The 288,358-nt window shown below is 34.1% G+C and overlaps 1 protein-coding gene and 1 non-coding gene across 3 annotated transcripts; both read left to right on the top strand.

The window, feature by feature from the left end:
* Positions 1-121,883: 121,883 nt before the first annotated feature.
* Positions 121,884-257,949, top strand: CDH9 (cadherin 9). 2 transcript variants are annotated; one of them, XM_078444577.2, is made up of 12 exons: positions 121,884-122,320; positions 167,467-167,743; positions 217,383-217,677; positions 224,222-224,341; positions 224,931-225,098; positions 227,155-227,342; positions 228,293-228,546; positions 245,640-245,812; positions 246,226-246,347; positions 251,590-251,707; positions 251,826-252,077; positions 257,020-257,949. In XM_078444577.2, exons 2-12 carry the CDS (start codon positions 167,516-167,518, stop codon positions 257,505-257,507), a joined length of 2,406 nt encoding a protein of 801 aa, XP_078300703.2. In that variant the 5' UTR covers positions 121,884-122,320; positions 167,467-167,515; the 3' UTR covers positions 257,508-257,949. The 2 variants fall into 2 exon arrangements, with proteins under 2 accessions (XP_078300703.2, XP_078300706.2); XM_078444580.2 differs by having other exon boundaries at positions 121,886-122,320; positions 245,640-245,776.
* On the top strand, positions 153,714-153,820 carry LOC132682560 (U6 spliceosomal RNA). Its single transcript, XR_009611742.2, has one exon. It is a non-coding gene; the product is annotated as a U6 spliceosomal RNA (small nuclear RNA).
* Positions 257,950-288,358: the final 30,409 nt, after the last annotated feature.

Here is a 288,358-nt window from a genome sequence, read left to right as displayed (position 1 = left end):
AAATTCATTTGAAAAAAGATCTAATTTTAGAAGGTCTTTTTTGAAAATGTCCTTAGACTTATGACACTTTATTCTGGATATTTCAAAAATGCAAGAAATTTCCTTTTTTGATTTAGAATAGACATTTCTTTTTTAGAGGCCACCCTTCTCCTCATTCATACTACCTGTTTAACAATGAATGCCTCTTGGCACAGCTGGGTTTGATTTGATTAGACTGGACACTTTACCCAGGTAAATCAATCAAACTCCCTTCCCGTGGAATTCTGATTCAGGAAACTGCTGAGAAATAGATAATAATGATGACCTGAATTGTAAGTTTAAGAGCACATAAAATCATGGATGGAATTAATCAGGAGACTAATAAAAGACAGCTAGTCTTATTTACCAAGAGAAGGAGGCAAATAGAGCAGGTGTACATGAGAAAGAAAGGCTTCAATTCCACTGGGGAATTAGGAACCCCTAGGAATATCAGGAGGCTGATATTCTGATTCCAGACACCCTGTCTTGACTTAGGGCACTTTATGTTTCCCTTGAAATTAAAAGCTTCTTGACTGTAAGAAAAACAATTTTCTTTCCTGAAAACAGCTGCAAATGATGTGAAACAAACCTATTGAAGACCTATTTAGTGATCAAATGGTTTATGGTCCAAACAATCTATCAGGTAATAGATTAAAGGATATTTTACAACCCAAGGTACAAAACGTTGAAGATTGTTATCACTGAGGTGAATAAAAATAAATTAGAGTACACACTATTTTAAAGAATCTTCTTTTAAATTTCTACACAGAAAGAAGAGTTGCAATATATTTTGAGAAATGGTTTTGTGCACATTTCTCCCAGAGTAGGAAAAACTCATTCTCATATTTTGGAGTGTTTTTTAAACCAAACCAAACTTATTGAACTAAAGATTATTTTTTATATGCAGCCTCACAGGCTTTTGGTTTTACCCAATTTCAGTTCTTAATTGTGAGTAACCCAACACTAAGAACAAAGGTATTATGCTCTAGGATGCGTGGGTAAAATTCTATTTTGAATTGAATGATATTCACCATGAAGTTTTTCATGGGAAGAAATGTTTATAATCTTTTTCCAAAGAATATATTAAAAGTTGCTGAGTTTCCACCACCTGTTCCTGACAGCTCTTTCAGTGTAAGTAATACATCACAGGGGTGATGGCAATCTGATGATGTATTGGAACTATACATCATTGCGGTGACGGCGCTTTAATGACAGATGAGTAATACATCTTCAGGTAAAGCTCTCAAATTTAGGCCTGCCTGGAAAATAGAGTTTCTGGAAGAAGAAAACATCTTATCAACTTTATAAAAGAATGCATGTAATAAAACATAGTTTGCTAGATCAGAAGGCTGTAAGTTTGGATGCAAAAATGAGATGCTGTTAATGTCCATAACTTTTTTTTTCTTCACATGTTTATTAAAAGTCAAATGTCTTTTGCATTAAAAAGTATTCCTGCTTATTTTTGTCTTCTCTTTACACTTCATTTATCCATCATTGCAACATGTATCACTGTGTATTGCTTTTTCAGTTTTTCCTTGGAACTAGAAGAAATTTCCTTTTGGCTAAGAATTTTTAAAACCAGTGACACTCTTCTTGCTAATAAAAATACCCTAATTCTGTATGGGTGGAGATATTATTTGCCAATTTAGTTCTGCTTTTCCATCTTGAAGAAACTGTTCAAAAACACATTTTCTTGGAGATTTTAATTCCATTTTTATCTTTAGAAGGATATAAAGAACAGTAATCTTTTGCATATTACACTCATGAAGGGGAATAATAAAAAAAATCTTCAGGACAGAATATCAATACTCTGCATTTTTAAGGAAGATTATTATCTTTTACCTACATTAAAAAACAAAAACACTTTTACGTGACATTCTCTTTAACACTGTTGAACTGTTAGAAGTTGTTGAGGTATATATTTAATTTTGAAATTTAGGGAAAAAAACTCTAAAGGATGCATTACATATGTGTGTGTGTGTGTGTGTGCTTGTATGTGTGTGTGTGTGTGTGTGTAAATTACCGTCATAATAGCAGAAATCCCTGGCAATATTTAACAGACCTTGATAAAAATGATAAAAATGTGTTTTTATAAACCAAAATATTATAATTTCTCTGACTATAAGAGGCAAAATGATAATCATGATGTGTGTCATATGCCTAGATCTAGGGTGACATGACAGAAATAGTCACTGTCTCACATTGTAAATCTTACCCCAGGTTTACCTCTGTGATTATTAACACAGGAAATTACCCAAAATGAAAACCAAGGTAACTCTGTTAATTTGTTATTAGAAAAAATTTATACCCTTTGTCCGAAATTTAAAGAGGAATTTATTTTTCCTTTATCCTAAAGTAAAGTATTATATATATATATTTTTTCTCTCTCTTTAGTAAATTGTTCCTGAAGAGGAGAAAATACAGCTAAAAGGTACATGGTAACTGAAACACAGTGCCAGCTAAGCTGTCTGAAATTAAAGGCAGTGGTAAATTGCCTGTGAGTGATCTTGATGAAATGATGGAAAAATCAGAAATACTGTCTTTTGTGGCAGTCAGACCTGGATTTCAATTTCAACTCTGAGACCTCCTAGCTGGATGATTACATCATGACACTTAACTGTTTAAGTCTCAAGCTGACCTTCCATTAAACTTGTATGTATCCACATCTCTGGATGGATATTATAAGAATTAAATTGGAGAATGTACGTGACAGAGGAGGCCTGGCACATGTACACACTCAATAAATAGTTATTATAGATTAAAAGTTAAATACACAGATAAATCTTTTTTTTTTTTTTTAATATTTATTTATTTTTGAGACAGAGAAAGACAGAGCATGAACGGGGGAGGTTCAGAGAGAGAGGGAGACACAGAATCTGAAGCAGGCTCCAGGCTCTGAGCTGTCAGCACAGAGCCTGACGCGGGGCTTGAACTCACAAACCATAAGATCATGACCTGAGCCGAAGTCAGACGCTCAACTGACTGAGCCACCCAGTCGCCCCCACAGATAAATCTTTAAACAGCCTCTTTTTTGAGTTAAAAAATGTATTTTTCAATACACTGAGAAAAAATAGCAAGAAGGATAGCTACTGTGGTAGAACTTAACTAAACCAACAACAAACAAAAGAAATCTAATATATTTAGAAGCTCAAAATGCATGTTTTTTTTTATTATTATTTTTTTGAGAATCAAACTTGAGCTATGGAATCAGGCTACTGATCCATCAATTTCAACTTTTAAAAATGCAACTTTCTGGGGGGAAGTGGGGAGTATATTTTTCTTTCATCATATTCCTAAAATGTGAGAATATATTTCAATAAATATTCTTGTGGTTTCCAGATGAACAGGTTCTGAAAATTCTTTCCCAAATGTACCACTTTAACATATAGACTATTTTGAGTGGAAGGCAATCAAGACCAAGCAGATTCAAGATAAACTTTTATATCTCCCTTAAACTACCTAAAAGAATTTAGATAGGAACCAGGCCCAAAAAGAGCTATTACCGAGATAACTTTTTATCTGAATGACCTATGTGTATGGCAGGAGAAGCATCTAATTTCCAAAATCTGGTCTTATTGTCCTGTGAATCACCCTCCTCCCCTTTAAAGCCCCAGGTCCCTATCCCATTTCTTAGCTCAAGTTGGGATATAAAACTCAATTGACCTGCTCATCTTGGGTCTCACTGTCCTTATGGGGGCCCCCGTACACATATATTTAAATTTGTCTCCTGTTAATCTCTCTTATGTTAATTTTATTATTAGACCAGCAAGAGAACCTGCAAGTGTAGAAAGGAAAAAATTTTCTTTTCCAACAAAGATAATGCATCCTGTAAAAAAACAGGTTCAAATAAGTCCAAGGCACTTCATGATGAGCTGAAATAAGAAAATGAAATAGTGAGAAGTAGCTACGTTTACTGAATTGCTAGAGCTGCATGTTTCCTGCATGTCTTTTGTTTGATCCATATAAGAAACAGACTTCTCTGCATTCCTGAACACCTAGTAGAAGATCGCCATCCCAAATCATTGCAAATAGCACCTGCAGATAGGGATTGGTGTCTTTACTTTTCTTAGGAAAAAAATATTTTTAATGTTTTTTTTCATTTATTTTGAGAGGCAGGGAGGGGCAGAGAGACAGGGAGAGAGAATCCCAAACAGGCTCTGCATGTCAGCACAGAGCCCGATACTGGGCTCAATCCCCTGAACTGTGAGATCACATCACCTGAGCAAAACCAAAAGTCAAACACTTAACCAACCAAGCCACCCAGGCACCCCTCTTTACTTTTCAATTTGAGATTCCTTGAAAGAGAATGTCATCGACCCAGCTTGAGTCAGTATGAACTGATGTGAACAAAGACAAAAGGAAATATAGATAAAATTAAATTTCCTTATAACTTGCAGTTCATTGACAAATACTTGGGATAGTTAGAGTATGTCATTCCTCCAGGAACCCTCAACTGTCTTAATGTTAATGTGCCTTGCTAGAAGAAAAAAACAACCTTAGCTTGGGAAAAGCCAGGGCTCCAGGATCTATAAGTCTTCTTTAACATATGAAAATTCTTTTGGAAACTTTCTTTTTCTCTGCCCTTCCCAACTTAAAAGTATATAATCAATTGCTCCTCACAACCAAGTGCAGCAATTTCAGCCCATAAGGTCATCCCCATGCTTTAATAAAACCACCTGTTTGCACCAAAGACATCTCAAGAATTCTTTCTTGATCCTTTGCTCACAAATCCCACTTCAAATCACATCATGAACCTTTCACCCATCTACACAACCTTTGTGCTTAGATTGCCTTCTACAGACAGAGTTGTCAAAAACAATACAAAGTAAGGGAGGAAAAGTAGTTTTCCCTCTACCTTTCTAGGTTCTTGGCTGAAGCCTTCATGTAACAACAACAACAATGAAAAATGAATAGAAAAAAAAAAAACCCAGAAAGTTTAATAACATGTATACCTCTTGCATACATGGGATCTACCCGTGAAAACTGAGTAACTCTCTGAAATGGCCCAACCTGCCACCTTAAATACTATCTCCAGCTAAAGACAAGAAAAAGGTGTTGGGAATGGAGGAGAACCTAGTTATAGGAGGTTATTAGGAAAAGCGCAAGTAGCAAAAAAAAAAAAAAAAAAAAAAAAAAAAAAAAAAAAAAAAAAAAAAAGGAAAAGCCTGATTAATCAGGGGTATGACTGTTATGCAGATTTAAGTCAATTGCTTTCTACAGGGGTAAGAATTTCTAGAGTTTTAGTCATTCTTCTCTTCCTGTTTCCAGAGGGAGTAAACTTTACAAATAGAGATTCCCCTTATAAATGTAAATGTCTCTTACAAAAGAGTAACTTCTACTAGGTTTTCAGAGCTTCTCAAAGGTCTGCTGTTTTTTTGAAAACAACCAGCTCAAGATCATTCTTATGCCAAAGGGTTGCAAATTCCTTAACCCAAACTTGTGAAATGTTGTTAGGTAAATGAGTTCTTGGATTTGGTTAATATATCAATTGCTTCAATGCACTATTAGTGCACATTTTTCTTAAGTAGGAGTCACTCTGTAGTGCTTAAAAATCTGTCTGAATTGTTGAGTGATCCAAAAGAACACAATGTCATGATACATTAATATTTAAAGAGTTCACATAATGTAAGCTGTGATCAAGTTAATCAGAAATAAACAGAAAAACAACTGATTTGATGCTGTCATCCTTCTACAAAGTATAAGAAAAAAACTGATATATAATAAGCCTCTCTTATAGCCATTGTGGCCAGATGAACTTATAAGACATAAGGTATACAAATTAGAAATAAACACTTTAGGGGAAATAAATATTTTTGAAGTGTCTAAATGCAGAATAAGTAACAAAGAAGAGGTACCCTTTGTTGACAGAAAATAAGAAAGTAACAATGCACAACTCAATATGCTTTCTGCAAAATGCAACACTGTAGGAATCGTTAATAAAGGAAAACAAAAACCTGATAGAGCAACTCATTCTGCATAACTTTAATTTAAATAATTTAATACTTGAACTCTAAAAGAGTTATAAAATTGTGACGTGTGGCCAAAAGATAAAAGTGTGTGCATGTATCCATACACTCTAATTCTTTGGACCTTCATTTCATTTGGTCTCAGTGGCTTTTTGCCTTGCCTTTAAATTTTTAAAATCAACAACAAATGTGTAATACATATGTATTTGCAGTTTTGGAATACAATTCAAATCCACAGGGACTTGAGAAAAAAATATTAAGACAACATAATTCTATTTGTAAGATGGCAAATTAATAAAGAGAATCTTTGAGTATGATAATAGTTTTAACTGCCATTAAACAAACATTTGAGATTTTTAGGTCATTATGAAATAAAGACAGTAATATACTTACGCAATTGCTTAAGATTTTCTCAAAATTGCAGAGCACACCATAAAATATTGTAAATTTGATATTAATTTAAAACATTTGTATGTATAATCAAGGCTAATGCATTGTTACAGACATGCAAAAAATATTTCATGTAATGGCTATCACTTAGCAATATAAAATATAATAAAATTAAAAAAACATTCTTAGTAATTAAAAAGTTTAAATCAATGAGAAGTTCCTTGTAATAAAAATCATTATGAAAGAAATGAATTTTGTAAAAAAATGCATATAGGGTCAAAAATGAAGTATAAATACAAAAAGTACTCTATGACCATATTCTTTGAAATTCTTTTTTTAATTAACGAATGGCAAACATTAAATTTTTAGTTCTCCTTTACCATTAACTTCTTGATCAATTTTTTCATTGCTATGCTAGACTGAGTAATGGCCCCATAAAAGATGTCCACATTCTCATCTCTAGAACCTACGAATGTCACCTTATATGCCAATGTTACATTAAGGATTGTGATATGAGATTATACTGGATTACTTGGGGGGCACAAGATGCAATCACCAGTATCCTTAAAAGAAGTAGGAGGGAGATTTCACACATAAGAGCAGAAGGCAATGTAATCAGAAAGGCAGAGTTTGGAGTTCTGGAAAGCAAACTACAGAATGCTGGCAGCCCAGGGAAGGAAGCAAGGGACAGATTCTTCCCTACAGCCTCCAAAGGAAGCATGATCCTGTTGGGAGCTTGTTTCTTGTTATCAACCCTGGGATACTGTATTCTGACTTTTGGACTTTTTAAACACCCAGTGCAGTTAACACAGTATAATGGATTTATATTCTGTCATAAACTCCTTATCTCGTTTTAGACTCTGTCACCAGTAGTCTATAAACCACACTCTAGGAAGCTTAAGCTCATCTGTCCCTTCTGTCAACATTAATCCAATGTTGTATTTGTTTCTTTATTTTTATCACTTGGCATTTCTTTGTCCTCAAAGAAATGAGTTTCATATAAAATCTACAAATTTAAAAGATCCTCAATTTCTCCTTAAAATTACTTTTAAAAAATTTAAAAGAATAACCCTAGCAACAATTTCATTTCTTATATTTTTCTATTCAAAAATACTTTTGTTTATCTATGCTACTGATTATTTTATACAATCCCCTAACCATGGAGGAAATTTTCATAGTCCTTTTTTCCTATTTTGGTGGTAAGATGAAAGTCAACCTGTAAATAAACTAAAACATATACATTTGCTTAGTCTATTTCTCTGTGTTTAATAGATTAACATATTTGGTAATAGTATTTTCAAATACTTTTATAAATAAGTGTTTTGCTTAATATAATAAGAAGCTCTCAACTAAACTAATAATCATGGACACACCTTCAATTTATTATCAAAGGAACTTAGCAAATAGATCTTAAACCTTTTGCTATTATAAATAGCAAACATCTCTCTATTAATGCAGTGAAAAGCTATGGATAGTTGTAACTTCTTTTTTTTTCAAAAAGCCAAGAGTGTTGCTTTCTTTATAATAACACGAATTGAAAAGAAATGTGGTGCATTTACCTTGAAAGCATGTTACATACTTTCAAAAGATGTGGTGTATTTATTGTCAAAGAAGATGTTTCCTCACCAAATATTTATTTGAGACTCATTTGTGTAAAGAATGGCTTCTTTGTAGCTAAATATATTTGTATATAAGAGCTAAGAAGAATCAGTAGCCTTGAAATAGACTGAAGTAAAAAAATATTTATTTAGAGTAATTATAATTTAAATAGTCTGCTATGATTCTTAATACAGCCATTGTGATTCTGCTTTTCTATAAACTATCAACGGGATTGTTATTTCCCTGCAATAAATCAATTTTAATCACACTTATTCAGAGATTTCATATCAGATCCCCTACCCCCGCACCCCTCCCCACCCTTTACTGCTACCTTTCATTATTCAAAGGAGATTACTACTGGAATTTATCATTTGTGAAAGAAAGAAAAGATCTAATTTATTGGGTTTTTTTCGTAAACATAATGAGTTTTAGAGACTGTGGTTATTTATATGCACAAAACAGTTTTTTAGAACTTGGAACAGAATTTTTTAGACTAACATAACTGACTTTTAGGCAAATTATTAAATCTACACTATAGATTAGCTTGATCTGTGTACAGGGATAGGAAAAAAGTTAACTTTACAACTACTATCTCAGTGAGACTTGTAGACTAGGAAGAACATTCTTTAGAACAGTTTCTACTCTATACAATCTTCCCTGTTTTACAAATATTGTAATAATCATTTTAATATTTTGCAAAATAATATCCCTCAGAAAATACAGCTGGAAGTACAACACAGACTTTCTTCTCCACTAGCAGATTTATTAGAAAAGTTTTCTTTATTTTATTCTTTCATTTTTTATGTTTATTTTCTTTATTTTTGAGAAAGAGAGAGACAGAGTGTGAGTGGTGGAGGAGCAGAGACAGAGGGAGACACAGAATCCAAAGCAGGCTCCAGGCTCTGAGCTGTCAGCACAGAGCCTGACACAGGGCTCGAACCCATGAAACGTGAGATCATGACCTGAACCGAAGTCAGACACTCAACCGACTGAACCACCCAGGTGCCCCAAGAAAAGATTTCTTTAGGAAGGAATGTATTTGAGTTCTTTCTTCTCTAAGTGTTGGCCATTATTTTAAATTGCAAATCCATGACTTTTCCTTTCTTCCTATGTACAAACTAGGAAACAGAACATGGCATAATATATTTCAATTTACATATGTAGTCAAGAAATCTTTCTTTTTTATGTATATTTTATGTATATTTAAATTTAGATGTACTTCATTTGAAATTGTTTATTTGCAGTGACATCTCCTTGTTCTATTCTAGATTATACTCTTTGATACCTTCTATTGTAAATAGAAAATTATGTCAATAAAACAACTTTCAGTAAAACTTAATGTTTATACTTGAATTCTCTAACAGTAGCCACAAGCTACATGTGGCTACTGAGCATTTGAAATATGACTAATAATAATTGAGACATTCTGTAAGTATAAAATATACACTGGATGGCACATACTAAGTATGGAAAAAAAACATGTAAAATATCTCAGGAATATCTTTTTAAATTGATGACATAGTAAAATGATACTGTTTGAGATATTTTGAATTAAATAAAACATTAAAATTAATTTTGCCTCCTTCTTTTTATTTTTTATGTAGTTACTAGAAACTTAAAATCATCACACTCACATTTCTATTGAAGGGAGCTGTTTTATGGGGCACCTGGGTGGCTCAGTCGGTTAAGCATCCAACTTCGACTCAGATCATGATCTCCTGGTTTGTGGTTTTGAGATCCGTGTCAGGCTCTGCACTGACAGCTCAGAGCCTGGAGCCTGCCTCGCATTCTGTGTCTCCCTCTCTCTCTGATCTTTGTCCACTTGCACTCTGTCTCTTTCTCTCTGTCTCTCAAAAATAAATAAACATTAAAAAATGTTTTTTTAAAAAGGAGCTATTGTATATCATTAAGCACTTTACAAAATATATGCAAAGGAAATGTCTCATTTTTTAAAAAAATGTTTATTTAGAGAGAGAGAGCAGAAGACAGGCAGAGAGAGGAAGAGAGACAGAATCCCAAGCAGGCTTCCCACTGGCGGCCAGCGCAGAGCCTGATGCAGTCCACAAACTGTAAGATCATGACCTGAGCCAAAAACCAAGAGTCGGATGCTTAACCAACTGAGCCACCCAGGTGCCCCAGAAATGTCCCATTTAGTCATCAATAAATAAGAAAATCAAAATTCAATGAGGTTAATTGGCTTGGGTAGCTCAACTAACTCAAAAGTAAGGAGATCTTCTGCCTCCAAGTTCTTTTTCTATCTTCCCAAACCAATTGCAAGGTAGTTAGCATGAATGTTGCTTGGGCAACAGGTGGCAAGAGTTGAAGTCCTGATAACTAAACTATTTTTTTTTCATTAAAAGAATATATTTTTACAAATTAAAATATCAATGTCAATCTGGTTTACTAATAAATCAACTCAAAAAGCTAAATCTAAAAGAAAATTACTTACTGATCTCACTGCAGGTAATGATATGGAGAACAAGGGCAAAATAAAAAAAAAAGTTAAATTTCCTTACAACTTACAGCCCAATGACAAGTCCTTGAGACAGGCAGAGTGACCTTCCTCTAGGAACTCAACTACCCCCATGTTGATACTTTGCTAAGGGCAAAAGGCAATCTTAGCTTAACATTATCCCTACCTCCGGGATCCTAAAAGTCTCCTTTAACATATAAAAATTCCTCTGGAAACTTCCTTTATCTCTACTCCTCTAAGATATATATTAGCAATCATCCTCCAAGCATATAACTCACTGATGATATATATCTGAAGGGTCTCATGACTCAGGTTTTATTAGACAGTAATAAATGACCTTTTCCTAACAATAGCTAGCCTCCTCAAGCCTCTGGAAACCCCGTTCAAATTCTTTAAAGACTCATGCTATCCCTAATCCCCTCCTAACTTGAAGGTATATAATCAATTGCTCCTCACCATCTTTATTAACAAATAGAATCCCAGTGCTGCTCTTTAGGCTCATGGGTCCTGTCCCCATGCTTTAATAAAACCACCTTTTTGCACTAGAGATGTATCAAGAATTTTTTATTTCCTTCTTTCTTTTTCTTTAAAGTTTGTTTATTTAATTTGGGAGAGAGTGGGAGGGGCAGAGAGAGAGCCAGAGAGAGAGAATCCCAAGCAGGCTCCCTACTGTCAGCGCAGAGTCTAATGCGGGGCTTGAACTCACCAAATGTGAGATCATGCCCTGAGCTGAAACCAAGAGTCGGTTGCTTAACTGACTAAGCCACCCAGACACCCCATCAAGAATTATTTCTTGACCATTTGCTTCAAACTCCAACATTTCCACATCAGTCACATATGTTTTTTCACTTTATAAAAACCTTATTAAGATATTTACTTGTGTTTTGTGCTTTGGTCTGTATTTTGTTACATTTTTGGGGAATTCAACGGTCATGATTTCAGAATCTAAAAATTCTATAAAATTTGTCATCAAGACGTTCCTTTAATGAAGTTTTTATTATTGTTTTCCCAATGATGTATTAAAGAATGTAAGGTGGGCCACCTGCATGGCTAAGTCGGTGGAGTGCCCAACTCTTGGTTTCAGCTCAGGTCATGATCTCATGGTTTGTGAGATTGAGCCCCGTGCAAAGCCTGTTTGAGATTCTCTGTCTCTCCCTCTCCCTGGCCCTCTCCCACTCAACACTCACAAGTGCTCTTTCTTGCTCTGTCTCAAAATAAATAAATAAACATTAACAAAATTTTAAAAAATAAAGGTAACTATGCTCCTTAAGATAGTTTTAGGAAGGTGTAGCAAAAACATAATATAAAATGTCAGTGCAAAATATCAGTTGACAAAAATGTACAGAAGTCAATACACTTAAATTGGGAAAAACATATTATAAATAGTAGTAAAAAGTATCTTGAATATATATGACAGTATATCAAATTTAATATTTTCTTCCTAAATATGATTCATAAATGTTTAGTTTAAGTACACATTATAATTTATTTTAAATTTATCTTATGCTTGCCTGTCAATTTGAAATTTGATTATTTGTTTTAGGAAAACAAGCTCAGATTTAACTAAGCATTTGAAAAGTCAATGCATGTGATTCTATTGATAGAATTTTATTTAATCATCTGCTAATTGTCATCATTGTAAAAGTGTGTTGGATAATGTAAAATTATGGATTTTGAATCCAATCTTAAAATTACCTGATTTCAATCATTTGTGCTCATTTTCATTGATTGACAGTCTGGAGAAAATGATAAATAGTGATACATTTTTGTGTGTGTTGAGATGGAAGCAGTGAAGAATGAATTATAAAATTAAAGCAGTTTGCCTCTCTTGAATCATACTTAGTATAGAGGCTTTAGAACCTATCAGAGTATTACCCATCTAACATGCCAAATACAGTAGCCATTCCAAACTAATCTTCTATTTCTTCACCAATATTCTTTATTAGCAAATTGAATTTATAATTTGACTTGAGAGATTAGACTAAAATATGTCTTAATTTTGATTTAGGTATTTGCCATTAATAACAAAGTATAGAGGATGATAAGGAGTTTTGAGTTTTCATATAGGTAGTAAAAATTAATTTTTAAAAGTTTAAATTATTTTGGTAAGTAATGCTAGATAATTGAATTTTTACCTTCTGCTCAAACTCCATTTTATATACTAGTGTAGAAAAAAGAAAATAACATATATACATATGTTACATCTAACATATATGTATACAAAACATATCTGTATATATGTATATAAAACTCATTCCTTCCTCAGATCTGTATTTTAAAATGCTTTAGGGGTGCCTGGGTGGCTCAGTCAGTTAAGCGTCCTACTTCAGCTCAGGTCATGATCTTACAGTCCGTGAGTTTGAGCCCCGTGTCAGGCTCTGTGGGAGCCTGCTTCAGATTCTGTGTCTCCCTCTCTCTCTGCCCTTCCTCTGCTCATGCTCTGTCTCTCTCTGTCTCAAAAATAAATAAAAACATTAAAAAAAAAATCAAAATGCTTTCAAAGCATTCCTTCCTGGTCAGTCAAAAGGCCATTGAAATTGGTATCATATGGACTGGGGATAAGATTTCCATGGTAGTTCTCTGGAGGATTCTACTTGTCAGCCATTGCAAGGGAAGATAGAGGCACAACCTTCATTAAGAGGGAGAGGAAAGAGATGATTTTTGGAGAGTACAGTTTTTGTAAGCCTCATCCTCAAACATCAATATGGTAGACAAAATCTTTCAGGAATCATTCAATAGGAAGTAAGATACTTCAAAAACAAGGCCATAAAATCTTTTTTCTATTTAAGGCGTTTTAAAAAATGTTTATTTATTTATTTTAACAGACAGAGAGATTGAGGAGCAAGCAGGGGAGGGGCAGAGAGAGAGAAGAGAGAGAATCTGTGCTAAGAGCTCAGTGCTGCGACAATATGCCGGAACCCACAAACCCTGAGATCTTGAAAAATCAAGAGTCAGATGCTTAACTGACTGAGCCACCTAGGTGCCCTTCTATGTAAGGCTTTCTGTTCACATAGGTTAGTTTTGACTTTCTTTGTTTCTCCTTAATGACTTGAAGATAAACACTAAAAATGCAAAGGGTTTTATATTTTTCCTAAGGGACTGCAGAGACCTTGGGAGATCACATTTATTTCACACCCAGTTGAGGAAGCAAGAAAAAAAGCTGTTGAAGTGAAAAAGTGATAGTAGTTTGTAACATTATTCAAATTGTGGGGTAATTTATTATTTAAAAAATTAAAACTGCTATAAATAGATAATATATCCATGGTTGTGGAAGTTACCTCTTATTTATACCATGTGTTGAATTAATTAGCATTTGAAGTATCTTTATAATGTCTGAACATCCTAGAAAGTGATTGTTTAATACATGAAATTCTATTGAGAAAATCTAAATGCAAGAGTTTCTTAACATAATTGACCCTAGAGATATCTCCTCATTGGTGAAATGAGTGGGGCTTAAAACAGAAGGTTAAGAAGATTATTCAGGTCTCACCATTCCCCAGTGGATAAGACATGTAATAGTTGACAAGCTCATTGTCCAATACCATGGGATAGTAATCAAGGTCAAGAGTACTGTAGGGTCTGCCACTGCCATTTTAGAGAGGACCTTGTTGCCTAAAGTGACAATATAGTTCTACCTGCCTCTTAATATCCTGCAATGGTGAAGGTTAGTGCTGCAGATTAGAGAATAAGGTTTCCCAAAACAACAGAAGAGTTTCAGTGCCTGTTTGTTTACAATAAATGTTTCTACTTTGAGGCAGAATTTGGATCTAAGACTTCTTTTCCTTACAACTTAATATTTTCTGAATAGGTAAATCAGTTAAGATAACTTTGCACCATATTGTGTTTTGGGTTACATGCTGAGCAAGAGATGGTAAACGAGTATAATACTTATTCTTTAAAAGTTTACTGTTCAGCCTAAGCTGCTAACTTTTACACTTTTAGTTTCTTTCTTTTCTTTTCTTTTCTTTCTTTCTTTCTTTCTTTCTTTCTTTCTTTCTCTTTCTTTTTAAAAACTAACCTTCTATACATAAACTTAGAAACACTGCACCCACTATGCAGGCTACAGGATAAATAGAAGCAAGGAAGGAAGAGAAGGAAAGAAGGAAAGGAAGAAAGAGAAGGAAGGAGGGAGAAAGAAAATAAAAGGAAGAAAAGTTAAAGGCATTCGCCTCGGATCTGAGTTAAATTCTGCAGTTTAGAGAAGTCTTTGTTGAGCCTAATGTTGTCTTCAGACACGTCATCACCTGTTCCTATTTGATTTAGTTGATCTTCCAGAACTCAAAACTCTTACCTGTGGAAGATTATAGTACTTTCATACATCAAAAGCTTAGTGGCAGCTCTGATATAGTTCTTCCTGATGATTCATTAATACCATATCTCGATAAGAAAAATAGTTCGGTTTGTTCCATTCATATTATACATTCTCCGGTCGTCCTTAACAAAACAGAGTTGACAGCAGGGGAAATCAGAACAACTAAAATAACAAAATAGGTATCGAAGGTAGTCATCAATATTTCATTACAATAGATAATTTTGAAATAGTCCCTAACACATCACTTCATTGTAGTTATCACAACAACTGTAGTAATTTCGAGATGAGTAACATGAGGCTCAGTAGTTCTCAGTGCCTAGATACATCCACAACTATGCATAGACAAATCTAGAATTGGTGAACTGGTTTTCTGTCCCCCGCCAAATTATTTATTTTATATTATATATCACCAAGACTTTTGGTATGTTCCAGAGCCCTTAGACATTATTCAGTGAATTTATGATCATTATTGTAAAAAAAGTCCTCTCATGCAAGTTATCCAGGACTTATATAAAGAAACAAAGACTCACTGCATATTTATATTTTACTCCTTCTATGTACATTAGCAGTCTGGCTGGTATGGAAATTTATAGCATTTCTTTTTATAGCCAAGACAAATGTAGGATTGTCTCATAAAAATAAAATGCAGTTAAATTTCAATTTTTTTTCTAGGAGATAATGCAAGAGCCTAAATATAAGCTTAGGCATTCCTTCCAACAGGTCCTCATTAACACATTCATGCACACATAATCTTCTGTAGGATAAGTATTATAGTTCTCTGTACTAAATCTCCCTTCTTCCATTTCTTTCCTATGCACGATCAAGTCTTTATTTAAAGTCAATTATTTAAAGTCAATAATATCCTAGGTGTTATAAGCAGATACTAGAGACATCTAATGAATAATCTAGACAAAACCCAACTTTACTTTTTGTAATGAATTCATACTTTGGATTACTTTAAGAAAACACACATTGTAATATCCCACACAATTATTCATGACCAAATCCTGTATCCTCAATATGGTATCTTCAGAGCAAGCAGTATAGATATTTACTGTTAGTGATAGTAATTCATTATATTAGTATTACACACAATAAAAAGTGTATTAATTTCAGAAACATATAAATTTTGACCTCCCAAACTAGACAGTTTACTTGATATTCATGTCTTTAATACTTACAAGTACTTAGAAAAATTAAATATGAATAAGAGACTTTGAGGCTTTATTTCCTCTTAGAGCCTTTTTTTTTTCCTCCTAAATCACCATGAGCAAGTGTATTAACTTCTATAACATGCACTATTTCTCTCCATTAAATGGCAAATGATGTTGGAATCCACATTTTGGTTGCAGGTTATGTTAACTCCCTGAGTAGAACATTTTCTATATGTATATATATATATATATATATATATATATATATGAGCAAACATATAACAGATACATCATAAGATGAACCTCACTGATTCAAATTAGTTGGAGAAAAGATCAGTCTGAATTAGTGGAATGGCAAAAATGTAGACTTAAGACTTAAATAGAATAAAATAACAGCTATATAAGAGAAAGGGAGGGACTTAAATAAGTATTTTTAGTTAATATATCAATAAGTGGGATGTAAAAAGAGGGTTTTGAGTGCTGTGTGCTGGCAGAGTTTGGTGTCTAACACCATCTTCCCTAACGATCTTGTTTGTAAATATGTGTTTCTTGAACAATTAGCTTGACTTCACTAGATAATAATATTTTCCCTTTTGCTATTTCCCACTTAAATATGTAAATCTGCCTCGTTTTGCATTAATTTACTTATGTTTTTTTAATAGGCTTCATGCCCAGTGCAGAGCCCAACTTGGGGCTTGAACTCACGACCCTGAGATTAAGACCTGAACTGAAATCAAGAGTCTGGCACTCAACCAGCTGAGCCACCCAGGTACCCCTCGTTAGTTTGCTTTCTATTACAAACTTTTTTTTTTTTTACTTAATGTATTCCAATATATTTTCTGACTATAAAAATAAGATACATCCCAGGATAGGATGAAGAAGAATGTTGCTGCTCATTCAAAAAACGGTTAAGGAATTCAAGTTCATCATCTGAATGTGTTACCTCTCTGTGCATACAGAAGTTCATAAAGAATCAAACTGACACTCCTGGAAATGTCATCCTATTATCTTAGTCACATTACATACAGCAAGATGGAGTTTTTGATTGGAAAAAAAAAAAAAAACATACAAGTGCTGCTTCTGGTGACATTTCCAGGATTGCTTCCAATTGATTCTCGGGATGACTTTAAGTGATCTTAGGTCCATCCCAAAGATGAATTGCAGGAAGTAAAGCTTTGCACCACTTCCACAGACTTGTGTCCCTTTACATTATTTTATTTATTGTGGGGTGGAGTTGCCTTATAATTAAGAAATCTGTATGTAATATCAGAAATGTTATAATAGCACAAAGTTACCTTTAACAAATTGTCAGAGTGAAAGAATGAACCCATGGGGAATTTACCAAAACTGATTGACAAAATGAATTGGCTCCAAATAATAATTGTCAACAATAGCAAAATGCCATTGAATTGCTTGGTTTTAAGTGTGCCCTTAATCAGTAACCAGCTGCTAAAACTTTGAAAAAAACACTAAGTAACCAAAGTTTCAGCATCTCCATCTATAAAGTGATGATAATAATAAAACCCTTATTATAGGAGTGTTGCAACAATTACATGTAAAAATTCTTAGACTGGTGTATTACACATAATTTAGAATGAGTAAATAGCAATCTCAAAACCTGTTATCTAGGGCACTGACACCTTACGATGTGATTTAAGTTCAAATGTTTAACATGCTAATATGTTTAATTATTCCTTAATTATTTAGCCACAATATGATTTAGCCACAATTTTATCATTTGTTAAACTAATTTATTTGAGAGAACTATCAGAATTCAGTAACTAAACTGTAGTGGTGATTAATGCAGACACATGATTTCCCCTAAATAATTGAAAACCAACCCCACATACGACATTTTTCTATACTTTCATCATAGAATACCAAAACATAGCACAAATTACTACTGTAGGTCACATATGTTACTATGAATATTTAGAGGAAAGGTAAGGTTTTAGAACCCCAAAACTATGGGGTGTAAATAGGAAAACTAACAAGTTCCTATCCTCATTTTTTTAATCCCTACCTGGAAGAAGCTCTGGTTTGGAGCAAAAGAAGGAGCCCTTTTATTTATTTTTAATTTTTTTTAATGTTTATTTATTTTTGAGAGAGAGAGAGAGAGAATACAAGCAGGAGAGGGGCAGAGAGAGAGAGAGAGAGAGAGAGAGAGAGAAAGGGAGGCACAGAATCCGAAGCAGGATCCAGTCCCCGAGCTGTCAGCACAGAGCCCAATGTGGGGCTTGAATCTACAAACCGGGAGATCATAACCTGAGCCAAAGTCCGATGCTTATCCAACTGAGCCACCCAGGCGCCCCAAGAAGGTGCCTTTTTAAAATTTGCTTTTGTTGTTTAACTTTCCAGTAAAAGTTAGAAGTAGAGTTTTTAGTCTTGTTTTGTTCCAGAGATCAAAGTATGATAAATATTCTTGTAGCTGTCATTTGTTCAACATGTGGATGCATTTTGAAACATTATAGAAATAGGAGTAGATACGCGTATAGTCAGTTCTAATGCAAAATGCAATCATCTTTAGTAGATAATACCAGAGTTGGGGCATCTGGTTGGCTCAGTGGTGAAGTAGCCCACTTCAGCTCAGGTCATGATCTCAAGGTTACTGGGTTCTAGCCCCATATCAGGCTCTGCACTGACAGCTCAGAGCCTGGAGCCTGCTTCAGATTCTGTGTCTCCCTCTCTCTATGCTCCTCCCCTGCTCACGCTCTGTCTCTGTCTCTCAAAAAATAAATCAAAACGTTAAAAAACTTTAAAAAAAGATAATACCAGAGTTTTTAAAGGTGTATTTATATTTGTTTTTGTTTGTTTGTTCATTTTTTTTTTTTTTGAGAGAGAGAGAGAGAGAGAGAGAGAGGAGTATGAGTGTGGGGGAGGGGCAGAAAGGGAGAGGCCCACAGAGGATCCCAAGCAGGCTCTGTGCTGACAGCAGTGAGCCCTACCCGGGCTGGAATCCATTAACCACGAGATCATGCCTTGAGGGTGCTCAACCAACTCAGCCACCCAGGTACCCCAAGGTATATTTATGTTTGTAAGTTCTTTTTTTTTTTTTTTTAGGGGGTGGTTAATTTATGGTATCAATCATTTGTTTTTATGCTTTGATCTATTAATGTAACACAGTAGTACCTTAATAAACATTAATATTGAGTATTTCACAAAATTCTAAGATAAAATTTTCTTTGACATTTGATTAATAATCTGATAAATTTGCTTTGTCTCAATGTATAATGTAAGCTTTTATAAAAGTATGGATAACTGAATTTTTTCTAGTATTTAATGTTTGTGTATCTATTTCCTTGTTTTGTTCTCAGTATTATCCTAGTCTTGTTAAATAAATTGAGAATATTTCAGTTATTATATTAGTTCTCAATGTTTAAAAAATATAATCTCTTTCATAAATCCATGGTGGAACTATGATCGATCTGGGAATAGGTTTCTTTTTCCCCACTACCGTTTAAATCTAATGTTTTCTACTTGGTCTTGAAAAAAAAAAATGCATTTATATTTTCCTAGGGATTCAATTATTATAGTTTTCAAATAAAATCATACAAATTTACATTAAAATGTCTGAAATGCTTAAAATCGATCAGTATATAGAATTAGGTTTTTATTATTTCTAATGGTGTATAGTTCTCTTCTTTTGTGTTTCCTTATTTAGTTCAATGAAGTTTTACTATTTTTAGATAGCTTTTATGTAATTGTTATGTAAAACTAGAAACTGACTTATTTTTCTATGGTCTTTATAGTTTATCTCTGTACTTTCATATTTTGAAGTTATTTTGATATCCTCTTTATTATTCCTTATGGTAACCGCTTATTAGAATCACTTTTCAAGTTTTATTCTCATAAAATTTTGCTTCTATATAATTTGCTCCTAAAATGGCTTTACTGTATCTCATGGGCTTTGATATGCAGATATGTTATTTTCATTTATCTCTATTTATAATCTATTTATATTTCCTTTTTTATTCTTTTTATTTTTTATTTATTGAATTTTCTTTCTTTTTTTTTTTTTTTTTTTTGAGAGAGAGAGAGGCAGAAAAAGAAGGAGACAAAGAATCCGAAGCAGGCTCCACTCTGTCAGCACAAAGCCAGACATGGGTCTAAAACCCGTGAACCGTGAGATCATGACCTGAACCCAAGTCAGACCTTCAACCAACTGAGCCACCCAGGTGCCCTATTAATATTTCCAATCTGTGAGTTATTCATATTATACTTTTACTTTCTTAATGAAAATGCATTAGGTAATTATGTTGTATTGTTATTTGCTAATTATATTGAATGATTTTTAATCTGTATTATGTTTGAAATTTGTAATATGTTAAGGTATAGTACAGTTTTTACTTTTTTTCTGTTTTTCCATTTTTAATATGTTATTTTTTTTCCTAGGATTACCTGTTTTTTAATCAGAAAATTCAGTTAATTTATGTTAAATTATTAACAATATATTTGGATATATGTATGTATTTTTACTTTATTTTTTATTTACTATAAAATGAAAACGTTCTGCCTTATTTGGATTGGATATTTGGATTGGTTAATTTTTTTCCTTTATTTCTTTTACACAGGGATGGTAACGTTTTTACTTAGAGGGTCAAATATTAAATATTTTAGGCTTTGGGGACCACATGTAACCTTTGCTACATATATACCCTTTATTATTATTATTATTTTTTACAGCACTTTAAAGTTGTAAAAATTATTGTTTGCTTGCTGGCCATAGTTTGTTAACTCTAGCATCCTATTTCTATTCTTCTAGTGTTTACTGTTAAATTTTCTTATGCTTAAACATTTTTCTTCCAAAATCTATAGTGAAAAATTCTCTCTCCCCTTCACAAAAATCTAAGAACTTTCCCACCTTTATTATTTTCAATCCCTCCCTCTACTTTTTCGTATTCCATTCGAGATCATATGGGGATTTAAGGTCCTGATTGTTGTAAATTGAATATTATAGATATTTATTCTTACGGGTATTATCTCGTTCATTTTCATAATAATAGGTAGATGTGATTGCTTTTTTGCCATTTTACAAATGAGTACTATTGAGAGTACATGCTCCTAGCCATTTAGATTTCACTACAGAGAGAGAAGGAGAGAGTTCCAACTGCACTGTCAACGTGGAGCCTGATGGGGAGCTAAAACCAATGAATCACGAGATCATAACCTGAGCCAAAATCAAGAGTTGGATGCTTAGCCAACTGAGCCACCCAGGATCTTCAATCATCACTGTCCAAATCTTTCCATTGAGATTCTCCCCATCCTTTTTTTTTTTTTTTAACTATCCGTCTTCTCTTAATTTATTTAGATAAAACTATATAGTAAGAGAAAACTACATAGTAGATGTTGTTTCCATATTTTTCATTCTTATGCTATCATCATTTACTCTTTTTTTATTATTTTTTTTTCAACGTTTTTAATTTATTTTTGGGACAGAGAGAGACAGAGCATGAACGGGGGAGGGGCAGAGAGAGAGGGAGACACAGAATCGGAAACAGGCTCCAGGCTCCGAGCCATCAGCCCAGAGCCTGACGCGGGGCTCGAACTCACGGACCGCGAGATCGTGACCTGGCTGAAGTCGGACGCTTAACCGACTGCGCCACCCAGGCGCCCCTATCATCATTTACTCTTGAATTGGGTGACATTTGGGCAAAGACTTCTACCTACAAAATAATTTTCATTTTTTTTTCCAAACTATGAAGCTAATGCTTCAGTATCATCTACCATGAGTTTCTCCTGCTGAGAAAACTAATGCAATGAAATTGTTTTGAATTTAAAAATTTTTTCTGGTAAAAACAGTTAACATAAGGTCCGTTCTCTTAGACGTTTTAAGTGTACAATGCAGTATTGCAGACTATCAGTACAATGTCCTACAGCATATTTCTAGAGCTTCTTGCTTAACTAAAACTCCATATCCATTGATAAGTAACTATAGTTACTCTTGGATTTCTTTGCAGTTATGGGTGTGTGTGTAAATGTGTTGTCATTGTCATATTATTCTGGACATATTTTAGAATTTCTCTTGAATCATGTTTTCATAGCATGTGGTTACTATGAGTCTTTAGGTTTGATTACAGGAATAAATATTTTATTTTGTATTGTTTAAATTGAAGAAAAGATGTGATGATTTTTTTTTATTTGTTTAAAAATTTTTAATGTTTATTTAACTTTTATTCTTATTTTTTTATTATTTTTTAAATGTTAATTTATTTTTGAGATAGAGCACAAGTGCAGGAGGGGCAAAGAAAGAGGAGAACCAGAATCCCAAGCAGGCTCTAGACTCTGACCTGGCAGCACAGAGCCCCATGCAGGGCTCGAATTCACAAACCATGAGATCATGACCTGAGCCAAAGTTGGATGCTTAACCGATTGAGTCACCCAGGTGCCCCATCTTTTTGTTTAATTTCAATTTTATTTTATTCTAGTTTATCATAGTATTGTTTTCTTCTTGTTTCCACTTAAAAATATTAATTGGGGTATTTTTGTACTTTAAAAAAATTTGTATTTTTTTTAGTTGAATATTTAGTTGTTTCTTTTTGTTTATTTCTTTTCTAATGAATGCACTTAAGATATTGATTGTTCCTCTGAATAGGGATTTGGTGGCATTCTACCATCTTCATTTTACTCTTCTCTGACAATAAAACAAAATACAGAAATTAATAAACTGATATAGACAAAAAGCAGGGCTATATATTGAACCAGCATAGTATCGCATGCAAGTATTATCCTAATTTTCATTAAAAAAATAAGAATGAGAGGCACCTGGGTAGCTCCGTCAGTTAAGTGTCTGACTTCGGCTCATGTCATGATCTCAGTCAGGGTTCGTGGGTTTGAGCCCCACATTGGGTTCTGTGCTGACAGCTCAGAGCCTGGATCTTGCTTGGGATTCTGTATCTCATTCTCTCTCTACCCCTTCCCCACTTGTGCTCTATGCCTCTCTCTCAAAGATAAACATTAAAAAAAAATCATAAGAGTGAAACCTAGAAATTAAAGGCCTAAAGTGCTGGTGGAGCCATAGCAAAAGTAGAGAAATATTTATCTTCCATTTAAGAATATTATATTTTACCATTCAACATGTTTTTTTTTTTTTTAAGATTTTCTTTATTCTGGCTCATCTTTTAAATTCAGCCAGTAAGGTAATATTTCAATATTTGTCTTCAATAATATGAAAAAAATTAAAAAATCAGAAAAAGGTGATTATAAATGGGAGCAGGAATAAGGACTCTTGGACTCTACACTTATTTCAAATTCATATTAGCAATGTAATTTTGGTCAACTGTATATATTTTTAATATCTTCACAGTTGAAGTAAAAGGAATCATTTAATTGCTGGGCTTTGTTTGTGACATGTTTAAGAATGGGTCAGAGAAAGATTTATTTCCTTTGTTATGCAGAAGCTTTCTAGTTTGAGGCAATGTCATTTGTCTATTTCTACGTTTGCTGCCTAGGCGTTTTGTGTCATATCCAGGAAGCTTTCCCATGTTTTCTTCCTGTAGTTTTACAGCTTCAGGTCTTATAGTTAGGTCTTTAATCCATTCTGAGTTGCTTTTGTGTATAGTGTGAGATAATGTTCCAAATACATTTTTCTGTGTGTGTATATACAGTGTTCCTAACATCATTTATTGAACAGACTATCCTTGCCACATTGTGTGTTCTTGGCATCCTTGTTGAAAATCTATTGTCTGTAGATGTGTGGATTTATTTCTGGCCACTCTATTATGTTTCATTGGTTTATATGTTTGTTTTTATTTGGCTTGATTATGGTAATCATTCCATAATTTACACATATGTCAAAACATCATGTTGTACATGTTAAATATACACAGGCTTGGAAAAAATAATTTAATAATAAAATGGCTTGCATTGATTATTTTTTGAAAAAGTTAGATTTACTGTGTTATGGAACATAAAATCCAGGACAAACACCAGAAATTACAAACTGTTTAAAGGACCCAATGCATACTCAAGAGGGAGACAATATGATCTTGAACTAAGGGAAAGCCTTACGTTGATCTAGGTACAAGAAGGGGTAAGCAAAAGACAGACCTTTCAAGAAGCAGAATAAACATTGGAGGCAACAAATTAGAGAATGACCCATTGAGGGATTGAAAGCAATGTACAGTTGCCAGAATTTACAAGGAAGTTGGAAAAAAGTGAGAAATGAAATAAATAAGAGATAATAGGTGGACAGTTCTTGGAGAATACTTTGAGTCATAACAACTTAAGTGGACTTTAAAGACAATAGTAAAGGTTTTAAGTGGGAAGAAGCAGAATTAACAACAGAAAAAATAAAAAAAACAAAATAGAAATTCACAACAATAATCATAGTAAAAGTCAGTTTTAAACATATAACCCCAAATTACCTTTTGTAAGTAGCAATAGTTCATCTAGTGAAGCTACATCATAACAATTTATTTATATCCCCCAAATTGAAAAAAAAAATTAAAACTGTCTTCATCTCAAACAAAATCACATATACCTGTAACTCATTTTGAGATATTTCAGTACATATCTTACTTTTGGCAACTCCCAAAATTACCTTTTTGTACGGATTATTAAAATGCACATTATTTAGATAGCTGGATGAAGAAAAAAATGTAGAAGATCCTATACTATTAAAACCAGGAAAGAAGACACAGTGCAGATTTGAATATAAATATATATGTATTGATTTAATAAACCACGGTTGTTGGGAGGTAATTTGCCAAGGGCTTCTTACACTTTCACATGTCTGAGTATGTTGAGATTGCAAGGCTCTGATCATTCTGTCATCCAGGTCATTTTCTTTTCCTCTGGGTGTTTGTGTGACTAGAAATCTTAAAAGCTGAGATGATGTTCTTTCTGGACAAAAAGCAGTGTTGTTTATCATAAAAATGAAAGATTCCTTAAGCTCCAAATCCCACTGTATGCAAAAGTCCCTTTGTGTGCAACACACTGCCCGTGCAAGCTTTATTCTGACCACCCATGTAACCTCCTGCGATATGGGGGCAACAGAAACTTGTACAAGTTTCTGCCCGTCTGCAAATTGGAAGTATAATAAAAATCACTTGTCTCTGACCCAAGAGTTTCATGTCTTCTGTCAGCATCCCTGGAACTGTGACAGGCCGACATTTTAACTTGTATGAAGGGTGACATTCATCTCCTCATAATTATATCAAAAATTCCAATTAGATTTGAAAGCACAAACAAAATGTATAAAATTCTAGAAAGTGCAAAATCCACTTATAAAATTTTAAATATGAATAAATTAATTCATTTAATAGAAATTAAATAAGTTATCAAAAAACTATACTGAAAAATATGTCTGACACTAAACTTTTGGAAAGTTATTAAGATTGAAGAATCTTTTTTTAAAATTTTTAAATGTTTATTTATTTTTGAGAGAGAGAGAGAGAGAGAGCACAAGCAGAGGAGGGACAGAGAGAGAGAGGGGGAGACAGAATCTGAAGCAGGCTCCAGGCTCTGCGCTGTCAGCACAGAGCATGATACAGGGCTGGAACTCATGAACTGTGAGATCATGACCTGAACCAATTTCGGGTGCTTCACTGACTGAGCCACCCAGGCACCCCAAGATTGAAGAATCTTTAATGACAAGCTTTTCATGGGGGAAAAGAAGATTAAGAAAAAACATGCCAGTCCGTTAGGCGTCTTGATTTCAGCTCAGATCATGATCTCGTGGTTTGTGAATTTGAGCCCTGTGTCCCGCTCTATGCTGACAGCCAGAGCCTGCTTGAGATTCTCTCCCTCCCTCTCTCTCTCTGTCCCTCCCCTACTCATGCACGCTCACCCTCTCACTCTCTCTCTCAGAATAAACATTAAAAAAAAGAGAAAGCATGCCAATTTATTCTAATACTGTAAGTATGAGAAGGAATAAATTATGATCAATTCAGTCACAATTATGAACATGGTTACAAAAACCAAATACAATTATCATTTTAGTATATGAATCAAATAATGATATACAGTACATCTGCTCTTAGAATAAGACTCCAACAGTATTGAAACAACTAATGATTTTAGTATCTGAATTGAGCAGATACAGTTTTATTTTTTTTTAATTTTTTTTTAACGTTTATTTATTTTTGAGACAGAGAGAGACACAGCATGAACGGGGGAGGGGCAGAGAGAGAGAGAGAAACACAGAATCGGAAGCAGGCTCCAGGCTCCGAGCCATCAACCCAGAGCCCGACGCGGGGCTCGAACTCGCGGACCGCGAGATCGTGACCTGAGCTGAAGTCGGACGCTTAACCGACTGAGCCACCCAGGCACCCCGAGCAGATACAGTTTTAGAGATAATTCTGGATTGGGATCTGTGACCATAAATTGCTATTCATTATTTTTTAATATATTTATTAGTTTGAAAATTCAGTTCTAGACTATATCAGAAATATATTTAGTTGGCTTACTTATGAGAAATTTCATTTACTTATATAGACATTGCCTAGTATAACATTGGACATTTGGAAAATTATTACCATTTAATATTAACAATAAATAAGCTTTTTTGAAAGTCTACTATGGGCCTTGTGTTTTATTGAGTGCTTTAGCATACGTATTTTTATATTCACAGCAGGAGACATGAAAAATGAAGCTCACTGAGGTTATGTAAACTTTACTACCTCATTTGCAAGAGGAAGAGTTTATTTTGTTATTTTCAGTTTTGCAATGCAAATGTTATCATATAAAGATGTTAATTACCTCAAATAAATCGATGAATCGAAAGAAATTTCATTAAACTTCTCATTAGGGATTTTTAAGATGACTAACACTTAGGTGAAAGAGTAAAAAGTGTAAGAATATCCAACTGTATGTTGAAAAATAAAAAAAGAGAGAGAGAGAAATTGGAGAAAGAAGAAAAGGGAGAAGATATGGAGGAGAGGATTGGGGAAAATAAGGACCAGTTTAGAAATGGGGACTGAACCTGATTGACGTAAAAAGTTAAAATAAAACTAAACCCTGTGAACTGGTTAAAATGATTTTGGTGTGTTAACTCAGAGCCCAGTGTACATAGAAAATAAAGCAGCATATTAGGAAATAATACTGAATGCAAACAAATACTTCAATTTTGTGGGTTATGTTAAGGAGACTGTTTTTTCTAAGTGTAACAAGTAAACTGTGAGTTTTATGTGGAAGTTGGTATAACATGATAGAATACATGTTTTGGGGAAGATCACTCCACCTGCACTAAAGTCAGTAAGTTGAAGAGGAACAAAAACACTTGGGGGAAATAAATTATTAGGCGTTTGTGGTAGTATAGATGGATAATTATCACAATTCCTTCGAGCTAATCATTGAATCTATGCAGTCATTCTAGGCTCTCTGAATTGAGTATAGTGATTGGAGCTTTCTGCCATGTGGTACTGAATGAATATTTTTCCAGTATGCTGTTTTCACACCAATTCACCTCTTCCCAGGATTCATTAACCAGTATGCTTTATTTCTTTTGATACCATTCATCCGGGGGAAAAAAATTGACATAGCAGAAGGCACTAAGATGACAACTAAATCTAGTAATAATTTGATATTAGCTGAGAACCTAGTGTTCAGGGTTGTGTCTATTTCTATTACTGACCAAAAATAAAATGATAAAGCTTTTTGAATATGCACATTTGCCCATAGAGATGACTACTTTAGGATATCCTGTTAGGTGTATATATTAAAGGAAGGATAAACATTTAAACTACTTACACATACTGTGATTAAATGAGAACTATTTCTAGGGGTGAATCAAATTTCATCAATTTGTGAAGTCCAGTGAATCTTTCACAGTATGGCTTTTAGTCAATATTTTAAAAAGTCAAGTAAATGCATAAGCAGGTTGAGAAATATAAATTTGCAGATAGATGTGCCTATAATATAGGCTTCTGGCTACATAGGTTTCTTTTATTAGACTATATTATAAAGTTATGGATATAGAAGCAAGATAGCAAGATCAGGAGAAATTAGTTGATGTGTGACAGTTCCTTAACCTGCAGGGGGGTATTTATAGCACGTTTACATCTAATCATTGAAAACTGGAAGAAACCAAGAGGTCCAATAGCTGAATCGATAAACAAACTATGGTACTCCATATAATGGAATGTTATTCGATGATAAAAAGAAATGAGCTACAAAAAGTCATGGAGGAAACAAAAGTGTAAAAATCTGTATAGATACCTGAAAATTCTGCAGTGTATGACTCCAACTATATACAGTGTGGGAAAGCCAAAACTGTAGGTAGAGTGAAATGATCAACGCTTACCAGGAGGGTTGGGATGGGAGGCTGAAGGATGACAAGGGGAAGCACAGGGAATTTGGGGGACAGCAAGTACTATTCTGTATGAACCCCTAATGGATCTGTGGCATTATGCATTTCATAATATTCATAAAAATATATTCAACACAAAGAATAAAACTTAATGTAAACTATGGACTTTGGTTAATAATATATCAATGTTGACTTATTAATTGTAACAAGTGTATCACATTAATATATCAATGGTAGGATAAACTTTGTGTTGAGGTAAGAGGTATATGAGAACTGTCTATTATCTACTCAATTTTCTATAAATCCAAAACCTTTCAAAAATGAAGTCTATTAATGTACACATAAATACAACCAAATTTTGAAAAATTAAAGAGAGGATTGGCCATGTAATATGATGTATATTTAAGGTGGGTAAAGTAATAACTTGTTATTCATAGCTGAGAAATTCAGAGGCAGTGATTTAAGTGCTCCACGTCTATTGTTTCCTTCTTTGTTCACTGCAACTAAAACCAATTGACTAATAAATAAACACGGCCAGAGACTTTTCAAATACTTTTTAGTTATGAGGAATGCTGTAGTTATATGTGTGTGTGTGCACATGTTCACACAAAGATGTGTTCTCCTGGGTGTATGTTTGGATAATGCAACAGAGGTATATGTATACCATACAAAGTAAGATAATCACAGATTAAATATTAACTATATTCTTAGTTCTAAATATATAGATAACATGATAAAACAACTAATCTATTTTCTCTGGGTCAGGTTTCTATGCTTAACATCAATGACTGTATTTCCCTTTCAATGAGGCTGCAGAAAAACTAGTAAAACCCCTTTATGGCTTCTGCAGCATTTATTTTTTATTTTTTTATGTTTATTTATTTATTTTTGAGAGAGAGACAGAGGCAGAGAGACAGAGAGAGACAGTGAGAGAGAGAAAGCACACAAGCAAGGGAGGGCCAGAAAGAGAGGGAAACAGAATGCTGAGCAGGCTCAACACTGTCAGCTTAGAACCCGATACAGGGCTTGAACCCAAGAACTGCGAGATCATGACCTGAGCCAAAATCAAGAGTTGGACACTCAACCTACTGAGCCATCCAGGTGCCTCAGGCTTCTGCAGTATTAAAACAAAACAAAACAAAACAAAACAAAACAAAACAAAACAAAACAGGTGTTTGTTGTGTGTCCTGTATTCTATTTTCACAAAAAAACTCACCTCTCTAAAGATTCAATACCAAAATATCATACAAATACACAGACACACACAGACACACAGACACACACACACACACACATACACACACACACACCCCGTATGCAGAATCTAGCAAGTATTTATATGCCTCCATCTTTTTCTATGTTAAGCTTGTTACAAAAATGGAAATAGGTTTCTTTGTGACAATTTAGCAATACCTAATGGTTATTTATTTTACTTCTATATGTATGAATTTTCTTCCATGCCCAATAACCCTCATCAAAAAAGACAACATTTGGGACACCTGGGTAGCTCAGTCAGTTGGGACTCCGACTTCAGCTCAAGTCATGATCTTGTGGTGCGTGAGTTCAAGTCCCGTGTCGGGCTCTGTGCTGACTGCTTCAGATTCTGTGTCTCTGTCTCTCTGTCCCTCCCCCACTCACACTCTGTCTCTGTCTCTGTCTCTCTCTGTCTCTCTCAAAAATAAATAAACATTAAAAACAACAACAACAACATTTTATCCAGAGAATGAGCAGATTTGTTGCTTAATGATGGAAGCTCCTTATTGCTCCCAGATGCTCAATTATAGGTGGTGGAAGACATAACCAGTATCATAGCTTGTGAAGCCACATAGTTGGGGAAAAACATGCAAGATGTCTTCAGCCAGGTTTTCTCCTCCCTGTGGTGACACGTAATGAGGGAACACATCACATTGCCACCAACTTTATCCACTTACACATATCTCTGAAGGTAGATTTAAAATAGATCTTTTCTTCCCATATGGAAAAAACAAATAAGCCAAAAACAAACAAACCACCACCCCCACACAAAACAAAACAAAACAAAAAAAAAACAAAAACAAAACTTGTTTTCCATCTCATTGATTTTTCTCATGTAGTATGGTGCCTTACTAGCGGATTTCTGGAGTGAAAGAGGACACTGGGAATAAGGTCACAGCAATTGAACACTGATTCTCCCATTCTATGAATTAGGATGGGCCCAGACAACCACCCCTGAAACCCAGGCCTTCCCCAGTATGGTCTGCCTTCAATCCATAGAATCAATCCCATTATATCCTTCATCCTTGTTTGTAGTAACCACAAGAACAACCAGTCTCAGTCATCCCTCAACTCCCTAAATCCAATCTTTTTCAAACCTCTGTAATTTGTTCTTCCACTTGTTTTTCCAGCTGAGTTCCTGACACCCTTATACTGTGACCAGGGAATTTTTTTAATGTTTGTTTGTTTGTTTTTGAGAGAGAGAGAGAAAGAGAAGCAAAGAGAGAGGGAGAGAGAGAGAATCCCAAGCAGGCTCCAAGTTGTCGGTGCAGAGCCCAATTCAGGGCTTGATCTCATGAACTCATGAGATCATGACCTGAGCTGGAATCAAGAGGCAGACCTTCAACTGAAAGAGCCACCCACATGTCTTATGCCCATGGAATTTTTTTTTAATATATATGTTCTTAGATAAACTTCTCTGACCATTCCTTTCAAATTATTTTTCTGATGGAATCATTGATCTCTCCTGAGGACATAACCTCCACTGCTGGATTCTTAATGATATCTTACTTTGCTCCCACTCTTCTTATACCAATGAGCCTGGATATTTTTTTTTAGATTTTATGCATTGTTTCAGGCCATTCTCCCTTTCTCCTTCCTAAAGACTTTTGGTTTTGATTTTCACACATACTATCAAATCTTTTGACCCACTAACCTCAATTGCTGCTTACATCTACAAACTCTTGGCTTAGTTCCTTTAGTCCCCCTAATAGAAATTTTAGCACTGGTTCCATCACTACTCCTGCCTTAATTATCTGTGATTATAATAAATACATAGATAATCCTTCCAAAGCTGACACTTCATCTCCTTGAACTCCATATTTCTAATTTTTTTTCTTCATCTCAGCAATAATCTTTCATGGCTTTACTCATAGTCTAGATCTTTTGATTACCATAAAGTATAAAACTCCATGATTGAAGATTTTTGAATCTTATTCTTTAACCACCATCTCTTCTAATTCACTCTATCACTTTGACCTGAACAAAACTTCATATCCATTGAAACCTCCATTCCATTGATCTTACCAGCTCTTTATTGTTTTTTTTGAAATATCAAATATTTTTTAAAATTTTTACATGTTTTAGGGGTGCCTGGGTGGCTCAGTCGGTTAAGCAGCCAACTTCAGCTCAGGTCATGATCTCGCGGTCTGTGAGTTCGAGCCTCACATCAGGCTCTGTGCTGACAGCTCAGGGCCTGGAGCCTGTTTCGGATTCTGTGCCTCCCTCTCTCTCTGACCCTCCCCCGTTCATGCTCTGTTTCTCTCTCTTTTTCTCAAAAATAAATAAAACATGTAAAAAAATTTTTTTAAACATTTATTTATTTTTAAGACAGAGAGAGACTGTCTTAATAATGTTTAATAATGTTTAATAAATGTTTAAAAAAATTTTTTTACATGTTTTATTTATTTTTGAGAAAAAGAGAGAGAAACAGAGCATGAGCAGGGGGAAGGGCAGAGAGAGAGGGAGGCACAGAATCCGAAGCAGGCTCCAGGCCCTGAGCTGTCAGCACAGAGCCTGACGCGGGGCTAGAACTCACAAATCGTGAGATCATGACCTGAGTTGAAGTCGGCCGCTTAACCAACTGGGCCACCCAGGCACCCCATAAATTAATGTCAAATACTTTTAATTTTTTAATATTTATTTATTTTTGAGAGACAGAGAGAGACAGAACATGAGTGGTGGAGGGGCAGAAAGAGGGAGGGAGACACAGGATCTGAAGAGGCTCCAGGCTCTGAGCTGTCAGCACAGAGCCCAATGCATGACTCAAACCCATAATCCACAAGATCATAACCCGAGCAGAAGTCGGACATTAACCGACTGAGCCACATAGGCACCCTTTCATTGTTTTTCTTTTACTTGATATCTTATATTCCTCATTTCTCAGCTTTAATTCCATGACTATTAATTAACTCATTGATTATTTACTATATGCCAGGCACTATTTTAAGTGCTTCAGACAGTAAACTAAGATGAAAATACTTCTGCTTTCATGAATTTCAAATTATGATCATTCTCTTGCATATATCCTAGTATATCAGTCATTTTGTGCTAAATTTTCCTGTGTTAATAAATGATGCCCAAATATTCATGAATCCTGTTACTGTATATTATGAGTTGGCTTAGGTGTTCCTTCATCAAATCAGGATTAGGCTATATCTTGAACTTGTCCATTGCAGTAGAGAGAGAGGAAATATTGCATGTGGTGGCTCTAAAAGTTCCTATTTTGGGGAGCCTGGATGGCTCAGTCAGTTAAGCCTCTGATGCTTGGATTCGGCTCAGGTCATGATCTTGCAGTGCATGAGTTCTAGCCCCACGTAGGAATCTGCATTGAAAGCACAGAGCCTGCTTGGCATTCCCTCTCTCTCCCTCTTACTCTCTCTCTCTCTCTCTCAAAATAAATAAATAAACTTTAGAAGTTCCTATTTCTAAGTGGAATATGATACTCCCACTAAAATGGAATTGACCCAATTAAATAATGGAGCCACAATTAAAAGGATAACATACTTAGGATGAGGAACACAACAAAGAGCCTGATAAACTTTTTTCCATTCTCAACAGTCAACCTTACTTTGTAAAACTGTAGACTTAACCTGTTCCAACTACCTCAGCTTACTTTCATCTGCACCTATACATGATGCCAAGAAGTACAACCATAGATCTGTTATGGGTTAAGTCTGTCCTCCCAAAGTTCATAATGTTGAAGTCATAAACTCTAGTATCTCAGAATGTGACCTTATTTGGAGACAGAATCTTTACAGAGATAATTATGTTAAAATGGGGTTACCAGAGTGACCCTAATACAGTATGACTGGCACCTTTATAAAAAGGGGACATTTGGGCATAAAGACATGCATAGAGGGAAGATGCCACATGAAGACACACAGGGATAAAACAGCTATCTACAAGCCAAGTAAGGAAGTATGGGATAGATTCTTCACTCAGTCCCAGAAGGAATCAACTATGTTGACACCTTGGTCTGGGACTTCTAGCATCTCAAACTGTGAGATAATACATTTTTTGTTGTTTAAGCCACCTAGCCTGTGGTGCTGTGCTATGACAGCCATAGCAAACTAACAGTCTCTAAAATATTCATCTGCTTATTCTCCTATCTCACACCACCCTGTCTTCCTAAGCATTAATAACACATCCCCTATCATCAGTCTGATGATGACGTCAGTGAGCTGATGACTTCATTTCATACTACTCTGAGAATTAAAGTCATCAGAAAATATCAGAAGGAGCCCTTTTCAGGCTCTCTCTACAAATACCCTCACTTAACACCTACATTAGCATACTCTGCATTATTGTCAAAGGCCATAGATGGAACAGCCTTGCTTCTATCTAAAATCAATACCGTTACCTCCTTTCATGTATTCAAGGGTGTCATTTTGGTAATTCTCTCTCCCATTTACATAATAAGTTTTCCTACTGTATTGCAATATTTTCATTGTCACATACTCTCTCATCAAAAAAAGGGAATAATATTTTAAACTCACTTCTCTTGCCAGATACAACCCTGTTTCTTTATTTGTATTTGCAGCAAAACGCATTGACATCATTGACAACTCCCATTGTTTCCAGTTCCTCTCTCATTTTATTTTAAATTTGCTCATATCAGGCCTTTTTACCTAACTATACTGAAACTACTCTCACTGTGCTGGACAGGATATTAAAGCGACCCTCATGATCCCTGCCTCCTAATATGTCTTGTGCAATCTCCTCCTGTTCAGCATGCATAGGAATTGTGACTGGCTTTGAATCCTTACGATGTGACAAAGGTGGTAGGTTTTATGTAATTATGTTCAAGTGAATATGTACTAATCTTTTGTGAGCCTCTTGCTGAGACACCCTCTTCCTTGATAGCTTTGCTAAAACAATAGACTATGTTAAAGAGGTTCCTGTGTCATGGGACTGGTGGGCAACTTCCAGCTAACAGAAGATGAGGGCAGCCTCTGGCCAACAGAAAAATGGAGAGGCTCGCAGTTTAATGGCCCATGAGGAATTGATTTCTGCCAATGAACTCGGAAAACAATTCTTTCACAGTTGAGATGGGACACAGCTGGCACCTTGATTGTGTCTGTTAGATCATGTTGTAGAGTCGAGAATCTAGGAAGGTCATCATAGACTCCTAACTTACAGAATCCATGAGATTAAAGAAAAAGAATTGTGTTGTTTTAAGCTGTTAAATCTGCATTAATATTGTTATACAACAGTAGATAACATATACTCATCATCAATGACTGTCATCAGCAATGACTGTCATGTTGTTTAACCTAAAGATCAGTTCTTATTCCTCATCCTACCTGCTCTGTTAACTGTAGTTAGCATGGTTTATCACTCCCTTCTCCTTCTGTACTTGACTTCTAGACTGATGACATCTTCACTTTTTCTTCTAACATATTTCCTGGTATTTTTCAGTATCCTTTACTGGGTCCTTATTTTCTTCCCATATTTTACTTTATGAATTTTGCTGGGCTATAGGTTCAGGCAATGATCCATATGAAACTGAAACTCAACTCTACCTTGATAAAGAAAAATTTATTTATTTATTTATTTATTTATTTATTTATTTATTTACATGGAAAGAATAGAAGTACAGCGAAGCACAATGAGGGATAGATCCTGGTAGAACAAGTCAGCTTCACTCTCCTTGTCTTCCTCTGTCTTTTTCTCTAGTCTCTGTAGCCTGATTACTCTCACTGCATTTCTCCACTCAACCCCCACTCCAGCTCTGAGATCACTTTCTCCTCCCAAGTTGAATGCCAGATCTGCATGTTTTCTCCCCGTAGAATCTGTGTAAAAAGCTTAAAAGGGTGCAGACAGCCTTATCCTGGATGCTGGCAAGAGGAAGATCACTTGGAAAACATGACTTCGTCATGGGTGAAGAGAAGCTTCATGAAGTAGGAGTTGCAGTTTGGAAAATTAAAAAGGAGATAAAAGGGGAAAGGGTAACTAACCATCATCCAATAGCAAATTCTACCAATTTTTAGCTTTTCTCATCAGTGAGTTGCTTAGTTTTGAAATATGCCTCCTGAAATCTAGAATAATAACAATAAAAATCATAGTCATTAGTTTATTTTATCTCACTACCTGGCATGACCTCTGTAAACATTTTATAAGCATCTCATATGATTCTAAGGAATCCTTAAAAGATATAGATACTATTATTATTCTCATTAGCACATGAAGAAATCCAGGCATTTAGAGAAATTTTCCAAAGCTACCTCTTATTAATAATTACAGCTGAGGTTTAAATATAGGTTCCCTGACTGAAAATTCATGTGTTTTATATATATATATATATATATATATATTTGTTTATATTTATTATATATAAATATATAATAAACAAATAATTTATATAATATATAAATAAAATAATTATTATACAATTATTATAAAATAAAATAATATATAAATAATAATAAATATATAAATATATATATATACTAACCCTGCCTAAAAGTGTGCCTATGATGATGCTTGTTTTTTGTTTATGGGAGCAGGTGTGTCCTGGCAATTAAAGCATGGGCTTTGATGTCCATTTTGAAATGAGTCATATGATTCTTTTTATTTAAGTGTATTTATTTATTTATTTTGACAGAGAGAAGGGGGGAGGGGCAGAGAGAGAGAGTGAGAGAATCCCAAGCAGGCTTTCTGCTATCAGTTCAACAAACTGAGATCATGACATGAGCCTAAATCCAGAGTTGGACATTTAACTTACTAAACCACTAGCCTCCTCAGTCAAATGATTATTAACATTTTTAAAATGTTTATTTTTGAGAGAAAGAGAGAGAGAGAGAGAGAGACCGAGCACAAGTGGGGAAGGGGCAGAGATAGATGGAAACACAGGATCCAAAGCAAGCTTCAGGCTCTGAGCCGTCAGCACAAAGCCTGACATGGGGCTTGAACCAAGGAGCCATGAGATCATGACCTGAGCTGATTCTTAATCATGTAACCTAGTCAACTTTGTTTAACCCCTTCTGTGTGCCTTATTTCCCAGTAGATTAATTGGGTAATGGAGTAATAATGTCTACATATGATAAATTTTAAAAGATAATGCACTTGTAGGCTTTCTTGCCATATAGTGTTCACTATTAACAATTATTATTGTGAATATTAAGATGTCAGAGTCACATTCTCCCAAGTAGGTGCATTTCACTTTCTCAAGCCTTTTTTCTTAAAAAATAGAAGTATTTTTTAACCTTGGTTGTAAATATGGACTTACCTAATGGAATTCTGAGAAAAGTATGTCTGAATTGACACAGGTTGACATAGTAAACTCTAGGAAAACTGAGGAAGCAAAGAGGATAATAGCAACTTATCAGAATACTGGGAATCAATTATTTAAAGTCAATAGGACTGCATTCCATATCTCAATTCTTCACCCACTTGAAACTATGACCTATACCTTTTGACCTCACAGTATCTCACACTAAGTAATGAAGTGACTTTCTCTTCCCTTGACTTTGGGTTCAACCATGTAGCCTAATTTGGTCAACAGAATAAGACAGAAATTATGACAGGCCATCCTGACCCTCAGTCTCACTTTTAATACTTTCCTTCTTATGTCACTGCTGTTTTCTATGAGAAAGACATGTCAAGGCTAGTTCACTTGACCAAAAAGGTGGTAAGAGACACTTGGATCAGAATCATACCCATCCCCCATTGGGTCAATAAGTCTAATTAAGATCAGTGGACCTCCTAGCTAAGCCCAAACAAGTTGTGTCCATAGTCAACCAATTTATAGGTCCATAACAATAAATTCTACTTACTTTAAGCAGCTAGTTTTGGGCTGGTGTGTTGCATATCATTTCTGTGACAAATAGCACGGGCTAAATCTCTACTAGGTAGATGATAGGAAGATAGATACAAATACAGAGATTTATAGTTACAGATATACATAAGCATATATATTTATAAAATCAGTGCATAGAAATATATGTTTCTATGCACTGAAAGAGAGAGAGAGAGAGAGAGAGAGAGAGAGAGAATAGGGGTATATAATATACATTATAGCAGCATGACTAGTTACATAAAGTCACATCAAAAAATAATATACACCACAATTTATAGCTTTGTCTGGCTCTCGACTTAAAGAAGGATTTTTCCTGAATTGGACTGGGAGTCTTCAGAATATGGTAGACATTATATCCAACTGACCAATAGTCATACCTGTCCATTATTAAAAATTATCTTCTTCATATTCAGCCTCAATCAATAATAAATAATGAACTTTGTTCACTAAATTATTGAATTTTGTTCTAACATTAAAACTTTGTTGTAAAAAGCTACTGCATATGAAATTTGGTTTAAAAGTTTAAAGTAGGATTTTAAGTAAATTCCACTGAGTCCTTATAAACTCTTTTTTGCATTCTCTTTATGACTGAACTAATCAAGCTCAAGTAACCATATTTTAAAAGATTCATATGAGTTTGAGAACATCTTTGCCCCTTAAGAATGGTGTGGAAGAATGGGATGACTTGGTTAATTCATTACATTTACAAATCAGTAGTGATGGAGTGATTATAGATTGACGATCATGTCTTTAAGCAGAACACATTTTATTTAATTCTTTCATCAGTTTGTACGGGCTAATTATGTGTGAGGAATTTTATTCTTTTATTTCAAAGGCTTGTCAATGTGTGGGATGAAAGCACAGGGAAAGAGAGCAGTTCTTTTAATTGCTCCCAGCACTGAACGCTCTTTTGTGCATAGTTGGAATCTGAAATAATTTGACCCTCATTGCTTTTATCTAAACAAATTTAGACAATGGAACAAAGATATATTAGCAAATATACAAACACACCACCTTTTTTTAAATCATGGTTCCCATTAATCCAATAAGACTGACACTAAAATAAAAGCAGAGGTATAGATGAGTTGGTTTAAACAATTGTTGGAGAACAGACTGAACAATTGTGCCAGAATTTTTCTTTGATTCTTATAAATATAGTGACTCAAATGCAAAAGTTTCCTATGTAAATAAGATCTAGTTAGAGTTCTCTAAATACTTACTTTCAAAAATTTAGATGAAGAAATGGATGTTGATATCCATAGTAAATGCTTCATATGATTAATTTTAACATCCTCCAAAAATATTTTCTGCTCATACATTCTTATTTGAAAATAGTCGTCTAAGAACAAAGCTATAAAATTATCCAGTTATTTAAGTTATTTTTAAATTAAACTAAAGAGAGTGAAATAATCGGTGTAGGTAAGTCTATATACACCTATTTTCAATCATTTATTAAAATGATTTCTAGAGTGAATATGCTGTGAAATAAGTGAATCTTAATTTAAAATGACTATAATTTCCAAAAAAACTGACTATAATTTCATAAACATCAGTGTATCAATGAAAAAAACAAACAAACAAAAGCTATAATGATACTAAACTTCTATTGAAATATTTTCTACAGGATAGAAAAATCAGTATATTAAAAAAATTTTTAAATGTACCCTGAGAATGCAAACTGGTGCAGCCACTCTGGAAAACAGTACGGAGTTTCCTCAAAAAACTAAAAATAGAACTACCCTACGACCCAACAACTGCACTACTAGGCATTTATCCAAGGGATACAGGTGTGCTGTTTCAAAGAGACATGTGCACCCCAATGTTTATGTTTATAGCAGCACTATCAACAATAGCCAAAGTATGGAAAGAGCCCAGATGTCCATCGATGGGTGAATGGATAAAGAATATGTGGTATACACACACACACACACACACACACACACACACACACACACAATGAAGTATTACCTGGCAATCAAAAAGAATGAAATCTTGCCATTTGTGACTACATGAATGGAACTGGAGGGTATTATGCTAAGCGAAATCAGTCAGTCAGAGAAAGACAAATTCATATGACTTCACTCATATGAGGACTTTAAGAGACAAAAGAGATGAACGTAAGGGAAGGAAAACAAAAGTAATATAAAAACAGGGAGCGGGACAAAACAGAAGAGACTCATAAATATGCAGAACAAACTGAGGGTTGCTGGAGGGGTTGTGGGAGGGGGGATGGGATAAATGGGTAAGGGGCACTAAGGAATCTACTCCTGAAATCATTGTTGCACTATATGCTAACTAATTTGGGTGTAAATCTAAAAAAATTAAAGATAAAATAAAAGACATGGCTGGGATAAAAAGAAAAAACAAACAAACAAAAACCAATAGGCGCTTCTAAAAATTTAAGAAATGTTGAATACATGAATTATATGATAAGCTCTTTTATAAAGAGAACTGCTTTTTTTGTTCATCATAATAAATTCTCAAGATGTAAAAAAAAAAACCTCAAATTTTTTTTCTTGTCTTTATTTTAAATGCTATAGCATTAAAGATCATTTTTAAAAATTAAAAACAGCCATAATCCTGCCACCTAAAACCATGACTATGATAAAATTTCATTCCATCCGTTGCTCTACTTAGTGTATATATATTTAGCATAATTGCAATCGCACAGCATTTGCAATTATCAGTTCACTTTTTTCCTTTTAAATTTTATAATAACTTATGTGTCTGTAAAGCCTTTATAAGTATTATTTTAGTGACTATATAAATGCCTCATTGAGTTAATGTGGAATAATTGACAGTTTTTCCTTTTGAAATTTGGTATGTTTACAACTTTCACTACTAAAGATAATTTTTCAATGAAAAAAAATTTAAGTTGTACCCAAATATTATATATATCACAATTGACCCTAAAATAAGAAAAAGATAAAATATATTTGATTTCTTTTTCTGACCTTGTTGGTTCTGGGTACTGTTCTTTGTGTCATCCTCGTTCTTCTGTCTCCTTAGCATCAGGTTATGTAAGTGTTTGGTCACTATTTTTATCTATTTTTTGGACCAGTTTTTCTCTCTGACACCTCTTACCTAGCAACTGAACTATCGTAGCTGATTCCAGGTTGATGCCAGATCCAGTCTCAGCAACATGAGTAGCTGAATTAACAGCCCATAACTCCATATCTTCAGTTACCCAGGATCTCAACCATTCCAGTTGGATGTGTCCATACAGATTGATTAAAAAAAATCTATTTAATAGGAAATAGGTGGTTTGGAAATTCATCTACAGCAAAACAACACAAGTAAAATTATTTACTCAAATTTCTGTTAGTATATGTATGCATGTATGTATTTAAGACAGAAAATCTCCAAAGCTGTATATCACATAGTATTTTGTGATTTTTGTTCTGGTCTGTAAGTGTTTGCTTTCTTCTGTGTTCTCATTTGTATGTTTTACTAATCATATGTGTTTGTTCGCATGTATGCACTTATTTAAAATTGGTAACTATTATAGAAGAGGCTATATTCAAAAACAGTCCCTTGAATATAATTTTGAGTTTTGATTGCCATGTCAAAACCCCTAATATTTGAAATTTATTGATTTGTTCCCTAAAGTAATTATTTTCTTGACCTATATTTTGGCTTTATGTCCATAATTTATGTTTAGAATTGAACTATATTGTTTTCCACCATATTGTTTCATTCAGGATGATTTTACAGGCAAGTAAACACAAAATCTGGCTCCAAGTGGCTTAATTAGTATGGGAGTTGATTGACCTAGGCTAGTATTTTAGAGAGGAATTTATGGTCATTCTGAGGGGGCATTAAACATTAAAGGAGACATAGAGTGTCATTCTCAGAAAGAGAAAGTGAAATAATACATAAGCATACTGAACGCAGGCTGTGAACTATGAATTCATAGTATTCATACCTGGTTGTGGAATCAGGTTGCAATAGCTTTAGTGAAGCTCTACTTTTGGAGAAGAATCAGAGAAGAGAGAGCATGCCTTGGAGATGAAGTGGTGAAGAAAACGAAGTAAAAGAGGGGGAAACTGACTAGCATGCAGAAATAAGAGAAAAGAGAACAGCATTTTTTTTTTACTCATAATCATAAAACAAAATACACAGGATTGGGCAGAACTGACAAAAGAGGGGACTCACCAATAGGAACTCTGCACTTGAAATAAGAAGCAAAAAAATTGGAAAGCACCAATATAAAACCACTGTAGATAGTCAGAGGTTGTAAAATACAGATTTTCTGTGGGTAGAAAATCTCAACAATAATATACCATGAAGCTGAGGAAAACTCACACAACATCGCAAAGTGAACTAAATATATAAAAAATAACTAGAAATATGAAATATCAGTTTGAATAAGCAATACAAAATCTTAGGGTGCCTGGGTGGCTCAGTCAGTTAAGTGACTTCGACTTAGGTTGTGATCTCATGGTTCATGAGTTCAAGCCCTACATCAGGCTCTGCACTCACAGCAGAGTCTGCTTCAGATCCTCTGTCTCCCTCTTTCTCTGCCTCTCCCATGCTCATGGTCTCTCTCTCTCTCTCTCTCAAAAGTAAATAAACAATAAAAAAAAAAAAAAGAAGAAGAAATACAAAATCTAAGGTAGATATATAAAAGGATTTAAAAAAATGAAACTTGACTGAAATTGAAAAAGAAATATGTATATGTAAGAGACAAAATGATGTCAGAAATGCAGAAAAAAATTACAAACTGTCCAAGATGGCACAGATTGAGGAACGCTTAACAAAGAACATTGAGTCAGGGCAGGAAAACAATCACGATAGTAAATGTGAGATTTAAAAAATGTACAGTTAATCAGAGCAAAAGTGGTGGAGATGGAAAACAGGCAAAAGAGGTTGAACTTTTGTATTATTGGTTTCCCTGAAGAAAAAAATCAAAATAATGGACCCAAGCTAATATTACAAACTACAATCCAGAAAGATTTCCAGAAATTAAAGTAGATGGTATTTGTAGCCTGTCCTATTATATTGGGATAATGTCATGCTATTCCTTCTAATGTACTTGCATGGAAGTATTTTGGGAGACCTTAGGAACAAATCACTTAAGTGTGTGTGTGTGTGTGTGTGTGTGTGTGATTTATCATGACTTTTCCTCCTGCCCCAATAATCTTGAAATTCCACATTTAGATAGAACTGCAAAGAGAACAATGCCTCTTGGAATACCAAACCACTGCATGGAGGAGATTCGAAGAGAGATTTGCTTGGACTCACTTTGAACTTTGAAATAAAGAAACTGTTTTACTCTACAACTGGCAATGTGATCTTGTGGTGGCAGCAGACCTGAATCTGTTCTGTCCGATACAATTATTCATATTAAAATAGCATGAAACAATGAAGAAATGAAACAAATGAACAAAAAGAAACTGAGATATGATTTTGTGAAGTAATATACGTGAAAAAATTATAAAATAAATGTCAAACTCTAAAATTGCTGAACTCTGGCCTTTTACATCAGAATTCCTTTGGGCAAAGACTAGGCATTATTTATTTACTTATTTTAATGTTTATTTATTTTTGAGAGAGAGAGAGAGACAGAGGCAAAGTGTGAGTGGGGGAGGCTCAGAGAGGGAGGCACAGAATCCGAAGCAGGCTCCAGGCTCTGAGCTGCCAGCACAGAGCCTGACGTGGGGTTCAAACTCATGAACTGTGAGATTATGACCTGAGCCCAAGTCAGACACTTAACCAACAGAGCCACCCAGGCACCCTAGACATTCTTATTTTTAACGTGTATTTATTTTATTTATTTTTTTGAGAGAGAGGTAGAGTGGAGGAAGGGCAGAGAGAAAGGGAGAGTGAGAGAATCCCAAGAAGACATTGCACTGACAGTACAGAGCCCTAATGTAAGGCCAGATCTCATGAACTGCAAGATCATGACCTGGGCTGAAAACAACAGTGGGTCGCTTAACCAACCAAGCCACCCAGGTGCCCCTAGGCATTGTTATTTTTAAAAGCTTCTCCAAGTTCATAGCTGTGGCTGAAGACTGACTTTAGTGAAATGAAGTCTGTACATAATTATGAAAATGTTTCAGTGAAAATCTGTTTCAAAACAAAATACATGGAAAATTTATCATTACAGAAATCGTTATTTTTCCTCTCTAGAAGATAATTATTTCAATGTGATTCCATATCATCATGTATGATTTGCACCTGTTGATGTTTTGCAAAATTCTTCGTTTCTAAGATGATTGCTTGTGTAGTTTGTGCTTCTGCTATTAGAATTTGCATCATCCTCTGAAAAACTACTTGTTTCTGAACTAGGGTTCTCATTAAAGTTTTCATGGCTGATTGCAGTTGATGTGTACTGTGTAATCACAAAGCTTAGTCACATAGCTTGGAACAAGTATGGCATCTAGTCTTTCTTAGAAAGTAATTAGGTAAAATTTAACATCTTTAAAACTAAAATCGCCTTTTCTTTAAAATAAAAGTTCTTTTCCACCTGTCTTCAATTTCATTTTCATGTCACATTTTATCTTTTTTTAAATCCCCTTAATGATTCTTCTTTCTATGTTTTCCTATTTTTATTTATTTTGACTCAGCATCCTCAGGAACTTCTGCATCTTTTGGAAAAAATATATTTTATCACTTCCCCTGGAAAGATAGCTTTAATGGATTATGATCTAAAAATCTATCTTTATCACCGATCTTTTCTGTCATGAGAACTCTTCTCATTAACAATTGTCATCTGTATATAATTTTCCTTGTAGTGGCTCTGAATAATATTATTTTCATCTATTGTCTCATCCCGTATAAGAAGTGGTTGTTTCTTTAGGAAAGATTTCCTTTCAATTAATTTTTAAACAAGAAACAGGCAAGCCTGCCAGGGGTCTTGTATATTGACAAACAATTCAAAAATTAGTTATGATGCTGTGCAGAGGAGGCATTCAAAAAAGCCTGAGTGGGCATGGGAAAGTTGAAAACCTGGACAGGGTAGTTTAAAAGTGTTAAAGAAGAAATATTCCTGAGAGTAATCCATACCCTATGCTACCCAACCTGCAATTTCATATCATTGCTAATATCTAAATGCATTGTCTTCTTAATAATATATTTGATTGGACATTCCACAGGTTGAATTGTTAATCTTCTGAAGATGTCTATGGTGGTTAGAAGCCATAAACCTTGCAAGGTTTCATTAATAAGCCAATTGTTACAGACTTAATTGTGTCTCCCAAATGATATGATGAACTTCCAACACCAATACCTAAGAATGTGATCTGATTTGGAACTAAAGTCATTGTAGATGTAATTAGTTAAAATGAGGTCATTTTGAATTAGGTTGGGCCCTTAATCCAATATAAGTGGAGTGCTTATAAGAAGAGAAGAGACAGAGACAAAGACACAAAGAGAATTCCATGCAATAATGGAGTCTGAGATTGGAGTTGCACATATGTAAGGCAAGGAATGCCAAATATTTCATCACATGAGAAACTAAGAGCCAATCAGATTCCTCCCCCCCCCCCCCCCCATCCCTCCGAGACTTCAAACAGAACACTGCCTTGTGAACAACATGATTTGGGACTTTTGGCCTTCAGAACAGTGGGAGAAAAAAAAAATTTCTGTTGTTTTAGGCCACACGTTATGCCTTGTTACAGTAGCCCTAGGAAATGGATACACTGGTGAATAATAATTTCCCATCCAGCTTGAGTCACATCTTGCTGGGAGTTTGGGGGGCTACATTCCCCCAATATATCATAAACCCATTTGTATTGCATTTTTCCTACTTGTTTTCTGCTTTTGTTTTGGGAATACCGTAACCATATGTTAGTAATATAACACATAAATTTACCTTCATAGCCATCAATCTTGAAAAACTATTTATGGATAAATAAGATGTGATGTACACACACAATGGGATATTATTCAGCCATAAAAAATGAGATCTTGCTATTTGGAACAACATAGATGGACCTAGAGAGTATAAAACTATGTGATAGAAGTCAGACAAAGACAGATACTGTATGATTTTACTCATGTGTAGAGTTACACAACAACAACAAAACTGAACCAACAACAAAAAAGACAAACAAAAAAGCAGACTGTTAAATACACAGAACAAATTGGTGGTTGCAAGAAAGGAGGTGAGTGAGGGGATGGATGAAATAGGTGATGGGGATTAAGAACACACTTATCTAGATGAGCACTGAGTAAGGTGTAGAAACTTTGAATCATATTGCACAACTGAAACTAATGTAACACTGTACGTTAACTCTACTTGAATCAAAAAAAGAAAACCTACACTAGCATGTAGAAAACTCAGCCAATGTGTAGCAATATAATTAACTAGGCAATGCCTAGTATGTTATGCAGAACAATTATTCTAATTGGCCAACACTTATTTCACACCTGTGTTTAAATATTTTGACTAGTACTCTTGGAACAAATCATTCAAATCTTCATTTTTGAAAATTAAGAATAATGCTAGATAGTTAATTGATTGTAAAATACTTAAGAAAAAAATGGGCTTCACAAAACCAAAAATAAAAACAAAAAACAATAAGTTATAAAACGACCTCCTGGAGTGGAGTGTCAACTGATACCAGACTAACCTGAAGCATAACATTAACTGCAATGTGACTATTAATATTGGAAATGCCATCTGGGAAGCAGCTGGGTAGCTCAGTAGGTTAAGTGTCCAACTTTGGCTTAGGTCATGATCTCGCAGTTTGTGATTTCAAGTCCCACATCGGGCTCTGTGTTGACAGCTTGGAGTCTGGAGCCTGCTTTGAATTCTGTGTCTCCCTCTCTCTCTGCCCTCCCCCGCTCACAGTCTGTGTCTCTCTCTCAAAAAATAAACATTAAAAAATATTTTTTTAAAAAAGGAAATGCCATTTGAGTTTTTATTGACATACACTTAAATATACGTGAAATCTTATAAATGTGCATCAGCAAAAAAACAAAACAAAACAAAACAAAACAAAACAAAACTTCTATTCACTACAAAACAGGTTGTAACACCCATGACTACCAAATCTAGAGGAAATGATTTTCCACCATGTCTTGCTGAAAGGTGCAAATGGACCACAACAGAATAGTCAACTGGTAGTTAAAGTACTTCCTTGATATCTGAGGAATAAATTCTTTTAACGTGGTCTCTTTTATTTTATTGAAATGGTCATCTTTAGGTCTTTAAAAATACTTGAAAATTGTTTGAGGCTACTATTGGCTTGGGTTTCCTAGAAATGTTTGGAATTATGAGTTTACTCATAACAATATAAAGAAGTTTGGATTCTTAATTTTAAATGCCAGGGAAATTCTTTTTTGAGTCTCCTCACCCCTGTTATTTTCCTCCTGATTATGGCAGTTAGCTGTGAGCTAGAATGACTATCCTGCTGTGGTGTTAATCAGATGAGAAAAGACCCTGCTGGGAGATGTGGTAATTACACTGGGATAGTTCATCTCTTTCTGAACTCTCCCTAGGTCTTCATTTTTCCTAACAGCAACAGTGATACTAATTAAAAATGGATGTTAATTATAAAAGTTTAAAATATCCTTCCTTTACAAGTTAGTATAACCTTTTCCACCAATGAAAGAGAGAAGTTTTCACATTCTTGTAGCACTTTTGTCTGATGCTTCAAAATGAGTGAAAAAAAAAGCATTTTGTAAATGATAAATGTTCCTTTATACAGAGTCATAGTTTTCACCTTCCTTTAGGTGCTATTTTAGTTCCTAAGTTCTTTTCATTTATTAATAAGTAAACCTTCTATTAAACTTTATGGCTTATAAAATTGGCATCCTGCTTACAAAAAGAGTAGGATGTTTATTGAGGCTTTGAAAATCAATCTTTATTTATAGAGGGTTTCTAAACATCAACTAGCTGATGTTTGTTTGTTTTTTTCTCAAGAATGACAAATGCAAATAGAATTTGATGTTAATGTATGTATATATCCATTGAGGTGTTTCATCTAAACCTGTTTTTTCCATTGAGATTCAATTCACGTAACCTGGTATTGCAAATGAATGTGAATAATATTTATTAATAAAACTGTGTCTCTGAAAAGAATAAAATCAGTCTAAAAAATCACAAGTGTATTAGGAACGTATATTGGTCATAGATAATGGAGAAAATTGGTAGTTAGATTGTTTTAAGGGGATATAAATAGAGATATTATTGTAAAAAATCTCAGGCATTTATATGTTTAATTTAAACATAAAACAGTAATTCATAATTTGGAATTATCAGTTAACTTCAATTTAAATTTATTTTTTTTTTACTTTGCATAGAAAGTATTAAAATGCCCAGAAAACATGCTTTAAAGAATAAATGCTTCTGACTCATAAGCACCCGATAAAGTTCTAGCAATTATTCTCTGAAATCTGGGACAAAGAAGCTAATTGAGTGTATTATTATAAAACTCTAGGGGGAGAAACAACAAGTTCAGCAGAACTGTCAAAGGTTTAGAATATTTCTACTCTTTATAGGATTAATCTCTCTGGAAGCACGAGATCTGAAGCAAAGTATGAAAGAAGCAATCACATTTTAAGTGCTAATGTGACTGAAGACATTGTCATTTTACGGATAACCAGAGCATCTTTAAATATTAGATACTCAAAAAAGTTAGGGTTTTCAATTTAGTCCTCCATCAAATTCTTTCAAAACACACTTACATATTTTTAATCAAATAGGTTAAATATTAATATCTCATTTAAAAACAAACCTTATTTCACAAAATTTGCATATTTGAATACTGTAAATAAATAATGCCCAGTACAGTATATTTTTTTAGAAATTTTTGATATCCAAATTTATTTAACTTTATGATACTTTTTGTTGAATCTGACATACTTTATTTCTAAAATTCAGAATATATATAGTTCATGTTAAGGATACATAATTCAAGTTTACTGTGTAAACACTGTCCCAACAATGAACCATTTATGAAGGCTGGATCTTCCAATTTTCTAACAGACTTCCAAAAAAGGTTTTAATAGCCATAGACTTTATGTGGAACTAAAGAATCCCAATCAGTACAATTTGAAAACCCTAAATAAATGAGCATAGTGCTAGCGAAATGATACAACATACATAGAGTAGAAGAACAAACTAAAAAGCTTGGTTTTCAATTATTTAGCCATATGACTTTTAGGAAGTTAATTACTATATTTGAGTTGTAATTTCCTCATTTAATTTGTTATGAGAATTTAATGTTGTAACTGTATTAGGGATGCGATGTATTTATATGATCTAAAATAACATGTAGGAATCCTATACAAGGCTTATATCATTCTGAGTTCTTAAATATTTCCATATTTGATGTACTCATGGGAAATCTGAAGGCTCTTTGGAAAAAAAATCAATAATGTGGTTGCACTGGGAAATATACGGAGGAAATTATTTGGTAACTTGTTGCCTAAATCTATATGAACAGGTTATGATGGAGCTTTCCTATAGCACCTCTTGACCAACCAAGTTTTCAAACTTCCAGTTACAAAATCACACTACTTTATGCAAGTGAAGTTATATTTATGGATTGCACCATTATAAAGTCATTAGTGATATACCCTTGCATAACTGTTGGATGCACATATTCAAAGCAAAATAAATGAATACTCCTGATATTGATGAAGCAACTCAATCTCTCATTCTGCTCATATTAATAAGAAATAATGTAACATTCTCTCCACAGTTACCATAATGGAGAGGAAAAACTTTACTGTAGATAGGTCCACATTGGAGGTATATCATGAACAATATGTGTCATAAATCCTGGGACTTTCCCAGTAGGGACATTGGTCCTCATATTCATAGATTCTGTATTTGTGAATTTACTAACATACTAAAATGAGTTTGTAACCCAAAATCAATACCATAGCACTTTTGTGCCCATTTGCAAACATCCATAGGCAGTGAAAAACTTGAGTCATTGAATGTTCACCTTTCCAGCTGAGACTGAACAAGATGTCTCTCTGCCTTCTTGTTTCAGCCCTCATACTGTACACAAGTGTCCTTTTTGGTCTGTCTAGTACCACAGTGTAGCATTTTTGTGGTTTTTTTAATGGTGATTTCACTGTTTACAATGGTCCCAAGCTAGTCCTGAGCTACTATCTAGAGCCTAAGCTCAAGTAGACTGCAATTTGCCTTATGGAGAAAATATGTGCATCAGGCAAGGCCTCATTTAGACATGAGTTATAATACTGTTGAATGTGAGTTCAATGTTGACGAATCAACCGTGTGTGTGTGTGTATGTAGTATCTATACACAGAAACACACATAATAAAAGGTTATATATTGATTGGTTGGCACAAGTGTTATGACCAGAAGACCTAACTCTATATTTCCCCTAAGACCATTGATTCAGTATTCACTAATTCTGTGTTCTCTTAAACTTTATAGAAAACAACTGCTATGAATAATTACACTCGCCATATTTCCCTACCTTGATATTTTTTATTTATAGAAATATATTAATTTATTGCCTGGTATAAAAATTTTTCAGTTCTATCAATCATACTTGGTATTTATTTAAATGAGTTGAAAATTTACATCTGCACGAAAACCTGCACATGGAAGCTTTAGCTGTAATTGTCAAAGCTTGAAAGCAACTGAGATGTCCCTTAATACTAAATGAATAAACAAACGGTACATCCAGACAATGGAATATTATTCAACGAAATAAAGAAAGGAGCTATCAAGCCATGAAAAGACACAGAGTGACCTTAAATACATAATGCTAAATGAAAAATCTCAATCTGAAAGTGCTACATATTATATGATTCCAACTATATCTGGAAAAGATAAGACTATGAAGACAGTAAGAAATTCAGCAGTCAATTGGTTCAAAAGAAGGGAGAGAGGAATGAATAAGCAGAGCGGAGAGGACTTTTTAGAGAAGGGAAACTACTCTGCATGACACTATAATGTTGGATACATGTCATACATTTGTCAAAACTCATCGAATGTACAATACAAAGACTTAAACCTTGATGTAACCTATGAACTTGAGTTAGTGACAATGTATCAATATTGGTCTCTCAATTGTAACAAATGAACCATGCTAATTTAACATGTTAATGACCAGGCTGACTCTGGTGAGGATGGTGGGGATCAGGAGGATATGAGAACTCTACACTTTCTGCTCAAATTTTCTATAAACTTACAATTGCCCAAACAGTAGTCTATTCATTTGAAATAGAAAAAAATGGATGTTAAGTCTCTTAGATTCAAGTGAGATAAGCCCAGTTTAGCTAATTTAGCAGAAATAAAATGGGGATTTAAGAGAATTGCGAGTTCAGGAGAAATAGGCATTGAGGCACCTTAAAAATACTGGAAATTATAATACAGAATTATGCATCTGCAAGTAAAAATACTATTCATTCTGCCGCCACCGTAGCCGCTATTGGACATTGACTGCTATAAAAAACATCAGCCTTAGTGCAATCCCAGCAAACTTGAATGTGTTGCCATAGATACTCCCCATACATTGGTTTTTCTGCTGTGACTTCTTTTTGTGTCACTATCTCCTGACGGAAAGTCTGTCGCCATTTAGGCAATGCACTGAGTCTTGGTCTAGTGTTTCTATCCTAGTCGTTAAGGGAACTCTGCCTTCATCTAAGATGTTCAAGTTAAGAATTCTCCATGCATAGGAAGAAGGCTCAGATTCTGAGAAGCCATAAGGAATATTAACTGTTCACTGTAGTAACACAATGCATTAATAGAAGAGGTAATGTAAAGATATTGTCAACACAGCACGTTTATTCATTGTAAAAATTTACTTAATGAACTAGCAAGAAAGTTATGCTATTGAAAACTCAGACATCAAATCAGGATTTGATATACATTTAATTTTTTTTTTTAGATGACAACCTAAGGTCTAACTGATGCTTTTGAAGCAATGCTTCCATTCTCTTTTTTATTTCTCTAATACCAATCTGGGTAATTTCTTGTTTTACTCTGTTTACAAGTTACTTCAAAGAACATTTTACCTATGCTAGACTCCATCCACTGCATTCAGTTTTCTCTTCCTATAACTTCACTGCAATTGCTCTTATGAAGTTACCAATGCCTTCTAAAAATTTTTCTATTTTAAATTTCATTTAAAATAAAATTATAGGGGTGCCTGGGTGGCTCAGTCTGTTAAGCGTCCGACTTCGGTTCAGGTCATGATCTCAGTTTGTGAGTTTGAGCCCCACGTCAGGCTCTGTGCTGACAGCTCAGGGCCTGGAGCCTACTTTGGATTCTGTGTCTCTGTCCGTCTCAGCCCCTCTCCTGCTCACATTTTGTCTATCTCTGTCTCTCCAAAATAAATAAACATTAAAAAAATTGTAATAAAATTGTAATTACATACACTGTTGAGGACTCCCACCTTGCAACACTCTACTTCTGTTCCATGAAATCACTTCTCTGTTTCTGCCTATTTCTTTGACTGTTTCTTAGCAATTTATTTAAGAACCCGTAAAACCTAGAGGGTCATGAGGCTTCCTTATAGACTCTCCCCTGGATGAACTCACCCAAGACTACTGCTTTAAGCATCACTTATATACTCTTAATTCTTCCATCTAATCTCTGTATTTCCATTTTTCTTTAATGTAGACCCAAATTTCCCCAGTGTATCTAGAAATGTCCTCTTATATCTCATGATCCTCTCCAAATTAACACATCTTATAAGACTAAAATCTATTCCTCCACCTCTAGTCCTTTCCTAAATTAAACATTACTGCCACATTGTATCTAGTATACCTAACTGTATCTAGTATATTTAATTAAACATTGCCACACAGATAGGTTAAATCTTGTACATTGTTCTAAAATTTGCATTCTGACTTGGTCATCACAGGCAACCTGTCCCATAGTCCTATACTTTCTCCCACCTAAATAGAATGACCCTTTTTCTCTTTATTTCTATTTCCAATGTGTTGGTTAAACCTTTACTTTTTCTCCCCAAAGCTATTACATTTTGTATGTTGCTAACATTTTTACATTCTCAATCTCTTCCCTCACTAGAACCTTTCATACAATGTGAATAGTGAGATTTAACATAAATAAACCTCTTTCAAATTCTTCAATGTTGTGACACAGCCTATAAAAGAACATCCGTGCCTTAACTTTGCAGTCAGCCTTCACAACGTGGCTCCTACTACCTGTTCTTAACCCTGGGCTTTGTTCGTAATGTAAGCAGTGACTCGATTGTTTACATTTGCCTCTGTATGTCATCTTTGACAATTCTGTGTCAAGTTGGGAGGTAGAATGGTGTATATAAGGAGATGTGGCTAGGATTTAGATAAATCTGAGGATGAATCCAGGCTCTTCACCGTACCTATGACTTGAGAAATATCATTTCCCTGGGCTTCAGTGTCCTGATTTGTAAAACGGAAATACATACCTGACAAAGTAGTGATGAGTTGTAGACAATTTAATATAGCCCAAGAGTATGGAACCCTGTACAGACCTTTTGTAATCCACCATTTTATCCGTTCAAAAAATCAATTATTGAGTAGTTACTATATGCCAGACAATACTCTGGAATGAGAGGTGTGCATATTTCTATGAACAAAACAACCATATTTCCATTGATTTCCTTTGTCCCTTTCTCTTTTTGCTTTTGACACTTCTGATCCATATATTTTTCTGATCTTACTTGTCTGATAAACGACATTTGCAGACACTGCAAAATTTCAAATGCATTTCTCCCCTCCCAACCTTGTGAAGTTTAGTGGAGCTTGTATGCACATCCATTATGGTATTTGTTACTTGATTTCAGTTTATTATTTGTTCTTACTGTCAGACAAAAACGTTTTGTACAGCAGAACTCGTATCTTATTATTTAAGTAGCTATCCATGGTAAATAGCATACAATGAATAAAAAGTCTTATTCTCAGATGTTTTAACCTAGGTGTTTACATTTCCGCAATTATATCTTTAAAGCTATAGGTCAAGCATAGTGGTAAAAAGATTGGAGATACAAAAGTATAGGAATTATTGCTAAAAGGTAATTTGAGCAGAAAACACACATCCGTGAAAAAAAAAAGTTGAATTGAAACATAGTACTCATGGTTTTTTTTTGTTTTTTGTTTTTTTTTTTGGCTAATTAGTAGTTCAGGTAATAAATTCCTTAAGAGTTCAGGGTAGAGAAACATCACTGTGGATTACTCCAGTTAAGTGAAATTTCCATGGAGAATTCAACTTTAATGAGAGGAGAGAAAAGGCAAAGACATTCCAGGTGGTAGGAATGAAGTAAGCAATGGAACAGAGCCAGGGATTTGCGGCATATTTTATGGGGAAAATATTAAATCAATTTTCTAAAGTAAAGAATTCACTTAGGGAGGTAGTGAGTGATGAATCTGGAGACACACAGACTGGCTATGAGAGATCTGAAGACCAGAGCTTTAGTGGGGCTGTATGATTTAGGTAGAGAAGAGTTACGACAGTCGATTCAGAGATGGAAGCAGAAAGCATTGTCTCAGAACATTTGGTCTGGCTGTGAGATGCTCGATGGTTGGCCTTCAGGGTGCCTTTAGATCTGGAGAGATAGTTAAAAGCCAATGCTGATTATTTTTATGTGAATTAATTACGACCACGGCTAGCATTTTTGTATACTCTTTAGTCTTCTAGTAAATTTAATTCATTCTTGATGTCAAAGTGATGGCAACACTTCTAAATTAAATATGACAAGTTCTTCTGAAATACATAGTTTCAATAATTGTTTTCAACTTTACTTATTTCCAAAAGATACCTAAAATAGGTTGTATTAAAATCATATGGATTCTGGAGTCATATATTATTTTAATAATAATTGAGATGACTAATATGTGTATTTCCTTTTTATTCATTGAAAATTTGAGTTATTATACTGTAGAGGAGAGAAAATAAGTGGAATAATTTCTGCTTTCACAATGTTTACAATCTATTATGGAGACAGTTGAATTCATCAGCATGATATAAAAAATCAGTGGTAGATATTGTAAGGGTTTATAAAAAACAAAAAGTCTCATGGAAGCACAATTCTGGCAGGCATAATTAGAGCAAATGCCACTGAAAGGCTTGCACATAAGCTCTGTTTTAAAGTATATGTGGAATTTTGAAACACAGAGATGGATGAATAAAGGCATGACTGTAAGAGTGTCAAACAAATAGAGACAGAGAAGAACACGTGTATGACATATTTGGAAATTGACATATTGACAGGAAATCACTGTGGTGTGAACAAAGGATAAAAAGAATAGTATCCTGAGAAATAAAGAAGGTATAATTAATTGTGGCCATGCCACTGGAGTGTGTGTGTGTGTACGTGTGTGTGCATGCATGTTCATGAATGTGTGTGTGTTGGGGAAGCAGGGCTTTAAATATAATTATATTAATTTTTAATGTTATTTTTTGATAAAGTAGAGAGCCATGGGAGAAGTAGAAGGAGGACAGAGCAAGAGACTTCAACGGATGTGCTGGGGCCATAACACAGGCATAGGAAGGAGTGTGGACTCATGTTGGCCTCAGTGAATCATTGGAGATTTGTGAGCAGAATAACAACATGGTTCCTAAGGTATCTGGTTTAGGGAAGTAGCTGTGTCAGTAATATGTAAGAGTTGAGAAACGAGAGCTTGTGATAAACAAAGAGAACATTTAAAAGATTTCTGCAAAAGTTCAAGTAAGATGTAAATGTGCCCTGAAATGCTGCTTTCTATCCAACACAAGCAAGTACACGTAGGGAAAAATAAACTGTATTCTAACAAGTAAAATTTAGTTATACAATCCATAACCAAATACTGTAATATATATTGAGGTAAAACTAAATTTTATAATAATAATTTTTCAGGTATAGAAAAAAACTAATTATATACACAACCAACATATTAAAAAAAGAGGTTTTCTTTATTTTGCCAAAATCATAAAAACTTCTAGAAGCCGTTATAGCAAAATGTTTCTTTTCTTTTAAAGTTATTTATTTTGAGAGGGAGAGAGAGAGAACATGCACATGTGTGCAAGACAGCACATGAGTGTGGGAGGGGCAGAGAGAGAGAAAGAGAGAGAGAGAGAGCGTGAGAATCCCAAGGAGGATCCATGGAGTCAGCACAGAGCCCAACATGGGGTTCAATCCCAGGAACTGTGAGATCAGGACCGAAGTGAAAATCAAGACTAGGGCACTTAACTGACTGAGCCACCCAGGTGCCCCTAAAGCAAGGTATTTCTATTAAAAAGCTATATTCACTAATAAATCAATGCAAATGTTTGATATTTAGTATTTATAAAACATAACCTTAGAGATATTGGATATTTCAAAACCCTGAGAAGATTAAGACTTACTATCGTCAACTACACATATGGTCATTATTCTTTATAAAGATATATTCCTCTTGTCTAAATATAATCTCTTACTGGCCATGTATTGTTTCCAGTTCAACAAGAGAATATATTATAAGGAGTATATTTTGTTTTATTATACACATATAATACTTTGGAATTCTGAGCAAATTCAAAAAGCTCAAATCATCCACAAAGAACCAGCAGTTTATATATTAAAAGTGGTGATACTTTTATAAAAAATACATTCTACAAAGTGTAGGAGTGGGCTATAAAAGGCAGGGGTTACAACATACCTTACCTATCTGCTATCGTTCCTGATGACGGGATGGTCATTGTCAAATACCATGCCCTTGTCACTTAACTGATGGTAGACCAGGACCAGATCCGAGGACTTAACTGTTAGTCTAGGTTACCTTTCACCTTCCATGGAGTTCTTCTGTTGGAGAGTGCCATGATGTCACCAATATTAATATACTATGACTTTGCTTTAATTTGAAGCATTATTAACCTTAAAACAATATTTTATCCAGGCTTCCTCATTAGAAATAGTGTATGTTTTATAACTGAGTACATATTTTTAATTTATTATTAGTATGATGACATTTTAATTGGAAAGCTTTATTTTACCAGCACTTAAGAGTTTAAAAGTTTACAAAAATCATATAGCTTTCAACTTATTTTATTTGTCATAAAGTCAAATGTTGTGAAATGTTCTCTATAATCTTGATATTGTCTTCATTTAGCAAGTTAGCAAGTTACCTAATTTTAACTGACTTGTAAGATATTCCAGAGATTTCACCCTTCCATGTATTTATTTTTCTTATAATTAAGGAAGAGTTTTATTTCATAATATAGTTCACAAAATATTTTGCGTGTATGTATGTCTTTACTATACTTACAATATTTATTATGTAAAAATTAACTCCCATAGATTTCATTGCTATTCAAGAAAACTCCAACAATATTTTACATATTCCCTCCCCACCCCTGTGCAGAATATATGCAGAGACCTTTAAGCCTAGAAGTTTCCATGAATACTATAAGGACAACTATCATTTTTTTTTAATTTAAATTTAGCTCTTTGATTATTTTCTAAAATGTACATTGTCTTAATAACATTAAGTTACTAGGTAACCACTGATTTTTCACAGAAATATATGTACAATTTGATTAATAAGATAACTGGAAGAAAACTTCTTCAATCTCCTCTCTGATTTCCAAAGACTATAAATACCTTATGAGTTTCAAGGTTCTAAAGGAATATGGTAGAGGTTAGAATCTCAAAAGTTGCATGAAAACTACTAATATCTTTATTTGGAGTAATGGATGTTTAAAATTGTATTTTGGTTTTCATCACCTTTTTAACTGATTTTAGTGTTCTTAACTCATTTTGTGTACTTTCTCTTTTGGGAAACACAAAACTGCATTATCTCAGAGCTGACTGGAGATGAGTCCAACAACTGACTTCTTTCAGAAAGGCTGTCTGTGTTATGTTTTATGTATGTATGTGTGTGTGTGTATGTTTGTGTGTGCGTATGTATGTATGTATGTATGTATTTAAATAAGCAGAGTCAGATGATTCCTTTCCTGACTTTATTGTTGAGTTTATTCCATTTCATCTGTGTTATCCTTCCACTTTTTCTACTAGGAGCTTTTAGTTTTTAAAGAAAGTTTTGTCATAGTTGTTGTGGTTTCTCTCCCCTTCCCTTCTGTACCTGTGCGATTTCAAAATTCGTTTTCTTTTCTTTCTGCTATGACCCTGACACTGAAAATGAAAATTATCTAAATATAGTAAGGTATAATATTTAAGAATGTTTTATCTGCTTTCCAAATCAGAACATGTATTAGTTTGCTAAGGCTGCCCTAACAAAATATCAAAGACTGTAGGGCTTGAACAACAGAAATTTGTTTTCTCTTAGTTCTAGAAGTTGCAAATCCAAAATCAAGGGGTCATCAGGTTGTTTTTCACCTTCTGTGACCTCTCTCCTTGGTTTGAAGATAGACCCTTTCCACGGTGTCCTCATGTGATCTTTCCTCACTGTGTGAACATCTCCAGTGTCTGTGAGTATAAATTTATGCTTCTTATTAGGATACCAATCATGTTGGATTAGGATCCACCCTAAAAGTGTCATTTTAACTTAATTGCCTCTTTACAGGCCATATCTGAAAACAGGGTCACATTCTGAGGTACAAGGACTGAGGGCTTCAACATACGAATTTGGTGGGGGCAAAATTCATCCCATAACTCAACCCATTCAGAAAGTAATTTAAGGGTTAAGTCAGAGAGCATTAACCTTGAAGTCAGAAAATCTGTATTAAAAAAAGTTTCATGCCATTTAATAAGCAATTCAACATCTCTGAAACCCAGTTTGTCATTGTTTGAGAATAATAATGCCCATTTCGAGGTAATTGTTCTATGCTTGCACATATAGAAAGCCTGCCATATTGCCGTATTCATATTCATAATACATTTACTGAATATGTATATTATATCAATGTCACCACACATTTTTGTACATCCTAAGACTAAGGAGGTAATATGATAGAAATGCTGAAATTTAAATAGTGTTTTCATTTTGCCTTTGTAAGCAACACATTTTTTGTGAAGAATAAATTTGACCATAATATATTAAATGTGTCCTAAAATTATGAGAGCATTTTTGAGAAGCCAAATTGAAAGACTTTATTTCTATTTAGTCCTTCGTAATACTCTGGTTCATGCATCATTGATTTATAGACATTTGTCACAAACAAGATAGGCCCATATGTTAAAAGCACTTGCCATTTTTTTTTGTAACTGCCTTCAATCAGATTGAACAGATTAATGATTGTAATAATCAGTCATCCTGATTTTCAACTACATGGTCTTAACTATTCTACGATTTCAGGTTGTCCCTTTATCTAAATCATTAAACTCTTTAGGATTTATTAAAGCCTCTTTTTAGGCATATTGATCTGCATTCAATTTGTACCTCTTTGGAATGCCCTTTTCCAGCATGAATTTTCATAGCAAAGTATTATTGTTGATTGATGTGTTCATGTGTTGTTATATTGCTTCACCTTAAGTACCTTTTTCCCCCCCACCAAATCTCCTTGAGTCTACTATTTTAAATGATTTAACCTCTTGTATGTCTTTGTAATGTCCTTCCATGTAAGATCAGGTACAGTGGGCTGACTGTATTTTCTAGTGCAAATTAAAAACCCATTTGTTCAGCTTGACTTCTGCTTAGTGACAGCTCTGTGTATTTTTATGCTTAGTGACAGCTCTGTGTATTCACATGCGATGTGAATACATGAAGGACACAGCACAAAATCTAACTGCATTATACTCCATCTGCATTGTGAGGTAAATGTGGAATAATTACTACTGTCTAAGTTTTTATTCATTTTTTCATTAAAGCTGTTATCATGTCAGGGACAAGGATAAATAATACCCAATACCTGGCTTTTATTAGTTTCTGTCTTTGTTAAATGTGAATGACGTGAAAGGCAATAAGTAAGGCTGTAAAAAATCATAAATAAAACATTAGCACATTTTTTTAATAGTGCAGGTGTAAATGTCACTAATGAAGTAAGAATAAATATGTTATGTTAATTACACTGGTTTGCCTTAGTGTAAAATGTGAAAGGAAATGTAGTGCTTGACAAGAATGAAAACAGGAAAACCAAATTTTTTTTACCATAGGAAATACTCATTTATTTTAATATTTGCCATACAAGAGTAGGTTATATTACAGATTTGGCCATGTGCTAGACCTGTTTTACAGAGTGATATTCCAAGCACAATAAGTCACTTATGGCTATAATAGTTTCACCGGGTGGCCCCAAACAGATACCTACTTATACAGACTGTGTCCTACAGTGTGTTTTTCTCTGTTTCTTCAGGGTCAAATAGCACATAGTACTTGCTTCTTTAATGCTTCGTATCCTTTTCTTCTGTAAATCCTCTCTTGCTATATAACAATTACTCTTTAATATGCAAAAATACAGGAAAGTCAAGTGTATTAGAATGTCATTTAACCAAGTCTAAGTAGATTAGGAATTGACACTTTAAAAGCCAACTAATAAAAGAAGTTCATGAACTATAAACAGTAATTAAAAAATTATTTGTTTTGTTTATTTTGTGTGTTCCTCTGTTTAATCTAGAAAGAGCAAGAAATGTGTTGTCAAAGTTCATGGCTCACTTTTGAAGGTCTCATTGTATCTATTAGTGTGCGTTGGGAAGATAGACTATTACTTCATCCTTAGAGTAGAGAGCCACACAAAGATCAAATTTGACTAATTCTGCTAAAGTGTCAACTCCAAATTTCATTCATTCTTTGCTTATCAAATATCATTGTATCCAGCAAATCAAAAACAAAAAACCCTAAGGGTCATTCTGCTCTATTTTACAGGCAATGATGGTAAAAATGATCAGGCTTAGCACATATATAAATAAAAGTCCCCCTTTTAGAGATGAGTTATCTTTGGATCAGAAGGGATATTAAACTCTTACAACTGCACATAGCCACCAAGTCTCAAAATCAGAATTCATATTAGAATCAACACAACATTTGCAACCAACCTGCAATGCTCATGTGTCCTAAAGGATTATCTCTAGCCCAGACCTATGTCCTGAGGATCACGTCCACTTACAAATCATAACATGGCTTCTCAACATATTCTTTTGGATGGTGCAAACACATCTTAATCCTAAATTACTAAAAGTCTGTCTTCTTCAATTTTTACTTATTTCAATGAATGATGCCACCTTGAAACCAATTTCTTAAGCCTGGAACCTAGCTTTCACTTTTCACAACTTCTCCCCTGAGAAGTTGTCACTTCTACATCCAGTATATCACTTGGCCCTGTCATCTTTGCCTGACAGATATGTCTTACATCCATTGACATTCACTCATCACCAGTGACATCACTGATTACTGCAGAACACTTTCTTCCTCTCTTACACACCTGCCCGGATACTGCAGTGGGCTCCTAACAACTATCCAGAGACATCATCTTGTCTCTCTTCAATCATTTCTTCACACTGCTGTTAAATGATTTAAAGCCCACTATACCACTGTTCCTTCATGTTATAACATTTTTATCCTTGCTGTAGTTCAACCACTCTAGATTTCTTTAAGTTTCTCAAATATACCTTACCAATGCCTGCCACAGTGCCTTTGCATATGTTGTCCTACCTGGAAAGGTGTTTGCCACCAAAAACTTACTTAGCCCTTGTCTACATCTATTCATCTTTCTTTTTTTTAATATTTATTTATTTTGGGGGAGAGAGAGAGAGAGAGAGAGAGAGCACGTTTGAGCAGGGGAGGGACAGAGAGAGAGGGAGAAAGAATCCTAAGCAGGCTCCACACTTAACAAGGAGCCTGATGTGGGGCTTGATCCCACAACTGCGAAATCATGATCTGAGCTGAAATCAAGAGTCAGAGGCTTGATTGTCTGAGCTACCCAGGTGCCCCCATCCTTCTTATTTAAGGTCAAATACAATTTGCCCAAAATATAATTAACTGAGCTTCATATTAATATGACCTCCATTTTGCATTGTTAACAATATTTTATGGCCTTTTTGTTTATAATTGAATATTTACTTGTGTGATTATTTAATGTCTTACCTACTATGTGTACTGATACACTTTCTGAAGGAAATGTACATGTCTTATTTTTCACGTTTTTATATTCTATAGGTTTAGCACAGTGCCCAGGACAAATTATACAATAATTAGAAATATGTTGAAGTACTAAAATCATGTTTCATGCTAAAGTTAATGTTATCTAATGATGTAAAAACATCACGCTAGAAATAGCATCTATTTTTCAACAGCTTATTGTGAAAGAGATCTCCTTGAATAAATTTTGAAGGCTTACGGTGGACATCAGTATAATCTTCACTACATTTCATTATTTTTTAACATTTTGCCATCCTTGCTTCATCTAGCTTTCTGTCTTTCTCCTTCTTTTCATTTTGCTTTTCTAATCACTTGAAAGAAAATTGTACACAGCATGACATGGAAACCTATTCCTAATTACGTGAACATTGTATTTCTTAAGAACAACATTCTTATCCATATTGTACAGTACACACCATTTTCACATTCAAGACATACAAAAATGGAAGATTATAATGTCTTGAAGGTTATAATAAAATAATTCACATATATGTATATTTTATTATAAACCTGTTATATAAGATATATAATAGGCCTATCATTATATGTGTTACAATATGCTCAAAAATGAATTTGAGGGGCGCCTGGGTGGCGCAGTCGGTTAAGTGTCCGACTTCAGCCAGGTCACGATCTCGCGGTCTGTGAGTTCGAGCCCCGCGTCAGGCTCTGGGCTGATGGCTCGGAGCCTGGAGCCTGTTTCCGATTCTGTGTCTCCCTCTCTCTCTGCCCCTCCCCAATTCATGCTCTGTCTCTCTCTGTCCCAAAAATAAATAAATAAATAAATAAAAAAAAAAAAAAAAAAAAAAAACGTTGAAAAATGAATTTGATAGGTTAGCTTTCTATAATTATTTTAAGTGTCAAAAAGAGGATTTAAACTGAGGTCTACAAAACTCCAAAGCTCATTACTATTCCACCATATTATCAAAAATCATGATCATGTTATTGACATTGTTTCCAGAATTAACTAGAAATTAGATAATATTTTGAGAGCTTAAATAGAAATGTCACATAGGAAGGCATACTATGTACATTTGAATGCCAACTGAAGAATAGGAGATATTCTCAGTTTTTAAAATATTTTCTTCTCTCGGGGCGCCTGGGTGGCTCAGTAGGTTAAGCGTCCGACACTAGCTCAGGTCACGATCTCGCGGTCCGTGAGTTCGAGTCCCGCGTCCGGCTCTGTGCTGACAGCTCAGAGCCTGGAGCCTGTTTCAGATTCTGTGTCTCCCTCTCTCTCTGACCCTCCCCCATTCATGCTCTGTCTCTCTCTGTCTCAAAAATAAATAAACGTTAAAAAAATAAAAATAAAATAAAAATTTTCTTCTTTGAAACTGGCTTTATTACTGTATGTGAATATATGATATTGTTCTGAGCCCATTATGGTATAAGAATCACTGATAGGTTCTAGAGTTGTGACTGAATTATTAAAATTTGTGAGAGTAACACTTCATTCAAGAAAAGAAGAAAGAAAGAAGAGTTAAATAAAATAGACTTTTAAAAAATAGAAAAGATCAATGAAACTAAGAGCTGATACTTTGAAAAGATAAACAAATTTGTAAACCTTTAGCCAGACTCATCAAGAAAAAAAGACAGAGGACTTTAATAAATAAAATTAGAAAATAAAGAGAAGTAACAACTGACAAAACACAAATACAAAGGATTATAAAAGACTACTATGAAAAATTAAATGTCAACAAATTGGACAACCTAGAAGAAATAGGTACATTCCTGGAAGCATACAGTCTTCCAAAACGGAATCAGGAAGAAATAGAATATCTGAACAGATGGATTACCAACAATGTTATTGAGTTGATAATCAAAAAGACACTCAACAAACAAAAGTTCAGGATCTGGTGGATTCTAGTGAATTCTACCAAACATTTAAAGAAGAGTTATTTTTCTTAAACTATTCCAAAAAAATAGAAGAGGAAGGGAAGCTTCCAAATTCATTCTATGGGCCTCGCATTATCTCTATACCAAAAGTAGACAAAGACACTACCAAAAAAGAAAACTAAAGGCCAATATCCCTGCTGAACATAGATGCAAAAATCCTGAACAAAATATTGGCAAACCAAATTCAACAATACATTAAAAAGATTAGTCACCATAATCAAGTAAGGGGGATGTATTCTAGGAATGCAAGATTGGTTCTATATCCACAATTTGAAACATCATATTAAAAATTTTTTTAAAAACCACATGATCATCTCAATACATGTAGGAAAAGCATTTGATAAAAATTCAACATCTGTTCATGATTAAAAACTCTCAACAAAGTGAGTTTAGAGGGAACATACTTCAGAATAATAAGGGTCATATATAACAAACCCTCAGATAACATCAAACAGACCAGAAACAAGACAAGAATGTCCACTTTCACCACTTTTATTCAAAATACTGGAAGTCCTAGACATAGCAATCAAACAGGAAAAAAAAAAGACTTCCAAATTAGTAAAGATAAAGGAAAACTGTCATTATTTGCAGATGACTAGACATAGAAAACCCGACTCCACCAAGAAAAACTATTAGAACTGAGAAATTAATTCAGTAAATCTGTAAGATATAAAAAATTAATATACAGAGATCTATTGCATTTCTATACACTAATAATGAAACAGAAAGAGATATTAAGAAAAAAATCCTATTTAAACTTGCAACAAAAATAATAAAATACCCATGAATCAATTTAGGCAAAGAGTTGAAAGATCTATACTCAGAATAATAAAACACGGATGAAAGAAACTGAAGACAACACGAAAACATGGAAAGATATAACATGCCTATGAATTGGAAGAATTAATATATTTTTAAAATTTATTTAAATTCAAGTTAATTAACATATGGGGAATATGGTATTAGGACTACAATTTAGTGATTCATCACTTACATATAACACCCAGTGCTCATTTCAACAAGTGCCCTCTTTAATGTCCAGTATCCATTTAAACCATCCCCCACCCAACACCTCTCCAGGAACCCTCAGTTTATTCTGTATTTAAGTCTCTTATGATTTGAGTCCCTCTCTGTTTTTATCTTATTTTTCCTTCCCTTCCCTCTATGTTCATCTGTTTCATTTCTTAAATCACACATATGAGTGAAATCATATGATATTTATCTTTCTCTGATTGACTCATTTCACTTAGCATTTACTGTCTAGTTCCATTCACGTTGTTGCAAATGGCAAGATTTCCATATTATCCAAAGCAATCCACAAATTCAATGTAATCTCTATAAAAATACCAATAGCATGTTTTCACAGAACTAGAAGAAATAATTCTAGAATTTTTATGAAACCACAAAATACCTCAAATAGCCAATGGAATTTTGAAAAAGAAGGAAAAAACAGGAGTCATAACAATTCCAGACTTCCAGATATAATTAAAAGCTATAATAATCAAAACAGTATGGTACTAGCACAAAAAATAGACACACTGATCAGAGGAACAAGTTAGAGAGCTGAGAACATTACCCATAGTTATGTAGTTAGTTAATCTATGACAAAAGTGGCAGGAATATACAATAGAGAAAAGACAGTCATTTCAATAAATGGTATTGATGAAAGTGGACAGCTACATGCAAAAGAATGAAATTGGGCCACTTTCTTACACCACACACAATAAATAAACTAGAAATTGATTGAAGACCTAAATGTGAGATCTGAAATCATAAAATTCCTACAAGAAAACATAGGCAGTAAATTTTTTGACATTAGTCTTAGCAATAAGTTTATGGATATGTCTCCTCAAGCAAGGGAAACAAAAGCAAAAAATAAACTATTGGGGCTACATTGAAATAAAAAGCTTTTGCACAGAGAAGAAATCCATGAACAAAATGAAAAAGCAGCCTACTGAATGGGAGAAGATATTTGCAAATGATACCTGATAAGGAGTTAGTATCCAAAATATATTAAGAACTTATACACTTCAACACTAAAAAACACAACTAATCTTTTTAAAAAATGGGCAGAGGACCTGAATAGACGTTTTTTCCAAAGAACATATACAGATGGCCAGTAAACACATGAAAAGATGCTCAACATTACTAGCCATCAGGGAAATACAAATCAAAATTACAATGAGATATCACCTTACAACTGTCAGAATGGCTACTATCAAAAGACAAGAAATGACAAGTACTGGTGAGAATGGGGTAAAAAGGAAATGCTCATGCACAGTTGATGGAAATATAAATTGATTCAACCACTCTCAATAATTGTACTGAAGTATCACAAAAAAATTAAAATAGAAATACCATAGGATCCAGTAATTCTACTGCTGGGTATTTACCTCGAAAAAATAAAAATATTACTTCACAGTAATATGTGCAGTGTTATATCTATTCAAACATTATTTACAATAGCCATGATATAGAAGCAACATAAGTGTCCTCTGATAGATAAATGGGTAAAGAAAATGTGGTATCAGAGTACAATGGAATATTACTCAGTCATAAAAAAAAAACAATGAGATCCTGTCATTTGTGACAACATGGATAGCCTTAGAGGGTATTATGCTAAGTGAAAAAATTCATACAGAGAAAGACAAATACCATATGATTTCACTTGTATGTGGAATCTAAAAAACAAAACAAACAAACAAACAAACAAACAGAGATCATAAATACAGAGAACTGATGGTTGCTGGAGGGAATGGCGGTGGGAGAGGGGCAAAATCGATGAAGAGGATTAAGAGGTACAGACTACTAGTTATAAAATAAGTAAATCATAAGGATAAAAAGTACTGCATAGGGAATACAGCCAATGATATTTTCATAATATTGTATGATGACAGATGGTGACTGTACTTACCATGATGAGCATAGCATAATGTATAGAATTGTTCAATCACTATATTGTATGCCTGAAACAAATGTAATGTTATGTGTCTACTATACATCAATAAAAAACATGTACTTAAAACACTATTCCTTGACCACATCTGGAGGAATATTGAGCAGAGTTGACCAGAAGACTCATTCTAGCAAAAAAAGAGTACTGCATTTCAAGTCATAGCACTTGAAAGAATTATTGTTCCTGCCATGGGAAACTGTCAGTTCCTAAACACCTTCATAAAAGGTATGGATCTCCACCAGAAAAAATCTCTCTCCAAACCCACATGTCCCTCACAGTGAATCTCTGACTGAGGAAGAAGTTGAAAATGTAAGGGTAATTTTTACCACACCATTTTTAGCAACCAGAGAATGGTCTCTAGTCATGAAAACAAACAAACAAAAAGCAGATAAACTGAAAAAGCAGAATGGAAAGGCTACTATGGAGGAACATCATAGAATTAGACCAAGAACTCATAAAGATATATGAATACAGAACTAAAGGGTGTTTCTGGCCAAACATATGATTTTCCAAGTGTGCCAGAAATTTTGTTTTCATAAATTTGTATTATGCTTCTTGAAGAAGGGTCCCTAAATTATATAAACCTCAGGCCCAACAAAAGTTCGTATTTCTATATGAGACTTTAAGAATATTAAGAGAGGAATTGAAAGAGTTATCATTACTGAACTTTGAATCAGTACTTTGAGACACAGCTCATAAAACAGCACATTTTAAAAAATAATGGAAACCACAGGTAAAAAGCAAAAGAGAGATACAGAGTACATATTCAGGATAACTAATATAAAAACATTAAGTTTTATGAAATGTCAGTTAAAAAAACAACAGAATTAAAAGAATTATCACACTTACAATATAAGAAAGCTTTTTAACTTGTTGAAAATTTTTTCCCTATAGACAGAAAGTAGATAATGAGCACCAGCAATATTTAATTCACTAATTGAATGAAACCATATTGGGCATCTTCAATTAGTCAAGCAGAATTCTAAGCACTGGGGATTCAGCAGTAGGGAAAAGATGCCAGGCTTTTTCCTTTCACAGAGTTTAATGTAGTCAGGGGAGGCATCCATAAATGAATAAGACTATATCATCACAGAAGATCATGTCAGGGCAGTATACATCCTGAAATATGAGAACATGGTATGAAATGGTAGTGAGTTGTTGGGTGTACAACTAATTATAACATTGAAATATATAATCACTAAGTATACAGAAAATATCTCAATATTTTCCAGTAAAAAAATATTTTTGTATTAAGAATTTCAATACAGAAACAGTGGGACATTAAACTATGCACGGAGTCTTTCTAAGGCAGTCTTGTGCCACTGCCCCATCCATAGGCCCATGAAGCTGGCCCCACCACTGCCTCCTAATGGCAGCGAGTTGGAAGGGAGCCTTGAAAAACGCTTTCCAGGAGTTAGCTTTACCGAAACAGAGAGGAGCAAAGTGAGGAAGGCTGCTGAGTGTGTCTGTAAGCAAACAGGCCAATGGCCAGCAAAACATTCAATGAGTAAGCAAAACTTGCGATACTGACATTGGTGTGAAATATTAAATGGGACAAAAAGTATATGAAATGTACAGTTTACTGAAAATCTGTCTTTCGAAATTAGCAGAAAAAATTGTTTTACTCACTGAGCTATACTTTAGAGAAACTTCAAATGATACATAATTTTTATTTCATTAAAATTATTTTGGAATCAATAAATTAAAAAATTAGTTTAAACACTTAGCATAAATTTATTAATGACATCTTACTGAGAATAGCTTAGAGTAAAAACATAACTTATTTGTATTTATGAAGCTTTCAGTAAAAGGTTGGGTTTCTCTTCATTTCTTGAGCTATTGATGCTATTTCAAAAGATCTACCATAATATATTTCAACTATATTTCATTTGAATCATGTATTTGTATGAAGACTTAATTTTTTCTTCCTCCCTGGAATGGTTCAGAATTTCTTTTATCTCTAATTCTATATCTTGTACATAAAAGCCCTTATTCTTTCTTCAAAGTCATTCTAGGATAGTATCTTAGATCACTTTAATCTAGTTGCAATATTTACTTTTTAGAGTTTTTTAATGTGCATCTGTCACATTTTAATTAAAAACAAATCTTACTTTATAACATTAATTTTTACCATAGTTGAATTAAGAACAAATCATGTTTTAGAAAGTAAGCATTTAAGGCAATACGTGCATTTACTAAGTGTTCACTAAAGTTTTAATTCATATTTATGTTAGAGAATTTGATGAACTTCCTGAAAATAAGATATAAAATTGTTACTCCACTGGCCATAATGAGCCAAGAATGGAATTGGTTTAAAAACCCTATTTGCAATAGTAACAGAAATCCATAAAATTACTTAGGTATAAAATTCACAAAAATAGATGAGTTATATATTAATAAAACTACTAAAATACTTAAAATATAATAAAATCCAGAATATAGGGAACAATTAATATTCCTGGAGATTATAATGTTGAAAGGAAATTTACTGCAAATTGCAATTTATTAATATATATTAACAAAATATAAAATGTTAGGATATGAAAATAATATTTATTTGTTAGGCTAGAATAAATTCTCAGAACTGAAGATATTCTTTGGAAATAGTAACTGAACTTGAGAAATATTTTGAATTGTGCAGTAGAATGGATTTTTATAGCGTACAGCCCAGCAATTCCATTTTGGTATAAAATGCAAATAAATTTTCACTGAAGGAACTATGAAAGAACACTTAAAACATAAGAATATATTTTTCTATAAGCAATATGTTAGAAACAAACTATGTTCATCAGCAACAAAATGAATAAATTGTGAGTATAACCATACAGTTAAATACTATGTATTGATAGATATATATATAAATTAGATTACATTGATGAACATCATAAACCTGGTATTGAATGATGAAAAGTTTCCAAAAGAATACAATCAGTATATTATTTCCATAAAGTTTAAAAACTTGATAATCAATGCCATAAAATATTTATGTATATATTTAACCATGTATAATATAAAATAAACAAAAATGTATAATAATAAGAAACACCAAATTCAAGATAAACAATGAGTGCACAGGTGTCTGAAGCTGACTTGGTAATATTTTATATATATATATATATATATATATATATATATATATATATATATATCTAACTGGATGGTGGGTACATATAGGTTTTTGGAAATAGTTTCACAAAGTTCTAAAAGTCTTTAATGTTTTATAACATATTTTTATTTTTATTTTTTTTATTTATTATTTAAATTTTTTTTGTTTTTGAGAGAGAGAGACAGAGCATGAATGTGGGAGGGGCAGAGAGAGAGGGAGACACAGAATCTGAAACAGGCTCTAGGCTCTCTACTGTCAACACAGAGTCAGATGCACGGCTTGAACTCACTGACGATGAGATCATGACCTGAGCCGAAGTCAGTACCTTAACTGACTAAGCCACCCAGGTGCCCTTATAACATATTTTTAAAGAGCAGATATCTTACTATACATTATTACCTTACATATCTTAAATCAAAATTTAATTTTCAAGAGATTGGTAAAACATTAAAACATTTCATTTATATCCATGCTTATTACTATTGTTGTTACTGTTATTGACAAGCAATTTGTATCATGAGTGTTTTGGGTTTTTTTTTTATGTATATCTGTTTCACATTCTATAATCACATGTGTGATCAGAACACTTAATATTAGAAAGTATCAGATATAAAAATGTGCCTTCTTGAACTAGAAATATTAGCTATTACAGAACTATGGTACCAGTAGTATTACAAAATTTAATTTGTACTATGCATATCAAATAACAAACACAAAAGAGGACTAGGGTATGAGAAAGGCATTTTCCATCAGATGATAAATCTTTCTATAAACATCCATTAATCAAAAGAGAATGGATTTGTACATAACCAAATAGATAGCTGAAAGAGAAAAGGTTGATTCCAAAAGATGAAAGTACATATGAAGCCTTAAGCAACACAAATAATACAATTAGTAGTGTTGGTATTAATGGTATTAGTATATATGGAAAGTTTACCATGCCCAGACATTAATTGTTGAATGCAAATTAAAACATCAGGGAGTTATTTGGTGCTCACCAGGAATGGTGATCTTTTGGGCAACAGGTAACCTCATGCATTCTACTGTTAATGATCATTGTTAAAACTCATTTGGAAAAAATATAGGAGAATCTATTAATATTCAAAATATACATTTTTAAAAAGTGAAGTACAATATTTTGGACTCTACTTACATAGAAATAAAAAAAACCAAAGAATTTTCCTAAATGAAAAGATGCAGGTTAATTGCTACCCAGAAAAGAAGTTTGTAATTGTCAAATGTGTATAACAAATTGAATGCTCATGATAGGAGAATTAAAGAGAATAGAGAACATAAAAACATTAAAGAAAATACAGAGAGGGTATAAGATATATCTATTTTAAAAATTTATGTTGCTCACTTTTGGCAAGGATATAGGTCAAAGATAGTTAACAGAGTAAATAAGTAAACATTTAAGTATACTTCTTAAAATAAAATAAACTGTGAGTATGCACGTGACTTTATATGTGTTTATGATCACAGAGAGAAGTGTAAAGGGTACGCATAAATCTATGTTCAACGGAAATCTGAAGAGTTTGCACCGTAAGGAGAAATGAATACATAAGTGTTTCTATATATTATTACTTCCTTTGTTACTATTAGCATTTGTTATTTGTAGGAGAATATTTTAAAAAGTCAAACAGTATACAATGAAGACCCATGTTGTAATATACTTTTGTAGAAATCCTAAGTCAAGTACTTTAAAGGAAATCCATATGCTTTAGAACCAGAAGGATATAAAGTCAAATTTCTCTCCTAGTGTATTAGTATGCAATTTTTATCTCTGTAGAATATGCATATATTCCCTTTCAGAGTTATTTCTATAGGGTATACATATATTCCCAGTAGAATTTACATATATTCCTTTTTCTCTCATTTTTTATTTTGATGTTATGTGATGGTGATTAATATCTGAGAGTGGAGACTACTGAACCAGTAACTGGAAAACCAAAAGAAGCTTCCATTCCTTTGTCCAAATTAAGTCTTTTGATAATGATTGCAGACATGATGTGAAATGCTTATTGTTCATGAATTATAGTTAGCCTGAGAATATTTTGCTGCAAAAACCCTTCCTGATTCTCTTTTAATAAGCAATAGCTGTAAGAGAGTTCTGCTTGGCAAATCAGAAATCTGGAGTAGAGCAATATAACACTGGCTCTCCTGAGGCTGAACCCACTTGGTAATGTATTTAGTAAAACGGAGCCTAATGCAAAAAGTGCACAGGCTTGAATAAACAAAAAAATCTCCTTCATTTTATAAGCCTTTTAACAAAGTTGTGGATGAAAAGATAAATAATACAAGGATAGGAAATTATCCAGGTCTACAAAGGAGTAGGTTCATTGTTTGAGAACTAAAAAGGCTCTCAGTGGAAAGGCTCTCACATACTTGACACTTCCATATCACCTCATCCCATCAGTTTCCTCTTCTTGTGTCCACAATTGAAGTACATTTCCATTTCCATTTTAAGCAAAATCCTTGAAAGGGTATTTGAAGTTGTTGAGGAAGAGGGCTATGGAGGAGGTGGCAGAACCATTAAAGTTTCAAGGAATGAAAAGATGAAAATAGCTTCACAAACATAACAGGAATGATTTTAAACATCAGCATGTTTAGAAAATTGAAGAACCTGAACGAGTAATCTAAAAATAAAAACAGAGAATGAAAGCCATGAGCACTGCTTTTCTATCTCAACTAGGTGTATCTTTACATCTTCCTAGGTGATGAAATTCCTTGCTGTAGCTCAAATCTAAGGGAGAAAAATGAAAAAAATAAAATAAATATTAGAGTTTATAGATTCCTTCAGTTATTGAGATAGAATCATTGGAAAGGAGCTTACATATGATTTAGTCAAATCCCTCAGGGAAACTGGGGCACAGAGAAGTGATTTATGCACATTTATGAGAGAAAAGTCAGTCATGATTGGAACAGGGATTAACATGTAGGATTGTTAGCCCTTTTTTGGTGAATTTTTGGTATATTAAAAAAAAAAGAAATAATAAAGCACTTTATTTATCCAGTTGATAAACAAGTATTTATTGGGCACATCTTACTCATCAGGTATCTTCCCAGGACTGAGTATGGAGTTGAGAATAAGATATGTTCTTTTTTGGGACATAGTTTAAATTCTAATATGAGAGACATGTAATTAAAAAATGAAAACAAAAGATTCAACATGATAAATTCAAATGATTGTAGCATAACAAACAGAGAAAATGTGTGAATATAATTCAGGATTATTGCAAGGCACTGTTAGCCTTGAAAAGAGCAGTTTAATAGTAAAGGATGGAAGAAATGTTATATGAGATTATATATGATGCTTGTACAAATAGGAAAGAATTGAAACACCTGAAGGAAAGACATTTGAGATGGATTGTTAATAGGTTTCATCTGGTTTGTACTAACTTCATGATTTGAGAAATTTCAATGGCATTTTCAGTGAGGAAAACCTAATATAATTAACCTGAAAAATTCGTCTAGGCAAAAAGGTTAACACTGGCAGAAATGAAAGTTAAATCATAACTGTTCAAGTGAAATAAATAGTCCTGCTTCACTGTATAAAATAATTGCCCCCAAAAGTGATGTACAAAGTTAGTCTGCTGGTTAGAGACAACATCACATGGTTGATTACATGATATGTAAAATTACCCAGTACTGTAGAATAATAGGTAACAGTCCTGCTTGATGTCGATTTTATTTTTCAATCCATTTTAAAAAGATATTGCTTTTCAATTTATTTTATTTTTTTGAAAGCTATCACTAGATGTTGGGACAAGCACATTTCTAAGACTTAATTCACTCCAGAAATAAAATAGACTGCAGGGTAATATTTTTTAGCCATTCCAGGTTATCCTTTAAATAAGTTACTTTCCCTACACTAGAAGCTCCCATGGTCAGTTCTGTAGCTGATTGCATAGTTCTTTCCTGATTAAAGATAGCTTTATAATGGGTGCCTGGGCGACTCAGTCAGTTAAGCGTCCAACTTAGGCTCAGGTCAGGATCTCACGGTCGGTGAGTCCGAGCCCCGCATCAGGCTCTATGCTGACAGCTCAGAATCTGGAGCCTGCTTTGGATTCTGTGCCTCCCTCTCTCTCTCTCTGCCCCTCTCTCGCTCTCTCTCTCTTTCTCTTTTTTAAAAATAAATAAACATTAAAAAAAAGTTAGCTTTATTTCATTTGTTTAAACCATCATCCTGATTTGAGAATACAAATTGCTTCATTGTATTCAGAGAGTCTAAAAGGTACCCTCAAATAGGAATAAATAGGAATTGAAATTTATTCTGCAACTAAATATTACTGTTGGCTGGGGTAGGTGAAATTGAACTACTACAAACAAATAGAAAGGGGCTATTCGTAATGATTCGAGCTTACCTTGTAACAGAACTCCAACTTATTGTAGGAGATAGTTTTAATGAATAATTTGAATTTTTGATGCAATAACACCCCCACCCCCCACCCATGACAGACATTCAGTTTTTGCATGTTAAGGAAATAAGGTCTTGAAGGGATGCTTATTCACGGACAACATACATCCCACCCCCAAATCCCCAGCATTACATAGTGTGATGCAAACGATTCTTAGAGATATCAAATTAATTACGTTGAATTTCTGCTCTTTTTTTTCCTGTTGGGTCTGGGGAGACAATTGTGGGATAGCTCTCAAAAAATGGGAGTAAGTATCATTCTGATTTATACCCTTGCTTTGTGGTCTTGAGAAAGACACACAATGAATATACTCACTTTATCTTTAATAACGGTAGTTTGACTTCAAAACAATTGAGGGATTTTTTTCCCCTTAAAAGAAAGGCATATTTTCTAACATCCACTTTTACTGGAAGATACCCATTTTAAGATCTTCAAATGGGTTTGTTATCTGTAACAAATGCATGAGTTATGGCGTATGATTTTAGAATAGAAACCCATAAAGTTAAAAGCAGAGAACTGAAATACTACCCACTGAAAGGTAGAATCCAACTGTTCATAATTGCTTGTGAATGCAGAAAGTGAGAAAAAGAAAAAAAAAAGAGCCCTAATATTTCTGATTCATTTTCATGATCCATTGGCCAGCTGCTATGAGGAGAATCACTAATGAAGCATGGGGTTTCATGCTGTTTGGCCCCACAGCATGAGCCATGCTTCACCTTATGGTCACATTCTTTACTCGTTCCTAACACCAAAAAGGTCCATGTGTTCTGAACACATTAAAATAAGATATGTACATATTATTCAGCTTTCTTTGAAAACCACTGACAGCTACCATACCATTGGTGAGAGTGACAGTGTTCAGCAGAGCATTGTTCTGTGAAATAGAGTACAGAATCACATAGTGTGAAAGGAAAAATGTAAAATCAAAAGTTTTCCAGAAGCTATTATTTAGTATGGTTTTTGTTAAGGAGTTAATACTGTCATAGCTCACCTGTAATTTTTGTTTCTTCTTCAGAGAAAAATTGGGTTTCACAACGAATGAGATTGTAGTGTTTATTACATGTTTTTGATGTTCCCATCACTTATTAGTTTTGCGTTGCATTTCCTAGCACTGTAAAAATCTATGTGGTCTTTGACATTACAGTTTACAATTGAGTGCTGACAGCATAACGATGAGATTTTCTCATTTATTCTTACAAGTATTAAAAATAAAATTCTTAAATGGACTTTAAGTTCTGGCATGTCAAAAGTAAGCAGCATTGTTTTTTCTTAAGCCACCTTCTGTTTATAAGAGATTGTTCAATTGATTTGGTAAGTAAGTGGATATATGGAACTCTTTTTTTTTTTTTCCCTCTGCATCTTGTCCTGGTTTTGAAATTGAGATTGATTTTCAAATGTAAACAATTTGTAGAAATCCATCTGTGAATACTAGCTGTCATTAGAAGATAAGCATGTATCCTACATTAATCTACTGAAATATGCCCTAACTCAAAATGTTTAATCTAAGTTAGAAAAGCCATTAAGTGTGCTTTCTTACATTATTTAGTTCATTATATCATGAATTTGTTCTATGAATAATACATTATGTACATAAGGAAATTAGAGAAATTATAGTAACACAGAAGGCCCCTCTATGGCACTAGCTGAGTTAAAATTACAGCCAAAGCATTCTCCTAGATATTGTGGATAAAACAGAAATTTGCTGTAGTTACGACTGTTATATAAAGCATAATGTGGGTTTTTTTAATCCTTAGAAATGTCATATTTTTGTTTTCTCTAAGAATGCCTCCTCCTGGGTTCCCCAGAAAACAGGATCTGAAGACCTGAAATCAACAGGAAGGCAACCTGTGTAGACACATTCTCAGAAAGGTCACCTGTTGACGGGAGGCAAGGATTGGACAGGGCTGGGGAACAGGATTTGGATATTGTGGCAACAGAAGACTCAACCTGGACGAAGTTCAGCTTAGGATCTAGAATGGACTTTGAGACAAAGAGACCAGGACCCTAAACTCCCGCAGAATTAGTCACTGGATATGGGCTCTGGGGAGAACAATACGTAGCCTTGGGCAAAGTGGTTCTCTTCCCCATAAGAACAACTCCCAGGGAGGGTCTCAGCTTTCACCATACTGTCAATTTATATCTACCAACACTATTTTGCATGAACTTAGGCATGTTCAAAACTTCACCATATTATTTAAAGTTTAGCATTGTTTTCATAATTAATAATATATAATAGTGCCTCAAGGATTGGGAAGTATCAGAAAATTTTCATCCCTTTTAAATCATGAAAATGCTATTTGTTAATTTTTCTATGCTGCTGCTGATGTTGATGGCTCATAAATATGTATGTTGTTAAATCTGTGTATGATATTTGCCAAAAAAGCATTACCAAAGATATGAGTATGCCCTCATAATTTCTTGAGAAAACTTCCATATAAAATCGGTGAAATCGATTTTATCCTATCCTGTAACACGTATATGATAATGTTAGAGGAACACATAAATATCTGGTGACCTGAAGCTCCCCCCGCCCCCATATGTTGAGCTGTATAGTTACTTAAGAAATTCTACAAAAATAAACACCTATTATGTACTAAGGACAGATATACTGTTGGCCCTTACACAATGCAGGGGTTAGGAGTGCTGACTCCCCTGCAGTTGAAAATCTGTGAATAACTTTTAACTCCCCAAACACTAAACTACTAATAGCTGGAATCCTTACCAATAACATAAACAGTCGATTAACACCTGTTCTGTATGTTATAGGTATTATATACTATATTTTTACAATAAAGGAAGCTAGAGCAAAAAAATATATAATTAATAAGATCATAAGAAAGAGAAAATACATTTATAATACTGCATTGTGAAAAGTCTGTGTATACGTGGATGCATGCAGTTCAAACCCATGTTGTTCAAGGGCCACTTGTATAAAGTATCTTGCACTCATGGGAGCCAACTTCTGGAAATTAGGGATTCCTTTCTTTAATTAGATTCTCTTTATCTTTAAAAAACGCACTGGTGTAAAATAACATGTTTTTTTTTTTTTGAAAGGGAGCTTTTTTCTTTTTTAAAAATCTCATAATAATTGCTAAGTTTTTATATATGCACTGTAACTTTAGGGATATCATTCAGTAAGCTGTAAAAAGTAACTATGAGTTTATAATTTAAAACATCTATTTGTGAGTGAATGCATAGTGACATTTTGTCTTTGCCTTATTGAAATCATTTTATTTCTTGGAGTCAGCTAACAATTGGCAGTGGTTATGTAGATAGTACTGTACCTCTTTCCAAAAGATACATTGTACATTCCTAGAGTGAAGTTCTTGTCTCTTAATACAAACTTAATTCTAGTGTAACTTCCAGTAGGACTTTATACAAGGCTTTCCCTCTGGCTTCTCCAAGTTTTTGAATTGAACAAGAAAAGTTACATAAAATGTTAATGTTTAGATATAAATTTCTGAATACAAAGTCATGTGAGAAAACTAGACATGATTTCTGGAACTTAATCATTGTCAAAATAGTAGAACACAGAATAAAGTTTAAATAATTTTTCAGATGTAATTTTTAGAGGGATAGGCCTAAAGTCTGAGGAAGTAAAAAAAGAAGAAATGTGTAGAATAGTATATATGTGTACAGAGAAAATTCTGTGTTTTCTAACATTTTATTTAAAATGTTCGAACATTGTGCAAAGGAGAAACGATTTACTGTGAATACCCATCACTTACCATTAATATTTTACTATAATATTTTACATTAATCTAGCTCTCTTCCACCCATGTTTCTTTTTTTGTTTTTAATGTTAGTCATGTTATGATTTTAAATTATTAATCAAGATTCTCACAATAGTTATGCAGATTACTGCAAAAATACTTTCTCATTCAATCCTGCCCTAAACTATTCTATTTAAAACTGGAATCCTCCCAACAAAAACAAACACACATGCACATATGCACGCGGGTGTATGCACACACACACACACACACACACACACACACACGCACACAACACTTGGGGTCCAAATTCCCATTGCACCCATCTACATTTTTACAAAATCTTCACACTTCCCAACTTGCTATGAGAATGTAAACACCATAAAGATGCTTATTTGGTGGCAGTTTCTGTCTTTTGCTTGATAATTTATTTCAAAATTTCAGAAAAGAGCATGGTTCATAATATGAACTCAATATATATTGTTTCTCTTTCATTGTACGTATAGGTGATGAAAAAAGATGTCTCACTGCACAGTATCCTTACATTTACACAATACTACTACAAGTTTCTATATGCAATTGTATAATTCAAAGATACCCATATAATTACAAATTGATCCAAAAGCCCCTTCCCTATAATGTCCTCTATTAATTTATCTTTTTTTTCATTTTTTCCCTAAAGCTCTGTTTTTATGTAGATCTGGAGATCTAACTTCCATGACATCATTTTAATTAAGAATAACTGCAAATAACCCAATTTTATCTTTAGTGTGCCTTACCATCACCATTGTCATTTTCTATCTGCTTATTCTGCCATTACGTATGGTTAAGTTTCTACCACTTGCTTCTACTTCATTTAGTTGTTTCTAGTACTTCTATATTAGCACAGATATCAAAATTAATAAGGGAACTGAAAGCCAGGGACACATAAACGGTCTCTCTTTCCTTCCTTTCTCTGTGTCTCTCTCTCTCTGTGTCTCTAAAATTATGTATGGAAGACCAATAAACTTTCAAGATCAAAAGAGTAACCTTAGAATGACAAAGCAGTAGGTTGGGCTTTTAAGCGCCGCCCCCCCCCCCCCCCAACCCGTCATACCCTGAAACTGACACAAAGCCAGCCTCCTAAGCTACTGGTTCTAAGCTGTGGAGCACTTTGCTGTTTTGACAATCTGTTTATTATGATGAGATTTCAGCTTTGACTTAATCTTGACATCAGTTGGCTTTTTAGCTGAAAATCTGCAATTGAGATGGTGAAGCTGTCACTCTTGTTGACCTTTTAACAGCCTGGTGACAGAGAGTCATCTCCTTTTACTAGACTTTAGTTAACCAGAGATTCTGTGGGCCAGTTTAAACCAGAGATTTGGAAACACAAGCTAACAAACTGACAAATAGGATTAAAACATTCAATGTGTGAAAACATGGTTGTTATTCTAGCAGATGATAGAAGAATTTGGGGTTGGCTTGCATAAGCTGCTTTTCAAAGCACATGAGCCAAATTCAGCAGATAATTTTTCATTTCTCCCTTTGACTTTGCTTGCGTAGATTCCTCCTGAAAGTAAAACTATTCAATTCTAGAGAACTGAATATTTTAGACTGAAGTCTTTCCTCATAAAATTCAAGTGCAGTGTGGAAATTGGATATCACAAGTAAAAAAGAAAACTATAAAAGAGAGTGTTTACTATCTTCAATATAAAATATTTTTTATATATTGCAATGATAAATGTTTTAAAATTGTTAAAGCATAAAAAATCCATAACAGCCAATAATATTTTCAAACATATATAATAGATTGTTTATATAGTAATTTTCTAGTTACCTTAGTATAATCTAATCTTGAAATTCTGAAAATATTAAACTATTAATTAGTATTTATTCCTTAAGTTGAGGGACATAATTTTAAGAAAGAGTGCTTATGGGGGACACCTGGGTGACTCAGTCAGTTGAACGTCCAACTCTTGATTTCAGCTCAGGTCATGATCTTGGGGTTTGTGGGATGGAGCCCCGTGTGGTCAGTGTGGAGCCTGATTGGCATTTTCTCTCCCTCTCTCCCTGCCCCTCCCTCACTTGCACTCTCTGTCTTTCTCTCAAAATGAGTAAAAAAACAATAAAAACAAAAAAAACTTAAAAAAAAAAGAGTGCTTATGGTATACATTTTATTTTTGTTAAAAATCTCACTCTTAAAATTCGTATGATTATCCTATGGTATTTTTAGAAAAAGCATTTTCATGATCCATATTTGGGATCATATTTCCTCTTCTTTCCTTACAATTTCCCCTTGCAATCCTTTTCCATTACATGCCTAATTCATATTAATCCTTTAATAGTAATTCTACTTCATCATTATAATAAATCATTTTAATGAGCATTTTTAAAAACACTTCTGACATTCTTATCAAGCATTTAATAGCGCAAATTAAGTAAATGGCAAATTATGATTTCATTTGTGTTCACTGTAATGTTATTCATCAGACATTATTTTGGCATTTGTATGAATGCAGCCCTCTATTTCCATGGAAATTTATTTTTATTTTGTTCTTAATTGAGTCAACTTGACTCATTGTTCTAGATGGTTTAGTTAGTAGGCTCAGAGTACCTAAGAAATAATTCAGGTACAAATGGAAGAAAAGAATCTCTACCCTTTTAACAAGTGTTTGTTTGGCCTATAATAATTAAACTTTTGGAAAATTTACATAGCTTACAGAATTTCTGCCTTATCCTCATAAAAATGGTTTGGGGGTTGCAGGGATAAATTTTGCATTTACAGTGTGTTCTACAGTTTAAGGGCCATTTAACTTTCATATTGTGCTTGTTGCGCTAATTTTTAGTAGCTTCTTATCTCTTGCAGATCAATGAGACTGCATTGTCTACAACACAGACTTTCTTGAAGAGTACTGGGGACATCTTATCACTTTGTCACCTGTTTAGACTGTTTTGCCACGCATCAAAATTGGTTCTAATCTCAGTCTAGGTATAGGACCTTACATAACCAATACTGTTATCGGTAGACAAGTGATTAGGTAAAGTACAATTCATTAGGGTTTTAGTAAGCCAAGAAGGAAATACTTGTAATTGAATCAACCATTTGCCTGGACTAAGCTCTTGGTCTTGATTACAGGAAGGATACTCTCCCACCAGATGGATGTTGTGGAAAGTGGATTAGCTACTTGTGATTCCCTGTGTTCATGATAATTGCTAGATCTCAGAAAAATGTTTGAATTGGGAAAATGTTATGTGTCCAGTTTGGTCACAGAAAACAAAAGTACTCTGTTTAGAAATGACTGTGTATCATGATAAAAATAATATAATAATGATGGTAAAAGTAAATTACAGTTATTGAATTGGTTTTGAAGGCATAGTCAGAAGAAAAAAATTTAAATATTCCAACTATTATAGTCATTGATGGTGACTGTTTTGTTTTGTTTTTCTTCCTTTCCACATTTCCTGACATTTTAAGAATCCAATGTGATGACATCTACATTGTGAATTATGCTTCACATTGGGAGGTAAAGTGATTACTCCTTTACGTTAGCTGTCATTGTACATTCTCTTTAGTCTTTTCAGATATGAGCGTGGGAGAGCCAGAATAGAATTAGCAGCCAGTACTGAAGCTGAAAGGAGAGAGAAGAGACTCTATTCTGGGGTAAATGGGAGGTGTCTGAACAGCCTCCATTGGAAACTGAACATGTACTGTTTTTGTGTCTATCTGAAATTCTTCTGAGAGATGGAGGACCGAATGGGCTTCCAAACTACAAATCTTGAACTGAGATTGATATGAGAGACAGTGACATAAATTTGAAGGGGCCACGTCAGAAAAGAATCCAGACATTATTGTTACTAAATCAGAGCAGAAAGGAGAACTCAAGTGATTCCTTAAAATGAAATGTAATGGATAATGGTTGTAGAGATGGATCTTTTGTTCCTTGTCTGTTTGTAGCAGGATATTTTCAGACTCATTCATAGAGAAGGCACAAGCTGTTAAGGAAACCAAGCCAGTTCAGAAAAAAGAAAGAAAAAAAGACCTGGGACAGGCCAGGGTCTAAATAGTGAACTTTTGGTCTAACTAATTATGAGGAGTCTGCTTTGGCTCTGTTGCACGAGTATAATAATATTCTTTAAATCTGTTTTCCTAGGATTTGATAAAAGAAGTATATTTTTAGATAATGACTCTTAAAGCAAAAGTACTCTTTTTGGAAATGACTGTGTATCATGATAAAAATAATATAATAATGATAGTAAAAGTAAATTGCGATTATTAAATAACTATTACGTTCAAGGCATTGTACTAAGCAGTATATGAACATATTTTCATTTACCCTCTTAAAATTTTTCTAATCACCGTATCCTAAAAACCAAATGTAATATTGGAAGCATTATGTCATTTGATCAAGGTCCCTGAGTACTACAGAAAGCTAGAATATAGGCTGAGTGTGTCTGTCTCTCATCTTTTGAGCATTGATGTCTTCTACCACTATCTACCTCACCTCTATATGTTTACTTTGAAGGTAGCTTTACTCCGTGGGTAACTTTTTGCAAGCCTTCATAGAGAAACCGGTTTATTTTTCTATAAAAAAATCATTTTAAGGTCTTTTTATTTTAAGTATTCTCACTAAAATACCTTCACATGTATCAACTTAATGATTAAATTTTACATGCACCAACTCAAGTCAAAATCAAAGACAAATATTAATAGAAGGCTTTCAAGCATTCACAATGGAGTATTAAGAGGAATTCAATACAAGGAAAATGAGTTTTCCTTTTCATTTTAAATAATTACTTGCTGACTACCTAACTTTTGGGGGGAGGCAGATTCAGAAATTTCAGGCTCTGGATTTGGTATTTGTTCTAATTTACATAATTTAAAGCAAAGTAAGTTTTATTGTTGAAGCTTCCTATACAACAAAGGAACATTTTTAGGTTAGATGAAATTGCATGTATTCTGCTAGTCATGAAACTAGAATTATTTTCCTTCATGCTTAGTAAAATGCTTCTTAGAATATAAAATATTCTACCTTTAAGTAATAAATACTCAAATTTTTTCTTCATTCCTTTTTAAACCTTTTGTATTACTTCTAGGTATTTCTAAATAGGCTTCTATTTGGAAGTAGACATCAGTATTTCTGTATTGTGGAAAGAAAGGTGTTTTATTTAACTTTGATTCCTTTCTTATTCTCTAGCTTATATTTGACTTTGGATATGAAGATAAGAAGCATGACTATTTCAGGCCAGTAACTGCTAACACAGTTTTAACCACAAAGGAACTTAGTAGTTGGTGTCAAAGTGCCCAGGTATTTGTTAATTTGACTCTGGTAATATGACTGCATATCATGTCCTTACACTTTGGAGCAGAGATTTATAAGAAATCACGTATTTGAAAAAAATGTAAAAAAGGTGATGTTTATGCAATTAAAAAAAATAGTCCTCATCCTAAAGTTGGCTCATATCATTCATTCAAATTAACCTCCTGTCAACTCAGAAAGTCCTGTGAGAATCAAATAGCCCCAGGGACACCATAGTCCAGTCAATAACATGCCAATAAAGCCAGCGGTTCTTATACACAGTAAGGGCATGACCATTAATATCTGTACTTTTTCTGGACTTCTTTTTTTTTAATTTTTTTTTTAACGTTTATTTATTTTTGAGACAGAGAGAGACAGAGCATGAACAGGGGAGGGGCAGAGAGAGAGGGAGACACAGAAGCTGAAACAGGCTCCAGGCTCTGAGCTGCCAGCACAGAGCCCGACGCGGGGCTCGAACTCACGGACCATGAGATCGTGACCTGAGCTGAAGTCAGCCGCTTAACCGACTGAGCCACCCAGACGCCCCACTTTTTCTGGACTTCTAATCAGGATAGACTTAGGAACATCTCGTGTTAATTCTGCAATGCCTGGGGGGAATTTACAGTTTTGTTTTCTCAATAGACCAAACTGTTAGTACTTATCCAAGCTTATACCTCAAACTCTTAACCATGAATTTATCACCACTATTTTTTTTTCATAAGTTGAAGTTTTTTGAGACATTATTTAAGTAGACTGGGGGCAAAACTAATATATCTGATCCTAAGAGGGTGCCTGGATAGCTCAGTTGGTACAGCATTGGGCTCTTGATTTCGCCTCAGGTCATGATCCAAGGGTCCTGGGATCGAACCCTTTGTCAGTCTTTGCACTGAGTGTGGAGCCTGCTTAAGATTCTCTCTCTGTCTCTCTCTCTGTCCCTCTCCCTTGCTTGCGTACATGTGCATACTCTCTGTCTCTCTCTGTATCTCGTAAGCAAAATAGAACTAATCTTAATATACAGTTATTCAAATGCTAAAATAGATCTAAAAGAAAAGTCAGCCCCAATATGGGGGAAATGATCTAGGTTATTCTAAATTCTCAAATTTATGCCATCATCTCTAGCTCTGAAAAATAAATCTAGTTTTCTTATCAGAATGGTGGCTGATTAGTTTTTAGCTAAATATGTCATTAAAATTAAAATATCAAAGTAAAGATTACTGCAAATAAAAAACACCAAAGAATCACTTATCTATTGTGTTAAATTTGTTAGATTAATTTCAATGAAAAAAACTAAATAAAGAACTTTCCACATAAGAATAGCAAGTATGTTTATAAGGATGGAGGAATAAAGCCATTCATATAGCTAAAATTCTACCTCAAATTAAAAATAAAATGGAAAGCTTTACAAAATGAGGCTACATTGTGAGGATGAAAGCCTTACAGTTAGAATGAAAATATGGATTTCCTTATTACATATAGGAAGTGTTGGATGTCTACATACTGAAAGTGCATAAAAAGTCTCCAAGTATAAATATTTTTGCTCAAATAAACTATTTTATCAAGTCCCATTTGCTAGTATTCCCTAAGCACTACTGAGCATTGTACATTATCATTACATACATTAAGACCTTTTATATGCTTCAGTTATTTATGAATCATTGGTAGATTTTGTAAGTCAGAAAACAATGGCGATTGTGAAAATTAATATTCAATAATCATATTAGTTTACACAAATTATTAAAGGCAGTATTACTAATCTCTCCTTAAATGTAATTGGATTCAAAATACTATACTAAAAAGTAATTTTTGATACTTTTTCTGTAACTAAGAAAAATTGTATTTTCATTAATGTTTCTACTTATAATTTTCAAATATTTAATTTAGAACAACTGAAAACAATATTTTCTAATAGGTAATAAATTATAAACTATTACACTGTATAGCCAAAACTGTATTTATGATTTAGGGATGAGTTTTAGACTTTAAGTAAATAGTGAGAGCATTTATGTAAGGAAGTAAGAAATGTTGAGTTTGTATAGCTGAATTATTAGGGGCTGACATTTTTAATACTTCCAGATTATTCTACAGGTTAAATCTTTACAAAAAATGAGAAACAGAAATCTGAACTAGAAAATTTTTTTAATTGATATTGTACTTCTATTATTTATGCACTACGAAATTGGTACTTTTCTTGGACATTTGCACATTAAATATTAAATTTAGCACTTGGTTGAGAATAAGAGGCCACACAGTTCATCTTAAATATACAACTATGAAAAAGGGCAGGGAATTTTGCATGTTTAACAGAAATGGCTTCCCTTCACATCCATTTCTACCCAAAGCACGTCTATATCTGATACTCAAATCTACAATTAAAAGGAAGCAGTCATTGTACTTGGGGGAAAAAAAAGATAATACCACATGATTTGCTGCATATAAATAAAGGTAGATTGAACATAAAATAATGAGAAAGTAAAGACATACCATACAAGTATTAATTATAAGGAACACTGTAGTAACTCTAACAATATCAGGAAAAAAAAAGTAGACTACAAGAAACAGAATATTTTCATGGATAAAGATAACACTTCATCATGATGAAAGACTTAATCAAAAGAGATTGAAGCACTCTATCTCTTCATCATTAATGAAAAAGTAAAAATCAATGAAATATATAATGGACAAGCAATATAGAAAATCAATGAAATTAAAGATGGTTGTTTGAAAACCTCAGTAAAATCAATAAATCTCTAAGAAAATATAAATGGTACAAACTACTAATACCAATAATGAAAGAAGAGAAAGAAACTCTAATTTTATAAAGCCAGAATTACTGTTACACAAATCTAACCAAACTATCATGAGAGGAAAAACTGTGATCTTTTCAAGGAATGTAGAAAATTATTTCACCAAATTCAACACCCAGAAAACTAGGAATAAAGGAAAATTTCTTCTACCCAATGAAGGACAGTATGAAAAATCAGCAGCAGTCACCATGGTTAATAGTGAGCATTCGGTGTTGTACGTAAGTGATGAGCCACGGGGATCTACCCCAAAAACCAAGAGCACACTTTACACACTGTATGTTAGCCAGTTTGACAATAAATTATATTAAAAAATAAATAAAATAAAATAAAATAAAATAAAATAAAATAAAAGCAAATCATACAGTCAAAAAACCCAAAAACAAAAACAAAAAAAATAGTGAAAACTATAATATTTTCTCCTGATGAAACAATGATTTCCACTCATGCTCTCATTTAGTTTTTCATTGCAGGTTCCACCCAGTACATTAAGGCAAGGAAAAGGAAGAAAATGCATACAGATTATAAAATGTAAAACTCTCTTGAATCATAATAATCATATGTATTTAATATAAGTGAATATCCTAAATCTATAAAAACCTATTAGAAATAAGTAAATTAGCAAGGCCATAGGACATAAAATCAATATACAATAAATAAAAAAAAATTTTAACATTTATTTATTATTAAGAGACAGAGAGAGACTGAGCATGAGCATGGGAGAGGCCAAGAGATGGGGAAACACAGAATCTGAAGCAGGCTCCAGGCTCTGAGCTGTCAGCATAGAGCCCAATGCCCGTCTCGAACACCCAGACCGAGAGATCAGGACCTGAGCCGAAGTCGGACGCTTAACCCAGACGCCACTCAATGTACAACAATTAAATAAAAGACAAATATTTAGGGTTAAGTCTAAGAACCTAGAATTAAAAAAAGAAAGAAAGAAAGAAAGAAAAAGAAGAAAGAAAGAAAGAAAGAAAGAAAGAAAGAAAGAAAGAAAGAACAAAGGTGGAGGGCCTAACTTAACCTGATTTCAAGATACACTATAAAGCCATAGCAATCAAGAGAACGTGACATCAATATAGACATAAACATCAACTGAACAGAACAGAAGGCCCACAAAGACATTCACACACACAATCATCTGAAACTCTATAAAGGTGCCAATATAATTCAATTGGGGAAAGATTCTTTCCCAAGAAAATAAAAAGGGTGCTGAACTTTGATATACTCGTAAGATAAAAACAGGAATCTTTATAGAATTATACACATCTTTCATATCCTGAGATACTCTTAAGCCATAAAAAAGAACAGACTACTGATCCACACAAAGCATTATGTGGAAGAGGTCAGATCCAAACATGGAACATTCTGGATTATCACATCTATGTAAAGTTCTAGAACAGTGAAAAAAAACTTTACATCAAACTGTATTCATCTGCAGGAAGAAATAAGTTTTGTTTAGGTAAATATCTCACTTTGGGTCTTTGATTTCCTGATTTTAATAAATCTTTATAAATCAATTCCTAAAAGAGGAAATCTAAGACAGAATTCTTTGATCTGTGGTTAAATTAATTACATTACTTTTGTTCACTTTATTTAACTACTGGAGTCTCAAAAATGTCTGTATGTTGTGGTAGGTGACACTTCTTATAATATTCATTTGGCTAAAAATTTTAGAACAAAAATAATGAAAAAATTGGTTGTGCTTTCAATTTGGTCAAAAACAAGCACCTCCAATTAGGAGTTTTTATCTGGGGTGACATTAAAAATATTAAAAGTATAAGTGTATAAATATTGCCAAAATGTTTCTTTCCATTCCTCTCTTCTTTTTTGGTATTGCTTCAGATTTCAGTCTGGTGTTGCACTGGACAGGGAGTTACAGATTTGAAGAAATTAAAAAACAAAATTAAGAAACAAAAGGGGTAGTAAGCTTTGTATAGCTAGTGCTTGGAGAGAGAAAAAGATAAAGGAAGAGAAAGAATTAGGACATAGTAAGTGACTGGGAAAGGGTTTGGGAAATTATGGAAAAATGAGATATGAATAACAGAACTAACCTGAATGGAACATCAATCAGGAGGAAGATTTTAAAGAGATTTTGCTATATTTCCAATGTTATTATTTGGCTTTTTTTTTTTTCATTCTCAAGAGAAACTTAATATAAAGCTACATTAATTTATACTTTAAAAATCAGATTTAAGATTGCTTTTATCATTCTTATGCAGAGCTTTTCTTCAAATGGCTCAATTTCATTTGTATCCTTCATATATTCAGTTAGGATATGACATTACAAAAGTTAGACATTTTGATGTCTTTAATGTTTATTCATCAGAATTCATCCCTGTAATTCTTAGTTGTAACATTTTTTAAGTTTTGAAAATTGGGTATAGTTTCCAGTTAAATAGTTCTGTCAAAAAACACACTCATAATAGTAAATAATTAGAAATGAATCTCTTACAATAGGAAAATTGTTGATGGAATAAAGTTGGTTAAAAAAAAAAGGCCTATACACTGAACGCAAAGATTATAAAAATCGATAGCTATGATAATGTGGTTTTTACTATTTTGCAAGAAATCATTGCCCAAACCTTAAATTAAAATTCCATCAAACATGCTACAATACAAAAACTTACATTCTGTTTTATTCTTTCCCCCCTAAATTTACAACTTTTTTTAATTCGGAAAGTAGAACAAACTCATCATAAGAAAATCAGAAAATATGGATATGACAAAAGAATATACAGAACAATCATGATCCCAATCATCCTATGTTGGGTTTGGTGTTTATCCTTCTATATTCCTTTACTTGTATATTATGATTAATAGTATTATTGCATAAGATATATTGTGCCTGCTATGCATAAATTTGCCATAATTGGTTGAACAAGTCCTCTGCATTGGGGCTGTAAGGTTTTGTGTGGTTGGTGTGAGATGAGTTAGTGACTAAGACTGAAAACAGTATTCACCAACTTGCCCTACATTCCTTTGGCCAGATTTTAGTCTCATGACTGTCGCCAGAGACATGGGGCATGAAAAATGTGATCCATCAGCACTAGTGGGCTTCTAGATCTTCCCAATGGTGAGTAGAGAGCAAGATATAGAAATAATTACCTAAAATTTAACATCTGTGAGGTATATCAATCAAATTGAAACAGAATAAACTTATTTAAAATACAGATCAGTACAAATGTCTCAAACTAGTATGTTAAAAGTGAAATGAGTGAGGGTAATCATTTTGACCAATCCTAATTATAAAAGACCTATTTGGATAAAGTATAATTTAATATATTCCTTAGATTTTTTATTTATCCTATGCAGTTAAAAAAAATCAAATGTACCCACCGAATTGCTTGTCTATATAAAGAATCGGGTTTTAAGAACTTAAAAATTAAACAAAAATATCATAAAAGATTTTTTTTTAACTTCCAAAGAACTCAGAAGTGAGGGGGAAAGATCCTTCAGTTTAAGCAGTGTCATATTCTGTCTGAAAATCAGTTTCTCCTTGATATGTTTTTCCTGCAGCAAAGTATTCTGACAGAGTCAAGTGTAATTGAACAAAAAGTGAAATTATTTCCTTTTATACAAAGGATGCCACACAATATTTGAATTTATATGTAACCTTGAATTGTCATTTCCTTTTATATTCAAGGTATGCCTATTGATTAGCTTACAAATTTTGTCACAAGTGTGACCCTGTCTTCATAGTTACTGTTAAAAATACTATTGTGAGGGGCGCCTGGGTGGCGCAGTCGGTTGAGCGTCTGACTTCAGCCAGGTCACGATCTCGCGGTCCGTGAGTTCGAGCCCCGCGTCGGGCTCTGGGCTGATGGCTCGGAGCCTGGAGCCTGCTTCCGATTCTGTGTCTCCCTCTCTCTCTGACCCTCCCCCATTCATGCTCTGTCTCTCTCTGTCCCAAAAATAAAAAATAAAAAATAAAAAAAACGTTGAAAAAAAAAAAATTAAAAAAAAAATAAAAAAAAAATAAAAATACTATTGTGAAAAAAAAATAAATAAAAATACCATTGTGTCACACTTTCTATCTTGTCCTGATGGCAAATAAAATTAGAATTGGAATAGTTCAATCAGGATTGTGGCTTGGGTCAACATTAAAGTTAAAGATATGTTCACAAACCTAAGATCTATGAGGAGAAGCATTGTCATGTTCAAGGCCATATCCTTGGCACTTCTATATCCTATCACATAGTAAGTATTCAACAAATATTTGATAAGTGAGATAGTAAGGTTTTTTGTCCTCCTAGCTCTGAGATGTGTAAGCTTTTATTTGGGAAATAAATGACATATCTTTTTCTCTGGTTTTGCCATGTATAGAAGGAGGCAATGCTTATACGATGGTGATTATGGTTTATTATGAAGTTAGACTACCTGAGTTCAAATCTCTGTTCTGCCATTTATCAGTTGTATGATCTTGGGAAGGATGTTAACTTCTGTACAATAATTTCTCAGCTAGAAAAAGGGGAGATAATAATAACTCATATCTAATATGGCTGATGTGATAATCTAATGTGTTTACATCAGCTCTTGAGAGACCAAGCACTAAAAGGACACTGCTTAGCTCACTTAATGAAATTTGTAGCTAAATTGTGTGCCTACTTATGTCCACATTACAGTATAACTTGTTTTGTTTGATGCCAAATATGTAATACAAAATTGTTAGTGTCTTGTAAATTAAGCAGTAGTTGATCTTTTAAAATGCTTTTTAAAAAATGTCTTAATAATGGTTTACATTTATAAAACATTTTGAAAATAATCAGTTACTCATGTTTTCCTTAGTACAAGAATTCTTCTAGGTAGCTTTCTTATGTCAATCAAATAACAGCCATAAAAATACAGATAGATAAATAGATTTTAATGTCTCAGAAACTAGTGATATCAGTTATGAAACTTTTGCCCAAACACAAGGGTAAGGATATAATTTTCAGGGGGCTACATAATGAAAATATGAAGGATATAGATTACTTTCAATATAGTAGTATATTTTTAAACTCCACTTTCTTTAGAAATTATGAATAGATTCTATTTGGGCTTGTGTCAAAGTAATTTTCCGTGGTAGGAATCTTTCTGCTAGTCATTTTTATTCATTTTATTTGTTTGGATTCACTTTTTCAGTGAAAAATTACACATTGGTTTCAGGATTTTCTCTGTTGAATGAACATAGTAGACCCAATCCCCAAGCTGCTGAAGTGAAAAGGTAACTTAATGTCATCAGAACTAGGAATGTGAAGCTGAAATTGGTGACATATAAACAGTGCTAGTAATCATTTTCCATATAGAAATATTATTCAAGGGTCTCCAAAGAGTTTCTTTAGAAAGTAATAAAATGGTTTTCCATTATATAAACTAGCCATTTGTTAAAAAGAAAATGTAGCTAGCTGGTCATTTAGAAAGTTGGAAAATTGAATTTACTCTATAGTTGAGTGAGGAGGGTAAACAGTAGAGTGTGGGGTTCGTAATAACCCTCTTGAGGTCACATTATTATCATTCTCATTCTGGTGCTCTTAGACAAAGTTGATACAAAGATTTGGGGACTTTACATGGTGCTTCAAAAGACTCCAAGAAAAGAAATCTGTCATATCTAAACTAAGAAGGCTCTTTCAATGAACGCATTCTATATAAATACATTCTTGCTGAACTGTTAGCCTTTTAGATAGAGTCTTATAAAATTAGCTCTTAATCTTTGTATTCCAAGATATCAATACAAAAATCAAACAGATTTGAGGAGATCTGCAATTCACTTTATTCCTTCTAGAATATTTACATCACACTTCATTGTGTCCACTTGAAAACACATAATTATTTGAGATCTCTAATGGATATTGTAATACTCAAACAATAACCAAATAAGCACAAGATAATAGTATATACTTAGAAATGTGTTATATGGATTACAAAAACAATCTTAAAGCAAAGAAAAAAACTGTCCAATGATTGGATAGTTAAAATAATTTCTGATAGAAAAGACTATGAATAGTGTAGTAAAGAACACAGATTTTCGAGCTACATAGATTTGGATTCCTATCTTCAGTTTTGCCTATCAACCACCAGCAAACAGGTTTTTCCAAGTAATTTAGTCCCGCTATTTGTTTCTTGATCACTAAAATTAGAATAATGATATTGGAATGATATCAAGAAGTTATGAGATTTATATGAGATAATCATCTGGATTTAATGAGATTATAACTGACTAGTCCAGAGAAATCACTTTCTAATTCATAATCATGAAGATTTATCATAGAGGTATTTGCCTTTCACCTGCTTATTCTCATTTCCTGAAGTGGAGAAGATATTCTTACTTCCAGCATTGAGTTAGCTTTTAATGATAATCTAATAATTACTGAATCATCATGAAATGGGGTGATACTAAAACTTTTGTCACTGGTAAGATATTAGGCATAATCAAATAAAAACAGATGCCAGGTATGAACTGCCAGTAAGTAAGGACTAATACAAACCAAGTGAGTATCAGCCTAACAGAAAGCTAAATACAAAGAAAAAAAATACATCATATTTACAAAATGGAGATAAACATGTTAGTAGTTAATATTGACAATGTGTCCTGTGACACCATGTTTTTTTTTGTTTTGTTTTTGTTAGGGGTTATACTTGGGTTTTTCTGCAAACCTAATATACTTTGTGATAGGTGATCTTGCTCAAGATGATAGCAAACAGTTTGTCAAATGAATGCACAGAAAACCATAATTTATTTTCATTTTTTACAAATATATTGGTGTTATGTTACTAATAATTCAACCAAATTTACAGAAATTTATTCTTTCCTATAGTGAAGTCATTGTTATATGGGATTTCATACAAATTCTACTACCTTTCTCCAATTAAAAAATTTTAATTATTTAAAATCCATAATTTACATTAGGGTTCACTCTGGGCATTGTACACTTTATGAGTTTTGACAAATGTGTAATGACATGTATCCTCTGTTGTAGTATCATACAGTCCTCTGTGCTCTATTTATCCCTCTCGCCCCCAGAGCCCTTGGCAACCACTGCTCTTTTCACTGTCTCCATTGTTTTTGCTTCTTCCAAACTGTCATATAGTTGGAATCATACAGTATGTATCCTTTTCAGATAGACATCTTTCACTTGGTAATAAGCATTTAAAATTCCGCCATGTCTTTTAATGTCTTGGTAACACATTTATTTTTAGCACTGAATAATATTCCACTGTCTGTACATACCAACGTTTATCCACTTTTCTATTAAAGGACATCATGTTTGCTTCCAAGTTTTGGCAATTATGGATAAGGCTGCAATAAACATACATGTGCACATTTTTTTTATGGATATAGGTTTTCAACTCCTATGGGTAAAAATACCAAGGAGCAGAATTGCTGGATCATATGGTAAGAATATGTTTAGTTTAGTAATAAAATGCCAACTGTCTACCAAAGTAGCCACACAACTTTGCATTTCCACCAACAATGAAGGAGAGTTTCTGTTGCTCCTCACCCTTGCCAGCATTGCTCATTTTTTTTTGGATTTTCACTATCCTAATAGGTGTGCACTTATCTCATTGTTTTAATGCACAATTCCCTAATGACATATGATCTTGAGTATCTTTTCATATGCTTGTCTTCTTTCTATATAGCTCTTTGGTGAGGTGTCTGCTTGAGACTTCTGCACATTTTTAATTTTTTTTGCTTAATGTTTATTTATATCTGAGAGAAAGACAGAGCAAGCACAAGTCAGGGAGTGGCAGAGAGAGACCAATAGAGAATCTGAAGCAGGCTCTAAGCTCTGAGCTATCAGCACAGAGCCTGATGCGGGGCTTGAATTCACAAGCTGTGTGATCATGACCTGAGCCGAAGTCAACGCTTAACTGACTGAGCCACCCAGGAGCGCAGGAGACCCATTTTTGCTCATTTTTAAATTGTTCATTTTCTTATTTCTGAGTTTTAAGAGTTAGTTATATATTTTGGTTAACAGTCTTTAATCAAGTATATTTTTTTCTGCGAATATTTTGTCTTGGTATGTGGCTTGTCTTCATTTTCTCTTAACATAATCTTTCACGTAGTAAAAGGTTTTTTTTATTATTTTAATAAAGTCCAGCTTATTATTTTTTTTCTTTCATGGATTATACCTTTGGTATAGTGTCTAAAAAAGTCATCACCATAACCAAGGTCACCTAGATTTTCTCCTATGGTATTTCCTAGGAGTTTGATAGTTTTCCATTTCATCTTTAGGTCTATGATCCACTTTGAGTTAATTTTTGTGAAGGGTAGTAAGGTCTGTGTCTAGATTTATGTTTGTGCTTGTGGATGACCTGTTGTTCCAATACCTTTTGTTGAAAAGACCATCTTTTCTCCATTGTATTGTACTTTCTCCTTTGTCAAAGATAAGTTGAATGTATTTATGTGAGTCTATTTCTGATCTCTATACTGCTCCATTGATCTACTTGTCTATTTTTTTGCCAATACCACACTGTCTGGAATACTGTAGTTTTATGTAAGTCTTGAATTTGAGCAGTTTCAGGTCTTTGATTTTGTTCCTCTTCTTTGTGTTGGAAAAAATAATTTAATAAAATCTAGACTGAGGATTATCTTGCAAGTATATCTCATATTCTAAAGAAATAATTGAGAAAATATTTTATAAAAGAGGCACTGTGTGTTATACACTTGCACACAACATCGTCTCAACTATTCAACTCTGCTGTTTCAAGTAAAACAGTCTTAAATAAAATATAAATGAATTAGAGTGGCTATGCTACAATACATCTTGATTTGCAAAAACAGATGCTGGGTCACAGGTGCTAAACCTGTTTTGTCTACTACCTTATAACTGGTATCAAACAAAGTCTCGGCAAATATCATGGATTTAGTAAGTGTATGGTGAAGAGACAAATAAAGAATATTTTTCCATTGGAAATATCTATTGATATTTTATTTTTAAGGTATTTATTTAAATTCCAGTTAGTTAACATACAGTATAATATTAGTTTTAGGTGTACAATATAGTGATTCAACACCACCCCGTGCTCCTCACAAGTGCACTTCTTAATCCCATCATCTACCCATTCCCCCCTCCCACCTCTCCTCTGGTGACCATCAGTTTGTTCTCTATAGTTAAGTGTCTGTTTCTTGGTTTGCTTCCTTCTCTCTCTCTCTTTTTTTTTTTTGCTCCTCTGTTTTCTTTCTTAAATTCCACATATGAGTGAAATCATATGGTATCTGTCTTTCTCTGACTGACTTATTTCACTCAGCATAATGCTCTCTAGCTCCATTCATGTCCTTGCAAATAGCAAGATTTCATTCTTTTTTTTTTTATGGCTAAGTAATATTCCGGTGTGTGTGTCTATGTGTGTGTGTAAGTGTGTGTATGATATACATATATGACATATATGAATATATATCATATATAGATATATATATCTGATATCTGATATCATATATATGATATATTACATATATATAAGTGGTATACCACATCTTCTTTATCCATTCATCAGTTGATGGACATTTGGGCTCTTTTCATAATTTGGCTATATGCTGCTATAAACATTGAGGTGCTATAAACATTGAGGTGCATGTATCCCTTTGAATCAGTATTTTTGTATCCTTTAAGTAAATACCTACTTGTGCAAGTGCTGTATCATAGGGTAGTTCTATTTTCAGCTTTTTAAGGAACGACCATACTGTTTTCCACAGGGGCTGAATTTGTGTACCAGTTCTAGCAATCTTTTGGTGGAGTCTTTCAGGTTTTCTATATAGAGTATCAAGCCATCTGCAAATAGTAGAAGTTTGACATCTTTCTTGCCGATTTGGATGCCTTTTATTTCTTTTTGTTGTCTGATTGCTGAGGCTATTTACTTTGTAAATAACAGTGGTGAGAGTGGACATCTCTGTCTTGTTCCTGACCATAGAGGAAAAACTCTCAGTTTTTTACCTATAATTCAGAAGTGTATATCCTATTTTCAGCAAAGCTTAAACTCCATTAAAGGGATTCTGGTTATAAGAAGCTAATAGTTCATGTATATTCCTCACTGAGAGGAGTATTATTGCTTATTACTCTATGCATAATGTATACAATATAGTCATCCACATCTGATAATAGTTTGTACAAGTCAATAAGGAGTCTATAACACAAGAAGAAAAAATAAATAATATTCCCATTAGGTAAACTTAATGTCTGCATTTTTAATACCGAAGGCTCTGTGTATTGTAATGGAAAAAATATATTTAGCTAAAATACATATTTATAATGCAAAAAATATATTAGCTAAAATACATATTGTAGATGCAAATTTCTCATGACTCTGAAGTAGATACTCTCATTCAAACACAAGATATAATAATAACATTTTTTTAGTAAAGTTCACTGTAGAAGTGAGACATTATTTCTGAAAACTCAGTTTATTTCATGTTTTAATTTAGCATTTCAAAATGTCTGTAAAAAGTTATTTAGAAGCATATTTATTTCTGTAAATTACAGTCTATTTTAGTAGTCAATTGTAGTATTAATATTCATATTAATTCTAGCCTGCTAATATTCCTTATTCTAATCAGAATATGCAAACCTTTGTTATTATTCACTGTTGCCATCCATTAACAAATCACATGGGAAAAATGTTCTTTAATACATTTTGCACTGAGAGTGCAATCTGAAATAAGGATTTTTTTCTTGTGGGATCCAAGAGGCATATTGGTATAGGTAATCTGAAATAGGAAATGATGTAAAATTGGAGAATCTGCTTAGCCATTTGTTGGGGTTATTACTGAGGATGATGAGATTATACACAATGCTTGGCTAACTGAAGTGTAGCTCAGAGATTTCAGGTGGGCTGCAGTTAAGCCTGGGAGGGCCTTGGGTCTCTTGGGATGCCTGTCTAACCAGCCTGATTGTGGAATGCTTGGGGGCCGGCCCTCTCGGGTGTTTCTGCAGTCCTTGGAGAACTCCGTTCTGTACCTTGTATACAAAGTTTAGCAAAACAATAGGACACAAAGACCCTTGCCATATATCTCTGATTTGATGAGTTTCTTTTGATTGTTCCCCTTGAAGTCAACCACCCTTTGTTTTTGTACCTGAAATGTTGTCCGCCCTCTGTACACAAGCCATCTGAGATTTGTGACCGGCCTGACACTGCAAGAAGAGAATAGGAGTGAGGTGAACGGGGTCTTCGTCTTTGAACGTTGACCTCCAAGCCTTCTCCTCTCCTTCTTGGCAAAGTGTAGAGTAATCTTTCATGCCTCGGGGCAGGGTTTGTTGGTCATTCCTGGCAGACATTGAATATCCAAGCAAGGATCTTAGTGGGTTTCATTAGTGTCAAAAGGGATCCACTATTTTAAGTAAATTCTTCAAGCACAGTGAACTAATTGGTCTAATAACAGCCATTATGTTTATTGAATTTGTTTCCATAGTAGCATATTTAGACCTATAATAAATAAAGGCTTTATTAAAAACTTATATTACTAATGAACAAAGGCAAGAGATGATAAAAGTAAAAACAAAGATTTAATATAGTCTATTAAACTATAATGTCCCTATGTTTTAACAAAAAGTTCTCATGATGCACAATCACCAGTTACAATATTCACTGCAGTGGCCCCGCTGTCCAGCTCTCTGATACTGACCTTACATATGAGTCCTAATTTCATCTCTTGAGCAATTTATAGGGCGTTTCCATTTGCATGTGCTGCCCTTGCCTCAAAGTGCATGGTTTAATACTGACATCATATTTTTCTTTATGTCTCAACATTCCTATCTCTTAATAAATAGGTCTAGAAAGGTTAAGTTTTCCTTCAGGGCAAGTCCAAACAACAATTATCAATGCTTCAGAAACTTAACCTTTCCTGTGGTCTGCACTGAAATATTGTCTGTGGGTCTAGACTCTAGCTCTTTGTAAAGAAGGCATCCAGTGAAAAGTAATAAGACTTTAACTATAATCTTCAAATTGTCACTTGATTGATGTAAGAACTGAGGCTTAGAGAGCTTTGCCAGCTTGCTCAAAATTGCATTGCTGATGAGACTGCAAGGGGCTTTAAGAGAAAAGAAGCAGATATTTGGGGAGAAAAGGTAGAAGGGACTGTCTGTGAAAGAGACATGAGTACACAATTGAGAGAGTAAGGAAATGTGCCAATTGAACAATATTATCAAATACTGATGTGATTAGATATTAATACTATTAATGCTGAAGAATATAGGGTAATTTTCTTGTCATTTATTTTTTGTTTCAAAATTGACCAGTTTGAATTCACCTGATTTTCTTTGATTTAGGTAATGTAATTACTTATCTATTACATAAGAATTTGTATAATTTTTAGGATTTTGAGTGTTCTCCCTAATGTTCTCCCTAAATTGGTTTCTCATCCAGAATACAAAGAACCTTCTAAGCATGTTAAGTCTTTCTTGGTGAAAAAAAAAAAAATGCCAGTTGCAGAAGGTTCTTACTATTGTAGGGGAAATCTCAACCTACCCTGGTCCACTGGAAACATAAAAATGTTACTGAACTAATAGGCTTCTGATTTTGTAGGTTATGTTTCTCACTCTTTTTCATAAGTGCTTCCAAACAAGGCACATAAGGTATTCACTAATCCTTGGTTACCAGTGCTAATCAACATTCTAATCTAATCTTCACTTCACATTTAACCAAGTTTCTACTGCTAGCCTGAATGCTTTCTCTGAGAACAATTTGCTACATATTCAACAGACTGAAAACCCTTCTGGAATTGGCATCATTCCTTAGGAGCAGAGCTTAACCAAAGACTGAAGGAAGACAGAATATGCATACTTCAGCTCACTTGCCTTTTCGACATACGTGTTGTATTCTGTTTCCTGGAATTCGCATGTGTCATTAGGCTTCAAGTAAAACTAGTGGTAACTTGATGGATAACAACACATTTTCAATATAATATGATGAAAAGTAAATACCTATGGATTTCTTGGTTTTATAAGTCAAAACCTAAGAAAAAAAGATTTTCTTTTTAACTGAATTGGCTTAATATCTTGATAACACATATCATAGGAAAATTCATTAGTTTACTAATTATAACAGCAAACCAAGGAGATAAATAAATAAATCAAAAGTTGTTTTTTTTTAACGAAATGGCATCTACTTTTTTTCTGTTAAAATACTATGGGTGATTATAATGCATAGTCATATTTATTTCCTCCTATTAATGCTAATAAAAGCAGCCTTTTTTTTAAAATATGAAATTTATTGCCAAATTGGTTTCCATACAACACCCAGTGCTCATCCCAACAGGTGCCTCCTCAAAGCCCACCACCCACTTTCCCCTCCCTCCCACCCCCCATCAACCCTCAGTTTATTCTCAGTTTTTAAGAGTCTCTTATGGTTTGTCTCCCTCCCTCTCTAACTTTTTTTTTCTTCCCCTCCCCCATGGTCTTCTGTTAAGTTTCTCAGGATCCACATAAGAGTGAAAACATATGGTATCTGTCTTTCTCTGTATGACTTATTTCACTTAGCATAACACTCTCCAGTTCCATCCACATTGCTACAAAAGGCAATATTGCATTCTTTCTCATTGCCATGTAGTATTCCATTGTGTATATAAACCACAATTTCTTTATCCATTCATCAGTTGATGGACATTTAGGCTCTTTCCATAATTTGGCTATTGTTGAAAGTGCTGCTATAAACATTGGGGTACAAGTGCCCCTATGCATCAGTACTCCTGTATCCCTTGGGTAAATTCCTAGCAGTGTTATTGCTTGGCCATAGGGTAGATCTATTTTTAATTTTTTGAGGAACCTCCACACTGTTTTCCAGAGTGGCTGCACCAGTTTGCATTCCCACCAACAGTGCAAGAGGGTTCCCGTTTCTCCACATCCTTGCCAGCATCTATAGTGTCCTGATTTGTTCATTTTAGCCACTCTGGCTGGTGTGAGGTGGTATCTGGGTGTGGTTTTGATTTGTATTTCCCTGATGAGGAGTGATGTTGAGCATCTTTCCACATGCCTGTTGGCCATCTGGATGTCTTCTTTAGAGAAGTGTCTATTCATGTTGTCTGTCCATTTCTTCACTGGGTTGTTTGTCTTTCGGGTGTGGAGTTTGGTGAGCTATTTATAGATTTTGGACACTAGCCATTTGTCCAATATGTCATTTGCAAATATCTTTTCCCATTCCATTGGTTGCCTTTTTTGTTGATTGTTTCCTTTGCTGTGCAGAAGCTTTTTATCTTCATAAGGTCCCAGTAATTCACTTTTGCTTTTAATTCCCTTGCTTTGGGGATGTCAAGTAAGAAATTGCTATGTCTGAGGTCAGAGAGGTCTTTCCCTGCTTTCTCCTCTAGGGTTTTGATGGTTTCCTGTCTCACATTCAGGTCCTTTATCTATTTTGAGTTTGTTTTTGTGAATGGTGTGAGAAAGTGGTCTAGTTTCATTCTTCTGCATGTTGCTGTCCAGTTCTCCCAGCGCCATTTGTTAAATAGAATGTCTTTTTTCCATTGGATATTCTTTCTTGCTTTGTCAAAGATTAGTTGGTCATACTTTTGTGGGTCTAATTCTGGGGTTTCTATTCTATTCCATTGGTCTATGTGTCTGTTTTTGTGCCAATGCCATGCTGTCTTGATGATTACAGCTTTGTAGTAGAGGCTAAAGTCTGGGATTGTGATGCCTCCTGCTTTGGTCTTCTTCAAAATTACTTTGGCTATCTGGGGTCTTTTGTGAGAAGCAGCCTTTTGAATCTAGTAACTACATCCTAAAATTATGGCAAGTGAGAAGTATCAAATTTTAAGACCTATCCTTCTAGCCTTTACATTATTTTAAAAATGTTTACTTTTGAGAGAGAGAGAGAGCTCCTGTGCATGAGTGGGGGGGCAGAAGGAGAGGGGGATGCAGGATCCAAAGTAGGCTCTGTACTGACAGCAGAGAGCCTGATGCAGGACTTGAAATCACGAACTGTGAAATCATGACCTGAGTCAAAGTCAGATGTTTAACCGACTGAGCCACCCAGGCAGCCCTAGCCTTTCCACTTTAAATTGCTTATAAAGATATACATGGAGTTTGGATCCTACTTTTAGGAAGCAGATCACAATTGCTCATAGATATGCACACACACACACACACACACACACACACTCAAACACACACACATATGATAACTTCTAGTACCAGCAATAGTGTTGGAAAGCAATTCAGTCATGGACAGTGTGAATATAAATTGTGACAAACTTTGGAGAAAATATGTGGCAGTGCAAATTAATATCAAACATGTATATTACCTTTGACACATCAAATCAAATTTTAGAATTCTAATAGAAATGATAACACCATGCATATACCTTGTAAAACTATAGTGAGAGAACATGAGAAAAAAAATTAAATGTCCATCAGTGGGGAATGGTTGACCTTTTCTATATCCACCCAGTGAAATTGAAATATCATATATCCATGTCAAGCCATCATAATTAAGTATGAAATCTTGTTGCAAGATTAAATATATAAGAGAGGGAAGAGAAGAAAAGAGAGGAGACAGCTGAAAAAAATATCAAAGAAAAAAAAAAAGATAGCTACCAAAGCTACCAAAGGGGCTAAGAGACTGACAGAGACTCTTTTAAAAAAATTAATACCATAATCATACTTAAAGCAAAATCTAAAAAAAAAAAAAAAAAAAAAAAAACCAAGCAAAAAACAGGATTGTAAATAAAATACACACATGAATTTCTTAATGCAAGTATTAAGAACCTTCATTTAAATATAGAATTTGATTGGGACACCTGGGTGGCTCAGTAAGTTAAGTATCAGACTGTTGATGTCAGCTCAAGTCATGATCTCACTGTTCTTGAGTTCGAGCACCACTCAGGACTCTGTTCTGATGGCATGGAGCCTGCTTCAGATTCGCTCTCTCATCTTTCTCTGCCTCTCCCACTCTCCCTCACTTTCAGAATAAACTAAATAAATATATAATTTGATGAAGAGAAGCAAAGAAACTTCTTCCTTCCCCCCTTAACACACAATTATGTACATAGTCAACATTTAGCATGTTCAGCCTCTGAAAGTTCATCAACCATGTTTTTTGGGGGGCCTTTTTATTGTCCACAGGGATTTATTATTCACCTTAATAAATTAATAAAGAATTTTAGTGATGTTTTCCTCCTGAATATCTTAGATAGACAACAATGACTTGTGCTCAAAAAAAAAGTCTTTATGAACTCAAAACATTGTGAAACCTTTTTTATAAAATATGTCTTAGCCATGAAATACAAAATCAAAACTTTCCTTTAACACTTAAATTGTTACAAAATCATTCAATACCATTGTTTAGGAAGATCATGGGGAAATTAGTGATTTCAAGAAACACAGAAGTTTATATGCAAAAGTAACCTCACATTTAAATTTCACTTTGAAAATTTACTTGATCAAAAAACATTTCTTAGATTCTTTTATTCATTTCTAATTTACAGCATTATAAAGTCAAATTTTGACTGTTGAAAACAGTTGCCACAGATGAAAATGTTTTCCAACTGAATTTTCATAGTCATTACAAAGTTAGGTTTATAATGCAATTGCTGACAGGCTTTTAGCATCTTGATGTTCAATATTCATTTCTGCCACAAGAAAACTCAAACTAAAAACTTTTTTTTTGGTAGCTGACACTGTTCAATGCTTGACTGGAAGACCATTTTAGGACAATCAAAAGGAATAATAGCATACAAAAATTGATCTGATTTAATAGACACAATTTTGGAAAGGAATAATTTAACATAATGTGGAAGAAAAATCTTGTCTGTTTACTTAAAGACCAGAAAGCCCACAGATAAGCAGATGTTCAGTACTTCCCTTTGGTATTTTGATATTTAAGGGACTAAGCAGAGTTAATACAACCTCGTCTTTTCAATTCTACTAACTTTCATTGGATTTTCATCCTTTCCCTGTACCTTTTTATTTTTATTTTTCCTATTTTTTGTAGTTTCAAGTTTTTATTTAAATTCCAGTCAGCTAAAATACAGTGTAACATTAGTTTCAGGAGTAGAATTGAGTGATTCATCACTTGCATATCGTACTCTGTGTTAATCACAAGTGCCTTCCTTTTATAAAAAAAATTTTTATTAAGTGTACTTATATTTGAGATACGGGGGCAGAGAGAGAAGGGTACAGAGGATCCAAAGTGGGCTCTGTGCTAAGAGCAGACAGTCTGATGTGGGGCTCAAACTCACGAACTGGGAGATCATGACCTGAGTTGAAGTTGGACACTTAACCAACTGAGCCCCACAAGTGCCCTCCTTAATACCCATCACCCATTTAATCCATTTCCCCACCCACCTCCCCTTCAGCATCTCTCAGTTTGCTCTCTATAGTTAAGAGTCTGTATGTTGGTTTGCCTCCTTCTCTTTTTTTTCTTTACTTCTCTGTTTTGTTTCTCAAATTCCTCATATGAGTGAAATCATATGGTATTTGTCTTTCTCTGACTTAATTCACTTATCCTAATACTCTCTAGCTCCATCCATATTGTTGCGAATGACAGGATTTCATTCTTCTTCATGGCTGAGTAATATTCCACCACATACATACGCGTATACACACACACACACACACACACACACACACACACACACGTATGTATACCACTTCCTCATTATCCATTCATCAGTCAATGGACATCTGGGCTCTTTCCATAATTTGGCTCATGTTGATAAGACTGGTATAAATATCAGGTTTCATGTATCCCTTTGAATGAATATTTTTGTATCCTTTGTGTAAATACCTAGTAGTGCAATTGCTGTGTCATAGGGTAGTTCTATTTTTAACTTTTGGAGGAAACTCCATACTGTTTTCCAGAGTGGCTGCACAAGTTTACATTCTCATCAACAGTATAAGAAGATTCCCCTTTCTCCATATCCTCACAAACATCTGTTGTTTCCTGCATTGTTAATTTTAGCCATTCTGACAGGTATGAGGTGATATCTCATTGTAGTTTTGATTTGTATTTCCCTGATGATTAGTGATGTTGAGCATCTTTTCATGTGTCTCTTAGCCACCTGCATGTCTTCTTTGAAAAATGTCTATTCATGTCTTCTGTCCATTTTTTACCTAGATTATTTGTTTTTGGGGTGCTGAGCTTGATAAGTTTTTTACACATTTTGGAAACTAACCCTTCATCAGATATGTCATTTGCAAATACCTTCTCCCACTGCTTATAGTTTTGTTTATTGTTTCTTTCACTATAGAGACGGTTTTTATCTTGATGAAATCCCAATTATTTATGCTTTTGTTTCTCTTGCTTCTGGAGACATCTAAAGAGAAGTTGCTATGACCAATGTCAAAAATGTTACTGCCTGTATTCTCTGACATTTTGATGGTCTCCTGTCTCACATTTAGGTCTTTCATCCATTTGGAATTTATTTTTGTGTGTAGTGTAAGAAAGTGGTCCAGTTTCATTCTTTTGCATGTGCCTGTCAAATTTTCCCAACACCATTTGTTGAAGAGACAACAGACTCATTTGTTGAAGAATCTTTTTTCCATTGGATATTTTTTCCTGTTTGTTGAAGATTAGTTGACTATAGGTGTGGGTCCATTTCTGGATTTTCTATTCTGTTCCATTAATCTATCAGTCTGGTTTTTTTTTTTTTTTATGTCAATACCATACTGTATTAATCACTATAGCTTTTTAATATAACATGGATCCCAGAATTGTGATGCCTTGAAATTGCTTTTCTTTTTCAAGGTTTCCTTGGTTATTCAGGATGTTTGGGATTCCATACAAATTTTAGGATTATTTGTTTGTTCTAGCTATCTCTGTGAAGAATGCTGGTGGTATGATAGGGATTGAATTAAACGTGTAGACTGCTTTGGGTACTATCAACATTTTCACAATACTTGTTTTCCAACCCATGGACATAGAATGTTTTTCCTTTCTTTGTGTTATCTCCAGGGCCAGATGGCTTCACAGGAGAATTCTACCAAACATTTAAGGAGTTATTACCTGTTCTTCCCAAACTATTCCAAAACATACAAAGGGAAGGAAAACTTCCAAAACTCATTCTGTGAGGTGAGCATTACCTTGATTCCAAAACCAAAGATTCCACTAAAAAAGAGAATTACAAGCCAATATCCATGATGGACACGATGCAAAAACTCTCAACAAAATACTCGTAAAGTGAATCCAATAGTAGATTAAAAGAATCATTCACCACAATCAAGTGGGATTTATTCCTGGGATGCAAACGTGGTTCAATATTCACAAATCAATCATAATGATACATCACATTAATAAAAGAAAGGATAAGAACCATATGATCCTCTCAACAGATGCAGAAAAAGCATTTGATGAAGTAAAGAATTTTTCTTGATAAAAACCCTCAACAAGTAGGGATAAAGGGAACATACCTCAGCATCATAAAGGCCATATATGAAAGACCCACAGCTAACATCATCCTCAATGGGGAAAAACAGAGTTTTTCCTCTACAGACAGGAACAAGACAGGGATGCCCACTCTGTCTACTGTTATTTAACATAGTACTGGAATTCCTAGCCTCAGCAATTAGACAACAAAAAGAAATAAAAACCACCTAAATTGGCAAGGAAAAAAAATAAAACTGTCACTATTTGGAGATGACATGATACTCTATATAGAAAGACTCCACCAAAAAATTGCTAGATCTGATACACAAATACAGTAATGTCGCAGGATATAAATTAATCTGTTACAAAAAATCTGTTACATTTCTATACACTAATAATGAAGAGCAGAAAGAGAAATCAAGTAATCAATCCCATTTACAGTTGCACCCAAAACATAAGATACGTAAGAATAAAGCTAACCAAAGAGGTAAAAGATAGGTACTCTGAAAACAGTACAAACACTTATCTCTGCATCTTTTTAGAAGCTGCTTCTGTGGGATCTTATGTATACTATAGCCTCTTAGTAAGATATATAAAAAGCAAAAAAACATAAATTTTATTTATCCAGTTATACCAGCAGTTAATTATATAATCCAATTTTGTTTCATTTGTACTTTAGTATGAATATTTGTATGTCTAAAGAATTGGGAAAACCCATTTTATTTGCACATCAGAATTAAACTGTCAATATAGATGGAATGATTTCATGGTTAGTTGCTATTTGCCAATATTGTGTCCCAAACTAGAAATCACTTCCAATGAAGAAGAGAGGGAAAAAAAAGACAAAGAAAAAAGAGACAGAGAAAGGCAATGACATTTCTGCACAAAGAAGTTTGAAACTGTGTCAATTACTTGAAAAATCAATTTAATGTAAGCCCAGTCTCAGTGTGTTTGGTAGCTTGAGTTTAGATAACTATTTATAAAGTTCATTTCTGCAACTTCGGTTTAATCAGTAACATTATGTAATGGTAGGAGACAAGTCTCAGGGTGCTGAAATCTGAAACAGTTTTGGCTTCCTATGTGATTGATAAAACCTGTTTGAAACAAAAAACTTAATTCCATTGTCAAATGCAGTATCAGTGAGGAGCCTTATTTCGCTTTCACGGTAGAACAATAGGAGATATATAATTCTACCTAAATTTGTCTCACTGTTCAGCTTATAATTAAACACACTGTCACATGTGCATTTTCTACTTTTATATTAGTGATTAAGAAAAGAATGGTTTCACCTAAATAGTATAAATTGCTATTTCAAATGGAATAATTCCTTTATGTGTTTATATAAATCATCCACACTTAATTTTTCTCTAAAAATTTTATTAGAATTATGTATACACATTTATAAAGATTTGTAAGACATTTGCTTGGTTATGTAGTTTATAGTTTTCTAAATGTTTAGTGGTAACAGTTAAATTAGTAACATACTTATTTCTTTAAATTATACAAACATAGTTTGCATGTGTGTCTTCAAATTCTAGGAAATTCTGAATATACTATTTACTTTTTCAGAATGACATCTTTTCCTTGAGTTTTATGATTTATATTGTAAGAAATTAATATATGGGGCAGGTGGGTGGCTCAGTCAGTTAAACATCCAACTTCAGCTCAGGTCATGATCTCGCAGTTCATAAGTTCAAGCCCCGCATCAGGCTCTGTGCTGACAGCTCAGAGCCTGGAGCCTGCTTTGGATTCTGTCTCCCTCTCTCTCTGCTCCTCCCCTGCTCACATTCTGTCTCTGTCTCTGTCTCTGTCTCTGTCTCTGTCTCTGTCTCTCTCTCTCAAAAATAAATCAACATTAAAAAAAAATTTAAAAAAGAAATTAACATAGAAGTATATATTTTCTAAAAAAAATGTATATCTATCTATCTATCTATCTATCCAAATATGATTTTATATTCAAATTTACTCACTATGATGATTCTATGCTATTCCTCTGGATTATAACATAGAGTTAAAAGCTTTCCACTTATGTTGTATTCTTAGTACATCATGTGCATAATTTGAAATAATAATTTTGCTAAAATTTCCATCCAAATGGAGAATTATATGTCAGTTGGGGTTACTGGAAAGAATATGGATTCTGGAGTCTTAGAAAAACAGTTTCCAAGTACTGGATTCAAGACTGCCTATTACAGGAACTTTCTCTCCTTCAGTTGTTTTTTTTCTTTCTTTTTCTTTTTTTGTTTTTAATCTTGCATTGAAAGGTGGTTAGGATAATTAGAGAAATTTTATTTAAGGCACTAAATATATCATACCAATATTGCTTAAGAAATCTAATGTGTTACACTCTTTATTCACATGGTCATTTATTTATTTATTGTTTACCTAACAAATATTAATTATTACCCTCTTCTATGTACCTATTATAGTGGGAGAGAAAGGAAAATAAATAATAGCAGAACAAGGAGGTTTTGCTTAAAAAGCATATAGTTTAGTGTGCCACATGTTAAACAGAAACATGCCAATGTAGAATTATGCTCAATATTTTTCGGAGCATAAAGCAGGGGTCTCCTAATTCTGCTTGTGCAGTGGAGGATAGAGAGTTAAAGAGAAAGTGATATTTGATCTATGACTTGAGGGTTGCGTATAAGTTTGTTCTTCAGGTAAATTGAGTTTATGGGTAGAATAGTCAGGGAGGGAGAGATTAAAATGAACTGGAAACTTTCTAGACAGCGGGATAAGCATATGGAGGTAAAAAATAAACCGACATATACAGCTACCTGAAAATAAGAGCACATGGCTGAGATTCAGCCATGTGTGCAAGAGATGAGATTTTATACCATAAGGAGTCACATAAGCCATCTGTAAAGCAAAGAGATAGCACTAGCAGATCTGAGTCACCCCTTCCCTACTTGAGGTTAATTTAATTGAGACACCAATTTTTCTCTAGGACAATAACCAATTCAGTGCTATGATAACTTGAGATAAGGAAAGCATAAAAAGTGAACTCCACATTTATCTTAGCTTTTTTTCTGGGTGTGTTTTCCAAAGGTGCACAGGAAAATGGAATACAAGCAGAAATGCCTATATTGCTGCACGAATGAAATGGAGATTGGAAACCAAGACAGCCAGCGCAACTAAATTTTGGAGACAGGATATGAGAAAGGTAGAAATTGCATATAAGGATTCTCCGAAAGCTATATAAAAAATTTCCCTGGTGTCCTTGGCTATACATATTCAAGGCAAAACTTTGGGATGCCTAAGACAGAACAGATGCTGGGAATCTAAAGAGCCAATGGAAATGTCAGTGTTTTCACAGTGCTGAAATATTTTGGTGTATGAACCCAGCCAGAGAGAACACTGAAGATTCTGACTATTCAGCTGAGATTGTGAAAGGCACTAGGAGAAAGATCAAATAGAAAAAAATCTGCCTTAATGGGCCTATAATCCAGTTTCAATACGATCAAGGTGATCCATGAGAATTAGACTGCACAATAGAGCAAATATCAATACTCTTCAGAAGACACCATAATCCACATTCTCAGGGCATATTATCCACAATGTTCAGTATAAACGAAAAATCTCTAGACATGTTAGGAGATAAAATAGTCTAGTGATATTCAGGTGGCGACACTGTCAATATAGCATAAAGGAACGCTTGAAAATAATCCAGATATTACAGCAAGCACAGCATCAAAACAATGAGGACTAACCTGTGAAACAGGGAAAACAGTTGACAAAATCATGTCAATAAGATGAGCTAAGACCAGGCTGGTATTAGCAAACAGAAAATGGGATTAGAACAATTGGAAACCACTTATTAGAAAATATCCTATCTGAAGCATAGAGAGGAAAAAATAATGGAAAAGAGAGACAGCATAAGAGAAATGCATATGATAAACAAAAATGAACCATCATGCAACCAAGGTTATAGAAGTAGAAGAGAGTGGGAGAATGGAACAGAAGTAATTTTTTTAAAAAATATGTTTATTTATTTTTGAGAGAGACAGAGAGACAGAGCACAAGTGGGGAAGGGGCAGAGAGAGGGAGACAGAATCTGAAGCTGGCTCCAGGCTCTGATCTGTCAGCACAAAGCCTGAGGCAGGGCTCGAACTCACGAACTGTGAGATTATGACCTGAGCCGAAATCAATGCTTAACCAACTGAGCCACCCAGGTGCCCCCAGAAGTCATTTTTAGAAGAAATATTGGGCATTAATTTTCCAAATACAAAAAGATACATCAAACCACACATTCAAAAATGTGAATAAATAAACCAGAAGAAGAAACACAGAGAAAACTACAACTTGGAAAGTCATAAGCAAATTTAGAGAATGAAATGTAAAGAGTAAATTATAAAATCAGGCAGAGAAAAAAATATTATCTTTCATAATCAATAAGAAATATATAGAAACTTTGTCTCAGCAGAAGACAAAGAAATGCTATCTATAAAGTGATGAAAGAAAATAGAACAGTTAACAAGTAATTCTATATCCAGCAAAAGTATCCTTCAAAATGAAGATGATATAAAAATAGTCTCAGGAGGGGTACCTGAATGGCTCAGTCGGTTGTATCTGAATTTGTCTCAGGTCATGATCTCACGGCTGGTGAGTTCAATCCCCAAGTTAGGGTCTGTGCTAACAGCTCGGAGCCTGGACCCTGCTTCAGATTCTGTACAATGTCTTAATGCTTTGTAAACATGTAAAATTAAAATACATAACTATGACTGCACAAAAAGTGGGCACAGGAAATAAAGTTATTCCACTATCATTATTTTTGTATTGTTTCATATGCTATAGAAATACTAATTTGTTGTCTCTCATAATAAAACATGTATTGTCGTCTCCAATACATTTTCAACTTCTAAGATAACCAGCAGAGGATAGTGATAAATGACACAGCAAAAAACTAGTAGAAGACAGAAAAATGAAATAATTGACATTTACAAAATATCTAATATAAAGAATGACAAGAAAAGAAGAATAAAGGAGAAAGTAACAGGGATGTCTGGGTGGCTATGTGGGTTTAGCGTCCGACTCTTGGTTCGGCTCAGGTGGTGATCTCACAGTTGGTGAGTTCGAGGGCCACTCAGGCCCTGCACTGACAGTGCGAAGCCTGCTTGGGATTCTCTCTCTCTCCCTCTCTCTCTGCCCCGCTTCTGCTCGCTCATGATCTATCTCTCTCAACATACATAAATAAACTTAAAAAAGGGAGAAAGTAACAAAACAAAGAGCCATATGATAGATGTAAACCCAACTATGTGAGCAATCATATTATAAGTGAATTATCTAAACATGCCAATTAAAACACAAATATTATGGGGCACCTGGGTGGCTCAGTCGGTTAAGCGTCTGACTTCGGCTAAGGTCATGATCTCACAGTTCGTGAGTTCGAGCCCCACGTTGGGCTCTGTGCTGACAGCTCAGAGCCTGGAGCCTGCTTCACATTCTGTGTCTCCCTCTCTCTCTGCCTCTCCCCTACTTGTGCGCACGCTCTCTCTCTCTCTCTCAAAAATAAATAAAATGTAAAAAAGAATAAAACACAAAACACAAATATTATGAGACAGGATTTGAAAACAGATAACTCAAAATGTTTTAAAGACATACACACATTTAATGTATTTAATTATATATGAAGCTGACAGATCCAGAGTCATTCCCTACTCTAAGCATGTGTAATATACAAAGCAGGAATCTAACACTGATGACATTACTAATGCAATTGTTTTACCACGCTTTTCTCAGCCATAAGTCAGGAGATGTGCTCTCCTGTGGCACATTGCATAGGTTCAGGACATACAACTTATATTTCCTCCTTTGTCTTTCTCTATAAACATGTTGGTAGATTCTCTTTTCTCTACATGCAAGAAAGTGATTTTTCTCCATCATCTTGTCCTTGCCACGTTTTCACATGTTAATATTCCATGACCAGGTTTTGTCAACATTAGCTGTCAGTGTTAGTCTAGTATCTCAAAGTGAAAAAAACCAAACAGACATCTGAGACTTCAGCTGTGAGTGAACAGATACAAACCAAATGCTAATGTGGGCCTGGAAGTCAAACAGACACCATCAAATAAGATGATACCTGTAGGCCACTGGAACCAGAATTCCTAAAATGACCAGAGCCTTCTCCCCAGTGATGCACTTCCATGTATTTTAAAAGCAAAAATTCCAAATTTGACACCAGCGACATAAACCTAGTTCTCTATAGCAATGTCATTGTCTCCTTTGGTCCTCACAGAGCTCCTATGATTATTGCCTCGTTTGTTGGGCGAAAACAGGCTGTGAGACATGAGTAGCTTGCTCAAATTCACACCTTTAGTACACAGAAAACTTGGAATTATTATCGAAATTATTAAAGCCATTCCTCTGAAAGATGGAAGACACAGCAAAAATCAGACAAATGTGCTCAGAACGTGTAATCTGATGTTTTCGTGTATGGCACACTAGAAATAACAAGTATCAGAAAAAAACAAATTTGGGTTCAATCACAACTGTGCCACCTGCTGGTTATGTGATTTGGCCATTATACTTGACCATTTCTGAGCCTACATGTAAGATGAGAAAACTCAGGCATGCTTTTTTATATTACTGTGGACTTGCAATGAGGTAAATTTAAGAAGTCCCTAATGGAATAACCATCATAGTTGGTCTTCAAGCTATGGCAGTTTCACTGTTAAAAAACAAGACCAATTATACTTAAAACACAAGTACAGTCTAGTACTTCTGTGTATATTTTTCATTTTAAGACCTAAAATTAATACATAGGTATTAAAATATTAATCTCAACAACACAGAATTGTTAACTAATGTTACATTTCCTTTTGTGGTGTGTTTATAATAGTTGTTAATCTACTTTTGCTTGTTAAATTATTTTGCTGTATAAAGTTAATCATACTTTACAGATAATGAAGTGATTGCAGAGGGCTCTTTCTTTTAGTAAAAAAAACAAAAAAAAAACCAAAAAAACTGAGGTCTTATATATTAACTGATTGGCTAAATTAAAAATCTGACAGCACCCTTCATGAGCCAAACCATATGCCAGGCAGGTAATGATATATGTGTTGGTGATGTCACAGTGTGTAAATAAGGAAAGTTTTTAGCCTCTAAGGAACTTACAGTCTGATGGCTGAAGGTGGACCTGTCAACAGCAAATAGAAAACACAGAAATAAATATATGCCCACTAGTGATATCTGAAGAGGGGCGTACAAGAAGGAGGCCTTCACTGAAGGAAGGACACTTTCACAGAGGTGAAATTGAAAAAAAAAACAAAAAAAAAAAACAACAGAGAACAGAAAGATTTTCTCGCAGAAGGAATAATGTATGAGAAATATGAAAAACAGGCAAACAAAACATGATATACTCAAGAAAGTATGGAAAATTCCATTTACCTTGAGTACTGCATATTGGGGTGGGAAGGACCAGAATCTAAAGTCTTATGAGATCTCTAGACGTCACGCACTTAAACCTCCTGAACATAACCAGGGGCTGAATTTGTAAACCCATTCTCAAATCAGCTCCTGAGCCCGTGATTGTTATCTGACCATTCTGCTTATTGGAATCACAAGGGGAGCTACTGAAATTGCCAGGGTTTGGGCTTTACCCTAGAACAACTGAATCAGAATCTCAGGAAGAGAAGTCTACACTCACCTGATTCTCATGTGTGACCAGGGCCAGGAACCACTGAGCTAGTTACTCCAACCAGGGTAAGATGCTAATAGACAGTACGTTAGAGTCAAAAAGTCTTTCCTGTTTATTGGTTTAAGAAGAAACTGTCTCAAGGTCATTTTCAGTCTTCAGGGTTCTAAGGTATTCTTTTGGTTTCTTAAGAGAAAAAACTCAGACATTCTACTTTGGTATTTCGGTGTTTCTAGCAAAGTACTGTGTGTGTGAAGGTATTCTTTAAGTCTGCTTATTTATGAAGATGATGTTAAAGTCACTGTTTAACTCAGAGCTTTTGATCTTTTATTGGGTCTTGGCTGTGCACTTAAGATATATATGTATATGTCTTTTTTAAATATATTAATTATAATTTTTGTGCAATTTGTTCAACTCATGTGTATTACAATCACATTATAATACAATGTTTTGATCTATTGTACATTATAAAACATACAATGTAACAATTTGCCGTGATGAAATAGAGAACAATTTAACAATATTTTAAAATTAAAACCTCCAAATGAAAAATAAAAGGACTGTATAAATTAGATTTTTAGATTTTAATATAAATTAGATTTTTATCTTCAAAAGACTTGGTAAAAAACAAAAGGACTATCATTAGCTGGAAGCTTTGCAAGGCATTTACATTAAGGCATGGATGGAAGTACCTTTACAAACCACCTACCAGAGGTGCCTAGGTGGCTCAGTCGGTTAAGTGTCCAACTTTGGCTCAGGTCATGATCTCACAGCTTGTGAGTTTGGGCCCCGAAGCAGGCTCTATGTTGACAGCTCAGCGTCTGGAACCTGCTTCAGATTCTGTGTCTCCCTCTCCCCCCCCCCCTTAAAACACCCGTCTGCTCACATTCTTTCTCCCTCTCTCTCTCAAAAAATTAAAATAAAGAGTTAAAAAAAATTTATAAACCACTTACTAGAAATTGCTGTTTACTAAATCGAAGCATGGCACACACTGAGAAGTAACCATTAGCTTACTTATTGGGAAACATTTTTCTTTCTTTAATATTCCATAATTTCTGCTATTTGCATGTGCAGATTATTACAAAGCTCTTTGATTTAAGGGTCGATATTTCTAGGATTTAAATTGTAAATACCAGGCTTTTCAATATCCAAGTCTCTCAATTCATATTTTTCTTGTGAAATTTTGTGATGCAAATGGCATTACTTTTTGTTCTTCCATTTGTTAATACACTAAACCTAAACAGAGAACCTATATTACTCAGAAAACTGAACACAGATATGTTATTTCACTCCTTCCCAACTACAACAACAAAAAACCAAAACAAGCAAATAAACAAACCAAAGATATTCCACGGGAGGGAATCGCAGACAAGGAGAAGATAGTAAATCAATTTCAGAAGCTTGAAAGCAGATGAAGAAGTGTTTTACCAAGAAAAACAAATCTAAAATTTTCAATTGTAAAAGCTTATATAAACTTTATAAAAAGAAAATGTCCATAAATATGAAATAGAAAAGTGTGTTTAGTAGCCTTTGAAACAATGTTTATCAATAGATTTGTAGAAATGCCCACAATATATTATTAAGTAGAAAAGCAAGATGAAGAAACGTGAATCAAATGTGCTGTTTATTTTTAATTATAACACTAAAGGTAACATATAAACAACATAGGTCATAGGGAGAGAGCGATAAATAGAGAAAAAGACATAGATACAGAGAGACAAAGACAGATACATAGGTACAGATAATAGATTTTTAAATATGATTACATAAGGTATGAAAAATTTTACAAGAATTTGTTTATGTCAGTACCTAGACTGAGAGAAGGGGTAGTCAAAGCAGAAAGCAACATGAATGGGACAAAAAAAGAGGAAAAAAAGTATTAAAATGAAAATTTTAAGGTATCCGTAATAAAAATAATACACAAGATATGATCCCGTTAATTAAAAATTAATTGTGTGAGTGATTTCAGTTGCATGCTAAGTGATAACAATAGAAATTTTTTTGTGTGTATTCAAGAGATTTTATTCTCTGGCTTTTAAGATAAACATAGTGTTTATGTACAAGTTTATAACAAAACTATTTTAACTAAAAATAAAATAAATGACAGTGTTTTTATTAAACTTTAATTTTGTTGGAAACTTACATATAACACATAACATACCATTTACTGGCAAACTACTCTGTGCTTTCCCATGTGCTAAAAAGATGCAAAGATGAATAAAACCCTAGGGTTTTTAAAAATACATCTTCCTTTAATGTAGGTGTCAGTGTAATTTTTGTTATAACATGTTCTTTTTAGAATAGTTATCTGACTAACATCATCTGGAAAAGCGTTTGTAAGTATTTCCAAAGATTTACCCATGAGCCAGAAAAAAAATCTTTAAAGTATGTTTAATACTTATAAATCATTTATAAATTGGAATGTTTTTCCTAACCTAGTTCCTTACTAGAACTTATGCTAAATCTAGATACGTGTTTCTTACATATTATATTAAAAAATCTCTTTGGCAAGGATAAACATCTTAGATAGAATTCTATACTGTGTAGAAACTTTGAGGATGAGAAATACCTCTAGAGGATACACAATATTCCAGTTAGCTTTGCCCATTAGTGCCTGAGTTGTGATGCACTGTGTGGTCAGCAGGCAATTGAAGGAGGCTGTACAATAAGTATAGTGCTTAGAAGGATGTGCATGAAACTTAAAGAGAATTGGTCTCTACTCTAGGTTCTAACAACTGCCTAGGCAAATGGATTTTGAGGAATAACTTTCCTGGCCATCAGTTTTCTTGCACTATATCAAGAAAAACCAAAATCCATCTGGTAGAGTTGTTTAAAGACATTTATAAAATGGGTGCAGTTAATGCAAGTATACAATAAATTATAGTGTTTTTATTCCTAAAATTAGTGGTATCATTATTACTAGTGATAGCAGTAGCAGATGTAATGTTGGTCACAATAGTATTCACGTAATAAGTTTAACCATAATTGGGTTTTTGAAAAAAAATGGTGGAGGACTTGTATAAGCCACCTATGTTGTGCATGGCTTATAGATATCCAAGGACAGACTTCAAGGATACTGTGAAGTTCCTAAACTTTCATCTTCTGAGTCAGGTCTGGAATATGTCAAGATTCTCTGAACTATGAAGAAAGAACAAAGAGCAACTAAAACAGTAACTCTGACTCTCAAATTCTACTTCAGCTGCATTATTTGCTGTATATGGATCACTCCATGACCCCAGAGTCTACCCCTGGTCCATATTTTGTTGCCACAGACATAATATAAATCTTTTTCTTTATCATTTTTTCAACATTCTCTAGCAGAAGTGTTACTTTCTAGAGGCAATGCATATATAGTCATCGAGTGAGAACTGAACCAGAGGGTAAGCAATGGAGTAGTTTTGATAATTGCCCTTAGGATCAAACATGAATGGGCAGAGAAGTAAGACTCTCAGAGGAGAGACAAACATTAAAAATGATGTGGGGCTGGGGCGCCTGGGTGGCTCAGTCGGTTAAGCGGCCGACTTCGGCTCAGGTCACGATCTCGCGGTCCGTGAGTTCGAGCCCCGCGTCGGGCTCTGTGCTGACCGCTCAGTGCCTGGAGCCTGTTTCCGATTCTGTGTCTCCCTCTCTCTCTGCCCCCCCCCTGTTCATGCTCTGTCTCTGTCTCAAAAATAAATAAACGTTAAAAAAAAAAAAACGTTTAAAAAAAAAAAAAATGATGTGGGGCTGATGGATGAGAAGTCCTGAAAGGGAGGTAGAATTTCTGGCATCAAGGCAACAGAGAGAGTGACTTGGAAGTACAAGTTTGAATAGCAAAATTGGGATTTTTGAAAAAAAATATACGCATATCATTTTTGATAGTAACAAGTCTAGGTATTAAGCTTTAAGTTAGGAGCAAACACCAGGTACAAGGTAAGGTTTACCCAGGAAAAAACAATCTTACAGTGAGAAAAATCAATATAATCTTGCTATGGTCTGACTATTTGTGTTTTCCCACAATTCATATGTTGACATCCTAATGCCCAAGATAATGCTGTCAGGACGTAGGGCCTTTAGGCAGTGATTAGGTCATGAAGTGGAGCCCTAATCAAAAAGAAGAGTGCCTTTGTAAAAAGAACAGAGATTGATCCCTCACCCCTTCCACCACATGAAGATATAGCAAAAAGATGCAAAGCAAGCTCTCTCCAGACACCAAATCTACTGACACCTTAGTCTTGAACTTCCAGCCTCCAGAACTGTAAGAAAGAAATTTATGTTGTTTATAAACCACCGAGACAATAGTATTTTGTTGCAACAATCCAAAGAGGCTGAGACAAATCTTTTTATTGCCTTGGCTTTCTCCATCTCACAGAGAGGGTTGTTTGATTTGGGAACCCTAGGTAATCATTCAAGGGAGAATCCATGTCCCAGGAGGGGACTGTGGGGCACCAGGTCCTTTGATTTTTCTGGTTGAGATAGGCCACATGGATGAAAAGATCATTCTCTCTCCTCTGACTTTGTCCTCTACTGACATCCATTTACCAATCATAAAAGGCAAATAGAAATCTAATAGCCTTTCATCTGGATCCAGTTTTGTTTTACTGAGTCAACTCATTGCTATTCTACCCTGAGGCACAGAATGAGAAGAGCTATCAGGGTTCCACAGGTTTTTTCTCTTCTAGATAGGGTATGACGATAAGGCTACAGCTGAAAAGGAGAGGAGGAAATAATCATTGGAAATGGAAAAATCAAGAGGAGTCAAAGTGTTGTGTAAATCAGGTAAGTGGTTGCTTAATTTAAGAATGATGAGAGGGGTTCTCAGGCAGTTAAGCGTCTGACTCTTGATATTGGCTCAGTTCATGATCCCACAGTTCTTGAGATTGCACACCACATCAGATTGTATGCTGAAAGTGCTGAACCTACTTGGGATTCTCTCTCCTTTCTCTGCTCCTCCTCCACTTGTGCTCATTCTCTTTCTCTCTCTCTCTCTCTCCCAAATAAGTAACTAAACATTAAAAAAAAAAAAGAATGATGAGAGTAGTGGCTAAAAATCAAAACAACAGCAACAACAACATAATAATGGAGGAGGAGGAAGCAAAGGAATGGTAGAAGAAGGAGAGGAAGAGGAAGAAGAAAAAGTGAGACACCTGGGTGGCCCAGTCAGTTAAGCATCTGACCTCGGCTCAAGTCATGATCTCACCATTCCTGAGTTCAAGCCCCGTGTCGGGCTCTGTGCTGACAGCGCAGAGCCTGGAGCCTGTTTCAGATTCTGTGTCTCCCTCTTTGTCTCTTCTCTCCCCCACCCATGCTCTCTTTCTCTCTCTCTCTCTCAAAAATAAATACACATGAAAAAAATTCTAAAGAAAAAGGAGAGCAGGAGAAACTAAACCAAGTAGTATACTCAGCTTCAATGAATGAGTAATAATCATCTCACTTTTAACTGATTTCAACAAGGAGAGTTAGGCATGATAAAATCTATGGCATGTATGGGTAAAGAGGTGAGGAAGAATGGTCTAGCAGTGACAAGCAAGGAGACAATTCATCAATTCATTCTAACTCTAGGTCCTATGGTACATGGACTATGGGAGAAATATCTCTCATGTGAGAAATATGAAACAGAAAAGAATCTTCAGACAATAGCTATCTTTGAGTTAGAGCTGGGAATTGAAAGGAATGTCCAAAGCAAAGGCTCAGGACACAATTTTCTGATGTTAAAACAGATTCACCAGTGGGTATAACTGGTCTGAGGGAATTTTGATGAGATGTGGGGAGATCTCAAAGCACATTGTGATGAGAATCATGGGGAAATGGCAGGGAAACTTCAACTTAGAGAGGACATGATGTAAGGAGGAACGTGAGCAGTGACCAGACTAATATTGACAGCGTGTTAGGCTAAAAGAGGGAATAATTCATAAATTTTGCTCCATCCTGATTACAGTTTAATCTCTAGATTATAGAAGCAAATTCTTGGTTTCAAGGTCTTGTGGGGGTTAGTCTTAACAGTGGCAGGCAACAGATGTTCTACAAAGATTTGAGCTGGGAAGAGGTGAGCAGTTCTCAGCTGTTGGTTTTAAATTCCAGGGTGGTCTTAGGAATGGTGTCATAGCCCAAGACACTTCTCACAGTTGTCCCAGTTCAATACCATGTCTTCATGGTCCTCTCTGAACACTGAAGGGCTAATTGTGTGCTCAACAACTCACTTTAGCATAAAATTCATTTTATTCATTAATTCATCTTGTTATTTTCCATTTCAGTGCAAGATAAACTAGCATTATGACTACCTGACTTTTTCAATATTTCTTTCTCAACAGTCTAAAATTACTAAAATTGAAAAGGAAAATATTTGGAGTTTCTACGTGCCAGGGTAAATAGGTTCCAGTACCAATTCTAATGTGGAGGCAGGGAGATTCACCACACCAACATGTAATTCTTGGGACACCAGTTGGTTGTCCTATAATTTAACTTAATTATGACACTATCTATCTGAAAGTTGCATCATATTCCACAGGTTAAGGGTTCAGTTCCACAAGATTGCCTCCTTCCTCCCCCATTCCTTTCAGATGCAAGTAACAAATTCAGGCTCTAACCTTTGCTTCTGACCAAGCCGCTTCCTCTTGTTCAGAAATAAGGCCCCACCTTAGGTTCAAGGGCTCAGGGAACTGAGACTAACATTTTATTTTCTAGATCACCAGTTTTTTATAAAAGGATATAACTCAAGAAGAGACAGATGGAAGAGATACAGAAGGCATGGAACCCATGACCCATCCCAATGTGCCACTCTCCCAAATCTCTAGGTGTTCCCTAACCCAGAAGCTCTCTGAACCCTGCCTGTGCTTTTGGGTTTTATGGAGACTTCTTTACATAGGCAGGACTGATAAAGTCATTGCTCATTGGCGATTGATTCAACCTCTACCCCCACCCCTCTCCCAAGAAATCAAGGGTGTAGGACTAAAAGTTCTAACCTTCTAATCACATGGTTGGTTCTCCTGGCAACCAGCCCCCATCCTTTGTGCTGTTAGAAAAGTCATCTAATTAACATAACAAAAGACAACTTTATGCTCTCATCACTTTGGAAATTTCAAAGGTTTTAGGAGCTCTGCACCAGAAATATGGATGAAGACTAAATATTTATGTTTTATAATGAATCACAATATCACAAGGATAAAGAGTTGCTTTGAACAGCATTAAATAGGTGGAGCCCTTGAGTATGGAGATGCATTACATTCAAATAAAAAGAAAATAAAAAAAATTCAAAGACATGTTTTCTTTTTTGTTTTGTTTGTTTTGTTGCTGGTTGAAATGGGGAGAACCTGGGCCCTGAGGCCTTAACCCAGCCATCCCTAGGATGTCACCAGAGACTCTTGCTCTTGTCAGGAGAAAGAATTCAAGGACAGACACAACATGGGGGAGAGTGACAAGGGCGGGAAAGTTTATTAAAGCAAAAGTACACTTTCCAGATGTGAAAGCACGTGAGCTTGAGAGACAGAGAGACAGAGAGAGAGCTGCATCCCAGGGATTCAGGTTTGTATCTTTTATCCACAGTTATTAACAAAGGGTGGAATCTGCCTTACTTGAGGCCGGGATTCCTTGGAAGGAGGTTTCCATACTTTTTCTTCCTTATTTGGTTAGGGGTTTCCTGTTTCCTGTCATGGCCTCGTGGGCCTGTCTGGTTTCATCCAGCCTCTTGTGGTCCTGTTTTGGACTGATGCCAGGACAGGCCTTGGACTTTCCCTGATAGCTGGCCATGCCTTGCTCTTTGCTAGCCTCATTAATTGGCTCTTCTGACACATTTACAGTACCAAACGATTAAGAAAAGTTAGCTTATGCTAAAATAATCTTGGAAAGAATAATTCAAATAATATTTTACATTTACTGTTAATGATTTTGATGTGTGAGTATATCAGAAGGGAAAATATACTCCTACTATAAATAATAAGAATAATATTTTTGTGCAAACCTGTTGCTAAATATTCATAAACATTATTTTAAGAATTAAAATGTTTTATTTAATACAGATTTCTACTTCTACATGAAAATTTACAAGTAGCTATACATACGATACAAAATAATTTTCCAAAATTCCATGGTTTATTTAGGCCCTCTGTTTTCAAATGCTTCATAATCATTATGAAAAAGAAGAAAAGAGCAGAAGATTCCTGATAGCACAACCATAACCATTTTTTTAATGTGGTAAAAATGCTCCCTCCCCACTTTCTCTAGAAGTAGTAAAAATAACTTCAAATCAGGTAACAATAGAATGCTTGTTGGATTGTAGTTTCAGACAAAACAGGTTTTTTCTTACAGTTGGGTTTGAAATGAAATCTATTCAACTTTAGGGATTTAAAGCTTGTATTTGTGAATATTTATGTTAAACTATGATAAAATATTTTGTTTGGTTCTTTTTCCCACTTTACATATACTACTTTATCTCAGAATTAACAAAGAGACTTCTATAATATACACTTTTATTTAAAGTAACAAGTAGAGCTGGAAGAAATGAGTATAAGAGTGTGTGAATTTTATATTAAATATCTTTGCCTCAAGAAAACACTCTTAGCCTCCATGAAGAATTCACTAAGCTGTTCTTAACCACTTGGATCCATCTAGCCCTGGATAATATGCATAAAGCTTTATTTCTGTTTTCTGTTCTTTCATTTGTAGATGAGCAAAATGAAGTCCGTTTTTTTTTTTTTTTTTTTTTTTTGCCCATTTCCTACACTTGAAATTCACAATTATTTAAAAACCTTGTACTCCAAGTTCAATTACCATATATTAGTAGTGCCATGTTTTATTTTGGGATATGTAAAACTGTATTTTTTAAGTATTTGTTTCCCCTTTTAAGAAATGAACTTCCATAGTGCACATGCCACAAATAGGCGGCTCTATAATCTATACTTTATAGATAAATGTCACTGTTGGGGTGGGAGGTGGCAATTTTATTTTTATTTTCTATTGTCAGTTTTCCTTTGAAGCATCAAATAGGATATTGATATTTTTTGGCACTTAAGCTATTTACTTATTGTGACTTAACGAGCCGTTATAAAGTGAGCCATATTCCCACCGTGCATTTCATACAACTATTACTAGAACTTCTTTTCAGAAGGATTTATCTACTAATCAATATCCTTCTTATTGTGCCATTTCCAGAAGTACTAAAGAGACTTCTCTTCTGAAACAGGGTTTGACTCTCTCGTGTTTTACTCTCTCTAATAATGTACAGTGTATAACAGTGAATCTAACAGGTGGACCATGTAAGTTCTTGTGATGTGTCTATGGTCACAATTAATTTTGACCTTTCTGGACAAGGTGAACCCCCCCCCCCCCCGCAATTGCATTATCAAATAAAAAGCAGGGTTGCAGAAATTTGAAATTGTATTTGAAATCATTCCCTTGCTTAAAAAGAACACATTAGGACGTCAGTTATTAGATGTTTTTAAATCGCTGTTTTTGAAAGGTTATTTTAGTTTATAAACTCAGTGACAGATAACAATTCATTATCAATGATAAATGCGATCTGGATTCTTTCTCTTCATTTTCGTAAACTTGAAATTGTGGTACTGAACTGAAATAGGTAGTCGTGAATTCTGCAGGGACTGTAGCCAAAATTTCTTTTGAGCAGAAGCATTCTCCATGGGATACATGTTTTCCATAGATGATTTACAGGTTACAGACACGCTGTGACCTCTCTCCCAATTGCAAACAGATTAAGCAGGGCTGATTAACCGAGACTAAAAACACTGGGTTATTTTCTCCGGTGGGGGTCTTTGACAAAGCCCTCCTCTCTGAACCCTCCGACTTCATTCGCTTGCAAATCGCTGTGCCTGAACAGGTCTTCCTCCCCCAGCCCCAACCCTTGAGCCCTGCAGCGCCATCAGCGGCAATATCTTCCTACGTGAGGGACGTCTCTTATTAATCAGAAACGCTGAATGGAAACCAATCAGACAGAGAGTTTCTTTGGCTTCAGCTTCCTGCCTGTCTGAGTTAAAAGTGATGCTCGGAGAGGGAGGCACACTGAGATGCATGAAGCTTCAGCTGTGAAGATACTATAAAAAGAGAAGAGTAGGAACGAGACAGAAGCAACACCGGAATTGTCAGTGCCGAGCAGGGCTAAACTCAGTTCCGCTACTAACCAAGGTAAATGCTATTTACTTTACCTGACTATACAATCTATTCAGTTTTTGCTTTCTTATACTGAAGTAGTACAAATACTGCTTTTCTCCTAGTTGCTTTATTTTGCACTCTCTCTCTCTCCTTCCCTCAACATTTGTTGGGAAGCAGGTAAGAATTTATTTTGTAGTATTTGAATAAGATATTAAGATGCTCAGTGAAAAAAACTAGCAATGCTTGCTTCATATTTTACTTTTACAAAACAGATACCTATCTAAGCTCTTTTCATCGTGCTAAAATTTGCACATGGAGCATTATTATAAAAATAAAACTAAACTTCACATTGCGTTTGTTGATTTGGAGGGGTGTTGAATTACTCACATTAATGTGTTTATGTATGCTATTATTATATTAATTTGAAATGGTCTCCTGGCTTTCTCATAACTTTTGGTTCCAAAATGTGAGTCAGAACTGTCAAAAATAAAGGCATCTTTATTCATCATTGAATAAATAATTTCTTTAGTTTTAATATTAAAATAAAATAATATATAAACAGTACAAATAACACATGTAGAGATGGACAGACATAGGCTGTCAGGATTAAGGTGATCACTATACCTCACAAAGAAGATTTCTCCACATATTTATGGCTCTCACTCAAGTCAACATTCTGAATGCGCACCTCTGTTGGCTATAATTGCTCTCCATTATCACAGGCAAATGTATCTTAATAGAGTAAAGACTGGATGAAAATCACAGAAGGGAGAGCATCAAAGGCAAAATTGGCATGTTTTTTTGAAATGATATGGAAAATGCAATGATTTGATCAAGCATTGTTTTATTTTTCTTTGCATACTCAACATAACCATTCATATCAATTAAATTCTTAAGCACATTAATTTCAAAAAAAGCGTGATGAATTTCAACTACAAGGTTGTCAGCATTCTATAGTATTGACACTTAGATACTGGTAACAGTGTGTGTTCTCAGAATCTAATTTGAAAACCAAAGGTGCACTAAAAGAAAGGTGATCACCTGTAGTAAGTAGCTAAGTTCACATTTATTTGTATGATCAACTTTTGATGAGAATGTAGTGGACTATAGATCTGAGGAGAAATTGGAGGTCTTTTCTGAAGACCTGTTGTCATTTAATATTTTATGTTATAGACCTATGAGATTACTAATAATAAAGATATTTTTCCACAAGGTTTTCCAAATCTATGTAGCACAAAAAATTAATGATTTCATGACAGGAAAAAGTGGTAACTTTTGCGTGGCAGGAAGAAATCTTCATTTGGCTCTTTATCTATGGAATAAGAAGAGTTACCCATCTTCAGCCATAGCTGACTAAAAAAGAATTTGATCATTCAGTGCTCTTAACTGGAAAAGAAATGTGTTTAAAATCTACTGCATTCAGTGGAGAATAAATCCTATTTTCATTGCCTGCTTCATTGCCTAGGCGATGCTATGTCACATGTAGAACACATTTGTGTAACCATGAATCTGGCTAATCCAAGTTTGAACAGTAGGTCTTTTAAAAGATAAAGAAAATGAAATAGGACGTTGTTTCAGCACATAGTAGCAAAGAACTTAGACATAACAGGAGCAGCATGCATTTGTGGTCTTGGCATCAAACACAGGAATTCAACCGAAGTTTTCACAAAGAAAGAGTACGAAATAACTATATGCCCTTAATAGATGTATCCTGAGATGTTGAAATACTGTCAACTTTGTAGTTGCTTGTTTTGAAAAATGAGAAAATGTAAGGTAAAGTGCATGGTACGAGCAAATCTAATTTTGAGAATAATGAATAGAAAAATGCTTCAGGGGAAGCAGATAGTAGTATCAATTTGAAAGTAATTCTCTAACTTTAAGTCAGATAGATTTGGTAAGACTAACAAGACAAGTCATCTAAGATAACATTATTTTCTGGGATGAAAAAATATGCCTTTCCCTTTATTACATTAGCTGATAGCTTTTAAGATAATTTTGAAATGGTCTTGCATAATTACTCACCAATGTTGTATTCATTGCATATTTGAAGTAAAAATGTATTGTACCATTGCCTATGTGTAGCAAGATCACAATATCAAAGTTGGCTTTGAAATGATCTTTTTAAATGTTGTGTTGTTTGACTTGATACATTTCATGTTGGATCAGAAGCTCTTCTGAATGTCACCTTCCATGAAGAGATTTCATTTGGTATTTTCCTACAACCCCTGTATATACAAAGTTTAGTCTCTGAAGTGTCCCTTCTATAGTGCATTCACCAACTGGGATTTAAAAAACAATAACCGGAGAAATTTTTTCCACTGGCTTACCTCTCTTTAGACATAGTGATTTGAAGTACATACGCCTTTTCTATAATATTTGCACAATGTATAGATGGAGTTAATCAGAATGCTTTGGACAATGCTTCAAATTGTTTAACATAAAATATATGAGTAATATGGCAATATATTGTATGCAGGAAAGTGTAAATTTAGATGAAAGTTAATATAAAGAATACATGTGAATATGTCATGAATAAACATTGGCTGTAATTTGTTCTCTGTGAAAGTGAACAGTCTAAATGAATAATTACTTAGCATTAATACAGATGTTTCAATGTAATGGATCATTAGATTGCTATGTTCTTTAAGACTAATTTTGTTCTCTCAAATGAAAATTTAAATCTAAAGTATAAATAAATCTAACATTCGAAAAAACAGTGTGATAACTTACAAAACGTCCAATGTGATATTTTAAATATTTATATATTTAAAGTATATATTTATACTTATGACTTTGATATCAATACTTTTGATATTATATTTATAAAGTTATAAATATAATTTATATTACCATATTATAAGTATCAAATCAATAGTAATATTAACTGTAGAGTAAGTTTGTTCTATTGTCAAAACTAGACAAAAGTCTAGTTAAGTTCTTTGATATTTACTGCTTAAATTATCTACTTAATTAAAATTAAGTTTTCTCAAGAAAGACGACAGCATGTGAAATAGAACCAAAACCGCATTGGTTTTAACTAGCTTTGTCTTTACCTGATGCTAATTTGTAATAATTTTTCATTGTAGAACATCTTTCCTAAGGTAACATAATTTTGTTCATTGTATCTTGCATATTTGTTTTAAAAAATGAGTTGTGTCTTAAAATATATCCCCCCAAAGTCTCTTAATACCCATGATATTATCCTATTTAGGTGTTTAAATAAAACTAGAACTTTAGAAAAGGGATTTTAACCACCTTCAACTCTGATATTACATGAGAAAATGGAGGTTTAAAAAGATAAGATTATGTATCCAATGTTGTCAAATTGTATATTAAAATTGGCAACATTATGTGAAAATAAATAATGTTGACTCATGAAAATCATTTGGTATACACACACACATACACACAATGTTTAGTTGACAACAGTATCTCCTGGATTGCTTTAAACATTCTGAAAAAGTTTTTTTTTCTCTTATGAGTCACTTCAAATCCTCTGCCTGGAACCACCATTATCTTTATCATTAAAATATGGTAGGAAATGCACAGTGAGGTGAGTGTCTTTATAGCACTTTTATACATTTCCATAGCAGTCCTAATATGTTAATGCTCTTATCCCTAAATTTAGCACTAGTAAGAGATGGTCTTACAGCCACATTAAGAATGCAAAGTGCCTGAATAAAAGCATGATCTCTGGAGCCTAAGCAAGACATTTTATATTAGCACTACCAAGAAACATCTCCCCAAACATAAAAGTCATGATAATGGATCTTACTGCTTAGGAAGGGAAAATGGTAACCTCATAAGGTATTGTTTTTGTTGCTGTGAGGTGTGTGTGCATGCATGAGTGTGTAGGAGAGAAAGAGACTGGGAGAGAGAGACACACAGAGAGAGAGACAGAGACAGAGAGGGAGACACACACACACACACACACACACACACACACACACACACAAAGAGGGAAAGAGATTTATTTTCAAGAGGAAAGGTGGGGAAAAGGAGAACACCTAAATATTTTCTGAAAGTGACAGAGTTTTTATTTTCTTTTTTTCCTTTTCTGTGCTTTTGCATTACTTTGCCAAATTATAAATCAATTGCAGGAGAAATGAGTGCTCTTGTATTATTTTTCTCTTCAAGAGCAAGATAAGTCCTGGTCTTTCTAATTAATCAATGAAACACCAGAGTGTATGATTATTTCATAAGTATGAATTAAAAAGCTTGCCTTTCATATCACTTTTTGAGATTAGCTTTATAGTTGTGAAGAGCATGGATGACTTCATTAAATTTTTTACTCTCAACACTTATTCATCTTCTAATGGAAATAGCAGTGGCTAATAGTTTTTATTTGATTTTTGAGTTTAAAGTTGAATGTGTTCCTATTTAACTTTTTTTTGTTAATGTATTTAAGAAATAGATATACCTGACAGAATTTATATTAGAATATGCTAAGCTTACTATACTTTATTATTAATTAAGTATCCAATGCATAAAGAACTTTTTCCCCATTTTACTGAAACCCAATTTCAGGAAAGTCATAGTAATCTAGAAATAATATTCACAGGAAGCCAGTATAACAAGGGAGATACAACACGTGTAACAATATGTAGTCTAACAAATAAACACCAATAACCACTTCCTGTGACAAAAGACATGTGAAATATTCTGCTTTTCTAAAACTGGGACATCGAACCTGAAAGTTTTCAAGGGGAGTTTTCCCCCAGATAATCAAGTAACTTTCTCACCATCTATTTTTTTTCCACTAAAGTAGGTTACTGCAATAATTTAATGTAATTGCCGGAAATATTTTTTAAATATTCACTTCTATGTGTTATCAATGCTTTAAAATGCAAAGAATATACCATAAATTCAAGAAATTCAAATCTTTTTCACTGTAGTGGTAATTAAATCACAGATGAAACATCCGAGAAAACTCACAGGTCAAATTACAAAGTAACCTATATATCTGTACCTTTCTGTCTTAAATATACATACCTGCATCTATATCTGTGTTCCCATTCATAATTCTGTATACTTGTATCTGTAGGTATCTCTGTGTGTATGTATGTTTATGTGTGTGTAGACTCAAAAAATATATGGAAAACACAATTATATCGATGTATACATCAACTGTAGTTAAAATGGTATAATGAAAATTTGATCCAGATTATGGGTTTGGACAAACATATCCCTAACTATTTATAAACAATATTTTGTTCTATAAAATATGGATTTGGAAGCAGATTTTAATAAATAAGTAACTTTAAATTATAAAATTCTATATGTATTCAATACAATACAATGGCTTTCTACCAATAAGAGATTTCTTATAAGCTATCAGTGATATATATTTTATTAAAAATTCAGTTTTAGATAAGTTTTCTAGATGTAATGATGTTTTTATTGTTTCTTATTCTTGGAATTTCGCTTCTCTAACCTAGAACTTGTATGGAAACTGCTCTTCAATTATCTCCATTATGAAAAAAATATTTTAAAGCATTAATTAATCAATCTACTACAAGAATATTTTCCACTAATTTAGTATATAGGAAAGTAAGCATATGTTAAGTTTACAGAAGGGGTTTTAGTATTTAGGATGTGATTAAAAAGTTTTAAACAACATATATACTAATAAAATGTATCACCTGATATACTAATAACTATACATATGCATATATGATACACTAATACGTTACTATTTCTAATATGTTTGGTGACACGTTTTATGTTTTCTCTTTAAAATATATTTATAATATGTAGGAAAAGATATTACATCCATCTTTTATCCTTTCTCTTATGCTTTAATTTTAAATCATTTGGTGGCTAACACAGACTTCACTTAAACTGTGCCTTATCCATTGCCTTCTATCAAATTGAGTACAAATTTATAATGATTAATAGAAAGCTGATTGGTCTGTTCCATGCAATGAACTGTGATGATTTCTTTCTCTTGCTGTTTTTCATGAACACGTGCTATCTTACCTTTATTGCAACTTTAGCTTTGCTGCTACTTCCGTTTCCAAGTTTTACTGCTTTGCTTCTATCCCCTTCTCATTATTCCCCACCCCCACCACACCTCCACTTCAAAGACAGACTATTTAACTACCAGGGCCTGTCTTCCTTAACCTGGCTTGCATTGTGGGGAGATGATTCAGCAAACTGTAACACAAAAGTAGTTTTGCCAACATGAGAAATTCCTTAGATGTGGAGCTAATAAATATTGGTCCATATATTCATGGGCGATTTTAGAAACACTTCTCCATTCCACCTTTCCCCTACTTTCACTTTCTAACTGACTGCCAATGGGTCTTAAAAGGATTAAGTATTACCAAGGTCACAATTCATTAGGAAGAGAAGAGTAGAACAGGAGACTTACTGGTACTGACAAGAGTACCATAAGTCCTGGACCATAAGTCCAGGAATGCAGTCCTGCATAAGGATTTTGGAGAATTGGTAAGAAAAATTGGGGCTCGAAAACCTAAGGCTATCCTTACATTCTGAAGTTTCATAAGGTATGTTGTATGTGGAGACAAATTGGAAAACTGTTTTGATATTGACTGGTTGGCGTCAGGAGACCCAAAATCGATGCATACAAACTTTTCACATTAAGAAGCTGGTCTTTGTCCCATGTCCACGTAGTAGAAATGCCATCTGTCTTTCAGTTTGCAGGTATAGGCAGAAGCAATGCTTCTCATAACATTAATACATTAATGTAGTATCCACATGTGTACAGCCTATTCAGAATCCTGTATGTACCCTTTGTTCTTTTCTTTTAAATTCACCATCAGGAAAAAGACCTTCAGATACTTGGCAATAATTAATTTATTCATCCACCGGATGATTATTTCAGTTTCTTATTTGTGAACTTACTCATTATTGAGTGCCTGCTCTCGGTCCCTACGCTCTGTGCTGTGGTGAAACATGTGCTAGGGAGAACTTCTCACGGTTGTTGTTTCCAAACAACTTCAGTTGTTAGAGAGTCTCTTCTTTCCATATGCGACAAAATTTATCTGCTTGTAACTACGCTTTTTGTTTCGTCTTAGCCTTGCCCATATAGTTTGGAATCATTACTCCACTGCTATCTGATAGCATTAAATTCATTCAAAGAAAACTGCGTCGATCTTATACTTAGTCATCAATATAAATATCCCTCATTATTTCACTTTTAATATAAGTAACATTTTACAGACTGCCTTACCATTCTAGCTACCCTGTGTGAGGTGAACTTTTGCTTGATGCTGTCTCTAAAATTGAAATAAAAAAATCCTAATGTGAAATATGGGGCACACAATAACTGGGACTAAAAACTCCCTTTTAAAAGCTACTTTTCAAATTAAGCTAAGACCATGTTTTTATCCCTTCTCACTGCTTCCATATGACATACACAGAAAAAGAATTCTTTATACTTGATAATTATTTCTTATAAGATGTTTCCAAATTCTGACAGATATAACCCTTGTCACATCTTACATTGGTCTCTTCCTGTCTAGTCATTGGGGTGCTTCTCCTGTAAGAATCTTAATATCTCTTTGTTGTATTATTATAATAACCTTTTAATTGCTCACCTCACTTACAATTTCTTTAACAACTGATACATTCCACAAAGCATAATTTTGTCAATTAATAATTTGGTCAAGTAACCCTGTCTCCTGTTACCCTCAGCCCATAATCCCGTTACATCTAGAAGTAAATCAGTACTCCTCAGCTTTGAATCCAAGTCTTCAGCAGTTGGTTTATTTTATGTTTTAAGTTTTTGAGCTAAATTGGTACTCTTAGAAATATGGCCACAGCCTTAAGGAGCTCAAAGTTTAGGCTTCAAATGATCAAAACTATTCTGAAATCTTTACAGAAATATTGTATTTATGATTTAGTGTGAGTTCCCTGGAAAAAGGCCAAAGCTTTCATGATATTCATGGAATTTTCATATCACCCCAAAATAAAATATGGGCTGCTTAACTTGAATCCATAGAATTAAAATATCAATATTTAATAATACTACTTTATTGGAATAAGAGTAAAAATGCAGTATGCTGGCAATGTCAACAGACTTAGTTTCTTCCCAGCTCCATTTACTTGTTCTGTTTTGTTGGTAGGTTATCTTCACTTCTGGGTCCAAATTGTCTCACATATAATATGCAATAAATAAAAAACTTAGAAAGAGTCCTGGGGTCAGACGTCCAAAGTACATGAGTTGGAGAAAGTCTTTAATACTTCGGAGTTCTAGGAGCTTAATGTGTTAAGATATTAGCAGTATCTATATTATAATGTATTATGAGGAAACATGATTGTCCTTGGAATAACTTCTGTTATTACTATTATATTATTAAGAATATTATTGCTCAGGCTCATTATATTCAGGTAAAAATTATTGGTACTCCATATAGAAAAGCACAAGGGACCTAACTTAATTCGATTAATTTCTTTGTTCTTGAAATTAGGTAAGATAAATCTAGAAGCATTACGAATATACATATTTATATATATATATATATATATATATATATATATATATATATATCATATGGTTCCTTAAGTTGACCCAACATACAATGAAATATTTTGTGTTGTAAATTTATTATATTAAAATTAATTTAGAATATTTGCTATCATAAATAAATAGTATAAGTTTTATTGCTTGAATTGGAATAAGTATATTACACTTGGATCTTGGAGACAAGAATGAGTTATAAAAGCCTTTTAAATATAAGTAACATTGGATAAATTTTCAATGGTAATAAAATTTCATAGTATCTCATATTATCACATATTTTTTTTTCATCACATATTTTAATGCCAGGTATTTAATTTTCCTTTTCTAGCATTTTATGGTTTCTCCCTTTTATTCATTGATTTATATTAGTGAGTATAAAGTGAATGACATTCTTGACCTTAAAATGAATAGAGCTTATCAAGGTGGTTTATTTGTATAAGAATTTTACTGCAGTTTGGGAAAAAAAAAAAGTTCAAACAAAATTAGTGGTAATGATTGCTTGTGAATAACATTGATTAAAATTACCATGGAAGTGGGGGGGCCTTCATGGCTCAGTTAGTTAAGCATCTGACTGTTGATTTCAGCACAGATCGTGATCCCAGAGTTATGGGATCAAGCCCTGCATCAGGCCTCGAGTCAGGCCCCATGTTGGACCCCGTGTCAGGCCCTGCATTGGGCTCTACCTCGCACTCTGTCAGGCTCTGTATTGACAGCAGGAGCCTGCTTGGGATTCTCTCTCTTCCTCTTCCTGTCTCTCTCTCTGTCTGTCCATACCCTGCTCATGCACTCTCTCTCCCTCTCAAAATAAATAAACATAAAAAAATTAATTAATTTGAAAGTTGTATTTGTGGTCAATATTAACAATTTGATAGTTTATCCATAATATGCATAAAATGGAGTTAATGTTACTTATGAAACACAGAAACCATTTTAAGTTATATTACTTCATAAATTTGTTCTATAATCAGGTATGGATGCCAAATATTTATTCAACGTTTACTATGCATGTTGCATTTTTCTGGGTGCTGAGGTTATAGCAGTAAACATGATAGAAGAGATTCTAATCACAAGAAGGTATTCTCTAGAGGAGTGATACAAATAATAAACAAAGATAAATATGGTATTGATAAATGCTAAGAAAATAGGCAGTGTGGCGGAGAGTTACCGAAGGGGTAGATAGAACAGGTTGCATGAGGGAAGTTTTATTGAGAAGGTAATATTTGAATTGATTCTGAATGGAGAGAAGGAAATACTATGAGAAACATTATTTTAGATGGAAGAAATGGCAGACTCAAAAGCCTGCAATGTTAACAAATTTTGCTCATTTTATAATCTACTCCTAATTACAGTTAATTGTAATATATAAACACTACATTGTCATATTATGCCTATTTAGATACTTATAAATTTAGTAATAAGAACATGAGCTGAACATTTTCCAGTTTTCATAGTAATGCTATATTAATAATAACCTGCATTCTTACTTTTCTTTTGCTTCATCAAATAAGTACTTCCAATATAATATATTTATTTTTCAGGTATACAAAGTTAAACTGTCATTAAATGTTACTATTCATTACAGTAGTGGGAATTTCAGCTGCTGTATAGTATTTAAATATTAACTAAGAGTGTTCAAATTATTAAGTTGTCTAGTTTCTCCTTTTATAAGTAGAAGACTCAAGCTGAGGCAAGGAAGAATATCTCATTGTGACAAAAACTAATATGCCTGTGTATAGCTCTGTATATTTCTATATTATTAGCTATAATAATAGGACTGTTAGTCTTACAAGTCTTCCCTACCACAACAACCCCCAAAAGGAAATCCATAATAGGATTGATTCTCCTTTATCCTAAATGTTGAGGGAGGTTCTATCTTTTTGAAGGCACTAGAAAGAGCAGAATCTGTCCTAGAATTTTCTCAAATGCCTTGAAATGTGGATTCCTTTCTATCTATGTGATTTTACCTTGGATATGATTTTCATACTTCTAATACAGTTTCCAAAAGAATTTAATCATGTGACTGAAATTCTCTACTTTTAAGGGTATATTTTCTGCAAGTTCTGTTTTCGTCACTTTGTTCGGTCATGCCTACCTTTATTTTCTGACACTTTCCTGGTTTCTCTTTCTTTTTTACGGATCTCCTCTGTTCAAGGATCTCTAGTTAAATTTTCGGAGATAATTATATTAAAAGAACTCTTATTTCTTTGTACCAGAACTCTAGATAATCTTTTGGTTGGCATTCAATATTTCCCTAACCTTATCTAAATTAGATGACCCCAGTCATATTCTCTTGGGTCTTGGGTAAACAATGTATTTACTGAAAAGTGACCTTTATCCTCACAAAGACTTGTTGGACACCCCTCTTTAAAAGGACCTGTGGACATAGTACTCAATGGATATTGAGAGTTCTACACCATTTGTACAAAGTAGACAATTATAATGACAACATGCTGCTCCCCAAATAACATGTAGATGATATGCTTATCACCCTACTTAATAGTGTTTACTTGGCTAAAATGTATTTAATAGTTGTAAATAAAAATGGACATGTGGCAATTTGGAGTTTTAAGATCATATCAAAAAGTTTATTGGTTGTTTTCAATGGGGAAATACAAAAGTAAAGGTGTTTTGGGTGAATTTTGTTTTGGATGAATTATGTTTGGTAATTTTTACATTGCTTAATAATAAAACTGGTTCATATACCACATTGGAAGGTATGGTATTTATAAGTTTTTGTCTGAGACTAATTCTGTATGTACTAATTCCCTGCTTCTCCCTTTTCTAGCCAAAATCTGCCTGCCCTTCCCTTGAGCTACAGAGCAGGAACAAATCTCTACAGAGTAGGGACAGGTATTTACTTAAAGATTAACTGTAATGGTTAAGATGTCAGATTCTTGAACCAGAAACACCAGCTCCACCTCTTGCCTACAGTGTGGTCTCATTAATTTATTTCATCTTCCTAAATTTCAGTTTCCTCCTGTGAAAATGATAATTGTATTCATTAGTATTGTTGACAATGATTACGATCATGCATACATCAAAGTGCTTATCATAGTAGCCACTTAGTATATATTAATTTTGCTTACTACTATTAGTAGTAGTAGTAATATTATATTCACAATATACTCAAACTCTCAGTTCCTAGTACTGTTTTTAGAGAATTTTACCACTGTATTTGGGAAAAGTAGTTACAATATTCTGTACATGTTTGTAGGACTTTCCTTGTCTAGACTGCAAAAAGAAGTTAAAAAATAAAAAAATAATTATACCCCCAATAGTTGACGAAAAGATGCTTTTGGACCATGCTAAGACTTTACTTGATTAGACAACATATTTTCTCCAAGGAAATATACACTGGCTTTTAAAAGTACCATATGATCAATCATGAATGCAGAGAGTACCAGTAACAATAAGAACAGATTGGAAAAGTTAAAGAAATGTTGTTAAAAATTATTTAAGCAATCACACTTGTAAAAGACAAGGACCACTAAAAACAAAACAAACAGGGGCGCCTGGGTGGCTCAGTCGGTTCAGCATCCCACCGCGGCTCAGGTCATGATCTCGCAGTCTGTGAGTTCGAGCCCCGCGTTGGGCTCTGTGCTGACAGCTCAGAGCTGGGAGCCTGCTTCGGATTCTGTGTCTCCCTCTCTCTCTGCCCCTCCCCCGCTCATGCTCTGTCTCTCTCTCTCTCTCAAAAATAAATAAACATTTAAAAAAATTAAACAAACAAACAAAAACCCTCCCAACTATAGGAGTATGAAAAATATGTTTGAAAATTTTTGAAAAATATGATTCTTGGAAAATATTTCTTCAATTTTCATTATAAATAAAAATAGAGCCAAGTTATTATAATGGTTTCTAATGATATTACATGCTACTTTAAATTAAAAAAAAACGTGATCTATAAAATGTGATCTATAAAATCTATAAAATGTGATCTCTCTCTTGGAAGGGAGATTTTAAATGGAAAAAGCATGATTCAATATAATTAAGGATTATTATAACAAGAAGAAACCTGACATTTTGTTTGACTGATTTTACAGATTAAGGATAATAAGCAAGACCCTGAGATGTTTGTTCAAAGTGATCCTAGAGGAGAAAAACCAAGAGTAGAATCCAGGGCTCCAGGAATAGATTATGTGATTAAGATTATTTTATCAATGTAAATCCTTATATTTTTACAAAGTTGTTTTTGATTCATAACCTTTTACATGTAAAATGTGGCATGCTGGTGAGCATGTGTAGCTAAAGGTGAAAAATAACCACAGTTTGATTCACCACTGTGGTTGGGCCTGGTTGTCTCTACAAACCTTGCTGAACGGATAGATGAACCAACCAAACTCTGTATGTAGAGAAAGAAAAAGAGATTTATGCCAAATGATATGCTAAAAGAACTAAAGTATAGTTGATTAATTATTTACCAAATTTTACATGGTGGGATTCCACTCCAAGCTGGTGTGGTAAAGAGAGCAATGAATGGGAAATAAAAAGACCAGAGAATAAGGGATGTGTATTCATTTATCAAACTGGGATTTAATTTCTTCACTCTAAAAATTATCTACTAGGAAACATCTAAGGGCATTATTAGTTCCAAAGTCAATGGATCTTTGCTTAAAATAATCATATTAAACTTTCAATTGTTTCTCAAACCAGCTTCTATCTTGGGGTGGGGGGTGGGGGGAGAGCAAACAATAGAAATAATGGAAATGCTTGGTAGTATCTAAAGGCCTGGATAACATGTTCTCATGACTGGCCCTCTTGAAGACATTTTCTTTCTTTCTTTTTAAAGCTTATTTATTAATTTTGAGAGAGAGAGAGAGAGAGAGAGAGAGACAGAGAGACAGAGAGACAGAGAGACAGAGAGAGACAGAGAGCATGCACACAAGCAGGGGAAGGGCAGACAAGGGAGAGAGAGGGAGAGAATCCCAAGCAGGCTCCGTGCTGTCAGGATAGAGCCCAATGCTGGGCTGGAACCCACGAACTGTGAGATCATGACCTGAGTGGAAATCAAGAGCCAGATGCTTAACCAACTGAGCCACACAGGTGCCCTGAAGACATTTTCTGAGATGTGGATTCCTCTGTGTTAGGTCTAATTGCATCTGTTCAATTGACCTTCTCCATATTGCCTAAATGTCCTCCACTGATACCAGCATTTCCATGTATAAAAAGAATATGATATGTAATTTCATCATTGTCCACAAATATTCAGAAATGTATCCCTTGGTCATGTCTATAGCACCAGTCTCTTTCAAACATTCTGTCTGTTCACAACTATAATAATGAATTCAAATTATCAGCTGCCTAAAAGAAATTAAAGTTTCAGTCACATATTTCAAACCATTTTTGTGTTCAGATAATTCAAATAGTGTAATCTGCTCATTTGATTGAACTTATGTATATATTTACAGTTATAAAACTGTGCTATTTTTGCATTATTTACATATACAAATTATTTCTATATTATAGCAAAGATTGCACAATATGGAACAATTTGTTAATACAACTGTTCAGTCTTTGGGAAAAAAAGAAAGTATGTCAGTTTGCCAGTTCTAAAGACAAAATTGGATTCATTTGAAGAACAAACAATTCTAATGTCAAATGAATCCCTAAAAAACATTCAATTTGTAAAAGACCAAATTTTTTGAAAAAGAAATTAAAGGTCAGTTATTTCTTCGAGACATTATATATTGGAGTATTTTAATAAATCTGTCCTTGGATACCATATCATTGATTTATGTCAACAAATAATCTGTTGGTGACTTTAGGTTTTAGACCCCTCAGTAAAACTGACAAGAAATTACTATCCTTAGCCATGTTTTATCTATAGTGTTATGAGAGTAATAAGAAAAGCATGAATGTGTAAGATAACTTCTCCCAAATCACAAAAGAGCAACACCCTCTGTTTCAACGTATTGTCTTGAGAAAACATAACAATACCAATATCTGATAGTCAATTAAACATTTTGCCTTCACAATCTATTTACATGAAAATTAATTATTTATAGGTAAATTATCTCCTCTCCTTTTAATTTCCTACTGGAGTTAGATTTCTTTCTGATGTTCTGAAGAAGGAGATTAATCTATTCATTAATTAAATTAATATCATTGTAAAATAACATTTTGTAATAAGGAAGTACAGATTCTGTTTCTCTTTGGCCCTGAACCTTTATTTATAATGTTATCTTGCCCTAGTCTATGGGGAAAATTGATAGCAGCTGTGTTAGATAAACCACACTTACAATTAGCATACAGGATCTTGTTGCCAATGGTATTGCTGAGGTTATGTAAAATATTATATATTCCTGGCATAAGTTTTATAGATGCATCATATTTTATATTACTTTTAAGTGTTTTCATGTACATGGAAACAATGTCAGTATTATTAGTCCTATTTATATAAATGTAGAGGTAAATCATGTGATTCAAGTTACCTGAGGCTTATGTGATTCCTCCACTTTCTATACTCTCTATTAAGAGATCTTGCTTCATGTACATCCCATCTTCTGTAATTTACTTTTGTAATTATATTATGGTTGAAAAAATAATTTTCTTCTAGGGGAATGTACAATCTTAGGACCATAAGCTAAGTATAGTACATAATAAGTCAATGTTAATAAGCCAACATCAGACTAAATTTATATGCAGACACAGTGTGCAACTCATATGTGAATTGGATTCAAAATCTCATAGTCATAAAATCAAGCTATTCAGCACAATACTTTAGCTCCCCCTTTTGGATGGCCCAGACTGCAATACAAAAAATATGAGAAAATGCCCTCGTCTGTCCTCTTTCCTACTGTCATTTTATATTTGAGGTAACATGTATTCCATTATTTGACTGCATAAAATTAATCATTTAAATCAGTTTTCTATTGAAAATAAGTCAAATATACTTCTGTTTTTTTTTTTCTGGTTGAATGTTATGTACACTTAATTTTAAAGATGTATTTTGACACGGTGTTTTAATATATATGATTTAAAATCAATTATTGTTTACTTACTTTTACAAGGATTTTCAGTACTATTTCTCCAAATAAAATATTTGAGCTTAGTTGTGTCATAAACTGTACTAGTTATGCTTAAAACATATAATAACCAAGAAAGACTTTTCAAAGTATTGAACACCAGATAGTATAAATTTGGGGAATTCTTATTTAAAAGATTCTAACTACTTTCATTAATGACATAAACAGTAACACATCAAGATATATAAAATAAGTAATTTGTGCAAACTCTTAGTTTGCAAACATATGCAAACATATTGTGTTATGCAACTATATACACATATGTATATACACATATGTATATACACATATACACATATGTATATATACATATGTATATACACATACACATATATATATGTGCACATATAAATATATATATGGACAGTTAATCCTTGAACACAGATTTGAACTGCATGGGTCCACTATATATGGAATTTTTTCAGTAAACACCGTATTGTACTGTAAATGTATTTTCTCTTATGAGTTTCTTAATAACATTTTTTTCTCTAGCTTACTTTAGTATAAGATTACAGTATATAATACATATAACATACAAAATATGTGTTAATCGACTGTTTATGTTATTGGTAAGGTTTCTGGTCAACAATAGTGATTAGTAGTTAAGTTTTTGAGATGTCAAAACTTATACATGGATTTTCAACTGGGTGGAGGTTGGTCGCCCTTAACCCTCACACTGCCCAAGGGTCAATTTTATATAATAAATACTTAAAATAGTTAGTATTTTAAGTATTACTCATTATTCAAGCTGACCATACAAAACTATGCGCATATATAGTACATATGTCAATTTCTCAAAATATCAATATGAGCCTCTCCAAAGCTATATTGTCATCTATCACAGCATCTGTCACGTCAGGTGTGTACCTAATTGTTCCAATCTTCAAAGCTGTTCTTTCCTTTCATACCCAAATACCTAATTCTAGTTGCATGATAAAAGCAAACCTAATCCACCCTACCAATTATTTCTTTAAAATTTCTAGGAGTGTTGTAAAAGTTCTGGATTTCACCTGTTACCATCTGCTTAGGAATGTTCTTCAAGTTTCTCTGCTGATCTCAAGGCCTAACCCTAACTAGGCTCCTTCTTGCTTCCCTTAGCCCTACTAATACTAGCACAGAACAGTAATTAATAATAATAATATAATTTGACACCATTTACAGAAAGATAAAAGGAGTGAAGATAATGTTAGGGAACCGGAAAGCATCTGGAAAGAAAAACTGACATGTAGCACATAGCTGCTGAATCTAAATTCCATAGTCCAGGTGGTTTTCCAGGACTTGACGACTGGCCATCTCCATCATTTGCTCTCAGGTTGCTGCCATGTGACTGCAGAACATTTCTCCAGCATGTATTACCTTGGTACTAACTGTTATTTGGGAGTTCAGAATCCTCTGTCCTTCTCAGACTCTGGGAAAGGATTAAAAGATGTAAAATATGTGTGCCTGGGTGGCTCATTTGGCTAAGTATCAGACTCTTGATTTCAGCTCAGGTCATGATCTCATGGTTGGCGAGACTGGTCCTTGCACAGGGCTCTGTGCTGACAGTGGGGATTCTATGTGGGGTTCTCTTTCTCTGCCCCTTCCCTGCTGACATGCATGCACACTTTCTCTCAAATAAACATTAAAAAAAATTGAAAATAATTGAATGATAACATTATCTCAGAGATGCCGACTTTTTTTGTTTTAAATGTTTTTATTTTTGAGAGCAAGAGAGACAGAGCAAGTGGGAGAGGGGCAGAGAGAGAGGGAGACACAGAATCAGAAGCAGGCTCCAGGCTCTGAGCGGTCAGCACACAGCCTGATGCAGGGCTTGAACTCATAAACCGGGAGATCATGACCTGGGCCAAAGTCGGACGCCCAACCAGTTGAGCCACCCAGGCGCCTCTCAGAGATGGCGAACTTTTAAACTAAATTTTACATTATTAAAGAGAAAGATTAATACCCCTGTATGACATATGAGCATTTGGATTTTTCCATCACTTAATCTATAACCTACATGATTTAAAGGACTCCCTGAGAACAGAAAGAGCTTTCACAAAGACAAATCATACCATCTAATAGTAGAATCCAAACTAAAAAAAAGGTATTGATTTTGTCAATATTTTATCAGTAATAACTACCCATGGGTTAGATCTATTTTGTACTATTTTTCTCTCTTAATTTTAGGTAGATATAAAAAATACTTAATTTTCTATATATTTAATATGTGGTTAAGGAAAGACAATATATGTCTGAGAAATATTCTATATATAATATGTAAAAAGTAAATTTCTTTAGTTCTTTTTTTTATGTTTTTGTTTGAATTCTAGTTAGTTAACTTATAGTGTAATTTAGTTTTAGGAGTAGAATTTAGCAATTCATTACTTACATATAACACCCAGTTTTAGCTCTTCTTTAAATAAATGGAAGCCTATATCAGTTTGAATGGCTTTCTATTTGGCGGATGCCCCCTATTTATAAAACATATCATTTGCAACATAGAAATTGATCCGAATAATTTTCTGAGAAAGATAATGGGTCTTAAACTTTATTTTTTAAAACATGGATAAAAATTAGAATTAATGTCTCTCAGCCTTACTAGAACTAATGCCAGCTGCTATTATGAAAATTAAAGATAATATAATCCCTCTCTCAAACACACACAGCCCATCTTGGAAAAGAGCATATGTGTTAGGAAGCAGTGGGGCCTGAAGCTGAAAGGGTAGCGTGGGTTCAAGAATGGATCTCTGAAAAAATGAGCAGAGGGATTGAACCTGATGTAGGCAGCAGCACCAGAGGCTCCTTTAACAATGTAGATCAGAGTTTACTATCATGTGCTCTGAAATGAGATCATCTGGTTTCCTATTCCAACACTGTCATATCCTAACTCTAATGCTAGGGAGGTAATTTGATTCTTCTGAGCCCAAATTTCTTTATTTGTATAAGCAACCCGTAATAGTTTTCCCAATATGTTCATTTGTAAGGCTCAATGAAATATACTTGAAAAGTATGTGTTTATGATGATAAAGGAGACACAATGTACAAAAAGTATTTTAAGAAAAGTATTTTTAGGTATATATGTCAGATACCAGAGAAAAGCCAGATTGAGGAGAAATAGAAGATATGAAAAGTTTTGGGGTGATAGGTTCGTATATTTATTAAACTTGAAGCTTGTCGTGTTGGAAAAGATAAGACAAGAAAGGAAAAGAATGATAAAAGTTGATAACAGTCTGGCACTTGGAACTCCAAGTGATCTGAATACAACTCTTTAGAAAGACTATCAGGTTATTTTAAGTGAATAACAATATGTGTTTCCTCTCTATGGATTGAGAAATAAGGTGTTCTTTGAAACTTTCAATCTGCTTCCTTAATCTTTCTCTCAATCTCACCAAAATTCCATAAATAAAGAGTTATCATATCTTAAATTTTTGATTCTTCAAAGCACTTTTAATAGTTGGTGAAAGAAAACAGAATTTCACTTGCTGGACAATTTCCACATTGGATTTAAGCTACTCTTGAATTTAAAACTACTACTTAAGCAAAAATTATGTGGCCCATCATGCTAAATTTCATCCCAAAATGGATGTAACCAAATTCTCAGATTTTTAAATCCAGCCATTGAAAAATTCAAAGTTCACATATTACTAAACTTTAAGCATTCTTATAAGATGAATAGCATATAAGTTTTTAAGTATATTGGCCAAATGAGCCTTCCTTCTGAATCAGTGGCCAACTGTAAAATTCACAGTAGTTGAAATTTTTATATATAAATCTTATAATTGTGTTCACATTGAGGCATTTTGTGACGAGTGATGTATTTTTTCATCAAATGACAGTCTCTCTCAACTTTATCCCTCTCCTCAACCTTGTACGGTCTATTGATTCCAGCACCGTGTTGCAGAATTGACTTGTGAAGGTATGGCGCAAACCCACACTTGACAGTGCATCAAAGTTCTGGGGAAAAAAACAAGATAAATTTACTAATAGTAGGTACTCATATGCTGGTACTGTCTGTTAGAGATTTATTGAGATGCTACAATATCCATTTCTGAGGATGGATGCAATTAAGGGAAAAATAAATTGCTCAAAATCTGTAAAATGTAGAACTGTTAAAGGATAGATTAGCTGACTAATAAAAATTATATAAAATGTCAGTAGATGTTGTATCTGTCTTTATACATTTCCTCTGCCTATTTACCTACATTAGTTCTGATGATGTTGATGAAAATCATGATGATGATGATGGTCTCATTAGATTAGGATGACAAAATCATGAATTAAAAATGATTGTTCGCTGAGTTATTATCTATCAGGAAATTATGACATACTGAATATCCTGAGTCACAGTGTTGTTGACAAAGGTGACTCTTAGAGGCTTAGTAAACAGAATCCTATTAGAAAAGATAAGCTGTGTCAAGTATGTGGCAGAGTATATGGTCACAGTATTATGCAATAAAAACAATAATTAAATAATTCTGTGACTCACTATTAATGTCCAAGTAACCAAAGCATACATTCTAGAATTTATATTTAGTAACAGGCTCCTTCCTAAGAGGCCATAATTGAGAATCTGATTTTGGCTTTGATGAATATACTTCATATCTCTGATGCTTAATGATGTTATTTAAGCAGCAAACATATGTTCCTTTGGCAAATATATGATGAAAAAAATAAAAATAAACTGGTCTTCTCATGTGACAGATTTAAATGAGTTTCCTACAGAGAAGGATCCATAGCAAGAGGTGTAAGGAACTTCAGCTAGGCCTAATTTTAGATTAACTTGGATGCATTTTTGCTTCTTAGTTTTCCTTTTATAGCAAAGAAAAGATGTCCTAATGAAGATTAGTAGTAAGAGTATGATTGTTTAAGGTGAGAATAATAGTCTCCCTTGGGAATGCAGTGGGTTATAGAGATATTTCAGTCCTTTATTAACCTCTTTGTGCAGGATTTCTAACTAAATTTTAAGCATTTGTAACTTTACAGTCCCTAAAAAAATAGATTCAATTATGTGCAATGTGTGTAATATGTGTAAAGTGAAAGATAACATGTTCAAATTGTTGAAATAGTACCTACAGTTAGGTATTCCATTACATCCCATCTTATAGGCATAAAATAAGCACATTGAGTCATGTGAACTCTTGATCCATTATTCCTCCATCAAATCAGATCATAATTCTACACAAACCCCTGGGTACATGATAAGGGTAATTAATTTTTAATGCAAGATACTTTTGATTCACAGGTTCTTATTTATTGGAAACTCTCAGGAAAACTGGGGTAGCTGAGAGTAGAATATGGGAATAAAAATAAAAATAAATCAATGAAATAAGAGATCCTTGAATGAACAAACAATAATTATGGCTCATAAGATGGGAGTATAATTGATGCAAGCCTCTGCATGTGAGGTTCGGGCAGGCAGGTGGGAAGTAAGCCTATTCCTTAACAAAATTTCCTTATAAATTCACACACACACAGACACACAGCAATAAATCCTATCAGTGCTGATTTCACTGCAATGTTCCTTGACATATTGTTTTTTTTTTGTTTTTTTTTTGTTTTTTAATTTTTTTTTTTTTTTCAACGTTTATTTATTTTTGGGACAGAGAGAGACAGAGCATGAACGGGGGAGGGACAGAGAGAGAGGGAGACACAGAATCGGAAACAGGCTCCAGGCTCTGAGCCATCAGCCCAGAGCCTGACGCGGGGCTCGAACTCACGGACCGTGAGATCGTGACCTGGCTGAAGTCGGACGCTTAACCGACTGCGCCACCCAGGCGCCCCTTGACATATTGTTTTAATTCAAATCCCTTGAGTAGTTCAGTAAGAGAAAGGAAATAACCTATGTTAATTACTTTATTAATTATCAATATTCATACTGTTTTATTCAGATTACAGCACAGTGATGTGTTATGGATACTAGAGCCAGACTCCCCTAGTGTAAGTCTCAATTACCATTGGAAAAGTCCAATGTCCAAAAAATCACGAATAATACAGTTGTGTCAAACTTGGGTGTATTAACTTCCTGCAACGAGGCACACTTCCCATCATGGGGAAGTTGGAAGTAATTTGGTCAGAGAGAGTTAGGATAGGCTTATTACAGAATTTGGGAATATGCTAGGATATTTGGGAAGTGCTTATGAAAGCAGAGATCAGCACTTGATTAGGTCATATCAGGAAATCAGGGCAATTTTATAGATGTATATTATCTTCTATATAGAAAGCTGGAAAAACAGTTTGAGATTGTCTTTGAAAAAGTAACCAAGAAAGAAAGATATTTGGTCATTTTGGGGCTACCTAGTGTCTCTGCTTTTGCCTTATCCATTCACAGCTATCGAGTGAGTTCATCTGATGATGATATTCTGTTCAATTGGTGTTCAGCAGGGGAAACTATAGCATAGCTCTTAGTCAGCAGGCCAGGTACCAGCTGTCAGCTCTCAGACGTGATTTTTATTTTCTCCCTCACCACCTAATAGATGTTTACCTTGGGCAATTTATTTAAACATTGTGAACTTTCATATTTTTCATGTATAAAATCTGAACAATAGCGCCTTCATCAAATAGTTTTTTGAGAGTGTGATTTCAGCAATTTCTGTGATTTAAGATATATGCATCAGTTATAAAGGCCTAGGGTGTGCAAGAAGTTTCAAACAAAAATTTTCTTTTTCTCTCCCATTATACATCCATCACAGGTTGGCTTGCAGGGGTGGGGGTAAGCTCCTGTTGTCTTTATTTGGGGTCCTAGGCTGGGAAATCTTGCCATACTTGGTATGGCAGAGGAGAAAAGATCCCGCAGCAGTTCATAAACGTTCTTCCCAGATAGAGCACACATCACACCCACCCAAATTTCACTGGCTAAATAGCCCCAGGAAACTTAACGATGGAGGTGGAAAAATTCCAGTGGACTAGGAAGAGAAAGACATGGGCTGTCTCAAAACAGAATGAATGATTACCAAAGCTGTGAGGAGTGTCTGGTCCATGACATGTACTTAATAAATGCTGGATAGATCCATAATGAATGAGTGTTATATTATTATCATCTCTATTTTCCTTCCCTCCATGAGATTTAATAGTAACTATTTATTATATGTAACTTTATTTTCAGATAGATTTTCCAGATGATATAAACCCTGGATTTTTTAATGAAAGTATCTTGACAATGACTCATTAAGTAAAATTTTTTGTAACTGTGTTGTGCTTATATAGCTGATTTGCAAACGTAAACATGCTAATGGATTTAAAATACTTTTAAACTTTAGTTAGAGAATATTTGAAATTTGAAACCTAGGAATAGACCATGGTTGTTGCTTGTTTCACCTTTCTTTCTTTCTTTCTTTCTTTCTTTCTTTCTTTCTTTCTTTCTTTCCTGTTTGGCTCTTATTTGACTGGTAAAATCAAATAATCTGTAGATCCATTTTGAAGTTACCAAATGATACACTAGATCCATGTTATGCTGTGACTGTGTATCACTAATTGAAAACATAACCATGGCGATTGCTATAGTAACATTTAAATTGGCATTGGTGCCAAGATCCTTACTATCGATCTGACAGAGTTCATTTCACAGTGCATTTCAAGAAAATAAATGGAATTTTGCTGGTGTTTTTATTCATATAGGCTGAGGAAAAAGAAAAAAAAATATGTATAAGTGTTTTAAACATAAAAATATATATTTAAAAACCACACACATTTTAGAAGTAAATATATATGTTTAAAAATAGATTATTAGAGAAATGCTTAAATATAAATGGTCACAGGGTGCCTGGGTGGCTCAGTCGGTTAAGCGTCTGACTTCAGTTCTGTCATGATCTCACAGTTTGGGGGTTCGAGCCCCGTGTCGGGCCCTGTGCTGACAGCTCAGAGCCTGGAGCCTGCTTCAGATTCTGTGTCTCCCTCTCTCTCTGTCCCTCCCCTGTTCACACTCTGTCGCAAGAATAAACAAACATTAAAACAAATTAAAAAATATATATATATATATAAATAAATATATATATAAATATATATATAAATGTTTATATATATATAAATATATATATAAATATATATATAAATATATATATTTATATAAATATAAAATATAATATATATAATAAAATAAATAAATATAATAAATAAATATAAAATAAATAAATAAATAAATATAAAAATATAAATATAAAAATATAAAAAAATATAAATAAAAATAAAATAAATAAATAAATATAAAATAAATAAATAAATAAATATAATATAATAAAATAAATAAAATATATAAATATATAAATAAATATATATATAAATTTATATAAATGTTTATATATATTTATATATATATAAATTTATATATAAATGTTTATATATATATATTTATATATATATAAATATATATATATAAAAAACTATATATATATATAAATGGTCATGATTTATATGTGATTTCATACTTTAATATTAGAGTACTTCATATAATTTTCTTCCACATTACATTACTTTTTAAGAAGGAATTCCAAAAATAATATATGTTGGGGCGCCTGGGTGGCTCAGTTTGTTGAGTATCCAACTTTGGCTCAGGTCATGATCTCGTGGTTCACGAGTTTGAGCCCCTCATTGAGCTCTGTGCTGACAGCTCAGTCTCTCTCTCTCTCTCAAAAATAAATAAAACATTAAAAAAATAAAATATATGTAATTCAGTATACTGAACATTAAGTATTTAACTTAAATTATTTAGTCAGTAAACATATTTTTTAATCTTGTGCTCTGCATTGAGCAAGATGATTTAATATATGGATGAAAAAAACCCCTATTCCAATTTCAAATTATAGTCAAAAATCAAAAATCATAGTCAAAATAGTCATAAGTAACTTAAAAATATCTAACCTTAACTGAAAATTTTTCTAACCTTTTAAGAGAATTAGTAGCAATCAATGAGTATTATTATTATTATAACTGTTTTACAAAGTAAGTAACTGAGACATAGAGAAGGTTAGTGTCTTACCAAAAGTTATATGACAGCCTTCCAAAACAATTCTAAGTTTATGGTCTTAAAAATCCTTCATGTTAACTCTCTGTCCTTAATGTTATGGATTTAATGATGTTGAAGAACAGAAAAAAGAATCTTTTAAATTTACCTGATAAATTCAAGGAAATATTACAAATTGATAATAAACATTTATATTTAATTAGCACTGTGTTAGTTTTGTAGGGCTGCTGTAACAAAACACAACCAACTGGGTAGGTTCAAACAATTGAGATGTATTATCTTATAGCAATGGAGGCCAGACATCTAAATAAAGGTGTTGGCAGGTCTATACTCTGTCCACTGACTCTAGTGGAGAATAATTCCTTATTTCTTCCAGCCTCTGATAGCTTGGTTTATGGCAGCACAACTCCAGTCTCTACCTCCTCCTTCACATGGCCCTCTTCACTCTATATTTGTGTCTCTTCTTATAAGGACCTATTGGATTAAAGTCCACTCTAATTCAGGATGACTTCATCTTAACTTGATTACATCTTCAAAGACTGTTTCCAAATAAGTTCACATTTTTAGGTACCATGTGTGAGGAGTTGACTATACCTTTTTGGCAGAAACAATTCAACCCAGAACAAGCATTTTCATAGGCTGTTGAAGCAATCATCAGAACTCTTGTCCAAATATTTCTGGATTTCTCTCTTCCAAACACATCATAAGATTGTTTTACTCCCTTACCTCTGAATTTAGACATAACCATGGTTATGTTTTGCTTTGCCCACTGAAATGTGGGTGCAAATGTGTCTCTTCTGCATGGGAGGCCTAAGGGCCAACAGGGGATTCTCCATGTTTCCTCTGTCTTCTCTTGGCAGTCATGGAGTACAGTGATAGAAGTTCTCCTGCCTTGGGTTCCTGGTGATAAGGTTTATTACAGTCTCCCAGGACAAGAACAGTGGTCATATACTCTGAGTATGCATTTGTTTCTAAAGCTACTGCAATTTTGTAAGTTTTCAATTACTGTAGCATGACAGGTACATAAATATCTACTAGAGGTGATATGTTGTCCTAAAAACAATAAGAAATCCTAAAATTTGTAGCATTAACTTAATTCCTGGCTATCCAGCCATAAAGAAAGCCTAATCAGAGGATCAAGAGGTGGAAATTCACTTCATAGAAGAGCGTAATATTTGTCGTAACTTGGAACGCAGATCCTGGACCCAGTGAACTTGTAGCCCTAAGGGAAAATGTGGGAAATCAGAGTAATTGAAGGGCATATTTGTCACCATGCCTGTATTGTCAAAATGCTATTAGAAAACAGATAAATTCAGAGCATTATTGTCAGTTTGATGGCAAAATATTTGAAGAAATGCAAATGGCATAAATGGACCAACAAGTTGAGTGAAAGAGCCAACTTTTTCAATGCTCCTTGTTTAAAAGAAATAATAGTTTGGTTTGAAAATGGATGATTGAAACTTTTGTAGCAGAAAGCAAAGCAAAAGAATGACCATCATGGCTATTTTCAAACTTCTGAACAGATTATGTCAGCAAAATTAAGGACCCAGTTAAGTGTTTGGTTCTCAATACATCCTTATACCAGATAAATTGTCTCATGTTAAAGACATTGAAACTATGTTTTGTCCAGTAAAACCTAATAAGACTAAGAAACCTATAATGAAGTAGACACAGCAAAACCTGTGGAGCAGTGGTAAGAAAATAAATAAATATAGAAAAATCTAAGAAGTATGTTTAAATGGAACATATTTCTATGGAGTGACACTTGACACATGAAACTAACTGGAGCCAAAAAGAAAAAGAGGAGTTAGTTTTTAAGAACTGTCTTGCCAGGCCAGATCCAAAACTCTGGGTCTGAGTGAGGTTAAGATGATTCTGGGGCCATCAACTTGCATGGCCAGTAAGTTCGCTAAGAAATTTGCTCATCTTGCAAAGAGTGATACTATTCACTCTGCCTTCTTCAGCAGTGGTCCATGAGGTCAACAAATATGAAAGAATTCCAGAAAATGAAGAGGCACAAAGACTACTAGATAAGGGAGATCCTCTCAAGAGACAAAACTGGAGAATAAGATCTAATTATGGCTTAATACTCTACTGTCAGAATAGTAGGACAAGCAAACAGGATTTCAAAACAGCCATCATTTTCTGGAGAAAACTTGTTGCACTTATGCTGCCCCTGTGTCACATGCTATCTTTTAATCTCTGGTCATGAGAAGCCTCATGTAGATTTGATATAGAAACTACTTCATGCTATGTTTCTTCTACACTCCCTCGATTTGAACTTGATGACAAGTCTGTATGGAACTTGTGAGTGGTATCTTTGCACATTTTTCTCCAGGAGGAAGAATCAGCCTCATATTTGGTTAATGAGGGCTTGAATTGTCATAATCATCTATGTTATTTACCAGATATTTCTAACTTCTGAGTGTTTGCTAGGAAGGTATTTCACCAGTACCTTTGAAGTTAGACAAATTCAGCTGATTTGGTCAAAAGGGAGTGTAATTGAAGTGTGTAAACTGATGTGTGTGGAGATGTTAAATGACTGAATGTCACTTGCAAAGTTACTTTTTCTTGCCTTGGTAAAGGTGGAAGTAGAGAGAGAAGCATGTCTGTCTCCCTTAGCCTGAAATTCTGATAAAGATGAGGTGGAACCATCAGCAAAACTAAAAGACGGCCTACTGAATGGGAGAAGATATTTGCAAATGACATATTTGTAAAAGGTTAGTATCCAAAATATAAAGAGCCTTTACAACTCAACCAACCCCCCCAAATAATCCAATTAAAATGGGCAGAAGACCTGAATAGCCATTTCTCCCAAGAAGACATATAGATGACCAGCAGTCACATGAAAAGATGCTCAACATTACTCATCATCAGGGAAATGCAAATCAAAACCACAATGAGATACTATCTCACACCTGTCAGATGGCTAAAATTAAAAAAAAAAAAAAAAAAAAAAAAAAAAAAGAAACAACAAGTGCTGGCGAGGATGTAGAGAAAAAGGAACCCTCGTGCGCTGTTTGTGGGAATGCAAACTGGCACAATCACTGTGGAAAACAGTATGGAGATTTCTCAAAGAATTAAAAATAGAACTACCATATGATCCAGTAATCACACTAATGGGTATTTATCCAAAGAGTGTGAAAACACTAATTTGAAAGTACATGTGTACCATTATGTTTACTGCAGACTTATTTACATTAGCCAAATTATGGAAGCAGCCCAAATGTCCATTGACAGATGAATGGGCATATAATAGTAATAATTATATATATGTGTACATATATATACATGTATACATGAATAAATTATTATTCAGCCGTAAAAAAGAGTGAAATCTTGCCACTTGCAACAACCGGATGGATCTAGACAGTATAATGCTAAGCAAAATAAACCAGTCAGAGAAAGACAAATACCATATGATTTCACTCCTATGTGGATTTTTTTAAATTTTTTTTTTATTGTTTAGAGAGACAGAGAGAGAGAGAGACAGCATTTGAGCAGGGGAGGGGCAGAGAGAGAGGAAGACACATAATCTGAAGAAGGCTCCAGGCTCTGAGCTGTCAGCACAGAGCCCAACATGGGGTTTGAACTCACAAGCTGGGAGATCATGACCTGAGCCGAAGTCACGCACTTGACCTATTGAGCCACCCAGGCGCCCCACTCATTTGTGGAATTGAAGGAAAGAAACAAAGGGGCGGGGGGGAAGAGAGAGAAACCAAAAAACAGACTCTTAACTATAGAGAACAAATATTTGGTTACCAGAGGAGAGGAGGGTGGGGGACAGGGTAAAATAGGTGAAGGGGATTAAGAGTACACGTCTCTTGATGAGCACTAAGTAATATACAGAATTGTTGAATCACTGTAACGTACACCTGAAACCAATTCAACACTGTATGTTAACTATACTGGAAATAAATTAAAAATAAAAGAACTTCTGGCCTAAGTGAATTGAAAATGAGATCCTGAGGGGGGGGAAAAAAAGATAAGGTGGAACCATCTTCACTAACTGACCTATGATAAACATGCTGTGTGTGTGAGAAACATTATTTTAATATACTGTTATCATTGCATTAAATAGTCCATTCGAAATAGAATATCCAGAAAATATATCATTTATTTTATGGGTATCAGCTAATTTAACTCAAAGCATCCTAAAAACCCACAATAATACAACATGCACAGCAAGGTAAGTGGAGAACTCATAGTAAAATAAGAAGTTCAAAGGCATCTGGTAGGACTAGGACAGCTGTGATTTGAAACCAGACATCCAAGTTCCAAAGTTAATGCTTTCAAACAATAAGCTGTAATAGTATGAGTCTTAAAATTTGAACAGTTTCCCAGGCCAACTTCACAGAAAAGTGAAATCAAGATAGATAGAAAGATATTTGCAAATTTATTTGTCACTAACAAAGACTGTAGCATGTCCTAGGAATTACACGTTAGACCATTTGAATATTTAGAGGCCATTTGAATAATCCAGGTAAAAGAAAATATATATTTATTCGAAAACCATTGCAATATATTAATTACATAGTGAAGGTTATAGTTTCAATCTAATGGTCAATTTCCAGTCCCCATAGTTTTGATCACTTGGCTTGATGCCACTACCTCTTAATATACTTTCCTTTCTGGCATAAAAAAACCTCCTACTCTCACTCTGTCCTCTCTTCCTATACTCTCCCCTTCACTTATCTTTCTCAGACACAACTAAAACAAGCCAGGCACTCCATTGCTATAGGCTTTTACTCTGGCTGAAAATATTTCCCTTGCATATCTACTTGTATAGTTCCCCTTACTTCAAAGTTTTATTCAAATAACACCTTCCCAATGAGGCCAACCTGGAATTTCACCTCTCTTCCCTTCCCCAGACCCTATATTCAGATTCCCCTATATTGCTCTACTATTTTTCAATAGCACTGAATACTTTCTCTCTACTGTTTTCATATTTATTACATTTATTGGATAGTGCTTATCTTTTCCGGCTTGAATGTAAGTTACACAAGGGCAGAAGTCTTTGTTTGCATCTCAAGCATCTAAAGTGTGCTATGCATCTGGCAAAAGTAGGCACCAAATAAATATTTGAAAAAAAAACTGAATGGCTCACTTCTAACAGAGTAGAAGTTCATTCAGACTATATATGTACAATCTTACGGGCTTCCCTAGATCCAGTCTGAGACTTGGATTTGGATATAGGTGATTGATTGAAAATGTGCTTCTCAGGAGATAACTGTAATAAAAGGGAATAAAGCAGGAAAAAGAAAGATCATAGAGACATATTCTCAGATTGAGTATAGCCTTGCCTGATCCACAGAGAGAAGACTCTGGAATACAGTTGACCCACCTTGAGGCAAAGGATCTATTTGCCCCTCATTGTTACTGATGATAGTGGTGAGTGGAGTAAGTCCCTAGTTTGGTGGTTCTCATCAGTCCAGAAAATTTCTCAGAAGGAGTTAGCTATAAGCAGGTAGCAGCCATACCTAACAAGAGCTGGCTAGTAAGTAGACTGGCTTGGTAAACAGTATCCGTGTGGAACACACAGTGTCTACCACAGACTCCAGATTAACACTTCTAATAAACCATGGATGTGCTTATGCCTTTAAAATGGTTACTGTAATAGTTTACAATGACCTTCTCAAGTCTCATTTATAGTTTCCCAGGCAAATGCATATTGCTTTATTGCACATTAATAGAATATAATTATTTAATGAACTAATCAATAGTTTCAGGTTGAAGGAAAGGAAGACTATAATTATATATTATTAATCTACTATATTTCAGATTCTTTTTATACACATGATTTTATTTAATCATTTTATCTCTGTATAAGATAAGCTTATGATTCCCATTCCAGATATAATGAAAATAAAACCTAGTTAATAAACTTGCCTAAGCTCATTAAGAGAGTGACAAACTCAGAATTTTAATCCATATGTCCTCCCCGTAGGTTTACTGTTCATTCCAGTCTTCTGCCTAATGTTATTATAAAATTACATATTCTTCAAAATTTAAGTCTTTTTTTTAAATTTTGTAAGTAGTTCTAAGAAATCTTAACATAGAGTTTATATATTTAAACTGAAAATATATTACATCAATATTTGTACTATTCTCGAACTGAAATTTAGCATCCCTCCCAATTATGATTTTTTTTTATTTTTTTTTAAACATTTATTTATTTTTGAGACAGAGAGAGACAGAGCATGAACGGGGGAGGGGCAGAGAGAGAGGGAGACACAGAATCTGAAACAGGCTCCAGGCTCTGAGCAGTCAGCACAGAGCCTGACACGGGGCTCGAACTCACATACCGCGAGATTGTGACCTGAGCTGAAGTGGGACGCTTAACTGACTGAGCCACCCAGGCGCCCCCTCCCAATTATGTTTATGGGTATTACTACACAGAAGTATTAGAGGTATCTGTGATTTTATCCTCAGTAGGAATTAAATATCATACTAAGTGCTTCGTATGTTCATTTTTTTCTTTGACACCATGGTACTAATAGGTCTGCTGATGGGTTTTGTAATTTATTGCATTAATCAAGAAGCATATATATTATTTAACCAAAATCAGTTTTTAAAATGTTTTGGTAGCTGTATTTTAATAGGATTGATTTTCTTTTCTTTTTTTTTTTCTTTTCAACGTTTTTTATTTATTTTTGGGACAGAGAGAGACAGACCATGAACGGGGGAGGGGCAGAGAGAGAGGGAGACACAGAATCGGAAACAGGGTCCAGGCTCCGAGCCATCAGCCTAGAGCCCGACGCAGGGCTCGAACCCACGGACCGCGAGATCGTGACCTGGCTGAAGTCGGACGCTTAACCGACTGCGCCACCCAGGCGCCCTGGGATTGATTTTCTTTTTAATACTTATGTCTCATATCTTAATTAATGATTTAAAAACATTATCCTGTAATCAGATTGACAAAAAGTTTCATGAAACAAAAAGACTGAAATTCCTTTTTAAAATCCAAAATATTCTCTCGTGCTCGCCTTGGCAGTACAGATAGTACAATTCGAACGATACAGAGAAGACTGGCTTGGTTCCTGTGCAGGGAGGACACACAAATTCATTAAGCATTCAACATTCAAAAATAATAAGAATAAATAAAATGAAATCCATAATACCCGTGAATATTTGAAATATTTAAAATATTTAATTAAAATTTTAAAACATTGAATAGTTAAAATATTAACTTATCTATGTCTCCACTGTGAAAATTATTATAAATGTCTGGACATTTATGTTATAATTTGCTCTTCCACAGCTATTTAACTTCCCTTCTTCTCCTCCAGACTGCCAAGCACATCCTACCACTACACCCTCTTGTCCCCATTTTCACCCCTCCCACTCTAAGACATAGGCAGGCCAACAGTTTTGTCTGAACTACTGGTTTCTAGACCTAACTCAAGAAACAATCTCTGTCTAATCAAATACAGTGTTAAATATGGACAATTTTTAGCACTGTTCACTCTTTCTTAAATGAGAAATACTTAGTGTAGGCTGATGGCATGTGAAACACTCATTAATTTGCATTTGACAGACTCTGATGTTCATTTCTGTCACTGGAAGCTGACGTGAAACCACAGGCAGGAAATTCACTTATACCTTCTCCACTAATTAAAAATTTGAGATATAAAAATAAGTTTCTCTTTAATTTCCCTGATAGATGACATATTATTGAAGAAATTCAAGATGTGATATCACACACACACACACACACACACGTATATTCATACATAATGGAACATTACTAAGCCATAAAAAATGGAAGCTTGCCATTTGTGATGGACACACAGGGATTTTTACTAAGTGACATAAGTCGGACAGAGAAATGAAAAATGCTGTGTGATTTCACACATATGTGGAATCTAGGAAACAAAACAAACAACAACCAAAGCCCAGTAGAAACAGATTCATAGATACAGGGAACAAAGAAAACATTACTTCTAATGTCAGCAATCTCTTCGGGGTGTTTCATAAATAAACGTTTTTTTTTTATGTATGTAAGACTATATTTCTGGAATGCAAACTCCTCAAGGAGTCTGTTATTCTTTTCACCTATAAAAATGCCTAGAAAAAGAGTAAGCATTTTGTATATATTTGGTAGAAGAATTAATATGTAGATTGTTCTGATGACTTCATCATGTCATTATGTTGCATGTAAGTTGCATGACTTTCTTACCCTTCCCCTTTCATAGACATTTAGTTCATTTCCAAATTTCTCCAATGTTTCTGTCAGAATGTTTACAGGCAACAGATGACATACTCATTGACTGAGACTGGTTTAATAGACAGTGAGGGCAGTGTTAAAGGCACTAACTAGGGATGGTGGCATGGCAGAATTCACAGCAGCATAAACTTGTTACCCCTCCTGGATCTACAGGAGGAAGGCGCCTGAGTAGACATTACTTCCGAGAGAGTACCGGTTATTCTAACAGAGCACCAGCTATCTGAAAGAAGCTGTGGCTCATTGTAAAGAAAAGCAACTGGCCATTAAGGGTGTGGTGTGAAGACTACCTCCATCTCCTTCTACCCATCATCTGCTGCCTATGCCTCACACCGGCTAAATGCACCCAAGGACCAGTGAGCCCACTGACACAGTTCCTACAAATTTATCTCCTGCTGCACTGAGCAAAGTAAGAACTGAGAGTGCGTCTGGAGGTGCAAACATAAAAAGGTCCAGTACATCTAATACTAAACATTGCTTTGGTAAATATGGTTATACCCAAGCCTCTCTTTCAAATGCCTAATTTCTTAAGAAACTTTCTTAGAATTTTATTCATTAAACACTGTAAACCATTCTAAGGCTTTGATCCTTATTCACAAATTACTTTCAACAAAATTTTATGCATTTTACTCTCATCATTAATAATATTCTTCTTTTTGTATACCAAGGACTATGCCCACCCTGCTATGCCTTAACAGCACTCAGTACTATCCTTGCTTTTTTCAGATTTTGGCTTTCATTGTCAAATATTAAGCCAGGTAACCTTAAACCTTAATTATAAAATTTGCATTTCCTTACCTTCCGTTGAGACTGAAACTGTATTCTTATTTTTGTACTGCATGTGTAATTTCAACCACTCTCATGGATTTAATAACCCTGGAATGCACTGGTGAAACTCAATAGTCTCAGTCAGTCCTGACAATTCCTTAAATTCCAGACTTGAATGTCCAAATGCATGTGGATTATCTCCACTTGGATATTGAATAAAGCATGTTCTAAATCAAAACCTTGATTCCCTAATTCCTCATACAACCTGAACTTCTCTAGCGCCTCTAATGGGCAAATGGCAGCTCTAATCGGATGTTCAAGCCAAAGCCTTGGATTCATTCCTACCTACTCCACTTCTGTTAATTTCATCCCAATGAGAACATTCACTTATCAGGATTATTTGGATCACCTCACCATTTTCTCTGTCTCCTTTCTTTCCTTATAAAATCTATTTTCCCATACGCCAGTCAGAGTTACCATTTAACATTAAGTTATGTCAGGTTCCTCCGCAGCCACAAACCCTCCTGTGATTTCAATATTATGAAGGTTAAGACTCCTTATCATGGCTTGTAAGACTCTAGAAGTCTGTTGCCTCTTGAATCTCATAGCCTAGAATTATCCCCTTGTTCACTCAGCTGTAGGTACATTTATGTCCTTTCTATGACCTGAAGGCTTCTAACATGAACATGCTTTCTTCCCCTACCCCTTCCCTGCTAAGTGTTTGCATTTTGTTAGTTCCTTTCTCTGGAACACTGTTCCCATTGAAATCCTCATAACTATCTCCCTAAGTCCCTTCAGCTTTATGCTCAAATATCACTGTAATCTAGAATCCCCTTCTTTGATCATATTATCAAAAGTAACAGAACCTCCCCCAACACACATAATTTATCCCCTCTACCTGTTAAACTCACTTTATTTTTCTTAAACTTTATTTTTAGAATAGTTTCAGATTCACAGAAAAATAAAGAACATAGAACATAATGTTCCAATACATGCTTTACCTAGTTCCATTTACTATTAATATATGATGTTAGTATAATATATAATTTTTTATAATAAATGGATCTATTTTGATATATTGCTATTATTGAAGTCCATACTTTATTAAGGTTTCCTGTGTATCTAATAATTTTTCTGTTTCAGAATTCCATCTAGGATATTACATTTCATTAGTAGTCATGTGTTCTTAGGCTTCTCTTGGCAAAGACAGTTTCTCAGACTTCTCTTGCTTTTGATGACCTAGATGGTTTTGGGGAGAACTGGCCAGGTATTGTGTTGGGAGGCCTTCTATTGGAATTTGTCTAATGTTCTTCTGTAATTAGCCTGAGTCTGGCTTGGAGGAGAAGGCCACGGAGGTAAAGTACCATTTTCCTGATATTGTGTCAAGGGTACTTAACATCAGCTTGATTTTATATTGTTGATATTGACCTTGATACCTGGCTGAGATAATGTTTCTCAGGTTTCTACACACAAAAAATACATAAATATAATAAATAATAAATAAAATAAAATAAAATAAAATAAAATAAAATAAAATAAAATAAAATAAAAGTACTTGTTTCTTCTGGGGCACTTGGGTGGTTTAGGCAGTTAAGTGTCCTACTCTTGATTTCAGCTCAGGTCATGATCTCAGCGTTCATGGGTTCGAGCCCTGTGTCAGGTTCTGTGCTGGCAGTGCAGAGCCTGCTTGGGATACTCTCTCTCCCCTTCTCTCTCTGCCCCTCCCCCCTCAAAATAAATTAATAAAGTTAAAAAGAATAATTGTTTCTTCCAATTTTCATACTATACTCTTTGGAAGGAAGTTACTATGTACATCATGCACTTACATAGTGGGAATGTAGAATCTTCCTGCTTGAGGGCAGAGTTTCTATATGAATATTTGGAACTCATATTAAGGGAGATTTGTCTTCTCTTCCTCACTCATGTATTGATTAAATCATTTATTTATATCAATCTGAATGCATGGATATTTATTTTACCCATGTAATTATAATGTAATATTTTAGTTTCTTGCTCAAATTAATCCAGTTTTGGCCATTGAGACATTTTTTTTTTTTTTTGTTCTGTGAGCTTTTGAAATACTTCTGTCAATGGTTTGTTTTTGGTATTTGTGTGTTTGTTAAGCACCCCTTTACTTCCAGACCTTGAAAGATGCTCCCAGCTCATCTTATATGTTTCTTGGTCTAGTCATAGAGTCAGCTATTTCCCCCAAGGAGCTCTGGTTCACTTAATTGGAAAACTGTATTAGAAACCAAGATCTGGGTGCTAGGTTTATTGGTACTGGGTGGCAATGCGCTAAGCCATCTTGGCTGACAGAAAACAAACAAACAAACAAACAAATATTCTATACAAACTTGTACATATGCACACATCTATAAATATTTCAATATGTAGCCATCTGTAACTATATCAAAGTATACAACTTTTTCTTAATGCCTCCAATTCTAATCCATCACCACATGAATTTCACTGTTCTCCTCCTTTTGCTTATCTGCGAATTCCCATAACAACAGTAAGAAGCCGGACTCCCAATATCTGTCATCTATTTACTTAATTGTTCAGTGTCAGTATACATGTGTAGCAGCATGAGACTTGTTAACCTATATCCTCAGGAGAAGCAATTTTATTAACTAGAATGCAGTTTGTTGAGAAAGCTATCTTTTCTCCCCTGAATTGCCTTTGCCTTGTTATCAAATATTAGTTTACTGAATTTTTGTGGATCAAATTCTGTACTCTATTCAATTGTATGTGTCTATTCTTTTGGCAAAATCATGCTGCCTTGATCAGCGTAAATTTATAGTAAGTTTTGGAATTGTCTGCCACTTTATTTGTTTGTTGTTGTTGATGACTATTTGTCCTCTACTAACATTTCTACAAGGTAAGGTACTTTAATTCATTACTGTATCATCAGTGTCTAGAACAGTGTTTGCATGATTTTTCGTAGACAGTGAATGAATACATGCCCACAATTCATTGGCGCTTCTTTTAAAATACTTACATAAGTCCACTACTTTGTTACTAGTTCTGAAGAATATTTTCATTTCTTTAAACTTTTTTATTTTTTTAAGTTTATTTTTGAGAAGAATATTTTATTTATCAATGATACTGCCTCATTCTCTATAAAGCTTGTTGCTGTCTTTTTCCTCCTCCTTTTCTCATGTATTTAAGAAGTTCACCAGATTGTGAAATGTGTTGAGACTTAAGTGCTCTTCTGTCTCCTACAGAAATTGAACTGCTCTTTCCCACATAAAGCCCTCGCTTCATCTGACTTGCTACATTGTTCACAGACTCTCTGTTGTGCTTGGTGAGGTGTTTTTTTGTTTTGTTTTGTTTTGTTTTGTTTTGTTTTGTTTTGTTTTGTGTTTTTCCCTCAGCCGAAAGTGTTATTGCGTGTGCTCGTGTGATAGGATGGTGTGGATTCCCATAGGCTTTCGTATAGCCCAATTTCATGCTGTATATTATGTCATTTCCTCATACCAATGTGGAAATGTTTAATCTAGTTTCTAGTGTTTTAAGAACATATTGACTGAAAATGTCATTTGTTTATGACACTATCAAATTCTACCTGCCCCACACACCAATAATACCTCATTAGCCAACATTTTAAACAAGTCCTGAACATGGACCTCTCTCACTTAGCTGTTCCATCTCTAACACTAAGTTGCTTATAAGGCATATCTACAAATTAAAATATATACAAAATAATACCCCCTAAATTGTCTCCTTTCCCTCCCAGCCCTGTTATATATCGAATAGATGTAATAGTATCGGAACAAACTTCAAAGGGGGTATAAAAAGATTATACATAAGTTTTGATCCTTGTGATCTCCATTCAGGGGACCAACACTGGGGAAAAGTGCCTATTCTTTTAATTGAAAGTCAATGCATTTTTCATATATAACAGGGAGTTATCAACCATTATTTATTTTCCTAACCTAGTCTCACTAACCTTATAGATTGTGATTATCTTTCTAAAATTCTGGAAATACGGTCTTTACATCTCTTTATATTATATATATATATATATATATATATATATATATATATATATTTATTTATTTTTATATATGTCTTTATATTCTATTATGTACAATGTTATAATTGTTATTTTTTAAAATAATTTATTTAGTTAGCATATAGTGCAACAATGATTTCAGGAGTAGATTCCTTAATGCCCCTTACCCATTAGCCCATCCCCCCCTCCCACAACCCCTCCAGCAAACCTCAGTTTGTTTTCCATATTTAAGAGTTTCTAATGTTTTGTCCCCCTCCCTGTTTTTATATCATTTTTGCTTCCCTTCCCTTATGTTCATCTGTTTTGTATATTAAAGTCCTCAAATGAGTGAAGCCATATGGTATTTGTCTTTCTCTGACTAATTTCGCTTAGCATAATACCCTCTAGTTCCATTCACGTAGTTGCAAATGGCAAGATTTCATTCTTTTTGAGTGCTGAGTAATACTCCATTGTATATATATACACCACATCTTCTTTATCCATTCATCCATCAATGGACATTTGGACTCTTTCCATACTTTGGCTATTGTTGATAGTGCTGCTATAAACATTGGGATGCGTGTGTCCCTTCGAAACAGCATACCTGTATCCTTTGGACAAATACCTAGTAGTGCAATTGCTGGGTCATAGGGTAGCTCTATTTCTAATTTTTTGAGGAACCTCCATACTGTTTACCAGAGTGGCTGCACCAGTTTGCATTGCCACCAACAGTGCAAAAGAGATCCTCTTTCTCTGCAACCTCGCCAACATCTGTTGTTGCCTGAGTTGTTAATGTTAGCCATTCTGACAGGTGTGAGGTGGTATCTCATTGTGGTTTTGATTTGTATTATCCTGATGATGAGTGATGTTGAGCATTTTTTCATGTGTTGGTTGGCCATCTGGATGTCTTGTTTGGAGAAGCGTCTATTCTTGTCTTTTGCTCATTTCTTCACTGGATTATTTGTTTTTTGGGTGTTGAGTTTGATAAGTCCTTTATAGATTTTAGATACTAACCCTTTATCTGATATGTCATTTGCAAGTATCTTCTCCCATTCCGTCAGTTGCCTTTTAGTTTTGCTGATTGTTACCTTCGCTGTGCAGAAGCTTTTTATTTTGATGAGGTCCCAGTAGTTCATTTTTGCTTTTGTTTCCCTTGCCTCCAGAGACGTGTTGAGTAAGAAGTTGCTGCAGCCAAGGTCAAAGAGGTCTGGCCTGCTTTCTCCTCTAGGATTTTGATGGCTTCCTGTCTTACATTTAGGTCTTTCATCCATTTTGAGTTTATTTTTGTGTATGGTGTAACAAAGTGGTCCAGGTTCATTCTTCTGCATGTCGCTGTCCAGTTTTCCCAGCACGACTTGCTGAAGAGACTGCCTTTATTCCACTGGATATTCTTTCCTGCTTTGTCAAAGATTAGTTGGCCATACATTTGTTATCATTGTTATTTTGATAGGACACTGGCAAAACCTGATTCAAGAGCTTCTCTTTGATATCAGTCTATACTGCCAGTTTTCTAAAGACCTAAAACTAAATATTTAAAGCTGAGAGTTTACTTATGTTAACTATTCAGAAATCCTTATACAAAGCTGGCAGCTTTTATTTCTTCCAACAATTTCTGTTTTTATTGAAATCATGTACAACATCATTCAGGTAAGTGTAAAATCTCAAATTGTAATGTGACAATAATTGAATATGAGGTTGTTGAAAAAAATCAATAAATGATTTTAGAGATCTTAAATATGTATTGAATAAATATGATAACCCAATAATCAATTATATATATTCATATATATGCCTACATACATTTAGATAATAAATGGAAGAATCATCAATTACTGTGAAAAATAGACATGTTAAAACATATAGCCCTAAATAGTTCCTTGATTATGTAAGACTAATTTTAATGTCTATTTAAATTCATAGAATTTGTTCTTTACATTTGTGTCACTTAAATGAGTTGTCAGACTTGTCTCTCCAACTGATATATACATCAATATATCTCTATCTATCTATCTATCTATCTATGTAAAACAAAACACAATGCTATGTTGGAAAGATCACTGGCCAAGGAATCAGATAACATGTATATGACTTTTGCCCAAACCATAAAATAATTGTGTAATCAGAAACAGCTTTCTTCATTTCTCTTATCCTCATATATCTTACTGAAAAAATTTTAAATTATATCACCAAATCCAAATTTTCTAAAAAGATAAATGGTTAATTTATGTGGAAGTACTTTGTTGATTACAAACAGTATAATAAGATATAAGTATACAATTGTGTTATAGATACATTTCATTTGAGAAATTACCTGAAAGACATGATTGGAATTATTAAAATACTTTATCTGAGTTTACACTATAGGGATAAGAAATAATGATATAATTTAGTTTAGATGTGGATTTTATATACTGAACATCCTACTTAATTACAATACTGCACAGTTGTTGTTTTGTTTTGTTTTTTTTTTTTTTGGATTCACAAATAGCCAACAGCCTTTTTTCACAAATGCAATTGAATATTATGGGAACAAGGGAATAATAATAAAACAATTTTCAGTTTTTAAACTTAACAAGATTCAAGTGAATTCCCTGATTACAAAATCAAAGTTAAAGCAAATTTAAAATATTGTACTTTATAATGCATCTGATGGTATTTACTTATCAACAAAAAATATGATTAAAATGCAGAACATTTAAGGCTGATAGAGATAATTAAGCATAGAAAATTTAGTAATCAGCTTGTTGCTATTGAATGAATAAAGGATAGGAAGAATTTTTAATAAACCCCATGAGATAAGAGCTTGCTAACTTTAAAACAAAGTGCAATAAAAAACGTTTTATAATGTGTACTTTTGTCTAAAAGCAGAGGAATGTGCGGGTGTTAAATTGGCCACAGGAGGCATACACTATTATTCCTAAATGTGAAAGAATTATGCTAAGAATTATGAGGAAAAGAATCTACTTAGTGAAAGGGATTCAAGTTCAAACAAACAGTCTATAATTTATATGAATCATGTTTAAAGTTCATATTTAATCCCACATTATGCAAATGTTTATGCATATTGCTCTGATTTTACTGAAAAAATGGACTGTAGTCCATTTGTTGGGAAGAAAACCAACAGATTTCTTTTAAGGGCATATTTCCTCCCAGCTGAGCTCTTTCCTTATCTCTATTAGCTTGTTTAGGCAATGGAATATTAAGTCAATCTGATTTGTGATCCCAGACTCAAATTGAGGATTATCTATTTAGGCGTGAGTCAACTAATTTTATAAATACGTATTAAGCACCTACTATATATCAATAACTATTTTATGCAGAATACAGTGACTTACAGAGTATCTCACCACCATACAAGTTACATCATAACTAGAAAAACCCATCAATAAATACATAATCCACTAAAACGAAAGAGATCATTAAAATCATGGTAAATACTATATAGGAAATAAATGGATGGTATGAAAGAAATCAATAAAGACTGAAGTGGGGTAGGGTGTTTTTGAAAAAGTTGTTATAGAAGACTCCTCAAGAAAGCAGAATGTGATAGAGAAACTGAAAATAATAAAACGGAGATGGCTATGGATGAACCAAGTAAGACTTGCAGGTCACACTGGGAGGAAAGAAAGACCCTGAATAGGGCAAAAGCAGGTGAAGGAGGCCCCAGGTGGGCGCACGTGGAGCATCATTATCTAGCAACAGTACAATTCATACCAGGAGCACTGACATCAGTCCAACAGAATTCAAATCCTGAATGCCTTCCACCTTTCCCACAGGTGTCTACCACCTTGTGATAACAGCAGGTTACTTAAACAAGCAAAGCCTCAGTTTGCCCCTTTGTCCAATGTGACATCCCTTCCTGGTAATATTTCTGTGATGGGAGTTAAAGAAACGATGCTTGAAAAAAGACTCAGAATAGTGTCTAGAACACAGAATGTACGTTAAGATAAATGTTGGTTGCCAGCCTCACAGATGTCAGGAGGCTATTTCTGGAGCAGTGCAGCCCAAGGCAAGGGGGTACCTGGATTTAATTCTCAGTTCTCCTGGGTCTGCTTATATAAACTTGGGCAAGCCAATTAACCTCTCTGTGCCTCAGTTTCCTCATCATAATATAAGGGATTATGGAAGAACTCATTTTAAAGAGTTGTCATAAATATATACATTGAATTAGTAGGACAGCGAATCATTTTGCTTCCTACGATTGATATGTTAGTAATAGTACCAGTATAAAAGTGGCCAAAAATAAGAAAAAACTTGATTCTTCATTTTCCTAATAGATCATCTTTCATAAGAGGTGTCCCTGCTATAAGCGACACCACAAAAATGGCACAATAATTTACTCAACACACAAACTAATAATCTAAAAGCTATACTTTATGTATCTTTTTTCACCTTCAATATTTAGAACATAAGCAGGTAGCATCTACTCTTATTGACATGTCAATACTTGGATTGTATTCATGCCTTAGGTCCATTTCTCCAGAGCTGGATCCTGAAGCAAGGATTAGCATACAATTGATTGGTTAACAAATTGCTTCCAGGTCAGAAAGTGAGAAAGAGCATGGGAAAACAGAATCCAAACAGGGTGTGATTTCAAAGTTTCAGCCTAGCATGAGTCTGTATGGGAACTCTGGGATGTAAATAAAGTGTGAATTTCCACATTTTTGCACCTGTTAGACAATGGCTCAGGGATTTCATGGGAGATGATTGTAAACTTGTAGGAACTTTAGGCACCCTGTGTGCGTGAGCAGAGTGGTTCCAGTAGCCAAAGGAAGTCCTCCAAAGAGAGTTGCAGGTGCAGGTCATTAGAGGCAAAAGCCTGAAAAAATTTTAGTGCATGTGGTGTGTATGCATGTGTGTGTGTGTGTGTGTGTGTGTGTGTGTGTCCATATTAAAGAATGAAGGGAACCTGAGCACAGTGTCAGTGTCCACTGGAAACCACTTCTCCATATGCCACTGCCATCTTTTTCTTAACTTGAGAGATAGACTCTAACTGATCTCCCCCTTAACCAAATTTCTTGCTTACCCTCTAACCTACTTTCCACTCTGCAGCCAGATTGATCTTTTCTAACCATTTCATGTTAAAAATCTTCCAACTGATTTCCATTGCACTGAAAATGAATGCATTTTTTTTTTACTCTAGCTTATAAAGACCTATGGGATCCTGGCCTCTGCCTAAGTCTCTGGCTCCACCAAATACAACTTAACTTTTCTGCTTAAACGCTTATTTCCATCTAAAGTGGGCATCACAGTTAGAACAGACCACAGGAAATGAAGAATGCTCTCTAATTTCTCTTGCAAGAGTGGTCAGTAAAAATGATGGTGAAAAGAGATTTCCCACTGGGGGGAAAACAGGTGGCCAGTGTGGTCAACTAAGGAATTTGTCGTATTTTGTCAAAGTGAGACACCAGCTGTTCTTGAGATCTTTCGGCTGCTCATTTCCTACTGCACCATCACTGTTCAAACCATGCAGGGCATGTTCTGAGCTAGTGGCCACCAGATGGTACTTTTCCATTGCACTTTTTCTAAGCACTTTTTGACACTGTAGTTTTCTGATATTTATTTCAGAGTTTTACATCTGTTGTGGTTAAATTTACCAATTTTCTGTAGTTTACAGGATTACGAATAGCCACATAAAGTACTAAGAAAGACAAGTACCTGAGATTTCAGAGTCAAAAAGTAATGGATTTTAATTTCTCTCATTTTGCAGTGTGAGGATTTGTGATTATATATGTGTATTTTGTTAAGTAAGAAGTTTTTTTAAATAATAGGTATGGAAATTAGAGTACATGTGTGCTGGACAGAGCCAATAGCTGTGGACCATAGCAAGCATCCGTACCATTATCTGCCAATCACCATTCCTTATCTGATATATGACTATGACTATAGTGGAAGCAACCATGGATGATGATGATGATGATGATGATGATGATGATGGCATTAACATGTTGACAATTTGTATGCTAGCACTATGCTAACTTCTTTACATATATTATCTTTTGTAAAACATTGTTTAAGGCTGTGTATCTAGTTCCAATACTTACTACTTGTGCATTTGCCAGATTACTTAAATTCTTCACATGCAGTTTTCTCATGGGTATACATTGTTGTAGAAATAAAATAAATTTTTTTGATACAAATAAGTATTACTTTGTATTCCTAAAGGTTTAAAATAAAATTAATAACAATGTTTTGTGAGTCAGGTAATAATTATTCTACCTTTCTAGGAGTAAGTAGTTGAGACCAAGTAAATATCACCAAATCTCACAGATAATAATGGAAAAGCCAAGTTAGAGGCACATGTTTGACCTTTATGCCTTGATAACAACAACTGACTCCAGAGACTTATGGTCCAGTGTTGGGCATCTGGCCTAAGCCAGGTAAATTAGAGTCCATTCCCACAATTTTTCAAACTCAAATTAGAAAACACTGTCAGTTTCTTTCTGGATTGGAAGATGTTAAATCTGAACTTTATATATTCCTATATGCCATCAGGTCGAGGAGGCTTAGTTGAAAGCAAGAGAGGAGAGAGGAGTGATTAAGAGAGAATAGTATTAAAGTACCCACGCCCCTGATTCCTGTTTTCATGAGCAGGAAAGGCCCAATTGCTTCTTTGCTCCTTTCATTTCTTCCTTTCCCCATTTAGTTTGATTTTATATTCCAGTGAATTCTTCCTTTGCCTACATTAGTTTGAGATGGGTTTCTATCGCTCACCAATATCATTACCATCAGCAGCAGCATTATTAGGATTTCACATCTTCTGAATGTTTCCAAATGAAACCAATTTGTTTTGCTAATAAACAAAATTAATTCTGAAATACCAAATGAACTAGTGTTTTTTTCGCTTCAAGAAAATTCAACTTACCATATCAACAGAGAGACAGTGTTGCAAAATTCTCGATCAAGTTATCTCATAGCTAATACCCCCATATCGAATTTTACCACATCAATTTTGTGCACTCATTTTTCCTATTATTTTAGGAAATAAATATGTGTTGTTGTTTTTAATTATCAGGTAAAGTGTGTCCATTTAGAGCATGCTCTTTTCAGCCTCAAGTAAATTTGAGTGAGTTATTCAACTGACTGTCAGGAAAAATACAGTTATCAATTATAAAGGATCAACATAGTATGGTGTTACGAATTGCAGGACACAATCCAAAGTGTATTTGGTACAAGTTAGTTTGCCTTGAGGAAATACCTTATCATGGTACAGAAGAACAAGGAGGAAGAAGATGAAGAGGAGGAAGAGGAGAGGGAAAAGGAAAAGGTGGAGGAGAAGAAACATTGTAAAAGTTGATAGCTTGTGCACTGAAAACAGTGTTACTAAAGGTATATAAGCTCATATATATGTATATATTAATAAATACACTAGTTTTTATTAGTCTTTAAGACTCAGGAACATTCAGTATGATCTTTGGTATATGGTAGAGCTTAATTTTTTTTCAAATACTTGGTATTTTAAATTACAAATATGTTCTCATTTATATGCTGCAATATAGTGATATTAAAGTCACCTGTTAAATTTCTGTTTAGTTTATTTGTGCTACACGTCTCCTCACCTCGCTATATGATATGTGAGCTATATGATGTGATATGTTTAATGATAAGTTCACTGATGTAACATGGAAAAATAATGTATATATATTATTTATAAAATCTTAATATTTAGAAAAGTTTTATAGCTTACAGGTTATGTGAAAATGAAACACAACCTAATAAGCCATTTTTCTCTCTCTACTCCTCAGGGGAATTGGACAGTACATTGAATTTGATATCCTACTGAAGCTGCTTATAATGAGGACATACTATTGCCTATCACTATTCATCTGGACCTGTATGTTTCATACAGTTGATGCTATTCCATTAGAAGAAAAAGCTAGTAGGGATTTGCCAAGCAAAAGGGTTGTGGATCTGACAAAAGATGATAGTAAAATGTTACATCGTACCAAGCGTGGCTGGATGTGGAATCAGTTCTTCTTGTTGGAAGAGTACACAGGTACAGACACACAGTATGTTGGCAAGGTAAGAATTTTTATGTGATAAATCTAGAAGCTGAAAGTGATGGCAATTTATTTACTTTTTACAGCAACTTCCCATATTATTAATGATTATTTTACAATATTTGACTAATTATGATGTGCAGAAGGCATAATATTGCAAATGTTTTCAGTAGGGTAGTATGGGTAATGTGATTTACTCAGGTAGCTAAATGTGGGTCAGTGTCCATAGCATTATTAATCAGCAATATATGATTTATATTTATATGTTTATGGATGTGCATCTAAAATGTTTTAAAAACGTTCTTTGAAATTTAATTTAAAGCATCGGATAAAGAATAACTTAGTGTGCTATGTGAGGCAAAACAAAATGCAATTATAGTATACCAAAAATTACTAAAATATATTGGTGACTACTAATAAACAATTTATCATAATTAAGAATAGTCTGCTGTGTATGAGAAGTAAATAAGTATAAATACTTCTCTCTCAGTAGTCTGTTTCTTAATATCAGTCAAACTGAACGACTTCTCGCCTGTAATCCAGACCAAAGGGCTCAAGGAGAAGGAGAAAGAAAACAGAAGTAGAAAGAAGGCAGTACCTTCGGGAAGGTTAAAACCATCCTAACAGCAATAGCGGCTCATTAGCAGTCTGGAACAAACCGCGATAGAGAATACGTAACTCTCCTTCTTGTATTCAACTTTGAGAAAATAGACTCGTAAACTTTCTCTTCCTCTTTTCTGTCTTCCTCAAAATAGATGACATGATCGTTCCAACATCCAGAATTTTCTATTTATCTAATATCTACCAGTCTCACTCATACCATTCTACATGCAAGACAAATCCTTTGTTTATTGGATTATTCCAGATATGTGCCTAATGCTGAGATACGTTCAAATTCTAAAAATAAAACAAAATAAACAATGATGAATACTAATATTGCTCATAAATCACATACTTTTTTTTCTTGATTCTTTGCACATGATACTAGAAATGACTGTGATGGTCACAGTATTTTTTGAGTTACTAGCAACACGAGGCAGATGAGATAGAATGGGCCAAAAATAAAAACATAAAAAGCATCTGATATCACAAAAGTCATGCCTATATTGCTTTTAAACTAGAAACACATTTATTCTGTGAAATTGCCAAAATCTTGATCTAATTTTTCAGTGTGTGTGTGTGTGTGTGTGTGTGTGTGTGTGCGTGTGGCAGTGTATTTTTTCAACTGCAGCTTCTTTTATCAGAAGCCTATTATTTCCTCTTCTTTTGATACTTCCTCCCCTGGTTCCACAGGTCACACTCATTTTGCCCCATATAGTTCACTTGCTGATTCTTTTTTTTTTTCCCTCTTATTTCTCCTCAGGTTAGTCATAGGGCATCCCCCAGCATCCCTCATTTAACATCACTTCTCACACCATAGTTAATAACTAACATCAGGATATTTCAAGTTCAACTGACAAATGTTTGTGTCTAAGGACTTGAAATTGCCTTATGATTCTTTTTCTAAGGCAGTGTATAAAGGGCACATTCAGTTCGCAAGGTCTTACATAGAGGGTTTCATCCTTGGAGATTCACAGATGCAGAAGAATAGCTACAGATAAAAAGAGCTGCTCAATCGTAAGGCAATCAAGGCTCCACTACAAGCATTTATTTTTAGCTGTAAACAAAGATGCTTCCTTCTAAAAATTATGTGTGCATTGATTAACAGACACAATTACTGCACCGACATTTTAAAATATGCACTATGGTTTAGAACTTTTTGTACCATCCTGCTTTTTTTTAATTAGTTCTGTAATCTGTCAAAAATAGTTACTAAAATGTGTGCATAGTTTTATTTAATTAGTTTTCATAAAATATTTGATCACTTGTCTTTGGACAATAACCTGTTTTTTTTAAGCCATACACAAGTTAAGGTGTTCAATTTTTTACTGGCTATTTATCCTTGACAACCAGATTATGAGCCAAAGGTAGAAAACCGATTATAATAATAAGAATTTTTGTCAAATGAAGATAATCAAACCAAAAGGTTATGTCAACTATTTTTATATTATATTTGGAAAGAAATATATATACGAAAGAGAAGCTTCAACAAAATAAAACACTCATTACTTTTTCGAAAAAAAATGATTTCTCTGTTTTGAAATAGGGCCTTTTCTTAGATATGCCATGCACCATATATGGAGTTCACTATAAAAGTAGGCTTCCAACTACTGTTTACTTTCATTAACTTCTTAAGGGTCTGTGAACTCCTAACCTGTTCTCTTGGCTTTCAACATTATTATTCATTTGCATATGCACAGCCTAGCTAGGACTCTACTTGGTCAAACTTGAGTCCTTCATTTAGGACTCAACTTGGTCAAACACATGAACACCAAACAGACGGTCTTTTTGACCACATTGCTCTGTTTGCCTAGTCTTCTGGGATCCACTACCGTGGCAACCTCCATGTGATGTAAAGGCCTACCATATTACCGTGTACCGTGATTCAAAAAGAATAATGTAGCCTCTAATGCAAAGAAATTTTCGTATTTTTTCCTAGTTTTGCAGAGGCTTGGCATTGCAGACAATATTAAGGCCTATTGTAATTTATAGGTGACATAAAATTGTATAAAGTTGGAAGGATATATAATCCTTGGATGAAAAATTTAGGGTTTGATCCTGAATTTAAATGAAGAAGTTTTAAAACAAGTAAGAAAATAGTAGCAGTAAAATGTAACAAAATGTACATGCACATAAACATGCAACTTACAAGGGTCAGTCCTGGTTTTGCAATTTAGTAATCGCATACAATTTAGAAATTAACTAAACTTTCCAAACCTCAAATTCTTGTTAGGTTAAATTGTTATTAAGATCTCTTTAACTTTAAAATTCTGATGTTTTCTAGGATTGCGGATGGGACTGCATTTGTGTACAAGAAGGGATAGTAAAAATTTAACAAAATTTGCATGTGGATAAATCCAAGGAGGTGGGATTGCACATGGCATGATATGCATGTGAAACACTTGTGTGCACATGCACACACACACACACACACACACACACACACAGAATAGCTTAACAGGATGAAGTTAGACTACTACTGTCAAAGGCTCAGAATTCCATGCTGAGTTGTTTTATATACAGCATGGAAGCTGAACCCTGTTGAAAGCTTTTGTACTAGTTCATTATTGGTAAAGCACAAGTCTGGGATGCTTGGTTTGCTTTCATTGTTAGGATGGACTGGAGGAGCAAAAAAAAAGAATCACAATGATATTTTTAAAAGGAAAAATAAGGGGATATTTCTGTATGTCATTTCGTATTTTTTGCAAGACAGGACAGAAAAGTGAGGAATGTTAAAATTAAGAGTAGTTTTTGTATGTTAACTATACTGGATTTAAAATTTTTAAAGAAATGAAAAATAAAAATAAAATTAAGAGTAATTTTCGTTTTCCACAATAATTCAGTCTGAAGTTTGGTTGCTCATTTTTGATGGATGCTATCAGAGATATATTAATTCTGTTTTCTGTAATGAGGGAAATTTTTGGTTCTTACTTAAGAGGATTACAAAGTTATGACAATCGCCATGTAGCTTCCCCATAATTTGAATAGAAGCATGTGGCTGAATTACTTAAGCAAAAGAGTAATACTGCTCAAGAGAAGAATTTAAATAAATTTAACAAGAAGTATAGCAAAGGCTCCTACAACTCTGTTAGAGAAACTTCATATGCACTTGCTTTCTTACACAATAGGTCCAGATCCTGAGGAATCCCTAGTTGTCATGAATTAATAATTAATAGATCACATGCCTATTATTGAGAATTTATAATTAATATCTGATTAAAACACATTTATTACTTGGAGAGATACCAAACTTAAAAGTATAGTGTTTATTCCTTCTGAAAGAAAACACTGGTATTTATAAAATAATTGAAATATCAGCTTAACCAACCATTACACTTTAATTCAAAGCATTTGCTTTGCTCACAGCAATCAATATTGTGCTATGGAAATGCCTATAACCAGTCACCATTTAAATACAACATATTTTTACCGAGTTAGCTCTACATGTTTTTATGTTTTAATTCAAAACCTTTTACTATACCATAGCCAAAATTACCATGAGTATAATCAGAATCTCAAATTGGAATGGGATTTTAACATTTATCAAGCTCTTGGTTACAACTGGATACAATTTACTTCTTACTAAAACAGTGGAAAACACAGGTACCAACTGGAAAATGGATGGGAGTGTGGTTTATATCAGATTGAGTAATGAAACTGTGGGATGACTCTCCTTTACACTTACAGATATTGACATATGCACTAAATATTGATATCCCCCCAAAGCATACATAAAATAATGTACTTGGATAGGCAATTTTCTCTTAGGCTTTCAGAAAATGGCACTTTGATGTGTACAGAAACAGAAATAAAGTCTTAAAGTTCCTGAAGGATGTTTGATAAATTTTTATAGTGTATTATAGTGTTTTTCAGCATCTAAATAAATTATCTTTGTAAAGCTTTACTATGGTGCAGTACATGTAGCAGCTGTTTCAGATTTATGGGCACATTGTATCCCAAAATTCTCTTTATAGGTTAGTTGTTTAAAACTAAAAACACATGAGAAAAATATTAAGCATTAAGGCTAGGTTCTCTGGAAAGTCTACAATGGCTTATTTCACACTGAGATCTCTAAAACTCTGCTTTTGTACTAGAATGCTAGTATTTAATTCTTACTGTCAAGCCCCTCATCGCTTGCACTGCATTATCACTTCCCCGAACCACTGCATTAGCACACCTAATGAGTTTTTACTTGACTTCATTATTATTTTTTTTTAATTCCTAAAAACCCATTACACACTGTTTCTTGAATGATACCAACCTCTTGGACAAAATATCTATAGAAAAATTGACTTAAGTAGATTCAAAGTATTCGATATCATTGTACATTCCAGCCCGTATTCTATGTTCCCACAACAGTATAATATGGCTTTAGTTCTAGACAAAGTGAAACCTTTCCTCTTCCATAGGCTTCACTTCTATTTCATCATGGTCACAGACACTTTTACAGGGAGTATCTAACCTGCTTTTTCATAATTTCATCTCTTCTCCTTGCTTTAAGTCCTATCTCAACGGCACCCTCTTATATAAAGCCCATCCCCATTCTTCTTGGCTAGAATTTCCCATCAAAATTTAACCACCTTTCAAAATCTTATTCAAGGCATAATTTAAATTATTCTGGTCTAATATTTTACCATCTAGAATCTGTGGCCTTTGGGCTTTCAATCTGTGTTTGATTTCATTTTTTTCTTCCCCAAAATGTTTGACAAAATATATTTATTTACTCAAAATTAATATTCAGTTGCTATCTTTATTAAGCACTTATTACTCTGGATCCTGAGAGACTGGCACTTTGAAACATAGAAACAGCAGAGAAGGTTTAAAATAAATATATCTCAGTTTTCCTGGCACATTTTGCAAAAAGTCAATTCCTTTCCTGTATTTCCATTATCCTTGAAGCCCCTAATTGCAGCTGCAACCCTCTCATTTTGCTCTATGCCAAAACAGCACACTTTAGAATCATTTGCATTCCAACAATTTCTTTGCCCTGAATACAGGTAATTCAAACAGGCATTAAGAATTAAAAGATAAGATGAAACAAATTCTGACTGATTAAGGAAACATAACTACTTCTAGAAAAATTTACATTTAAAATTTAACTAAACTTTTTTTCCCCCTAGAATATAGTAACCGTTAAACCATTTAAAATATTAGAGTATGGTAGAAATGTTTATTAATACGATTACCAAATATATGTGTGATTTTCCCTGACATCTTCCACCAACTTCAGTGCTTGTGAAATATTTCTAATATTTTAACAGTCTCTTCCTCTATTGCCAAACTTGCAAAAGATCCACGCTTACATATTCATCAGTGTTTAAAAAACAAACAAACAAAACAAAGAAACTTAAGAAGTAGTAGAAACTCTAGGAAGGTCTAGAGGGAGGACTGTGAAAAAATATTTAAGCACAAGCATCATTTAATAATAAGCATTATTATTTTAATAAAAGTTATTAGTGTTCCTTACAAAAAACTAGGTCCATAAAATTAAAAGTTAATGTAAAAAATCTCAAAGATAACTATAATCACACTATGAAGATAAGGTTAAAAGTTTACATATTTCTGCTTATTTCCAGTTATATATTTTAGCACTGTTGATTTCATATTACTTACATATATTTTAATTTGTCTTTCTCAGTTAATTCTGTGTTTCTGCACATTGTTAAAATTTCAGTATTTGCCATATAATATCATACATATAATTTTTAAATTAAATTATGTGTTTTCTGAAATTTCTATTTAGACTGGTATTACACACACACACACACACACACACACACACATTTCTGTGATGAAAATTTGGTAGCTAATAACTTTGAGTGTATTTTAAATTACACTTACTAGATTACTTTATTACTGAAAGTAGAATTCCAAGAGTAATAGATATGAATGGATTTTAAAGCTCTGGGTATGCATTAGTCAGTTGCATTTCAGAAAATTTATGATGCTTATCTTCCAAAAATATGCCAACGTAAGGCATTAGTGTGTTTATTTGTAAAGTTTTTTTACAAATTTATTTTACAAATAAAAAGAATAACAAAGTTATTTTACAAATAAAGATATTTATTTGTAAAGTTATGACTATGTTAATGTGGATCTTAACCCTGTGTATTATTATTCAATTAGTTTTAGAAACTGAACACCTACAATGCAGGACACCAAGACTGAATCCTAAACTAAGAGTAAATAAGATGTACTGGTCTCTATCTTAGAAATAGATAGAAATAATTTGTTGTAAATAAAATAGTCTCTATCTATAATAAGCAAAATGCTATTATTGCTGGCCTGTTGGAGAAATACCTGATAGAAGTTTCAATTTAGATGATGGAAAATACTTTTTTCCTTATCTACTAGACTGAATTCCTAATAGCTAAATTCTACCTAGCCTAATTTAGCACTAGAATCACCCTCCAAGTTAATAACGTATGCATGTTTGTTTCTTTGTTAATTTAGGACTGCCATATTTCCCTATTCCCATGAACGTAGACTATTTTTTTTACCAGATTTTAACAAAATATTCAAACTTTGCTTGTGCAAACTTTTTGTAATGTGTCCACAGTAAATTCTAATGACTCATACTAATAGTCTTATAGCTATTGTGGTATTGTTCATGGAAAAGGAATTAGGACAATATCCTAAAAGATGTTCAGCCTTTTTTGCACTGACTTCATAAAGTAAATGAGGCCACTCTAGATATGCCACTGAATATACATTTAGTGGAACTCCCTCAGTAAGTATCCTGTTTCACAGCCAAAATGTTTTAGGGATGCTATTACAATAAATCATCATACTCAGAACTATACGCTAACAGACAGAAACACAAAAGTGAGTTCAAGATCAATAAATAAATGTATTGGCAAATCTAAGAGGAAAAAGGCCTTTCTTTTTCCTACAATGGGAAGGGATATATTTGTATGTGGCCATTTTGTGAAAGTTTCAGCTCCTTTAATGGTTACTATAACAAAAGCTTTTCTTGAAAAATTAAAACATTGCCCCACAGTTATGTTCTATTGATCTTACTCTACAAATACAATAGGATACATCGCTATTGCATATTAATGGTTTTTAAAAATGCAATTTAAAAACTATTTTCGTAAATGTGTCTTCTATATTTAAAAGGAATTATTGCATACCTACTGGGTACAGTATTTTGCAATCTTATATAAGCTTGATGATAGTATTATTCAGTTCTCTATGGTTAAAAGTTTTGTGTCTCCTTATTCCAATTCTTACTGTGAGAAGAATATTAAAAAGTTCAATATTTTAATTTCTCTCTTTACCTCTGTCAAATATTCTTTATTTGTTTTTATGCAATTATCAGATGCATGGCCAATTATCTCTTAGGTTTCTGATTAATTGATGCTCTATTATTATGAAATATCACCCTGCATCTTTCATAATACTACTTGCTTGAAGTTTACTTTGCCTGGTACAAACTTGCCACACCAATTCATTTATGATAATATTTGTATGGTTGATCACTTACATCATTTTGCTTTCAGCCCTTCTGTACAATTTAATATAAAAAACAGCTCTTGTAAACATCTCAGAAGTGGTTTGTGCTTTTCTATCCAATCTGACAATCCTTAACATTTAATTAGTGTTAAGTCCACTCATAAACAATGTAATCATTGACATAATTGGATCTAAGTGTATCATTTTCTTGTTTTCATTTGTTCCATTTATTCTTTCTACCTTGGTTTTTGCTTTCCTACCATATTTTGGGTCAACTGAGTGTTTTCTTAAATGTCTAAATTTGGTCTCCTTAACCTACTATAATATAAATCAAATAAATATTATATATTTTTAGCATGCAATGCAATCATCTTACAACAGTATGATTTTATTTCCTCTGTAGGGTTTTAGTCTATATTTGTCAGATATTTTCTCTCTGTATATATTATAAATTGCACCCTGTGTTGCTAATACTTTATTATTTAAGCATTCCATTATTTATTAAAAAATTTAAAAAACACAATCTTAGGTTACATTATGTTACATTATGTTGTGTTATATTTACTTATGTAGTTACCATTTCCAGTCAGTGCTTTTTATTCTTTCATATTGATCTGAATTTCTGTGTACTATCATTTTCTTTCAACCTGAAGATTTCCTTTAACATTAATTGTAGTTTGTATCTGATGGAAACAAATTTTTTGTTTTTTTTTTAATCTGAAAATATCATTATTTCACAAGTGATGAATGGATAAAGAAGATGTGGTAGATATATACAATGGAATATTATTCAGCCATCAAAAAGAATGAAATCTTGCCATTTGCAACAGCATGGATGGATCTAGAGTATATTGTACTAAGTGAAACAAGTCAGTCAGGGAAAGACCAATACCATATGATTTCAGTCATATGTGGAATCCAAGAAAGAAAACAGATGAACATAGGGGAAGAGAAAAAAAGAGAGGGAAACAAACTATAAGAGACTTTTAACTATAGATAACAAACTGAGGGTTGCTCAAGGGGAGGTGGGCGACATGGGTGATAGCTATTAAGGAAGGCACTTGTGATCAGCACTGGGTATTATATGTGAGTGATGAGTCACTAAATTCTCCTGAAACCAATATTACACTAGATGTTAAATAAGTAGAATTAAAAAAAAAACGTGAAACAAACAAGAAAAAGAAAAAAAAAATACTTGTTTTACTTTTTATTTTTTTAAGTTTATTTATTTTGAGAGAGAGAGAAAAAGAGAGGGCAAGCAGGGGAGGGGGAGAGAGAGAGGAAGAGAGAATCCCAAGCAGGCTCCTTACTATCAGCAAGGAGTCCAACATGGGGCTTGATCCCATGAACCTTGAGATCATGACCTGAGCTGAAATCAAAGGTAGGACACTTAACCAACTGAGCTACCCAGGCACCCCTAAAAAGAAAAATATTTTAATTGAATGTAGAAATATAGATTTACCTATTTTTTTTTTCTTTTTGTACTTAAAATTTTTGCTACATTGCATTGTGGATTTCATTACTTTTGGTAGTAATGCATGTATGTCATGTGTATTTGTCTCTGGTTGCTTTTAAAGGTCTGTGTCCTCAGCTCTCTGACTGTCTGTTTCAACAGGGGTTGTACTTTGATACCTAGATGTGTTTTGTTTAACCTGTTTGGGACTCACTGGCCTTCTTAGACCAGTGTGTCCGTTTTCATCCAATTTTTAAATTGTATGTTTATTTGTATTTTTATGGCCTGCTCTCTCTTCTTTGGAGGAGGAGAACTCCAAATACAAGTATATTAGAGCATTGTACATTGTCCCATACATCATTGAGACTGTGTTCTATATTTTTATATCTGTGTCAATATATTTTTATATTGGTGCTTTAATATGGATCATTTATTTTTGGTGTCATCAAATATATTGTTTATTTTGTTTCTGTGTCCACACCACCATTGCACATTTTTATTACAGAAGCTATAATTTCCAGTTCTAGGTTTTCTTTTCTGTTTGATTTTGCATGTAATTTATGAAATCCCTAATATATTATGTCCATTATTTTAGTATGCCATAAACATTCTTTAATATACTTATGATAGCTATATTTAAAGTCTTTGCCTGTTAAATTTAACACCTGAGTCTTATTTTCATCTATTTCTATTGACTATTCTGTTTTGCTGTATTTTTCTGCTTGTTAAGTCTCTACAAAATTTAGATTACATACTGGGTATTAAGGGTAACATATTGTGGAGATTCTGGATTTTGTTTTCTTCCTCTGAAGATTGTTGACTTTTGTCCCAGAAGGAAGTGAAATTATGGGATTCTACTTTGATTGTATGTAGGCTTTTAGGATTTTCAAGGAAGACTATTTTGTTTATTCCCTTACCCCTGTGGTATAACCCTAAATCCTAGCATATCTTCCTGGCTCCTAAGTTATCACTTTTCTGCTGTTTTACTGGAAATCTCAAAGTGTTCACCAAACACATTTACCTACAAGGAGCTTTAATCTTAAACTCTTCATTCCTAGTAGCTGGAATGGCTAACCTCTCTGCTTAGTTAATCTTCAGACTGTTCCTTTTCTCTGGATTCCTTGGAGTCTTAGTCTGTACATGGTCAGTTTAGAAGTCAGCTACATGTTACATGCAATGTATATTCAAGGTTTAGGGCTCTCTCTTCTGTGGCTTCCTCTATTCCTGGATTTCTTCTCTCAATTTTTAGCCATTATGATGTCCCTGAATCCTGACCTCCGATGCCTCATCATAAAGACTGCTGATTTCTGCTTGAACCCTGTCTTCTTCATGACATATGAAATGTGGTATACTTGCAAGAAAAAAAGGGGTTAATGTGGAAATCACTTTATTCCCTATTTGCTAGTAAGCCTCTGAATTTTTGCTCCTGGTTCTTATCTACTACCTTTATAAAGTGTTTTGTATTTTTAGTTTTTTGGTTTTTTTGTTGTTTTTTAACTAATTTGTAAACAGTTAATTATTTCAAGAAGAGTGTTGTTCCCACACAAATTATGTTCCATGACTAAAATCAACTTCTATGTATTATTCCCTTCTTAAAACTTGTGTTTCCTTTAAATAAATGTCTTATGATTGAATGTATGTATAAAATGAAGCCCTATGAGACAAAGTCAGTGATGAAAATATAATTCAGAGCATATAGATTAAAAATTATTTTATTCTAGGGCACTTGGGTAGCTCAGTCAGTTAAGTGTACAACTTTTGATTTCGGCTTAGGTCATGATAACATGGTTTGTGAGATCGAGTATGCATTGGGTTCTGTGACGATAGCATGCAGCCTGCTTAGGATTCTCTCTCTTTCTGCCTCTGCTTCACTCTCTCTCTCTCTCTCCCTCACTCAAAATAAATAAACATTTTAAAAAGGAAAAAACTATTTTATTTCATTTTCTTTTCTTGAATAATTTTTCTTTTCCACAGTAGAAGGAACTGAAGAAGAGGCTGGGCATTCCTATAAAAGGCCCTAAGAATATCACATAATAAATTTTAATTTTCTGCTGTAAATAACTATTTTAAGATCGTTAATTGGAATAGTATTGTCAATATGTTAAGAATGAAGCAAATTGCTTGAAGAGAACATTAAGTCATTAGATAATATTAAGTCATTAGGTAATAGTAAGTCCTAACACTATACAGGAATAATGGCAGTGACAAGGCAGAAGTCTTTATATCCACCACTGTTCTTTATATCCACCACTTTTTCTGGGTGTGTTGTTTCTTTTCTTCTCTTTTCTTTTCTTTTCTCTTCTTTTCTTTTCTTTTCTCTTTCTTTTCATTTTTCTTTTTTTTTTAAAAAAAAAACATTTAACATGTATTTATTATTGAGAAACAGAGAGAGAAGAGCATGAGCAGAGGAGGGGCAGAGAGAGGAGGAGACACAGAATCTGAAGCAGGTTCCAGGCTCTGAGCTGTCAGCACAGAGCCTGCCACTGGGCTCAAACTCAGAAACCACGAAATCATGACCTGAGCCGAAGTTGGACACTTAACTGACTGAGCCACCCAGGTGCCCCTGGGTGTGCTGTTTCTTCATCTGTCAACCACTGTTGAAATTCAGTCACTATATTAAATAAATTAAAGGATAATAAACTTTTAGGGAAAAAAAACAATATTTCCAGTAATTATGTTAATGTATGTTTTAAAAACACATTTTTAAGTTCTTACTTGCAACACATTTTTAAGTTCTTACTTGCTTAGAAAATCATTCTTTGTAGATGCTGTAGTATATTTCACTTTAATAATAATCAATAAAAATGCAACATTCAATATCTTTAAAGGCCCAAAATACTAGGTTACTGACAAAAGCTTTACATTTACGAATCTCTGAATAAAAAGTTTTATTGACTTTTCTATGCTTACCTCAATAAAGCATGTCTTAAACTGTCAAAAAAAATCTTCACTTCAAGTAAGTGAAGTCATTTTTTATGTGTATATGAAAAAATAAGTGTCTTGGTCAAACCACAGACAAATAAGTATTTGTTTAAACATGTTATGAAATCAGTTTTATAATATACAACAAAAATCATAAAGTATATTCCATTTTCCCAAAATTTGTCATTAAATACATTTTTTATAAGTTTAATTTCTAATTTACAATGAGCTAAATTTAGCAAGTGTTTTTCACATAAATGAATATGTATATTTTACTTCAAAATTAATGTGAACAAAACAATGGTGAACATTTATTATAAAATGGATATTAGGAATACAATGAAATATAAAATATCATAAATACAAAGTTATGTCACTACTATTTCCCATAAATTCTCATAATAACTCCTCTAAAGTAAGTCAGGAAACTTCAGTATCTTCAAATTATATAAACCTGAGGTACTAGAAAAATTTCATTTTTCTTCTTCCTAGTTCTATTAGGCTAATATTAGCAAAGAACTTGCTTTGTTGGTGATAAATTGGAAGATTAAATTGAAAGTTAAAATCTTTGACCAAGAGACGAAAGATAGGGACAGAGATGAGAAGGGTAGACATGCCCTTAGACATTGCCTAGCCCCTATTCCACAAAGTGCCTTGTCTGGTTAGTGCTTATGGGAGGAATACACAAAAAATGCTTTAGTCAAAAAAGTTACTTACTTACTTACTTACGTACTTACCTATTTATTTTTTTGGTGTATTCCCAATAGTTTATTTTTGCTTTTGTTTCCCTTGCCTAAAGAGAAATATACATAAATATATTGCTAAGGCCAAAGGTCAAGTATTTACTGGCCCGTGCTGTTTATGGTTTCAGGTCTCACATTTAGGTCTTTAATCAATTCGAGTTTATTTTTGTGTATGGTGTAAGAAAGTGCCCCCTTTCATTCTTTTGCATGTAGCTTTTCAGTTTTCCCAACACCATTTATTGAAAAGACTTTTCTTTTTTCCCATTGTATTATTTTTGTCTCTTGTCATAGATTAGTTGACCATTTAAGCATGGATTTATTTCTGGGCTGTCTATCCTGTTCTACTGATCTATATGCCTGCTTTTGTGCCTGTACCATACTGTTGTGATTACTATAGCTTTTTAGTATATCTTGAAATCTGGGATTGTGATACCTCCAGCCTTGTCCTTTCTCAAGACTGCTTTGGCTATTTGAAGTCTTTGGTGGTTCCATACAAATTTTAGGATTATTTATTCTAGTTTTGTGAAAAATGATATTGGTATTTTGAGAGGGATTGCATTGAATCTGTAGATTGCTTTGGGTAGTATGGACATTTTAATGACATTCATTCTTCTAATTCATGAGCATGGTATATCGTATTTGTGCCATGTTCAATTTCTTTCATCAGTGTCTTAGTTTTCAGAATATAGGTTTTTCACTTCCTTGGTTAAATTTATTCTTAGGTATTTTATTCTTTTTGGTGCAGTTTTAAATGGGATCATTTTTTGAAATTCCTCTCTCTGACACTTTGTTATCAGTGTATTTAAATGCAACAGATTTCTGTATGTTAATTTTGTATCCTGCAACTTTACTGAATTCATTTATTAGTTCTAAAAGTAGCCATTGATAGATGAATGGATAGAGAAGATGTAGTCTACATATATAATGGAATATTATTCAACCATAAAAAGAATGAAATCTTGCCATTTGCAGCAACATGGATAGACCTAGATGGTATTATGCGAAGTGAAATAAATCAGAGAAAGACAAATACCATATGAATTCACCTACATGTGAAATGTAAAAAAACAAAACAAAGGAGCAGGCTCTTAATACAGAAGGGAGATGGGAAGGAATGGGCAAAATAGTTGAAGGAGATTAAGAGGTACAGTTTTCTAGTTATAAAATGAAATAAGTGAGCCATGGAGGTGAAAGGTACAGCATAGGAATACAGTCAATAATATTATAATAATGTTGTATGTTGACTTACGGTGACTATTGAGTAGTGTACAGAGTTGCCAAATCACCATGTCATATACCTGAACTAATATGACATTGTATGTCAACCATACTTCAATATTTTTTTAATATACTGAAACTGTGACATTCAGAGTGCCAGTAAGTTCAAAACAACAGTGCTAGAGTGATTCTTTGACTATGAGAATTAATAACATTTAGAATTAATTTCATAGACATTATTTTTGACCATTTCTTAGAAGCTTTAGAGGAATTGAAAGAAAGTCAGTGAGGCATAAACACAAATTTAAAAATAACTCTTAGAGATGCCAGGAAATTGGTGTTACATATTTGCCCCTCAACTTTTGCCTGCTAATGTTACTCTCTTTGCCTTGGATCATTTAGCCGTTATCTCTGTGTCCTCTGATACTCTTTAAGTTCTAAGTCAAAGGCAGTAATATAAAATGTGACGATTTGGGATGAGAGTGTAAAAGTGCCATTAGAAAATTGTAAATAATTTTAAAACTAGACCATTAATAAATTGGTCTCCTTTGTGAAATGATAACACTCCTCCTCTTAAAGTGTGCAAGGAGAGGATAAATGTACACTGAGAGTGGAAAATTTATAAATGATGAACAAAGCAAAGAAGAAAATATAACCCCCAAACTCACTGATAATTATGGTTATAATGAGATAATTTTTTTGGTATTCTTTTTTGTCATAAAATTTGTATATAGTAAATATCTGGAAATTAGAAATGGTGTTCTGCCTATGTACCTAAGATTTTATATATATACATATATATATATATTTTTTTTTTTTTTGAGAGAAAGAGAGAGAGAGAGAGAGAGAGAGGCAGAGACAGATGAGAGAGAGAATCCCAAGCAGGATCTACGCTGTCAGCATGGAGCCCAATGTGGGACTCAATCTCACAAACTGTGAGATCATGACCTGAGCCAAAATCAAAAGTTGGAGGCTTAACCAACTGAGCCACATAGGCACCTGGGCTGTGTACCTAAGATTAAAGTGCGAACATATTTTGATGTCCCAGAATGATTTTCCAGAAATAGTTTTCAATTGCTGTGTAACATTGTGTCAAATAAAAATAGTATTATGAAAAACCCCATTACAAGTCACAAAATAGTGACTGTAAACATAAATGATCCTGAAACAACAGAAAAACATTTTAAAGAATGCCTGTGTTTGTATGGGTATGTGTTGCCAACTTGGTTTGTTTAAGATGTACATGTGCAAACTGATGTATGCACATCTTAACTGTACAGCTCAACGAGATTTTATATTTCTATTTGCCTATGTTAATATGACCAAGATCACAATATAAAAAATGTTTGGCATCCAAGAAGACACCCTCTCATTTAGCCTTTCCTAATCAATGACCTCCCATAGGTTACCGCTTTGCTGACCCCAATCCCTACTGATAAGTTTGCAAGTAGTTGAATTTTATATGCATGGGATTACACAGTATGTCTGGATTCTGTATTTCAATTTTATACAGGATAACTTCATCCATGACATTATATGTAGAATTAATTCTTTTAATGGCTACACAGTATGCCATTGCTTAAGTATGCCACAATTTATTCTGTTGATAAATGATTGATGCACTTCTAACTGGACGTTATTATATATAAAATGTGCTATGAAGAATCTTACACATTTTATTGTCACATGTGGATTTATTTCCTTTGGGTATATTTTAAGAGTAGGATTGCTGCATCATCGAGTGGGCATAGATTTGTCTTTATTAGATACTCATAAAGCATTTTCAAAGAAATTGTACCAACGTTACACTCCCTCCAGGAATTTGTGACTGTTCCATTTACTCCATGTATTTACTAATGCTTTTAGTTCCATATATGTTACTCCATATATATTACTAATGCTATGTAACTTTACCTTGCCATGTCATAAAGGTTTTTATACATACTAGTCATTTTTTGAGAGATATTGAAATTATTTTTCCTAATTTCAGCTCACTTCTTCATTACCATCATAGTGTATTTTAATGAAGAAAGTTTCTTACTTTTAGTTCGGTTCAGTACACCAATCTCTTCCTTTGAGGCTATTAATTTTTGTGTCCTATGATTGAATTATCATTAGGGTAATATCTTTTGCTTTTTTTCTGGATACTTCATTGTTTTCTGTACCAAGTTTAGGTTTATAAGCCAACTGAAATTCATTATGGGCCACATGTAAAGTAGAGATCAAGGAGTGAATATAGGCCTAGATTTTTTCTAGTATTAATTTTTTTGTAAAGATCATTTCTGCATCTAATTCCAATGGCCACTTTTTGCATAATTCATGTGGCTGTTTATGTGTACACGTGTTTGCTAATCTTTTTGTTTGTCCTTATGTTTATACCAAATTCTTGTTGAAGCATTATTGTCTTAGTTTTTAATAGAGCCATTTAAGTCCCCCAACTGTATTCCTCTTCTTTAAAACCACTGTGGCTTCTGAGGTCTTCTGCATTTTCATAAACTTTTAAAAATTAGTTTGTCAAATTCCACTAGTCTCAGGAACTGTTTTGGATTTAAGAGACTAAAATGACATACCTATTTTAGGAAATGTGTGACTCTGGATTGAATCCTGGATTTTGTGGCATATTATCATAAATTCTTTATTAGAACAATTGCTATATTTGAAGAGGGACTTTTGTTTTAATGTTAAATATAATTATACTATTAAATTTGTTTAATTTTATAATTATTATCATGATTATATTAGACAATTTTCTTGTTCTGAAATATTCATTTTGAAGTATAAATTGGTAAGGTGTCTACAGATTGATAAAGGCAATTTTAACATTTATTTTTTTAACATTTTCTTAACATTTATTTTTGAGAAACAGAGACAGAGCATGAGTGGGGGAGGGGCAGGAGAGAGAGAGAGAGAGAGGGAGACAGAATCTGATGCAGGCTTCAGGCTCTGAGCTGTCAGCACAGAGCCCGACATGGGGCTGGAACTCACATACTGCGAGATCATGACCTGAGCCAAAGTCGAATGCTTACTAACTGAACCACCCAGGTGCCCCATAAAAGCAATTTTAATTCATACAGTACATGTCATAATAGATATGACAAATATCATATACCTACAGAAGTATCTAAATGAAGAAGAAAATGATGAACAGGCAAAATGATTGAACAGTTATTTCACAAAAGATGATACCCAAGTGGCCAATAAGATATATATGATAAGGTGTTCAAGTTATTAGGAAATGCAGATTTAAACCACGTAAACAACAGAATGACTAAAAGTAAAAAGAAAATCCCAAGGGGAGGTGATGGTATGAACAAACTGAAACTCTCACAGATTCAGGATAAACTATAAATGCTATAAATGCGAGCAACATTGAAGGGCACTTATCTGGAAAAATACAATATGCTTAGATGATAGAAGACTCAAAAATAATCTAAAGATTAAATGCCATCCTATTGATATCCCTGTGTATTTCAGATCTCGAGTACATGAAGCTTAGACCTCAATTTGGAGATGTTAGCAGAGACAGGGGGGCTCTACTCTCTGTGATCCTCCCTAAGATTGTGCTGTACAATTTCTAGCCACTCTGGCAAACCCAAACTCTTACCACTGTCTTCTCAGCCAAATAACACTGCTTCTCTCTGTTTGGGCTCTAAACATATCATCACTAACTCCCTAACTGGAAAGTACCTTCAGGGGAAAAGGCTGGTAATAGCATAGGCCACAAAAGGTATAACTCAAAGGAATATACTTTGCAGCACTTCCTCTTTTGATTCGCCATCAGTTTTGTCTGTCTGCCTGCATATCTATTTGTTTTGATCATGTTTTATAATTGTTCCCAGCGGGTATATTTGTCCAGTGCAGCTAAATACCAAGATTGCTTTTGAGAAACACTTCATAATGTGAATGTAGGGTTCATGGGCCACTAAGGCTTGTGATATTGTTAAGATTTAAATATTTGTCCAATGTGCCTAATAAAAATAAGATATACTTATTATTTCTGTTTCTTGTTTTATCATATTAGGTAGAACTTTCAGAGTGTTTTTTATCATAGGTAATAGTGTGAGTCGATTCCTTACTGTGATATGTCACTCTGAAGGATAAGTTGTTGGTACTTTGGGGGTTCTCTAGCATGTTAAGAAACATGGTGCTTCACTGTTTCCTTCCTGGCAAAAAACTCAGACCTTCCAATGAACATCTGCAGTGGCCATTTGTAAACATTTGCTATTCATTTCTTGTCTGGACCAGCAAGTCTATTTTAGAGTTATACTCTGCTCTTCTCATCGCCACATCTCGAATGCCCTGTGGGATTGATGATTAGTGCCCCTTCTTTCCAGGGCAATTTCCAACACCTCCACTCATTCCATCAATACCTCAGTAAGAGTGTGGGGGCAAGAAGTCAGGTGTCACTAACTAGCCTTCACCTCTTGAACTATCTAATCTTTCATACTACTTTATATATAACAGAATTATGTAAAATAAAAACCAACATCACCATTATGTTTTACCGTATTTTATAAAAATACTTCCATTATATCTTTTCAGACTTGGTTATTCTTTGAAAATATAGATTTTTTTTTTTATTCTACTTTAGTGCCTGGAACATATTAGCACTCAAATCAATGTTGGTTTTAATCCAGTTTTTAAAGCATGGGACAGTGATATTATCATTGTTGTTATCACTGCACTCATTAAGGACAAGGCACAGTTAAACTAAGCAAGCAGATATTTTCCAAACCCACTGAACTGTTTTAGAGGAGTTTTGCAAAGGGGAAAATTATATATCATGCTTATTTACTTATTTGTCTTTAAAAGTACAAAAATCATCATTTTACTCACTACATATGGCCTTACCATGTAGACACAATTTTAACAAAATGAACCAGAAGAGAGAATAAATTAAGTTTTAAAATATATTGGGTAAGATAATTAGACAAAATTGAGTCATATTAAATACTATAAACATTAGATATTATTTTGTTGATTTTTCAATTTTAAATTATAAAAATGCAGTATTTTGGACCTTAACATCAATAACATTATGTTAAAAATGAGATCACAATAGAAAAAGAAAGAAAATTAATTCAAAGAATAATTCATTAACAGACATTCCCTAAGTAGAGAGACAGACACTCAAATTGGTGAAACTTCTTGTTAGAATCACTTGAAAAACTTCAGTTATGAAGAAGTTGAAATTGATAGATAATATTCATGCTTGTGATCAATTTAAATTCAGTCTTTACTGGATATCAATAGTTAATGTGGCTTGCACTGCTAATCTTCAAGGAGCTTTTTTCAGTAAAAGAATAGTTGCCATAAAAGTGATCGCAAGGTAAAGAACAAAAGCAAATGATATATTTATGCAGATACTTAGCAAACATTTTATAGGTTACAGACCATGGTTGCTTAGGTTTTCCAAATTCTTAAGCCGTTAACTGAAGCCATATAGTATAGGGGTCATATATAGAACACATTCAACAATCAATTTAAAGCCCAAATCATGATCAGGTATCATTTCAAAGTTGTGTAAAAATATAAGGTACTATTCCTTTGCTGCAGTTAGCAATCCTAAAATTAAACCTCATCATTATCACTCCTTAGTTCCTTCCTGCCCTCCACCTGCAACTAAATGCAAAACCAAAAGACATTTTAAAATGTTTGACCATATGCTGTGAGTTGTGATAAAGACGCTTTTAATATTTAGTGTGACATGGCCACAGAAAAGCATCTAATATACAAAATAGGTTCAAGAAAAACGAATGCATGAGTTTATTCCTCTTCTGTGATTGATCTGGTTCCATTAATTTACCTTCCAGACTCATAAGTGTGGTGACATACTTGTTTCTGCCACAAGTAGTTTATCGGTGTCTCTTGTCAGCTTTCTTATATTAAATCTTTAACTGGCCCTATTCCCTCTGATTTTTGTTTTGTCTTTCAAATTGCCTTTATATACTCTGTGAGAGTACTTTTTCTAAATTATCTTATCCTCTTTGAACATCTTTAATTGTTCTTACCTAGGGAAAATGCTCAAATATGTTCAGACTACTGTTATTTTAAAACCTTTAAGAATAGGGCATTCGCTATTCTTCTTGGGACAATCACCCCATACTTAATTTCCATTTAATCCTGAAATCTCCATTGTTTATTTATACCTTCCATTTTATTCATTGCATATTAAATCCTGTTCAAATTTAAAAGGTCTACATTTGATATCATTCTTGAGAGCTGTTCATCCACCTGCCAGCCAGTGGTTGCTATTTTCCCTGTCCTGTAACACTATGTTTTATAGTATCTTTGTATCTTCCTATCACACAGCTGTACCTGTATATGTGTATGTGTGCACACGCATGGTGAGCATGGGTGTGTGTGCCTGCATATGTTGTGAGTGATTTTTGTGCAGGCTGTGAAAAGAAAAATTACTTAATCCCTTTACATTCCAATGTCCCAGCTCAGTGCTTGCATGCACACGCACACATGCACACACACACACACACACACACACACACACACACACACATTTGTTAGAGAAATAAAAACAGCTTTCTGTGTAAAGAGACTAAATTTCTGGAGCAAATATCCTAAGGAAAATCCTGTTGTCAAGTGCTTTTCAGCCATGTAGTCGATTCTGGCAACATGTACAAATAATCACTTGCATGAAAATGATTCATTCTAAATTCTTTTCTTTTTGACTTGCAGGTCTTACATTTAATAAATTTTGTGCATTGAGGGCACAATGGATAATACCATTTAAAGTTGTTCCTACTGAACAGGTACTTCTCTAAAGTTGGAATGAAATAGTGGGAGTGATAATACATTGCTGTAGTTAGCACTCCCCAGAGTATAATAATTGCCTCTTGAAAATGATGTGTTCAAGGCAATAACCTTCATTTGTATTCTATGAGATATAATATGACCAATGAGTGAATCCTAATTTTCTCTCATGTCATTTCACTCCTGGTAATAAGTGCTTCATCTTGACCATTTTCATGGTGAATAATGCTGGAATCATACAGTACACATTCTCTTTTCTGACTTTCTGGTCAAGGCTAGAAATAGAGGCTCCCATTTTAGCTTTGCATAAAGCTGAAAAGAAGCAGAGTTTGCATTTATGTCAAAAGGAACTTCATAGAATAAAAGGTAGCTGAAATGTGTGAATTGTGATAAGAATGGCCTCTTCTATGTCAGAAGCATTTCTGAGGTTTTTACTGCTAACATTCTTTTCCCCGCTATGGATCAGAAAATTTAAAGGAAATGAAAGTTTATGTTGGTATTCAATTTGAATTATATGTAAAAATCTCAGGACCATATTTATTATATTTACACTAGACATTTCAATCGCTGTAGGACCTGCAACATTTATGAGAAAAAATCATCTTACTTACATGTACACAGGTATAGAAGACAAGGTCAAATTTGCAAAATGAGGTTTTTCTCAAATAAATAAGGTCTAGTCTATGTAAATATATGGAAAGAAAATTCAGTGAAGGCAGAGAAAGGAAGGTTCTGATTACTAATGCAAAAACTTCATGATGTACTCAATTATTCTATCATACTTCTTTGGAGTTGCAATGATTTAGTTATTTCTATGTTTACTTTAGATTAATAAGCCTGATAAATGTGATGTGCCTTGAAGAACAAAGGTTGATCATAAATATCAAAGCAATGAAATATTGTGAAAAACATTTACATGAATACAGACCATATATATCATGTGTATGTATATATTAATTTAATGAGGTTTATTTCTCATTACAGGTTACATGAGTTGTTAGAAAAAACATGAATAAATTGATAAGGATTATTTTTTGCTGTAAAAACAGTGAGCTTCATAATCATTTCTTCACTAAGCTATTTGAAAACATTTAATTGATTAGTAAAACCTGTAATTTAAGGTCAATAGCTTTAATTTAAATTGTATGTGTTATCAAGAAAAAAGACAATGACTACTTAGTTTTGTGACATTTCCATAGAAACAAAAACCTGACATCTCTTGAATTATCAGAATTCAAAATTTACTACTATATTTTGTTTTGAAGAAATTTTGAAACTCATCAGACTTACTCTGAAAAAGGTGTATAAATATATATGTATATATGTAATTTATTTTTCAATCTATCGGTGAAATCAGCAGACTAAGAAAATAAAAGTCTAGGGTTCTTGCTGTCAGAAAAAAAAAAACCAAGGAAAAGAGAATTAATAGAAATGATAAGTGTAGATACCAAGCAAAGGAGTATTTTCAAACTTTTAATCAGTGCCATTTCTTTCTAATAATCTTTAAGTTCAAGTTAAAGGTACATTTTTCCATATTCTTATTTTGTGATTCATTTAACATTCACTGAGTTACCTAATCTCTGGGAGTAACTTCACAATGTCCATTGAAATAATGTATCATTTTATAAAGAGTGACAAAGACCTAATCACCAATCTGCACTAATGTTCATGGATACATGGTAAGAGTCAATTTGCATTTGCACTCATTATTCGAGAAAAATATATACAATAATTAAATAAACATTCCCAGGCTTCTCTAGTTTAGAAACTTTTGGGAGAATAGTAATGGCTATTTATTTATTATTTATTTGATCTACGTTTCCATATCTAATTTATTTATGTAGTGCTGATTTTATCTTGTAATGTTCTGGCTGAGCTCAAAATTCAGCAACGCACAGTTGTTGTCAGCATAAACCAGGAAACATAGAACTGGCATTCAGTGTCTTTGTGCTTACCCTTATTTTTCTATATATTTTGAGAGAGTCTAAGATATAAGTGACATATCCAAAGTGACATACTTAAAAGTCCAGCAGATAGCATCTCACAGGAGATTAGAGCCAGAAGCTGTTCCACTGCTAAACTACAAAGGAATGTAAATTACTTTGGTACTATTTTATGTTCTACATTTTCTTCTGAGCAAAGCAAACACTATTCTTGAAAAAGGACAAAATCTAAATGCTATAGATTGAAGATTATATCACTATCTGTAGTTCTAAAGCGATCAATTCTAATGTGATTTAAAGAGTTCTGATCAATTGTCATGGAGTATTTTTGTCTATTAAAGTAATTGTTTTTGCAAATAATAGTAACACAGATGATTGCAAATAATTGTTTTTGCAAATAATAGTAACACAGATGATTGTTTACTTTCTTTTAAATTGTCATGACATCACTGTGCAGATTAATTTGTTCAAAGAGAAGAGATTTTTCGGGGGCGGGGTAGGAAAATGTATTGACTTAGCTGCAGGAAGATTCCTTTTATTAAGAAAATAATTTTGGTGGGGCGCCTGGGTGGTTCAGTCGGTTAAGCGTCCAACTCTGATTTTGTCTCAGGTAATGATCTCCTGGTTTGTGGGTTCCAGCCGCACGTCAGGATCTGTGCTGGTAGTGCAGAGCTTGCTTGAGATTCTCTCTCTCTCTCTCTCTCTCTCTCTCTCTCTCTCTCTCTCTTTCTCTGCCCCTCCCTGCTCTCTCTCTCTTAAAATAAATAAACTTAAATTTTTTTTAAAAGAAAATAATTTTTGTTTACAAAAAATGTGATAAACTGATTATAGAGTGAGATCTTTGGGGAGAATCTAAACCAACAAAAAAATAATTAAAAGGAGAAAGCTTGGGGTTTTTGTCTGTGGATGGGTTGTCCAACAAAAGAGGACAGAGGTCAGGGAGATTATTAGCGACAGGAAGCTACCTGTTCTGTGTGGTGAAGGATCAGTAAAAGTCAGAAAGAAAACCTTGGATTTGATAGTAAAAAGGCTTTAACACAGTGAACACATAGTTTTAGATTTCTGTGTAGTAGTCACAGTGACTGTACCTGGACCGTCATAGAATAGATAAAATCTATTGTCCTCTTAGCTTTTTTAATTAGTTTTATTTTATAATACATTCTACTCTGTTATGATAAATCTGATTTTGAGCAACTATTAATGATGAAATGGTTTAGTATGCTGTATAAGTTTTCTGAAATCAAGTAATAAGAGACTTTAAAAAGAAAAGAAAGTGGGACTGCCAAGTTTCTGATAAATATAGTGCTTGAGAATTAAAAACAACAACGACAAAAACCTGGGTCTGTTTGTTTATTTGCTTTAATAATATTGAAAGTTTTATTTTCATATGGCCCAAATAATTAAGTATATGAATCAAAAAAATCATTATGCCAAAACCAGAAATATTCTGCATTGAGGTACCTTTATTATCTCTTTGACATATGAGATGATACTAACCCTTGTCCCATTAGGTGTGAGATAAACAGAAAGATAAACAGAAAACACTAAAAGAAGAGGGTTGTTGCTGTAAATAAGGAGACATTTTCAGAAGACATGATGAGGAAGGTTCCGCTTCCTCATTAGGCTTTTGAGTCCACATCTATAATGAAAGTTACCTGAGGGGTTCTAGAGTCTTATGTTAGTTAGAATCAGTTAGAGGGTTAGTCTTCAGTGTGCCTTGGTACATTCTTGCACTCAGTTGTGCCTGCCTTTCTTGCTTTTGATTTAATAAACAAACAAACAAATAAGTACATAAAAATCTCCTCAAATAAAATAAAAATTGCATATGGAATTGTTAGTAGATATGTTGATTGGTTCATTGGTTAGTTTGTTTGGAAATTAAGTGAGTTAATTTTTTTCTTATTTTCTTTACTTAAACAATTGTACCTGGGATGACTTGGACAGTTTGCAAGAGAAGAGGGAAGGGAATATATACTCTTGATAATGGCTCAGTGAATGTAGAGAGCTTTGCATTATAATAGTATATAGTAAAAGGGGATTTGTGCAATTTCATCTAAATTTTCAAGTTCTGAATACACCAGGTGATATCAAGTTTATAATTGGAGCTATAATACACAATTTAAAATTAATGTCACTTAAATGACAAAATATTCAGAGGTTCAAAATCATATCAATTTCCTTCTCTCTCTTCATATCTACCATTATTAAAACGATGTTACATTTTAGTTTGTTTTCTAATTGAGCTGGCAGTACTTTACAGAGATGTATGTTTGAAGTCACTGGTTGTCTTCTTTTATGTTGAGAAAATTTCTAAATACCATTCTCAACAAACAGCCTCTTGTATCGTAATTATATTACTAATTATATTATTCTTTGAAAGTTTAATATGATGTCTAAACTTGTCAGTTGTTTTATGAATGGCACATGGGTGGTAAGCTCTTTGTGTCCATGCATGAGTTATATTGATTTTATCCTTACATTTAATTAACAATTTTACTGAGTATGGAATTCAGTTTCAAAATAATTTGAACATGAATATACACATTCACAACAATGGTCACTCCTTTAGCTTTCAGTGTCCAAGACTGTTGATGACAAGTCTACTGTTTACATAATGCACATTCCCAAACAACTGATCTCTTCACTGGAAGTATTTAGGATGCCTTTTCTTTAGATAGTATTGTAAAAGTTCATGATAACACAAAAGAAAGAAAATCAAAGAGTAGCCAAAGTCTTGTTTCATTACTTTTTTTTTAAGTTTATTGTTTTGTTTTGTTTTGTTTTGTTTTTAGAGAGAGAGAGACAGAGCATGAGCATGGGAGGGGCAGAAAGGGGGAGAAAATAGAATTTCAAGCGGGCTCCACTCAGCACGAAGCCCAACACAGGGCTTGATCTCATGACCTTAGCCAAAATCAAGAGTCAGATGCTTAACCGACTGAGCCACTCAGGCACCCCTTTTTTAAAGTTTTTCAGAGAAGTATTACTAACATAAAATTAACCATTTTGAAGTATATAATTCAGTGTAATTTAGTACATTTTCAATGTACAACCATCAAAAACATTTTCATTACCCCAAAAAGAAAACCCATTCCCATTAAGCACTCACTCAACTTATAGTTGAGTAGTATTCCATCGTATGAATATACCACATTTTCTTTATCCCTCATCCATCAATGGGTCTTTAATTCCACATTTTTGCTATTGTGTATAGTGCTGTTATGAACATTCATGTACAGGTATGTTTTTTAATGCCTAGAATCTGTGACATTGGTACATTATGTGACAACAGAGCATTGAGGTTGGTAATCAGCTGATCCTGAGATGCTTGTGGGGGAAGAGGGGAGGGTGAGAGAGAAGAGGAAAGGAGAAGAGACTGAGCTACAACCACAAAATCTCAGAGAGCTGCCATGTGAAAATCACTTGACCTGCTATTACTGGCTTTAAAGATAAAGGAGGGGCTTATGAGCCATGGAACCAGGCAGCCTCTAGAAACTTAAAAAGATGAGGAAATAGATTTTCCCTTAGAGTTTCCAGAAGGGAATGTGACCCTGGTGATATCTCGATTTTAGCCTGGTTAGACCTGTCATATTTCTGAGTGTAAAAACTAAAGATAATAAATTGTGTTAGTTTAGGCCATTAAAATCATGGTAAATTGAGGCGTGTGGGTGGCTCTCAGTCAGGGAAGCATCCAACTCTTGATTTTGGCTCAGGTCATCATCCCATGGTTCATGAGTTCAAGCCTTGTGTCAGGCTCTGCACTGACAGTGCAAAACCTGCTTGGGCTCTCTCTTTCGCTGTCCCTCCCCCACTCTTCCTTTCTCTCAAAATAAATAAATAAACTTTTAAAAATAAGTAAATAAATAAATAAATAAGTAAATAAGTAAGATTGTAGTAAATTGTTAGAGCAGCACTTGGAAGTTAAGGGCTTCTTAATATTGTAACATCTAACCTGAACTTTTAACAGCAATCAGAAGTTAACACTGCAAAGAAGTGAGGAGATATTTCAGATGGTGAGAGCTAACGTTTGAAAAGAGAGATAGAGCCAACAGCTAAAAAGAAAAAGAACAGCTGACGAATGATAGATTAGCGATGTTTGGTTTTAGTTTACAGTGAGTATTTAACAGCTTGTTATGAAAATATTCTAACAGTCCCATATAAACTGCTATTTAGGTTGAATTTTATGAGGACACACATGACTTAATCAGCATTTGACTTTTATGAAGTTTCATCAGGATTATTATAATTTAAAAATTATCATTAATTTTTCTTTCTTATGTCACAATTTTTTATCTTCATCACAGAAGGGAGTTTTTAAGATCCAAAAAGTGGAGATATAATTTTTTGAGAATGGGAAAAATTGAGCAGTTACCAAAAAGACAAAAATGCTCTAAATTTTTCAGAAATCCAGTTAGAGAGAGAATTCATATTCATAATTGATAATCACAAATGAAGGAAGCTGTGGTGAGTGTTGTTTTTAATTGGAGTTTAGACATTTATAGAAAAGAATGAACAATGATAAGTCAGGAAATCTGTTTAAATATTTTTCCACAATAAAATTCTAACATGATCTTAAACAAGGTAATTAATTTGTCTTTCTAAATTGAAGAGTTTATTGAACTCATATAATTGAATCAGTTATATGGAAATCCATGGTGAAGAAAGAAAGCCAATGTAGATGTAATTCAATGAGTGAGGAGAGAAGTAATGACTATATAAATTTGGAGAGGTAGAAAGAGGCAAGGTCAGGTAGGTTCTTGCAAGCCACGGTAATCTGTTGATTTTCTTTGTGGTTTTTGATTATTTGCCTGGTTTTGGTTTTTGATATGTGTGTGTAACTTAGGGCAATGAAAAAACATAGATGATGTGTTTTAAGCAGGTGATTCATATAAACTGATTGTTTTTTGAAAAGATCAGTCTGGTTGTTGTGTGGAACACGGATTCTAATGGAAAATGAAATTCAAGGAGATGGAGTAAGAGGCTATTGAAGTAATTAAGGTGGTCCACAGTGCTGGCTAAGATACACTAAGCTGAACTAAGATGTTAATAAAAGAGTTTTGAGACCATGGGATTTACAGATAGACTGGATGGAGAGGTTTCAAGAAAAGAGAGAAAAGAACTTCAGTGTGATCGATCATACAAAGGGTAGCACTATTGACCACGGTGGAAACAGCAGGTGAAGAGATGAGTAATGGCTAGTTCAGAGAGAAATAAGAGAATCTTGTTTGGACATATAAAGTTTTAAACGGCTTATTTGACACATTGATGGGTATAAAAGGCAGGCATTTACATATTAGATTTGAAAAGACTGGAAAAATTACGGATGAAGATGTCATTGTGAGAGTCATTACATATAATTTGTATGTAAAGTCATTTGACTAAACTGCTTACGAAGAAAGTATAAATAGAAAACAGGGATAAGGACTCTTATTGTGTAAAAATAAATTCATTAAAGTGGTATCCATGGATATGTCTCAGAGAGAATGCTTTGTGCGTGTACTTGCAGTACACTAGTGTATAAGCTTTATTTTCAATAACATTTTTGAAGTATAATAGAGAAAAATTAATAGAATAATAATTAAAATTTCAAATTCACTCTGTCATAACTGAACCTAAATTATATAATGTCTTTATACGTCAAGTTACTGACTTATTAGGTTTTTAAATAAGAATGTTTGACATATTACTAAGTGGGAAGTTTAATCTTTTCAAACAAAAATGAGGAAATATATTGCAAAATTATGAAAACATCTATAAACATTGAGGTTAGACAGAAGTTAATGTGGATCATCCACTACAGCCAGTATGTTCTATGCCAAGACTGCATAGAAGATCAATTCTATAGCATGCATCCTAATTACTTTCTTTACTGTTTTTTTAAAAAAAAATTTTAATCTTTCTTCACTTTTGCGAGACAGAGAGAGACAGAGTATGAGCGGGGGAGGGGCACAGAGAGAGGGGAGACACAGAATCCGAAGCAGGCTCCAGGCTCTGAGCTGTCAGCACAGAGCCGGAGGCAGGGCTCCAACCCACGAACCGTGAGATCGTGACCTGAGCCAAAGCCAGACGTTTAACCGACTGAGCCACCCAGGAGCCCCTTTCTTTACTGTTTTTAAAATTTTTTCACCATTCAACTTTGTACTCTCCTCAAACTGTGTGTTCTTTAGGGAAAGGAGAATTTTGGTTTAATACAATGAGAATTAGTCTTAGAACAACAAAATTCCTTGGGAATTTTTTTTCTCTCTTTCTTGCTTGCTTGCTTTCTTATTTCTTTAATTGAAACTATGCATTGAAGATGAAAGTTTTGAGGGGACTTTTGAAGTCCAAGGAAAAATACATCTGTGAGAACAGCAGTAGGATGCCTATGATTAAGAAATGATAAACAATTGTTCTTTCCTTCTGAGCTAATAATAAGACAAATGATAAGGAATTGTCAAATTAGACTTGCATTGATCAGACACATTACCCAATATCAAGCCTGTGATATTTCATGTATTTGAAGGATACGTGTAATCTACAGAAATATATGAAGGAGGGGTGCCTGCATGGCTCAGTCGGTTAAGTGTGCAACTTTTGATTTTGGCTCAGGTCAGGGTCTCACAGTTGATGAGATTGAGCCCAAGCTGATAGCACAGAACGTGCTTGGGATTCTCTCTCTCCCCCTCTTTCTCTGCCCCACCCCTGCTCACACTCTCTCTCTGTCTCTCTCAAAACAAATAAATAAACTTAAAAAAAAAATATATATATAAAGGAATATATACAAAGTAATATATATATATTTATATTTACATATATTATATACATATATATATACATATATACATGTATATAATATATACATATTATATGTATATGTATACATATATGTACATATGTACATATACATATATGTATGCATATGTACATATACATATATGTATACATATATTATATACATGTATATACATATATACATGTATATAATATATACATATATTATATAATATATATATAAAGGAAAGAGGTGGGGGAGTTCAGTACAGCTCACCAGATCCCTACAGGATGCATCTCCAGCCCATATCTAAAGAATAGGCTTCTGTGTGAAATGGATAATCACCTGCTTTAGAAAACTGGGTAAATTTTGGTCACAAATCATCTCCATTTTGTACTGAAGTAGTCACATGTGACATTTTCCAGACAGCATACCTCATTAATCATGGATTTTTTTTTTATTTAATTACCAAAGGCAAACCTAAACCAGGGATAGTCCACTAACACATCTAAAAGAGAAGAATTCTTCTCCTATAAAATGCCATTATTATTATTTTTTTTAGGACATCTATTCTTAGCATGTTTACATTGAGGTTAGGTGATGTTCACATGCCTTCTTTCAACCTAAGGAGGGTCTCTCTAGTAATGCAAAGGAAACACCTTGAAGGTAAACTAACTTCCTAGTCTGATCTCTGTCCTCAGTCAATATCTTCATATTTCTAAGACACATTTTAATTATCTGTTTTATAGTTTGTGCTATATTTTCTACAAAGATTAATCTTACTAACACCATGACAATGAATGCGATTTGACTCATGCAATTTTAAATAGGTATTTCCTTGCAAAGCTTGTTAAACATGATGATATCCCTTTTGAGTTATTTTAATATTCTTTTGTCAGTGCAATTACTCTTATTCCCCCAGTGATGACAGTCATTTGAACTTTTTATACATTGATGCAAGCATTTATTGAATGTGTAATTTTTATAAGGCCAACCTTACTTCATTTTCTGGACAAACTGTTTTCAGAGTCCTTTCATTAAGTGATGGCTTCAGTTTAGATCATAAAATGTTTTCTCTGCCTGGAGAATTATTATTTATACAAGTCTGGCTCTAATTTAATTCTCTAAGTCATATGTTCCTCATATAGCTTTGGCAAAGAGATTAATGTAGTAATTTCTCTACATACCATACATTCCACTGATTGAGATGGTGACCAAAGACCATTATTCTCTGAATTCTGGGTTATATTTGATTTGTAGACATAAAAATATCCCAGCTACCATAGGAAAGGGTTTAGGACACTGGCTTCCAGGTGTTAGAACTATGCACTGTGTTGCCCAGTCCATCCATACCCAGTAGAGATGACTCAACTTTGCTCCTCTATTCAAAGCCAGTGGGTTGTATCATAGCGAGGACTCCTTTCATCTGTGATATTCAGGCCATTAGAAAGCAATGATAAAAGCCATACTTCTTTGTGATGACCCACACAGTTGAACTTCCTTTGTTTGCCTTTCTACACCACAAAGCCATTGCATGATGTCTGGTAGCCTTTCCTTGTAATGAATAAGCTCTTTTCCACCATTCTTGACAGCTCTGCTAAAGTTATTATTAAATTAATCCATATAATTAGGACTTTGTTTTCTCTCAAGACCAATTTCTGGCCATTGCCAATCTCCTGGAAAAGAGCATTTTCTGACGTCCCTATTTGGATAAGCAAGATGTTTTCAGCAAGTTGGCAACCTTCTAGGAATGTTATTTCAATCCTACTCAGAGTCTCCAGGTGGACTCCTACTGTACCTACAGAACATTTAAAACAATGGGACCAGTGCTTACAAATCAGCACACATATTTTTACGAGAGCATGATGAGCGAGAGTTCAATATTTCTTCTGTGTGAATAACAAGTCCTCAGGTTTCTTTCTCCACTCGCCAATGGTCACGTTAGATCTGAGAGGGATAACTAAAAGTATTATTCTCTTGCCCTGAGATGCTCACTTGGAAATGGCATAGTTGCATCCCTACCTGGTTTATTAATCTTTTCTTATGAATGCCTTTTCCATTTGGTATACCTCCCATTTCTGTTTATTACTTTTCCACCTAAGGTTGACTTTTAAACTTAGCAGGAATGTTATTTACCTACAGAGCTGGTAATAAAAACTGCTTTACTAACACTTTTCATCCACCCCTGCCCTCATCTCTAGGCATAATTGGGATTTGCAGGTAGAGGATATTGGACAAGACCTGCTGCTTGATAATGGAATTGCATTTGTAGGTAGCCCTAATTAGGCCACGGGGGTTGGTGTTATGACTTACTCCAAAATACCTTTAAAAATATGCACTGGTAAATTCAGTGACATTAAAATTAGGTCTTAGGCATTCTTTACATAGACAAAAATTTTAAGTAGGTGTGACATCACTGGATAAAGAAGAATGGAAGAAAAATTTTCTTAGATGGAAAGATGAAGTGTTTTGTAATTGCATTCCCCTCCTTGTCCATTCCTTCTCTAGAGGCTATAAACAATTCTAGTGAAGACCTCTCTTTACCTCCTCTCATACTCAAGAATGTGTTCCTTTAAACTATTAAGACAACCCATAGACCCTTTCCAGTCACCTGTTTTGAATAACAAGTGTTTCAATTGCCTGTTGAGTAGAGCACTTCTCTCTGTGTAACAAGTACTGTGATATGCTTACAAAATTTGTTTCCTTGATTCTATCTATAGAGTAGTAACTGTATAAAAACTTGTACTTCAGTAGAAGAAATACACCCATGCAAGCCACATGGCTGTTCTAATCCTTTAAATGTACCCTCTGATGTTATACTTGTTGTGTGATTAACAAAACTGAACTAAGAATTAGTGGCAGGCCCCCATAACACATATTTGTAACTCCTCAGGCTGCAAATAGAGGTCATGTGATATGAACTATGTCATGCCCTAGTACTTAGGAACTTTACTCACAGCCATTTTCAAGCAATTTTTTTTTCTGTTGATATTGGATGAATTTCTTGACACAATGGATATTTTGTTGGCTGCCAAGGGCATTTCTGACCTCCCAGCACATCAGTGATTGACTGAGACCCAACACATGCTTTCATTTTATAAACTCAAATAGCTAGCGCCAGAAATCTGACTAAGGCCCTGCCTTGGCATTCCATTGCCTTTATGAGCTGTCATCTGCTTTTTTTTGTTTGTTTATTTAAGGAACACCCTTTTATAGTAATTTTAAGTCATAATCTATATACAATAAAGTGTAAAGCTAATCTTAAGAGCTTGATGATGTCATATATGTTTATAGGTGCACACACACACACACACACACACACACATTAGTAACTACTTTTCAGATCAAGGTATAGAGACTGTCCAGCATTTCTGAAAGTGTCATTTTTAGTTTCCCAATCAATACACCAAGACTCTGACTTCTATTATCACAAATAAGTTTTGCTTGTTTTTGAACTTTATATCAATGAAATTGTATGGCTCTTTAAAATGATTGTAGTCACTGGAAAGTATTTGAGATTCATACATGTTGTGGAATGCATCAGTATTTTGTTATTTAAGGCTGAGCAGTACTGAATTTTATCGATATACATAATTTCACGTTTCTACTATTGGGTGTCAGACTATTACAAATAAAACCTATATCAACAAATTTATACAAGTGTTTGAAGTGGGCATTGGCATATGGATATGTAACAAGAAGTACATGCACTTGGTCTAAGGGAAAGTATATAAATGATTTTTTTTAATTTTTAATATTTATTTATTTTTGAGAGACAGAGACAGAGGGTGAGTGGGGGAGGAGCAGAGAGAGGGGAAGACACAGAATCTGAAGCAGGCTCCAGGTTCTGAGCTGTCAGCACAGAGCCTAACGCGGGACTCGAACTCAGGAACTCCAAGATCATGACCTGAGCTGAAGTTGGACACTTAACTGACTGAGCCACCCAGGTGCCCCTAAATGATTTTATTAGAAAATGCAAAAGAGTGTATCAGATCTGTGAAACAAGCTTCCTTCCAAATTGAACAGTGTTTTGCACAACGTATCTTTCTCAGTTTAGTTTTTAATTTCAGGTTTTCTGGTATATGTGTAGTACTCCCCACTGAGCTTTCACAGCTGAAGCGTTTTGATGAAGAGTAATGCCGTTGAGAACATTTTTATGTTTATTGACTAGTCAAGTATCAACTTTAATGAAATGTCTGTTTTCCTTTGACTCACTTTGTATTGGCTGGATTTGTCTTTTGTTTATTGACTTGTAGTATTTTCATATTTAGAGAGATGAGTCCTTTGCTACTTTATACTCTCTCTGCAGTCCGTGGCTTGATTCTCAATCTTACATGGACTTTTTTTTATAAATTTATAATTTGTGTTTTGTTTTTAATTAATAGAGTTTATTTTTTAGAGCAGTTTTGGGTTTACTGAAAAATGGACCAGAGAGTAGAGTTCCCTCTCCATTAACACCATGCAGTAGTGTGGTACATTTGTTACAACTGATGTGAACCATATTGTTACATTATAACTAAAATACATAGTTTACATTAGGGCTCATTCTTTGTGTTGTACAGTTCTATGGGTTTTGACAAATGAATTGTGTCTTGTATCCACCATTATAGTGTCATACAGAGTAGTTTGCCCTAAAAATCCCTTGTGTTGTATCTATTCATCCCTCCCTCCCTCTCCTGAATGCCTGGCAACCACTAGTAATTTGATTATCTCTAAAGTTTTGCACTTTCCTGAACATCACATAGAATTATACAGTGTGCAGTCTTTTCAGATTAGCTTCTTTCACTTACATTTAAATGTAATATGCATTTAAAGTTCCTTCACGTCTTTGTTTTTAAACTTATAATTGATTTGTGAAGGGTAGAGAGAAAATGGAATAAATAAAATGCTCAAAAAAACCAGAAAATGCAGAAAAAGATCAAATAAACAAAAAAGAAATAAAGAACCAGTAATTAATAGAAAATAATTACAAATATGGAGGATATTAAATCAGTTATACCAATCAAACTCTTTAAATGTGAGTCTAACACACCACTGGTAGAGAGTGGATAAAAAATATAAAAATATAAAACTCCACCATATGTTGTCTAAAATGAAACCACTTTATATTTAAAGTGGGTTAGATTAAAAGTACAGAGATGGAGAAAGACATTCCAAGGCAACAGTAATCAAAAGAAAGTTGGAGTAGTTAGATGAACTTCAGATACAGCTAATATCAGAACAAGAACATTTATCAGGGATAAATAGAAACATTACATAATGATAAAAAGGCCATTCCTCCAAAAAGACAACAATCCTTAATGTGTATGTACTTAACAGCAGAGTATCAAAAACACATTGTCTGTTGATGAGTATATTTTAATTTTCATTAAATAAAAATATTATTTGTATTTATTGTTTGGACCTATTGATTTTACAAAAGAAATATGTGCCTATTTCAATATCATGAAGTCAAGTTCATGTTTTTTCCAAGATGATCTTTTTGTTCCAGCTATCATATTTAAGTTTGTAATATATCTCAAATTAATTTTTGTGGATTATGTGAGGTATGAATGAAGTTTCTTCTGTTTTTAAATACCAATATCAATGGAGTTGCTACAGAATTTGCTGAGAATGTTTCCACAACAAAATTTCATTGGCACCTTTTTCTAAAATCAAGTGTATCCGTGAGTTTATTTCTAGATTTCCTATTTTGTTCTCATTTGTCTATTTAATACTTCACTCTCTTCATTATTGTAATTCTAGAATAAGTTTTGAACTTTAACAATATAAATTCTACTTTTTTCTTCTTCCAATTGTCCAGGCTACTCTAGGTCATTTGCATTCCCATGTTAATTTTAGTTTCGGCTTATCAATTTGTTGTAAAAAGTAACACTGAAATTTTGATAGGGATAGTATTCACTCCATATATTACATATTATACATGATATTTTATATATGTACATATATACATATATATGTGGGCAACAACAAACATAATACAGAGCCTACATCAATAGGCCATGGGCCAGATATTTTGGTCATCTCCAATGCAATTTAATACATAGCATAATCTGATGAGTCTTACATGTGTATGTGAAAAGAATGCATATTATGAAGATGCTGGGCTGTGTGCTATTGAAGTATTATTGGGATTGATTTGGCTAAGAGCACTGCCAAAATATTCTGTACCTTTACTATTATTTGCCTTTTTTTTCTCTAATTACTCAAATTAATATGTTAAAATATCCAAATATAGATATCAGAATGAACTCTATATTGATACAACTGGTGTCATCTAGGGAGGTATATACACAGACTAGTAGTCAGCCATAAATTTCATTGTTCTGTCAGCTGAAAGGTTCTAAAAGCAACAACACCTAGTAGCAGTAAACACATCTAGCATTCTGATCTCGATTTCTACTGTCATTCTCCAATAAAGAGAACTGAGTCTTCCTGAAAAAAAAGGATGATTCTAGGAATATAACAAGAAATACAGAAGATGATTGTGGTGTATCTTGTGTTGCCAGAAATTAAGGAAATGCATATAGACAAAAACACACTACAAAGATAGGAATATGGCAAAAGGACACAAGAATTGACTGTAAGGGCTCCCAGTGGGCAAAACTGAAAAAATTGGAGCAATGAAACACACTGGTATTAGTCCCCCCCCCCCCCGCAAAAAAAATCCAAGAGTCCAAACTGATATAACTAAATAACAATAGATAAGTAAAGGGGAGAGAATAAACAAGGCTTCCATGTAGAGAAATTTCAAATGATATATGAAGATAGTCTCCCTTCAAAGAGGTGTAACTCCCTACTCCTTAAATGTTGGCAGAATGTAGCGACTTCCTTTTCAAGAATATGGTAAGGGGTACCTGGGTGGCTCAGTCGGTTAAGCATCTGACTCTTGGTTTCAATTCAAGTCATGATCTCACCCCTCGTGGGTTTGAGCCCCACATCAGGCTCTGCACTGACATCACAGAGCCTGTTTGGGATTCTCTCTCTCCTTGTCTCCCTGCCTCTCACCTGCTCATGCATACACACACTCTCTCTCTCAAAATAAATAAATAAACTTTAAAAAAAAATACAGTAAGACAAGGGAGAAAGACCGTAACTGTGTAGCACAGACACTGGACAAACACTAAGTCAACTAAGTTAGCGTCAACGGTGATATATCATGATTACAGAATATACCCTTGAAACGTGATGAAAAGGCCACGGCTGTGGTCTTTCTCCCCAAAACACATAATCCTAGAATAATCATGAGAAAGAACATGAGATAAAGTCCAAAAAAGGGATATATCACTAAACACATGACATACACTCTCAGAACTATGGAGATAATAAAAAACAGAAAGTCTGAGAACCTGTCGCAGTACAAAGGAGTTTAAGGAGCATGAGGACTACATGTAATGTGGAGCAGATAAACGATATGCGGTAAAAAGCAAGGGACTCTGAATAAGATACACACTTTAATAATAATTTGTCAATATTGGTCCATTATTGTAACAAATATACCACAATATGAGGTTAATAACTGAAACTAAGTGTGAGGATGTGGGAAGTGATAGAGATAGCTTTGTAATTTCTGTGTAAATAAAAATATTCTAAAAACATTATTAATATACATGTAGAGGATTAGAAGAACATACCTATTATTTGTACATTTACTGCACATTGTACATTTGTATGTTGCTGCTTGTATAGCTGCTTGGATGATATGTGGGCAGTATTATGACTCACTGTGATCATCTGTTCTGAAATCTCATTATTTCAATTATATGTATTCAATGTATTAGTTTCTTGTAAGAATCAAAACCTAATCATTTCCATAATAAAATCCAACTGTGATTTGGATTGTCTGCTACTTCTTTAGTTTTATGACAAGTATTTCATTTAGAAATTTATTCTTAGCTCCATGAACAATAATGATTGTCATATCTTTCTGAGATAATGTCCCCTTCAGTGTTACTAAGTTTCTTCTGCATTATTTCTTAAAGTTTATTTTGTATAATTTTAATATAGCCCTACATGCTTTCTTATAATATGTATTTATGACATTTTTATTTTTTTACTTTAAATTCATTTATACTATCATGTTGAAGGCTTGGCTCTTGTAATCTACATATACTTAAGTACCTTTTTGTAGTGGATTCTAATAGTCTTACTTGAGGTTTTAAGCCCACTGATACTGATGTAATCACTAATATGTTTGTGTTTATATACTGCTGGCCTTCTTGTTTTACATTTGTTCTAATTATTCACCATTTACCTCTTGCTTCTTGCCTTTGTTTATAGAAAAATATTTCTGTCTCCTCAACTTTCTTTTTGTCTACTAATTAGCATTTCATTTTATTTCCACAGTTGCCATTTTAGCTTTATCTCCTTGTATTATTTAGCAGTTGCCCTGAGGATTATAAAAGGAATATAAGGATAAGGGTTATATCCATCCTTAACTTATTCAAGTCTAACTGGAATATGATGTCATTACTACATAGTGTTAAAACTTGGTGAAAGCAGAATTCCATCTACTTTGCTATTATTGTTATGTATGTTATGTTTACTATGCTATATAAATTTTATAATATGTTGATGTTATACAAGATTTAAACAGCCATTTTTCTTTTAAAAATACTTTAAGATAATCTCTTATGCCAGCTGTTTTGCTCTCATGAAGTCTCCTCATTTCTTTCTTTATGTCAAGGATCCAATTTAGCATTATTTCCATTCAGCCTAAAGATATCTATTTAGTATTGCTTGAAGTGAAAGTCTTATTGCAGTGAATTCTCTCAGCATTTTTTTTCTCTCTCAAAATACTATTTCTTAATTTTTGAAGGTTATTTTTACTAAACAGTTCTGGCTTCCATTATTTCTAATATGAAATCAGCTGTCTTTCTTGTTATATTTTTTTAACCTAAACTTATGTTTATTCCTTGGATGTTTTTAAGATTTTTTCTACCATTATCTCTTAAAAAATATTCTCTGTCATATTCTTTTCTCCCTTTTGCAACTGTAAGTGCATGAACATTATTCCAATTACATGTATGTCCGTTAGTAGCTCACATATTGGGATTGTCTGTGTTTCTGTTTCCATTGGAGATATATATATATATACACACACACACACACACACACACACATATGTATATATACACACATGTATATGTAAACATATATATTAAATATATATTAACATATATATATATTAAATATATATTTAAAAAACACATTTTCCTAGAACTTAATAATTGATATATACTACTATATTACTATATTCTGGGAATTGTAGATGATACAGTCTTCTTGTCAAACATTGTTTTAATAACTGTTTGAATGGGCCCATTTTAGTTTGTCTATCTTTAAAGAATTTTCATTTTTTAAGTTTTATTAAATCCTGTCGATTTTTTTAAGTAAGCTCTATACCCAATGTGGGGTTTAAGCTTACAACCCCAAGATCAAGAGTCACATGCTCTACTGACTGAGCCATCAAGGCACCCTCTGTATTTTTTTTCTTAGGATGTATTTTTCACTCATAGACACAGTTGTTTCTCCCAAGGCATGGCTTTTCTCAATTCTTAACACCCACAACATTCAGTTAAGACTGAACCATTCTGGCTGTGCCCAAACTCCTCTCTTCCCATTCTTTGTAATCAGTGAAATTCTCTATTAAAATTTTAGATCCCCAGAAATTTTCTATGCTAAGCCTCTGTGGACATGTACACTATATGATTCTACCATATTTACACAGATGCTCTGACTGGAGCACTCTGTGGCTCTCGCCCCTTTGTATCCTGTCCAGCAAATCAGTGCCACAGTAACAGCCCTGAATTCCCATCTCTGTTTTTCTCTGCCCAGCAGATTTGCCACTGTCTGTACATGCTCCACATCCCTACAGTAAAATTTTTCCCAGGCAAACTGGTAGAATGAATTTATAACTCATTTTGTTGCTTCCCTTCTGTTGTGTAATTCCTAAAAACAGCGACTTCATGTAGTTTGTCCAGATTTTTAGTTGCTTACTATGAGAGGGTATGTCCAGCTAATGCTTCTTTAGTCAAAACTGGAAATCTTTATGGCATAGCTACATTGCATATCAGTGGTGTTATATTTAATTTTCATTTACCCAAAACTGCGTATTAATATATTAGTTATAAACCCAATACTTAATACAAGTAAATTTAAAGATAATTCAATTTATCTGAAATAAAGAAGAAAAATCTGCCTTGAAGACTGCTGCACAACACACTATTTTTAATATATTGGACATATATTTTAACATTATTAAGACATCAGAAGTATTATTAATCATTATTTTTAGTAACTGTCAGCTATAGCTCTTATATCATTCCTCTTTAAAAACTGAACAGTTAGAAAATTCCACATATATATTTTTTAGGAATATGTGAAGATTGTTGATAATAAGAGTTGGACGATATACTTTTGAAATTAAAAACATGTTAAACAGGGGCTCCTGGTGGCTCAGTTGGTTCAGCACCCTACTCTTGCTCTCTGCTCAGGTCATTATCTCCTGGTTGGGAGATCGAGCCCCGCATCAGGCTCCATGCTGGGTGTGGAGTTTCTCTCTCTCCCTCTCCCCTTCTCCTTATTCTCTCTCTCTCTCTCTCTCTCTCCCCCCCCCGTCTCTCTATCTCTCTCTCTCTCTCTCTCCTTCCTCTTTTTCTCTTTTGCATGTGCGTGTGCAAAATAAAGAAATAAAAATAAACACTTTAAACAAAATTTAAAACAAGCAAGTAATCAAAAAACTCTTACATTCCTAAAAGAAAATGGATTAGGAATAAATTTGCTTGGATTTTGCAAATTTTGCCTTCAATTGTAGTCGTCTACAGGATATATATCTATATACACATATATATATGTATACATGTATATGTATACATATATATTTGTTTTATATAATATATATAGATATATATTATAAGAAATTGGTTTATATGATTATGGAGGCTGGGAAGTCCCAAGATCTGCAGTTGGTCAGCCAGAGATTCAGGAGAATCAATGACATAGTTCCACTGGGAGTCTGAAGACCTGAAAGTGTTACGTTCCGGTCTGAGTCTAAAGGCAGGAGAAGATCAACGTCCCAGCTCAAACACAGTCAGGCAGAGAAAGCAAATTCTGTTTCTCAGGTTTTCAATGGATTGGATGATTCATACCTAAAATGGGGAGAGTAACCTGCTTTACCTGGCCCATCAATTCCAATATTAATCTCATCCAGAAACACCCTCAGATACACTCAGAATAATGTTTAACCAAAGATCTGGGCACCTAATGGCACAATCTGACACATAAAATTAACCATGATAAGGCCACTTCTTCTTAACTTGGCACTCACACATATCTCCTTAAGTCATGCTAATCTCAAAGAAAGACAATAACAAGGTCATAATTCTGCCTAACAGAATACAACTATTCTGCACACAACTGGGATTACACTAACCCCTTTCCAGAAGAGGTATAGTCCTTTAGTGATGTGTATTCTTCTCCTTGGTATCTTGTAACATAAATACAATAATGTAAAATTAATAATATTTAAATACTGTGATAACAAGTTCATGTATCTTATGTTACATGATAAAGGAAAAAGATGGGGAAAAACAAAGAAATTTGTTTATAAAAAACACACTGTATTCATAACAAAATAAGGAGTAAGTACTCATGACAATGAGTCATTCTATAACTAGACACATTCTGTAACTAACAAATAACTGGTATTTGTAACTGCTTTCCTCCACTACCCATTCTGTATTCCCTTTGCCTTCAGGAAGCACCTAATCTGGTTATGGCTCTTTCTCTGGCGGGGTGATTCAGACCTTGATTCCTGAAGGGTCTGGAACACTAGTAGTCTTTTATGGACTGGGTTGCTGTAGTTTTTCATTGATCTTAATCACAGGGCATAGTAATACTAAGAGACACTCTAAGGGATCTCTTATATTCCAAGTACTGCTCCTTGCCTCCATTTCCCCATTATAGTCAGAACCAATCACCTTGGCAATACAATAACTCTATTATTTGCCTATTGATTTAGAGGCATGAGGAGTCCAACAATCTTAGCTTGCAATTCAGTGAAATTATTTTTTTGTCTCCTGGTGGAAAAATTTCCCCATCTCTCTAGAACTAAAAACTCTAGGCCAGCATAGCATAAGGTCTCAGGAACAGGGAATAAAAATTTTGCTAGTGGGTTACTAGGGGTAATAGTGAAAGATGCCTCTCCTATTTCCACTCCTTAATTCTTGGACCTGTGAATCCTGAAACAACACCATTTGTTGGATGCTGATTCAGAGCATATGTAGCCTTCAAGATAAACTCACCCCAGCTCTGCAAGGCATCAGCACCTAGCTGTCATAGTAACAGAGTCTTCTAAAGGTCATTCCATCATTGTGCCAAATCAGTTGCTTCAGGATGGTGTGGACCATGGACCATGGTAAGACCAGTGAATCCCAAGAGTATTTACTTATTGTTGCACTTGTTTCACTGTGAAGTGATTTGCTTGATCAGAACTAATACTGTATGGAATACCATTAAGACATGCTGTAAGTCTATGGATGGTAATTTTGGCAGAATCACTATGTGCAGGGAAGGCAAATACACATCCACTGTAAGTGTCTATTCCAGGAGTAATAATAGTAGTAATAATAATTAAAAACAAAAACAAAAACATTGTCCCAACGCACCTGGGTAGCTCAGTAGGTTAAATGTCCAACTCTTGGCTTTAGCTCAGGTCATGATATCACAGTCTTGTGAGTTCGAGCCCCATGTCAGGCTCTGTGTTGGCAGCGTAGAACCTGCTTGGGATTCTCTCTATTCCTGTCACTCTTTGCCCCTTTCCTGCTCATGCTCTCTGTATCTCTCGAAATAAATAAATAAGCTTAAAACAAAACAAAACAAAATAACAGCATCATACCTTTCAGGATGGAAGCATTCCCGTGTAATTGACTAGTTATCAGGAAGCTGGATGATCACCCAAGGGAATGGCACCATATTGGAGGCTCAATGTTGGTCTCTACTGCTTGCACATTGGGCATTCAACAGTAACTGTAGCCAGATGGTCCTTAGTCAGTGGATGTTCAAGTTGTTAAACCCATGTATAACTTCCACTCCTGCCACCATGGCCGCTTTGTTCATGAGCCCATTAGGAAACGACAAAACTGGCTGAGGAAAGAGACTGACTTGTATACACAGACCAAATCATCCTATCTTCTCAGGTGCTGGGCCCCACTCAAAACTAGCAGCTTTTCAGGTGTTTCAGTAAATGGATAGAAATAACATATCCAAATGAAAAATACTCTACCTCCAAAGACCACGAGGTATTGGGCTTCTGTTTTGGTCGGAGGATGGGGAAGATACAGCAATTTATCTTTTACTACAGAATGGATTTAGGATCCCACTGGGCCCACTATTAGACAGATGTCAGGCAAAACTCCATCAATCACCTGACTTCCTCATACCTCTACTCTGGTTGGCGGATCACACTGATTTGGGTTTCCTGGAGTCAATGAGAATTCAGAGATTGTGTCCAGGACTCCTCAGGTGTCTGATTACTTCCTTTTTATCCAGCACACAGTTAACTTGGTAAAAGGCATAGGCCCATTTGCGGAAGGAGAAAGAGGCCAGGAGAAAGACTAATACTATGAACGTTCAGGCATGTACTGGGGACCTTCCTCAAGAAGACTTGAGCATCCCTTTCATTCAAAGGGTCTGGGTCTGTTAACTGGCTCAAGTCTGGGGATGGACTGAGGAGTCATGGCTTCCTTGTTTTTACCTTCAAGTTAGTCTTTCGTTTTTTTGATCTTGAACTCTTCTGCTTTTATAGATCAAGGGAGAACTTGGTAGACTTCTTCCTATCTATATACGCATCTATATAATTTAAATTTTTAGCTTATTTTGCATGTACATTTAAATTTTTCAAATTTCTAAAAACAACTGTAGCTGGCAAAATTATGATACTGTTGACTTTGTACAAAACATGATACTGTTGGACAATAATAGCTAGCATTTTAAAACATTATTTAGGATTTATTGTGCTATCATGGTTTTATTCAAGTTTAAAAGAGGCAAATAAGTTATTTCCAGGGAGGGAGGACTACTTGGTACATTGAGATCTGAAGAAAATAACTATATTTTGGTACTCATATTTCTTCAGGAATTTTATGTGGGCTTGGTTCTATAATAGATAAGCAATAGTCATAAGATTTCTACTTTATTTTCATTGATCCTATAAAATTGCTGAGTGTTGATTCCATATAGAAGATATTATACTTACGTTATAATAGGTTTTGCTATTGATTTCTATCAACTCTAAGTGTGTAACTGAAAATTAATAATGTACATGATGGAAAAATCCAGTATTTTAATATAGCATCTTTTGTTTTTTGTTAGATTACACCAGATAATAAATATTGTGTTTTCGTTCTTAAAATGAAATTGTAAATTAAAGACACTGCTTTAAAATATGTGCTTGATTTTATGTGACATAATTCTTTTAAAATGGTAGTTTATTTTATTTTCTTATGGCATTTTAAATTAAGAGAATAAAGAGTACACATAAAATATCATGGCAGACATTAGAACGGATAGGAATAGGATGTAAACCTAAATTATGATTTCAATATAGGGATGACTAAAATATAATTCTGTTGCAAATATTTCATTTTGTAATTAAAATTCAATATTTTCAGACCACAAACTTATTCTGAAAATTTTGTAGTTCCATTACTATTTTAATTTCTCTCTGGACACCATATTCAGTCCAAGCAGCATAATTTTAATACTGAAGTTTCCTTGAAATTTTTAAAATCAAATATAAAATCATTCACAGAAAATTGTAGTGATTATGATTACCATGTTTGTCTGAATATTTTTTCAGCCTTCAAAATACTTTATTTATTTATTTATTTTTTAATATATGAAATTTACTGTCAAATTGGTTTCCATACAACACCCAGTGCTCATCCCAAAAGGTGCCCTCCTCAATACCCATCACAAAATACTTTAAATGAGGAGAAATGTTTGAAAAGTGAGTGGTTTCCATTGGTATTTGAATCTAAGTAAGACAAAAAGATATAACTCCTGGGGCAGCTGGGTGGCCCAGTGGGTTAAGCATCTTACTCTTGATCTCTACTTAAGTCATAATCTCACAGTTCGTGAGTTAAAGTCCCACATCAGGCTCTGCTCTGATGGTGCAGAGGCTGCTTGGGATTCTGTCTCTCCTTCTCTCTGCCTCTCCCCCGTTTGTGCTCTCGCTCTCTTTCAAAATAAATAAACATGAACATGAATATGAATATATGAATATAAATATAATATAAATATAAATATAAGTATATATCCCAATGTACCACTGGTTGCAGCCTACATAACCTGCAAAAAGAAGGAAGATCTCTCCCTGCCCCAGCAACAATACACTAATCAGCACTTGCAGCCAATGAGAAGCAGCCACAACCTCAAAATTTTGTTCTTCTCCAATGAACTTTTGTTTAAAAAACAATCTTCCTCAATTTCCTCCTAAAACCTAACAAAAGCTGACCGTCACTTTTTCTCAGATTTGCCTATAGCTTGCCACAGTTTGCTTGTCCTGAATTAGAGTTCTTCTTCTCTTCCTGAATAAACTCATTTTTCTAATAAAATACCTGGCTATTTTTTTTAGGTTGACATATTGGAATTATGTTAAATACATGGAAAACTAAAAAGGAATGATATACAAAAAAATAAAAAATACTTTGTATTCATGTGTATATATGTAAAATTTCCATTGACGTTGTTTTTCTCCAGTTTTGATTTAATTTCCAATTAGATAACATACAGTGTAATGTTAGCTTCAGGATTAGAATTTAGTGATTCAACTCTTACATACAACACCCTATTCTCAACACAGTGCCCTCCTTAATCCCTATCACCTATTTCATCCATCCCCCCCACCCACTTCCCCTCTGGTAACCATCACTTTGTTCCTTACAGTTAAGAGTCTGTTTCTTGGCTTTCCTTTCTTTCCCCCACACCTCACCCATGTTCTTTTGTTTTGTTTCTTAAATTCTACAAATGAGTGAAATCATATGGTATTTGTCTTTCTATAACTGACTTATTTTGCTCAGCATAATACTCTCTAGCTCTATCCACATTATTGCAAATGGCAAGATTTTATTCTTTTTATGGCTGTGTAATATTTTATATATAACTATAACTATATAACTATGTGTGTGTCACACACACACACACACACACACACACACACACACATATATATATATATTATATATGTCACTTCTTTATCCATTCATCAATAGACATGAACATTTGGGCTTTTTCCATAATTTGGCTATTATTGATCACGCTGCTTTAAATTTCAGAGTGCATGCATTCCCTCAAATTAGTATTTTTGTATCCTTTGGGTAAATACCTAGTAGGCAGTTGCTGGATTGTAGGATGGCTCTACTTTAGCTTTTTGAGGAAACTCCATGCTGTTTTCCAGAGTGACTGCACCAGTTTTCATTCCCACCAGCAGTGCAAGAGGGTTCCCCTTTCTCTGCATCTTCGCCAACACCTGTTGTTTCCTGTGTTGTTGATTTTAGCCATTCTGATAGGTGTGAGATGATATCTCATTGTAGTTTTGATTTGTATTTCCCTGATGATCAGTGATGTTGAGCATCTTTTCATGTGTCTGTTAGTTATCTGCATGTCTTCTTTGGGAAGATGTCTATTCGTGTCTTCTGCTGATTTTAATTGGATTATTTTGGGGGGGGGTGTAGAGTTTTTTATATATATTGCATATTAACCCTTTATCGCAGATGTCATTTGCAAATATCTTTTCTCCCATTCTGTAGGCTGCTTTTTAGTTTTGTTGATTGTTTCCTTCATTGTGCAGAAGCTTTTGATCTTGATAAAGCTCCACTAGTTCATGTTTGCTTTGGTTTCCCTTGCCTCTAGTGACGTATCATAGCAACTTCTATGGCCCATGTAAAGAAGTTACTGCCTGTGTTCTCCTCTAGGATTTTTATGGTTTCAGGTCTCATATTTAGGGCCTTAATCCATTTTCAATATTTTTATGTATGGTGTAAGAAAGTTGTCTAGCTTCATCCTTTTGCATTTTGCTGTCCAGTTTTCCCAACACCATTTGTTGAAGACACTGTATTTTACCCATTGGATATTCTTTCCTGCTTTGTTAAAGATTAACTGACCATATAGCTGTGGCTTCATTTCTGGGTTTTCTATTCTGTTCCATTGATTTATATGTCTATTTTTGTGCCAGTACCATAATGTTTTACTACACCTTTATAATATAACTTGAAGTCCAGAATTGTGATGCCTCCAGATTTGCTTTTCTTATTCAAGGTTGCTTTAGTTATTCAGGGTGTTTTGTGGTTCCATACAAATTTTTAGATTGTTTTTCTAGCTCTATGAAAAATGCTATTGGTATTTTGATAGAGATTGCATTAAATGTGTAGATTGTTTTGGGTAGTATAGACATTTCAATAATATTTGTTCTTCCAATCCATGAGCATGGAATGTCTTTCCATATTTTTGTCACCTTCAATGAAATCCTAGCAATTTAAAAGAATAATATCAATCGTTCTCTTTGGAATTTTACAGTTTAGTGGGCACAATAAATAATTTCACCAAATGTGGTGAATATCACGATAGGACAATGAAATATGCTTTGTAACTATAGAGCTGGCATATGTATTCTAATCTAGAGAGTAGGAAAAGTCATCCTGATTTTAAATGAGATATGATAAATGTTTAATTAGGAGACAATGCAGAGAAGAGAAAGGGTGTTAAAGGGTAAGAGGAAAATATGCAAACATCAAGAATAAAAACTGGAACAGTATTCTCTGAGAAATGAAGAAGATAGAACAAGGCAATATATAATATTATATTGTATATATATATATATATTACATATATATAATATGTATGTATGTATTACATATATATATGTATATGTAATATATATATTACATATATATAATATGTATATTACATATATATAATAATATATAACAATATAATTGGTTGGTACAGAATGGTAATGAAGTGGGTACAGGTGGCAGTGATGTATCTAGAGATGAGGATAAGATTATGGAAGATGTATAAATAAGGCGATAGAGTCCAAAAAATTAGAATAATAAAAGTAAAGATTATTTTTGTAAAGAATATTATGTCTTTTTAATAGAACAGGCTTAGATTAAACACACATGCACACATACACACACACACACATTTGCCCAATAGAACACAAAAATTTGCATGAGTATAACCCAGGTTTGTAAGACTTTAGATTTATGTTTCTCTTGCACTGTACCTTGTGGAAGATTTTTAAGCTAAGAGGTAACATGACCAGATTTGTGACGTTGAAAATCACCTCCCTGGGGCACCTGCATGGCTCAGTTGGTTAAGTGTCCAACTTCAGCTCACATCATGATCTCAAGGTTAGTGAGTTCGAGCTCCATATCAGGCTGTCAGTACAGAGCCCACTTTGGATCCTCTATCTCTTTCTCTCTCTGCTCCTCCCCTGATCATGCTCTCTCTCTCTCTCACAAAAATAAATAAACATTTTTAAAAATTATTTTAAAAAAGAAAAGAAAATCACCTTTATAATGGAAAACTCTTTGGAGTAGACTGTGAGGGGTGGCAGACATTAATTAGGAGATTGCTACAGTGGTCCAGATAAGATACGATGCAGGACAAAACCAGGGTGATAGCCATAGGATGGAGACATATAGATGGGTCGGGAAGGGGTTTCAGAGAAGACTGCATATGATTATTTTGGCATTGAGATTAAAAGTAAAGAAGAGTAAAATATGCATCCCAAGTTTCTTATTTTGGCTACCATAAAAAAACTATTTAAAAAGTCAAATAATTCAAAGATAGAATGGGACACAGAAATAGGTGGAGCCAGGAAGTAATGGGAATTTTGGGATATATGATAGAAGACAACATAGTTGTCTTCTAGGGGACAGGCTAGTTAAGACTCAAGTTTCAGAACAGTGTTAGGTTTGAAAAAATGTCAAGATTTTTTCCAATTCTAAATTTCTGTGAATACATGATCTGTTTGTCTGTTTTAAGTACTCAGTAGACTGTCTCCTACATTAAAAAGTCTATTTTTTAGTTGGTTATGTATCAGAAGGAAAATAATTTATGAAAAAATATGTATACAGCCAGTGGAAAAGCCCTGTGTTTTTTATATCAATTGAATTTTAAAGAAGTCTATAAAATATGTCAATTTCCAAACAAACAAACAAACAAAGGATATCCTGGTTGAAAGTGTACTCTCCCAAAATCATATAGAGAAGAATTTTTGAAATAAAATTCCATCCCTCTGGTTTCTCTGAAGACAGAGCCTCTGAATCTACAAATATTTTACTGATGAGAGGTAAAATCAGTTTGCATTTATGGTATATATTCTAAACTTATCATGAAAAGTTCAAAATGTCTCACATCATCTCTTAGTTTAGTGATATTAAATGTAACCAGGAGTATGTCACTATTTTATACTCAAGCTCTAGGTTTATGGATGTTTTGTTTTTTCTTGTTAATGTGTCACAGTTTAAATCTTTGAATCATTCAACACTGTTTCAAAAGATATATTATTCATTTTTATTTCATTGTAAATTTAGTCCCCTATGATGTACAGATGTAATTATTTAACATTTTTGAGAATGATAAAACTGGAATGTTTAGTATTCTCACCTGAAAATTAAGATAACAACTGTGATCGTTGTTTTAATGACATTATGTGAAGAGTTGATATGTGCCAAAATTAATTTTTTTCTGTAATAGCAATGCATGTATTTATAGAACTTTTCTTTTCTGCCTCTCTGAAGCTTCACACTGACCAAGATAAAGGAGATGGAAATTTAAAATACATATTAACAGGAGATGGGGCTGGCAGTCTGTTCGTTATAGATGAAAATACAGGAGATATTCATGCTGCAAAGAAATTAGACAGAGAAGAAAAATCCCTATACATTCTTCGTGCCAAGGCTATAGACAGAAAGACTGGGCGGCAGGTGGAGCCGGAATCTGAATTTATTATTAAAATCCATGATATCAATGACAATGAACCAAAATTCACAAAAGACTTATACACTGCCAGTGTTCCTGAAATGTCTGGAGTCGGTAGGTATATGTTAATCCATGTAAACTAACATTTTTATTTGTTTGCTAAGGTAATAATTATGGACATACAGTTACCATATATGGTTCTTTCAAGATGAGAACTATAACTGAAAACTACTATTTAGTTTTAACTGTCTCACTTCTAATTATTTTCAATTGTATATATTTCAATGATTCCTGCTATGGTGTACCTTATACCTAAAATGATATCTAAAAATATGATCTAACAATATGATTAATGAGAGCAGTTATTCCATTGCATTTCTACCAACACCTTCACCTCTACTCAACTGCTATTCAAATAGCAGTCAAGATGAATGTATTTCTGCTTGAAATAAAAAAGGGATACCAAATAGTGTCAGCAGTTTTGGACAGTTTTGCTTGCATTATTTTGCATAACAACTAATACTCGCATTTGACAAATTTCTTTTGATCATCTCATTTGATCATTGAAACAACTTCATGTGGAAAGCATGGGAAATAGAACTTTAAATCCCCATTCTGTTAATTAGGAGCCAGAATTCTGAATGATTAAGCAGCTGAATTAAGATCAAATAACCTGGTAGCCTAATAACAATATTCCAAGCCTTTTAATATTAGTTTAGTTGTGTTCCACTACCAAATAATAGTTTATCATGCAAACTGAAAATAATTGTTACATTTTTTAGGGCTGCCTACAATTTTAAAAAAACATTTGTTATTATGTAATTTATCTGTATGTGTATGTTTAGATGTCTTAATAAAATAAGAGCTATTAAGTCATTACATATTTAAAAAGAAGTGATATAAACTTGCTATAGTATCCAAAATATGCACAACTGATTTTCAAAATTTGATACTATGTAGTTGGATATTATTTCAAAATCATTGTTCATTGATTAACTTTGACATTATTACAATTAGTACATGTTTCAGTCTAACATAGTTTTTTATGAGGAAAACAAAATTATAACCACCTTTTCTGAGTGAAATGATATAAAATGTTTCTTAACTATGTGTGTCATCTAGACAGAAGAACCAGGGGTTTGCAAAGAAGTTATTTCTTTTCACCTCAAATGAAATCTCATCCATCTGAGAAAAGAGGCAGTTCTCTTATCTTTTAGGTATTCATTCCAATAATATGAAAGAGAATTATCAAATTAGACAGAAGTCCTAGGAAATCATACAGCCTAGGATGAAATATGAGTTGCTGTGTTTTCTTTAATATTTTAAAATATGTTAGCTTGGTATAGATCCGTGGAAGTACTGGACTGATCCATATAGGTCGACCAGTGGGATAATGTAGATACATATGATGATGTCTTTATGGGCTTATATTTGAGATGAAGATACATCTAAAATCATACTTTCCATTTCAACTGCCTGTTGATGAGTATTCTAAAATAGTTTGGTTTTCTGGTAACACACTTTAACCTTTATAACACATTATTGTTTATCCTGCATATACGTTATTTTACCAGGTATTTTGACAAATAGTACAAAAACTGTCACTTATCCTTCTGGAAATAGATTTGATATACATACAGGAATAAAAAGTATAATTTGGATGACAGATATTTGAATAAGACACATTTTGATAATAACTGATTTATAGTTGAATAACTTTTAAAGTTTTCAAAGAATTAACTCAATTAACTCATTTTAAAAACCAGAATACTTATTTATCAGAGACTATTTATATTTAAACTCAGATACCTGCATTTTCTCCCATATTATTTTGTGCTATTTAATGGAATATTATCTCTTATTCTGTATATTCCAATCATTTATCTAATTCAAACATATTCTATCTCATCTAGGTTACATTAATATTTATCAAATACGTAATAATATCAGGACTAGAGTAAGCACTTGTATATTTTATTTAAAAAAATCTTTGCTCATTCCATACCATAAAATATAGAATATATAAGTTTATACATGGAAGAAGGCTTATACATTATTTTGTGCAAAAAGCCCTTCCTGTAAGGCAATCTATATTTATATAAACTTTAAATTATGGACAGCACAATTTCTTATTGTTGCAGACTTAAAAATGCGTATTTGGTGGGGATAGCTCAGTTGGTTAAGCAGCTATCTTTGGCTCAGGTCATGATCTCGCAGTCTGTGAGTTCAAGCCCCACGTCGGGCTCTGTGCTGACAGATCACAGCCTGGAGCCTGCTTCAGATTCTGTGTCTCCCTCACTCTCTACCCCTCCCCTGCTCTGTCTCTCTTTCTCTCTCAAAAATAAATAAACATTATTTTTTTTAAGTGAGAATTTGGGTAATTGTCAATTTTATTGCCTCTGTGCCTAGAATTCCAACAAAACAGAAAAACAACAACAACATAGAGATGTATGGCTCTGGTTGCAGCTTTTCATATTAATAAAAGAGGATTTAAAAGTTACAGATAGATCTTGATCCTATTGATGGAGGATAGTTATTATTAGTACTAAGATTGACATCACTGTATTAATTGCTTCCTGTTTGGCCCAACAATAGACTTCATATGTATATCTAGTTTTAAATATAAATGTACATATTATACACACACATGGAAGACACTACATTTGATTTAGGCACTTATTTTAATAAATAAGTAAAAATGAGCCCAAAAGAATTAAACTGGCTTGCCCCAAAACATAATTTATTACTATACTATTGTAAACAGAAAAACAATGTTTAATAAATGCAGGGAAAGCTGGATAATTTTAATGCCTTACTATTTGTCCCCACTGTAAAATAGTTATGCTTATTATGCAAAACATAGTTTGGAACACTTCCAATTTTATTAGATTCTTAGTAATTCCTCAAAAGCAACATTTTTTAAGTTTTTATCTCTTAATTCAAATGCCCCCTCATTAAAATTAAATCCAAATAAGAGGAAAGGGAGTGAGTGCATTTTGCATTAAGATTTTAGACCTGTTAATATATAAAACATGTCTAAATAAAGTCTATACATTTTATATTTTTAAATTATATGGTTCTTTTGTCATAAGTAATCCTGTTTTAAGGGAAAATAAATATTAACTCACTATAATTTTGTAGATGTTATTTCTATGCTTTAACTGATATAAATAATCAATTGCAGAGAAAAACTAAAGGATGATCTTAAACTAATAGTTAAAGCCCATGCATAATCAGACAACAAAAAGCGCTTCTATAAATGAAGTAATGCACAGTCATTTAATTCTAATATTATCTTCCTTATATTAGTGATTTTCACTTAAACCAGAGCTAAAAAACTACTACCATTAACTTTGGGGGGTAAATAAAGTCTTCTAAAATAAAATGAAATTTCTTTATTATTATCCTACCCTTCTCCCCAATATACCCCCTAATGGTCTCCTCGATACTGTCCCTTTCTTCCTATTTATTTTTGTCCGAATTGTGTCTCCTGTTTCTCTCACACCAACTCCTCTCCTTGCTCTATCTCTCTGCCCCTACTTCCTTCTATCAAAACCATATGCCACATTCCATTGTGTTGCTCAGAATTACTTTTTAGTTAAAATTAAATGACTCTAATTAATTGTTGAAATCTTAAATGCGTTGCATCTTCTGATCAGAACACATAATCTGGACAATATTTAAGGATATATAATGAAGGCAAATGGGATGCATTGATTTTAATATTTATAGCAGAGCCCAACTTTTTTCTCATTGACTGGGTAGTTCACCATACTGGTCTCTCAAAAACTTACCCAGTTCCTCTCCAACACCATCACTTCAACAAGAAATCCTTTTGCAGTTTTCACAGTTGGCACATATAACTCATCAATGAACCCTTTATGACTTAACCCAAGCCCTTTCTTAGCAGTCACTACCTGTGGATTCAATAACGTGTCTAATCACAGCCATAATGCCAGACAAGCCACTTAGTAAAGAATTTAGAGTGCTGTTTCCTTCCTCAGATTGTCTAGGATGCATCCCATCTCTGTCACCTACCAGGTGACCATGAGCCACTTCTATATGTCTCAAGGCCTATATCTTATGCTAATCATAAGAATAAAGTAATCATACAAATTAAGGGCTGGGTATTCTGCCTCGTCTACCTTACAGTCTATAAACGTACATTCTCATTATGACTTTCTGCTGGAAACCATGCTGGGCTTCAGTTAAAATCTGAATAAGACCAGACAGGCCCCTGCCTTTGGAGAGATTACATCATACAGGACAAAGCCTGCAAATAAATTTATCATGATACGACAAATGTCATGTCATATGATACATTTGTCATTTAAGCTTCACTATAATTTTTTAATCTTTGTTTAATATAAAAGTAAAATATTTAGATTATTTGAGAGCAAATGAAAATTATAAGAATTCCAGAAAATTCAGAGGGAGATAAAAAACAAAATCTTTTAATTCATCTTTATAAACACATATTTATGAAATTGGTACAAAAAACATAAAAACCACCTTCTAATTTTATTGCTAAATAGTACTAACTGATAATAAGTCACTGCATTTATGAAAAAAAAAAGTACAACTCTCCATTCCCTAATGTCCAACACATTAGGTACTTCTCTTTTTTCATTCTGCTATTATAAATATCATAGTATTAAGCTGTCAGTGTTTTTCAGTGTTTATCAGCATTCCTAATCATTACCATGATTCTACAAGAACAGATCGTAGTTTATATGAGTGTTTTTAACATTTTAGTTACATTACAAAATTGATTTTTATTATTTAGATTGAATTATTTTTTTCTTTTTTAGGTCAAGTATTTTTGGATATGTTCAAAGATCACATACCTACAATAAAAAGCAAACAATAGAAAACAAATTTAACAGCAAAATACATTATTAAAAGTGTCAAAAGGTATAGAGAAGTGTTTTTACCTGTTTCCACTATGAAATTATACCCACAGTAAAAGAAAAATGAAACTGGTTAGGAAAATACCGGTCATGAAATTGATGAATTCACTACTTACATTTAGAATACTGATTACACTTAATAATTCATGTTTCAAATAATCCTCAAGTATGAAAATAATTATTATTCTCACTAATATATGTTCACATAAAATTATATTTAAGAATTCATATAAGTCAGAAAAACACTTTAGTTGAACTTATAAACATTATTGTATTCTATTGTATTATACATATTATATTATAATATAACTATTATTTTTGCCTTGGTCTGGCTAGGACATGAGTGAGTGTTCTTTAAATGACAAAGGAGTACCCCTGGGATGGACGAGTGAGTTGTACTGTGTCTTCTTACAGAACATATCAATTCTGTTGCAGCTGAGGAAACAGAGGCCTCAAGAGAAAGAACTCAAGTTTTCTATGCTAATTAATTTTGAAAAAAAAAACCATAAAAACGAATGCTGCTAGATTCCTGTGTTAGTATTCAGATACATTGATGGGAAATGAGCTGTTAGTATAATCTTAACATACAATTAATAATTTTTAAGCATATACATGCAAATTTTGAGAAACATTCATTACAACTAAATTAGACCAGTTCTGAGTGTGTAACGTATGGGGGTTTTAAAGTAAGTGATACGGCCAATATGGAATTTGCCCTGTCCTAAAGAATTTCACAATCTAGGTAGAATCAGAGTCAAACTTCGGAAAATTCTATGTAGTATACTAGAAAATGTCATACAAACTCATTTTGCCCAAGGGATACATGGTAGGCTTTAATCAATAGTAGTTTTACAACCATGCTTTGAATCTTTATAGCGATTAGTGAGATATCAGAAAAGCCCATTAATATACTGCATTATGTTTAGCCCCTTTAAAACCTTTTTATCTTTTAAATATAAAAAATTGTGATAAAGTTAAAAGACAGTGGTTTAAGTTTCAGAAAATAAAATTAAACAGAGTAGTGTTAAATTATAGTATTGCATGTGACAAAATCTATACTTTCTTAATTTGGGGGAAATATCTACTGATTTACTTATGTGCAGCAAATAATATGTAGCATATCAATAGATATAATCATATATGACTATGTTAACTATATTTTAAAGGGAGGCCCAGATGCTTAATAATCATTTATATCTTACACACACACAAAATTACAGGTCAATTTTATGCCCTTTTTTCCCCATGAAAACAGGGTCCCTCTATTTTTTATTCTATGTATAATATACATTTAATTTATCAGAGTAAAAAGCAACCTGGATGTTACCAATACTGGTTTTATCTTTGAATATACATTTCCAGTAAGCAAGAAATGCATTAATTGAAAATTGCATGCACATTGTATTCAGAGAAAAATTGTTCCTCACAATATTTTTGGTCAACTAAAAGTGCAGTGCATTTGTCTCATTATATTCATTTTTGTGATAAAATAGGTTGCTGATTTTTTTCTCAGATAGCTCAAACAATAAAATTATGGGGTATTTAATTTTTAAAAAAATGAAAAAAGAGAAGTGTTTTGTTTTTTGTGGTTGTTGTTTTTTTGAGGCAGCATCATTTCAACACATTTCTTTGAACATGTACCATCATCTAACACACCACATGACCCACCAGCAATAATTTTTCGGAAAGACCGTTTCAAAGTTAGAAGTATTTAAGTATCTTTGTTTGGGTGGGTGGGATTCGTGTAGGTACGTCTGTCATACAAGTGACCGCAACAGATGCAGATGATGCCAACTATGGAAACAGTGCAAAAGTGGTCTACAGCATACTGCAAGGACAGCCATATTTTTCCGTGGACCCAGAATCAGGTAATAGCCTTTCATACTTGGTTTCTTTCTCATCTCATTATGTAATACATCCGGATGCACAATTATAGATTGTTCTGTATTTTAAGAGCTATTGATTCAGTATCATGCTTCCACTTATTCCCCATAGTTATTCCATGGAAATAAAAGCAAATTTCATATTATTTAAATAGATTATTTGAACTGTTATCCTTTTAGACTATTATCTACAGAGTTTAAATTTACGACACCAAATACAAAATTTGAGATTTAGCACTTTTTGTGTCCTAGGAAATACTCAAAACAGAAAGAATGTGAAAATCATCAAATTAAGTAAGCTTATTCATCTGAATATTTTTTAATGAAGTTAATTTTTTTAAATCAAAAAATATAATTAAATTGATTTAGCCAAGCTCATTCCCTGTACAATAGCCAGTGGAAGAATTCTGTCTGTTCTGTCCATTACATTAAATTGGTTATGGATTTCATACAGTTAGGTACACCAGCTTTTTGGCTGTTTGTTATGATGAGCTTCTATAAAATAGATCTTGCATAGGTTAATCTTAGAACTCAGTGATTAAACTGTAAAATATTTGTCTACTTTTTCTAAAAGGCATAATAAAAACTGCACTACCAGACATGAGCAGAGAAAATAGAGAACAGTACCAAGTGGTTATACAAGCCAAAGACATGGGCGGCCAGATGGGAGGCCTTTCTGGAACCACCACCGTAAACATCACTCTGACAGATGTCAACAACAATCCTCCACGATTTCCCCAGAGTAAGGAAGGTTTTATTTCTCTCGTGTAGGAAGCCTTCTCCAACACACTACGAATAGAGGCTTAGATTTGTACCAGTGTTTTCACTATTCGGTTGTGAACAAAGACAAATCCACAACCTATCCCTCCGACAAAATATTATAATTTCCCACAAATTGACTTCCCAATATTGGCTGTGATCATCTCACTCTTTCTCTTATCTGTTTCACGGTTTAGAGCACAGACTCTTAGTTCTGACAGCCTGGTTTCAAATCCCATGTCTGTCACTCGTCAGACCTCAGTTATCTGAGATTATCTTATACACAGTTATCCTATCTGTATATAAGAATTATACTCCCTTATTTAATTGATTCTAAAACACAGACTTGATATTTTAAAGTCTCAGATATCAGATACTAGTATTACAATCAACACAAAATGGGTTCAAATGGCAGCACTTGTTTTTCTTAATGGCCTTTTGAGTTGTGGTATGCCTTCTTTCTGATGACATCTGAGACATGTTTGCTAGTATCTGTTATCTACTTGTAAAGGTCAAATCAGTCAATACCCTTTTAGTCATCACCATTTTAGGCACGTATGTTAAATCCTGAATGCTTTGCATGCCATGAATTCCCACACAAACAGATTCCAATCCTTTCCATTTTGCAGTGAATACAAATATGAAGGGCCTATTTTGAAATGTTCAGTTGAGGGGGTCTCAAATTTAAATTTATGATATTGAATCTAATACATTAGAGCATTTTTCCAAGCTAATCAAAATTAAACTATATGATGATTCAGCTTTGGATGGTTGACATATGTATCTGATAAATGTTTTAAAAAGTTTGCTAAGAACATGAACAATAAGCCTAATTAACATAAATCTAAACTTTGCATTCAGTTTCCTTAAATATAAACTGAAACAGTATGACTTGATGAATTCTCAAACGGCTTGGCACTCTATAATTCCATGATCCATTATAATCTTAGCAAAAGGTTTAGAACAATAATAGTAGTAATAACAAAAAATGTTTAAGAACTATCCCCGGGCTAAACATATAAAAGACATAATTTCATGTAATTCTCATTAAAAAAAAACTGTGAGATGATTGCTGTCATTATCACCCAATTTTATAGATGAAGAAATCAAGGGTTAGAGAATTTAACTTGCCCAGTGATGAGAATTCAAATCCAGGCAGCTGGATTTAGAAGTCCTCCTTAATCACCAAACAAATTAGAAAGAGAAGACTTTGAATCAGAGAGACTTAGTTTTGCATGCTGTTTTTCTCAATTTTATAGGATTGTTTCTTTGAGCCCTATCCCTACCTTGGTATTATGAGGACGGATATTAGAATTAAATAAATTAATATAGAGGGCCTTTGGCCTTATACAGAATGCAGCACATTTTAAATGTTTAAAAACATTTCTAACTTTCATTAACTTTTTTTTTTAACTTTTTCCTATTGATTCTTGAACAAATTGTCACAAACTAAAATCCTTTCAAGGACACCACAATGCAATATAATTGGCTGGAACTGAAGGAAACAGAAACATTCATATCCCTTAAAGGCATTAACAAGCAAAAAGGAAGGAAGGAAGGAAGGAAGGAAGGAAGGAAGGAAGGAAGGAAGGAAGGAAATTCCTGTGTATGGGTTTATTTTTCTATCTCTGACCTAGAATATAAGAATAAGTGCATGTTTTTGAAATAATTTGAAAGTTGGGAAAATAATGACAATATTGAAAGCTCCAGATAAGCGGTAAATAATTGGTTTTCTTGCCCTCTTAAGTAAAAGTTCTGGATTCTAATATCGTGCCTACCATCTGTTATCTCAATAACCTTGGAGCATCCACTTAATCTTCCTGGAACTTATATTTCTCATTTACAAAGTGATAGTGCTCTGCCTTTATAAATTATTTTTCCAATTTAATAAATCTATAATTTTTGACAGCTTACAATTCAATATGATGAAAAACTCTCCCAGTTTAAAATTAATTTATTGAAGTAAAAAAGGCAGAGGAAAAGAAAGGTTTTTGTTATCTGAAGATGAAATGCCAAAACAGCTCTGATTGAATTTTCAGGTACGTATCAATTTAATTCTCCCGAGTCCGTACCTCTTGGAACCCATGTTGGAAGGATAAAAGCCGATGACCCTGATGTGGGGGAGAATGCTGAAATGGAATACAGCATTGCTGAAGGAGATGGAACAGACATGTTTGATGTCATCACTGACAAGGACACACAGGAAGGGATTATAACTGTCAAACAGGTTTCTTTACGCTGTCTTCATTTCTTCATTGAGTGCTTATAGTTTATTTTTGCTTTTCAGTTAAGGGAAGAAAAGCCTAGGATTTATTTTTCCCATCTTTACAGTCTTCATAGAAGGGGGTATAGTTGTGGCTTCATCTCAAGTTACGCATCTTCACCACTGACACTTAAAAAGTGATACAAAGCCTTAATTGCTTGTGCTTTTATAGCAGACACTCAAGGTAGGACCAGACAGCCTCGAAAGTCCTTGTTTTATACTCTCCCTGGCTGAAAAAATAGGCATGCAGTCATAACTTTATTTCACACACTTTTCAAAATATTCCAATTTGTCTCTTCAAGTAGATGAAACTTGAAGATGTGTGTTTTATTTTGGATTTCTTGATTTTTAATGCAGTGTGGGAGAACATGATGAAACTTTATCTAGAATAATCCAGCTAAATATTGATCATGTTCTATTTTCCTGATTTTTCTGTTTCCATTCACATCTTGCTTTCCATAGTGTTCAGATGAATGAAATATGCTTTTTCTTTTTAAAATATCAGTTTTAGAAATGTTGGAACTAAGGGGGCAACTTATATGAGCAGTTTGCTAAATCTCTACTTCATTTTATATTTACTCTGATTTTAACTTTGTATAACTTTAATAATAATAGTAAATAATCTGTATATCCATTAGATAATACATTTGCCTGTGACCATCAAAATGTGAATTGCATTAATAAGTGGGATTCAGTCTTAATGTGCATACCATTATATTCAGTTACCCCCTATGAATAAGTGTAAGACAAAACAAAAAATTACTAGTTTATTTGATATACCTATGCAGCAATAACTGAGGAAGTTTTTTAATCATAATTCCTGGCACCGGTAACAGAGCTGGATATTCAAATTTAATATTGTCTTCCCTTGTCATATCTGCTATATTATACTAATTTTTCTTATTTAACTCCAGAATTTAGATTTTGAAAGCAAAATGCTGTACACTTTAAAAGTGGATGCAAGTAACACTCACCCTGATCCACGATTTCTACACCTGGGACCTTTCAAAGACACAGCTGTGGTCAAAATATCTGTAGAAGATATAGATGAGCCTCCTGTGTTTAGCAAACTTTATTACTTGATAGAAGTAGATGAAGATGTAAAGGAGGGCAGCATCATTGGACAGGTTACAGCATATGATCCAGATGCTATGAACAATTTAATAAAGTAAGTATTTTGTGATAATTTAAGTTTGCAGAAAAATAATCATCGTCCATTTACAAGCTGTTTGAAAAAAAATAACATGGTACTATGTATGATCAAGTACAGTAATAAGACTAAATCCTTCCATAGCACGATTCTTAGTTGAACTAACTTCTAAGTGATCTCAATATATTATTGTATTTGACTCATCATTTTGCAAGGTAGATCCTATTATTATACCTGACTGCAGATGATAATATGAAGACACAGCATTTAAATAACTTGCCAAACAATTAGTCAGTGGCAAAGCTGGGTTTGAGAATCAGGCCATCTGGCTCTAAGAGTCTGTGATTTTAATCCTCTGCTGTAGTGATTCTTATCTCATTGCCTCTCTTGGAGAAGTCATAGTTCAAATAATAAATGACCTAAACAAATAAATTAGAAGAAAAATTTGTTCTAGGAATGCTATTAAGAGGTAATTTGAAAATGTGGAAACATCTTTTAAAAATAGTCACTAGGCATCAAAATTTTTGGAAAAAACGATATGTCAACCTTTTCTAATAACAGAGAATTAGTAAAGAAAGTAATGATACTCGCAAATATAAAACATATTAAAATTAGTATCATATTGTGTAGTATAGCATAAATACTTTCCCAAAGTTTGAATATAGTATGGACCATTTCAAAGATTTCAAATATGCCAGAATCTTAAGTGATTGCTTTATATGGTTCTTAAGGGGAATGTAAATATAGTTGTGAAATTAATGAATGAATACAATGGGTGGCTGAAGATGAGTGTCTGATTGTGGCATTAAATTCATGACATGAGACTGTCAAACATGTTGCGTATCCCTTCTTCTGTAAAATAATGGTTACCGTTTATTGAGCACCTGGTATAAACTAGAGAGTCTGAAGAGATATATATTTATTAGCTCAGCTCAGCCTCATTACAACTTTATTGGGCAGATACAACTCTTATCACCCAAATTTTATAGAAGAATAAATAGAGATGCAAAGAGTTAAGGACACAGTGTAATATAGTTAGCAGACCAAGGATTCAAACTTTAGTTGATCTGAATACATAGCCAATTCTTTAGCAGTCATACTCTGCTTTCCTAATGACCTGTTTACTAATTAGAGATAATTAATATAATGTGCTGCATTTGTAGACTAATTTGACTGACTTCAGTTATACAAGGTAGATCCCTCAGGGACAAAATTCTGCAAAAGGCAAAACATGTATTTTGCCCCTCAGAATTTGGTCTAGTTTCTCTTCATTTTCCCCATTTCCCACAGTAGGGAGTTTCATCAGCTCCAGCTACAGACATGTTAGCTTAGAAAATTACAGCCTTTTTAAAAAAATTATTTTAATGTTTATTTATGAGAGAGAGAGAGATTCCGAACAGGGGAGGGGCAGAGAGAGAGGGAGACACAGAATCCGAAACAGGCTCCAGGCTCTGAGCTGTCAGCAAAGAGCCCGACACGGGGCTCGAAACCACAAGCCATGAGAACATGACCTGAGCCGGTCGGACATTTAACCAACTGAGCCACCCAGATACCCCAGAAAATTACAACCTTTTCATTCTTCTTTTTTAACACTTGTATTAAGGTATTATTGACCAACAATAAACTGCACAACTTTGTATGATTTGAGAAACTCTTGTATATTCATACACCCATTAAAACATCATCAAATTCAAGATAATGTAGATATATCTTACCCCAAAAAGTTTCTTCATGTCTTTTTAATGCCTCCCTCCCAAACTTCCCAAAACCTACCCCTGATCCCCAGGCAAACAACGATCGGGTTTCTGTTGATATAGGTCAGAATGGATTCTGTTTTCTTGAATTTATACCAATGCAATCATACAGTGTTTATTCTCTTTCGTCTAACTTGTTTCACTTAGCATAACCATACTGAGACTTTTCCATGTTGTTATATTCCAATGTACAGAAATACCACATTTTGTTTATCTGTTCACCGATCAGTTGATAAGTACATATGCAATTATTTGCGCATTGGTATTTGTATAGTTATATGTTTTCACTTTTCTTTAAAACATACCTAGAAGAATTATGACCAGATCATCAGGCAGATATGTATTGAACGCTTAAGAAACCAGCATATTATTTAAAGTTAAACAATGGCTATACAATTTTACATTTTAAAGTGGCTATACAGTTTAAAGTGGCTATACAATTTTACATTTTTACTAGCAATTATGATGGATTTAGTTTCTATATAGCCTCACCAATACTTGGGAGCCTCTTTAGCCATTCTAATGGGGGTATAATTGTATCTCTATGCCGATATGTTGAGCATTTTTTCATATGTTCAATATGAAATATGTTTGATTTATTTTTCATATATTGAACAAGCTCTGCATTATTGGGATAAATGCCACTTAGCCACATTATGCTATTGTTATTATATATTGTTGAATTCAATTCACTAAAGTTTAAAAATAATTTTGCACTTTTTTTTAGAAGGGGAAGGGGAGAGGGAGAGGGAGAGAGATTCTTAAGCACACTCCAGCACAGATCCCAAATCAGAGTCCGATGCAGGGCTCAATCTCAGGAACTGTCAGATCATGACCTGAGCCAAAATCAAGATTAATGCTTGACTGACTAAGCCACCCAGGCGCCCCAGGACTTATTTTCATTGGAACATTATTTTACAGTTTTGTTTTCATGTAACATCTGTTTGTATTTAGCGTCATGGTAAGACTGTCTCACAGAATGCAGTCATAAGTATAAGATCCTCTTTTAATTTTTTGGAAGAGTTTGCATAGAAATGACATTATTTTTCCCTAAATGTTTAGTACAATTTAAAAGCAAAGGATGATATTCTCTTTTTTCTATGAGTCACAACTACAAATCCTATTTCCTTACCAGTTGTAAGACTTCAGGTTATCTTAACTCTTACATGAGCCTGTTTGGCTTTGTTTTCCTTTTCCTTCATCTTTCAGGGCATTTGGTAGTTTCATCAAAGTTGAAAAAAAGTTGTTCATAATATTCCTATTGTCCTTTTGATACCTCTAATAATAATAGTCCTCTATGATACTGTTAATTTGTATCTACTTCTGTCTTTTTCCTGACCTGTGTGAGTAAATGATTTTTTCAATTGTTTGTTTTCTCTTTTTTTTCCTCTGATTATTCTTTCTTCAGCTTACATTGAGTTTCATTTGCTGTTCTTGCCTATTTCCTTGATTCAGAAGCTGAGATCATTGATTTGAGACTCATTCCTATTTTCATACGTACATTTTAGTGCTGAATAAATTTTTTATTTATATTTATTTATTTTTATTTATTTAGGTACAGCTTTAGAGGCCAAAGATGTTTTTTTCTACCAATACAGTAAAACTTCTGCATTGCCCTTATCTTTATTGTTCTCTTTGTAACTTGTCAGTTGTTCTTGAGGATGCTTTTAAATTGTGTCACTACTTTTAAGTAATTTGATTATGATGCTCCTGTCTATAGTATGCTTCATTCATTTTGTATTTGAAGTTTATAAAGCTTCCTGAATATGTAACTTTATGCCTTTCTTCAAATTTGGAACAGTTTTCAGCTGTAATCTCTTTAATATTTTTTTGCCCTACATTCTTCTTTTTAAGGACATTTAATTATAATTATACTAGGTCTCTTGAAAACGTAACACAGTGCACTGGTGCTGTTTATTTAATCTTCTCTTTTCCCTCCTAGTCATTTTAAATAGTTCCCATTCATCTTCATCTTCAAGTTTACCAAGCTTCCCCCCCCCCCAATATCTAACCTGCTTTAATTCCATCTAGAATATTTTTCATTTTACAGGTTATAGTTTCTCCTCTGAAAGTGTTATTTCTCAGTGTTTTCAATTGCTAGGATTTTCTTCAATCATATTTTCTTTCAGTCATATTTTCTTGTTTTTTGCATGCCTGTAATTTTTGATTGGATATCAAACATTGTGCTCTCACTGTGGTTAGTGTTAGATAGCTTTGCATTTTCATAAATATTCTTGAGCTCCATTCAGATGTGTGATTAAGTTACTTGAAACATCTTAATCTTTTTGGACCTAGCTTTTGTGCCCTTTTTCTAGACCTAATTTTACCCAATAAATCAAGCAAGACCTTTCAGAGGCACTTAGGTGGCTCAGTCGGTTAAGTGGCCTATTCTTGATCTCGGCCCAGGTCATAATCTCACAGTTCAAGGGTTTGAGCCCTGCATCCAGCTCTGCACTGATGGTGTGGAGCCTGCTTGGGATTCTCTCCCTCTCTCTCTGTCCCTCTTGCTCTCTCTCTCAAAATAAATAAATAAACTTAAAAAAAAATCAAGTAAAACCTTTCTGAGTAGTCTACCAAAGCCCCCTGAGTTTGAACTTTTTCCTTTGGCTGGTGGAAACTAGAATTCTTCCCAGTGACAGGCTAGTTCACAGTTTCATTCCTTCTTATCTTTGTGATTGAATACCTCTGTTGCTTCACTCTATCTGTTCCCACGTGAGTTCTGATCAGAACTCCGCTGAAAAGTTGAGTAGCGTTCTCTTCAAATTTCAGTAGTTCCCTCTCTATGAAACTCTCTCCCCTGAATTACTCCATCTTTAAAATTCTAGGCAGTTTGGTTTCAACATGGACTATCAGCATTATCTCCTGACTGAGGGGGCTGACAGACTCCATCTGGGATCCCACTTTCTGTTTCACTGTCTGGAACCTCCCCCTGGCAGCAAACTAAGGAAGTCTTATGTATCATTTCATATCTTTCTCTTTTCTCTGAGATTATGGTCATTGTTCTCTGGTGTCTAATCCTTCAAAAATAATTGTTTCATATATTTCATTTAGTGTTAGTGGATTGTGTGTGTGTGTGTGTGTGTGTGTGTGTGTGTAGGGAGCTGGCAAATCCAACCCTTGTTATTCTATAGTTGTTACAAAGGGACATTCAAAATATCATTTTAAACATGTTTTTGATCAACATATTTAGTCATTCTTACACAGGAAATTTTGTGGCAAAGAAGACAGGTATAATTCTCTTCTCAATAGATACTTCAGTGGCATTTTATTCTATTTTTATCAAGTATTGAAACTTTCAATTTATCAATCACCTAATTTTAGTAAGTAGAGATCATTATAATATATAGAGGTGTATGTATTTTTATTAATTGCGAATATTTGATAATGCCATTAAACTACTCAATAAACTTCTATTGTATAAATAACACACTACCATGTAGGTGATACATGGTTGATGGAAATTTAGTTGCAAACAGTCTTTCAACCTGTATATATATGTATTAGACACAGATGTAAACAGACATAGATATAGATATATAATATGCTCAGTGCATATATAAATATATACTTTTCTATATCTGGAATCTCCTCAGGATACAATTTTAGCAGTAAAATTTCTAGCTCAGAGACTGATAAACTTGCAACCTTGCTTCATAGTATATAAAAGTGGCTGGTACATTTTAAGTTTATATCTGTCCCCAAAATATTTGTTTTATAGAGTACTCAAGTATAAAGAAAGAAACAATGTACAGTGGTTTACCTATAAAATCTCAGAAATTATGACAAAGAAGAAAAGTATTGAAGAAACAAATTTATCCTCAATTGTATTTCTAAAATATTGCCAAGCCTGTTAACATATAGGCTGATTCCTGTTTGCATAAAGATATATGCAAAGAAAACATTTATGTGTCAAATTACAGTGTGAAAAACTAGCAATAATTCAACAAGGAGACAACATCGTAATATGTGACTCTTTTGTTTGCTCTTATAGAATTTAGAAGGATGACTGATCCCTAGAGCAGAAAATAGGCTATGATAAGCATCATGGACAAATATTTTCCAGGGAAATCTGAGGAACTATTTCTCACTCACCAGTAAATCTGTTCATCAAACATATTTTCTGAAATACATCTGCCACTTGCAACATGAAATTATGATTACAATTAGCAGCTGTTGTCAGTTCTGTTTCACCCCATTAGTAATCATGGATTTCTCAAGTTATAGGGTTGATTATAGCTTTACAGGTTCTGAAAGAACATGTTGTCTCATTTCACACCTATTTTATACTCAACATTTAAAGTTCAACAAATTTTAGAAGAAATCTTTTTTACTGCAAAGTGAGAAGTATGTACACAACAAACCTGATGGAAAAAAAAATGCTTTTTTAGTGTTGCTTCAGGAAAATGTACATGATTCCACCCTAAGCTGAAATTGGTGAATAAGTGTGTATGTGTGTGTGTGTGTGTGTGTGTGTGTGTGTGTGTGTAACAGTTTCCTTAATAGTTGCCTGATTTTATTATAGAGTAGGATAATTATTATTATTTATTTACAAATTATGATTATTTAAAAATAATGGTGGGTACCTGGGTGGCTCAGTTGGTTGTGTCTGACTTTGGCGCAGGTCATGATCTCATGATTGGTGGGTTCAAACCCTGTGTCAGGCTCTGTGCTGACAGATCAGAGCCTGGAGCCTGCTTCAGATTCTTTGTCTCCCTCTCTCTCTGCCCTTCCCCACTTGTGCTCTGTCTCTGTCTGTCTCTCAAAACTAAAACACATTAAAAATTTTTTAAAATAAAAATAATGCCACTAATATTTGAAAAAACAACAACAAAAAGATTTGAACTATTCATTCAAGCATTATATAGCCACATTCTCATTTTGAAGGACAATGAAACTTCCATAGGTCATAGATAGAAAACACATTTCTGGAAAGCAGTGGATTGAAAGAAAAGAACAAACTTATTACCTAATTGTATTGACTTAGTCAGGGAAAGATGTACCTGGAATTCAGGAAAGGAAAGGGAATGCTATCTTTGATATATTTCTGCATAGTACTGATTTGTTCTGGTGTCTGTAATTTACTTTACATATTTTATTGTGCTAGATGAAAATGCAGGGATCTGGTACGTGTTAGATTCTTAATGGGAGAACATTAAAAATTAAAAGCAAAGTAAAACCAGAGTTCACTTCCACACCTCAGTTCTCTTGTGCTTTTTACTTATTTGCTGTTTCTGCACATCCTGTTGTTGCAGAAGGTGTTCAGTTAAAAAATTATACCAGTGGTCTTTTTTTAAAAAAAAACAAAACTTATTGCTCAAACTTAAATGTAAGGAGATCAATAAAATAGTGTTGTTTTAATAGGCCGTCTACTAGAACACAGAGATAGCTTTGTTCTGTGTTAAGTGTTTATCAGGTTCTTTCTGGTCATCTGTGGTAATCCACTGTATTTATTATTAATAGGCAAATAAAAATGCCCCATTCTGTGTTGAAAATAGAATACTGGCTGCTGGATAAAAGAAAAATATTTCTGGGTTTTGACAAATTGTGAGACATCATTTGCACTAGGGCAAATATAGACCTGGAAGTTGGCAGTATTCATGTTAAACTGAGCTATTTCTAAATTGTCAAAGTGGTTCATCATGAAGTCTCAACCTGAAAAGTAGTGCCTTTCAAGATTGAATCTAAGCGTAGAACAGTCAGAAACCCAGACCTATTTTGGTCCCACATAAGTTCCAAGTGAGTCAAATCTGGACTAACATAAGGTTAGAATTGTTAGCTATTCCTCAATCATAGAAACACCCATGCTAATCTCTAGGGCAAGTAATAATAAACATAAAGGATTTTTTTTTAATTTTGATCTGCAATTCAAACAGTAGGAAGAAATCCAATGTCTGTTTAGCCATAAGCAGATAATGGTTGCTATTGACTTTTCCAACAATGAAAAAAATACATATATATTCAGGCAAATATTATAAATTGAATTCCATTCAATACATAGATGTGGTTGAGTTATGTTCTTTTACTGTGCTTTCTTTGTGTTCATTTTAGGTTTGTTTTATTCATGAGCAGAATTTGGTGTAACTATTTAAGTAAAATGGAACATTTTAAAAAATGTTCTAATGACTTTCCTAGTCCACGTTAGGAACTAAGTTATAGGAGACTTGACCTCTAGAGATAGGAAACACTGTATTTTTTTTTAGGCATGTATTAAGCAATAGTGATTAAAAAGAGAAAATTTAATATGACCGTTGTCCTCAATTTTAGTATATTAATAGTTATTTGAAAAATAAGAGTCATCTCAGATCCTTGTCTGACATTGAATTGTTGGTTAAAATCTGATAGAACTTTTGTTCCTAGGAGATATATGCATACGCCATTATGTATTTTATATATTGATTTTTATATCTTGGTTCTAGTGATCTGTTTAGGAGTTCCTACATCAAAAGTATCACTAGTATTAGGCAGTGACCATATATTATATAAGGTTTTTTCAAATCTCCCAAATTATTTTCATAACACCATGTAGAAAAATTATCATTATGATTATTGAAAAAGTGAGAAGATACTACCATTTCCATGTAGCTCTACTGCCCATTGCACAACTCTTCCAAAGGGCAAGAAGGTGACTGGACTGGTTTTATATTTTGAGACTAAGGTACAGACAAGAATCTAAAACCAACCATGCAAAGTTTTTAGCTATTCCACCTTTGAGATGAAATCCAGTACATACATATTTTTTTTTCCCACATGCTCAAATACTTACTTTGAAATAGTATCTGTCAGTTGAGACAATTATTTTATAAAATTTAGCATAAAATAAATTAGGCAAGGCCCATGATGTTAAATTATTATAATTATTTTGGAAATCTGAGTTTACTAATGGATCCTTTAAGTTCAATATAGGTCTTATAGCCATAGACTAAATCACAGGCTCTTTTTTAAAACAACCAAAGCGGACCGGTTCCGGAAGATGGCGGCGTAGGAGGACGCGGGGCTCACAGCGCGTCCTGCCGATCACTTAGATTCCACCTACACCTGCCTAAAGAACCCAGAAAACCGCCAGAGGATTAGCAGAAGGGAGTCTCCGGAGTCAAGCGCAGACGAGAGGCCCACGGAAGAGGGTAGGAAGGGCGGCGAGGCGGTGCGCGCTCCACGGACTGGCGGGAGGGAGCCGGGGCGGAGGGGCGGCTCGCCGGCCAAGCGGAGCCCCCGAGTCTGGCTGGCAAAAGCGGAGGGGCCGGACGGACTGTGTTCCGACAGCAAGCGCGACTTAGCGTCTGGGAGGTCATAAGTGAACAGCTCTGCTCGGAAAGCGGGAAGGCTGGAGGACAAAGGGAGGGAGAGCTGCTGAGCCCCCGGACGGCAGAGCTCAGCTTGGCGGGGAACAAAGGCGCCAGCGCCATCTCCCCCGCCCATCCCCCAGCCAAAATTCCCAAAGGGAACCAGTTCCTGCCAGGGAACTTGCTCGCTCCGCGCAAACACCCAACTCTGTGCTTCTGCGGAGCCAAACCTCCGGCAGCGGATCTGGCTCCCTCCCGCTGCCACAGGGCTCCTCCTGAAGTGGATCACCTAAGGAGAAGCGAGCTAAGCCTGCCCCTCCAGCCCCCGTGCACCTTGCCTACCCACCCCAGCTAATACGCCAGATCCCCAGCAACACAAGCCTGGCAGTGTGCAAGTAGCCCAGACGGGACACGCCACCCCACAGTGAATCCCGCCCCTAGGAGAGGGGAAGAGAAGGCACACACCAGTCTGACTGTGGCCCCAGCAGTGGGCTGGGGGCAGACATGGGGTCGGACTGCGGCCCCGCCCACTAACTCCAGTTATACACCACAGCACAGGGGAAGTGCACTGCAGGTCCTCACCACGCCAGGGACTCTCCAAAATGACCAAACGGAAGAATTCCCCTCAGAAGAATCTCCAGGAAATAACAACAGCTAATGAACTGATCAAAAAGGATTTAAATAATATAACAGAAAGTGAATTTAGAATAATAGTCATAAAATTAATCGCTGGGCTTGAAAACAGTATACAGGACAGCAGAGAATCTCTTGCCACAAAGATCGAGGGACTAAGGAACAGTCACGAGGAGTTGAAAAACGCTTTAAACGAATTGCAAAACAAAATGGAATCCACGATGGCTCGGCTTGAAGAGGCAGAGGAGAGAATAGGTGAACTAGAAGATAAAGTTATGGAGAAAGAGGAAGCTGAAAGAAAGAGAGAGAAAAAAATCCAGGAGTATGAGGGGAAAATTAGAGAACTAAGTGATACACTAAAAAAAAATAATATACGCATAATTGGTATCCCAGAGGAGGAAGAGAGAGGGAAGGGTGCTGAAGGGGTACTTGAACAAATTATAGCTGAGAACTTCCCTGAACTGGGGAAGGAAAAAGGCATTGAAATCCAAGAGGCACAGAGAACTCCCTTCAGACGTAACTTGAATCGATCTTCTGCACGACATATCATAGTGAAACTGGCAAAATACAAGGATAAAGAGAAAATTCTGAAAGCAGCAAGGGATAAACGTGCCCTCACATATAAAGGGAGACCTATAAGACTCGTGACTGATCTCTCCTTTGAAACTTGGCAGGCCAGAAAGGCTTGGCACGATATCTACAGTGTGCTAAACAGAAAAAATATGCAGCCGAGAATCCTTTATCCAGCAAGTCTGTCATTTAGAATAGAAGGAGAGATAAAGGTCTTCCCAAACAAACAAAAACTGAAGGAATTCGTCACCACGAAACCAGCCCTACAAGAGATCCTAAGGGGGATCCTGTGAGACAAAGTACCAGAGACATCACTACAAGCATAAAACATACAGACATCACAATGACTCTAAACCCATATCTTTCTATAATAACACTGAATGTAAATGGATTAAATGCGCCAACTAAAAGACATAGGGTATCAGAATGGATAAAAAAACAAGACCCATCTATTTGCTGTCTACAAGAGACACATTTCAGATCTGAGGACACCTTTAGATTGAGAGTGAGGGGATGGAGAACTATTTATCATGCTCCTGGAAGCCAAAAGAAAGCTGGAGTAGCCATACTTATATCAGACAAACTAGACTTTAAATTAAAGGCTGTAACAAGAGATGAAGAAGGGCATTATATAATAATCACAGGGTCTATCCACCAGGAAGAGCTAACTATTATAAATGTCTATGCGCCAAATACCCGAGCCCCCAGATATATAAAACAATTACTCATAAACATAAGCAACCTTATTGATAAGAATGTGGTCATTGCAGGGGACTTTAACACCCCACTTACAGAAATGGATAGATCATCTAGACACACAGTCAATAAAGAAACAAGGGCCCTGAATGATACATTGGATCAGATGGACTTGACAGATATATTTAGAACTCTGCATCCCAAAGCAACAGAATATACTTTCTTCTCGAGTGCACATGGAACATTCTCCAAGATAGATCATATACTGGGTCACAAAACAGCCCTTCATAAGTTTACAAGAATTGAAATTATACCATGCATACTTTCAGACCACAATGCTATGAAGCTTGAAATCAACCACAGGAAAAAGTCTGGAAAACCTCCAAAAGCATGGAGGTTAAAGAACACCCTACTAACGAATGAGTGGGTCAACCAGGCAATTAGAGAAGAAATTAAAACATATATGGAAACAAACGAAAATGAAAATACAACAATCCAAACGCTTTGGGATGCAGCGAAGGCAGTCCTGAGAGGAAAATACATTGCAATCCAGGCCTATCTCAAGAAACAAGAAAAATCCCAAATACAAAATCTAACAGCACACTTAAAGGAAATAGAAGCAGAACAGCAAAGGCAGCCTAAACCCAGCAGACGAAGAGAAATAATAAAGATCAGAGCAGAAATAAACAATATAGAATCTAAAAAAACTGTAGAGCAGATCAACGAAACCAAGAGTTGGTTTTTTGAAAAAATAAACAAAATTGACAAACCTCTAGCCAGGCTTCTCAAAAAGAAAAGGGAGATGACCCAAATAGATAAAATCATGAATGAAAATGGAATGATTACAACCAATCCCTCAGAGATACAAACAATTATCAGGGAATACTATGAAAAATTATATGCCAGCAAATTGGACAACCTGGAAGAAATGGACAAATTTCTAAACACCCACACTCTTCCAAAACTCAATCAGGAGGAAATAGAAAGCTTGAACAGACCCATAACCAGCGAAGAAATTGAATCGGTTATCAAAAATCTCCCAACAAATAAGAGTCCAGGACCAGATGGCTTCCCAGGGGAGTTCTACCAGACATTTAAAGCAGAGATAATACCTATCCTTCTCAAGCTATTCCAAGAAATAGAAAGGGAAGGAAAACTTCCAGACTCATTCTATGAAGCCAGTATTACTTTGATTCCTAAACCAGACAGAGACCCAGTAAAAAAAGAGAACTACAGGCCAATATCGCTGATGAATATGGATGCAAAAATTCTTAATAAGATACTAGCTAATCGAATTCAACAGCATATAAAAAGAATTATTCACCATGATCAAGTGGGATTCATTCCTGGGATACAGGGCTGGTTCAACATTCGCAAATCGATCATCGTGATACATCACATTAACAAAAAAAAAAGAGAAGAACCATATGATCCTGTCAATCGATGCAGAAAAGGCCTTTGACAAAATCCAGCACCCTTTCTTAATAAAAACCCTTGAGAAAGTCGGGATAGAAGGAACATACTTAAAGATCATAAAGGCCATTTATGAAAAGCCCACAGCTAACATCATCCTCAACGGGGAAAAACTGAGAGCTTTTTCCCTGAGATCAGGAACACGACAGGGATGCCCACTGTCACCGCTGCTGTTTAATATAGTGCTGGAAGTTCTAGCCTCAGCAATCAGACAACAAAAGGAAATCAAAGGCATCAAAATTGGCAAAGATGAAGTCAAGCTTTCGCTTTTTGCAGATGACATGATATTATACATGGAAAATCCGATAGACTCCACCAAAAGTCTGCTAGAACTGATACATGAATTCAGCAAAGTTGCAGGATACAAAATCAACGTGCAGAAATCAGTTGCATTCTTATACACTAACAATGAAGCAACAGAAAGACAAATGAAGAAACTGATCCCATTCACAATTGCACCAAGAAGCATAAAATACCTAGGAATAAATCTAACCAAAGATGTAAAAGATCTGTATGCTGAAAACTATAGAAAGCTTATGCAGGTAATTGAAGAAGATATAAAGAGATGGAAAGACATTCCCTGCTCATGGATTGGAAGAATAAATATTGTCAAAATGTCAATACTACCCAAAGCTATCTACACATTCAATGCAATCCCAATCAAAATTGCACCAGCATTCTTCTCGAAACTAGAACAAGCAATCCTAAAATTCATATGGAACCACAAAAGGCCCCGAATAGCCCAAGTAATTTTGAAGAAGAAGACCAAAGCAGGAGGCATCACAATCCCAGACTTTAGCCTCTACTACAAAGCTGTCATCATCAAGACAGCATGGTATTGGCATAAAAACAGACACATAGACCAATGGAATAGAATAGAAACCCCAGAACTAGACCCACAAACGTATGGCCAACTCATCTTTGACAAAGCAGGAAAGAACATCCAATGGAAAAAAGACAGTCTCTTTAACAAATGGTGCTGGGAGAACTGGACCGCAACATGCAGAAGGTTGAAACTAGACCACTTTCTCACACCATTCACAAAAATAAACTCAAAATGGATAAAGGACCTGAATGTGAGACAGGAAACCATCAAAACCTTAGAGGAGAAAGCAGGAAAAGACCTCTCTGACCTCAGCCGTAGCAATCTCTTACTCGGCACATCCCCAAAGGCAAGGGAATTAAAAGCAAAAGTGAATTACTGGGACCTTATGAAGATAAAAAGCTTCTGCACAGCAAAGGAAACAACCAACAAAACTAAAAGGCAACCAACGGAATGGGAAAAGATATTTGCAAGTGACACATCGGACAAAGGGCTAGTATCCAAAATCTATAAAGAGCTCATCAAACTCCACACCCGAAAAACAAATAACCCAGTGAAGAAATGGGCAGAAAACATGAATAGACACTTCTCTAAAGAAGACATCCGGATGGCCAACAGGCACATGAAAAGATGTTCAACGTCGCTCCTTATCAGGGAAATACAAATCAAAACCACACTCAGATACCACCTCACGCCAGTCAGAGTGGCCAAAATGAACAAATCAGGAGACTATAGATGCTGGAGAGGATGTGGAGAAACAGGAACCCTCTTGCACTGTTGGTGGGAATGCAAATTGGTGCAGCCGCTCTGGAAAGCAGTGTGGAGGTTCCTCAGAAAATTAAAAATAGACCTACCCTATGACCCAGCAATAGCACTGCTAGGAATTTATCCAAGGGATACAGGAGTACTGATGCATAGGGGCACCTGTACCCCAATGTTTATAGCAGCACTCTCAACAATAGCCAAATTATGGAAAGAGCCTAAATGTCCATCAACCGATGAATGGATAAAGAAATTGTGGTTTATATACACAATGGAATACTACGTGGCAATGAGAAAAAATGAAATATGGCCTTTTGTAGCAACATGGATGGAACTGGAGAGTGTGATGCTAAGTGAAATAAGCCATACAGAGAAAGACAGATACCATATGGTTTCACTCTTATGTGGATCCTGAGAAACGTAACAGAAACCCATGGGGGAGGGGAAGGAAAAAAAAAAAAAAAAAAAAAAAAAAGAGGTTAGAGTGGGAGAGAGCCAAAGCATAAGAGACTGTTAAAAACTGAGAACAAACTGAGGGTTGATGGGGGGTGGGAGGGAGGGCAGGGTGGGTGATGGGTATTGAGGAGGGCACCTTTTGGGATGAGCACTGGGTGTTGTATGGAAACCAATTTGACAGTAAATTTCATATATTAAAAAATAAAAAAAAAAAAATTGCAAAAAAAAAATAAAAATAAAAAAAAAAATAAAACAACCAAAGCAAACAAACAAAAAAATCATAGAAAACCTAAATGTATTTTCATCAAATATTTTTTAAATTACAAATGTTTCACAATGTTTAGAACAATAAGATAAAAGCAGTGTGGGTGGTAAACCATAAGAGACTCTTAACTACTTAACTGTAGAGAACAAACTGGGGGTTGCTGGAGGGGAGGTAGGCAGGAGGATTTGGGCTAAATGGGCAATGAGAATTAAGAAGGGCACTTGTTGAGATGAGCACTGGATGTTGTATGTAATTGATGAATCACTAAATTCTACTCTTGAAACCAATATTATACTATATGCTAACTAATTTGAATTTAAATAAAATCTTGGAAGCAAAAAAAAAAAAAAAGGAACACTGGCTGCTCAATTTCTATTACTTATGTTTATGAAAGTCAATGTTTGATAGTGAATATATTACAGATTTATAATGGGAGCTGCAATTTCCAAATTCACCAGATCAAAAAGGAGTTCATTTGTTAAGTGACTTTAATAAGATATTTAGAAAAATGAGAACTACATCAGATGTTGATTAGTTTCTTTGTTGTCTGTCATTTTCTTCCTTTTTCCATCTTTATTCTGAACAGTTTATCCCATGGTATATAGCTTTACTATATTAAGTCTTGTCTAAAGTCTTACAACATGGGATTGACCTAAGATGTTTGTTAGAAATACAAAATCCCAGCTTCAACACCTGACCTACTGAATTAGAATCCGTTTTTAAAAAGATCCCAATGTAGGGGTGCCTGGGTGGCTCAGTCAGTTAAGCATCCGACTTTGGTTCAGGTCATGATTTCCTGGTTCATGGGTTCGAGCCCTGTGCTGGGCTCTGTGCTGACAGCTCAGAGCCTGGAGCCTGCTTCAGATCCTGTGTCTCCCTCTCTCTCTCTGCTCCTCCCCCACTCATGCTCTGTCACTCTCTGTCTCTCAAAAATGAATAAACATTAAAAACAAAATTTTTAAATAATTATAAATAAATAAATAAATAAATAAATCCCAATGTAATTCATATGAACGTTAATGTTTGAGAAACACTTATTTTCCTATATGGCTTAATTAGATACTCAGCAGCAGAAATCTCAAAGAGATGTGTTAGTACAGCCTAACATGGCCTGACCTAAGGTATTTTATTATAAGCTAGCCTTTTAAAAGATCTTTCTTATGATTACATTACAGCCTTCTATTGCTGCCATAGCAAATTACCATAAACTTAGTGCCTAAAGTAACTTAAATTTATTATCTTAAAGTTTTATGGGTTCGAGATCTGGGATGAATCTCACTGGGCTAAAGATGTTACTGTGGACAGGGCCATATTCCTGTCTGGACACGGTAGGAGAGCAATCGTTTCCTTCCTCATTTAGGTTATTAGTAGATTTCAGTTCCTTGCAGTTGCAGGACTGTAATTCTTATTTTCTTGCTGTCTTTCAGCTGAAGGTTCATTCTGAGTTTCTAGAGGTGGCCTGCATCCTTTGGCATGATACCCCTTCCTGCAATCCTCAAAGCCAGCAATAAGAGATCAATTCCTTTCCATACTTTAAATCTTTTTTTTTTCCTCCTGTCTCATTTCTCTAGAGCACATCTCTGCCTTCTTCATCCACTTTAAATGGTTTGCATGATTCATTTAGGCCTATCTAGGTAATTAAGAATAGTCTTCCTTCTCAATGACTTTAACCTTAATCACATTTGCAAAGTTACTTTTACCATGTAAAGTAACATATCCATAGGTTTCAGGGATTAAGAAGTAGGCATCCTTTGGGGGACATGAGGAGGCATTATTTTGCCAATCATAGAGTGTCCATATCCAACCCTGATAAGAAAGAGTCATGGAACTCTGTGTAATATGTCATTTCATTTTTATTTGGAATAGGTCAGAGGAATAGATTGGAGGATGACCTTTGATTCAGCTGATATGTTCCCTAAAAGAGAGCCATTCAAGAGCAAAGTATTTTACAACAGTTTCTCTATTCACTTATAGCCATAAGGACTCTGTGGACAAGTTCTTATGTTTCTTTTTAACATAATTTCAATTTATCTATGCAACTGACTCCATCAAATTTAATATGACTACTTAATATGTCTCAAGCACTGCAATAGGTCTATGATAGGATAAGTAAATCAAGTGACAATTAAAAACTCACTCAAAGGCTGCTGCAAGTATTCTTGAGTATAAATAATAACTCTAAAGTCACACAATCATAGAATAGTAATGATGGAAAAGGCCAAACATATCAAATCATCTAAGTGACAGTTACATTAAATAAAAATTCAAGAAAGTTATCAGCATTTTACTGTCATGACTTTATGAGAACATTGTTTGAATTGCCTATAACTTTTAAGAAATAGTAGATGAACTAATAATCTTAAAATAATGCCTAGATTCATGAATCTCTTTTCTGCCAGATACTCCATTGATCGGCATACTGATATGGACCGGATTTTTAGTATTCACTCCGAAAATGGCTCTATTTTCACTTTGAAACCCCTGGACCGGGAATCATCTCCTTGGCACAACATCACCATTACAGCCACAGAAATAAGTGAGTGGGAAATACATCCATCTGAACACCAAAGTGGTAAAATAACAGCAATAAGTACACTCTATTTCTTGAGTGAAATAATTTTATCGTTAGCAGCCTGAGCATGTGTTGGATATTATATTATTTAATGATTATCAAATATCCACTTTTTAAATTTAATTTTCTCTTATAGCTTACTGTAGGATGGAAATATAATCTAACCTCATAAAAATAAGTAATCTAAGAAAACTATGTTTTACAAATAATAATACTTCATTCTCAATCATATTCTCCTCTTTTTAATCATGCTTTCCATCTGGACCATGTAAGCAAGCTGAGATATTCATCAGCAATCCAATTGAGAAAGTGAATACCACATAAATGATCTGTTGCTAAGTTACAAATGGGGAGAGTGGTGTCACCGCTTCTCTGTAAATGAGACTGAAGTCTTACACATGTTCTTGTTGCAGATAACTCAAAACAAAGTAGCCACATCCCTGTATTCATCAGAATTCTAGATATAAATGACCATGCTCCGGAACTTGCCATGTACTATGAAACATTTGTTTGTGAAAATGCAAAGCCTGGGCAGGTAAATAAAATCATTATAAACTTAAATTTGTTTTTTCCTGTTTCCAAAGGCAGGTACCATTATATTAATTCACTTGAACAAATCTTTTTTTTTTTTTTCATGCAAACTATTGCCATTCCTCTTTGTCACCTGTTTATCTCCCCTTACCAGAACATTCACAGTGATCTAAAAAGGTAACTTTTGAAGTGGTTTCTATTATGGATCCCATGATATATTAGAAAAAGTTGTAACATATGCTTTAATATATATACTGGTATATAATAAATATCTATACATATAGATCTATCTATCTATCTATCTATCTATAAGAAATAGTTTCTACCTGGATTCATAATTATGTTGAAACTGAGTTATATTCAAGAATAGAATGGATATTTGCAAATGACATATCAGACAAAGGGCTAGTATCCAAAATCTATAAAGAGCTCACCAAACTCCACACCCAAAAAACAAATAACCCAGTGAAGAAATGGGCAGAAAACATGAATAGACACTTCTCTAAAGAAGACATCCACATGGCCAACAGGCACATGAAAAGATGCTCAACGTCGCTCCTTATCAGGGAAATACAAATCGAAACCACACTCAGATATCACCTCATGCCAGTCAGAGTGGCCAAAATGAACAAATCAGGAGACTATAAATGCTGGAGAGGATGTGGAGAAACGGGAACCCTCTTGCACTGTTGGTGGGAATGCAAATTGGTGCAGCCACTCTGGAAAACAGTGTGGAGGTTCCTCAGAAAATTAAAAATAGATCTACCCTATGACCCAGCAATAGCACTGCTAGGAATTTACCCAAGGGATACAGGAGTACTGATGCATAGGGGCACTTGTACCCCAATGTTTATAGCAGCACTCTCAACAATAGCCAAATTATGGAAAGAGCCTAAATGTCCATCAACTGATGAATGGATAAAGAAATTGTGGTTTATGTACACAATGGAGTACTACATGGTAATGAGAAAAAACGAAATATGGCCCTTTTTAGCAACATGGATGGAACTGGAGAGTGTGATGCTAAGTGAAATAAGCCATGCAGAGAGGACAGATACCATATGTTTTCACTCTTATGTGGATCCTGAGAAACTTAACAGAAACCCATGGGGGAGGGAAAGGAAAAAAAAAAAAAAAAAGAGGTTAGAGTGGGAGAGAGCCAAAGCATAAGAGACTGTTAAAAACTCAAAACAAACTGAGGGTTGATGGGGGGTGGGAGGGAGGGAAGGGTGGGTGATGGGTATTGAGGACCTTTTGGGATGAGCACTGGGTGTTGTATGGAAACCAATTTGACAATAAATTTCATATATTAAAAAAAAAAGAATAGAATGGAAATACATTACTAAATAACACATGAAGTATGAACATGAAATTGTTCTGTGTTAGTATAATGGGAATCAAAATAATTATCTTGTTGATTACATTTTCCTCTTTTAATCTCTCAGGCAAGACATTTTGGTTTGATAATTATACTTTGTGCTTTTTCAACTTTAATCTTATTGAGATAAAAAGAGACTGTTTGTACAAGAGTTACAAAGTCCTCTTGCAAAGTTCCCTCATATATAAGATATCTCTAAAGTAACTTTAAGCAACTGCAGAATATGTTCATTTTTGACACTAATATAGTATTTTACAAATGATAGTAACCGTACAAATTTCATTGAAGGAAATTTTAACAAGTTAACTTTTAAGATATTTTTTAAGGAAAAAGTGGGTGGGTGTTAAGAATCATATATAATTTCATCATGTTTTTTATTTTATTTTACTTATTTTTTTAATATTTATTTATTTTTGAAGGAGAGAGACAGGCAGAGTGTGAGCAGGGGAGGGGCAGAGAGAGAGGGAGACAGAATCTGAGCAGGCTCCAGGCTCTGAGCTGTAAGCACAGAGCCCAACTCAGGGCTTGAACTCATGATCTATGAGATCATGACCTGAGCGGAAATCGGATGCCCAACCAACTTAGACACCAGGCACCCCTCCATCATGTTTTTTTAAACACAGAAAATAAAAGTGAAATACAGTCTTTTTATTCCAATAGAGATTGCAATGGACTAAATGTTCATTTGAAACCCTAACCCCCAGTATGGAGATAGAGCTTTTAAGGAAGCAAATAAAGTTAAATGAGATCATAAGGTTAGGGCTATGATCTGAAAGGATTAGTGTCCTTTAAGGAAGAGACAACAGATAGATCACTCTCCCTCTCTCTCTTTTTGTGGGAAGAGGCATTGTAAGGACGTAGCAAGAAGGCAGCTGTCTGCAAGCCCGAAAGAAAGCTCTCACAGACCTTGATCTCAGACTTCCAGTCTCCAGAACTGTGAGAAAAATAAATTTCTGCCATTGAAGCCATCCAGGCTGCATAATTTTTACGGCAGCCCAAGCAAGTAGACTAAGACAGAGATATGTACCATATTCCACTTGCATACACAAAAGATAGAATTGGGGTATTCTTATTCTTATTCTTACTTGCCAAAAAAGCATCATTACATAGTTATCTGGATTAAAAATTGTTTTTCTTTTTTCACTTTGCAACATGTAATGGACATACTCTCAGTTCAGCAAATGATTATTTTTAAACCGATGCTGAATTTTTACAGCATAGCTATACATTCATTAGTTTATTCAACTACCCACTTAAAATGGAAATTTGGTTTACAAACAAAATATTAACTCAGCAGACAGCACTATAATGAGCCTTATAGTACATTTATATTTATATCCTACCTGGTATTCTTTTCCTTTGATACAACCTTCAAAGTAGGAATAAATTTGATATGTAAATGTTCATCAATACCTCCAAATAGTTGTCTAAATATGTCATATATCTAGTGGATGACTGCCTATTTAGTGGGCAACACTAGATTTTAAAATGTCTACCGAAAAATAATATCTCATAATAATTTTAACACGGATCCTCCCAACATTATTTGAGCTGAACATTTTTCATAAATGTGTGGCCATTTTCACAACTGTATGAGTTTCCTAAGGCTACCATGAGAAATTACCACAAACTAGAAAGCTTAAAACAGAAATGTGCTCTCACACAGTTCTGGAGAATAAAGTCTGGAATCAACGTGTCAGCAGGCCATCCCCTCTCTATAAACTCTAGGAGTAGACTCTTTCTTGCCATTTCCTAGCCCCTGTGAGTGCCAGAAACCATTGGCATCCCTTGGTTTATAAGAATTACTCCAATCTCTGCATACACTGTCCCGTGACATTCTATCTGTATCCCTATTTCCCTCTTCTTATGGGAAAAATCCAGTCATTGGATTAGGGTCCACACTAATTCACCACGGTTTCATCTTAACTTGATTGCATCTACGAGAGCCTGTTTCCAAATAAGATCACATTCACAGGTACTGGAAATTAGGATTTGAACATATGTCTTGTAGAGAAAGAAGTCAATTGACAACAGTGTATAGATATTCTTTACTCATTTGTCTATTAATATGCTTTTCATGTGAGTAATTGATATGTATTACAAATTAATATTTGATAAAAATAACTGATCTGAACTAAAAATTATTTTAATAGATACTATTAGTATTAAAATTTCTGTCGTTGCTTCTATACCTGACACATAACAATTTGCTTGTTAAAAGTAACAAGGTTAAAAATGTATTTTAAGCTACGGATATGTATTCTCTGTTAAAATATGCTTAAACAATGGCTGATCTAATCACTTCAAGAACTCTGCCGTATAACTAGAGGACCTACATTGTTTATGATTTAAAATATTGCTAAATATCATGGGGCGCCTGGGTGGCTCAGTCCATTAAGCGCCAACTTCGACTCAGGTCATGATCTCGTGGTTTGTGGGTTCAAGTCCCACGTCGGGCTCTGTGCTGACAGCTCAGAGCCTGGAGCATGCTTTGGATTCTGTGTTTCCTCCTCTGTTTGCCCCTCCCATGCTCATGCTCTGTCTCTGTCTCTCAACAATAAATAAACGTTAAAAAATAAAATAAAATATTGCTAAATATTGGATATACCATTGCCAATATGGAACAGGAGGTTAAGCAAAAGTGCTGAAGTCTTAAAAGTATTTTTTTCTATGCCATGACCCAATCTTCTAAGGAGAAAATGTGCATTAAATTTCTCTTAATAATTATACACATACAGAAGAATTATATAAAGAAGCGTAAGGTTACATGCCACTCTGTCAATAAAATGAATGAAATCCTACTTAGTATTAAAACAGGAAAAAACATTGACTAGTGAGTCATCAGGTTAGTATGGCTACAGAAGGTTCACAGTAACAAAAACTGTGGATATGCCAAACTACTATGAAATTCCAACAGTTGTTCATCACAGAAGTCGGACTACTATGCCTCTAAGCGAGTGGCGCAACTGTTTTTGTGGAAAAGAAATTTGAAAGTAAGAGTAATTAAGTGGCTGTGATTTCAAGCCACACAGATGGCAGACCCAGGACTAGGAAAACAGGCACCCGATGTGTAGCTTGGTGCTTTTTCCACTGTAAAATGTTCAATAGAATTTTTTGTGTGACCTGTAATTTGCAGCTTCGTCTTCACATGAGGGCACACCTGTAACTTACAGCAAGCACAGCTAAGAGGTGTCATAATTTCTCAACGTCAACACTGATTTTATGAAACCTTAAAAGCATTTATTTGTATCTCTTTCTAAGCTTTGCAAATACCACTAAAAGAAAAAGAAATAAGTTGAATAAACTATGCAATGTGATTGTAGTTATGGTGCCCCCTAGCTTTAAAATCTTTTGCTTTCTGGTATCATGTGGCATATTACTCATTGTTTCAAAACTATATTCATAGTGTCCTTGATCTGTAAGAGTGGCTGTGCTAAGCACTTTTGTTTTTGAAAAGTGCATCTGTTATGTTCTCTGCCTTTGAGACAATCGTTATTTAGTGGAGGCAACAGATTGGTAACCAATTATTATTAAAACACACTGGGACATTCTAACAATGTTAAAAGAGGAGATGTTGGAGTGATTGAATTTTTCTTTAAGGTTGGATATTGCAGCGACTGGGAATCGGACAATAATTCATAGAGGTACCTTGCATGGTAATACTTGATGGACATTTTTTTATCCTTAACTAATTGTTATATTATACAGAACCATAAAAAGCTTTGCCATAATTTCTGAAAATGGGCTCTTTTTATTTATTTAATGTCAGTGATATTTTTAAAACCCAAACACTGATTTAAAATGTCCTATAAAAACAACATGCGTTGCTTTTTCTTGTGCTTTATTTCATTTATTGACTTGGTTTCAGCTGATTCAGACTGTCAGTGTCATGGACAGAGATGATCCTCCCCGAGGCCACAAATTTTTCTTTGAACCAGTGCCAGAATTTCCTCTCAATCCGAACTTCACCATTGTAGATAATAAAGGTATAGAATATTTTTAAAAGTAAAATTATAAGGCCTTACGTTCTAAAATTAAAGACTGGACTCAATTGTTTCCCCCACTTTTTTTTTTCTTTTCTTTTCTTTTCTTTTTTTTTTTTAGATAATACAGCAGGAATCATGACTCGAAAAGACGGGTATAGCCGCAACAAAATGAGCACCTATCTACTACCGATTTTAATATTTGACAATGATTATCCAATTCAAAGCAGCACCGGCACACTCACTATCCGTGTGTGCGCTTGTGATAATCAAGGAAACATGCAGTCCTGCAATGCAGAGGCCTTGGTCCTCTCGGCCGGTCTCAGCACAGGGGCTCTGATCGCCATCCTTCTCTGCATCATCATACTCCTTGGTAAGCTCTGCCTCTGAATGTTCATTTGACTCAAATAAGTCTCTCCTGCACTGTTCAGTGATGGGGCTACTGAAAAGCACACTTCTCTAGAGTGAAAGATTGACATTCTTAACTCTTTATTGAAATTGTTCTTTCGATTTGAAAAAAAATCTAGTTGTCTCTGAGGATAGGACTAGCTTTCTAGAGACGAAAAACAGAGCTAACAGCTCATGCCTTATGCATGTATACACACACATTTTAAAATCTATTTTGTATTATACTGTTTAGTACTAGCTAATCATGGTCACTGTTAGGACATTTACTTTTACAACTGATTTACTTTTTGTATCAACTCCATAAGATGGATACTCTGGTTCTTCTCAAGGAAGACTAAGTAACTTACATAAATTCAGTCATTTAGAAAGTGTTTTAAATAGCGTTCAATATATTAGTCTATTTCAGAATTCTCCTTCTAATCCATTATTCTCAAAGACTACCTTTACAAACAATATATCTAACAAATACCAAGTTACGTATATTAGACACCCAGTTGGCAAATGCAATTAAATTGTCAATATAAGATGAGCATTTTATTGATACAATTTGAACATAGGTGCAAATTAAAGGTTTAAGTTCATTTTTAAAAATATCAGTATGGCATTGTGGTCTACGTAGTCCTGCAGTATTTTCTAAATAAAGTCATGCTTGCTATAGCAAATGTTTGATTTGAGCATGCCCTAACAGGACAACGATTTAATTCAATTAAACAGTTGTTCCACTGTAAAACATTCCCCCCAAAATTGTTTCCATCAAATATTCATCCAAAATGCTTATGCTTAGGGCATGAGAGCCAGCCAAATTTATGTTCCAATGCTCATATGTGCTGGCTCCTTTTCACCGCAAATCCTTTCAAGCAATCTGGATGAAATCCCTCTGGCCAGATATCCTTATGCGACTTCAGTGGGGGATTGATAAAAGTGAGGGGAAAACATTTGTCTCAGTTCAAATGATCCAACTATTTAGAAAAACATTTTTTCAGGGTGCTTTAGAACATACATACACCAACACCAGTCCACATCTCAGAACTGCTGCTAGAAAGTTCAGCTCTTCTGTAAAATATTTTTTGTATTCCCATGAAGTATCAATTTTGGCTTACCTTTCAGCTAAGTGCTACTGATATTATATTGTTTTATTTGGTCACATAGCTCTACTTTCCTAATTTAGGACAACATGGAAATATGCATATTTTAAATTTGACTTTTAAATTTCTATATTAAGATAATACACACACAAAGACACACATGCATACATGAGGAAACAAAAGCGCCCCCTAATAAGCTTACATACTATGTCTTATGACACTACATTGTTTAACAGTTTTTTCTAAGCAGAAATCCTACAAGGCTGTTTCTTTATTTTGAGAACTCAGTCACCTTCCTGCCCTATACAATATAGAAGGCACACATTTCTTGTTTTCCACCTTCCCGACCGACTGCATAAAGATGGAGGGATTTTCTATTATTTTAGTTAAAATTGTTTCTAATTCAGAAGGTTTCATTATCAAAGTTCCTAAAACATTTTTGCTGTGATTTCATCTTTTTAAAAAGTTTTTGTTTGAATTCCATTTAGTTAATGTACAATGTAGTTTTAATTTCAGGTGTACAATATCAACACTTCCATAAACACACTGTGCTCATCACAAGTGCACTCCTTAATCCCCATCACCCATTTAACCCATCCCCCCCCATACACAGTTCCCCTCCAGTAACCCTCAAGTTGTTCCCTATAGTTAACAGTCTGTTTTATGCCTCTCTTATTTCCCATGTTGATTCCACATATGAGTGAAATCATAGGGTATTTGTCTTTCTCTGACTTATTTCACTTAGCATAATACTCTTTAGCTCTGTCCACATTGTTGCAAGTGGCAAGATTTCATTCTTTTTTATGTCTGAGTAATATTCATTGTGTGTGTGGAGATATATATATATATACACACACACATACGTATGTATATATACATATATATACGCATGTATATATATGTATATATACATACGTATGTATGTGTGTGTATATATATATATATCTCCACACACATACATACATATGTATACACACACATACATATGTATACATATATGTATGTATATATACATATGTATGTATATATACATACATATATGTATACATATGTATGTGTGTGTATATATATATATATATATATATATATATACACATATTTATTTATTTATCTTCTTTATCCATTTATCCATTCATCTGTGGATGTACACTTGGGCTATTTCCATGATTTGGCTATTGTAGGTAATGAATTAGTATATTTGTATTCTTTGGGTAAATATCTGGTAGTGCAATGGCTGAATCATAGGGACTTTTATTTTAAACTTTTTGAGAAACCTCCATGCTGTTTTCCAGAGTGGCTGCACCAGATTGCATTACCACCAACAGTGCAAGAGAGTTCCTTTTTCTCCACATCTTCACCAACACCTGTTGTTTGCACACAGTTACTAAATTTCTATAGTTAGAAGAGTTGCCTCTTTGCAAGACAGTGATATAGCATGGACAATAATATCTCAGACCTACCTTTACAGTTTGAAGAAATATAGTTATTAGAGTTTGTCTATGTTACAAGGCAAAGTCGAGGATTAAAACCTGATGCAGGACTTTTTAACTGTTTTAGTTCCTTAGACACCTTGGGAATCAAACTATGGGAACTATTTAGAATAATAAATTAATAATAATAGGATATATAAAAAAATATGTTTATCCAAATTAAATAAGAAACAAAAGCAAAATGTGTTTAATTATTGTCATATGTGCCTTATTCTAGTGCAAGTCTAATGATTATTTAAGATATATCATAACTAAAATGCAATATAAAATATCTATGATTTCTGTTGGTTTAATAGTCACACATACTGTTACTATCACTACAGTACTTGTATATTCTGATATTCATAATAGAAATACTAAATTCCAGTAATAGATTAATAAAAATAATGACATACTTTTTTCTATTCATTATCTTTACCTTTCTAAATTTCATTCACATAACCTCAGTCTAGGGAAATGAAGCAGGTAATTGTGACCCAACAAAGGAGAAAAAACAGAACAGGTTCCAAGGTCCATTTGTGGGAATTAATAAATATTATATTAGCTAAGAACCCTTAATATAATTTGACTATGTTGTTCTTATTTTATAGTAAGAGTTTATAAAAATTTTGAGGAAAGTAGATAATTTATAAATTAATTCAATATTAAATTTATAAAAAAAAACCTTTTTTCTACTTCATGATTCACTAAATTGGTGGATTTCAGATCTATGCTGAGTTAATTAACTTATGTTCATCCTTTAATAGGGGAAATAGAGATATGTCTCATTTTTATTGAATAGTTTTTTGTTTTATTGTCTCTAAGATGATTCTGAATATAGCTCAGCACCCAGAGCCTATTCTATGGAGGTTAACTGAAGATGTTACTAATGATTTTTTTTTTTATTCTTTCTACCAATTATTAGGAGCTAAGGAAAGTGTTTTGGCTGATATGACAATAGCATTGGGCAGACTTTAAAGGAGTTACAAGAAACTCAAGGGCCATGGTGAAGTGTGGTTTCAATGTAAATGAGTTTGCTTTGTGTGATTTCAATACAAAAATCAAGAAAAGAAATGATAGATTTTTGAGCCAACATGTTCTTGTTTTTTAATAAAACCTAAATAGTATTAGCAAAACATTTAGCTGCCTAAATTAAGGAAAAGCTGTTTTTTATTTCTCTCATGCAATGTCTAAGTGTGTTTTGGGAAAGTTTATCTTTATTTAATTTTTAACTTTTCTTATATACAAAATTAGGAACTTGTTCCATTTTCAATGAAAAACTTATATTTTGGAAATTATGTATTTTTTCTTACTTTTAAATGTATTTGTAAATTGCAAAATGTATTTATTTTGCATACAGACATTCATTGTCACATATATGCATATGTTACATTTTAGTAACATAACAAAAATAAGAAAGTATATTTCATGTGGGGAGTTCACAATTAATTTGATAACACAAGTATATAAAAAATAAAATGATACAGCAAATAGAGGGATTACAAATAACAGGTCAGCCAGAAAGTTCCAATGTACTTCTATAAGTCAAGGAAATCCTCAATAACAAGATAATTAGTCTGAACTATCTTTAATCTGAACTATCTTGTAAGATGAGTACAGGTTAAAGATAAGTAAGAATTTGAATTCCATATCAGAGCTTATAGAGTGATGGCTCAGATTTTAGGTAGGCTTTCAAAACCAGGTCCAAAAAGGAATTTAAATAGATAAGAGCTATTAGAAGGATTAGATCAGTAGCACATATATATTTTTGTATATATTATATACACACATATATTGCACTTTTATGTATATATGCATGTATATGAGTGATGTTTTGCATATATTGAGTCATTAAGAAACTATTAAATTATTGCTCAATTTATCTTGGGCTAATAATGAGTGTAGCTTTAGAATTTTAGTATTTTTAAGCAAGTTTGCTGTTGGAAGGAATGAGATATCACATAATTAACAGCTGGCTAAATGAATTAGCCATAACTGAATAAGGATTTTTCAATGCCAGAGCTCTACAGGAGAGTGACTCTTGAAAGTAAATAAATGGACTGTAATATCTGCTCTTTTATCAATACAGGACATTTACTCATTGGCCCAAGGCACTGTGTATTTGTGTAGGATAGTCACTTTTTATCCAAACAAATCTTAGCATCTCTCATACCACACAAACTTCCCTTTCCAAAATGTGCTATATTTAATTTAAACCTGAACCATGGAATCTCACTATTTTCTCTTTGTTGTTGTTGTTGTTCCAAAGGGTGCTATATTTAATTTAAACCTGAATCATGGACTTTCACTATTTTCTCTTTGTTGTTGTTATTGTTGTTGTTATTACGAATAGTTTTAGTTGTGCTGTTTGCTGCACTGAAGAGGCAGAGAAAAAAGGAACCTCTGATAATTTCAAAAGACGATGTCCGTGACAACATTGTGACCTATAATGATGAAGGTGGTGGGGAAGAAGATACCCAAGCTTTTGACATTGGCACCTTAAGGAATCCAGAAGCAAGAGAAGACAGTAAACTTAGAAGAGATGTAATGCCTGAAACTATTTTTCAGATAAGGAGGACTGTGCCTCTGTGGGAAAATATTGATGTACAAGATTTTATCCATCGAAGATTGAAAGAAAATGACTCAGACCCAAGTGCACCACCTTATGATTCACTGGCAACATACGCCTACGAAGGCAATGATTCCATAGCCGATTCACTCAGTTCTTTGGAGTCTCTCACAGCCGATTGTAACCAAGATTATGATTACCTCAGCGACTGGGGACCTCGTTTTAAAAAGCTTGCTGATATGTATGGGGGTGATGACAGTGACCGAGATTAAGAGTATCGTATGACTTGATCCATGTTAGTGGAAGTACGCTTCTTGTTACTAGATTGAGTGGCCTGCATTCTCTTCCTTGGAGGAAATTTTTTAAAAATTGAAATTACAAACAATACGTAGGTGTTGTCTTAGTAAGGGTTTGCTTAATCAGTAAGTTTCTGTGAATGAATATGAATGATATAGATTTTAAAAAAAGTAATAATAACCAGTTCACTCTCTTTGCCTAGCAATCTCTGAACGAAAGTATATCACATCAATAATCAATACAAATTACATAAAAGGCTTTTTGTGCCTTTCCTTAAATATAAAGACTTTATAAATGTTTTCTTAACTGACTTATAGTCACCTTTACTATTAAACATTGTGCAACTGCTTTGTAAATTAATATGAAAATATATCCCTAAAGAAATAGGAATGACTATTACTGCCATATTTATTTAGTTGAAGAATGTCTTTGTGTTAATTCATTCATATTTTTATAAATGTATATTTATATTTTTGTATTTTTATGAAATAAACTAGTATTTATAAAAATAAATATCATTTTATTTACTTCCTAGAAGCAGTTCTGATCTCAATTATAACAGAAATTTTTTACATCTTTATAGACAAAACACAATTTACTCAGGGAAAAAACAGCTAAGTTACTGCATGTGATTTGGAACTAGAATGTAGCAAGACTATAAAAGAGCTTTAGTGTAAGTTATGATTTTTTGTTTCTGCCACTTGAATATGGACAAATGCTTATTCAACCACTGATATCTACCCATTAATAGGATATGAGACCTTTGAAATATAAACTATTATAAATATACTTGTGAATGATTATGGTTTTTATATAATTTTTTCTATAGAATCAGCCAGTGAATTTTATTTGAGAGTATATGAAGTATGTGTAAGAAATGTTATATGTATCAGGGGAAAATATGTAAATCACTCTTTCTCCTTCAACAGAAGTTTTCAGAATGAAAAGGAATAGTTCTGATTTTGTTCTCCTCATCAGATAATTCATGGAATATAAGCCAGGTGACATTTAAAATGAGTATCAACAAACTAGAGGGTTTTTTTTTAATTGAAAACTTTATTGCGTAGATTCAAAGTCACTGTATTTGAGGAAATCTTGAAATAACTGTTGACATGTAGGCTGAAGATTAAAAAAAATTAGGGAATGTGTGGTTTTACTAATGATTGGGATTGTAAAAAAAATCTGTTTTTGGACAGAATTTGGACCCTTTAAGACATGAGAAAGAGGAAGAGAGTGGCAGAATTGTGCATAATAATCATTAGCAAATCTCTGAGACTGCTATGCAGAAAACCTGCCTCGGTTTAATCTGGAGAATAAAACCTAAACTAAAATATGGAAACTTCACAAGGAGATTGCATACTATTCATTTCCTGTGCCATGAATTATCTTTTGCTTTCTCTTTTATTATTCATCCTTTAAGGAGTAAATATCATACCCAGGGTCATTCTTAATGTGGAATTTATTTAGAAATTTAACACTGACTAGTCTGTTACCAAGCCTTTTTAAATAGCAAATACCAATTATAGACAAATTTGTGTATTCTGTTACTATGTTATAAAATTTTCAAAGACCATTCAAGAACTTTAGCACCAGTAGCTGACACATATTACAGATTTAATTTGATGCTGAGAAAATAAAATATACTTTGCACTTAAGAAAAATTTGAAATTTTTCTAATCATTGGAATTTTCCAGAAAACAGAAAGTTTTTAAGTTTTAGGTTTAGTTTAGAAAGTTGTTTTTTTTTTTTTGTTTTTTTTTTTTACTTTAGAAAGTAATTAAGTTTTCCCATTGCTAGAGCTATTCCAGCATGAATCAGACAAATATTTGAGGAGGATAACGTTGAGTGGCTTAAAGCAGTCGGCAAAAATGAATTAGATATCTATTAAACTTCTTATCACTTTATTCTATAATCACTAGAATAAGTGGCAAGAAGTAAACAAATTAAGAAGAGGCTATAATGACTGTACGTGTAACAGCTGTATAGAAATGAAAAAAAAATCATGTTGAGTCAGAAAAGGGGAATTGGTAGTTACATTGCATGCCTGGGTTTACCACACTTCAAATACTAAGCGCATTACAACAAACCAAGCTACCTGTAAGTTGTAAACCTACAACTGCAATGAGGAAATCATATTAATACCACATAGAATAAGACACATTAAATTTTTAAGCTTTATTATGAAGAAATATTCATTTGATTACCATTTTTCAGCACTTTAATAAAACTGGTTTGAGTTCTCCCTTTCCTGGATCTGAGAATGACTAATATACTGATGTCTTTGTGAGGACAGAGCTAATAGATTTCATACTTAATAAGTATATGATTGTTTTTGCTATCAATCAAGGAGTCCTATTTGGTCAAAGAAATTACCAGTTTCATGAAATATTAATGCTTTTCATAATTTTCTAATAATCTATGAAATTCTTGTAGTAGGAAATGCATTTAGAAGAATGATCAGCTTTTTTGTAAATAAAAAAAAAAAAATTTCCTAATTGAGAAGTAAAAAAAAAAAAAAGAAAGAAAGAAAAATATAACTTCCCCACCCATACCCACACAAAAAATAGAGATAATAATATTTACTCTATTGTATTTGGATAATTTTATTTCATTAAGATGCACACAATACATTCAATAATATTAGTTTCCATCACTTGATTCTCATGGGACTGAGACACTGGTAAAATCTGAGGAAAATTAATTCTTAAAGTGTGTTTACTTTCCAAACAAAATAAATTAGTTAGCTTTGACTGTTTAAACTTAAGATAAAATTGAAGCTAGTAAACATTTTTTTCCAAATATAATTAAAACAATCATTGTTTTATATATTCACTAAATTCAAAATAATATATTGTCTATATTTATATCTGAAGTTTTTTTCAGAGAGAGGAACCTATCTACATTATTTGCACTTTAAGATATGGACTGGGTGGTAGTATCTTCAATCCTGCTCTTAGACACGTGAAATAGATTCCAGTCACTTAAAAAAATCAATTTAGTAAAGAAAAGAAAACAGCATTACCAACACAAAGCAGTAAACAAATAAGGGGAAAAAATCCTACCATAGCCAGTGGTTGAACTGACCTCAGTGGATTATTCCTTCCACTTTGGCGTAACCACTATAGCTGGCTGCCAGGATCCTTTATTATATTGGGTATTCTTTTATTTTACTCAGCCTCCCTGACTGGCTTCTTCCGTCTAACTCTGTATTTTAGAGTAGACCAAGCCCTCTTTTTTCTTTTTTCTTTTCTTTTCTTTTCTTTTCTTTTCTTTTCTTTTCTTTTCTTTTCTTAACTTAAATTCTGGCTCTTGATGATCTATCCTCTTTCCCAGTTTCTATACATTTTTACATCAATATCCATATGAACATACAGATATATCAATATAGAGATAAATTGAAAATTCTCAAACTTAGACCTCCATCTTTGGAGGTCTACAACCCCCTATCTTTGCTTCATTCCTATAATCCAAACATATTTCCAATGAACTGTTCTAAATTTCCACATGAAAGTTTAATGAAGTGGGATATGTCCAAATTTTAACCTCTAATTTTTGCCCCCAAAATCTGTTCTACTCTCAAAGTGGCCCAAGTTGATGGAAAAAAAAAAAAAAAAAAAAAGACCACAACATCTTCCTACCTGTCCAGGTCAAAAATCTTGTAGTCATCCTTCATTTCTGTTATTCTATAATCCTTCATAGGCTATACTTTAGGAAATCCTATTGACTATACCCTCAAAATCTGTCTGGTATATAATAAATTTTCATCACATCCCCGGCTACAATCCTGGCATTTTGTGCACCTGGATTATCACAGTATACTTCTAAGAGTTCTTTCTTACTCACCTTGCCTCCTACCATCTATTTGAAAAGACTGAAGAGAGAATACAGACTGGTGTGCATTTCTTTTTCTTCTTTGTTTTCTTTTCCTTCCTTCCTTCCTTCCTTCCTTCCTTCCTTCCTTTTCTTTCTTTTCTTCCTTCCTTCCCTCCGTTCAATTAGGTAAGCCTGAACATTTCATTTCTCTATTCAAAACCTATCAATTGTTCTTTACAGTGAAAGTCAGTCCTCACGAAGTTATCAAGTACCCTTTATCTCTTTGATCTTACTCTTCTCTAATTCCTTAACTCATTTCACTTCAGTTATTCTGGGCTCCTTGTTCTTCCTTTAAAACACTAAGCATTTTCCCTTTGCACTGACTGATCACTATCCTTGAAATTAGTTTTCCCTAGATATTCATGAAGTTAACCATTAGAACTTCTTTCCAGTCCTGGGTCAAACGCCACTGAAAACTACAACCCCCAAAACCCATTTCTCCTTTCCCGATTTATTTTAAAATAAATATTTTCCACAGAAAATATCACTGTTGAACGCAATGCATAATGTGTTTATCACTTAATTATTTCACTTGCCAAATTCTACTAGAATGATTGTTGGTTCACAAACTGGCCTTTCCACACACAGGGCAAGGGGAGGTGGAAGAAGGAGGAAGGCCCCTCCAGACTGGCCAGCGGCAGGTTTAATAAGCAAAGGAACTTGCATACGAGGCTTGTCTTGAGCAGCAACAGGACAAGTTACATTTCTGCACCTGCCAGCCAGAATCTTAAAAGTTTGTCAAAGGATTTAACTGGATTCAGTCACCTACTCAGCCTAGTTGGTCTCCACAGCTCCTTACTCTCTCAAAGGTGCAACACTGAAACAGCTCCTAGTGTGAGAATGGTGGGCAAAATGTACATTGCAAGGACAGGGGAGGGTTGTGAGGAGCTTCTGAAAGCCCAGGGTCTAGTTTGGGGGTCAGCCTGAGGTCACATACTCTCAGTGACCTCTTCCAACAAGAATTCTTCCCAAATCATACCTTGTTAACGTGCAGCAAATATTTGTTAAAAGTTAAGTGACATGCTCAATATTTAGATATGATACTTTTCTTAATTTGGTAAAATATTATCAACACATAGGACTTTAAATAAAACAAATATAAACAAAAAAGAATTATATTCAAATTCATAACAAAGTATATGCCTTCAACACAGTATTGATTACAGCCTAGAGTATTAAATCTAAGTACTGTATGCTGAATTCTGGTTGATCATGATTAGGTCACTATTTAAAAAGATCTTTTCAAAATTACAGAAAGCATGACTAAATTTTTTCCAGTTTTTAAAAAAGCCTCCCTAAATTAAAATTGTATTCAATGATCCGTGCTTCTAAAAGTATACGGTAATGGGATTTTACTAGATTTCAGGCCATCAATTCTAAATGCCAGAATCAAAACACAAGCCAACACAAATAAGGAATCAAAGAAACAGCCTTCTCTGTGCAGTTTTAATTATCTTTATAATCACCTAATTATTGGATTGGTTTTAGCCCTCTTTTCTCACATTTGGATAATATTTTGTGAATAAAGGCAAGCTGAACAACCTATGAAAATGTTTTCTTACTTAAATATGTTTAATTACTTTCCAAATTTCAGTAATGATGTGTGACTATTTTTTAAAAATAAGCATTGTTTGGGGGCGCTTGGGTGGCTCAGTCGGTTAAGCATTCAACTTTGGCCTAGGTCATGATCTCACCATTAGGAGTTCAAGCCCAGCATCGGGCTCTGTCCTAACAGCTTAGAGCTTGGAGCCTGCTTTACAGTCTGTGTCTCCCTCTGTCTCTCTCCCTCTGCCCCTCCCCCACTCTTCCTGTCTCTCTCTTTCAAAAATAAATAAACATTAAAAAAATTAAAATAAATAAACATTGCTTAATAACAGTTCATATAAAAAAAAAAAAACACCAGCTATTTATTATGTTCAAACTAGCAATGTACAGACATTGGGCCTTATCTTACCTGCAGTTTTTGTTATTGTTGTTGTTTGATGGAATATTATTACCAAATATAGTGTTAAAAAGGACAACAAAAATCACCATAGTATTACCAGCATTTAAAGGCCAAGGTATTTCACCTATACATAATTCCCTGTGGATTTTCCTGTGGAATCTAGTAGTGAAATTAGGTAGTTTTCTGCTATATTTATGTATCACTCAGTAAATCTCAACAACTGCCAGTTCATGTCTATTATTTTCTTATTGTTTCTAAACACATAATCATGTAATTTTGATAGTAGCCATTTTTCAATAACATATAAATATCTTTCACAAATATGTGGCTTGCATTTTCACTGTAATTAATTTCAATGTAACCAAAATTATGTATACTATCAAGTTAACCATTAACTATGTCTTATGGTTTCCCTGCAATTTTTTGCTTGGTTTTCTATGTATCCTTATTACTAATTCAGCTCCAAATTCTGTCAGCTGTGTAAATTTTCTCTCTCGAGGTTCAGAAGCACAAAAAAAGTGGAGAGCTAATTTCATCTCCTTGAAGAAATATTTCCTTCAGTCACTGAACTGCTCTACTGAGTGAGATTAACTGTCTTCTAAGCCAGATGCATCCTGGTACCTCCTCCCACCATCTACCTGGGCATTCCCTGAGTCTCTCCTCCAGAACTGGAATCCAGAGTCCTACGTCCCATGTCAAACACTTTCAGTCTTTTTTTCTTGTTCCTTCTCCCCATTCATGTTTAGGATAATTTTGTCTACATATCTCTTAAATGACGTTACTACACATTTGTGTCTAATACTATACTTCCATTGTGTTTTACACAAACAGAAATGCTTTAGTAATCACTTGTCTTTTGGCTCTAACTGTATTGGTGTCGTGAAGTTTCACTAGTTTGAAGGAAGTATTTCAACTCCTTGGTCACCAGAAATTTCTCCAAGGACATTTACACAGCAGCTTCATTAGTTTATATGATCTGCCTATTCCTCATAGGCATTAGGCATTTGAGTTTGTAACAATGTTAGTATACAACCTTGACCAGAATTCTAAAAAAAAATTATGAATGCTCTTATCAATAAATCTTATTTATTTGATTTTAATTATTATAAATTTAGTATATGATCATTACTTATACTAATATATAATAGCCTCACATATATGCATTATAAGGAAATACATTTTGGGTAGTCATATTCTTGAAATGAATGTATAAACATTCAGATCTGGTTTTGTCTGTTTGGTTTTATTACACCAATTCAAGTCTACTTTTCAGTGTATATAATCCTGAAAAATGCATTTAAAACCCTTCAGATACTTGGAAATTCAGTATGCACACATTGCTTTAATAATCAAGTACAACATGATCTAGAATAATATGCACAAAATATCAACTAAAGCCAAATAAAGTATATACCTTTATATATTTATTTGAATCAAATGTTATATTCATCAGAGTATATCACATTTATAACCTCTCTCTCCTACCAGCTTTGTAAGAGTAGTTCAGTTGTGTGGTCTGTTAGTTTCAAATTTATTTATTTTATTTTATTTTTTTTAATTTTTTTTTCAATGTTTTTTATTTATTTTTGGGACAGAGAGAGACAGAGCATGAACGGGGGAGGGGCAGAGAGAGAGGGAGACACAGAATCGGAAACAGGCTCCAGGCTCCGAGCCATCAGCCCAGAGCCCGACGCGGAGCTCGAACTCACGGACCGCGAGATCGTGACCTGGCTGAAGTCGGACGCTTAACCGACTGCGCCACCCAGGTGCCCCTCAAATTTATTTTGTTATAGGAAACATATTGGTGCCTTTTTCTATTAATTACAGGAATAGTATACTGAGAAAAGTAATGCTTTTAATGGAAAGTATTGATTCAAATTATAATTTACTTTTTTCAGGATGCTATAGCAACAAAGAAACTTCACTGATAAAATCTTATGTAAGTTAATGATTAACTTATTAATTTTATAAATCCCAACTAAATGCTAGGATTATGTGAATCTAGGTGAAAAAAAAGCAAAAATAGTACAGCGCAGAACCCATTTCTTATAAGACTTCAAAATTCAATTCAATAGACAAAACATTAACATGAGTAACTAAAATATAAAGTGGTATGTGATTAAGGCTTAGAAATGGTATAAAAAAAAGGGTAAAATAGTATTTCTTGGCTTCACATGTGTTTCACAATTATATCATTTAAAAACTGGTAAACAAGAATTACTATATCCAGTAAAAATCAATCAAAGTCACCTTTGAATAAAATACGGTAAGGAGCTGTTTCTACTTAATTTAACTCAGTCAATTTTGATATTAAAATTTAAGATCACAGTGTAACGAGGACACAGACACCATTTTTTGATATTTGACTACTGAGAGCTTTAAAGCCTTACCCTTCCCTCTTTTCCTTGAGCCCCAAGTCTGGACAAGCTGATAAAAGTCTGGGTGTTCCTTCTTTGGGCACAGACAGGAAATTCAATTCACATACGTCCTACCCATAGGAGCAAAGTTTCATCTAGCCCCACCCTCTAATCACAATAAAAACTTAGCCATTTTGGAATTACTTGAGAGGCTTCAGTGTTCTCCCAAGAGGTGTCAATCATATGAATAATAAAGCTTTTCATACCTTATTGGTGTGTGTGCATGGCATCTTTGGTCTCTATATTCAAGTCACACTTTGAGTGGGAGTCCATCTACCTGTGCAGAAGACCACAAGAAACAAATTACTATTAAGTTTTAGACATCTAAAAATGGTAGTTTGGCAAGGTCAAAACAGATAAAATATGATTTTATAAACATTTAAAATACTCTAAAATATTTCACAGATATTTTATAATGGTCCTCTTAATCATGAAATTACTCAAAATATCATTGTATTTATTTATTAAATGCAATAATTTAGTATAGAGCATATTTGTGGTTTTAATTATAGGGTAATGCACACTTGGTTATTGACAGACTAAGGAAGCTGGTAAATAGAAGAAGAGAATAGCTACATTAAGATGTATTTATGCTCCCATGTGCTAGGCGCTGTACTCAGCATTTTACAGGGATTACTCACGTAAGTCTCAAAAATCTTTTGAGACAAGTATTATCCTTCTCTTTATATATAACAGGGAGCTAAAATTTATTTAAGGTTAAAGGTTAGTAAAATATGAAGAAAAGCTTTAAATCTAGGCAGCCTGACTCGACATGGTAGGCTCAGCTTTTTAACCAGTATCCTATATTAGGTCATCATTTTATGAAACGGAAAGCATGGTAGTAGCATCGAGTTAGGAACTTTTAATCATATATTTGTCTCAGAAAATATCAATCATATTCAATTTGATTAAAAATATAATGAAATGGCTGGCTCAGTCAGTAGAGCATGTGACTCTTGATCTCGGGATTATAAATTCAAGCCCCGCATTGGGTGTAGAGATTACTTAAAAATAAAATCTTTAAAAAATAATAATAAAATGTCCACTAACAATTTGGGGTTTTGAAAAACTAAAGGATATAAAATATTTTTCTTGTAAATGAAAGGATCTGAAATTACACAAGCAAGTTCTAGATAAGGGTAATACCAGAATCTGAAGACATATAATATCTAATAATAAATAGCAAAAGCTAACAAAACTGCAGCACATAAAACGATGTATTAAAAATTGATACTCTGTGGGACACCTTGGTGGCTCAGTCAGTTAAGCGTCCAAATCTTGATTTGGGCTCAGTTCACGATCTCACAGTTTGTGGGACTGAGCCTGGGTAGGGCTCCTTGCTGACAGCATGGAGGCTCATTGGGATTCTCTGTCTCCCTCTCTCTGCCCCTCCCCCACTCATGTACACTGTCTCCCTCTCTCTCTCTCAAAATAAATAAACTTAAAAAAAATGCCACAATATGTACGAGATTTCTATTGATTATTTCTCCTTAGATGGGGAAATCACTCTGTGATTAGGAGAAATTCCCACAAAATCTTGTATATTAAATACATTGCATTGGATAATAAGTTATATGGAGTATATGTAGAATTAGATATGTCTACTTTCTTTAAAAATTAAATATTTTGACTTTATTTTTACTCTTTGGTTAATGCTAATAATAATAGGTAAATTTGTATTCATACTTCTTTAAATTTTTTTAAATATTTACTTTTGAGAGAGAGAGAGACAGCGAGTGAGGGAGGGGCAGAGAGAAAGAGAGACACAGAATCCAAAGCAGGTTCCAGGCTCTGAGCTGTCAGCACAGAGTCTGATGTAGGGCTCAAACCCACAGACTACAAGATCATGACTTGAGCGGAAATCGGACGGTTAACCAACTGAGCCACCCCGGTGCCCAAATATGTATTCACACTTTGAAGCCAGGTAATAGTGGGAAGCTTGTCACATTCTCTCAGATAGGACTGGGACAGAGGAAGCAATAGAAAGCACCAGCACTAAAAACAAAGATTTGAGGTCAGAAGTGAGACCTTATATCCTGCATTTCCATATCACACTTTTAAACCTTTGAAAGACCACTTTTGAATTAATCTGCAAAGCAAGCAAATTAAAATGGTGCCTGGCAGCAATTAAGTCTAAAGTCAGGAAGGAATATTGAACATCACAGTTATCATTAGCCACATTCATTCTAAAGTGGCCAATTTGGAAATTAGGAACATCTTACTAGGATGAAAGAATAGAAGAATGGACAATGGTGACACTAGTCTGATTACTTTTTCCTCTGGCCACTGAATAAAATATATGGCTTTCTTTTCCCATGTGTATTCATTTAAAACATGACAGAGGTGAGCCAGGGAGTCATTTTGATGACTGCCCACTCTGCTCCACACATATATCCACCCATTCCCAAAGCATGACTTTTTTACTTTTAATTTTTTATATTTTGATTATTTGAATATAATTGACACACAATATTACATTATTTTCAGTTGTACAACATTGTGATTCAACGTCCCTATGTGTTATGCTATATTCACCACAATTGTAGCTACCATCTGTCACCATACAATAGCATTACACTACCATTGACTATATTCTCCACACTCTGCCTTTTATTCCATGAATTTTTCATTCCATAACTGGAAGCCTTTATCTTCTCAATGATGGAAAACTTCAGACATTGTCAAGGATAAAACTCAAATACATTTAATCTGGGTAGACAGATAGACAGATATAATACTTATATCTATAATATATTTAAAATGTAGCATCTAGGGGCGCCTGGGTGGCGCAGTCGGTTAAGCGTCCGACTTCAGCCAGGTCACGATCTCGCGGTCCGTGAGTTCGAGCCCCGCGTCAGGCTCTGGGCTGATGGCTCGGAGCCTGGAGCCTGTTTCCGATTCTGTGTCTCCCTCTCTCTCTGCCCCTCCCCCGTTCATGCTCTGTCTCTCTCTGTCCCAAAAATAAATTAAAAAAAATAAATAAATAAATAAAATGTAGCATCTATATCACAATATCTCCTGAAAGTGTAGAGGGTCATTCATATATGTCATCCGAGAGTGTTTCCATACTCAGATTTTAATTTTTATAGAAAAAAATCATACTTTGAGTTACAACTCACCCAATAAGAAAGAACTAATTGTGAAGTTTACAGTATTCTAAATATTCCCCTATGTTCTGGATGAATGGTGGCTTCCTGTATTGATTGCATCATGCTAACAAATTGCCTAACTTACAAAAAATGTCGCTAACAAGTGCACACTTGTTTCAGTTTTAGGATTGTTGATGTATTTACGTAGCGAAATAAGGCATCTTATCAAGAAATAATCATGTAATATGATGTAGTTCTTACTTGAGTATTTATTTATCAAATTATGTTAACCTAATGAACTGATGGAAATGTTGATCCAGTGCTACTAGATCAGAGGACAGACATGCTCCGAATAGGAGAGTTGATTAGACTGATCTAAGCGTCAGTTAATAAAATAGTGGGGAAGTTATTTCCATTTCATGGTCTGTAAAATTAATTCCTTAACCTTCCAGCTATAATGAAAGATCGTATTTTGCATTTTTTCATTATTAATCTACTCTCATACTTATTATCATGAAATTATATTAAATATTCTCCACCTTTATTCATTAAAACTTTAATGCAATAACCATCAGTTTTACTCACTGAATAACAAATAATTTAGAAACAATGTGAAAAGATATTTAAATGCAAATCTCTGTTAAATGAGTGATCTGAATTCCTAAAAAAATTATTTAAAAATCTAATCTAATTCAGTTGAAACTAATACAGCTAAACTGCTTGCCGTTAGATCATATATGACAAATTAATTAACATGATTTGTTTTTATCTTCAGCAGCTTAACAAAATATGTTTTATTTATTCTCTAAATACTATATTCATCTTCCTTTTAAGAATAAATATACATGCTACCAGGCAGCAGAAACCTATAAATAAAATAACATTTCCCAAGAAAACTAATGTGTATTTAACAATTTTAGGCATATATTTTTGGTGAATTTCTACATATGCAGCAGAAACACCTTTGTGAATTGGGACCAAGAAAGTGAACTTAAGATTAAGAGGAAATTCTGCTCATCTTTGAGAGAAAAGCTCTTTTTATAGATTCCTATGAAAGGTCTAAGAGGAAAAGCATAAATGTAAGTGATCAAAAAGAAAAGCCCCAAGCTAAAAACTATGCTATAAATCTCAAAGGGTAGTTGCATTTTTAAGATTTTTTTAAGTAGAATTCTATTTTGAGGAAAAAAGAAGAAACTTCATCCTTATTCTTCTTCAATTTATGAGGAAAAGAAATTATACCTCATTAAAATTTAATTTAAAATTAAATCCCAAGTAGAACAAAATCAACCATAGAAATGACTGAAGCTCTAATCCACTGAGAACAAAGATGACAATGATTTAAGGAATTATATGCTCATATGAAAGTTCTTATGTGCTCCTACAACACTCATTATCTTTCATTATATAAATGTCCTTTATCAGTACAAAGCCTAGCAATGCATCTCGATAGGAGAAAAAAAACGTAGCCAGAGAGACAGTAAACAAGAAAGCACACACACGTTTTCCTGGTCTATCTTACTTCTCTTATTTAAATTATAGATATATATTTTTACTATTTTCACTTTTGATATTATCAAGCATCCATAATCACTAATTTACTTAGTCCTAGTTCACTATGAAAGTATTATCTACTTGCCTTGTGGCACTGAGTCAGTTTTTGCACAGTGTCATATACTGATTTGACCAACTGCATTCATACTCACAAATCAAAGTTTTCTCTTTTTCTAGGGATCATCAGTCTCTTTAATATAAGCACATTTTCTCTGCTTTCTGTGCTCATTCACACGGTATTTCAGAAGTTCTAAGATATTCTTTGCCTTCTGCAGGTCATGGAAAATGCGAGGGAAGGATGCAGAATTGAGGAACTTGGAGATAGCTTCCATCTTTTCCATGGGTACTCTGTTATTCCATACTCTGCTCTTAGCCCACTATCATGGGCTATTTTATTATCAAGGTTTTAAGCATCTAAACAGTAATGGAAAGAGCCTCCAGAATATTGCCCAACATTCAAAATTATGAGACACATGTTGCATTTTCCCAAAAAGGCATCCTGTTCTGTTCTCTCTGTTCTGCTTTGATGACAACAATAAAGCAACTTTCCTATTCAGGAACTCAGTCGGCATCTAATTAAGACGAGAAGGGAAGCCAGATTATATTTTTGTTAATATATCTCTGATATGTTCAGGTGAATTTTGTTTGATTCTTATGGAGCAACACTTCACCTGACTCCGGGAGATAGGACTACGTATGGTACCTTAAAAAATTGGACAAAGATTGTCTACAACTTCTCCCATCAATAATTACAATTTCTTAGGGCACCTTCAGCATGCTTCATGCCTAAGTTTCTCACAGTTAAGCATTCAACTCTTGATTTCGGTTCTGGTCATGATCTCACAGTTCATCAAGCTCTGTGCTGAAGGCACAGAGCCTGCTTTGGATCCTCTGTCTCCCTTTCTCTCTGCCCCTCCACAGCTTACTCTCTCTCTTTCTCTCAAAATATATAAAAACAAACTTAAATAAAAAAGAATTATAATTTCTTTCCCCATGCCATGAATTTAGGCTGTTGGTGTTTCTACTTGCTTTATTCTAATAGAATACAGCAGAAGTGATTTGTCCAAGTTCTGAGCTTGCAGTTCTGCCCTTGCCCTGAGAAATAGTCTGCCCTCAAATGAGCAAGCCTGGCTACCCTCCTGGGGAATAAGAGAAAATATTCATGTAAAGAGAGCCTCTAGCTACTCCAGCTAATCCCCCAGAACTGTGAACAAACCCAGAAAATAATATCCAGGCCAATATGAGGACCACCAACCTGAGCCTTGACCAAATTGCCAACGCGTGGAATGATGAGTTAAGTGAAATGCTTTTGTTTTATGCCCATAAGTTTTGGGGTAGCTTGGTATATAGCAACAAATAACAGAAGCATTGGGAAAGAATAATTTTGTCCCCTGTACATTGAGGAAGGAAACCAAAATGCCAGTTTTCCACCAACAAGATCTTTTGTAACTTTTGGCACCTCGTGACTATCCCTCTGCTTCTCTGTAATTCTAGGTACATAATATCAGGTGAATAGTATGTGTTTGGTAATTGGAAGGCAGAGATATTTCATGGGTCCATTTGTAAACCTCAAAGAAGTATTTAATGACACACTTTTGTCCTCGTCTTATATTTAATTAATCAAAAAAGAAAGATGTCAACGTGTTCAATGTGTTTAACTGAAGGAAAGGATTATACGCAAAAGAGTGGACAGAGTTAAGAGAACCATCAAGAGAGACCAAATGAGGATGAAGACTTTTCACGCGTAGTTCAAAATGAATAAGGAGACAAGCAGTGTGACAGGAAAAAAGTTTGGAATAGGGTCCCTGTGGGTAGAGAAATCTGTCCAATGCCACACCCATGGCAAACAGAGAGGGACATCAATATTTAGAATTACAAACTCCTATATAATTTAAAATAACATTCTGACTAATCAAACATATATTTGCTAACTTATATCTATAGACGACTATTTTTATAAAACATTCTGAAGGTCAAACTACAATTACACAATTATTCCACATAGCAAAAAAAATAAACAAATAAACTATACTAAAAACAAAAGATCATTTTGGGTAGTATTAGACCTTATTAGCATTATGGCAATAAAATTCTAATGTTAATAAACCTGTAGATATGCAAAGGCTTCTGGATTCCTAAAGTCTGAAAGTTAATAAATTCTCATGAAATGTGATCATTTTAATGATTTAGTAGGCTTTTGTAGTTTATTAATCTTGGCACTGTTTCAGTAAAAAAATATGAGAAAGAAGGATTTTTTATGTCTAAAAGAAATGATTCCGATTTCTTGGTAACATACTGTATTTGAAAATACAGTGACTGGAAGTAAAATAAGGAGATTCAAAGTTCAAGAGTCAACCCAAATAATATGCTGGATGAATGTATACCTTTTCATTTTTCAAAATTTAATAAATTTGATCTCTTAATACACTAGCAACATACATACAGAGACTAAATCCTACTTATCCTTAACACACAGCGTATGCCAAGACTCTGGAATTAGTAATACATAAATTTGTTGGTTACCCAAATGAAAATATTTGGGACGAATATTCTTTGCCTTCAAAGAGGAGAGCAGACTAGGAAAACCTTACCTCATAAAAGTCAGAGGGTATTCAAAAGGATTCCGTAGGAAGAAAAGCAAATGGATGACAACAGTTTTTCCAAAGGGACTGTCTCCACTAAAGACTCACTGAATAATAATGATAAGGTCAAAGCTCATTTTCTTGTCCTTTGTCAGTGAGAAAAATAACAAAAGGACAATAAGTGTCAAAGAATCTGTGAAGATCTTTCTTAGCAACAGTGCCTACAGAAACAATGAACCCCTGCCTAAGAGAAGTACTACTATTGTGTGACATGATGGCAAAAAATAATTCATTTACATGAAGAGGATGTCTGGACGAAGCCACGTTTCTGAGAGGTTACTGAGTGGCAGCCCTGTTAAACAATATCTCTTTTCAGAAAGAAAGCCATGAGTAACTGATCACAGAGAAAGTGGCTTGCTTGATTTTATACCTAAAGAACACTTTCCCTAAATCACTAGGATGAATCACCAGTTGGCATTCATTGCAGTCATATACCAGTGAGAGCAGATGGAATATAAAATGGTATGAAACATGTCTACTGAGAAAACAAGCATTTCAAAAGTTAATGAAAGACAAAATAACAAGGGTATAAAGTAGGCTTAGTGAATGTTAATGTAATTACAGCATAAAGAGAACCCCTACACTTTTAATGATTATCCAAATGGGAAGTAATAATAGTAGTAAAAATAATACCAGTAATACATTTATCATTTTTCCAATCATCATCTTAAACGCTTTAGTTATACCATATTACTTGATCCTTAAATAACATTTGAGAGGTATGCTTTTAGTAATTCTATTTTATCGAGACGGCAAATGTGACTCAGAATTTAAACAAACCTTTAGGGGGTTGAAGATCCAGCATTCAAATTAGACAGATGCATCCCAATATGTTAGTTCACAAATGTTATGCTATATCAATTACATTAAACCATATTTTGAGTGTTAGATTCTTTGTATTAACAAATAAATAGATGTAAGAATATTTTGTGGAATGCCTCAGTATTTATTAACTCTAACATTTCAGTGCTTACTATTTACCAGGCCCTTTGGGTATTGGCGATAAAACAGTAAACAAATAACAAAAACCAACAATATCTTACCTTACTTTAAATTACTTAATATTTTAGTAGACAGTACTCAGTATTCCTTATTGAGCACTTACTATGGCTTTGCTACTTCTCTAGGCTCCTTAAATCTATTAATTAATATATCATTGAGGTATGATTATTATAACATACATCTCTGTATGAGTAAACAGACACAGAGCCATTAAATAGCATGCTTCATGTATGAGTTCTCACAGTTAATAAGTAATAAAGCTGAAACTATCCCTCAGGTAGCCTGCCTCTAGATTCTACAGATGTGACTATTATAAAATAATCCAGGAGTATTTTATCAGAAGGCTCTGACAGTTTCTAAACTACTCACTTTAGTCCACCTTAAAATCTGCTTCCTTAAGGATGGATTAAATAATGAACTCTAAAGATGAAAAAAGTTTCTAAAGAAGTTAAATATAATAGTCTATAATGGGAAGATAAGCTAGCTTCAGACAGCCAGAATTTGTGGAGCTGGAGATCATGGAGAACAGAGCCATGCTCCTGTGGAGTAGAGTTGTTCAGCTAACCCTAATACTGTCCGTGATTTACTATGTGAAAGAAAAGAAATTCCTATCCCTTTTAAGTAGCTAAATTATTGTTGTATCTCTGTTACAGCCTAACTTTACCACAACCCCAAAAAAGATGATTATTAAATAATTTAATTCAAACTTCCTCATCATAAAAGGGTATAATTAACTACCAAAGAAACCATGTATTTGAGAAAAAAACCTGAATTTAGCTTATGTATTAGCTGTCCTCCAAATATAGGATAGGAGCAATTTTAGATTTGTGAACACTCACCAAATGTTATCCTTAGGGGAACTGGAATCCTAATACCACTTAGATGAAACGTCCCATACTTAGTAAATTCTATCTGAAAATCCAGCCAAGGCTTTAGTGTCCTATTCAGTTTGCTATTTCCCAGTCTGTATTTTTTATTTAAATATCAGAACAGAGACCAGCATTTCTACTGAATTTTTCTTAGAACATTTTTTTTCTCTTTTAATATATGCTGCATTTACGAAAATGATACATTAGTTCTGTTCTGATTTTGATCCAGACTGAGGTCATTCAGGAAATCTGCCATGCTAGAAAAGGGCTGAGTTCAAGCTGTGTACTTGCTACCCAGAGTCAGATCTTTTGTATTTTTCAGAACCATAGGTATTTTTTACCATAAATATCTCATGAACTATGTGTATGTTTTCAAAATTACATAAAATGGGACTGAAGACTCTGAAAGGCAAACATTATTGGTATTGGCTTGCCATTGCTTCTGAATTTTGAGGTCAGAAATAGAAGTAGGGGCAAAAACAGCAGATGTAGGGCACATGTATTCTAAGCTTCTCATAGCATATAGTCAAGGCTGTATTGTGGTTTTCATGAGCCACAGGAAGTTTTGCCTCTGTGGGTCCCTACTTCTATAAAAAAAAAATTAAATGATATTTTGCATCTTGAAATAAAGATATATTTCATAACCATAAAATTCACCCATTAAGACTGTATTACTCAACGTTTTTTAGTATTTTCACCAAATTGTGTATCCATTACTACATTTTGCATCTAGTACCACATGTCCAAGAAATTTTAGGACATTTTTATTATCTCCCTCAAAACCCCACTCCCCTTAGCCATTACCCTTCTATTTCCTGTCTATCATGTGTTGTTTAACCACTAAAATGGCATTCCTTTACTATTCCACTGCCTCTAATGTAGTAAAGGTGAAAATACATGTATGAGGGTAAATTACTAGGGACAATGATGCAAGAAATAGATGAACCAGAGCCAGTATACTAGCTCAGATCTTTATATGATAAAAAAAAGAAAACTCTATCTTGCACAAAGTTACATAGGTAATGTTTTCCTCCCAACACTAGGCAAACACTACCATACTTTCTGTCTCTATAAATCTGCCTATTCTGTACCTTCCATATAAATGGAATCATACAATATGTGGCCTCTTAACACTTGTTGATTTCATTTAGCACAATGTTTTCAAAGTTTATCCATGTTATAGCATGTTATCAGCACTCATTTCTTTTTATTGCCAAATATTATTTCATTGTTTGGATATATCAAAATATGTTCATCCATTTGCCAATTAATTCATTTCCACTTGTTGACTATTATGCATAATACTGCTATGTACATTTGCATACAAGTTTTTGTGTGTGAATATGCTTTATTTCTTGAGCATGCAAAGATTTTTGTTAGTTTTTGGTTTTTCTTTTTATTTTATTAAAGACTATTTTTAGAGCAGTTTTAGGGTCACAGCAAAATTGGAAACAACTACATGGATTGGATTTTCTCCCAACCTCTCCTTCGTGTACACACACCCAGATACACAGTGACTAGCCAAAAACAAGTTCATGGCTTATATTTATTTTATCTTTATCACTAGTGACAACTATCCTCAATACAGCTGTAACACAGAAGATTAGATGGAACATGAGGTGGAAACAAGAGATTTTTGTTTTGTTTTCATGAGTGTAATATCAGTAAAATAGTGTCAGTAGGACCATACCACTGTGAATTAAATAAGAAAAAAGATGAAGAAGGAAAAACAACACAGGTTGAAGATTCAATCAAGAAATTTGGGAAATAATTTTAGTAAAGGTCTTTTGTTGTATTTATTGAGTTGACTTTTTTTTTTAAGTTGTTTCTTAGTATCTATTAGTTTATTAAAGGCAGGTGACCTACTGGACATAATAAAAATGCAATTGCTTCTTTATAATTAATTTAGTAGAATATGGACCAGACTGCTAATTTTAATCTAATATTTATTACTGCTTTCCTTCAGAGTAGTAACATCTTTGGCCTAGCCAATGGTCATACATAATAAACACCTAATCCTAAAGCCTCTTGCTGCTAGTGTGGCCATATCATTGATATCAACTATTAGAATATGAGCAAGATTCATATGCTTCACCACTAAAACGGTACTCTGTCTATTCGATCACCTCTAATGAAATACATAAAGATGGAAACACATGTATAAGGGTAAATTACTAGAAAAAATGATGTGATAAATAGATGAAGCACAGCCAATATACTACTCAGACTTATATAATAAAGAGTTAAATTTCTACCTTGCACATGGATGCATAGGTAAGAAGTTTTCCAAAGGTTAGCGTTAAAAACATAATCTATATTTAGTTATAGGTTTTGGAATGTTCAGTTCCTCAAAATTATCAAACTCTCAACTTTTTTTGATATCAAATACCCTCAAACACCCAAGCCAGAGTCTTGTGGATTAATCACTTTCTATGAAGCTTAGTCCATCCTATCTCTTTGGGCATTTCCTCCCTCAACCTGGTAGCTAATATTTTTGACCTTTCTAGCTTTGAATCACAGAAGAAATAAGGAAAGGAGAGATAAGACAGTTGTTATAAAATAGCTAATATCTTTCTCTGCTCTCTGCATGGTCCATATCTCCTATAAACACACTAGTACACTTGAAACTTTGGTAGCAAGTGTTTTCTTTTTGATTTGATAGGATGTTTCTCCATTATATCTCTCTCAAAGCATCTGATCAGTGTAACTCTTGTTATCTCCAAATGTCTTAGGCAAAAATTACCTTCTAGAAGTTAATATGGAAAAAAAAAAACAACCTTCATATCCTAATGGCTTAATTCAGTATAAACGAAGTTTATTTTATATTCATTCAATCATTTGAAGTAGTTGTACTGAAGTTGATTTTCTGAACAGCCAGCCATTCAAGAACTCAACTGGGCCCTTCCATTTTGCAATTCCACTATTCTTTGCATTTGCACTTGCATCTGCTGTCTTCGCTAGACAGCAGAGAGAGACACAGAGAGGGAGAGAGACAGAAGGAGAGGAAGAGATTCGGGCACCTGAGTGGCTCAGTCAGTTAAGTGTCCGACTTTGGCTCAGGTCATGATCTCATGGTTCCTGAGTTCGAGTCTTGCATCGGGCTCTATACTGACAGTTTGGAGCCTGCAGCCTGCTTCGGATTCTATGTCTCCCTCTCTCTCTGCCCCTCCCCTGCTCGCTCGCTCGCCCTCTCTCAAAAATAAATAAACATTAGAAAGAAAGAAAGAAAAAAAGAAAGAAAGAAAGAAAGAAAGAAAGAAAGAAAGAAAGAAAGAAAGAAAGAAAAAGAAAAGGAGAGAAATTAGGGCCTTTTATGAAAGGCTTGGAAGTATTGTATCTAATTCCCTTCCACACTGCAGTGGCCAGAATGGAAAACACACAGCCACATGTATGGGAAGTTGGGAACTATGACTTAGATATAGTTTCAGGAAGAAAGAGACATGATTTGGGTGAACTGGTAGTCAGAACAATAGCATACTCCTCCCCCAGACCACTGTGGCTCCCTAACTTTAGTGATACCTATTACTCCCTTCCACTGGTCCCACTGAAGTTTTTCTCTCTAGACCTGCACTGGAAAAGAGCATTTTCCATCCCTCTTCATTTGTAAGGATGATTTTGAAAAGATCTTGAATAGAGTACTCCAAATATATCTCCAGAAAAGTCCTTGCTATAAAATCTGTGTGTTTTTTTTTTCTTTTGTTTGTTTTGGCGATTTTATTACTTCAGGTTTGATTTGGAATCTCTGAGGGATTCTAGACTCATGCCAAAGATACTAGGGCAAGAATTTTGACAATCTGTACTTGAGACTGATATCATATAATCGTGCCTCTGGTAGAACTCCAGTTCTAAAATCCTAGGGGAGAGTAAATTCTTAGAAGAGAAGAATAAAAGTGAGCAAAATTGGAGAGGCTGAAAACATAGAAAAGAACTGAGTTGGTGGATAATTCTGAGAAGATGGAAGTCAATGAGCTCAGAGCATGGTTGGTGGTGTTTCTTTAGGTGGGAAAAGAATGAAAAAAATTGATGCATATATAAATAATTCTGCTGGATTTCTGATAGGAACTTGGGTAAGTTTCTATTTATTGGCATCTGCTTTCTACTGAATATTAGAAAGGGAGTGTTAGAAATGGGAAATTCAGAGAAAATGGAGAGGCTTTGAAATAGCTGATTGTAGACTATATCAAAGTATATTTCATGGAATATCCAACTTGCAAGGTGCACTCTAAATAAAAAATTCTGTGGTTAAATATAGAAAGCATTATTTGCATAGTCAATGAAGATTCTCACACTATGTTGGCATATGATAGGGTCCAGATTTTGGTGCTGAGAATGAACATGTCATCTAATGTTTAACCAACTGATTCATCAAAAATATTTAAAACTATAACTTTCTTTGACCACAGTTGATCCTTGAACAACATGAATTTGAAAAGAACTTATTCATTTATAGGTGGATTTTTTACAGTTCAGTATGGTAAATGCATTGCCTCTTCCTTATGACTTTCTTAATAACATTTTCTTTTCTTTGGCTTACTTTATTGTAAGAATACAGTATATAAAATATATAACAAAATGTGGGTTAATTGATTGTTTATGTTATTGGTAAGGTTTCCAGTCAATAGTAGACTACTAGTAGTTAAGTTTTGGAGGAGTAATAATCTATACAGAAATTTTTCACTATGTGGGAGGTCAGCACTCCTAACCCATGTTGTTCAGTGGTCAACTATGTATCTATTTAAATACCACTGAATTTAATATAAACCACATGGGAAAGCATTTCATATAAACCACATGGGAAAGCAGCCTTAACATATTTTCTCAAGAACTAGCAATTATGACATTCTCAAACATTAAAAAAATTAGATTGTATGTGTCCAATTTGTTCTCTCTCTAGATACATAAACATCAAACACAAAAATTATCTCAAGCTGTAAAACTATCAAGCTGAATGGAAAAGTGGATGATTGTGGACTGACTCACTTTCAGTTTGTGAGAACATACTGGCAAGAAGAAAAAAAATACATAGAGGTTATGTTAAGTGCAAGCTTGTTTTCCAACATCTAGGAGATATATGTTTGCTTCTGAACATTTTTTCCCTAGATCTGCCTGGAATAAATTCACAATTTTCCCATGTGTTTAGTTTATCAGAGGCCCTTGGTGAAATGATTGGCCCATTACATTTCAAAGTGAAAAAGAAAAAGGAGACCAAAGGTAGAACCCCTTGGGGCTTACATGATTTTATGACTATTCATTGAAGTAAAGGTTCTTAACGTATTCATTCAAGAAGACAAAAAATACTTTCCGACCAGCTGAAAGAAAATGTTTCCTCAAAGGATTTAAAAGTAACTGCATAGGTCTACTTAATAGCATCATTTATAGTCACATGTACATTCAATCTTTTTGCATAAGCCCACAGATTAATTTGCATAATAATCACTTAAGGCAATTATCCCCATAAAAGGGATTGTGGGGATCTGTAATATTTCTCTGGGTAATATAATCTGAAATTCTCATTTTCTTCTAAATTCTGAGAACTATGTGCTATGTCAAATGATACTGTATAATTTATTAATTCAAGTTTACAATAAAATTCCACATTTGTCTTTCTAGATGCCAACCTGACAATTATTTAGAAATAATAGCTTACATTTTACAGAATAAATAGGAGAATTGTATATCAATCTAACTAATCAACAATTCCAAGGTTGAAAAAATGCTTCAAAAACCAAACAAAGCTGTTATTCATCATGGTTTGGGCATCAGAAAAATAGGACTATTTAAGGTAATTTTCTCAGTTTAACTCAATTCCATAGACATAACATGTGTCCCCACTTTAAGCCAACCAAAATGTGTTGTATGATCTACCCAATATAAAATGAGGGGCAACGGAATGAATTTATGATAGAATTTATAATTAAATTTATAGTCATTATATTAAATATTATATATTTTGTATAAATAAAAAATAAGGGTGTGGTCAGAAGGTACAAACTTCAGTTATAAAATAAGTTATGAGGATGTAACATAGCATAGTGCCTACAGTTAATACTGTATTGCATACCTGCAAGTTGCCAATAGATCTTAAAAGCCCACATCACAAGACCAACAAACAAACAAAACAATAAAGACACACTTATCATGGCAGTATGTTAAAAGTGTAGACATTTAATTTTGTGTCAAGCTAGATAGTTGGTAAGACTTATTTAGGCATGAATTTTATAAATTTCTTTCTAATTATTTGATCCATGTTCATTCTAATTGTCTTCTGTTTCTCCACTCTCTTTTGCCATTTTTCTGATCATCTGAAAAGGCTCTCTGCAATGCCTCTCTCTGAAATGATCCAATGTGTAAAAAGGATTACTTCCATTAAACTTCCATTGTACTCAGCAAGAAAATTTATAAGCTTTCCGTATCCTTTGCTCCCCTTTTCTTTAATGCTTTCATTTTCCTCTTTGAAGATTCTGCTTGTGTCACTTATTGGGTCTCTTTTCTCTTCCTGCACCTCAATTTCACTTCTTATAATATATCAATGCAAACTAGATATTCCATTATGTACAGTGATTCCTTTAAAACTTCACGTTTGAAGGATAGTTATTTTACCTCTTTTGCACACTAAGAACATTATATATTTTTTTCTTAAGGATTCCTTAATCATATTTGAATTTAAAAAAGGATTCTTGGCAAAATACCAGAAGGATGATCATACCCTCAGGAAACAAAATTACCCTCCTGTCAATGAAACTTCCGGTTATCTCACTCTGAAGTGTCCCAATTATAGCTTCTGAGCAAGATCAAAGAAACCATTAGAGTCAAGGAAAGTAGGAAATGGAATCAGAACACTTTCACTTTTAACATTTTATAGCCCATCACGTGTAGATTTAAATGGTACAACATAATCTCAGATCTGCATTGGCAGATGTCTCTACTGATCAGCATTCAGTAGTGTTCTTTCCAGTTTTTAGATAAATGTACTCATAAGCATTAGATAAAAGGCATTTGTACTGAATGTATGGTAATAAAATTAAAGATACAGGCTTATCCCTAGATAAATGTAGCTGAAGCCCTTTGTGATCGTGTCACTTTGAGAAACAAGACAATAGAAGCAATTTTAAAACTTCTGGAAGGCCTGGGCATCAAAAAACTTAATACATTCATTTTTGTAAGCGGCATCTTTGGTTGGCTGGTGCTGCTTTAAGCATGTGTTTAGTTTACGTGATAGTTAAGTCTGTAAATCCTAGAATAAAGGCCATGTGAAATGCCTCTGCTAAGCATACTTTAACACTATGCTCTCCAATCATAGCACTCACTTTTCTCTATAGAAAATGCATGATGATTGTTCTCCCTGGTCAATGATATTTAGTTTTCTTCATTCATTTTATATACCAATTACTTAATGTGATTCCAAACACATGAAAATACTCAAAACTATTTGTTTATATCAGGAAACCCTAAATGAAATAGAGTCCTAAGGTTTTATAGATAAACCTAGAAAAATAATAATTAATTATTTATCTGGTAAAACAATAATTAGCCAGGGGGAGGAGCCAAGATGGCAGAAGAGCATGGAAGTTTTTTGTGTGTCTTGCATCCATGAAATAGAGCCACCAACACGAAACCATCCTACACACCTAGAAAACTGATCGGAGGATTAACACAACAATCTGCACAACCTGAACCACAGAATTCAGCACGTATGTGTCTCGGAGAGGTAAACTTGGGGAGAGAGAAGCCGTGGAGGGCAGGGAGGTGCTTTTGCATATAGAGAGAGGACGGAAACAGTGGGGAGATTACGAGAAAAGCACCCCTCACCAAAAGCAGCTGGAGAGAAAGTGGAAAATTGGAAACAGCCGCAGGGACTAAACTAAAAAGGGAGAAAGGAGAAAGGAGAGGGTTTAAATTCCATGAAGACTGTAAACAAGGGGAGTACAAAGGCTGCATCTCTGCAGCTCCATACCTGGCGGTGCTCTGGTGGGAAAGGTGAATCCCCAGGAACAGAGTGGGGTCCGGGAGGTTCTCGGGCCACACAGGGAAAAGCGATTCCACTGCTGGAAGGACATTTGGTAGAGACTGTTGAAGCCACCTGGTCCCAGCAGACCTGGAGGCAGCCACATTCGCTGGTTCTGGGGCAAGGTTGCTGAGGGTGAAGCCTGGTGTCAGATGTGTGTTGTGATTTTCCATGGTCCCTGAAACGCTGAGGCTACACTGTCTCGTGATCTTTTTGGGGGGCGGGCCGGCACCTGGCCACAGTCTCTGGGCACCGGCAACAGCAGGGTCTAGCGGGAGTACCTGGGTGCAGCCGACATTCGGCCATTGCTCAGTGAGACCCTCCCGCAGAGTGCTGGAGCGGGTCAAAGCCACAGTCCTTCCGAAGTAAGAGGCCGGGGAAAACAGCTGCATCTGAGACAAAACATGGGAGAGAGGTACTGCCTGGGGCCTGGTCACAGAGAGTGGACGAGAGCTGAAGTTGGAGGACTGGTGTGCGATTGCCGATCTGGGACAACAGACTGGGTGGCTGGGTGGCGCCATTTTTAACCGCTCCCATGCATGCACACCCACAAGCACTGCAACAATCCACCCCAGTAGGCTAGCAGCGCCATCTAGTGGAGAGCGGAGCTTTTACACCAAGCCCTGCCCAACCCAGCCAACTTCGCTCTTCAACAACACAAACCTCACCGACAGCTTAATTTATGGACTATAAAGGGCTACATGGACTGACCTCTAGGGGAAAACGAAGCAATTTCAGTCCTACTTCAATCTGTTAGCAGGTTCATCTATTCAATTTTTTTCCCCTCTCTTTTTCCTTTTTCTCTTTTACAATTCTTTTCTTTTTCTTGAATACAGAAAGAGAAAAAACTCATTTGTATTTTCAATTTTTATTAAAAATATCTGTCTTTAATTTTTATTACCATATTTTTTGCTTTTGTGTAAATTTTTTCAAATTCTACTTTACTTCCATCATTTTATTTTGGTCTACTTCAGTGTACTCACCTTTTCAAATTTTCAAAAAATTTCTTTTTTCTTTCTTTTTTTTCTTTTTCATTTCTTTTCTTTTTCTTGAATGCAGAAAGAGAAAAACTTCATTTTTTCTTTCAATTTCTTTTTAAAAAATCTTCATTTAATTTTTATTACTATATTTTTTGCTTTTATGTAAATTTTTCAAATTCTATCTTACTCCCATCATTTTATTTCAGTCTACTACAGTGTATTCACTTTTTCAAATTTTTAAACGATTTCTTTTTTTGTCTTTTATTTTCTTTTTTCTTTTTTTATCTTTTTTCTTGTTTTTGTTTCTTTTCTTTTTCCTTAAATACAGAAAACGAAAAAATTCATATTTCTTTTTAATTTTTATTAAAAATATTTTTCTATAATTTTTTTCTATTATATTCTCTACTTTTGTGTATTGTAGTCTACTTTAGTGTATGTATTCATTTTTTCAAATTCTAAAACGATTTTCTTTTTTTTGTCTTCTCTCCCCCACTCCTTTTTGTTTTGTTTTGTTTTTGTTTCTCTAATCTGTCAAACCACTTTCTACACCCAGACCAAAACACACCTAGGATCTAGCATCCTCTATTCAATTTGTGTGTGTGTTTTTATTTTTAATTTTAATATTTTTTAATTTTAATTTTTTTAATTTTAATTTTTATACCTTATTAATTCCTCTTCTCCCTTCAAAATGACAAAATGAAGGAATTCATCCCAAAAGAATGAGCAGGAAGAAACGACAGCCAAGGATTTTACCAACACAGACACAAGCAAGATGTCTGAACCAGAATTTAGAATCACAATAATAAGAATACTAGCTGGAGTCGAAAATAGATTAGAATCCCTTTCTGCAGAGATAAAAGAAGTGAAAAATAGCCAGAATGAAATTAAAAATGGTATAACTGAGCTGCAAGCACGGATGGATGCAGCAGCGGCAAGGACAGATGAAGCAGAAGAGAGAATCAGCGATATAGAGGACAAACTTATAGAGAATAACGAAGCAGAAAAAAAAGAGGGAGATTAAGCAAAAGAGCACTATTTAAAAAATCAGTGACTCATTAAAAAGGAACAACATCAGAATCACAAGGGTCCCAGAGGAGGAAGAGAGAGAAATAGGGGTAGAAGGGTTATGTGAGCAAATCATAGCAGAAAACTTTCCTAACCTGGGGAAAACACAGACATCAAAATCCAGGAAGCACAGAGGATTCCATTAGATTCAACAAAAAACCGATCATCAACAAGGCATAGCATAGTCAAATTCACAAAATACTCAGGCAAGGAGAGAATCATGAAAGCAGCAAGGGAAAAAAAAGTCCCTAACCTACAAGGGAAGACAAGATGAGGGCAGAAAAGGGGCAGAAAAGATGAAAACAAAAACAAAAACAAAAACAAAAACAAAAACACCAGAGACTCCAACTCTACAAGCATCATAATGGCAATAAATTCATATCGTTTGGTACTCACTCTAAACGTCAGTGGACTCAATACTCCAATCGAAAGACATAGGGTAACAGAATGGAAAAGAAAACAAGACCCATCTATATGCTGTTTACAAGAGACCCACTTTAGACCTAAAGACACCTACAGGTTGAAAGTAAGGGGATGGAGAACCATCTATCATGCTAATGGTCAACAAAAGAGCGCCGGACTAGCCATATTATATCAGACAATCTAGACGTTAAAATAAAGACTGTATCAAGAGATGCAGAAGGGCATTATATCATAATCAAGGGGTCTATAGACCAAGAAGACCTAACAATTGTAAACATTTATGCACCAAATGTGGTAACACCCAAATATATAAATCAGTTGATTACAAACATAAAGAAACTCATCGATAGTAACACCATAATAGTAGGAGACTTCAACACCCCACTCACAGCAATGGACAGATCATCTAATAGAAAAATCAACAAGGAAACAATGGCTTTGAATGACACATTGGACCAGTTGGACTTAACAGATATATCCAGAACATTTCATCCTAAAGCAGCAGAATATACATTCTTATCCAGTGAACATGGAACGTTCTCCAGAATAGACCATATACTTGGACACAAATCAGCCCTAAGTAAGTACAAAAAGATCGATATCATACCGTGCATATTTTCAGACCAGAATACCATCAAACTCAAAATCAACCACAGGAAAATATTTGGAAAGGTAACAAATACTTGGAGACTGAAGAACATCCTACTAAAGAATGAATGGGCTAACCAAGCAGTTAAGAAGAAATTGAAAAGCATATGGAAGTCAATAAAATGATAGCACCACAACCCAAAACCTCTGGTATGCAGCCAGGGCGGTCATAAGAAGAAAGTATATAGCAATCCAGGCCTTCCTAAACAAGGAAGAAAGATCTCAGATACACAACCTAACCTTACGCCTTAAGGAGCTGGAAAAAGGACAGCAAATAAAACCCAAAACCAGCAGAAGACAAGAAATAATAAAGATTAGAGCAGAAATTAATGCTATCAACGCCCCCCCCAAAAAAAAAAAAAAAAACAAAACAGAAGAGATCAATGAAACCAGAAGCTGGTTTTTTGAAAGAATTAACAAAATTGATAAACCATTAGCCAGTCTGATCAAGAAGAAAAAGGAAAGGACCCAAATAAGTAAAATCAAGAATGAAAGAGGAAAAATCACATCCAACATAACAGAAATAAAAAAAATAATAATAGAATATTATGAGCAATTATATGCCAATAAAATGGGCAATCTGGAAGAAATGGACAAATTCCTAGAAACATATACACTACCAAAACTGAAACAGGAAGAAATAGAAAATTTGAACGGACCCATAACCAGTAAGGAAATTGAATTAGTAATAAAAAATCTGCCAAAAAACAAGAGTCCCGGGCCAGATGGCTTTCCAGGGGAATTCTACCACTTAAGGAAGAGTTAACACTTATTTTCTTGAAGCTATTCCAAAAAAATAGAAATGGAAGGAAAACTTCCAAACTCTTTCTATGAAGCCAGCATTGCCCTGATTCCAAAACCAGACAGAGACTCCCCTAAAAAGGAGAACTATTGACCAGTTTCCCTGATGAACATGGATGCAAAAATCCTAACCAAGATATTAGCCAACCAGATCCAACAATACATTACAAAAATTATTCACCACGACCAAGTGGGATATATACCTGGGATGAAGGGCTGGTTCAATATCTGCAAAATAATTAACGTGATTCATCACATCAATAAAAGAAAGGACAAGAACCATATGATCCTCTCAATAGATGCAGAGAAAGCATTTGACAAAATGCAGCATCCTTTCTTAATAAAAACCCTTAAGAAAGTAGTGATAGAAGGATCATACCTCAAGATCATAAAAGCCATATATGACAGACCCAAAGCTAATATCATTCTCAACGAGGAAAAACTGAGAGCTCCCCCCTAAGGTCAGGAACAAGACAGGGATGTCCACTCTCACCACTGTTATTCAACGTAGTATTGGAAGTCTTAGCCTCAGCTATCAGACAACAAAAAAGAAATAAAAGGCATCCAAATCGGCCAGGAGGAGGTCAGACTTTCACTCTTCCCAGATGACATGACACTCTACATGGAAAACCAAAAGGTTCCACCAAAAAACTGCTAGAACTGATTCATGAATTCAGCAAAGTGGCAGGATATAAAATCAATGCACAGAAATCGGTTGCATTCCCATACACCAACAATGAAGCAACAGAAGGAGAAATCAAGGAATCGATCCAATTACAATTGCGCCAAAATCCATAAAATAGCTAGGAATAAATCTAACCAAAGAGGTGAAAAATCTATACACTGAAAACACAGAAAGCTTATGAAAGAAATTGAAGAAGACACACATAAAAAATGGAAACAGATTCCATGCTCCTGGATAGGAAGAACAAATATTGTTAAAATGTCAATACTACCCAAAACAATCTACATATTCAACGAATCCCTATCAAAGTAACACCAGCATTCTTCATAGAACTGGAACAAACAATCCTAAAATTTGTATGGAACCAGAAAAGACCCTGAATAGCCAAAGCAATCTTGAAAAAGAAAACCAAAGCAGGAGACATCACAATCCCAGACTTAAAGCTGTACTACAAAGCAGTAATCATCAAAAAAGTATGGTACGGCACAAGAACAGACACTCAGATCAGTGGGACAGAATAGAGAACCCAGAAATGGACCCACAAATGTATGGCCAACTAATCTTTGACAAAGTAGGAAAGAATATCCAGTGGAATAAAGACAGTCTCTTGAGCAAGTGGTGCTGGGAAAACTGGACAGCGACATGTGGAAAAATGAACCTGGACCACTTTCTTACAACATACACAATAATAAACTCAAAATGGATAAAAGAACTAAATGTAAGACAGGAAGCCATCAAAATCCTCAAGGAGAAAGCAGGCAAAAACCTCTTTGATCTTGGCCGCAGCAACTTCTTACTCAACACATCTCTGGAAGCAAGGGAAAGGCAAGC

This window comes from Panthera onca, chromosome A1 (assembly GCF_046562875.1).
Source record: "Panthera onca isolate mPanOnc1 chromosome A1, mPanOnc1 haplotype 2, whole genome shotgun sequence".
NCBI classification, from domain to species: Eukaryota; Metazoa; Chordata; class Mammalia; order Carnivora; family Felidae; genus Panthera; species Panthera onca.
This window is presented reverse-complemented; position numbering and strand designations above follow the sequence as displayed.

Coding starts and splice junctions, on each gene's coding strand:
- CDH9 (XM_078444577.2), top strand. CDS start 167,516: ATGAGGACATACTATTGCCTATCACTATTCATCTGGACCTGTATGTTT. Junction 225,099..227,154: donor TCCTCCACGATTTCCCCAGA/GTAAGGAAGGTT, acceptor TTGAATTTTCAG/GTACGTATCAATTTAATTCT. Junction 245,813..246,225: donor TCCATCTGAACACCAAAGTG/GTAAAATAACAG, acceptor TTCTTGTTGCAG/ATAACTCAAAACAAAGTAGC.